Source organism: Macaca fascicularis, chromosome 10 (assembly GCF_037993035.2).
Source record: "Macaca fascicularis isolate 582-1 chromosome 10, T2T-MFA8v1.1".
NCBI lineage: Eukaryota > Metazoa > Chordata > Mammalia > Primates > Cercopithecidae > Macaca > Macaca fascicularis.
In genome coordinates this window covers 89,233,064-89,455,779 of record NC_088384.1, presented here as the reverse complement: position 1 = coordinate 89,455,779, position 222,716 = coordinate 89,233,064, and the positions used below count along the sequence as shown (strand labels likewise).

The following is a 222,716-nucleotide window of genomic DNA, read 5'->3' as shown; positions in this document are numbered from 1 at the left end:
CTTTTTCCTTGCTCTGTCACCAAGGCTGGAGTGCAATGGTGCAATTACAGCTCACTGCAGTCTGGACCTCCAGTGCTCAAGCGATCCTCCCACCTCAGTTGTGATTACAGGTGTGAGCCACTGTGCCCAGCTGGGGGTGCTCTTAGCTACTCCAGGAGGCTAATGTAAAGATGAGATAACACATGGAAAATACTCTGCTAGCCCTAGCTAAGAGTAAACAGTCACTAAACGAAAGTGATTATAGCATAGAGTCACAGTTTACCACGTGTTTTCACATTGATTTAATCCTCACACCAGCCCAGTGAAGTAGGTATTATTATGATCCACATTTTACAGATGAGGAAATTGAGGCCTAGAGCAGTAACGTGAGGGGACCAAGGTCGACTTGGAGCTAACACAGGCAGCAAGGATTAGAAACCAGGTCTCCAGAGGCCCAGACCCAGAGCCCCACCTTGCAGCCTTCCCCCACACTAGGAGTTCTGGGTTTTTCTGCCAGGCCTCAAAGTGTGGGACTTCAGGCTTTTCTATACTTGACTGCGAACACAGCCAGGGATTAATCTCTTAAACTTCCCTCCAGTTTTGAAGTGGGGATCCTGCCCACCCCCTCCCCAAGCCCTAAGTGGAGTCGGCAGCTCTCTCCTCCGGGGGCGGGGCCTGTCCCCTTTAGAAGCCACGCCAACGATAAGCCACGCCCACAGACCAAAGCCTCGACCACCTGATGGGAAACCAGCTTCTTCCTCAGCTCCCCAACTAGTAACTCTGCCTGCAAGGTCTCTCGCGGCTCAGCGTCCACCTTTCTGTTTTTTTGACACAGGGTTTCGCTCTGTCACCCAGGCTGGAGTGCAGTGGCGCGATCGCGGCTTACTGCAGCCTCGAGCCCCTGGGCTGTCATCTAGGCCTCCCAAGGTGTTGGGATTACAGGCGTGAGCAACCACGCCTGGCCGGTGTCTACCTCTTAAACTCAAGCCCTGGAGCCCAGACCACCATACGCAGCCCAGTCCTCCGCCATATGCAGCCCAGCCCGTTGCCCAGTGCTTCGCACCAGGATACGTGGTTCTGTTTTTTTTTCATGCGCTCCCACGTCCGGGAGCTACAGTCCCGGCCCTCGATGGACATGCCGAGCGCAGAGCCCACTGCGCGGGCTGATTGGGTTCCGCCCACGACGCGAAGCCCCGCCCCCCGACGCCCAGCCCAGCACCGCGCCTCCCGGGCTTTTCGCCTTGCCTAGTGGTCCCGCCACGCCGCCCTTCTGACTCGCCCCCTAGGTAGTCTCACACTGCGGCCCTCGGCTCCCGGGCCCCGCCCCGGCCTCCCGCATTTGCCCGAGGCCCAGTCCCCAGCACTGGTCACACCCCCGGGTAGCCCCGCCCCTAGATCGCCTCCCCCAGCGGCCCGGGTAGGGTGGCGGCTGGCCCAGCGGGGCCCCCGCTGCCCTCTGCCCTGGGAGCTTGGTCGGAGCGGGCTGGGCACGGCGGGACAGGGCAAGCGCGGCGTCCCGGGGTCTCGGAGGCGAAGATGGCGTCCGGCAGGCGCGCCCCGCGCACCGGGCTGCTGGAGCTGCGCGCCGGGGCGGGCTCGGGGACCGGCGGCGAGCGGTGGCAGCGGGTGCTGCTGAGTCTGGCGGAGGACGTGCTGACCGTGAGCCCCGCCGACGGCGACCCTGGTCCCGAGTCCGGCGCTCCGCGGGAGCCGGAGCCCGCGCAGCTCAACGGCGCCGCAGAGCCGGGCGCGAGGGCCCCGCAGCTGCCAGAGGCGCTACTGCTCCAGCGGCGCCGCGTGACGGTGCGCAAGGCCGACGCCGGTGGGCTGGGCATCAGCATCAAAGGTGGGCGCGGGACACCGAGGGCGCGGGGTCGTGGTGTCTGGGGGCCGCCGAGGGAGCAAGGGACTGGCAGCGCGCCCAGGACATGGAGCTGGAGGCCTCCTGTCCGGGGGTAAGGGAGGTCTGAGGAAACAGGTAACGGAGGGCACTGGGCGCACCAAGGTCGGAGTGGGTTTCGGTAGTTGGTGGCCTTAGGGGGCACGGAAGACACAGGTGTGGAGGAGATTGTGGGAGCACCAAGGACACGTGGGTGGGAGTTCTGTGTGGAGGCGTGGGGATCTGAGAGGCAACCAGCATGAACATCAAGGACAAGAGGGGTCCCCCGGAAAGCAGAGGGTGGAGAAAGGGGGTTGAGGCCGGGATACTAGTGGGACAGGGAAGAGGGAGTCCCTGAGAAGCAACCAAGGTGGGTACAGAGGGGAGGCCTGCAGTCTGCGAAGCACAGGGGTGGATAGGAGGCCTGGGTGCAGGCACAGACTGGGGTCACAGGCAGAAGGCCAGCAAGGACCTAGGAATCTAAGGACCCAGGAAGGCTGCGGGGAGCCCTGACAGCTGGATTTGGGTCTCCTGATCTGACCATCTCCACCTTGCACAGGATGGAGCTTTCAGTCCCCAGGACTGACTGCTAGTGGGGTGCAGTTAGGGTGCAACCAGACTGTGTTTGAATCGAGGATCAGCTGTGTGAGGTTGCAAAAGTCCCGTCCCGTCTCTGAATCTCAGTTGCCTCAATTGTATAAGAGGATGATAGAGTTGTGATGTTTCTGAGAGCAGGGCTCACCACACCAGCACATTGTAGGTGCCTTAGTTAATTACTGCTGTTAGCGGAGAGGAAAAATGGAGGCCAGGAGATACTCCCAAAGCAGCTAAACATAGTTCTCAAAATCCTTGCACACCCCCAGCTGCTGGGTTCACTATGCTTGCCCATCGGCTTCTCAGGATCCCAGCCCCTAGCAGGGTGCTTTGGGAAAGGGTGTCAGCCTTTGTTTCCACCTTGAATATGTACCGTACCCTCTGGGGTCTCCCTGGTACTGGTTCTGTTGATGAGTGCCTCCAGACTGTTTGGCTTGGCTGAGGTGGTGTAGATAGTGGTGAATGCCACCACTGTGTGCCAGGTGCTGTGCCCAGGACACTAGTCTCATGATCCACTTCATCCTGGCAACAAGTGGTGAAAGGTAGGGAGTATAATCCCCATATTGCAGATGAAGAAACTGAGACTCAGAAAGGTAAAATGATTTTCCCACCATTACACAGTGAGTGTCAGCGCTGGGATTTGAACCTTAGTTATCAGCTACTGTCCCCCAGAGAGTGCTCAGGGAAGTTGATTCTTTTCCTGTAGAAGGGCAGATCCCGAGGCACCCAACCAAGAGAGGCTAAAAAGGGGAAATGGGAAAATGAGGGTATGGGCACCAGTCTTACCCTCAATCTCCAGCATGGGATAGGGCAACAGACCAATCCAAAAATTATACACTCAGTGTGTCAGAGCAGGAAGGAACTTATTCATACAGAGTTCCATTCTGCAGATGGACGCACTGAGACTCAGGAGCAGGGACTTTCCAGGGTCACACAAAGTTACTCCCCAGCTCCATACTTCTAGGTGGAGGGGAAGGTACTTTTAGTAGACTTCAGGTATTTCCACTGGATCCAAATCTGGGCTCCTGTTGCCATGGTAACCCCTCCTATAGAGTCTAGCTTAGTCTGAGGCAGCCATGAGTGATCATAGCTTCAAACTGAACTGAAGCCCCTAGTTTCAGGTGGGGGAGGGCAGATATAAATAGAAACCCCTTCCTCTCCTAGACTTCAAGCTCTGTGCAGATAAGCAAACGGTGGGGCCTGCGTGGGTGTCAAGAGAGGTGTTCCAGTCCCAGCTCCGCCAGCAGCTTGTGTGACCTTGGAACAATGACCTCCCACTCTGGGACACTAATTCTTCATCTTCAGTATTCTGGGGATGAGCCAGGAGTGTGATATCTGAGGGCCTGACTTGCCGTCTGTGGTAGGGTTAATAGTGTTGGTTCTTGAGCCTGGAGGCCTAGGTGCAAATACTGGCTTGCTTTGCTACTTACTAGTTGAGTGACCTTGGACAAGGGGCTTCCCTCCACACTTCAGTGTCTGTAATAGGAAACTGAGCATGCCTACGTGATGGGATATTGTAAAGACGCAATGTTGGCATTTGGTACATGCAACTAAGGTGACCTATTATTACTATTTCTTATTTTAAAAGGGCATTTAAGAGTTTGGTAATAAAGCCGTTTAGTAAAATGTATTAGCTTCTTTTGTATCCAAGATGCCATTCAGGTAGGTTTTTAGAATCGCTAGACTCTAAGGCTTTGGTTTCCAACCTGGATTTTGGATTGTAAAACATTATGATTGCTAAAGCAGTCTTTTGAGGCCATAGGAATAGCCGACTTCTCTCTTGATTCCAGTTTGGAGGGTATCAGTGGGTTCCCTCATTGTTGCCTTCTTTTGTGTGTGTGTGTGTGTGTGTGTGTGTGTGTGTGTGTGTGTGTGTGTGAGAGACAGTCTTGCTCTGTTGTCCAGGGTGGAGTGCAGTGGCGCAATCTCGGCTCACTGCAACCTCCACCTCCTGGGTTCAAGCAGTTCTCGTGCCTCAGCCTCCTGAGTAGCTGGGATTACAGGCACACCCACCATGCCTGGCTAATTTTTGTATTTTGATTTTATTTTGAGACGGAGTCTTGTTCTGTCACCCATGCTGGAGTGCAGTGGTGTGATCTTGGCTCACTGCAACCTCTACCTCCCAGGTTCAAGCGATTCTGCTGCCGCAGCCTCCTGAGTAGCTGGGACTACAGGCGTGTGCCACCAGGCCCAGCTAATTTTTTGTGTTTTTATTTATTTATTTATTTATTTATTTATTTATTTGAGATGGAATTTCACTTTTATTGTCCAGGTTACAGTGCAATGGTGCAATCTTGGCTCACTGCAACCTCAGCCTCCCAGTTCAAGCGATTCTCCTGCCTCAGTCTCCCGAGTAGCTGGGATTATAGGCATCCACCACCACTCCCAGCTAATTTTTTGTATTTTTGGTAGGGACAGGATTTCACTATGTTGGCCAGGCTGGTGTCGAACTCCTGACCTCAGGTGATCCACCCGGCAGCCTTGGCCTCCCAAAGTGCTGGATTACAGGCATAAGCCACCACACCTGGCCCTTTTTTATGTTTTTAGTAGAGGCAGGGTTTCACTATGTTGGCCAGGCTGGTCTCAAACTACTGGCCTCAAGTGATCTGCCCGCCTTGGCCTCCCAAAGTGCTGGGATTACAAGCGTGAGCCACTTTATCTGGTTATTTTCATTTTTAGTTTTTGTGGGTACATAGTAGGTGTATATATTTATGGGGTACATGAGAAAATCCAAAATATTTAAGAAAAAGTGATTGAAGCACTTTGTAAGTTGCACAAACACTAGTGAACACCCAAAGCACTTAATCAAAAGATCCAGGGATCAAACTATAGCATTATGAATTTTGAAAATGATTCATTTAATTAATTAATTTGTTTATTGACACAGGGTCTCCTTCTGCCACCCAAGCTGGAGTGCAGTGGCACAATCTCAGCTCACTGTAGCCTCGACCTCCTGGGCTCAAGTAATCCTACTTTAGCCTCCCTAGTAGCTGAGACCACAGGTGCCTGCCACCACGCCTGGCTAATTTTTTTATTTTGAGTAGAGGCGGGGTTTTGCCATGTTGCCCAGGCTGATCTTGAACTCCTGAGCTCAGGTCATCTGCCCACCTCAGCCTTCTAAGGTGCTGGGATTACAGGCATGAGCCACCGAACCTGATCGAAAATGATGTACTATTAGTATTACTAGTGTCCCAAACTTCCAAGACGTTTCTCAGATTCCCTTTATTCTCCTATTCCGTTTTCCAGCACGGGGCTAGGCACCAAGGGAAGCCTTCAGAAATAATTGTGCCTCGATGCAACTCCCAATTGTCGGAGTATCTGCCTCAGTCTTGTCCTCCTTCTGTGCCTATGCAGGCGGCCGGGAGAACAAGATGCCTATTCTCATTTCCAAGATCTTCAAGGGATTGGCAGCTGACCAGACAGAGGCTCTTTATGTGGGGGATGCCATCCTGTCCGTGAATGGGGAAGACTTGTCCTCTGCTACCCATGATGAGGCGGTGCAGGCCCTCAAGAAGACAGGCAAGGAGGTGGTGCTGGAGGGTAAGCACGGACGTTCCAGGGTCCAGACGGGCCGGGTGGACATGTTCCACTGCTTCCCTACCTCCCCCAGGCCTCAAGAGGCCCCAGCCCAGCACTGGGGGCTGGGAGATGGGCAGGATTGAAAATAGAAACAGAACTTAGGGACCTGCCTGAAGACAGCGTGGGGTGGTGGAGGGAGAGCTGGCACAGAGCTAAGCAGAACTGGTTTGCATTTTCTGTCTTCCAGTCACTAGCTGTGTGGCCCTGGACAAGTCACTTCATTTCCCTGAGCCTTAGTTTCCTCATCTGTAAAACGGGGATGTAGCTCCTGCCTTTCTGGGTTGTTGCGACTAGGGCAAAAAGGTACATGGCAAAGTGTGCCAGCCCCTGAGTGACACAGGGAGAGAGGGGTGCAGACTGGGGAAGGGGCAGCTCAGATTATTTCCTTTGGGGCCTGGAGAGCTCTTGACTTCAGGTTCTTTTGGTTCCTGGACCTTAAAACCCTAAGACCCATCTTCCTTTGGGAGAAGCCTCAGCTTTTATTTTACTTTATTTTTTTTTGAGATGGAATCTTGCTCTGTTGTCCAGGCTGGAATACAGTGGCATGATCTTGGTTCATTGCAACCTCTGCCTTCTGGGTTCAAGTGATCCTCCTGCCTCAGCCTCCCAAGTAGCTGGGATTACAGGTGTGCATCACCATGCCCAGCTAATTTTTGTATTTTTGTAGAGACAGGGTTTTTCCATGTTGGCCAGGCTAGTCTTGAACTCCTGACCTAAGGTGATCCACCTGCCTCGGCCTCCCAAAGTGCTGGGATTACAGGCATGAGCTGCCACATCTGGAAGCCTTGGCTTTTATAGAGCAGGACATCAGATCCTTCCAGCGATGATCAGAGAGGAGTTTTGTGGTGGAACCTTGTTGGATGACTTTCTCCACTCTTCCCTCACAGTGTGGTCTTGGGTGGGACACTTGCCCTCTGTGGGCCTCAGCTTCCCCATCAGTTGTTATAGGCCTCCTGCTGAGGTTGTCCCACGACCATCTTGTGCCATGTCTCTCAAGAGGTTTCTGCTTTGCTCAGCCCTTTCCTCAAACTCTGTCAGCTCTGGAAGCCAGTGGAGGCCTGAGGAATGTGTCTCTGGCTTATGGCCCAGAACAGACACACGGAGGTGGCGGGGGCTGATGGAGAATAACACGGCCAGAGAAGCTGCTGAGTTGAGTCCCAGGCCCAAATCCTGGTGGGTTGCCTTGGTTTCCCTAAAGGAGTGTCCAAGAGGCCACAGAAGCAAATAGGTTCTGAGTCCTTGATTGATCTTTGGCCTTCTTGTGGCCCCAGACCTCAATTCCCATTCGTTTTTGTTTTATTTTATATTTTAGGTATATCTATTTAAATGTCATGGATACATTTTTCTTTTTCTTGTTTTTTTTTTTTTTTTTTGAGACAGGGTCTTGCTCTGTCACCAGGCTGGAGTACTGTAGTATGATCTTGACTCAATGTACCCTCCACCCGCCGGGGCTCAAGCAATCCTCCCACCTCAACCTCCTGAGTAGCTGGGACTACAGATGCATGCCACCATGCCTGGCTAATTTTTTTTTTTTTTTTTTTTTGAGGTGGCGTCTCACTCTGTCACCCAGGCTGGAGTACAGTGGCATGATCTCGGCTCACTGCAACCTCTGTTTCCCGGGTTCAAGCAATTTTTCTGCGTCAACTTTCCAAGTAGCTGGGATTACAGGCGCCCATTACCATGCCCGGCTAATTTTTGTATTTTTAGTAGAGATGAGGTTTCACCATATTGGCCAGGCTGGTCTCAAACTCCTGAGCTTGTGATCCACCTGCCTTGGCTTCCCAAAGTGCTAGGATTACAGGCGTGAGCCATCGTGCCTGACTTTTTTTTTTTTTCTTTTTGAGATGGAGTCTCACTCTGTTGCCCAGGTTGGAGTGCAGTGGCAAGATCTCAGCTCACTGCAACCTCCACCTCTCGGGTTCAAGCAATTCTTCTGCCTCAGCCTTCCGAGTAGCTGGGACTATACAGGTGCATGCCACCATGCCCAGCTAATTTTTGTGTGGGTGTTTTTAGTAGAGACAGGGTTTCACCATACTGGCCAGGCTGGTCTCGAACTCCTGACCTCGTGATTTGCCTGCCTTGGCCTCCCAAAGTTCTGGGATTACAGGCTTAAGCCACTGCACCCAGCCAATTTTTTGTAGAGACAGGGTTTCACCATGTTGCCCGGGCTGGTGTCTAACTCCTGGGCTTAAGGGATCCTCCCACCTAAGTCTCCCAAAGTGCTGGGATTGCCGGCCACAGTGCCCAGTCTAGATGCATTTTTTTGATACTTCAAAAAAGCTGACTGTAGAGTGTTGGTCTTAAAAGCTTAAGTGTATCAGTCATATTTTAATGGCAAAGTTAAATAATAGAATCTCACATAAATGATATGGATATAGGAGACTTTCCCACATGCCTCATTACTTTGATATTTATAGTCAGCAATGCGGTTTGAAACCACTGACATTCATTGAAATGTCATATTTTAGTTGACTTGTAAGCTCTTTTAGCTTCTATTGTTTGAAAGTTTAGTCTATGGTAAAATTTCTGCTATAGACACAATTCAAATCCACATCCACACGGAGGTCCCCTCACCTCCTCATCTTTATTTTTTATTTTTATTTATTTATTCATTTTTGAGACGGAGTCTCGCTCTGTCACCCAGGCGGGAGTGCAGTGGCAGGATCTCGGCTCACTGCAAGCTCCGCCTCCCAGGTTCACATCATTCTTCAGCCTCCTGAGTAGCTGGGACTACAGGCGCCTGCCATCATGCCTGGCTGATTTTTTGTATTTTTAGTAGAGACGGGGTTTCACTGTGTTAGCCAGGATGGTCTTGATCTTCTGACCTGATGATCCACCCGCCTTGGCCTCCCAAAGTGCGGGGTTTACAGGCGTGAGCCACCATGCCCGGCCCACCTCCTCATCTTTAGATTAAGAATGTATCTATCTGGGTTCCCATGTATGTTGTTTTGAGAGGGTAGTATCCGTAAATGTGTGACCTTGAAGCATCTTCTGACTTTAGGAGCGAATACTCAAGCCTTCCCTCTAACTCATGTCATCCATTCCTCCTCAGTAAGCCAAGAAACTTTCATGGACACCTACTGTGTGCCTGGTGTGTACATTAGTCAGAAGCTAAACACACCCAGGGCCTCTCCTGAAGGAGCTCACCATGTGGTAGGGGAGACAAAACATAAACACTGTCTCCTCTATACAAACTGTTTTTTTCTTGAGACAGCGTCTCACTCTGTTGCCCAGGCTAGAGTGTAGTAGTGCAGTCTCAGCTTACTGCAACCTCCTTCTCCCAAGTTCAAGCGATTCTCTGCCTCAGTCCTGTAGCTGGGATTATAGGCGTGTGCCACCATGGCTCAGTTAATTTTTGTATTTTTAGTAGAGACAGGGTTTCACCATGTTGGCCAGGCTGGTCTCGAACTCCCAGCCTCCGGTGATCCAGCCGCCTGGGCCTCCCAAGGTGCTGGGATTACAGACATGAGCCACCATGCCTGGCCTAAAGAAACTCTTTAAAAGCCAGTGGCTAGGTGCGGTGACTCATGCCTGTAATCCCAGCACTTTGGGAGGCCGAGGTGGGCAGATCACCTGAGGCCAGGAGTTTGAGACCAGCTTGGCTAACATGGCGAAACCTCGTCTCTACTAAAAACACAAAAATTAGCTGGACCACGGTGGCACACGCCTGTAATCCCGGCTACTCAGGAGGTTGAGGTAGGAAAATCGCTTGAACACGGGAGGTGGAGGTTGCAGTGAACTGTGATTGTGCCACTGCACTCCAGGCTGGGCCACAAGAGCAAGACTACATCTCAAAAAAAAAAAAAAAAAAAAAAAAAAAAAAGCTGGTGCCTGAAATCCTGTCTGCTCTTGCAATAAATCTCTGGCCTTGGGTAAGATCCTTGCCTTCTAGGGACCTCAGTTTTCCTATTGAAGTTAGGCTAGATCAGAGGTGATCAATAGCTTTTATTTAGAGTGTCAGCTTCAGGCAGGTGTGGTGGCTCACGCCTGTAATCCCAACACTTTGGGAGGCTCAGGTGGGCAGATCACTTGAGCCCAGGAGTTCCAGACCAGCTTGCGCAACACAGTGAGATTTCATCTCTGTAGGAAAAAAAAAACAGTGTAAGTGTCAGCTCCACTGGTAGTTCTGTAAGTTCCATATTTGGAAGGATTGGGAGGCTTTGTCTGGGCTCAGCAGAAAGGAGCTGGAATTGATTAGCAATGTCTACTATAGATGCAATAGAGAACTAACATGTGTACCACCCCAGGACTGAGGGGCCCCTGCTCTTATATTCTCTGAGATGTTTCATAGGACAAGATCATTCCTTGGTGAACCCTGCCTATGGCCTGGGTAAGAGGAAGAAGGGTGTGGCCTTCATGTTTTTCCCCACTTTTCCTTAGTTGAAGTCTTTTTCGACCTATTCTCCTGGCCCAAGGTCTCATGGAAGGAGGTCATTCCACTCAAGATAGCACAAAGAGGGGAAGAGGAGTGGTGGAAGGCACTTGAGTCAGGAATCTCTGAATGGCAAGAGTGATCAGAGAAGTTTGAAGGATAGGAGGATGCTGGGCTGTGGCTGCTCCTTGAGACTTTGGGGAGTGGAGAAGGTCCGGGCCTGGCAGTTGCACCAGTCTGGAGCAGCCAGGGTTCCTGGGACCCTCTCTGGGTCTAGGTTCCCCAGGAGCCCAATCACTGGCCACATTGTTCAGTGTTTCCCTACTCACATCCCATTATTGAGGCTGCCTCCAAGCGGCCATGGAAGGATGGGCTTTGGATGTGAACTTGGCCAAGCAGCTGGATATTCTTCCAGCTCAGTGGGTAGTGAATCCCCTGAGAATGTCCTGGGAGAACAAGCATTACCGGCAAACTCCTGGTGTCAGCTAGAGGGCCTTACTTCCCTGGCCTCAGCAACCCCAATCTGCCTCCTAGAACATTTCTTCTGCTAGGTCAGGGGTTTGTAGGAATGTCCTGATCCTGTTCTCAGCCAGAGGGTTGTGTTTGTGACCACAGGCTGGGCCCAAGCTGGCAGCCAACATGTGTCTGTCTGCTGCTTAGAGAGGCCCATTGTGTGTGCAGACCTCAAGCCAGGGCCAGCCTGGGCCCTTGGAGACCAGGCCTGGGGGAAGAGGGAGGGACAGCTTCAAGGAAAACATCCTTCCCTCCTCCCATTCCAGTGTGGCTGGCAAGACTGTGACAACAGTGAGCCTGTCATGCATTAAAAACAGTATTGGCTGGGCGCGGTGGCTCATGCCTGTATCCTAGCACTTTGGGAGGCCGACGCAGGTGGATCACCTGAGGTCAGGAGTTAAAGACTAGCCTAGGCAACATGGTGAAACCCCATCTCTACTAATAATATACAAAAATTAGCTGAGCATGGTGGCATGCACTTGTAATCCCAGCTACTCAGGAGACTGAGGTAGGAGAATTGCTTGAATCTGGGAGGCGGAGGTTGCAGTGAGCCAAGATCGAACTATTGCACTCCAGACTGGGCGACAAGAGCAAAACTCCGTCTCAAAAAAACAAAACCAAACCAACAAAACCCAAGAAAATAATACTGAGGCCAGGCACAGTGGCTCACGCCTATAATCCCAGCACTTTGGGAGGCTGAGGCGGGTGGATCACCTGAGGTCAGGAGTTCGAGACCAGCTTGACCAACATGGTGAAACCCTGTCTCTACTAAAAATATAAAAATTAGCTGAGTGTGGTGGCGGGCGCTTGTAATCCCAGCTACTCAGGAGGCTGAGACAGGAGAATCACTTGAACCCAGGAGGTGCAGGTCGCAGTGAGCCAAGATTGCACCACTGCATTCCAACCTGGGTGACAGGGCGAGTGTCTATCTAAAAAAAAAAAAAAAAAAAAAATTAATAAAGTGAATTTTAGTGCTTTATACAAAGTAAGGAAGGTATAGCCCTCATAGAAATCAGGCTTTTATTTATTTATTTAGGATCTCACTCTGTTGCCCAGCCTGTAGCACAGTGGTGTGATTGCAGCTCACTGCAGCCTCAACTCCTGGGCTCAAGCAATCCTCCTATCTCAGCCTCTCAAGTAGCTGGGACCACAGGCATATGCTACCACGCCTGCCTAATTAAAAAAAATTAATAGAAGCAGGGTCTCCCTGTGTTGCCCAGGCTGGTCTTTAACTCCTGGGCTCCAGCAGTCCTCCCAAAGTGCTGGGGTTACAGGCATGAGCCACTGTGCCTGATCCTGTTATTGTTTTCTTTAGTAAACTGGAAGCTGTTTGAGGGCAGGAACCATGTGTAGCTTGTCTCTGAGCCCCCAGGTCTGGCACTGAGTCCACCACACATTAGATCTTGGTGAGTGTTTGGAGACTGATCAGTGAGGTCTATCTTGGACCCTTTCTACTTTACTTTTCACCTTTTCAATTGCTGTTGACTTTCCTAAATGTTTAAGATGGGACTTGAGAATCATGCTGAGCTTGACTGACTCTTGAGCTTTTCTGTTCTGAGTCCTCAGAACTCTGAGGCCAGCTCCCTACTGACTCTTCCCAGGAAGATGGCCACTGCCAGATGTACTGCCTTTGATCTGGTTTGATGCATCACCATTGTCAAAAGCGGATGTCATTCATGGATGTAGCTAATTTGGGGCCACCCTGTTCAACTTAGCTGAGTCATGCTGTGCCCCAGAGATGCTGGAGGGACCCCTGTCCCAGGAAGAGGGCATGAATGGAGCTCCTGTTCAGTTCTCCCATGGCCGCAGAGACCTGTTGTTCTAACCATTGTTCTCAAGGAAAAGTTTACTTGGCTGTGCACACACATAGCTTTGGACCATGTGACTCCCCACAGACAAAACTTGGCTTAATCCAGCCCTGGCCTGTTCCCCGGACCTTGATTAAAATGCCTTGTGGGGCTCTGGAGGCAGGTTCTGGCCCTGATGAGCTGTGTGACCCTGGCTGCTCCTGGTGGTGGAGGAAATAATAGTGATAATAATCAGGATGGTAGCGTCTGCTGCTTATTGAGCACCCACACTGTGCTCAACAACATGAGCACCTACCATGCTAAGTGCCTTCCCTATGTTTGTTTTTTTCTTTGAGATGGAGTCTTGCTCCGTTGCCTAGGCTAGAGTACAGTGGCACGATCTCAGCTCACTGCAACCTCTGCCTCCTGGGTTCAAGTGATTCTCCTATTTCAGCCTCCCGAGTAGCTGGGACTACACGCGCGTGGCGCCACGCCCAGCTAATTTTTTGTATTTTTAAGAGAGAGAGGGTTTTACCATGTTGGCCAGGCTGGTCTCACCTGGCTAATTTTTGTATTCTTAGTAGAGACAAGGTCTCATCATGTTAACCAGGCTAGTCTCAAATTCCTGACCTCAGGTGATCTACCTTCCGCGGCTTTCCAAAGTGCTGGGATTATAGGTGTGAGCCGCTGCACCCAGTGAAAACTTATATTCTTAAATACTTACCTGCACTACAGGTTATGTCACCTCTCTGAGACTCAGTTTATTCACCCTTATTAAATAAAGATACTATGGCTGGGTGCAGTGGCTCACACCTGTAATCCCAGCACTTTGGGAGGCCGAGGCAGGTGGATCACCTGAGGTCAGGAGTTCAAGACCAGCCTGGTCAACATGGTGAAACCCCGTCTCTACTAAAAATACAAAATTTAGCATGTGCCTGTAGTCCCAGCTACTCAGGAGGCTGAGGCAGGGGAATCACCTGAGCCCAGGAGGTGAAGGTTGTGGTGAGCTGAGATCACTCCATAGCACTCCAGCCTGGGCGACAGAGTGAGACTCCGTCTCAAAAAAAAAAAAAAAAGTAATAAAAATAGACATAAATGAGGACATTAATTCATCTCATCAAATTGGTGAAATTAGGTGAAGGTGTGTTTGAGAGAGTTGAGCTTGGCCCCAATATATAGTGGGTGCTCAATAAGTACTGCTTTCTCCCATTACTAAGATTCTGGAACCCTGAATCTAGGCTTCTGAGTTGATATGAGCATTATCTCTGAACCCTGGCTTGTATGGCTTGGTATGTGTGGTATATTTTTGAAAAATAAACTAGATTTTTTAGAAAATTTAAAAAGTAGGCCGGGCGCGGTGGCTCACACCTGTAATCCCAGCACTTTGGGAGGCCAAGGCGGGTGGATCACAAGGTCAGGAGATTGAGACCGTCTTGGCGAACACGGTGAAACCCCGTCTCTACTAAAAATACAAAAAAATTAGCCGGGCGTGGTGGCGGGCGCCTGTAGTCCCAGCTTCTAGGGAGGCTGAGGCAGGAGAATGGCGTGAACCCGGGAGGCGGAGCTTGCAGTGAGCCAAGATCATGCCACTGCACTCCAGCCTGGGCGACAGAGCGAGACTCCGTCTCAATAAAAAAAAAAAAAAAAAAAAAGGAAAAGAAAATTTAAAAAGTAACACATACTCATTCAAAAATATCCAGCTTAGGCCGGGCGCGGTGGCTCAAGCCTGTAATCCCAGCACTTTGGGAGGCCGAGACGGGCGGATCACGAGGCCAGGAGATCGAGAGACGATCCCGGCTAACACGGTGAAACCCCGTCTCTACTAAAAAATACAAAAAAACTAGCCGGGCGAGGTGGCGGGCGCCTGTGGTCCCAGCTACTCGGGAGGCTGAGGCAGGAGAACGGCGTAAACCCGGGAGGCGGAGCTTGCAGTGAGCTGAGATCCGGCCACTGCACTCCAGCCTGGGTGACAGAGCAAGACTCCGTCTCAAAAAAAAAAAAAAAAAAAAAAAAAAAAAAAAAAAAAAAAAAAATCCAGCTTAGCCTGAGCAACATAGTAAAACCCTGTCTCTCCAAAAAAAAAAATTACAAAAATTTGCCAGGCATGGTGGCACATTCCTGTAGTTGCAGCTATTTGGGATGCTGAGGCTGAAGGATCATTTGAGCCCAGGATGTGGAGGATGGAGTGAGCTGTGATTGTGCCATTGCACTCCAAGCTGGGTGACAGAGTGAGACCCTGTCTTGAAAAAAAAAAAAAAGTGGCTCATGCTTGTAATTACAGCACTTTGAGAGGCTGAGGTGGGAGGATCCCTTGAGACCAGGAGTTCGAGACTAGCCTAGGCAACATGGCAAGACCTCATCGCTACAATTTTTTGTTTTGTTTTGTTTTTTTGAGATGGAGTTTTGCTCTTGTTGGCCAGGCTGGAGTGCAATGGTGTGATCTCGGCTCACTGCAATCTCCACCTCCTGGGTTCAAACGATTCTCCTGCCTCAGCCTCCTGAGTAGCTGGGATTACAGGTGCACACCAACATGTCTGGCTAATTTTTGTATAGTAGAGATGGGGTTTCGCCACTCCTGACCTCAGGTGATTTACCCGCCTCAGCCTCCCAAAGTGCTAGGATTACAGGCATGAGCCACTGTGCCTGGCCCAATTTTTTTTTTTTTTTTTTTTGAGATGGAGTCTTGCTCTGTCGCCCAGGCTGGAGTGCAGTGGCCGGATCTCAGCTCACTGCAAGCTCCGCCTCCCGGGTTCACGCCATTCTCCTGCCTCAGCCTCCCAAGTAGCTGGGACTACAGGCGCCCACCGCCTCGCCCGGCTAGTTTTTTGTATTTTTTAGTAGAGATGGGGTTTCACCGTGTTAGTCAGGATGGTCTCGATCTCCTGACCTCGTGATCCGCCCGTCTCGGCCTCCCAAAGTGCTGGGATTACAGGCTTGAGCCACCGCGCCCGGCCTTTTTTCTTTTCTTTTTTTTAAGTGGAGTCTCACTCTGTTACCCAGGCTGGAGTGCAATGGTTCTATCTCAGCTCACTGAAACTTCCACCTCCTGGGTTCAAGTGATTTTCCTGCCTCACCTTCCCAAGCAGCTGGGATCACAGGCATGTGCCACCATGCCTGGCTGATTTTTGTATATAGTAGAGATGGGGTTTCACCATGTTGGCCAGGCTGGTCTCAAACTCCTGACCTCAGGTGATCTGCCTAAGGACTCCCAAAGTGCTGGGATTACAGGCATAAGTCACTGTGCCCAGCCTACAAAATTTTTTTTTTTTTTTTGAGATCGAGTCTTGCTTTGTTGTCCAGGTTGGAGTGCAGTGGCATGATCTTGGCTCATTGCAACCTTTGCCTCCCAGGTTCAAGCAGTTTTCCTGCCTCAGCCTCCCAAGTAGCTGGGATTACAGGTGCCGGCCACCACACCTGGCTAATTTTTGTATTTTTAGTAGGGACAGGGTTTCACCGTCTTGGTCAGGCTGGTTTCAAACTCCTGACTTCAAGCAATCCAGCTGCCTCGGCCTCCCAGAGTGCTGGGATTAAAGGCATGAGCCACTGCGCCTGGCCAAAGATTTTTTAAAAAATTAGCTGGGCATAGTGTTGTGCACCTGTAGTCCCAGCTTTCAGGAGGCTGGGTAGGAGGATTGCTTGAGCCCAGGAGTTCAAGGCTGTACCCAAACTACGATTATGCCACTGTACTCTAATCTGGGCAACAGAGCAAGACACTGTCTTTAAAAAAAAAATTACCAACAACAGGAGAGTGTAAAGGGATCATCTTATAGAGATAACCAGTGTTGATACTTTCACACATTTTCTTCCAGAAAGTTTCCATGTTTGTTTTTATCACGTAATAAGTTGAGAACATGTAAGTCTTTTTCATTTTTAAAATATTTTAAATATTTTTTATTTTATAATTTTTTTGAGACAGTGTCTCGTTCTGTTGCCCAGGTTGGAGTGCAGTGGCACAATCATTGCTCACTGCAGCCTCGACCTCCTAGATTCAAGTGATCCTCCCATCTCAGCCTCCTGAGTAGCTGGGACTACAGGTGCATACCACCACATCCAGCTAAATTTTTGTGCTTTTTGTGGAGATGGGATTTCACCATGTTGCCCAGGCTGGTCTTAAACTACTGAGCTCAGTTGCTCTGCCACCATCGGTCTCCCAAAGTGCTGGGATTACACGTGTGAGCCATTGTGCCCGGCCCCTCATTCTTGTTAATGGTCATGTAATATCCTATTACTGGGCTGGAGGACTACACATCTGTAGTCCTATTTACTCCTGAGGCTGAGGTTGGAGGATTGTTTGAGGCCAGGGATTCGAGAGTGGAGTGCACTATGATGCACCTGTGAACAGCTGCTGCACTCCAGCTTGGACAATATAGCAAGATCTCATGTCTACAAATTAAAAAAAAAAAAAAATCCTGCCGGGCACGGTGGCTAACGTCTGTAATCCCAGCACTTTGGGAGGCCAAGGTGGGCAGATCACGAGGCCAGGAGATCAAGACCATCCTGGCTAACACGGTGAAACCCCATCTCTACTAAAAATACAAAAAATTAGCCAGGCTTGGTGGCGGGCGCCTGTGGTCCCAGCTACTCGGGAGGCTGAGGCAGGAGAATGGCGTGAACCCAGGAGGCGGAGCTTGCAGTGAGCCGAGATCACACCACTGCACTCCAGCCTGGGTGACAGCGAGACTCCATCTCAAAAAAAAAAAAAAAAAAAAAAAAAAATCCCATGGATTTGTTCATTAATGTAACACATATTTACTGAGCCCTTGCTCTGTGCCAGGACTGAATGCAGGCACCAGGGATATAGCCATGAACAAGACTGAGTAGTGTCTGCCAGTCGGGGAGTTCACATCTTGTTTTTAGCAGCCCCTACTCACGAATATTCAAGTTGTCCCTAGCCTCTTGCAGGATAGACAATAGTGCTATGAGCCTTCTGTGCACCTGTAAGCACTTATCTGAAGGGTGGTTCCTGGAAGGGTTGCTGTTAGGTCAAAAGGGTCACATGCTTTTGGGATCTTGTATAGGTCGTAACCCCTGTAGTACTCAAGGGTGTGGTAAATTGAGATTTTATCCCCCAAAGTGTGGCAACCCCTGGGCTCTGCTGGTCATCCCTGTTATAGGGCCTGCCAGAGTCTAGGAACTATTTATAGTTCAGCCTTGCTAGACCAGCAAGACCTTAAAGGTCATCCCTTCCAGGGCCTGCTGGAATCCCAAGTCCTCTTGACACCATCCCGGGTGGATGGGTGGGCAGCTGGAACTTGAATCCTCAAGTTCAAGTTGAGGGCTGACATGTCAGTGCCCATTATATAGGCAAAGAAACTAAGGCTCAGAGAGACCTTGCCTCATGCAAGTGATAGTACGGGGCCTGGATTCAGATCCTCATCTGTCTGTCACCACATTACATGCCTAGCCCCTTATACTGTCACACTAGCAACAGCGGCAGAAATCATAACCACACTGCTGTTTCCGGACAGTCCTGTTCTATGCCAGGCAGGAGAAGGTGCTTTACAGGTATTGAATCTTTCACTTATTTATTTTTAAATTGGCTTTTTTTTTTGAGACAGGGTTTCTCTCTGTCATCCAGGCTAGAGTGCAGTGGCACGATCACAGCTCACTTTAGCCTCAACCTCCTGGGCTCAAGTGATCGTCCCACCTCAGCCTCCTGAGTAGCCGGGATTACAGGTGTGCACCACCACACCTGGCTAATTTTGTGTATTTTTGGTAGAGACGGTGTTTTGCCATGTTGGCCAGGCTGCTCTTGAACTTCTGGGCTCAAGCGATCCTCCTGCCTTGGATTCCCAAAGTGCTCACAGGTGTGAGCCACTGAGCCCAGACGAATCTTTTTGTTTTTGTTTTTGTTTGTTTGTTTGAGATGTCTGTCACCCAGGCTGGAGTGCAGTGTCGCAATCCTGGCTCACTGCAAACTCTGCCTCCCGGGTTCGAGTGATTCTCCTGCCTCAGCCTCCCAAGTAGTTGGGATTACAGGCATCTGCCACCATGCCTAATTTTTGAATTTTTAGGAGAGACGAGGTTTCATCATGTTGGCCAGGCTGGTCTTGAACTCCTGGCCTCAAGAGATCCACCTGCCTCAGCCTCCCAAAGTGCTGGGATTACAGGCGTGAGCCACTGCGCCCAGCCTCCAGCTGGATCTTTTTTTTTTTTTTTTTTTTTTTTTGAGACGGAGTCTTGCTCTGTCACCCAGGCTGGAGTGCAGTGGTGCGATCTTGGCTCACTGCGACCTCTGCCTACTGAGTTCAAGCAATTCTCCTGCCTCAGCCTCCCAAGTAGCTGGGATTACAGGCATGTGCCACCACACCTGGCTAATTGTTTTTGTATTTTTTTTTTTTTTGAGACGGAGTCTCGCTCTGTCACCCAGGCTGGAGTGCAGTGGCTGGATCTCGGCTCACTGCAAGCTCCGCCTCCCGGGTTCACGCCATTCTCCTGCCTCAGCCTCCCGAGTAGCTGGGACTATAGGCGCCTGCCACCTCGCCCGGCTAGTTTTTTGTATTTTTTAGTAGAGACGGGGTTTCACCGTGTTAGCCAGGATGGTCTCGATCTCCTGACCTCGTGATCCGCACGTCTCGGCCTCCCAAAGTGCTGGGATTACAGGCGTGAGCCACCGCGCCCGGTCTGTTTTTGTATTTTTCGTAGAGATGGGGTTTTGCCATGTTGGCCAGGCTGGTCTCAAACTCCTGACCTCAGGTGATCTGCTTGCTTTGGCCTCCCGAAGTGTTGGGAATATAGGCATGAGCCACTGCACCTGGCCGTCAGGTACTATTCTTGATGGTGAGGATACCCTAGTGAACTGGAAAACAGGGCAGCCCCTGCTATCAGGGAACTGACATTCTGGTTAGGGGAGAAAGGCCACGGGCTGGTAAACAATGGCTCTGTCATCTAATTTCAAGCAGGGGTAAGTAAATGACCACACACTGAACAGACAAGGAACAGCTTGAGCTTGGAGGACAGGCTTCCCTTCAGCCAGGACATTGAGTCACAGACATTTATTAAGCACTGGGATAAGTACTGGAGATCCTGTTGCCCAAACACATGTGTTCCCTTCTCTCAGCAACGCATATGTGACCCCCAGTCCACTTACACTGGGCTGGGTGAGTGATCCTGCCCTGTTTCTCTTCCGTGTGTTTCCAGTGGAATCTATTCCTGGCTCTTTGGGGCCAGGGCCAGATCCTGGCTTCCCTCCTTGGCAGACCTGGAGGTCCCTGGAAATTGGGGCCTCTGTTTGTAGGTGCCTCAGCTTCCCTGAGGAGGAAGGGCCCATGTGTCACTGCTTATTGGGTTCCCAGGCCAGAGGCTTGGCTGGGGAGGACGGGGGCACTGGCTAGGCCTATCTTTGGAGTCTCAAGAATGCTGGCCACAGGGCTGTGGTTGTGCCCTCAGCTCTCTAGGCCACAGGCTTTGGCAGCCCCACCCTGCCTTGTCGGGTGACTCAGGCAGAAATCAGAGAGGGGAGGAGGCCTCAGAGTTGGGCTATTTATGGCCACACTCTGGGGCCCCCAGGACCCCACCCCCACTCTGGGACAGGCCACTTGTTTTGTGAAATGCAAGCCCTGATTCTGGCATCAGCTGGTATGCTGTCCATTTATAGCATGTTCCTGTGGGAAAGGAGGGGGACCCAGGTCTGGGATGGCTGGGTGAGCAGGGGATCTGGCAGTTTCTCTGGCTTCAAAGTTGACAAATGTTCATTTGCTGAGCATGTAGTGTATGAGATCTCTGCTGGATTCTGGGGACACAGAGAAGAGTCAGACCAGGTCCCTGCCCTCAAAGTGCTCTCAGTCTAGTTGGGGACACAGACCCCACATAGACAATCACAGGGGAGTGAAGCGTAGGGGACTGCAGAGGTGATGGGTATGATGAATCCAGACTGGGCATCTGGGAAGGCTTCCTAGAGGAGGTGACCTGTGAGCTGGGCCTGGATCTCCTGGGCTATGGCACCTCTTACCTCCTGCTAAATTAGCCTGTCCTGCCCTGGCATTCATTTTTTTCATTCACAGAACACTGACTCTGGGTTCGTTTGTTTGAAACAGGGTCTTGCTTTGTCATGCAGGCTGGAGTGCAGTGGTGTGATCAAGGCTGACTACAGCTTCAACCTGGGCTCAAGCAAGCCTCCCACCTCAGCCTCCTACCTCACCCTCCCAAGTACCGAGGACTGCAGATGCACACCACCATGCCCAGCGAGTTTTTTGTATTTTTGGTAGAGACGGGGTTTTGCCATGTTGCCCAGGCTGCTCTCAAACTCCTAGGCTCAAGTGATCTGCCTGCCTCGGCCTCCGCAAGTGCTGGGATTATAGGCGTAAGCTACTACCTGGCCAACTCTGAGTTTGAAGAGCAAGCCCAGTTTCTTTCTTTCTTTTTTTTTGAGACGGAGTCTTGCTCTGTCGCCTAGGCTGGAGTGCAATGGCACGATCTCGGCTCACTGCAACCTCCACCTCCTGGGCTCAAGCGATTCTCCTGCCTCAGCCACCTGAGTAGCTGGGACTATAGGCGCATGCCACCATGCCCGGCTAATTTTTGTATTTTTAGTAGAGACGAGGTTTCACCACTTTGTCCAAGATGGTCTCAATCTGCTGACCTCGTGATCCACCCGCCTCGGCCTCCCAAGTGCTGGGATTACAGGTGTGAGGCACCGCGCCCGGCCATTTCTTTTAGGAGTTCCCAGTTTTGTGGAGGAGACAACCCCAACACACAGAATCAGAGACCTAGGAAGTGTGGGCAAGGAAGGCTGATAAGTGAGAAACACCCATTTCTTGAGTCCTTAATACTCACCACATGCCTTACAACATTTTATTTAATCCTGACATCTCTCTGAGGTAGACTTTTTTTTTTTTTTGAAACAGGGTCTCACTCTATTGCCCAGGCTGGAGTGCAGTGGCGTAATCTTGGCTTACTGTAACCTCTGCCTCCTGGGCTCAAGCAATCCTCCCACCTCAGCTTCCTGAGTAGCTGAGACTACAGGCGCACACTACCATGCCTGGCTAATTTTTTGTATTTTTGGTAGAGACAAGGTTTTGCTATGTTGCCTAGGCTGGTCTTGAACTCCTGGGCTCGAGCAGTCTGCCTGCCTCGGGCTCCCAAAGTGCTGGGATTACAGGCGTGGGCCACCATGTCTGGCTGTAGTTATTCATCTTTTATTTTTATTACTTTTTATTTTTATTATTATTATTTTTTTGAGATGGAGTTTCACTCTTGTTGCCCAGGCTGGAGTGCAATGGCGCAATCTCGGTTCACTGCAGCCTCTGCCTCCTGGGTTTAAGCAATTCTCTTGCCTCAGCCTCCTGAGTAGCTGGGATTACAGGTGCGTGCCACCACGGCCCGGCTAATTTTTATGTTTTTAGTAGAGACGGGGTTTCGCCATGTTGGCCAGGCTGGTCTTGAACTCCCAGCCTCAGGTGATCTGCCCGCCTCGGCCTCCCAAAGTGCTGGGATTACAGGCGTAAGCCACTGTGCCCAGCCCTATTCATCTTTTATTGACTAGCACATTGAGGCCCAGAGAGGTGAATGACCTTGTCCATGGTTACACAGCTAGACAGTGCTGGAGCTGGAATTCAAATCCAAGAGCATCTGACTCCAGAGGGAACTGCATTTTCTTTCTTTTCTTTTCTTTTCTTTTTTCTTTTCTCTCTCTCTCTCTTTTTTTTTTTTTTTTTTTTTTTTTGAGACAGGATATCACTCTGTTACCCAGACTGGAGTGCAGTGGCATAATCATGGCTTGTTGCAACCTCTGCCTCCTGGGCTCAAGCGATCCTCCTGCCACAGCCTCTTGAGTAGCTGGGATCACAGGTGTGTGTCACCACACCTGGCTAATTTTTTTTAAAAATTGTACTTACTTCCTTTTTTTTTTTTTTTTTTTTTGAGATGGGGTCTCTCTCTGTCCCTCAGGCTGGAGTGCAGTGGTGCGATCTTGGCTCACTGGAACCTCCGCCTCCTGTGTTCAAGCAATTCTCCTGCCTCAGCTTCCCAAGTAGCTGGGATTACAGGTGCCCACCACCATGCCCAGCTAATTTTTTTCTGTATTTTTAATAAGGACGGGGTTTCCGCATGTTGGCCAGGTTCATCTCAAACTCCTGAACTCAAGCAATCCACCCACTGTGGCCTCCCAAAGTGCTGGGATTATAGACGTGAGACACCGCGCAAGGCCGGGAACTGCATTCAATAGTGTGGAAGTTTGGAAGCTCATACAGCCTCTGAGTAGTTAGTATGATTGGACTAGAGGGTGAGATGAGGGATATGGCAAGAAGTGAAGCCAGGGAGGAGGACAGGACCTATGGGCAGGGCCTACATCCTAGATGGTGTTGAAGTTAGGCGAAGGGTGCACGGGAGCCAGAGCAGGGCTTTGAGCAGGGGAGGGATGTGGCCGCTTGTAGCAAGGAGATGTAGCAGTTGCATCACTGGGGGCTGTATTTGTCAGGATGCTTTTGACTGCAAGTAACAGGAACCCAATTCAATGAGGTTTAAACATCGAAGAAAATGTGTTATCTTCCAGAACATCTTGAGGCAGCATGGCTCCAGGGAAGATTAATTTAGGGGCTCATGGTATCATCGAAAACTCAGGTCTCTCTATCTTTCTGCTTCACCATCTTCAATGTGTGGACCCCAACCTTTATGGTCAAAAAGTAGGCCGGGCACAGTGGCTCACGCCTGTAATCCCAGCACTTTTGGAGGCCGAGGCCGGCAGAGCACCTGAGGTCAGGAGTTCAAGACCAGTCTGGCCAATATGGCGAAACCCCATCTCTACTAAAAATACAAAAATTAGCTGGGTGTGGTGGTACGCACCTATAATCCCAGCTACTTGGGAGGTTGAGGCAGGAGAATTGCTTGAACCTGGGAGGCAGAGGTTGCAGTGAGCAAATATTGCACCACTGCACTCCAGCCTGGGCGACAGAGCGAGACTCTGTCTCAAAAAAAAAAAAAAAAGAAAAAAAAAGTAGCTGTCGTTGTGCTAGTACCAAGCTCCCTCCTAGCAACTTTGAAAGGTGAAAGGAGGAGAAAAGGAAGGCAGTGTTTTTTTCATCACATCTCATTGGCCAGAACTGTATTGTTTGCCCCTTTCTAAACCAATCCCAAGCAAGAAGGATGAAATGATCATGATTAGATTTGACCAATCAAGGTTCTCCCTCTAAGCTGGGGAGAAGCTGAGCCTCTAGGACTCAGGCTTCTCTTAGCAAAGGAAAAAGAGGGGAGATGGTTTTCGGCTGTCAAGTAGGCTGTGACATGTCCCACTTCCGCTGCCCTTTGAGACACAATCCAATAGTCAGTCGTGGGGTAAGTCGTTGCTGCAGTGATAAGTCATTTGAGTCCTAGTCCCCAAAAGTCAGACCTAGGTTTGCTTCTTCCAAAAAAACCTGGCCCTGCTTTCTTTCAACATTGCTTCTATTCCAACCCTAATAGGGTTTGTAACTCCCTCTCTCTTTTGCCCCCGTTTGCTTTGAATACTATCTGAGCCTCAGAGGCATCTCCTGCGACAGAAATAGCTTCTTATCTGGTTCTTCCAGGGAGGTGGGCCAAGAGTTCCTAACTCCTTCCTGGGCTGTCCACTCACAGGGCATGTTGGCTGGGCTTTGACTGCAGACGTCAGATAGCTAGCAAGTCAGATGGCCCTGGGAGCAGGTGTGGTTGAGAGCAGAGGAAGAGAGGCTGCAGAGGAAGAGAGGCTGCCCAAAGGCTAGCAGGCATCAGGCACCCATAGAGGCTATATCCTTGTTGGGAGAAGAGAGACAAGGTCTTGGGAAAGTCATCTTTTTTTTTTTTTGAGACAATCTCACTTCATTGTCCAGGCTGGAGTGCAGTGGTGCAATCTTGGCTCATTGCAACCTCTGCTTCCCATGTTCAAGTGATTTTCATGCCTCAGCCTCTCAAGCAGCTGGGATTACAGGCATGCAGCACCCCGCCCAGCTAACGTTTGTATTATTAGTAGAGACAGGGTTGCACCATGTTGGCCAGACTGGTCTCGAACTCCTGACCTCAAGTGATCCACACTGCCTCGGCCTCCCAAAGTGCCGGAATTATAGGTGTGAGCCACCATGCCCAGCCTGGGAAAGTCTTTTTTTTTTTTGAGACAGAGTCTTGCTCTGTTGCCCAGGCTGGAGTACAGTGGCGCGATCTTGGCTCACTGCAACCTCCTCCTCCCAGTTTCAAGTGATTCTCCTGCCTCAGCCTCCCCAGTAGCTGGGATTACAAGTGCGAGCCACCACGCCCGGCTAATTTTTGTATTTTTAGTAGAGACGGGGTTTCACCATGTTGGTCAGGCTGGTCTCGAACTTTTGACCTCAAGTGATCCGCCTGCCTTGGCCTCCAAAAGTGCTAGGATTATAGGTGTGAGCCACCACGCCCAGCCTGGGAAAGTCTTTTAACCACCTTCTTGTATACACTGTCTAGGAGTTCAAGACCAGCAACATGGTGAGACTCCATCTCTACAACAAATTAATAGCTTGGTGTGGTGGTGCATATCTGTAGACCCAGCTACTTAGGGAGCTGAGGTGGGAGGATTGACTGATCTGGGAGACTGAGGCTGTAGTGAGCTGTGATAGCACCACTGTACTCTAGTCTGGGTGACAGAGAGAAACTGTTTCAAAAAGAAAAAAAAAAAAAAGTCACATGGCCACACCTCACTGCAAAGGAGGCTGGGAAATAGATTCTTTCTTCCAGTGGCTGTGTGTCTATCAACCACAGGGAAAATGAGAGAAGGGATATAGGCAGGCCCTATCTCTATATAGGGATAGAGAAAAGGGATACGGTATTTTCTGCTCCACTGCCCCATCAGAGACTTTAACCTAGAAGAATTTGTTAATATCACTATTGGACTCTTGCTTACTAAAGGTCTAATAGTGACACTGGACACTCTTAATAAATTAGTGACAATTGTGATATGTGCTGGGAGCCCATGTCACAGTGGTGACTGCTGATGTCTCTCCCAATCAGTCAAGTATATGAAGGACGTCTCACCGTATTTCAAGAACTCTGCTGGTGGGACCTCGGTCGGCTGGGACTCACCTCCCGCCTCACCCCTTCAGCGGCAGCCTTCCTCCCCTGGCCCCACACCCCAGAACCTCAGCGAGGCCAAACACGTGTCCTTGAAGATGGCATATGTCTCGAAGAGGTGCACCCCCACTGACCCGGAGCCCAGGTAAGGCTGGGCTGGGGGGCAACTCAGACAGACAGATGCCCTGGTGTCAGGTGGTAGGACCAACGGAAAGACACCTCTGTGTTGTATGAATGACCAGCATGATGCCAGAACATAGTAGGTGCTTAAAAGATAGATTGACTGGAAGCATGAGTGAAGCTATGGAGATGATGGTGTGCTTTGCTTCTCACTTCTTCCTCTGGGCAGCTCACATATGGAGATGAACTTGGTCTGGGGAAGAACCCTGTGTTCCAGTCCTGGTTCTCTTTGAACTAGGCCCTTTTCCTCACTGACCTTTAGATTATCCATTGTGAGATAAGGTTATTAGACTCACCGATCCTCTCGTCTCTTCTTACTCTGCTTGAGCTCTGAGATGTCTGGTTTTATCAGGGCCATGGACGGTTACATCCTTCACATCTGAGCAGCCTTTAACAGTTCATTGATAATATTGATACCACCAAACATTTACTGAGTATATACTGTGTACCCAGCACTGTGCTGAGTGCTTTCCATGTGCAGTATTATTTAGCTCTCACAGAGGCCCAATGGGCAAAGTCCTATTATTTCACCTCCTTTTTATTTTATTTTATTACTATTTTTGAGCCAGAGTTTCGCTCTGTCACCCAGGCTGGAGTGCAGTGGTGCAATGATCTTGGCTCACTGCAATCCTGCCTCCTGGGTTCAAATGATTCTCCTGCCTTAGCCTCCCAAGTAGCTGGGACTACAGGTGCCCGCCACCACACCTGGCTAACTTTTTTTTTTTTTTTGACAGAGTCTCACTGTGTCGCCCAGGCTGGAGTGCAATGGTGTGATCTTGGCTCACTGCAACCTCCGCCTTCTGGGTTCAAGCAATTCTCCTCCTTCAGCCTCCCAAGTAGCTGGGATTACAGGCGCCCGCCACCATGCCTGGCTAATTTTTTGTATTTTTAGTAGAAACGGGGTTTCTCCATGTTGGTCAGGCTGGTCACGAACTCTTGACCTCAGGTGATCTGCCTGCCTCGGCCTCCCAAAGTGCTGGGATTATAGGCGTGAGCCACTGCTGCCCTGCCTAACTTTTGTATTTTTTGTAGAGATGGGGTTTCACCATGTTGGCCAGGCTGGTCTCGCACTCCTGACCTCAGGTGATCTGCCTGCCTCGGCCTCCCAAAGTGCTGGGATTACAGGCATGAGCCATCGTTCCCAGCTCACCTCCATTTTATAGATGAGGACAGAGAGGGGAAGTAACCTGCTTGAGATCACACAACCAGAAAGGGTGGTGCTTGCCTCATTCCTGGTAGTCCTTTCTGCTTTGGAAGTTGCAAGATGCCTGAGTGATGGTGGTGGCTGAATGGCGCATATTTGGTCAAGTGGGATATGCAGTGTTGGAGGTGATGCTTAAGTGGTATATACATTACAAGCTTGGGCTGTGGGTCCTAGTGACAGCCAGGGTTCAATGCCAAGCAAATGCCCAACATTGGCTGGGAGGGCTGGTTAATAATGTCCAGTATCCAAATCTCTTGGTCTCACTTGATGCCACACCTCTTGCCTGCCCCCATGAGGCAAGACCTGGTGATTCACAGGTCACTTGCAGATGCTCTACAGAAGAGCCTTTGTTTTTGTTTTTGTTTCTGAGATGGAGTCTCGCTCTGTTGCCCAGGCTGGAGTGCAGTGGTGAAATCTTGGCTCACTGCGGTCCCCTTCTCCTGGGTTCAAGCGATTCTCCTGCCTCAGACTTCCCAAGTAGCTGGGATTACAGGCACCTGTCAACATGCCCGGCTAATTTTTTTTTGTATTTTAGCAGAGACGGGTTCACCATGTTGCCCAGGCTGGTCTTGAATTCCTGAGCTCAGGCATTCTGCCTGCCTCGGCCCCCCAAAGTGCTAGGATGACAGGCATGTATCCGGCTGTATTTTTTACTAGAGATGGGGTTTCACCACATTGGCTAGGCTGGTCTCAAAGTCCTGACCTCAAGATCCATTCACCTTGGGCTCCCAAAGTGCTGGGATTACAGAGGTGAGCCACCATGCCTGGCCCGGAAGGGCCTTTTGTGAGGGTGAAGGTGAGGTAGTATTAGTCCTTTCAGAGACTCATAGAACCTTAGATTCCCAGCCTGATCCCAGACATTACCTGAAACATGTGTGTATATGTTTCTAAGTGTGTGCACATGTAGATGACATGTAAATGCAAGTGTTTGTATGTATATGTGAGAGCATTTGCATGTGAGTATAGATTTGTACGTGTGTGTTTATGTTATTTGTATGTGTGTATGCACATATGTGTCTGCATGTGTGTTTGAACATGTACATGCCTGAGTAGATATGTAATCTGAATATAACTGGGGTTCCATATGGCCCACTGTCAGTGCAGTATCCCAGTCATAGGGATACAGCCTGGCAACCAAAATATAATGAAAACTACTTCAAACTTTTACTCAATGTTAGGATTGCACTGGGCTGCAAGTGTAGAAACTCCAACAAGAAATTACTTAAATAAAAGGGGTTAATTTTCCCACGTTTAAAAAAAGTCCAGGGGTCAGCTATTCCGGCTGCTGTAGATGCTCCAGGATGCCATCAAGGAACCAGGCTTCTAGCTTCCTGCTCTGCCATTTTAATTATGGGCGGTTTTCTTCTTTGTGGAGGCAGGATGGTGGCTGCATCCCAAGAATTGTGTTCATATTCCAGGCAGAAAGAAGACAAAAGCCAAAGTCTTTTCTCCTGGTATTTTGGCTATCTGTTGCTATATCACAAACCATTCCTAAAATTTAGTGGTTTAGAAAACAATAATTTATTATTTCTTTTTTTTTTTTTTTTGAGACGGGGGATCTCACTCTGTCACCCAGGCTGGAGTGCAGTGGTGCAAGCTCAGCTCACTGCAACCTCCACCTCCCGGGATCAAGTGATTCTGGTGCCTCAGCCTCCCAAGTAGCTGGGACTACAGGTGCCCGCCATGACGTCTGGCTAATTTTTTTGTGTTTTTAGAAGAGATGGGGTTTTGCCCTGTTGGCTAGGCTGGTTTTGAATTCCTGGCCTCAAGTGATCTGCCCGGCTCAGTCTCCTAAAGTGCTGGGATTATAGGTGTGAACCACCATGCCTGGCCTCAAACCTCTTTAGTTTAGTTTTGTTGTGGTTGTTTTGTTTTTGTTTTTGTTTTTTCTTTTTTTTTTTTTTTTTGAGACAGAGTCTCGCTCTGTCACCCGGGCTGGAGTGCAGTGGCTGGATCTCAGCTCACTGCAAGCTCCGCCTCCCGGGTTTACGCCATTCTCCTGCCTCAGCCTCCCGAATAGCTGGGACTACAGGCGCCCGCCACCTCGCCCGGCTAGTTTTTTGTATTTTTTTTAGTAGAGACGGGGTTTCACCGTGTTAGCCAGGATGGTCTCGATCTCCTGACCTTGTGATCCGCCCGCCTCGGCCTCCCAGAGTGCTGGGATTACAGACTTGAGCCACCACGCCCGGCCTGTTTTTGTTTTTTAGATGGAGTTTCACGCTTGTTGCCCAGGCTGGAGTGCAATGGCACAATCTCAGCTCACTACAACCTCCACCTCCCGGGTTCAAGCGATTCTCCTGACTCAGCCTCCCTAGTACCTGGGATTACAGTCATGCACCACCATGCCCGGCTAATTTTGTGTTTTTAGTAGAGATGGGGTTTCTCCATGTTGGTCAGGCTGGTCCTGAACTCCTGACCTCAGGTTATCTGCCTGCCTTGGCCTCCCAAAGTGCTGGGATTACAGGCGTGAGCCACCGCGCCCGGTCTGTTTTTCTGTGTGTTTTTTTTTTTTTTTTTTTGAGACGGAGTTTCACACTTGTTGCCCAGGCTGGAGTGCAATGGTGCGATCTCGGCTCACCGCAACCTCCACCTCGCAGGTTCAAGCGATTCTCCTGCCTTAGCTTCCCTAGTAGCTGGGATTATAGGCATGTGCCACCACGCCCAGCTAATTTTGTATTTTTAGTAGAGACGGGGTTTCTCCATGTTGGTCAGGCTGGTCTTGAACTCCGACCTCAGGTGATCCACCTGCCTCGGCCTCCCAAAGTGCTGGGATTACAGGCATGAGCCACTGCGCCCGGCCTGTTTTTCTGTTTTTTAAGATGAGATCTTGTGCTGTCATCTAGGCTGGAGTGCAGTGGCACCCTTATAGCTCACTGCAGCCTCAAACTCCTGGGCTCAAGTGATTCTCCTGCCTCAGCCTCTAAGTAGCTGGGACTACAGGCACATGTCACCATGCTTGGCTAACTAAAAATAAAATTTTTTTTTGGGCCGGGCGCAGTGGTTCATGCCTGTAATCCCAGCACTTTGGGAAGCCGGGGCGGGCGGATCATGAGGTTAGGAGATCGAGACCATCCTGGCTAACACGGTGAAACCCCGTCTCTACTAAAAATGCCAAAAATTAGTCAGGCATGCTGGCAGGTGCCTGTAGTTCCAGCTACTCAGGAGGCTGAGGCAGGAGAATGGCATGAACCTGGGAGGCGGAGCTGGCAGTGAGCAGAGATTGTGCCACGGCACTCCAGCCTGGATGACAGGGCGTGACTCCATCTCATAGAAAAAAAAAATTTTTTTTTTTTTCTTTTTTAGAGATGAGTGTCTCACTTTGTTGCTCAGGGTGGTCTCGAACTCCTGGGCTCAAGCCATCCTCCTGGCTTAGTCTCCCGGAGTTCTGGGATTACAGGCATGAGCCACCATGCCCAGCCTAGTTTTTTTTTTTTTTTTTTCCTGCTCTTATTAGTGAATTAGTTCGGTTCTGTGCAACAAGGAGAACCTGGGAGCTGGCCCAGAAGAGGATGTTCCTTAGAAACCAGGAGAAAGGGGCAAGATTAGGAATGGTCACACAGCAATAATTTAGGCCCCATCACACCATTGTGCATGTTTGAGTGTGTGTGTGTATTTGTGTGTATATGCATATGTGTAGGCCAGGCACGGTGGCTCATGTCTGTAATCCCAGCATTTTGCAGGGCAAGGCAGGCTAATCATTTGAGGTCAGGAGTTCGAGACCAGCCTGGCTAAGATGGTGAAACCCCATCTCTACTAAAAATAAAAAAAATAAGGCCGGGCACGGTGGCTCATGCCTATAATCCCAGCACTTTGGGAGGCCGAGGCGGGTAGATCACGAGGTCAGGAGATCAAGACCATCCTGGCCAATATGGTGAAACCCCATCTCTATTAAAAATACAAAAATGATCTGGGTGTGGTGGCGTGCACCTGTAATCCCAGCTTCTTGGGAGGCTGAGGCAGGAGAATCGCTTGAACCTGGGAGGCGGAGATTGCAGTGAGCCGAGACTGGGGCATTGCAGTGCAGCCTGGGTGACAGAGCGAGGCTCTGTTTCAAAAACAAAATCCCCACAAAATACATGAATATGTATGTGTGTCTCACACTTTCTTGTCCCTATGCCCCATGAGGCCACAGCAACTGCGGCTGGAGCCCAGCAGTGAGGGTCGCTCCTGATTCTCAGGGACATCCCCCTGGTTTCTTCTGGTTTGGTGGTGGGTGCGGTTTCTTGGGCCAGGGTTGGGCAGCTGCAGCCTAGTGGTCAGGTCCTTGCCTCCACCCATTTGTGCCTGCAGGTATCTGGAGATCTGCTCGGCAGAAGGCCAAGACACCCTCTTCCTGAGGGCCAAGGATGAGGCCAGCGCGAGGTCGTGGGGGAGTGCCATCCAAGCCCAGGTCAACGCTCTGATGCTGCGGGTCAAGGATGAGCTGCAGGCACTGCTGGCAGCCACCAGCACAGCTGCCAGCCAGGACATCAAGCAGATTGGCTGGCTGACTGAGCAGGTGCCTGCTGGGCCTGGGACCTATCCCTCCCTCTCTTCTGCTCCTTTGGAGCTGGCCCTGTTCCCAGTGCCCCGGCTACCTTGCCCCACCCTGGCCCTCTGCCCTCTCTTCCCCCACCCATCCTTACTGCTGTTTTGTCCCCTGCAGCTGCCCAGTGGGGGCACGGCCCCCACCCTGGCCCTGCTGACTGAAAAGGAACTGCTCCTCTACTCTTCTCTCCCTGAGACCCGCGAGGCCCTGAGCCGGCCAGTCCGTACTGCCCCACTCATCGCCACCAGGTACCCATGGGCAGGGGCAGTATGTCTCCCCCAGAACTTGCCGGGAGATGCTCCAGCAGGGCCCCAGAAGCTGGAAACTCCAGCCCTGTCCACCCTCAGCTATTCCCCAGGTGACCTGAAGCAAGTCTCTGCCCTGTCTGGGCCTCAGTTTCCTTATCTGTAAAATGGGTGCTTGGAACAAAAGGACATAAGGTCCCCGCTAGCCACTCATTCATTGACACTTATGCCTTATGCTGCATGGGTCAGAGGGCACAGAGCTGACCCCAACAGTCGCTGCCTCCAGAGAGAACCTTGTCTGATTGGGGAGACAGACCCAGGAACAGCCATTACAGTGCAGAGTTTGTAGGAGCCACTTAACTCTGTAGGGGTAGTTGAGGAACGCTTCAGGGAGGAGGTGACATCTGAGCTGGACTTTGATGGATGAGTAGAAGTTTTCTGTTTAAGAAAGGGTGAAAGAGCATCCCATGCAGAGAGAACATCATGGTCAAAGGTACAGAGGCATGAAGGGCTATAGCGTGTTCATGGGGCTATGAGTTTGTGACAACCAGAATTCATGCAGGAAATGGAGAGAAGGGAGTTGGCAGGGCCTGATCTTGCAGAGCTTCTTTTGCCTGATTAAGGAATGTTAGCTTTATCTTAAGAGTTTGGCAGTGTTGAAGGGTTTAAGCTGGGGAGCGAGGTGCTCTGGTTGCTTTAAGAGAATCCCTGTGGCTGCCACGTGGAAAATGCAGCGGAGAGTGCAGGATGGAAGTGGGGAAGCGCTGCAGTCGTGCAGGAGAGATGATGGTGGCTGGGGGAGGTGGAAGTGGGCGGCAGGAGCAGATGGAGAAGAAAGGCAGCATTGGCATTGGAAACCACATGGGTGTAAAATTAACAGGGCTCCGTGCTTGCCAGATGGGGCGGGTGAAGGAGGGGTCTGGAATGAACAGGAGGTTTGGAGCTGGTGTCTGGGTGAGCGTGGGACTGGGGGTGGGGGTGGAAAGGGAGGAGGCTGGAGCAAGATGCTGAGTCAAGTCCAGAGTGTGTGTGGGATGGAGAGGGAGCTTGGATAGGAAGCTTGGGGACTCAGGGGTCTGCAGCTCAGGGCTGGAAAGTGGAAGGCTGGCGTCAGCAGAAGTCTGGGGGGGAAGTGAGCTATAGGAGAAAGAGTGGGTGAAGGGAGGAACAAAGAGGGATATGGGGCAGAACTCTTAGGTCTGCCCCAGAGAGGGGCAGTTGGCTTACCAAGGCCACACAGCAAGTGACAGTCAAGCTGCAGGGGTCTGAAGTCCTTGTCACCCATGTCTCCTTACCTCAGGCTGGCTCTGGCCCATGTGTCAGGAGCCTGCTGGCTACTAGGGATAATTAGGTCCTGGATTGTCTACCTAATCAAGTGATTCAAGTCAGGCAACAAATGTTTATTGAGCCTCTACTGTGGTCAGGCATAGTTTTACTTAATGGGAATACAGTGGTGAACGCAAGATCAACATTTCTAACCTAGCTGACATCCTAGTGAAAAAGACAGTGAAAAACCAACAAAAACAAATAATAAAAAGTATAATTTCTGGTACCATGATGAAAAAGTAAGGCTAGTGAGTGACAAGGGTGCTATTTTGGACTGGCAGGCCAGGGAAAGCTTCTCAGAGGAGGTGACATTTAAACTAACATCTGAAGGAAGTGAGGGAGTGAGCCATGGAGATAATCAGGTAAGCGTGTATAGGCAGAGGGAACAGCATACGCAGAGGTGCTGAGGCAGGCGTGTGCTAGGTGTGTGTGAGGACACCAGTGTAGCCGGAGCCAAGGGAGCGACAGGGAGGGTGGCAGGAGATGTCTCCTGCTGAGTCAATCAGTGCCCCCTGGCAAGTCCTGTCCTGTTAGGTGGTAAAGGATTTACAGGGTTTTTCCCAGGTCATTGGCCCCTTTGCCCAGAACTATTTGCCCCCTGCCCGAGGCCTCATGCTCAGCCCTCTGCCCCTCACCCCCAGACTGGTGCACTCAGGCCCCTCCAAGGGCTCAGTGCCCTACGATGCAGAGCTCTCTTTTGCCCTGCGCACGGGCACACGTCACGGTGTGGACACTCACCTGTTCAGCGTGGAGTCACCGCAGGAGCTGGCTGCCTGGACCCGCCAGCTGGTGGATGGCTGTCACCGGGCCGCCGAGGGTGTGCAGGAGGTGTCTACAGGTGTGCTGGGAGGATCTGGGAGTGTCCCTCTGGTAATGAGCCTCTTATCCCCAGGGGCATTCAAGCTTCCTTCTTTAGGGCACTTCAGGAGGGGACAGAAAATGGGGTTTGGAGGTTAAGGTGGGTGGATCACCTGAGGTCAGAAGTTTGAGACCAGCCTGGCCAACATGGCAAAACCCCATCTCTACTAATAATACAAAAATTGGCTGGGTGTGGTGCCTCATGCCTGTAATCCCAACATTTTGCGAGGATGAGGCAGGTGGATCACTTGAGGTCAGCAGTTGAAGACCAGCCTGGCCAAAATGGTGAAACCCTGTCTCTACTAAAAATACAAAAATTAGCCAGGTGTGGTGGCGGGTGCCCGTAGTCCCAGCTACTCAGGAGGCTGAGGCAGAAGAATTGCTTGAATCTGGGAGGCGGAGGTTGTAGTGGTCCCAGATTGCACCACTGCACTCCAGCCTGGGCAACAGAGCAAGACTCTGTCTCAAAAAAAAAAAAAAATAATAATAATACAAAAATTAGCTGGGCATGGTAGTAGGTGCCTGTAGTCCCAGCTATGCAGGAAGCTGAGGAACAAGAATCGCTTGAACCCGGGAGGTGGAGGTTGTGGTGAGCTGAGATTGTGCCCGCTGCACTCCAGCCTGGGTAACAGAGTGAGACTGTTTCTCCAAAAAAAAAAAAAAAAAGGAAGTTGGGTTTGGGCCCTCTGTTTTGGATGTGCAGGTGCCCTGGCAGGCAGAGACTCTTCTCCCTGGGGTTTTCTTGCTCCAGCTTTGTCAATCTGCTGGTGAGGATGTGAGAGATGGCACTTGGGGTAGGGTTGCCAGAGGAAATACAGGACACCCAGCCTCATTTGAATTTCAGGTTAACAATGAATACTTTTTTCATAGAAGTATGCCCAAATTAGTCATTGTTTATCTGAAATTTAAATTTAGCTGGGCAACTCTGCAGGTCTCCAAGGGCGGTGCTTGGTCGATCTGATGATGCCTTTATCAGGAGTGAGCCTCCAGTCCATGGCAGATTTTAAGCTCCCCCTTTCTACTTGTGGACTGGAAGTGGGTGTAGGTCCTCTGAGGGTGGGGGTGATGACTCTCTGCAGGGTGGGTGTACAGGTGCCACGACAAACAGTGAGCCTCCCGTCCCTGGAGGCATTCAGGCCCCACTTTGTAAGCTGCGGTGGGGGTTGGAGGTTGGGGTGTAGTGTCTGAGGTGCCAGCTGTGCCTGTACCTATGTGCCCTCCCTGCAGCCTGCACATGGAACGGGCGTCCCTGCAGCCTGTCTGTGCACATCGACAAGGGCTTCACACTGTGGGCGGCTGAGCCAGGTGCAGCCCGAGCTGTGCTCCTGCGACAGCCCTTCGAGAAGCTGCAGATGTCTTCAGATGATGGTGCCAGTCTCCTTTTCCTGGACTTTGGAGGTGCTGAAGGCGAGATCGTGAGTGAGGGGCTGCCTTTGCACCCTGGGGAGGAGGGGGTATGCACTCTTGGAGGCCAGGCTGGCCAGGGCCCTGACTCTTCTCTCCATCCACCCTGCAGCAGCTGGACCTGCACTCGTGTCCCAAAACCATAGTCTTCATCATCCACTCCTTCCTCTCGGCCAAAGTCACCCGCCTTGGGCTATTGGCCTAGAAGTCACCGGATGCGCTAGCCCTGAAGAGGGGTATCCATGACATGGCCTGAGCTGGGCCTCCACCGACTGCCTGCTCACCCCTGGGCTGAGGGAAGGGAGAGGAGAGGAACAAGGGCCTCTGAGACCCCACCCCTGAGGGAGACTGGATTGGTCTTGGGGCCCGGGGCCCAGGACCCAGACCCAGGACAGAGTGGACTCTGCCTGTGATGGGGTGGCCCTCCTGCTGCCCCCCACCACCAGTGCCTTTTGCGGAGAGATATTTTGTGTACACAGAAGCCATTCCGAGTCTGGGACCTGCCCCTGTGCGGATCCTGACCCCAGCCAACAGCTGAGCTGCCAGGCCTCCTCGAGGCCCCTAAGCCACCCCTAGAGGTCCCATCTGAAGCTGGAGTCCCCTGGGGTCAGCGGCAAGAGAAACAAGAGGAGACTTTGTTTGTTTTTCCCCTCAGCCCTGCCACCTTGGGGAGTCTGGTTTTTCTCTTCATCCTCTCTCTCCTCCTTACTCTTGGATAAATAAACAGCCTGTGAGACACAGGCAGCCCGGCCCAGTGTCTGTGGTCTGTGCCTTGGCCTTTGGGTCCTGGGGTGGCCCCTGCAGTCCCAAGATGGACCAGACCAAGGACTGGGGCACCTTTCCCTGGAGAAGAACAGACTTTTACCACATGGGCCAAAGAGAGTGTATTGGTTATCTATTGTTGTGTGACAAATTACCCCACATTTTTACAGCTTAAAATGACAAATATTCATTATCTCTTAGGTTCTGTGGGTCAGGGATTTGAGAGGGGCTAAGCTGGGCTGTTCTTGTCTCAGGGTCGTTCATGAGGTTGCAGTCAAATTGTCAGCTAGGGCTGCAGTCATCTGAAGGCTTGACTGGGGCTGGAGGATCCATTCCAATACTGCTCATGCACATGGCTGTGGGTAGGAGGTCTCCGTTCCTCACCATGTAGGGCTAACCCTAGAGCTGCTGCTTGAGTTTTCTCATGATATGGCAGTTGGCTTTCCCCACAATGAGACAGAAGAGAGAGCAAAGAGGAAGCCACAAACAGTGCCTCTTACGACCCAGTCTTGGAAGCCATACACTGTTGCTTCTGCTTTGTTCTATTTGTTAGAAGTGAGTCACTAAGTTCAGTCCACACTCAAGGGGAGGGGAATTAGGCTCCACTTCTTGAAGAAAGGAATGCCAAATAATTTGTGGATCCATTTTAAAGCCATCTTAGAGAGCTTCAGGACCCTTTCCTGCAGAAGGGAGGTGGAGTGGAATGTGTTTGGTGCTTCGGAAACTGCGATGTGCTGACTGGATGTGAGTGGGTGGTGGTTATGACTCCCTACTAAAATCACGACGACAACAGCAATGATGAATTTTTTTTTTTTTTTTTTTGAGATGGGGTCTTGCTCTGTCACCCAGGTGGGAGTGCAGTGGTGTGTTCTCAGCTCACTGCAACCTCCACCTCCCGGTTCAAGCGATTCTCCTGCCTCAGCTTCCCGAGTAGCTGGGATTACAGGTGCCCACCACTGCCCACCACCATGCCCCACTACTGTTTTGTAGTTTTAGTAAAGATGGGGTTTCACCATGTTGGCCAGGCTGGTTTTAAACTCCTGACCTCAAGTGATCCTCCTGCATCAGCTTCCCAAAGTGCTAGGACACCGCGCCCAGCCCAGAACTTTTTTTTTTTTAACTTTTTTTTTTTTTTTTTTTTTTTTTTGAGGCGGAGTCTTCACTCTGTGGCCCAGGCTGGAGTGCAGTGGCACCATCTCGGCTCACTGCAAGCTCCGCCTCCCGGGTTCGCGCCATTCTCCTGCCTCAGCCTCCCGAGTAGCTGGGACTACAGGCGCCCGCCACCGCGCCCGGCTAATTTTTTGTATTTTAGTAGAGACGGGGTTTACCGTGTTAGCCAGGATGGTCTCGATCTACTGACCTCGTGATCCGCCCGCCTCGGCCTCCCAAAGTGCAGGGATTACAGGCGTGAGCCACTGCGCCCGGCCTTTTTTTTTTTTTTGAGACGGAGTCTCGCTCTGTCGCCCAGGCTGGAGTGCAGTGGCGCGATCTCGGCTCACTGCAAGCTCCGCCTCCCGGGTTCACGCCATTCTCCTGCCTCAGCCTCCCGAGTAGCTGGGACTACAGGCGCCCACAACCGCGCCCGGCTAATTTTTTGTATTTTTAGTAGAGACGGGGTTTCACCGTGGTCTCGATTTCCTGACCTTGTGATCCGCCCGCCTCGGCCTCCCAAAGTTCTGGGATTACAGGCGTGAGCCACCGCGCCCGGCCTTTTTTTTAACTTTCTAAAGGTTCAGTTTCTTCATTGTAGCCACGAGATAAAACAAAGATGATGTGCCTGGTGCAGTGGCTCATGCCTGTAATCCCAGCACTCTGGGAGGCTGAGGCGGGTGGATCACCTGAGGTCAGGAGTTCAAGACCAGCCTGGCCAACATGGTGAAACCCTGTTGCTACTAAAAATACAAAAATTAGCCGGGCATGGTGGCACCTGCCTGTAATCCCAGCTACTCAGGAGGCTGAGGCAGGAGAATCGCTTGAACCTGGGAGGTGGAGGTTGCAGTGAGCTGAGATGGTGCCACTGCACTCCAGCCAGGGTAACAGAGTGAGATTTGGTCTCAAAAAAACAAACAAAACAAACGACAACAACAACAACAACAAATTAGCCGGGCATGGTGGTGTGCGCTTGTAATCTCAGCTACTTGGGAGGCTAAGACAGAATCATTTGAACCCTGGAGGTGGAGTTTGCAGTGAGCAGAGATTGCGCTACTGCACTCAGCCTGGGCCCCAGAGCGTGACTCCGTCTCAAAAACAAACAAACAAAAAAAATTGAGACCAGGTAACTTGACTTTGAGGCAATTACTTTTAGCTTACTTATAATGGCAGCATTGTTTCTTTGTGAAAATGAAACTTTCTCAGCTTATCCACTAAATTTTAAGCAACATCCCAAACCACCAAAGACTCACTCATTTTCCTTCTGGCCATCAGCAGTCTGGTGCCTTCATTTGGAACACCACCCCCCGCCCTATTTTTTGTTTTTGAGGTGGTGTCTCGCTTTGTTGCCCAGGCTGGAGTGCAGTTGCGGGATCCTGGCTCACTGCAGCTTCGGCCTCCCAGACTCAAGTGATCCTCCTACCTCAGCCTCCCAAGTTGCTAGGACCACAGGCCTGTGCCACCATGGCTGGCTAATTTTTTATTTTTTAACTTGTTGTAGAGATGGGGTCTTGCCATGTTGCCCAGGCTGGTCTCACACTCCTGAACTCAAGCAATCCTCTGGTCTTGGCCTCCCAAAGTGCTAGGATTATAGGCAGGAGCCACTATTCCCAGCCTTGGCCCCCTTTTAAGAATGGCGTGGCGAGCTGGGTGTGGCAGCTCACACTTGTAATCCCAGCACTTTGGGAGGCTAAGGAGGGTGGATCACTGAAGGTCAGGAGTTCAAGACCAGCCTGGCCAACATGGTGAAACCCCGTCTCTACTAAGAATACAAAAATTAGCCAGGTGTGGTGGCATGTGCCTGTAGTCCCAGCTACTTGGGAGGCTGAGGTTGTGGTGAGCCGTGATCATGCCATTGCACGCCAGCCTGAGCTACAGAGTGAAACTCAGTCTCAAAAAAAAAAAAAAAAAAGGCACAGTGGCCACTTCCCCTCTTGCCCCAGCCATGGCTAACATATAGACAGTGTGATCTTCCAGACACTGTGCATACATTATCTTACTGGGTCCTCACCATATACCTATATAGTGGGCACAGTTATCTCAGTTTCATAGATAAGAAAACCTGGGCTCAGAAGGGGAGAGTAAATTGCCAAATGTCACATAGCTATGAAATATCTGAGCTGGGATTCAAATCAGGTCTGTCTGACTTCAAAGCCCTTGTTCACTTTGGAGACTTTCTGGCCCTGCACTGTCCAACAGAAATATAACACAAGCCACTTATCAAATTTAACAATTTCTAGTAGCCACATTTTAAAAAGTTTTAAAAATAGATGAAAATAATTTTTAATAATATATTTTATTTAACCCAATGTACCCAAAATATTATCACTTCAACTCATAAGCGTTTACTAGTGAGATGTTTTATAATCCTTTTTTGCGCTATGTCTTGGAAACCCAGTGTATGTTTTATACCTCTAGCACATCTCTATTCAGATGTCAAATTTTCTTTTTTTTTTTTTTTTTTGAGACGGAGTCTCGCTCTGTCACCCAGGCTGGAGTGCGGTGGCCGGATCTCAGCTCACTGCAAGCTCCGCCTCCTGGGTTCACGCCATTCTCCTGCCTCAGCCTCCCGAGTAGCTGGGACTATAGGCGCCCGCCACCTCGCCCGGCTAGTTTTTTTTTGTATTTTTTAGTAGAGACGGGGTTTCACCGTGTTAGCCAGGATGGTCTCGATCTCCTGACCTCGTGATCCGCCCGTCTCGGCCTCCCAAAGTGCTGGGATTACAGGCGTGAGCCACCGCGCCCGGCCTCAGATGTCAAATTTTCATTGGAAATACTTGATTTGTATTCAGATTTTATAGCATTTACGGTAGAGTCACATACCCTTGTTCTAATCATTCTAAAGTCTTCCAATTACTGAGCTGTGCATCACAGTTTAAATTAAATGAAGTTTGGCGGGGCGCGGTGGCACACGCTTGTAATCCCAGTACTTTGGGAGGCTGAGGTGAGAGAATCAGGAGGTGAACTCTCACTACAACCTCCATCTCCTGGGTTCAAGCGATTCTCCTGCCTCAGCCTTCCGAGTAGCTGGGATTACAGGCATGTGCCACCATGCCTTGCTAATTTTTTTTGTTTTGAGACGGAGTCCCACGTTGTCACCCAGGCTGGAGTGCAGTGGCCCAATCTCGGCTCATTGCAACCTCTGACTCCTAGGTTCAAGCAATTATCTTGCCTCAGCCTCCTGAGCAGCTGGGATTACAGGCGCTTGCCACCACGCCTGGCTAATTTTTTTGTATTTTTAGTAGAGACAGGGTTTCACCATGCTGGCCAGGCTGGTCTCCTGACCTCCAGTGATCTTCCCACCTTGGCCCCCCAAAGTGCTGGGATTACAGACATGAGCCACTGTGCCTGGTCACTATATGTATATTTTTATATCTAGAATGAGATTTATTATAAGGAATTGGCTCAAGTGATTATAGAGGCCGAGAAGTCCTACAATTTGTCATCTGCAAGCTGCACACCGAGGAAAGGTGGTGGTGTAAATTCCAGTTTGAATCTAAAAGACTGAGAATCAGGAGTGCCAATGGTGTTTAAGTCCTAGTCCAAGGGCAGGAGAAGACCAATGTCTCAGCTTAAGCAGACAGGCAGAGAGATAGTTCAACCTTGCTCTGCCTTCCTGTCCTATTTGGGTCCCCGAGGGGTTAGATGATGTCCATCCAGATTGTGGAGTGCAGTCTACCAAAGCTAATCTCTTCCTCAAGAAACACACCCAGAAATAACATTTAACCAGATACCTGGGCAACCTGTGGCCCAGTCAAGTTGACACAAATAATTAACCAGCACAGTGTTCTGTATTATTTCCCAGTGTTCTCCAGCAGGATTAAGGCCTAGATGCCTGCAAGAAAGTTGCTTGATAAGAATGTTTATTGGCTGCCTCCCCTTCCCTGTTTCACTCCCCTACTACCCTACCAGTGTTTCCTGAGATTACTTTGCAAATCAACTACCTGCACTCAAGTACTTGTCTTAGGAGCCAGGCACAGTAGCTCACGCCTGTAATCCCAGCACTTAGGGAGGCCAAGGTGGGTGGATCACCTGAGGTGAAGAGTTCGAGACTGGCCTGGCCAACATGGTGAAACCCCATCTCTACTAAAAATACAAAAATTACCTGGGCGTGATGGCGTGTGCCTGTAATCCCAGCTACTTGGGAGGCTGAGGCAGGAGAATCGCTTGAACCCGGGAGGTGGAGGTTGCAGTGAGTCGAGATTGGGCCACTGCACTCCAGCCTGGGTAACAGTGAGAGTCAGTCTAAAAAAAAAAAAAAACTTGTCTTAGGGTCTGCTTCTGGGGAACCCAAACTAAGACAGAAAGCAGTCATTTATTCATTCAACAAATATTCATTAAGCCCTTCTATGAGTCAGACCCTACGTAGATCACAGGGATAAAGCCTTGAACAAGACACGATGTGTCCCTCCTCTCAGGGAGCTGATAGTCCAAGGAATAGGCAGTGATAAGAAAACAAGTAATGTCAACATTTTGAATAGTGACAAATACGGTGAAGAAAATAATATGAGAAGTGATGAAGTAGTTTATATGAAGTGGTCAGAGAGGGTCTCTCTGAAGAGCTGACATTTATGCTGAGACCTAAAGGATGAGAAGGGGCCAGCCATGAAACAATTTTGGAGAAGAGCATTCCAGAAAGATCATAGTAAGAAGAGAGGCTCTGTGGGCATGGTGTCACGTGCCTGTAATCTCAGCTACTTGGGAGGCTGAGGCAGGATAATTGCTTGAACCCGGGAGGCGGAGGTTGTAGTGAGCCAAGATCATGCCATTGCACTCCAGCCTGGGTGACAGAGCAAGATTCTGTCTCAAAAAAAAAAAAAAAAAAAAGAGAGAGAGAGGGTCTGAAATAAACATTTGCTTGGGATATTTAAGGAGCAAAATAAAATTATGTAGTTGAACTATGTCAACTAGAGAGAACACAGTAGGAGAAGTAAGTGGTAAGAAGTACATGGGTTGGAGAAGTAAAAGTAAGCAGGGGGCCAGACATGGTGGCTCATGCCTGTAATCCCAGCACTTTGAGAGGCTGAGGTGGGAGGATCACTTGAGGCCAGGAGTTTGAGACCAGCCTGGCCAACATGGCAAAATCCCATCTCTAGTAAAAACACAAAAATCAGCTGGGCATGGTGGTGCTTGCCTGTAATGCTAGCACTTTAGGAGGTCGAGGTCGGCGGATGACTTGAGGCTAGGAGTTTGAGACCAAGCTGGCCAACATAGTGAAACCCTGCTCTAGTAAAAATACAAATATTAGTTTGGTGTGGTGGTGCACGCCTGTAATCCCAGCTACTCATGAGGCTGAGGCAGGAGAGTCGCTTGAGCCTGGGAGGCAGAGGTTGCACTGAGCCGAGATTGCGCCACTGCACTCCAGCCTGGGTGACAGAGTGAGTGAGACACCATCTCAAAAACAAACAAACAAAACAAAACAAGTAAGCGGGGCCACATCATGCAGGCCCCTGGGACACAGTAGGAAATCTGGATTTTATTGCAAGGGCAATGGAAAGCTCTTAAGCTTTTTGTTTTGTTTTGTTTTGTTTTGTTTTGAGACGCAGTCTTGCTCTGTCGCCCAGGCTGGAGTGCAGAGGCTCGATCTCGGCTCACTGCAATCTCTACTTCCCGGGTTCAAACAATTGTCCTGCCTCAGCCTCCCGAGCAGCTGGGACTACAGGCATGTGGCACCATGCCCAGCTAATTTTTTTTTTTTGTATTTTTAGTAGAGATGAGGTTTTACCATATTGGTCAGGCTGGTCTTGAACTCCTGACCTCGTGATCCAACCACCTCAGTTGCCCAAAGTGCTGGGATTACAGGCGTGAGCCATTGTGCCTGGCCGTTTTTGTGTTTTCCTTTTTCCAGACATGGTCTCATTCTGGTACCCAGGCTGGAGTGCAGTGTTGAGATCATGGTTCACTGAAGCCTCAACTTCCCCGGCTCAAGTAATCTTCCTGCCTCAGCCTTCTGAGTAGCTGGGACCACAGGCACCCGCCACCACGCCAGGCTAATTTTTGTGTTTTCTGTAGATATGGTGTTTCATCATGTTGTTCAGGCTAGTCTAGAACTCCTGGGCTCAAGCAATCTGCCCATCTTGGCCTCCCAAAGTGCTGGGATTACAGGCATGAGCCACCATGCCCAGCCTGTCACGGAGAGTTTTCAGGAGAGGAGTGATATAATTTGATTTAATAAAACAGACAAATTCCCTTAGGCAGTGTGTGGGAAACTGTTCTCAGGAGACAAGGTGACCGTTGGCAGGCTACTGTGATTGTTTCTGATGAGACAGTGGTGGCCTGGGTAGTTGTAGCTACCGAGTAGACAGATTTGACATTTTGTAGTTAAAGTTGACAGGGCTTGCTGACAGGTAGAACGTGGGGATCCAGGGAGGTGAAGAAAATGACCATTCAGTTCCTCCTAGTGCACCTGGAAGGATGGTTGGGCCATTTACTGAGATGGGCCAGAATGGCAGGTACAGGTTTTTGGTGAAGGTGCGTGTGTGGAAATGAAGAGTTCATGATAGAGATGGTCATCAGACACCCAAGAAGTGTCAAGTAGGCAGCTGAGCTATGGCTCTGGAACTGCAGGGAGGGTCCAGCTGGAGATGTGAATCAGGAAGTCATTAATCTACAGGGCAGCACCCTCCAATAGAAATAGAGCATGAACCTCTTAGGTGACTTAAAATTTCCCAGTAAGGACCTGGTACAGTGGCTCACACCTACAATCCCAGCACTTTGGGAGGCCAAGGTGGGAGGATGGCTTGCGCCTAGGTAGGAGTTTGAGACCTGCCTGGGCAACACGGGTAGACCCGTCTCTCCAAAAAAAAAAAAATTAGCTGGGCGTGGTGGCGCCTGCCTGTAGTCCCAGCCACTTGGGAGGCTGAGGTGGGAGGACTGCTTTAGCATGGGAGGCGGCAGCTGCAGTGAGCCATGACCACACCAATTTTTTACTCCCTGCTAGCCACATTGAAAAAGTAAAAAGAAACAACAGGTGAACTTAATTCAAATATTTCTGTCACCATAGCTACAAATAAAAAAAAAATTCAACGAATGTACCCAATATGTCCCAACAATTATTGCAGCACATAATCAATATAAACATATATGAACTATTTGACACCATTTGACATTTCTTCTTCCACATCCGATGTATCTGACATTTAGCGCACATTTCATTTGCACTCACCCACGCTGAGGCGCTCAATTGCCTCTTAAGCCCGTGGCTAGAGGCTGCCTTAAAGTTCAGCGCCGCCACGGAGCTTTGGGTCCACCCGGACTGTAAAAACGAAGCACTTCCGTTAGAATGACCCGGCCTGAAGTACCGGCGGAACGGAAGTCGCTTGTGTATCAGCCCAGCGGCGGACCGGTGAGTGGACCCGATTTGCCGGCAGAACTAACGCTGCGGGACCCCGGGCACTGTTGCTGCTGCGGGAGGTGAGCAGCGCGCCCGCCAGGGTGGGCTGCGCACCTGCTTTTGAGTGGCGCCTGGGGCAGGAGGGGCCGCGGATCCCGGGAAGCGCGCGGTGTTCAAGAGGGAGGATGGCACGGTGGTTACGGCGTGGGGCCTGGCGTCAGGCTGTCGGAGTTCGTACCCTAACCCCGCCGCCTAACCCCGTGTGACTTTGGACAGGTCACCTCCACTTCTTCCAAGGCTTCGCTTCGCCACCCATGAAGTGGGGTTGACAGTACAGCCTGCCTCACAGGGTTGCTGTGAGGGTTATAGGTAATAATTCGCGGAAAATGTTTTGCACCATGCCTAACGCATTGTAACCAGCCAATAAAGTGTTTGGGATGTTGTTGTACACTATTGTTCTAGCCTCATTGCCGACTGTCAGAATTAATTTCGAGCCTGCAGAGAGGCTTCTACACTGTGTTATGCAAAGCATTTTGCTTGTATTACTGCGTTTGATCCCACAGTAGGCTTATGGAGATAGGTGCTATTATCCCCATCTAGAGGCTCCCAGAGTTTAAGACAGGTGCCTAAGGTTTAGCTGGCTTAGCAGCAGTGGGGTCAGATTCAGACTCTAGGGTCCATACTGTTTTTTTTAATTTTTTTTTGTTTTTGTTTTTTGAGACGGAGTCTTGCTCTGTCGCCCAGGCTGGAGTGCAGTGACGCGATCTCGGCTCACTGTAGCCCCTGCCCCCCGAGTTTCAGCGATTTTCCTGTTCTCCTGCCTCAGCTTCCTGGGTAGCTAGGATTACAGGCGCATGCCACCACACCCGGCTAATTTTTGTATTTTTAGTAGAGTCCATACTCTTAACCAGGATGCTCTAATACTCTCCATGAAAGGGGGTGTGGGCTGTGAATTGCAGTTAGTGAACACTTACTGTATCTCAAGTTGTGTTTTTAATATCTTATTCTTATAACACTTCTTGGGTGGGGGGGTAAGTGCTGCTTTTATCCTTATTTTACACAAGTGGAATTGGTGACTCAGAGACAGAAATTTGTCTTGCCAAAGGTCACACAGCAATTATGGAGTAGAAATGGGCTATTTTAAAGCTCACACTTTAAGGCTGTTCTTCTGTGACACTTGAAACTGGGTTGGCATTGCTCCTGAGTGCTAGTAGCAGATGTGGCAGGTGATCTCATTGGAAATGTAATGGGCCACATCTGCTCATTACACATGTATAGCGGGGTTCCCCTGACCCTAGGTGGCAGAATGGTGCCTGTCCGTGGCCTGTGAGGAACCAGGCCGCACAGAAGGAGGTGAGCAGCAAGCTGGTGTTACTGCCTGAGCTCTGCCTCCTGTCATATCGGCCGTGGCATTAGATTCTCATAGGAACACAAACCCTATTGTGAACTGCGTGTATGCAAGGGATCTAGGTTGTGCATTCCATTTACTTTTTTTTTTTTTTTTTTTTGGAGACAGGGTTTCTCTCTGTTGCCCAGGCTGGAGTGTGGTGGCACAATCTCGGCTCACTGCAACCTCTGCATCTCCGGCTCAAGTGATCCTCCTACCTCAGCTTCTCCAGTTGCAGGGACTACAGGCACACACCACAATGGCTGGCTAAGTTTTTATTTTTTAATTTGTTGTAGAGACGGGGTCTTGCCATGTTGCCCAGGCTGGTCTTGAACTCCTGAGCTCAAGCAATCCTGCTGCCTCAGCCTCCCAAAGTACTGGGATTATAAAGATGTGAGCCACCGCACTGGCTCAAGATTACACACTCCTTATGAGAATCTAAATGCCTGAGGTGGAACAGTTTCAACATACCCCTGCTTCCCTGTCTGTGGAAAAATTATCTCCCATGAAACCGATGCCTGGTACCAAAAAGGTTGGGAACCACTGATGTTTAGCACCTGCCATGAGGCAGCTACCACAATGGGAGATGGTGAAGGTGTAGAAATGAATGATGCTTGTTCCCTGCTTACAGGAACCTGCCAGTTTACTAGGGCTGGCAGAAGTGTCAGTAATAACAGCAAAGTGTGATGAGTCTTGTGATGGAGAGCTAGAAGAGAGCTTTGGGAACCCAGAGGAGGATCCCACCTAGACTTCGAGGGTGATGGCCAGAGCAGTCTTCCCAGAGGAAGAAAGCTGAAAGTATCACAGGTGTTATACAGCCACTAGAGGGAAGATATGCCAGCCAGAGAACAGCGTGTGTAAAATCCTACAAGCTAGTGAAGATTAATACAAAGAAGTGTGGCATGGCTGGAGTGTGGTAGGCCATAGTCAGGGGGTCCATTAAAAATATATGGTGATCCTAGAATTCTTCCTTAGTCAGAAAAAAAAAAAAAAAAAGTAAATAGTATGGCTTCATCTCCTGTACCTTAGTTACCTAAGTCTTCCTGGGAGGCAACTATTGTTTCTTATGCACTCTAGAGATATTGGATGTACCTGCAAATAGGTACCTCAATATTCCTACCCACTTTCCCCACAGATTCATCAGTAGTATAATGTAGGTAGCGTGGAGCATTTTACTTCCTTGCCTTTGTCACGTATAGGTTCAGCCTCACTTTTTTTTTTTTTTTTTTTGAGCTAGGGTCTCACTCCGTCACCCAGGCAGTGGTGCGATTATGGCTCACTGCAGCATTGACCTCCCGGGCTCAAACAGTCCTTCTACTTCAGCCTCCTTAGTAGCTGGGACTACAGGTGTGCATCACTGTGCCTGGCTATTTTTTGTTATTTTTATAGAGATGAAGTCTCACTATGTTGCCCAGGCTGGTTTCAAATTCCTGGCTCAAGTGATGTTTCTGTCTCAGCTTCCCAAAATGCTGGGATTACAAGCATGAGCCACTGCACCTGGCCACCAGCCTTGGTTTCTAACAGTTGTATCTTATTCCATTGTATGGATGTACCAGAACTTACTTAACTAGTCCTTTATTGATGACATTTAGACCTTTCCCTTTCTTTTGCTATTAGAAACACTGTTGCATTGAATATCTTTTTATTTTTTGAGACAATCTCACTCTGTTGTCCAGGCTAGAGTGCAGTGGCGTGATCTTGGCTTACTGCAACCTTCTCTTCCTGGGCTCAAGAGATTCTCATGCCTCAGCCTCCCGGGTAACTCAGAATACAGGTGTGTGCCACTACATCCAGATAATTTTTGTATTTTTAGTAGAGATGAGGCTTCATTGTGTTGGCCAGGCTGGTCTCGAACTCCTGGCCTCAAGTGATCCACCAGCCTCAGTGTCCCAAAGTGCTGGGATTACAGGCGTGAGCTACCATGCCTAGACTGAATGTCTTTATACATAGGTCATTTTGTATGTGTATAGATTTATCTGCAGGATAAATATGAGTGGAAATGCTCTGTCAGATGGTTTGCACACTTGTAATTTTGATGGAAAGTGGCAAATTGTTCTCTATAAAGGTTGTGTTATTTGCTAAACCAAGTGTGAGAGGGTCTGGGTGGAAAGTTTGAAGGTAGTAGTTTGAAACTCTTGTTTTTTTTTTTTGAGATGGCGTTTCGCTCTGTTGTCCAGACTGTAGTGCGACCTCAGTACATAGCAACTTCTGCTTCCTGGGTTCAAGCGATTCTCCTACCTCAGCCTCTTGAGTAGTTGGGACTATAGGCACGTGCCACCACATCTGGCTAACTTTTGTATTTTTAGTAGAAATGGAGTTTTGCTATGTTGGCCAGGCTGGTCTTGAACTCCTGACCTCAAGTGATCCTCCTGCCTCGGCCTCTCAAAGTCCTGGGATTAGAGGCATGAGCGACTGCGCCCAGCCAAGACTCTTAAAGGGTAGAAGGAGTCACTGATCAGGCATACAGTGCCCTCACATTAGATGCTTTCCTTCTGAAGGAACTCAAAGGAAGATGCCCTCAGACAGTGAGTGGTTTTCACAGTATTAAGAGGCAGTGTAGCAAGATGGGTATTGGCACGGGCTTTGCATCCATGTGGATTTTTACCTGAGTTCTTGTTTGACTGCTTACTGGCTGTAGGAGCTTAGGTGAGTTCCTCAACCTATGTCTTTCGGAATAGGAACAATAATAGTGTCTGTTTCCTAGGATTGCTGTAAAGATTTAATGAGTTAATACACTTAAAGCCTTGGGAACTGGTCTTGGCACAAGGTGCTATTTTGTCATTTTGTCAGGGCTTTCCATCTCATCTCTACCACCCCTTGTTTTGAAAACGCTGCCTGGATTTGCATCTCATCTCTGGCACTCCTCTGTGTGGTCTTGGGCAAGTTGCCTCCGTGTTTTCAACTGTAAAACAAAGGTCATATTATTAGGAGTACCTTCATCATGGGCTTTTGTGAGGGGTAAATGGATGTATACACTGAAGTGCTCAGAGCAGTGTTCTGTCCATAGTGTTCAATAAATGCTGGTGATGTCTGTCATTCTTTTGCAGACCGTGGGCTGTTTAGTGCCATGCACCCTTTACAGTGTGTCCTCCAAGTGCAGAGGTCTCTGGGGTGGGGGCCATTGGCCTCTGTGTCTTGGCTGTCGCTGAGGATGTGCAGGGCACACAGCAGTCTCTCTAGTACCACGTGTCCCAGTCCAGAGAGGCAGGAGGATGGAGCTCGGAAGGATTTCAGCTCCAGGCTGGCCGCTGGACCGACTTTTCAACATTTTTTAAAAAGTGCCTCAGCTCCTCAGGAGAAGCTGTCTTCAGAAGTAGAAGACCCACCTCCCTATCTCACGATGGATGAACTTCTTGGAAGGCAGAGAAAAGGTTGGTTTTACTTCTCTTATCCCTTTGGGCTTCCTGCCTTGCTCCTTTCTGTCATTCCTGGCGTAATTCTTTTATTACAGACCTGGCTTGGAAGGTTAACAGTGTGGGAAGGCTGTGGGAATCATCAGACTCCACCCAATAATATTAATATCAAGAAACTTGGCCGGGCACGGTGGCTCATGCCTGTAATCCCAGCACCTTGGGAGGCCGAGATGGGTGGATTGCTGGAGCCCAGGAGTTCAAGAACAGCCTGGGTAACATGGTGAAACACTGTCTCTACAAAAAATAAAAAATTAGCCAGGTATGATAGCCTGCACCTGTAGTCCTAGCTACTCAGGAGGCTGAGGTGGGAGAATCATTTGAGCAAAAGCTTATTATCATTCAGCTCTTAACTTTTAGTTGGAATTTATTGGAGTCTGGAAATAAGACCTGCTGGTGGCGACAGCTGCCAGAATGTGAAATTCATATTCCTACCACTGTGTACAAAATTTGTTTTACTTCATAATATAGCCTTGCTTTCATTTAAGATGAAGTTACTCTAAGAAGAGGCCTCATTTTAATTTTGTGACTTTATGTACCCTCTGGCCACTGCTGCTACTTCCAGAGGCTGGAAAACCTCTTTATTTTGAGGAGGAGTGTAACATGTGGATTTAAACTTATTTTCCCTTCAGGCTGATAAACACTATCACCTAGTCCTTACTTTTCTGTTCTTTTCATTTTTTTTTTTTTTTTTTTTGGAGACTCACTCTGTCACCCAGGCTGGAGCTCAATGGTGCGATCTCAGCTCACTGCAGCCTCTGCCTCCTGCCTCCTGAGAAGTGATTCTCCTGCCTCAGCCTCCTGAGTAGCTGGGATTACAGGTGCACACCACCATACCTGGCTAATTTTTTGTGTTTTGGTGGAGACATTGGTTTCACCATGTTGGCCAGGCTGGTCTCGAACTCCTGACCTCAAGTGATCCACCCACCTTGGCCTCCCAAAGTGCTGGGATTACAGGCGTGAGCCACCACGCCTGGCCTAGTCTTTCCTTTTCTAATTGGTTTTAAAACTATATTTCCTTGATTCTCAGGTACATGTTTTCCCCATTTAAAAAAAGATAACATGCCTTGTAATTGGCGTGGATATATAATGTGGTATTTTTGTTTGTTTGTTTGAGACAGGGTCTCACTCTGTTGCCCAGGCTGAGTGCAGTGGTGTGATCATGGCTCACTGCAGCCTCAGACCCCTGGGCTCAAGCAGTTCTTCCTCAGCTTCCTGAGTAGCTGGGACCACAGGCATGTATCACTTGGCTAATTTTTAAATTTTTTGTAGAGACAGGGTCTCCCTATGTCGCCCCGGCTGGTCTCAAACTCCTGGGCTCAAGTAATTCTCCTGTCTCAGCCTCCCAAAGTACTGTGATTATAGGCATGAACCACTGAGCCCAGCCTAATATGGTATTTCTTTTGTTCTGAAGGTCTGTCATTAATTTGGGGGTACATCTGGCAATTTATGTTATCTTAGGATTGAGGCAATAGGGGACTCAGTGGATAACCAGATGCCTCAGATATTTCTAGATCATTTGGGAGGGAGACCTTCTGAGACATGAGGCCCCTTCTTGTCTGTCTACCATGGATTCCCCCCAACCTCTCACTGCAGTCTACCTTGAGACCTATGGCTGCCAGATGAATGTGAATGACACAGAGATAGCCTGGTCCATCTTACAGAAGAGTGGCTACCTGCGGACCAGTAACCTCCAAGAGGTACATGCATTTCCTATTTCCTTTGTTTCCTGGACCTGGGCAAGGTTCTGCATTTGTGCCCATTCTTAGGTGCAGTTTCAGGAGCAGGGTGCCCCCTGGTGAGAGAGAGTTCCCTTGGGTGAAGTGTTCACCGTGGGACTGAGTTGTACTAAGTTGTTCCAGCTGTTTTTGAAACTTTTATGGTGATGTGCGCCTTCAGGCAAGGAGCTAAGTTAAGAATTGGCTGTGGGGAGGGAAGTTGGAGAGTTACTGTTTAATGAGTACAGAGTTTTAGTTGCAGATGATGAAAAAGTTATGGAAAATGCATAGTTATGAAATTGCAGATGTTCTTAATGCCACAGGACTGTACACTTAAAAATGGTTAAAATGTCCAGGTGTGGGTTACCATGCCTGTGATCCCAGCACTTTGGGAGGCCAAGGCAGGATTGCTTGAAGACAGGAGTTTGAGGCTGCAGTGAGCTATGGTTATGCTATTGCTCTTCAGCCTGGGCAAATGAGTGAGACTCCCTTCTCTATTTAAAAAAAAAAAAAAAAAAGGAAAAAAATAGTTAAAGAAAAATAATAGCGTGGGGGCAGTGGCTCATGCCTGTAATCCTAGCACTTTGGGAGGCCAAGGCGGGTGGATCACTTGAGGTCAGGAGTTTGAGACCAGCCTGGCCAACATGGTAAAACCCCATCTGTACTAAAAATACAAAAATTAGCTGGGCGTGGTAGTGGGTGCCTGTAATCCGAGGCTGAGGCAGGAGAATTGCTTGAACTGCTTGGGAGGCAGGGGTTGCAGTGAGCCGAGATTGCCCCACTGCACTCCAGCCTGGGAAACAGAGTGAGACTCTGTCTCAAAAAAAAAAAGAAAAAAAAAAATAATAAAGAGCTGTAGGGCAGGAACTGTACAAGGCTAATATCCAAGATTCCAAGATTGTAATTTTCCTTGTTTTCCTTTCTCTCCATTCAGGCAGATGTGATTCTCCTTGTCACGTGCTCTATCAGGTGCGAATTTGTTCTTTTCCTAGGAGTGAATGTATCTTATGTAATAATGCCACAGCTAACAGTTCCTGGCCTGGCTGTCTATGGAGATGAGCCAGTGGCCCCACGGCAGTAGGACTTGCAGTTTTCCCACAGTGGAGATAGTCTTTATACGACTGGCTGACATCGGCTGAGCATGTACCGTGGTGTCAGGTTCTGAGTGAGTAACATAATGCATGAACAAATTTAATGATCACAACAACGCTGTGTGTTTGGTGCTGTTATAGATGAGGAAACCAAGAATGTGCTGAGCCACTCAGCTCTTCCTGAGCTTTGTTTTGTAACTAATGGCATGTATTTATAGTATAGCTGCCTGGGGTAGGATACAGTCACAGGCTCAGGGAGAGTTTTGAATAGAGGTGGGTGACATCCATCAGAGGTGAACATACCTTCTTTCTCACTTTGGTTCTATGTTCAAGACATGCTAGTGTTAATGTTTCCATATCTGGCTATACCCTCAATTAATTCATCTGACATTTTTCTTCTGTAGACCTCTGCTGCTTGACACTGAGCTATGTGCTTTGGGTGATTCAGAAATGAACCCTTTTTCCTTGGCCTGGCTTTGAGGAGCTTAGTCTGATATGGGAACTAAGATAGATGAACAAATAGCTCCAACATCTGGCAGAAAATGCTAGTTCAAAAAAATCAAACAATGAGGCTGGGTGCAGTGTGTCACACCTATAATCCCAGCACTCTTAGAGGCCGAGGTAGGAAGGATCACTTGAGTCCAGGAGTTCAAGGCTGCAGGGAGCTATTCAAGACCAGCCTGGGCAACAAAGTAAGACCCTGTATCTACAAAGAAAAATAAAAGATAAATTGCTGGCCAGGCACGGTGGATCACACCTGTAATCCCAGCACTTTGGGAGGCCAGGGTGGGCAAATCATGAGGTCAGGACTTTGAGACTAGTCTGGCCAACATAGTGAAATCCCGTCTTTACTAAAAATACAAAAATTAGCCAGGCCTGGTTATGCATGCCTGTCATCCCAGCTACTCAGGAGACTGAGGCAGGATGATTGCTTGAACCAGGGAGTTGGAGGTTGCCGTGAGCCGAGATTACACCATTGCACTCCAGCCTGGTGACAAAGTGAGACTCCATCTCAAAAAAAAAAAAAAAAAAAAAAAGAGAAATTGCTAAGTACAGGGAAAAATCTAGTTAAAGTAGAAGGGCATTAGGATCTGGAATCATAAAAAAAAAAAGTTGAAGGGCAGTTAAAGGAAGGACAAACTCTCCAACAGAGGAGAATTGGGGAAGGCCTTACGAAGTAGATTGTTTTTGAGTTTGGCTTAAAGGCTTGTTAGGATTTGAAGATGTGTAGGAAGGGTGTCATTCTAGGAAAGGTAAATCATAGCAAGTGTTGCTTCTTCAGGTGGTCCCCCATCTACCTTCCCCAAGTGTAAATGGTAGATACGCATTTAAGGCAGGGCTGTCCAATCTTTTGTCTTCCCTGGGCCACATTGGAAGAAGAAGAAGAATTGTCTTGGGCCACACATAAGATACACTAACACTAATAATAGCTGATGAGCTAAAAAAAAAAAATCGCAAAAAAAAAAAGAAATCTCATTATGTTTTACAAAAGTTTATGAATTTGTTTTTTTTTTTTTTTTTTTTTTTTTTTTGAGATGGAGTCTCACTCTGTCGCCCAGGCTGGAGTGCCGTGGCCGGATCTCAGCTCACTGCAAGCTCCGCCTCCCGAGTTTACGCCATTCTCCTGCCTCAGCCTCCCGAGTAGCTGGGACTACAGGCGCCCACCACCTCGCCCGGCTAGTTTTTTTTTTTTTTTTTTGAGACGGAGTCTTGCTCTGTCACCCAGGCTGGAGTGCAGTGGCCGGATCTCAGCTCACTGCAAGCTCCGCCTCCCGGGTTTACGCCATTCTCCTGCCTCAGCCTCCTGAGTAGCTGGGACTACAGGCGCCCGCCACCTCGCCCGGCTATTTTTTTGTATTTTTTTAGTAGAGACGGGGTTTCACCGTGTTAGCCGGGATCGTCTCTCGATCTCCTGACCTCGTGATCCGCCCATCTCGGCCTCCCAAAGTGCTGGGATTACAGGCTTGAGCCACCGCGCCCGGCCTTAGTTTTTTGTATTTTTTAGTAGAGACGGGGTTTCACCGTGTTAGCCAGGATGGTCTCGATCTCCTGACCTCGTGATCCACCCTTCTCGGCCTCCCAAAGTGCTGGGATTACAGGCTTGAGCCACCGCGCCTGGCCAAGTTTATGAATTTGTGTTGGGCTGCATTCAAAGCCATCCTGGCTGCATGTGGCCCGTGGGCTGTAGGTTGGAAAAGCTTAATTTAAAGGGTTGAAGGTGGTTTTTATTTTCTTCCCACTGTCCTACTCTCTTAGATTCCTCTGTGGTTTATTTTTGGTTCAGTTTTGCCTCCTTTGATCTCTGTAGGGAGAAGGCTGAGCAGACCATCTGGAACCGTTTACATCAGCTTAAAGCCTTGAAGACAAGGCGGCCCCGCTCCCGGGTTCCTCTGAGGATTGGGATTCTAGGTATCTGGTAATTTACGCATTTTGTCAGTTTTGAAACTTGGACTCTATGTGGCTTTATTTGCTAGTGTTTCCTTTAGAGGCTGGGTTCCCAGTGTCTGAAGAAATCTTACATACCCCATGCAATTCTTGTACTTACTGCCAGAGGCTACAGGATTAAATGAGATAAAGTTCATGAAAGGGCTTTCCATAGTTCCTTAAAGTAATAGGTGCTCAGAAAGTGGTATATCCTGCCTGGAGTCTAATGTGGCTCATGGTAGCACAGAGTTATGGATAGAATTGGAGTCTGAAGGGACAGCATGAATTTCCTTTTTTTTCCTTTGAGGTGGAGTTTTGCTCTTGTTGCCCAGGCTGGAGTGCAATGGCGAGATCTTGGCTCACCGCCACTTCTGCTTCCTGGGTTCAAGCGATTCTCCTGCCTCAGCTTCCTGAGTAGCTAGGATTACAGGCATGTGCCACCACACCCGGGTAATTTTGTGTTTTTAGTAGAGACGGAGTTTCTCTATGTTGTTCAGGCTGGTCTTGAACTCTCCACTTCAGGTGATTCACCTGCCTCGGCCTCCCAAATTGCGGGAATTACAGGCGTGAGCCACCACACCGGGCTGGTAGTTTAGTTTTTTTTCTGGGCATTATAATTGGATTGCTCTGGAACCCTTTTCTGTGATTTTCTTATATAGGAAGATGCAGGCTCCAGTGGTATGGGAGTGTTGGTTAAATTTGAAGGATGGTACTCAATTTTTAGAGAAGTTTTCTGTGCCCTGGTCTCTAATCCCAGCTTGAGATAAAGTGGAATAAGAAGCCATTAAACACCTGGTGAATTTGGGGAAAGGTGCTTGTTTCTTTTTCCCTTCCAGGCTGCATGGCTGAGAGGTTGAAGGAGGAGATCCTCAACAGGGAGAAAATGGTGGATGTTTTGGCTGGTCCTGATGCCTACCGGGACCTTCCCCGGCTGCTGGCTGTTGCTGAGTCAGGCCAGCAAGCTGCCAACGTGTTGCTCTCTCTGGACGAGACCTATGCTGATGTCATGCCAGTCCAGACAAACCCCAGTGCCACGTCTGCCTTTGTGTGAGTCACTGCCTAAGAGATGGGGAATAAGCCTCTTCTTTCTTTCACACTTTTTTTTTTTTTTTTTTTTTGAGACACAGTCTCACTCTTGTCACCGAGGCTGGAGTGCAGTGGCATGATCAGGGCTCACTGCAGCCTTGACCTCCTGGGCTCTTGCTTTAGTTCCCTGAGTAGCTGGGACTACAGGTGTGTACCACCACACCCGGCTAATTTTTTTTGAATTTTTGCAGAGATAGGGTCTCACTATATTGCCCAGGCTGGTCTCAAACTCCTGAGCGCTGGTGATCCTCCCACCTCAGCCTTCCAAAATCCTGGGATTATAAGGGTGAACCACCATGCCTGGCCATGGCATTAAATTTTCTTTTCCTTTCTTTTTTTTTTTTTTGAGACCGAGTCTCACTCTGTTGCCCAAGCTGGAGTGCAGTGGTGCAATCTTGGCTCACTGCAACCTCTGCCTCCCGGGTTCAAGCGATTCTCCTGTCTCGCCCTCCTGAGTTGCTGGGACTACAGGCGTGTGCCACCACACCTGGCTGATTTTTTTTGTATTTTTAGTAGAGACGGGGTTTCACCGTGTTAGCCAGGATGGTCTCGATCTCCTGACTTCATGATCTGCCTGCCTCACCCTCCCAAAGTGCTGGGATTACAGGCGTGAGCCACCATGCCTGGCAAGGCATTAAATTTTCTATAACAGAGGTTGCCAAATAGCTTACCACCTCTTTTTGTAAATAAGGTTTTATTGGAATACAAGCATGCCCATTTATTTACATATTGTCTCTGGCTGCTTTTGCCACTAAAGCAAGGTTAAATAGCTGGGACAGAGACTATAGCCTGCTAAGTCTCAAATATTTACTATCTTTTTTTTTTTTTTTTTTCAGAAAAGTTTGTCAACCTCTGTTTATTTTAATGGCTGTATAATATTCTCTTGTTGGAATGCTTAGTAAAAATAATAGCTAACATTTATTACGTAATTCTTCAGTGAACGTCTTTGATACATATCCGTAATTATTTCCTTCAGATAGATTAAGGCTTTCACGTGCAGGATGTGAATTAAAGAGAGTGATTTAGCTTAGATATCTAGCAGTTGGATCAGGAATGCGTGAGAAATGCAGAATTCTGTGTTTTAAATCCAGAGTCTCCTTGCCCTATACGCACACACATACAAACATTTTATAACATTTATTTTTTTCTGGTCTGGATGTAAAAAATCCAGATAATATACTCATAAAAACAATAGGTACAAATGTATTTAGGCTGTCTGGAAAAAAGAATTTAAAAACAGTAGAGGGGCCGGGCGCAGTGGCTCACACCTGTAAATCCCGGCACTTTGGGAGGCCGAGGCGGGTGGATCACCAGGTCAAGAGATTGAGACCATCCTGGCCAACATGGAGAAACCCCATCTCTACTAAAAATACAAAAGTTAGCCGGGCATGGTGGCGGGCACCTGTAGTCCCAGCTACTTGGGAGGCTGAGGCAGGAGAATCACTTGAACCCAGGAGGTGGAAGTTGCAGTGAGCTGAGATTGAGCCACTGCACTCCAGCCTGGTGACAGAGTGAGACTCTGTCTCAAACAAAACAAAACAAAACAAACAGTAGAAAGTCCAGGTGTGGTAAGTGTGTACTCGAGCCCCTCACCGCTGTGCTTCCTCAAGGCTGGCCACTGTCCCACTGGTTATAGTTTGGTTTGTATTCTGTGATTAGATACCAATTTTTAAAGATAAAAAAGGTCTACTTTAGTGCTTAGATATCAGACTGATCCAGTGTGAGCACTGTGGCAAGAGGATTCAGAGCCAAAGAATAATGCCATTAGAGCTGAGACCTGCTCCTTGGGTCACACCAGTACACCTTGCTACTGTTACTAAGTTCTGGTACTTTCTTCTCCAGGTCGATCATGCGAGGCTGTGACAACATGTGTAGCTACTGCATTGTTCCTTTCACCCGGGGAAGGGAGAGGAGTCGGCCTGTTGCCTCTATTCTAGAGGAAGTGAAGAAGCTTTCTGAGCAGGTGAAGAGTTCTCCAGGCTTTCTTGCTGTGAGCATGTTTGAGGGAGGATGAGGATAACCTTTGTAGTTTTGGAGCCTGTGCGTCTCTGAGTTATTAAAGTTTAGGACCATGCTTGGCCAGAAAGAACTACTTGGGTGTACATCATTGGTTTATTGCCCATAAATTATAGAGCTCCACTGTGGAGGCAGCACAGTGGATGGAGAAGGCATGGGTTTACAGTCAGGTGATGGAGTGTGAATTCTGGCTTGGTTTCTAGGCATGTCAATTTAACTGTTGTTGTAATGCATTTACCTCATCTATGAAAAGAGAATAAAAGAATACCTTGCTTGCGGGGTTATTAGAAGAATTGGAGGAAAAGTTTTTAATTACCTGGCACATAGCTAAGTTTTCGAGGAATTAGGTATTTGTCTCTTCCAGGAAAAACTCCCAGATTTATTGTTCATTTTATCACTGATCCAGCTCACTAGTTGAGGAACAGAATAAATGAGGGGACTAAGGCGGATCAGAAGCCACAGAGGAGATCTGTTCCTTTTCCTCCCACTGGGAGCTGGTCCTCAGCTTCTGAGGAGGTCTTTTCCTTAGCCCCAGGCCTGAATCTGCTACCCCTGCAGAAGAGGACAATAGGTGGGAATATGGTGGCTTTTCCTTCCAGTGGTGTCTCCCTGCTTCCTAACTTGTTTGGCACAGGAATCATGGGAGGGGGCCAGGGTAGCCTCTGCTCCAGTTCTTTTTTTATTTTTTATTTTTGAGACGGGCTGTCACTCTGTCACCCAAGCTGGAGTACAGTGGTATGGTCAGAGCTCACTGCAGCATCAACTGCCTGGACTCAAGCGATTCTCCCACCTCAGCTTCCCAAGTAGCTGTGACCACAGGTAGGTGCCACCATGCCCAGCCAATTTTTATTTTTTATTTATTTTTATTTTTATTTTTTTTTTGAGACAGAGTCTCGCTTTGTCTCCCAGGCTGGAGTGCAGTGGCACGATCTCGGCTCACTGCAAGCTTCGCCTCCCGGGTTCCCGCCATTCTCCTTCCTCAGCCTCCCGAGTAGCTGGGACTACAGGCACCTGCCACCTCACCTGGCTAGTTTTTTGTATTTTTTTAGTAGAGACGGGGTTTCACCGTGTTAGCCAGGATGGTCTCGATCTCCTGACCTAGTGATCCACCTGTCTCGGCCTCCCAAAGTGCTGGGATTACAGGCTTGAGCCACCGCGCCCGGCTGCCAATTTTTAAATTATTTGTAGAGATTAAGTCTCACTATGTTGCTCAGGCTGATCTAGAACTCCTGGGATCAAGCAATCATCCTGTCTTGGCCTCCCAAAGTGCTGGGATTACAGTCATGAGCCACTACGCCTGGCCTCCCTGCTTCACTTCTAAGTCACCAGTTGGCTTTCATCCTCACATTCTGGCAGTGCTGTCTTCTCTTGCCCCACTCCCAGATAATCAGTTCCCTGATTTGGCCCCTAGCTGTTCCCCTGCTCTGTGAGGCATTCTCCATACCTCACCTCTCAAAGTGCTTCCTGGTCTAAAGTTGTCTCCTTCCTCTCGCCTTCCAGCTCTCCCTCGGTACCAAAACTCACTCCTTCAAGATAGAGACATTCTGTTGAAATAGATTGAGATGGTGACAAAACTAACCAGCCTTCCTAGGCCGTTTGCCTGTAAAAGAAGGAACTTAATAACATTGAAGTGAGTGTTAGTGAATTCAAGGCCACAGACTTGTGGAAAATTAAGATTTTACTTGTATTTTAAAGTATCTGTTAGTCACTTAATAATTTCGCTTGTATAGTAACTTTTAAGATTTTTTTCTTTCATTTAGATTTTTAGACTACAGTTGCAAAGAGTATAGAATATTGTGCCTTTACCAGAATGTCCATTTATTCATTCAAACAATGATTATCCATTGGAAGTCTTCTAAGTAAGCAGCTTTTATAAGAAGTCTTTTAAATCTTTTTATATGAAAAATACTTAAATATACAGAAAAGAGAGAATAGTACAATGACCCCTCTGCCCCAGCTAACAATCACCTAATTTTAACAATTGTTGCATTTTGCCATATTTGTTTCATTTACTTTTATTTTTCATTTTTTTTTGAGATGGAGTCTCACTCTGTTGCCCAGGCTGGAGTGCAGTGGTGTGATCTCAGCTCACTGCAACTTCCATCTCCCGGGTTCAAGTGATTCTCCTGCCTTATCCTCCTGAGTAACTGGGATTATAGGTGCCTGGCACCACACCTGGCTAATTTTTGTGTTTGTTTTTTTTTTTTGAGACAGAGTTTCACTCTTATTACTAACCAGGCTTGAGTGCAATGGTGTGATCTCGGCTTACCACAACCTCCACCTCCCAGGTTCAAATGATTCTCCTGCCTCAGCTTCCCAAGTAGCTGGGATTATAGGCATGCATCACCACGCCTGGCTCATTTTGTATTTTTTTAGTAGAGACGGGATTTCTCCATGTTGGTCAGGCTGGTCTCCAACTCCTGACCTCAGGTGATCCGCCCGCCTTGGCCTTCCAAAGTGTTGGGATTACAGGCGTGAACCACTGCACCTGGCCTAATTTTTGTATTTTTAATAGAGACGGGGTTTCATCATATTGGTCAGGCTGGTCTCAAACTCCTGAGCTCAAGTGATCCACCCACCTCGGACTCCCAAAGTGCTGGGATTACAAGTGTGAGCCCACCACGCCTGGCCTCATTTATTTTTTTCTTATTGAAAACGTATTTCAAAGTAGAGCATGTCATTTCACCCTTAAATATGCATCTCTAAAAAATAAGGATATTTTCTCTTTTTAAAAAATATTTTTATTATTTATTTATTTATTTACTTATTTTTGAGATGGAGTTTCACTTTTTTTGCGCAGGCTGGAGTGCAATGGTGCAATCTTGGCTCACTGCAACTTCCGTCTCCTGGGTTCAAGTGATTCTCCTGCCTCAACCTGCCAAGTAGCTGGGATTACAGGTGTGTACTGCTACACCTGGCTAATTTTGTATTTTTAGTAGAGATGGGGTTTCACCAGGTTGGCCAGGCTGGTCTCAAACTCCTGACCTCAGGTGATTCGCTCGCCTCAGCCTCCCAAAGGGCTGGGATTACAGGCGTGAGCCACCGCGCCTGTCCTATTTATTTATTTATTTTGAGAGACAGCGTCTTGTTCTGTTGCCCAGGCTGGAGTGCAGTGTTACAATCTTGGCTCACTGCAACCTTTGCCTCTGGGACTCAAGTGATCCTCCTGCCTCAACCTCCTGAGTAGCTGGGATTATAGGCATGCACTACCATGCACTGCTAAAGAATATTTTTATTTTATTTATTTATTTATATATTTATTTAGAGACGGAATTTCACTCTTTTTGCCCATGCTGGAGTGAAATGGTGCGATCTCAGCTCACTGCAACCTCCGCCTCCTGGGTTCAAGTGATTCTCCTGCCTCAGCCTCCCGAGTAACTGGGATTACAGGCATGCGCCACCACGCTCAGCTCATTATTTTTATTTTTTTTTTGAGACGGAGTTTCACTCTTGTTGCCCAGGCTAGAGTGCAGTGGCACGATCTCGGCTCACCGCAATCTCTGCCTCCCAGGTTCAAGTGATTCTCCTGCCTCAGCCTCCCTAGTAGCTGGGATTATAGGCATGTGCCATCACGCCCGGCTAATTTTGTAATTTTAGTAGAGACGGGGTTTCTCTATGTTGATCAGGCTGGTCTCGAACTCCCGCCCTCAGGTGATCTGCCCGCCTCAGCCTCCCAAAGTGCTGGGATTACAGGCGTGAGCCACCGCACCTGGCCCATTTTTGTATTTTTAGTAGAGACGGGGTTTCACCATGTTGGGCAGGCTGGTCTCGAACTCCTGACCTTAGGTGATCTACCCTCCTCGGCCTCCTAAAGTGCTGGGATTACAGGTATGAGCCACCACGCCCAGCCAAGAATATTTTTAATACCATTAGTTCTTCCAGTGACATTAACAAAAATTGCTAAATACCGTCTCATTCCAGTTCATCCTTATTCAGACTTCCCTAATTGTTCCTTAAGTCATTCTGCATTTGGTTTGTATGTCTTTTTATATATGTGTGTGTATTTTACTTAGTTTTATGTCCTACTTTTTAATAAATAAACTCTTTGTTTTGGAATGAGTTTACGTTTACAGGAAGGTTGCAAAGAGAGTCTCCTCGAGCGTTACCATCTTTCTTTGGTACGTTTTTTGGTGCTGTAATCCCAGCACTTTGGGAGGCCAAGGCAGGAGGGTGCCTTGAGTGTAGGAGTTCAAGACCAGCCTGGGCAACACAGGGAGATGCTGTCTCTATTACAAAACAAACAAAACAAAAACTAAGAGATTAATATTGGTGTGTTACTATCAACTCTCTTGAGACTTGATTTGGATTTTGCCTGTTTCTCTACTAATGTCTTAGTTCGTTTCCAGGATCCAATCCAGGATTCACGTTGCATTTAGTATATCCTACTTTTTAGATAAGAGAATGACTTACACAAATAAATAGCCTTTATGGAGACTGGAGTTATGACAGCTAAATGCATTGCATGGTCCTTGATTGGGATTCTGATCAGGGAAAAAAATGTTATAAAGAACATTATTTGGACCGGGTGTGGTGGCTCACACTTGTAATCCTAGCATTTTGGGATGCTGAGGTGTGCGGATTACCTGAGCTCTGGAGTTTGAGACTAGCCAGGGCAACATGGTGAAACCTGTCTCTACTAAAAAATACAAAAAATTAGCTGGGCGTGGTGACACACGCCTGTAGTCCCAGCTACTCAGGAGGCTGAAGCAGGAGAATCACTTGAACTTGGGAGATGGAGGTTGCCGTGAGCCAAGATCGCGCTAGTGCACTCCAGCCTGGGTGACAGAGTAAGACTCTGTCTCAAAAAAAAAAAAAAAAAAAAAAAAAAAAAGGAACATTATTTGGACTATTGGTAACATTTGATTTATGGAAAGTAGATTAGATAATAGTATTGTGTCAATATTTCTGATTTTGATGATTGTCCTGAAATTATATAGGAGAATGCCTTGTTTTTAGGAAATATGTACTAAAGTATTTGGGAGTAAAAGAATATGATATCTGCGACTTTTTCTCAGAAGGCTTAAAAAAAAATGTAGTCATATGTGTGTTGAAAGAGTGTATATGAGTGTCTGAATGTGAGTGATAAACAAATGGGGAGCATTGTTAACATTTGATGAATTCAGGTAAAGAGTATATGGGAATTCTTTTAATACTGCAGTTTGTAAATTGAAATTATGTCAAAACAAAGTTACAAAACAAGTCTTTTCTAGCAACCATTATTTATGAAACTTTATAATATAACATTTCTATTTTTTTTTTTTTTTTTTGAGACGGAGTCTCGCTGTGTCACCCAGGCTGGAGTGCAGTGGCCGGATCTCAGCTCACTGCAAGCTCCGTCTCCCGGGTTTACGCCATTCTCCTGCCTCAGCCTCCGGAGTAGCTGGGACTACAGGCGCCCGCCACCTCGCCCAGCTATTTTTTTGTATTTTTTAGTAGAGACGGGGTTTCACCATGTTAGCCAGGATGGTTTCGATCTCCTGACCTCGTGATCCGCCCATCTCGGCCTCCCAAAGTGCTGGGACTACAGGCTTGAGCCACCGCGCCCGGCCAACATTTCTATTTTTTGAGACGAAGTCTCACTCTGTTGCCCAGGCTGGAGTGCAGTGGCATGGTCTCGGCTCACTACAACCTCCACTTCCTGGGTTCAAGTGATTCTCCTGCCTCAGCCTTCTGAATAGCTAGGATTACAGGCACCTGCCACCACGCCCAGCTAATTTTTTGCATTTTTAGTAGAGATGGGGTTTCACCATGTTGGCCAGGCTGGTCTCGACCTCCTGACCTTGTAATCTGCCCACCTCAGCCTCCCAAAATGCTGGGATTTCAGGAGTGAGCCACTGCACCCGGCCTATAATATAAAATTTCAAACAGACAAATTGAAAGACTAGTATAATAGAAAAACGTGATTGTTAACATTGAAAGACTAGTATAATAGAAAAACGTAATATCTCCATGCACCCATAAATGTATTTTTTCTGAACCATTTGAAGTAATTTGTAGACCTCAGGACACTTGCCCCTAGATACTTCAGTATGCATCTCCTATGAGTAACAATTTTTCTCTTTATAACCATGGTATCGTTATCATATATATGAAGATCAATAGTTATCTAAGCCAGACACTTTGGGAGGCTGAGGTGGGAGGATTGCTTGAGTTTAGGAGTTTAAAACCAGTCTGTGCAACATGGTGAAATCCCTTCTCTACAAAAGAAAAAAAAAAAAGTAGTCCCAGCTACTTGGGAGGTAGAGGCAGGAGGATTGCTTAAGCCTGGGAGGTTGAGGCTGCAGTGAGCTATGATCATGCCACTGCACTCCAGCCTGGGCAACAGAAGGAGACCCTGTCTCAAGAAGAAGAAGAAAAAAAAAAAATCTAAAACAGTTCTTTTATTTACTTTTTTGTTGTTTGCTTTGAATGATGCATTAACTTTTTGAAGAAATCAGACATGAGTCTCCTTTGTCTGATTTTTTTTCCTCATGTTGTCATTTAATATATCTCCCTGAATTCTGGTAACTGGAAGTTAGGTGTAAAAGCTTGATTACTTTAGGTTAAATATTTTTGGTGAGAATACTTTATATAGTCATGGTGTATAACATTCAAATGACAGATCTATCATAAAGTAACCATTATTGTTGATTATTGAGTTTGTTTCCAGTTTTTCTTCTATTCTAAATAATGTTTTGAAGATTAATTTTTACATAAGGCTTCATTATGAGTTTTAGCTCTTTAGGTAAGATGTCTAAGCTTGAAATTATCAGGTTATAGACACAACACATTTATCGGTGTCTCTTGGTAGGTTTGATTTTTCTTTTGTTTAAAACAAAAGATGTGTTAATTGCAGCTAATTTTTAATTAGTGTTTTTTTATGAAGCTACCCAAAAGTTTTAAAATTCCAATATATTTTCCCATGTTTAGGGGCTGAAAGAAGTGACACTTCTTGGTCAGAATGTTAATAGTTTTCGGGACAATTCAGAGGTCCAGTTCAACAATGCAGTGTCTACCAATCTCAGCCGTGGCTTTACCACCAACTATAAAGCCAAGCAAGGAGGACTTCGTTTTGCTCATCTTCTGGATCAGGTCTCCAGAGTAGATCCTGAAATGAGGATCCGTTTTACCTCTCCCCACCCCAAGGATTTTCCCGATGAGGTGAGCATCAGGTTAGCTGTGACAAACTGATATTAGTATTCTTGAGCATGCCAAAGGCTGGACCTAGTAGGGAGGCAACAGAGACCTGGAGTCCTGCTCAGGGATCCTGTGGGGTATTGCTGCATCACCCTCTGGATCTGCTGGTCCTTTGAAGATTTAAAGTCCACCAGTGTCTGGGCATGGGGATCATACCAATAACCTCAACACTTGGAGAGGTTGAGGCAGGTGGATTGCTTAGGCTCAGGAGTTAGAAACCAGCCTGGGCAACATGGGGAAACCTTGTCTCTACTGAAATTACAAAAAATTAGCTGGGTGAGGTGGCATACGACTGTTGTGCCAGCTACTTGGGAGACAGAGGTGGGAGAATCATTTGAGCCCAGGAAGTCAAGGCTGCAGTGAGCCAAGATCGCACCACTGCACTCCAGCCTGGGTGACACAGCAAGACCGTGTCTCAAAAAAAAAAAGTCTGCCAAGGTGGGAGTGGAGGTAGGACTGATATTCAGCGGAGGTTAAGACCGCCTGCAGGACCGTGAGGGCTATACAGAGAGGGTTCGTTACAAAGTGGGCAGCTGAGTGGTAATAATGGTGATGGGGTGGTAATGGTGGTATGGGGCGGACAGGAAGGAGGTGGTGTGGTGCTCTGGGAAACAGCCCAGACTTTTGCCTCAGACAGACCCAGGTTCAAATCTCAGCTCTTCCACTGCTTTACCAGCAAGCATGTGATGTTTTCAGCTTTTTACCTTTATCTGTAAAATGGGGTTAATAAGGCGTTAACAGTTACCTCCTGCTATGGGTTGTTGTGAAATAGATACAAAGGCATACCTTGTTTTATTGCACTGTGCAGATACTATGGAGTTATTTTTAACAAATGGAAGGTTTGTGGCAACTCTGAGTAAGTCTGTCAGCACCATTTTTCCAACAGCATGTGCTTACTTCACGACTCTGTGTCATATTTTGGTGATTTTCACAGTATTTCAAACTTCATTATTATTATGTCTGTTATGGTGATCTGTGATCATTGCTGTTTAATGTTACTCTTAAAATTGTTTTGTGACACTGTGAGCCACACCCACATAAGACGGCGACCTAAACTGATAAATGATGTGTGTGTTCTGACTGCTCCACTGACAGCCATTCCCCCATCTCTCTCCCTCTCCTCAGCCCTCCCTATTCCCCGAGACACAACAATATTGAAATTGGGCCATTTAATTACCCTACAGTGGCCTCTAAAGTGCTCAAGTGAAGGGAAGGGTCGCACAGCTCTCACTTGAAATCAAAAGCCAGAAATGTTTAAACTTACTGAGGAAATCATGTTGAAAGCCAAGCTAGGCTGAAAGGCCTCTTATGCCAACCAGCCAAGTTGTAAATGCAAAGGAAAAGTTTACGAAGGAAATTAAAAGTACTACTCCACTGAACACATGCATGATAAGAAAACAAAACAGCCCTTTTGGCTGGGTGTGGTGGCTCACACCTTTAATCCCAGCACTTTGGGAGGCCAAGGTGGGCAGATCATCTGAGGTCAGGAGTTCTAGACCAGCCTGGCCAACATGGCAAAATGCTGTCTTTACTAAAAATAGAAAAATTGGCTGGGTTTGATGGTACACACCTGTAATCCTAGCTGCTTGGGAGTCTGAGGCTGGAGAATTGCTTGAACCCAGGAGGCAGAGGTTGCAGTGAGCCGAGATTGTGCCACTGCATTCCAGCCTGGGCAATAGAGTGAGTCTTCATCTCAAAAAAAAAACCAAAAAAACCCACCAACCCAAACCAGCCTTTTTGCTGATATGGAGAAAGCTTCAGTGATCTGAAGAGAAGATCAAAGAAGCCACAGCACTGCCTTATGCCAAAACCTAATCCAGAGTAAAGCCTTAGCTCTCTTCAGTTCTCTGAAGGCCAAGAGATGTGAGGAAGCTGAAGAAGAAAAGTTTGAAGCTAGCAGAGGTTGACTTACAAGGTTTGAGGAAAGAAGCCATCTCTCTTAACATCAAAGTGCAAGGGGAAGCCACAGTGCTGATGTAGAAGCTGCGCAAGTTATCCAGAAGATCTAGCTAAGCTCAATGATGAAGGTGGTTCTACTAAACAACAGTTATTCTGTGTAAATGAGCCGTCTTCTATTGGAAGAAGATGTCATCTGGGACTTTCATAGCTAGAGAAGAGTGTCAGTGCCATTCTTCAAAGCTTTAAAGGACAGGCTGACTTTCTTTTGTTTTCTTTAAAAAAAAATTAGAGATGGGGTCTTACTGTGTTGCCCAGGCTGGTCTTGAGCACCTGACCTCAAGCAGTTCTCCCACCTAGGCCTCTCAAGGTGCTGGGATCACAGGCGTGAGCCACTGCGCCCAGCCAGACTCTCTTTAGGGGCCAGGGCAGCTGGTGACTTTAAGTTGAAGCCAGTGCTCATGTGCCATTTTGAAAATCCTAGGGCCCTTAAGAATGATGTTAAATCTCTGCCTGTACTCTATAAATAGAGGAACAAAGCCTGGATGATAGCACACCTGTTTATAGCATGATTTACTGAATATTTAATTTTTAATTTTTTGTAGAGTTGGTGTCTCCCTGTGTTGCGCAGGCTGGTCTCAAACTCTTGGACTCAAGTGCTCCTTCTACCTCATTCTCCCAAAGTGCTGGGATTACAGGCATAAGCTACTGTGCTTGTCTAGTTAACTGAGTATTTTAAGCTCACTGTCGAGAGCTACTGCTTAGGAAAAAAGATTCCTTTCTAAATATGACTGTTCATTGACAATGCACCTAAGTCATCCCAGAGCTCTGATAGAGATGTACAGAGAGATTATTAGTGTTGTTTTTATGCCTGCTAACACAATATCCATTTTGCAGCCCATGGATCAAGGAGTAATTTCAACTTTCAAGCCCTATTATTTTAGTTTTTATATAAGATCGATTCTTATTTAAGAAATATATTTCATAAAGCTATAGCTGTCATAGATAATGGCTTCTCTGATGGATCTGGGCAGAGTAAATTGAAAACATTCTGGAAATAGTTCATCATTCTAGATGCCATTAAGAACATTAATGATTCATGGGAACAGGTCGAAATGTCAACATTTAATAGGAGTTTGGAAGACACTGATTTCAACACTCGTGGATGATTTTGAGGGGCTCACGACTTCAGTGGAGGAAATAACTGTAGATGTGGTGGAAATAGCAAGAGAACTAGAATTAGAAGTGGGGCCTGAAGATGTGACTGAATTGTTGCAATCTCATGGTCAAACTTCAATGAATGAGGAGTTGCTTCTTATGAATGAGCAGAGAAAATGGTTTCTTTTTTTTTTTTGAGATGGGTCTCACTCTGTCGCCCAGGTTGGAGTGCTGTGTTGCAATCTTGGCTCACTGCAACCTCTGCATCCAGGTTCAAGTAATTCTCCTGCTTCAGCCTCCCAGGTAGCTGGGATTATGGACACCTGCCACCACGCCCAGCTAAATTTTTGTATTTTTAGTAGAGATGGGGTTATGCCATGTTGGCCTGGCTGGTCTTGAACTCCTGACCTCAAGTGATCCACCCACCTGGGCCTCCCAGAGTTCTGGGATTACAGGTATGAGCCACCGTGCCTGGCCTGAAAATGGTTTCTTGATATAGAATCTACTCCTGGTGAAGATGCTATGGATATTATTGAAATGACAACAAAGTGTTTAGAATATTGCATAAACTTAGTTGATAAAACAGTGGCAGGGTTTGAGAGGACTGCAGTTTTGAAAGATGTTCTATTGGGGTAAAATATTATTATAGAATAAATATTCTATTGTGGGTAAAATACTATCAAATAGCATCGCATGTTGTAGAGCAGTCTTTCATGAAAGAGTCATTTGATATGGCCAACTTCATCGTTGTCTTGTTTTAACAAATTGTCACAGCCACCTCAACCTTCTGCAGCCACCACCCTGATCAATCAGCAGCCAGCACCATTGCTCACTTGAAGGCTCACATGATCGTTAGCATTTTTTTTAGCAATAAAGTATTCTAAGGGTGGGTGTGGTGACTCATCCCTATAATCCCAGCACTTTGGGAGGTTGAGGCAGGAGAATCACTTGAGCCTAGGAGTTGGACACCAGCCCAGGCAACATAACAACTTTATAATTTTTATTTTTATTTTTTTTCGAGACTGAGTCTTGCCCTGTCGCCCAGGCTGGAGTGCAGTGGCATGATCTTGGCTCACTTTAACCTCTGCCTCCCGGGTTCAAGCAATTCTCCTGCCTCACCTCCCAAGAAGTGGGGACTACAGGCGCGTGCCACCGCGCCTGGCTAATTTTTGTGTTCTTGGTAGAGACGGGGTTTCACCATGTTGGCCAGGCTGGTCTTGAACTCTTGACCTCGTGATCCTCCCGCCTCGGCCTCCCAAAGTGCTGGGATTACAGGTGTGAGCCACTGCGCCTGACCCTATAATTTTTAAATAAAAAAATTAGCTGGGCATCGTAGCACATGCCTGTAGTCATAGTTACTTGGGAGGCTGCAGCAGGAGGATCGCTTGGTCTAGGAGTTCAAGGTTGGGGTGAGCTATGGTTTCACTGCACTCTAGTGAGGGCGATAGACTGAGACCCTATCTCAATATATTTAAAAAAATTTAAGTATAATGAAATTAAGGTATGTACATTGTTTTCACTTAATGGACTGCAGTATAGAGTAAATATAACTTATTTGCACTGGGGAACCAAAACATTTGTGTCACTCACGTTATTGTAATATTCTTGTCATTGTGGTGATCTGGAACCAAACCTGTGATATCTCTGAGGTATGCCTGTGTTGTGTCAAAGGTACTTAGCACAGGGCCTGGCATGGAGTAGGTAAGCCTGCATCTGAAACCTTCTATTGGAGGTTTTTGGTTTCAGTGAAATGTCTTTCTTTTGGCCCCCACTTTCATCTTTTTTCCTCTGGATTGTCTTCTTATTCAGTTGTAAAAGTTCTTTATATATCCTTTAATTTTTTGACCACTGCAAAACGGCCTTTCTTGCAATGGAGGAGAGAGACTGGGCTCCATTCTCTTTATGTTTTCTTTTCTTTTCTTTTTCTTTTTTTCTTTCTTTCTTCTTTTTTTTTTTTTTGAGATGGAGTCTCGCTCTGTCACCCAGGCTAGAGTGCAGTGGCGTGATCTGGCCTCACTGCAACCTCTGCCTCCGGGGTTCAAGTGATTCTCCTGCCTCAGCCTCCTGAGTAGCTAGGATTACAGGTGCACACCACCATGCCCAGCTAATTTTTGTATTTTTAGTAGAGACGGGGTTTTACCATGTTGACCAGGCTGGTCTCAAACTGCTGACCTCAAATGATCTGCCCAGCTCAGCCTCCCAAAGTGCTGGGATTACAAGGGTGAGCCACCACGCCCAGCCTCTATGTATTCTTGATTCAAATCCTTTGTCAATGTGTTTTCAAATATTTTCCCCTAGTATCAGTTTTTTGATGGCATCTTTTTTTTTTCCCCCTTTTTTCTTCTTTTAAAAATTAAAAAAAAAATAGACCCAAGGCCTTGCTGTGTTGTCCAGGCTGGTCTTGAACTCTTGGCCTCAAGCAATCCTCCTGCCTTGGCCTCCCAAAGTGCTGGGATTACAGAGGTGAGCCATGACACCTGGCCTGATGGTATGTTTAAAAGTGACTAGTTTGGGCTGGGCATGGTGGCTCACGCCTGTAATCCCAGCACTTTGCGAGGCTGAGGCAGGCAGATAACTTGAGGTCAGTATTTCTAGATCAGCCTGGGCAGCATCGTCTCTGCTAAAAATACAAAAATTAGCCAGGCGTGGTGGTTCGCACCTGTAATCCCTGCTACTAGGGAGGCTGAGGCAGGAGAATCGCTTGAACCCAAGAGACAGAGGTTGCAGTGAGCTGAGATGGCACCACTGTACTCCAGCCTGGGTGAGGGAGTAAAACTCTGTCTCAAAAAAAAAAAAAAGAAAGTGACTAGTTTGTTGTAAGCTAGATGAGAGAAGTGCCATTTTTGCCTTCTTTGCCTGCTGACCCTAGTGTCAGCACTACCTGTATTCAGCTCCATGGCTTTAATCTGACCTCTGCTTGCTTGCTTCTCTCTACTCTTTAATTTTTTTTTTTTTTTTGAGATGGAGTCTTGCTCTGTCACCCAGACTGGAGTGCAGTGGCGTGATCTTGGCTTACTGCAAGCTCTGCCTCCCGGGTTCACGCCATTCTCCTGCCTCAGCTTCCCGAGTAGCTGGGACTACAGGCGCCCGCCACTACGCCCGGCTGATTTTTTTTTGTATTTTTAGTAGAGACGGGGTTTCACCGTGTTAGCCAGGATGGTCTCGATCTCCTGACCTCGTGATCCGCCCGTCTTGGCCTCCCAAAGGGCTGGGATTACAGGCGTGAGCCACCGCGCCCGGCTTCTTCTCTCTACTCTTTGAAAGCAGAGATGCCATTAGGTGAAATGTCTGGGACAACAGAAGGGGGCTTGAACAAAAGTTAGGGAATAGGTGATTTGTGTGTTTGGTTTAATTAGCCTCTTTATTATGTGAAAATTAACCTTGGAGGATACATAGTAAGAGCGATGTTGCTTTCTGTAAGGTTCTTTGGTGAGATTTTGATTACCTATAATGTGTTCTGTTTCATCAGGTTCTGCAGCTGATTCATGAGAGAGATAACATCTGTAAACAGATCCACCTACCAGCCCAGAGTGGAAGCAGCCGTGTGTTGGAGGCCATGAGGAGGGGGTCAGACTTGCTTGGAGAGGGGGCATCCCCCACTTTTCCATGTTTCCTTAATGACCAAACAGTGTCTTTGTTGCCAAGAACCTAGCGTAGTGTGTGGCACACAGTAGCTGCTCAGTAAATATTTATTGTATGACTAAGCCACTGGGCACTGGAGTTTGCTTCTGCTCACTCCATAAGCAAAGGCTAAGGACTGGTCACCCATTTTCACTGTGTAGTTTAAAAAACGTAAATATTTACTGAGCAGCTACTGTGTGCCAGTGAGTATTTATTGTATGACTAAGCTATGGAGCACTGGAGCTTGCTTCTGCTAATTCCATAAGCATAGGCTAAGGACTGGGTCACCCATTTTCACTGTTTAGTATGTTTTTTTAAATTAAGCATCTATGGTGTGGCACACTCTGAGATTTTAATTCTTTAATGTTAACATTAAGGTTTTGTTACATCTTAGAATTTAAATGTCACTCTATGTGTTCACTTTGAGAATAATAAGTATTACACAGATGAGACTGAAGGGAGAATGTGTCTCAAGGCAAGCTGTATGGAATTAGTGCTTTGTCTTTTTCCACAGGGCATAGTGTTCTAGAGGTCCTCTAAAATGTTTAATCTGGAGGCCGAGGTGGGCAGATTGCCTGAGCTCAGTAGTTTGAGAATAGACCAGCCTGGGCAACATGGGGGAACCCAGTCTTTACACACACACACACACACCCCTGCGCAACATGGCAAAATCCAGTCTCTACACACACACACAAAACCCCCTGGGCAACATGGCAAAACTCAGTCTCTACACACACACACACCTGGGCAACATGGCGAAACCCAGTCTCTACACACACACACAACACACACACACTAGCTGGTGTAGGTGGTGCACATCTGTGGTCACAGCTGCTTGAGAGGCTGAGGTGGAAGAATCACTTGAGCCCAGAAGTTTGAGGCTGCAGTGAGCTGAGATTGTGCCACTGCACTCCAGCCTGGAAGACAGAGTGAGACTCTGTCTCAAAAAAAAAAAAGTTTATGTCCTTGAAATAAAAATCCATAGGCTCTAGATTAGATTAGAAGATACAGCTTGGATCAAAAGGGCTCTTTTGGATACTTTAATCTACTTGTGTGCCCTGCCATGTGGATGAGAAGTGATTACACGTGGGAATTCATAGTGTTATCTTTTTGTAGCATTCATTTAAAAAGATTGGATTTATGTAGGCCTTTTCCTTTTGTTCTTTATTGCAGATATTCAAGAGAAGCTTATGTGGAGTTAGTTCACCATATCAGAGAATCTATTCCAGGTACATTTAAGAAACCCATTCTGCTGTGCATGTTACTCTACCAGTGACCAGCCTTGTTGTTAGATACAGGCAGCTGTCATCACCTTTGGCATTTCCTTGTGACACAATTTCTTTTTTCTTTTTTTTTCTTAAAAAACGGAGTCTCGCTCTGTCGCCCAGGCTGGAGTACAGTGGCCGGATCTCAGCTCACTGCAAGCTCCGCCACCCGGGTTTACGCCATTCTCCTTCCTCAGCCTCCCGAGTAGCTGGGACTACAGGCGCCCACCACCTCGCCCAGCTAGTGTTTTGTACTTTTTAGTAGAGACGGGGTTTCACCGTGTTAGCCAGGATAGTCTCGATCTCCTGACCTCGTGATCCGCCCGTCTCGGCCTCCCAAAGTGCTGGGATTACAGGCTTGAGCCACTGCGCCTGGCTGTGACACAATTTCATACTTCTTGTGCTCTTCTTCTTTCTCTTTCTCTCTCTTTGTATTCTTTCTTTTATGTGTTTCTGACTTTTTGTTGTCTTAGTCCTGCTGGAAATACTCAGGTATGGATGACCTTGTGGTCTTGAGGCTATAGAAACTCCTTTTCTATGGTCTTTGTATTTCTGGACATAGAGGAAAGACCTTATCTCATCTTGTACGGTGACAAAGTTATGTCTAAATTAGTTCTGATTTGAGAGCAATTGATATCTTTTAAAATGTGTACTTTTTCTAACTAGCTTTATGGCAACTTATTACTGTAAATTTTAAAGATAATTCCTTTCATATTATCTTATTCTATATTCTCCTCTGTCCTCTTCCTCCTAATAAAATAGTCTGTAGTCTTTTAGTTTAGATTTGGTTGTGGGTGTATACATTTTTCCCAAAATTTCTAATTATAACTGGTTTTTTTTGTTTTTTTTTGTTTGTTTTTTGTTTTTTTGAGAGAGAATCTTGCTCTATTGCCCAGGCTAGAGTGTGGTGGTGCAATCTCGGCTCACTGCAGCCTCTGCCTGCCTGGTTCAAGCGATTTTTGTACCTCAGCCTCCCAAGTAGCCAAGACTATAGGCTACCACGCCCAGCTAATTTTTGTATTTTTTTTGGTAGAGACGGGTTTTACCATGTTGCCCAGGCTGGTCCTGAACTCCTGACCTCAAGTGATCTGCCTGCCTCAGCCTGCCAAAGTATTGGGATTATAGGCATGAGCCGCTGCACCCGGCCTAATTATTGTAACTTTTATGCACAAAGACTTTCATTTTGTTGGGGCAGGGTAATGCGGAGTCCAGGTATGTGACTATGGGCGAAGCTCCACTGTTACAGGCTGTGTGGTAGCAGATAAGTGACTTCATTTCTTTGGGCTGCAGCTTTCTCATGTGTAAAATGGAGTTAATAGTACTCACCTCATTGGGTCATTGGAATAATTTTTTTGGGGGGGATAGGCTGTCATTCTGTCGCCCAGGCTGGAGTGCAGTGGCATGAACACAGTTCACTGCAGCCTTGACCTCCCTGGGCTCAGGTGATCCTCACACCTCAGCCTCCTGAGCAGCTGGGACTACAGTTGAACACCACCATGCCTGGCTAATTTTTGTATTTTTTTGTAGAGATGGGGTTTTGCCAGGCTGGTCTCGATCTCCTGACCTCAAGTGATCCGCCCACCTCAGTCTCTCAAAGTGCTGGGATTACAGGGGTGAGCCACTGCACCCAGCCGCTACTACTGTCTTAAATGACCGTTGTATGAAACCAAATTCAGAAATACATTTTTGTATGAAACACCACAAGCTTTTCACTGGTAAAAACTGAAGGACTGAAATGAAAATGTGGACTCCTACTGTGTCCTTAAATGCAGCACTGGAAGTGGAAATACCTTTTCTAGTGCTTAGGGGAAATGTAGGCCAAGAAGCTGGTCTCTGTCATGGAATGCTGTGGATGAAGAGGCCCATCTTGCCTTACTCTGTACTGACTATTTGTTTTACTTATGCATGGGCTGAATGTCCTAGGGAGGGCCTTACAGTTGCTATCCCTCCCTTGTAATTCACATATGCCAAAGGCCTCCCTTGAAGGTAAACAGCAGTGACCTGTCATCCTTTGCTGTGTGTCACAGGTGTGAGCCTCAGCAGCGACTTCATTGCTGGCTTTTGTGGTGAGACGGAGGAAGATCACGTCCAGACAGTCTCTTTGCTCCGGGAAGTTCAGTACAACATGGGCTTCCTCTTTGCCTACAGCATGAGACAGGTGAGTCCTGGGGTTGGGGAGCACTGACATCATTCCTGACCAGTTTGGAGGTGATTGTAGAGATCCGGGCAGAAGAGAGAGTGGTGGCAAGGCAGTCCTTGAGAAACCACAGGCTCTTACGATTTACTTCCTTTCATTTTTCTAGTCCACTCTGTCTACTCTTTGAAATAGTTCAGCAGTTTGGTGATACATGATTACTGTGCCAGTATTCCTCTTCATTAAAATATTTTAACATTATGTTTAGATTGTTTACAATTTGAATATGGAAGGAGAAAACCTTTTCTTTATAAGAAATCTAAGATTGTTTCTTAACATGCAGAACTCCTTTTTGGTTTGCAGGTGTGATTTATTTTACCGGGGCCCCTGGTCATCTTCGCAACCATCCTCAGTGGTTCCTCATTTCTGTTTTCCTAGGCAAGTGAACTCACTTGGAAGCTTCCCAAGAAACAAAACAGATTCCCGGGAAAACACAGCAGAAGGAGATTAGGAAAGGAGAGATTAGTGCACTTTTCCTGCAGAGAAGGATAGTCCTGGTTGACTGTCATTTTCTTGATTGTAGGCATGGATTTGCATGGTTCACTCCTCATTCCCTCAGTCACCTTTGTGGCAGTGTGCTTGTGTTTGGGCAGGAGATTGAAGGCCCCTGTGGCCAGGGGTCTCAGAAAAGCTGGCTGACGAATGACTGAACCCATGACTTCATTGTCATTGTTACTGAGCTGCCATCAACCAAACTATTTTTTTTGTTTTTTTAAGAAGCAGTGTCTTGCTCAGGCAGTCCTTCCCCCTCGGTCTCCCAAAGTGCTGAGATTAAAGGTGTGAGTCATGACACCTCGACTAATTCATTTGTTTTAAAGCCACTGCATAGTGTTCTGTGGACAGCGTAACTGTGCCGACGTATGTATCTATTCATGTCTCTTTTATTGTTTTGGAGAGATGAAGCTTCAGAGGAACTGTTAGTTTCTATTTTGCTTTCTTTCCATGGACATCACAAATATGCAAGAGAAATTCTTTTTTTTTTTTGAGACAGAGTCTCGCTCTGTCGCCAGGCTGGAGGGCAGAGGTGTGATCTTGACTCACTGCAACCTCCACCCCTGGGTTCAAGCGATCCTCCTGCCTCAGCCTCCTGAGTAGCTGGGATTACTGGTGCATGCCACCATACCCAGCTAATTTTTGTATTTTTTAGTAGAGACAGGGTTTCACCATGTTGGCCAAGATGGTCTTGCTCTCTTGACCTCGTGATCCACCCAGCCTCCCAAGATAAATTCTTTTTTTTAATTTTTTGAGACAGAGTCTCGCTCTTGTTGCCCAGGCTGAAGTGCAATGGCATGGCAGCTCACCGCAACCTCTGCCTCCTGGGTTCAAGCTATTCTCCTGCCTCAGTCTCCTGAGTAACTGGGATTACAGGCATGTGCCACCACGCGCGGCTAATTTTGTATCTTTAGTAGAGACAGGGTTTCTCCATGTTGGTCAGGCTGGTCTCCAACTCCTAACCTCACGTGATCTGCCAACCTTGGTTTCCCAAAGTGCTGAGATTACAGACGTGAGCCACTGCACCTGGCCTGAGAAAATCTTTTTAATACTAGGATCGGTAGAGGTGGGAGGATCACTTAAGCCCAGGAGTTTCAGACCAACCTGGGTAACAGGGAGACCCTGTCTCTACAAAAAAAAAAAAAAAAGCCAAGCTTGGTGGCACATGCCTGTGTTCCCAGCTATTTGGGAGGCTGAAGAGGGAGGATCACTTGAGCCTGGGAGGTTGAAGCTGTGGTGAGCCAAGATTGTGTCACTGTACTCCACTTTGGCAACAGAGTGAGACCCTATCTCAAAAAAAGAAAAAAAAAAAATAATCCTGGGGATGGGAAATGGGTTTTCAGCATGTGGGAGAAGCATCCTATGGTCAGTGAATATGAATGTTCACTTTGGGACTGAATTCCTAAGTTAGGGTTAAGGTTACAGGAACTTAATCAAGAACCTAGTGAATGAGAGCAAGCACTCAAATTGTGCCTCTGCCACTTAATAACTGTGTGACATTGGCTGGGCGCGGTGGCTCACGCCTGTAATCCCAGCACTTTGAGAAGCCAAGATGGGCAGATCACGAGGTCAGGAGATCGGGACCATCCTGGCCAACATGGTGAAATCCCGTCTCTACGAAAAATACAAAAAATTCGCTGGGCGTGGTGGTCCCAGCTACTCGGGAGGCTAAGGCAGGAGAATGGCGTGAACCCGGGAGGTGGAGCTTGCAGTGAACTGAGATCGTGCCACTGCACTCCAGCCTGGGCTACAGAGCGAGACTCTGTCTCAAAAACAAAAACAAAAAACAAACAAAAACTGTGTGACATTGGGCAAATGTCTTGGTTTCCTCATCTGTGAAATGGGGATAACATTAGTACCAACCTCATAGGGTTGTTCTGGGGATTAAGTAAGATAATATGTTTAAAGCAGTTACAGTTGTGTTTCATGCATAGTAAATGCACAACAGAGGTAAGTTATTGTTGTTAGTAGACAGAATGGAGTAAACTCTGCAATATGTTTAGGATTCTCCATTTTCCTCTGTGGATCTTCTCTTCAAGGCAGACTGGTTTGAATGTCCAGACTTTGGTATATAGATACTCCTTTTATTCCATACTTTTGTCTAGCTCAGTGGTTCTCCAGCTGTACTGAGCATGAGCTCATGCCATATAGATATATATACACACTGTGGTTTTGAATGATTTAAAGGCATTTTAAGGATAAATTCCCTTTTTTCTTTTGGACTAGGTAATACATGCTTGTAGTATAAAATTCAAAAGTTTAAGTGGTGTACATGAGTAGTTCTTCCTTCTTCCTAGGTTGCCTAATGTTTTAGTTCCTTCCCTTAAGGCAACTACTCTTCGCAATTTCTTTTATAACTTTCTGAGGATATTTCATGTTTTCATAAGCATGCCTGTATGTATTCTGTCTACACCAAAGTTATATGTGTTCATCTGTACTTTGCTTATTTCAAGTAACAGTAGATTTTGGAGAACAATCCACATTAGTACATATAGAACTATCATTCTGTTTAATAGCTGCACAATATTCCATTGTATAGATAAACCATAATTTCTGTGACTACTTGCCTAATGAAACATTTAGGCTGCATTGCATCTTATGTCTTTATAAATAGTGCTGCTGAGTAACCTAGTGTATATGAGCCATTTGGTATATGTATAAGTGTAATGTTAGGATAAATATGAAGAGTAATTTTGAGTCTGTGATTTTCATGTGCTAAATTTAGAATTTAACCCTTGCAAAAATGTGACTCCACTACATTTCTATCTTGGAATGCTCCCAGAGTCAGAGAAAGCTCTTGGCTCTGGCTTGGGTTTCTGTACATGTGTCTGTAACTTGTAGGTAGAATGAACATGGTGTCCCTCTGTGCATTAAGAATAGATTCTACAAGTCCTGGGTGACCTCTGTTTCCTCTTTTTTTTTTAATAGAAGACACGGGCATATCATAGGCTGAAGGATGATGTCCCGGAAGAAGTAAAATTAAGGCGTTTGGAGGAACTTATCACTGTCTTCCGTGAAGAAGCAACAAAAGCCAATCAGATCTCTGTGGGCTGTACCCAGCTGGTGCTAGTGGAAGGGGTGAGGCCATATGTGTTTGTGTTATTATGTTGTTTTTTATGTTTCAGAACATTAGATCTTTGATTTTTTTTTTTTCCTTACTATGTTGCCTAGGCTGGACTCAAACTGCTGGGCTCAAGTGATCCTCTTGCCTCAGCCTCCCAAGTAGCTGGGACTACAGGCTGATGTTTTATTTTTTTATTTTATTTTATTTTATTTTATTTTATTTTATTTTTTTTTTTGAGACGGAGTCTCGCTGTGTCTCCCAGGCTGGAGTGCAGTGGCGTGATCTCGGCTCACTGCAAGCTCCGCCTCCCGGGTTCACGCCATTCTCCCGCCTCAGCCTCCCAAGTAGCTGAGACTACAGGCGCCCGCCACCACGCCTGGCTAGTTTTTTGTATTTTTAGTAGAGACGGGGTTTCACCATGTTAGCCAGGATGGTCTCGATCTCCTGACCTCGTGATCTGCCCGCCTCGGCCTCCCAAAGTGCTGGGATTACAGGCTTGAGCCACCGCGCCCGGCCAGGCTGATGTTTTAAATCAAAGTTTTTGTAGTTTTCAATATACAGATTTTGTCCATGTTTTGTTAGATTTACACACAAAAAAGTATTTATTTATTTATTTATTTATTTATTTATTTATTTATTTTTGAGACAGCGTCTCACTCTGTCACCCAGGCTGGAGTGCAGCAGCAAGATCTCAGCTCACTGCAAGCTCTGCCTCCTGGGTTCACGCCATTCTTCTGCCTCAGCCTCCCGAGTAGCTGGGACTACAGGTGCCCACCACCATGCCTGGCTAATTTTTTGTATTTTTAGTAGAGACGGGTTTTCACTGTGTTAGCCAGGATGGTCTCGATCTCCTGACCTCGTGATCCACCCGCCTCGGCCTCCCAAAGTGCTGGGATTACAGGTGTGAGCCACCAGGCCCGGCCTTTTTTTTGAGGTGGAGTCTCGCTCTTTTGCCCAGGCTGGAGTACGGTGGCACAGTCTCAGCCCACTGCAACCTCTGCTTCCCAGGTTCAAGCGATTCTCTTGCCTCTGCCTCCTGAGTAGCTGGGATTACAGGTGTGTATCACCATGCCTGGCTAATTCTTGCATTTTTTTTAGTAGAGACAGGGTTTCATCATGTTGGCCAGGGTGGTCTCGAAGTTATCCGCCCACCTCAGCCTCGCAAAGTGCTGGGATTACAGGCACGAGCCACCATGCCCGGCCTTTTTTTGTTTTTGTTTTTGAGACGGAGTCTTACTCTTTCGCTTAGGCTGGAGTGCAGTGGCACGATCTTGGCTTACTGCAACCTCTGCCTCCCAGGCTCAAGCAATGCTCCTGCCTCAGCCTCCAGAGTAGCTGGGATCGCAGGTACCCACTACCATGCCCAGCTAATTTTTGTATTTTTAGTAGAGACAGGATTTCACCATATTGACCAGGCTGCTCTCAAACCCCTGACCTCAGGTACTCCACCCACCTCGGCCTCCCAGAGTTGCGATTACTAGTGTGAGCCACTGCTCTCGACCACAAAGCTCTTTCTTAAACATCCAACATAGCCATTACTTACTTGGGGCTAGAGAATAAATAGGTTTTTCAAGGCTAGCAGTTGGAGTCATTGCTTTCTCTTAGAGGAGACTTTCTTTCCTCCAGACATGGCCAATTTAAAACACCAAGTTGCTATGTCCAGAGTGGCAGAAAAGATGATAATGGCTCACATCACTCAGCATTTACTGTCTGCCAGGAACTGTGCACTTTATGGCCATCAGCACAGAATGCCACCACTGTCCTTGGAGAAAGGTGCTGTTATTAGCTCCCTTTTGTGCAGGAGGGTACTGACCTTAGAGACAGAGCATAACTTCCCTAAGGTTACACAGCTAGTGTGTGGCAGAGTCAGTATTTGATACAGCTCTATCTCCAGCGTCTATAATTGCTCTGCCTTTTTTTTTTTTTTTTTTTTTTACATTATGGAGAATTTTAAACATATGTAGACATGGAGGCTGGCCGTAGTGGCTTGCGCCTGTAATCCCAGCACTTTCGGGGGCTGAAGTGGGTGGATCACTTGAGGTCAGGAGTTCGATACCATCCTGTCCAACATGGTGAAACCCCGTCTCTACTGAAAAAACAAAAATTAGCCAGGTATGGTGGTGCACACCTGTAGTCCTAGCTACTCACGAGGCTGAGGTGGGAGAGTTGCTTGAACCTGGGAGGCGGAGGTTGCAGTGAGCCAAGATCACACCATTGCACTCCAGCCTGGGTGACATAGCAAGACTCCATCTCAAAAAAAAAAGATATTTCTTCAGTAAATACTTCAGTATATATGCCTTTAAGATAAAGACTTTAAAAAAATTATAAACAAAGTGCTATTATATCTGACAATAATTGACAACAGTTTCTTAATATTCTTTTTAGATTTCCAGAGCACTTCCAGCTTTCTTAATATTATCAAATATTTGTTCAGTGTTCTAATTTCCCTGTTTGTCTCATGAATGTTCTTTTACACTTGGTTTTTTTCAAATCATAGAACCTGAACTCTCAATTTAATTGATTTTATTATTTATTTTTTATATTTTTTGAGAGAAAGTCTCTCGCTCTGTCGCCCTGGCTGGAGTGTGGTGGTGTAACAATAGCTCACTATATCCTTGAACTCCCTGGGCTCACATTGACCCTCCTGCTTCAACCTCCTGAGTAGCTGGTACTATAATGTGTACAACCATGCCTGGCTAATTTTTCAAATGTTTTGTAGAGATCGGGTTTTGCTGTGTTGCCCAGATTGGTCTCAAACTCCTTGACTCATGCAATCCTCCTACCTCAGCCTCCCACAGTTTTGGGATTACAGGCATGAGCCACTGCACTGGCCTGAACTCTCTTTTTTTAAAAAAATTTATTGTAAAACAACTGCAAACCCATAGGGAAGTTGCAGTGTATTACAAAGACCCTTGAATCATTTCACAGTAAGTTGCTGCCCTGATGTCCCTAAACCCCCAAATACTGTAATGTGTATCTTGTACAAACAGGGACATTCTCCTAGATAACTGTAGTACAACTATGAAAATCAGGAAATTAACCTTGTTAGATTACTACTATCCAATCCTGAGACCCCATGTAAGTTTCTCCAGTTGTCTTCAAACTGTCCTTTATAGGAAAAGGATTTGGTTTAGTACCACATGTTGCATTTAACTGTCATGTCTCTCTAGTCTCCTTTAGTCTAGGATGGTTTCTCATTATTTCTTTGACTTCCATGACCTTGACACTTAAAGATTACAGGCCAGTTATTTTGTAGAAGGTCCCTAATTTGATGTATTTTCATGATAAGATTCAGGTTATGCATTCTTTGGCAGGAATACCAGAGAGAGGACGTTGTATTCTAATCGTATCCTGTGAGGTGGCGTACAGTTTTGATTTGTCTCATTACTGATGATGTTAACTTTGAAAACATGGAAGATACTGTCTCCCAGCCTTCTTGACTGTAAAGTTACTCTTTTTCCTTTTGTAACTAGTAAGTATTTTGTAGGAAATAGTAGAGACTCTAAACCTCAGCTGAAGGTTGTTTTCCTAAAGCGGTATTCATTTAAAGACTGAACTCCTTCCTGTGTCTTTGATTACTTAAGAATATAGCATGTAGTCAGAACTTGATTTTCTAATGGCAGATTATGTGCCCTTTGGATTCTTTTTGGCTCATTATTTAAACCCCGGACTGGGTATCACTCAGTGTATTTAATGTAAGATTCTTATAATGATATACTTCTGTCCCTTCCTCCTCCTTCTGTGCTATTGTTCCAGATTTTTACTTTTGTATCCCTAAATCATTGTTATTTTTGCTTTAAACAATTATCTTTTAAAGGAACTTTAATAAATGAGAGAAAAAAGTCTGTATTTACCCACTCATTTACTATTTCTGGCATTCTTCATCCCTTGTGTACGTTCACGTTTCCACTGGGCATCGTTTTGTTTGTGCTTGAAAGGCTTCTTTTAACATCGCTTGTAATGCAGGTCTTTTGGCAGTGATGCCGCTCAGGTTTTGTTTGTCTGAAAAGATCTTTATTTCACCTTCCTTTTAAAAATATACTTTCACCGAGTGTTGACTTTTAGGTTGACATTTTGAAGGTATCATTCTGTTGACTTCTGACATACATGATTCTGACAGGTTTGTGGTCATTCTTCTTTACTCTATGCCATTTTCTTTGGCTGCTTTTAAGATTTTGCTTTATCATTGTTTTTAGGAATTTGATGTGGCTGGGGGTGGTTTTCTTTGTGTTTACCCCTTTGTGTTTTCTTTGGGATTTTTTTGAGGCTTCTTAGTTTCTGGGGTTATAGTTTTCATCAAATCTGGAAAAATTTCACCTGTTACTCTTCAGATTTTTTTTGCTCTGCTTCCTCTTCCACCCCCCTCCACCACTTCAGTACTTCAATTACACATATGTCCAACCACTTGATACTGTCCCAGAGATCACAGAGATTGTTCCTTCCCTCCCTCCCTCCCTTCCTTTTTTATTTTTTATTTTTTTATTTTTTTATTTTTTGAGATGGAGGCTCACTTTGTTGCCCACACTGGAGTGCAGTGGCATGATCTCGGCTCACTGCAACCTCTGCCTCCCGAATAGCTGGGACTACAGATGTGCGCCACCATGCCTGGCTAATTTTTGTATTTTCAGTATCGATGGGGTTTCGCCATGTTGTCCAGGCTGATCTCAAACTCCTGACCTCAGGTGATTCACTCGCCTCAGCCTCCCAAAATGCTGGAATTACAGGCGTGAGCCACCGCGCCTAGCCAAGAAAACTTTTTTATTCTCTGGATAGTTTGGCCTCACTACTACGATGTGGCCTTCTGTCAGGAGTTGCTAGTAAATATATCCCAAGGAACCGATGAGCATAATTTCTACCCTCCAGGAACTTACGACTGTGACAAATCCATAAACTCTTCTATTTGGTGGTGGATTCCAAGCCACATGTGAGTTCTCGGAACTGTTCAGTGGACAGTTCCCAGGTTACTCTCTTTGCCTGACTTCATGGAGTTTTATGCTACCTGTGCCAGTGTTAGTGTTCAGTGAAGACTCATAAGGACCCCCTGCATATTTCTGAAATTCTTTTTCTGCTTCGCTCCCTCCTTTCTAGAATTTGCTTCACAGTTTCTAACTATTTCAGGCTCCCTGGAGCCTGATCCCTCTCTCTTCAGCGCAGGGAGGACCGCTGTGCTGTGCGTGGGCTCTCCCCTCCTGCTTCACAGGCTCCCGTCTGGCATTGCCTTCTGGCAGAAAGCAGGGGTGATTGGGGGGCTCACTTTGTTTTCCTTCTCTCGCAGTTCACAGTCTTGTGTGATCTTTTTTGTCCAGTATCCGAAAACGGTTGTTTCATGTATTTTGCCCAATTTGCTGGTTATTATTTATAAGGCTGAAGGGTAAACTTGTTTCTCTCTCTTTATCATGGCTGGAAGAGAAGGGTTTCTGTAGACTCTAGAAGTTCATCCCATCATAGTGATGTTAGTATTTTCCTGGCTCTGTCTTCTGGGTGTTGTGATGGAGATTCTGCCTTTCAGTCTGTCTATTCAGTAACGGCAAGTAATCCAGGCCAAACAATCCCAGAACATTCATGAGTGATTAGTATGAGACTGGGTAAAGTGACAGTTGGTTTTCCAAATGCATCACTCATATGTCTCTGGATTTAGGCCTGTTGGAGGTCCATTCTTGCAGAAGGCAGTTCTCTACAGACTCATTGATTAATTGATTCGTTACAATAGAGTTAGCAAAACTTTAGCGTTTCTATTGTGGGCCATACACTGCCCTTGCTGGTGAAGCAGCAGCAAACACTGAGTCTTCAGTGATTCCTTGGTTAAGGATTGCTCTGTGGGTCGGACTCTTGGGGATCCAAGACAGAGAAGGCACAAGTTCTACCCTCCAAGAACTTACGACTGTGACAAATCCATAAACTCTTCTCTCTTCTTTCTGCAGCTCAGTAAACGCTCTGCCACTGACCTGTGCGGCAGGAATGATGGAAACCTTAAGGTGATCTTCCCTGATGCAGAGATGGAGGATGTCAATAACCCTGGGCTCAGGGTCAGAGCCCAGCCTGGGGACTATGTGCTGGTGAAGGTGAGGAGTCGTTTTGGGCTGTCGGCTTGTACTGTGAAATGAGTGTTGGTTTGGATAATTTGTGGTAATAAAGTTTTGTCCTAGAGACACATTTTAGTAAAATAAAAATCTCCTCTCTGGCCGGGCGCGGTGGCTCAAGCCTGTAATCCCAGCACTTTGGGAGGCCGAGACGGGTGGATCACGAGGTCAGGAGATCAAGACCATCCTGGCTAACACGGTGAAACCCCGTCTCTACTAAAAAATACAAAAAACTAGCCGGGCGAGGTGGCGGGCGCCTGTAGTCCCAGCTATTCCGGAGGCTGAGGCAGGAGAATGGCGTGAACCCGGGAGGCGGAGCTTGCAGTGAGCTGAGATCCGGCCACTGTACTCCAGCCTGGGCGACAGAGCGAGACTCCGTCTCAAAAAAAAAAAAAAAAAAAAAAAAAAAATCTCCTCTCAACCAGTACAATGGAAGGGCACTTTGGATTGTATTTTAGACTGCTCCTTACTAATGCTTTCTTATTCTTCTTACCTTTTCTCGTGCCCTGCCCTAGAAGGGTTCTTTGTGGGAATTCGGTGAGTCTGGAGTAAGCAGTGGCAGGTAGTTTCTTGCTGCAGAGAGGCCAGGAGGTGTAAGTGATTTCCAGTGAGTAGAGAGTGTTCCCTGATGGAGATCAACGTGTTCTTTGTGATCTCTGACGGATCAGGCCTCTCTAACGTACATGTGCTCAAGTTTCTTGGGTCTCTTCCCTGGACTTGCAGATCAGCTATATGGCTATGGGATTTTCCCTCTCTTTCTTTCTCTCTTTCACTGGCGATATGCTTCTTTTATTCTCTCCTTCCATTTCTTCTTTTCTTCTGCCTTCTCTTCTCACACTGCCCAGTTCTGCTACTGCCACCTTCCCTGTCTTGTTCTCATGTCCACTTTGCCTCAGAACCAGAAGCTGGCAGGACACGGACTAATGGGTTAGGCAGGACACAGACTGATGCCCTAGAGCATCCACAGAAGTTCCTTTAAGGGCAGGGAAAATGCCTGTTTTGTTTCTGTTTATTTATCTTCATCTTCTGGCACCTAGGGCAATTCCGGGTACAAAATATGTACTTAGTGAGTATTTACTAATGGACTGACTTGTTCTTATGGTAAGAAATGTGACCACAGATAACTTTGGGTCACATTCTTTCAGCTCTCGGTTGGAGGAGAGAGAACATTTCTCACCAATTGTTGGCTGTAAATATCCTAAGGAAGGATTTGACTGGCTCAGCCTTGGAGTTAGGAGGACAGGGTCTGTGATGGGCAGTTTCACCTGAATTTTATGGTTAGAGTTGAGGAGGAGCCATCTTCCAAGAGAAAAGGGAGACATGTCTGGGTCTGACCTGCTTTGACTTCTTAAATTATATATATTGCCATTCCATGAGGCCTCTCTTCCTGCCAGGATCAGGGGCACACAGGAGCCATGTGGTCTGTGCCAGCCAGTCGCCTCCATCAGATTCCTTTTAGGGGCTTCTCCTCTAGAGGCTCCATGTGAAGTCCCAGTGGTACAGTCCTAGTTACCTTGCCTTCTTCTGCCTGGTTTTCTTTCAGATCACCTCGGCCAGCTCTCAGACACTTAGGGGACATGTTCTCTGCAGGACCACCCTGAAGGACTCCTCTGAAAATTGCTGACCTGAGAGGATGGCCTCAGAGCTGACTTGGGCAGTCCTCCCCAACAGGAAGGGGAGACATTGCCGGCCGCTGAGGAGAGAGGTCATGAAGCTGTGGAGATAAGCTGCAAGGGGTGAAGCAACTTTATGTCAGTGGAAAACGTGTCTCTTTAAAGCTGCTATGTGAACAGCTTTAATAGTCATTAAATTTACCTAAACTAAAGTTAACCCTTTGTCTCTCAATTTTACTTCATTTTTACCTTGGTTAGTGTTTCTGGAGTTTTCCCTGCAGTCTGTGTTAAGTGTTTTCCAACCCAGTTTCTCCTGTGGACACTGCTACCTCTCTGGTTTTCTCCCCTGGGCCTAGGAGGTAGAGACTGAAGGAGAGGAAGGTGGGGAGAACCATTTGCTTGGGAAAACTGCTCTCGACCCTCCTGACATTTGCATTGGATGCCACTAACTTAGCTGCCTATCGCTGCACTTTATTTTATGTGTTTTACCTGAGGATTTCCCTCATGGTCCTCTTTTTTTCTGACACCAAAGTTGACTTTTAAATTGTTCTAAAGCCACTGAAGCAAAAAACTTCATAAAACACTCTGCTTTCCTTTACAACCCCCACAACAAAAAAAATTATTTGTTGGAAAAAAATGGTTTTTTTACTTGAGATGAAACAATATCGTCTGGGCATGGTGGCTCACACCTATAGTCCCAGCACTTTGGGGGGCTGGGGTGGGCGGATCACTTGAGCTCAGGAGTTTAAGACCAGCCTGGCCAACGTGGTGAAACCCTGACTCTGCTAAAAAAAACTCCAAAAGTTAGCTGGGCGTGGTGACAGGCGCCTGTAGTCCTAGCTACTCAGGAGGGTAAGGCAGGAGAATACACTGAACCTGGGAGGTGAAGGCTGCAGTGAGCCGAGATCATGCCACTGCCCTCCAGCCTGGGGGAAGCGCGAGACTCCGTCGCAAAAAAAAAAAACAAAAAAAAAAAACGAAACTGTTAATTCAAAACATAAACTGGGCATGGTGGCTCACACCAGTAATCCTACCACTTTGGGAGGCTGAAGCGGGTGGATTGCTTGAGCCCAGGAGTTGGAGACCAACCTGAGCAATGTGGCAAGACCCTGACACTATAGGAAAAAAAAAAAAAAAAAAAAAAAATTAGCTGGGTGTGGTAGTGCAGTCCTGTAGTCCCAGCTACTTGGGAGGCTGAGATGGGAGGATCACTTGAGCCCAGGAGATAGAGGCTGCAGTGAGCTGTGATCACACCACCACACTCTAGGCTGGGTGACAGAGCAAGACCCTTTCTCAAAAAAATAAAAAACATGAAAAACCAACAAAACTTAGAGATGTGGTTTACCTCTGTCACTCACTTCTTTAAAAGTTTTCATGAGTGTTCAGTCAAAACCAACTATCCCCTTGAAATGTTATCTGTCTGAATTTTCAAGTGGACCACAGGACTGTAGACTGTCTTGGAATGTCCTCAGAAGGCTCTGTGATAGATCAGGCACAGAGTAAAAACCCAAGTCCTTTCAAATGGATGAGGAAAAGACAAGGATAGAAGAAGCTTTTCAAACTTCATATTCTCTCCTGTAGCTGTGGTCTCTTCTTCCTCCTCTGCCTCCTTGGAAGCCTCGTTGCCCTCCAAAGCCTCCCTGGCCTTTGCCACCAGCATTTTTTAGCCTGTGAGGTCTGACAGCACTTGGAGTTTTAGAAAATGTCATTACCAGGTGGGGCACAGTGGCTCACACCTGTAATCCCAGCACTTTAAGAGGCTGAGGCAGGTAGATCACCTGAGGTCAGGAGTTCGAGACCAGCCTTGCCAACATGGCGAAACCCTGTCTCTACTAAAAATAACAAAAAAATTAGCTGGGCCTGGTGGCAGGTGCCTGTAATCCCAGCAATTAGGGAGGCTGAGGCAGGAGAATCGCTTGTACCCAGGGGGTGGCAGTGAGCTGAGATCGCGCCATTGCACTCTAGCCTGAGCGACAAAAGCAAAACTCTCTCAAAAAAAAAAAAAAAAAAAAAAAAGAAAAGAAAAAATGTCATTACTTATTAGGCTTTAAAAAAATTATGTATCTTTTCCCTTGGACCTATTAGTAGATTTCAAGTAGTGGTTCTCAGCCCCTTCACCACCACCAAGGTTATTTCATTCTGTGGGTATCATGAGAAAAAATCCGAGAGATGGTAGCATGGAATTTTTGGAGTTAGAGGACTTTGGTTCACGTCCCCACTTTATTGCTTGAGAGTTGTCTGAAATTGAGTAGTTAATTTATTCTTCTCTGTCTTGGTTTTTTTTTTTGGTTTGTTTGTTTTTTTGAGGTGGAGCCTCACTCTGTCACCGAGGTTGGAGTACAGTGGCACGATCTTGGTTCACTGCAACCTCTGCCTCCCGGGTTCAAGCGATTCTCCTGCCTCAGCCTCCTGAGTAGCTGGGATTACAGGTGCCTGCCACCACGCCCGGCTAACTTTTTTTTTTTTTTTGAGACGGAGTCTCGCTGTGTCTCCCAGGCTGGAGTGCAGTGGCATGATCTCGGCTCACTGCAAGCTCCGCCTCCCGGGTTCACGCCATTCTCCCGCCTCAGCCTCCCAAGTAGCTGAGACTACAGGCGCCCGCCACCACGCCCGGCTAGTTTTTTGTATTTTTAGTAGAGACGGGGTTTCACCATGTTAGCCAGGATAGTCTCGATCTCCTGACCTCGTGATCCACCCGCCTCGGCCTCCCAAAGTGCTGGGATTACAGGCTTGAGCCACCGCGCCCGGCCTGCCCGGCTAATTTTTTATTTTATTTTTAGTAGAGAAAGAGTTTCACCATGTTGGCCAGGCTGGTCTCGAACTCCTTCCTGACTTCAAGTGATCCGCCTGCCTTGGCCTCCCAAAGTGCTGGGATTACAGGTGTGAGCCACTGTGCCTGGCCTGGCTTGGTTTTTTAATGTGAAACATGAAGATAGTAACATGCATATCTCACGTGGAATTCAGTGACACAATCATCCTTCTAGAGAGTTTAGCACAGTCCGTGGAACATTACGAGCTCTTATCAAATGGGAGAGATCATCAAAAGATTTTGCTTCTCAAGCAGATTGGGTGTATTAGGATATGCTGGGGCTTTTACTGTGTCTGGCCATGATGTCCTTTAGACCTTCTCCGTTTACCTGCACAATAGGAACCTCTTCCTCAGGTGCTGGTTTGGCGCTCAAGGATTGGTTTCTACTCTTAGGGTCCATCTTCTACTGAGAACATTTGTGATGGTTCTTTACCCTAGTCCTTTCTTCAAAAGGCCCTTAAAGCAGGTTTTGAAATTATTTCAGTTTTTATAAAAAGGTAAAACAGGCCGGTGTGGTGGTGGCTTATGCCTGTAATCCCAGCACTTTGGGAGGTCAGGGTGGGTGGATCACTTGAGATCAGGAGTTCGAGACCAGCCTGGCCAGCATGGTGAAACCCCATCTCTACTAAAAATACAAAAATTAGCTGGACGTGGTGGTGCATGCCTGTAATCCCAGCTATTCGGGAGGCTGAGGCAGGAGAATCACTTGAACCCAGAAGGTGGAGGCTGCAACGAGCCGAGATTGCATCACTGCACTCCAGTCTGGGTGACAGAGTGAGACCCTGTCTCAAAAACAACAAACAAACAAATGGTAAAACATACATATGGTAAATAATCCAAACAATACAGTAGGTATCTGTAATCAATCAGTTTCACTCCTACTAATCCCCTAGTTCTCTTTTACAAAATCCAGCACATTCATCATTTTCTAATGTATCTTTTCAGAGATAATCTCTGTGTATAAAATAATTTATATTTGTGATTATTTTACACAAATTGTTGTATACCATACACACTATTAATAGCTTTATTGAGGTATGTGTAATTTACATACAATTGATGTGTACATTTTTTCTTTTCTTTTTTTTTTTTTTTTGAGATGGAGTTTTGCTTTTGTTGCCCAGGCTGGAGTGCAAAGGTGCAATCGATCTTGGCTCACCGCAACCTCTGCCTCCCGGGTTTAAGCGATTCTCCTGCGTCAGCCTCTTAAGTAGCTTGTATTACAGGCATGTGCCACCACACGCAGCTAATTTTGTATTTTTAGTAGAGACGGGGTTTCTCCATGTTGGTCAGGCTGGTCTCGAACTCCTGACCTCAGGTGATCCGCCCACCTCAGCCTCCCAAAGTGCTGGGATTACAGGCATGAGCCACCGCACCCGGCTGATGTGTACATTTTTAAAGTGAACAATTTGATAAGTTTGTTGTTTTTTTTTGAGACAAAGTCTTGCTCTGTCTCCCAGGCTTGAGTGTGGTGGTGTGATCACCACCGCACTGCAAGCTGGAACTCCTGGGCTCAAGGGATCCTCCCGCCTTGGCCTCCCAAAGTGTTGTGATTACAGCGTGGGCCACAGTGTCTGGCCTGATGAGTTTTGACACAGGTGGTTTGACACAGATAAGTTTTCCATGTACACCTGTGGAACCATCACCAAATCAAAATTTTCTTTGATTTCTTCTTTGACCAGTGGATTATTTAGAACTAGATTTTAAAATTTCCAAATATTTGGGGATTTTCCTGAGATCCTTATGTTAATGATTTCTAATTTAATTCCATTGTAGTCATAGAACATACTTTATATAACTTTAATCATTTGAATATATTGAGACTTGTTTAATGGCTCAGGTTACGATCTGTCTAGGTAAGTAGTCTATGCATATTTGAGAAGAGTATTCTGTTGTTGGGGAGAGAGTTCTATAAATGAGTCAATTCGGGTTGTTTAAGTCTGTAATATCCTTGCTTATTATCTGTCAGGTTGTTCTATTGACTATTGAGAGGGGGATATTGACATTTCTGAAAGTAATCGTGTATTTGTCTCTTTCCTCCTTGCAGTTCTATCATGTTTTGTGACATTCTCTTCATATCATAATAAGGATACATATTATTATTATGACTTATCACTGTTCATGTTAACGTTGATTACCTGTCTTAAGGTAGTGTTTGTCAGATTTCTTCATTTGCAAAGTTGTGTGTTTTTTTGTTCTTCTCCCTTTTCACACTACGGTCTTTGGAGGAAAGTCACTAGTGCAGTGGAAACTTAAGAAGTAGAACGTTATGCTCTACTTTTTTTTTTTTTTTTGAGACTTTATGGAGTTTAAGCTCACTTCCAACAGGGAAGACAAATTTGAGTTTTTTCCTGCCTCTAGTATGGTAGAGAGCAGTTTTCAGCCTGAGACACCCCTAGGTAAGTAACTGAATTGGGGTTTGTCTTGGCTAAAGTTAAGATTAACAACCAGGTGGTCTTAATTCCTCTTTACCGTTAGAGCGCTCAGTAATTGTGTAAGTTGTGACATCGTTTGTTCTGCTTAACTGTTTTTGTTTGTTTGTTTCTGTTTTTGTTGTTGTTTTGGTCTTTTCCCCATTGGGTTTGATCAAGTATCTGATGATCAAATCTGAAGGAAAATTCCAAATTATGGAGGTGGCTAAATTCTGTCTCTCACACACACACACACACACACACACACACACACACACACACACACACACACAATGTTGTGTGGTAGGGGGAGAAAAAACGGCCAGCAAAAGGAAAAAAAAAAAAAGAAAGAAAAAGAGAACGGCCTGGCATCCAGCCCTGCCCAGTGGAAGCTCTGGAGCAGGCGTGTACTCACTGCTACAGAGCCTCAGTGCTCAGGTGTCCAGGTGGGCTGTGGTACTCCTCACTCCTTGAAAGCCACGTTGGTGTTATTCCCTGTCTGTTCCAGCCGTACTGCAATGTGAATGTTCTTGATGACTTTGAGCCGCAGGATGCTGTAGGGGCAGTCTATTTGGGCAGATGAAAGTGCAGAGCCCAAAGTTGAGGCCAGAGGTCACAAGCTGATAGCCTGCGTTGCCTGAAGGGCTCAAATTAAAAACTAGGAGGATTCATTAAAAATATGGAAAACCTGGAAGATCTGACAACACTGGATCCCCTGGTCTCACAGAGTGGCAGACATCTGGGGCTGAGGGTGACCTTGAGATGGGCCACATGTTCTCTAGCTTGCCGGGGTCCCCACCAGGCCAGTGGTCAGGTTCCATTTTTACTGCACTGTCCCTACAAGGGGAATAATATATGTATCATTTAGCAGAGAAATATTTCTCTGTGTCCATGTGTCTATCAAATAAATATTTCTTTGTACTCGCATCTCTATTAAAAGGGGGAAGCTTGGCCAGGCGTGGTGGCTCATGCCTGTAATCCCAGCACTTTGGAAGGCTGAGGCGGGTGGATCACTTGAGGCCAGGAGTTCAAAACCAGCCTGGCCAACATGATGAAACCCTGTCTCTACTAAAAATACAGAAATTAGCCGGGTGTGGTGGTGCATGCCTGTAATCCCAGCTACTTGGGAGCCTGAGACATGAGAATTGCTTGAATCTGGGAGGCAGAGGTTGCGGCGAGCCCAGATTGCACAACTGCACTCCAGCCTGGGCAACAGAGCAAGATTCTGTCTGAAAAAAATAAAAAATAAGAAAAATTATACCCATTTTATAGATGAGGAAGCTGAAGCCCAGAGAATGGACACCCCTTGCCCAAGTTACCCAGCCCAGGAGTGTCAGACTCCAAGGTGTGCTTGAACATACCCTCCTCGGGTCATCCTGTTAATACACTGTCCTGCCCATTTGCTCAGGTAGGCTCATGTCCCCTGGCATGAAAGTCGGAAGGTTTTATCCAACCTGCACCACTGACTTACTGTGTGTTCCTGGGCAGGTTCCTCTCCCACTCTGTGCTTCAGTTTCCTTACCAGTAAAAATGGCTTTGAAACATGCCTAAGTGGAAAAGATCGTGTGGTGACATGAAGCACATGACTTTTGCTAGCCCTGCATGGCCGCCTCTTGATTCATGGCAGTGAGGGGTTGGTCTGCCTGGCACCCAAATGGGTGATGCAGAAGTGCCCATGTGTACTTATTCCTTGAGCGAGAGGTACAGTTTGCAGCGCAACGTGACCTGCAACAGGCTATTGCTTAGGATTTGCAGGGTGATGTCAGGTCTTTTGGTGTCTTCTGTGACCAACCTGTGAGAGGCATGGAGGATGTTGGTGTGGCCTGGCCAGACCTCTGTGACTCTGTGGGGTGTGGGTATCTGGATCTGCTGGAATAGAGGCAGAGCCCAGGAGGGGTGGGAGCAGCTTTGGGACAACCCCTTCCCTTGCCCCCAGCCCAGCTGTAGAACACAGAGCTCTAGTTCCAGTCTCCAAGGCTTGACGACCCAGACAAGTCCCTTCCCTTCTCTGGGCCTCAGTGTCAGCCTCTCTAAAACGGGGGAGGGAACAATAGAGGAGCGTAAGCATCTGCAAAAGAGAAGCAGGCCAGCGAGAGCCAGGGAAGGCAAGGTGGCAGGTGAGCCCTCTGCCATCTGCTCAGGACCCATCTGCTGGGATCCCTTCTGCACCCTCAGCTACCAGCACCTCCCTGAGCTGAGAGGAGCCGAGTTTTAGGTATTTTTTGAACATTAGGTACAAGCTGGTGACTCATCTGGTGCCCACTGGAAGAGGCAGCAACAAATTCAAATGCCGGAGGAAAGCTTGGCTGGGTCAGGCTCCCTGCTGTATATCTGCGTTTAGCATGGATTTTTTGTTTTGTTTTGGAGATGGTGTCTCGCTATGTTGTCCAGGCTGGAATGCAGTGGCTATTCACAGGTGCAATCACATTACAGCCTCAAATTCCTGGGCTCAAGTGATCCTCCTCCTCGGCCTCCTGAGAAGCTGGGACTACAAGTTTGTGTCACTGTGCCAGCTCCAGTGGGCTTTGTTTGTTTGCTTTTGACATGGAGTCTTGCTCTGTTGCCCAGATTGGAGTACAGTGGTGAGATCTTGGCTCACTGCAACCTCTGCCTCCCAGGTTCAGGTGATTCTCCTGCCTCAGCCTCCCAATCAGCTGGAATTAGAGGTGTGTGCCACCACGCCTGGCTAATTTTTGAATTTTTATTAGACATGGGGTTTTACCATGTTGACCAGGCTGTTCTCGAACTCCTGATCTCAAGTCATCCACCCGCCTTGACCTCCCAAAGTGCTGAGATTACAGGTGTGAGCCCTCTCGCCTGACCTGGAGGTTTTTTTTTTGAGACAGAGTCTCACTCTGTTGCCCAGGCTGGAGTCGTAGTGTCACAATCATGGATTGCTGCAGCCTTGAACTCCCGGGCTCAGGTGATCCTCACACCTCAGATTCCAGGGTTGCTGGGACTACAAGCATGCGTCACCATGCCTGGCTAATTTTTGTAGTTTTTGTGGAGATGGGGTTTTGTCATGTTGCCCAGGCTGGTTTTGAACTCCTAGGCTCAAATGATCTGCCCATCTTGGCCTCCCAAAGTGCCGGGATTACAGGTGTCAGTCACTGTGCCTGGTGACAATATGTTTCTGTTGTCGAGGCCGCTCAGTTTGCATTAATAGTACTTTGTTATGGCAGTCCTCACAATCTAATACAATTGGGAAACCCAGATATTGATTAAAACCTTCTAGATTTTTATATGTTGGCAATTCATTAAAAATACTTTTCAAAAACCTATGCAGATTTGCAAAAAACCCAGTTGTAGGCTGAATGTAGAGGGCAGGAGGGCTGCTGGGCTGAGGTCCCAGATTGAGACCCTACTTTCTTCCTAGGAAGATTCCCAGTGGCTTGGAGAGACATAAGGTCAAGAAAAGTAGACTCGCTTAGCACTTTCCAGGCTATAGAGAACCTCCAAAGACACCGTGCTGAGAACACAGCCGCTCAGGGCACCAGGAAAGGCCAGAGGCAGTCCTGGCCCTCCACTTACCCACCTGCCCAGAGAAGCTCCCACAGCAGGGGGAGGCTCTTCCCTGAAAGCAGGTCCCCGATCGACCTGCGACAGGTCCAGCCCACTGCTCTTCTTGGAAAGACATTTGCTTACAAAGGGCAGGTGGTCCAGGACAGGGACACCTTTGCTCCTGGCCCCTGTCACAGGCAGGCTGAGCATGCAGCCCAGGATGCTGTGCTCTGAGAACAGGTCTGAACTGTCTGAGGACGCAAGCCCCGCCTCAGTGTGGGGCTGTACCGTTCATTCAACCCTTCACCAAATTCACTCAGTCATTCGGCAGCCAGCACTTACTGAGCTCTTACTCTCTCCTGGGCTCAGGGGACAGGAGCAGTGTGACTCCTGCCCTCACGGAGTTTCCTGCTAGGGAGAGAGACAAAAGCTGAGCACTCCGATCAGCAAGCGAGGCAATATTCCAGAGTGATCTGTGCTGCAAAAAGAAAAAATACAGTGGAGTCGGAGCATGACCAGGACGAAGATCTGTTTCCGATGGGGTGATAAGGGAGGGCCTCTCTGAGGAGGAGGCCTCTGAGCTGAGGCCTGAGTGAGGTGGAGGAATCCATCACTCAGGCTGATCCCAGGGAGAGCCATGGCGGCAGAGAGAACAGAACGTGCAAAGGCCCTGAGGTGCTGGTGAGCCTGGCGCACTAGGAAACAGAAAGTGAAGTGAGGCTGGAGTGTGGTGAGCGGGGATGGGGCTGGATGGATGACAAGCAGCTTAGTCAGGAGTTAGGGACAGAGGCAAGCAGCCCAACAGGCAGACAGGACAGCAGGCGCAGCACACTTGAACAAGCATAAGGCCACAGAGGAGGGTTTACCAAAGGGCTGTGGGAACTCAGAGGAAGGAGAGATTCTTTCTGCCTGGGGAAATCGAGAGGAATTCCCAGAGGAGGTGGTTAGGCCTTTGCCTTAAAGGATGGGCCCAGATGCACCAGGTTGAGCAGGAGGGAAAGACATTTCAGGCCAGAGGAACAGCCTAGCAAAGGAGTGAGCTGTGAAATCTGTGGGGGTGCTCAGGGAAGGAGGCAGTGGAAGAGGCAGTGGAAGGAGGCAGTGGAAGAGGCTGGAGATACAGGGCCTTGAATGCCAGCGTAAGGGGCAACCTCGGAGGTTCTCCCGAGGGCACTGAGAAGCCATGGCAAGTGTTAGAGCAAGGGAGACACAGGATCAGCTCTGGGTGAAGGAAGGTGAATTCTGTGGCAAGGGGAAGGCCCGTAGAGGAGAATCATTGAGCAGGGAGGTGGTACTGTCTCCCACCCCTGGCCTTTCCTGAGTTCCTGCCTCTGACGCTCACCCCTTAACATTTACCTTTTCCCGCTGATTCTTGTGGCTCTGCAGGTGGAGTAGGTGCTGGGCCTTCCCCTGGGCTTGGAGCAGCAATGTCCAGCAAGCAGTGACATCCAGAGCAGCAGCATCCTCTTGGCCAGGACCTGCAGACGCAGAGGTGGGAATCTTGACGTCCTCACTGGGGACCTGTCACCTTGTGTCTCCCAACTCTGCCTCTCCTAGGACCATCTCTCCAGCTTTCCCTTGCCTCTGCCCCCAGCTCCAGATCCGCTAGTCCTCGAACACAGCCTGCACTTCCTGCGCTTCCTGCCACTGTACATTTGTGCTTGCGGATCCCTCGGCCTGCAGTGCCCTTCTCCAGAGTGTGGGCACTGCCACTTCCTGAGGGTGGGACCTGAGCAAGTCACAGGACCGCTCCATGCTTCAGTTTTCTCATCTGTAAAATAGGGACAATTCTAGGTCGTTGTGAGGAATATGTTCCATAATATGTGCAAAGCACTTAGCAAGCAGTCAGTGTCCAACAGCTGTTCATATGACTGGATAACATTGTGAGAGGTTAAAGGATATATCACTTCCCCCCTTTTTTTTTTTTTTTTTTTTTTTTTTTGAGACGGAGTCTCGCTCTGTCGCCCAGGCTGGAGTGCAGTGGCCGGGTCTCAGCTCACTGCAAGCTCCGCCTCCCGGGTTCACGCCATTCTCCTGCCTCAGCCTCCGGAGTAGCTGGGACTACAGGCACCCGCCACCTCGCCCGGCTAGTTTTTTGTATTTTTAGTAGAGACGGCGTTTCATCATGTTAGCCAGGATGGTCTCGATCTCCTGACCTTGTGATCCACCCGTCTCGGCCTCCCAAAGTGCTCGGATTACAGGCTTGAACCACCGCGCCCGGCCTACACTTCCCCCTTTTTTTTGAGACAGGGTCTCGCCTTGTCAGCCAGGCTGGAGTGTAGTGGCACAATCTTGGCTCACTGCAGCCTTGACTTCCCAGACTCAAGGAATCCTCCTGCCTCAACCTCCCAAGTAGCTGAGACTACAGGAGCGTGCCACTATGCACAGCTAATTTTTTTTTATTTTTAGCAGAGGCGACATTTTACCATGTTGCCCAGTTTGGTCTCGAACTCTTAGACTCAAGAGATCCTCCTGCCTTGGCCTCCCAAAGCGCCGTGATTACAGGTTTGAGTCACTCCTCGTAGCCTAGCACTCCTTTTTAACACTGGAGGCTTCTGGATCTTGAGGATGCTATGGGATAGGGGTCCTGGGGGAGGTGTCAGAGGGGTGGTAGGGGTAGGCATCTGGGGGGTTTAAAGCTACAGATCTTTACCAGCTAGCAGGGAAATATTCCAGACACTGCATTTATACCAGTTCCTAGCAGCAGAACCTCAGCTCTGCCAAGTGTCCAAAAGGGCATAGCTGGAACCCCAGAATCGCAGGCAGGGGCTGTCTGGGTGGCTCTCTGGGTGGGCAGGAGCATTCCACTAGGAAACGAAGCCTCTGGAACTGCAAGGCAGGGACCAGCCGAGATGCAGACATCTCTAAGGCAGATGTCAGGGCCCGCAGAGGAACTACCATTGCCCCCCATGCCACGCCCATGAAGAAGCCTCCCAGAGGATAGATGCTGCCCTTGAGCAAGGCAAGGAGACCCCCAAAGTGGCTAAGCCTACTCTGGAGTGCCTTAGAATATCCTGGCATTGCCTTGAATATCCAGTTTTTTGCTACTTGGTGGCACAGGAGTTCAAAACAGTGACCAAATCGGATAACAGAAAGAGAATGGTTTTGCGTTTGTTTGCATATACAAACTGTGCTTTGTATTGGCCTGCGAAATTTGTGCTTGTGGCATTAGCTCTTCCAGGCTGATGTCAAATGCATCCACTATTCATCCAACCAGCACTTAGTCAGTCTCCATGGCAGACACTTTTCTCTATCAGTTCACTCAAGTCAGGTCTCTCTCCCCCGTTACTCTCAGCCCAGCACACTCATCTTTCCACCCTCTCCACCTCCTGGGTTGAGCCAGCCATACCAGCCCTGACTTCTTCTGGAGTCCATACTATGTGCCACGCACCATGCTGAGAGCTGTACAAGCCTCATCGCATCATTGAATCCTCGCCCCAATGGTCTGAGATCATTGATATGAGGCCTAAGGGCCGGGCGCGGTGGCTCAAGCCTGTAATCCCAGCACTTTGGGAGGCCGAGACGGGCGGATCACGAGGTCAGGAGATCGAGACCATCCTGGCTAACACCGTGAAACCCCGTCTCTACTAAAAATACAAAAAAAAAACTAGCCGGGCGAGGTGGCGGGCGCCTGTAGTCCCAGCTACTCCGGAGGCTGAGGCAGGAGAATGGCGTAAACCCGGGAGGCGGAGCTTGCAGTGAGCTGAGATCCGGCCACTGCACTCCAGCCCGGGCTACAGAGCAAGACTCCGTCTAAAAAAAAAAAAAAAAAAAAAAAAAAAAAAAAAAAAAAAAAAAAAAATGAGGCCTAAGATACAGATGATGAAACTGAGGCTCAGAATAGAGAAGTAACTTACCCAAGGTGACACAGGTAGTGAGCGGCAGAGCCGGCATTCCGGCCCAGGTTCGCCTGGTGCTAAACATCTATGTGCCACCTCACAAGATTATTATAGGTGCTCAAGAAATATTTGAGAAATGCCCTGTTGAGCCCCTTGGCCTTACTCTCCAAGAATGGGACTATCTGGAGTCTCTCCCTGGCCTCTGTCTCCAGCTTCCCAGAAAGACAACTCTTTTAACCTGAGCTCGGAAGCCTGGGCAGGAAGTCCAGCCCCCTGGCCCGGCTTGCGGCTCAGAGGAGCTCTTCAGTGGAGGGAGAGGTCCTCTCGGCACTGGGTGGCAAGGGGCTTCTGGCCAAAATTGAGGCTTGAGGGGCAGGCCCTGAGCCCTGGACCAACAGGCTTTAGGGAGGAGGTGGGTGGGGCCCTGTGGCTTTGAGGAGGGGTCATTTCCCTTTGGAACGTCATTGGACCTGTGGAGCCCTGGCAAGGTCCCCAGCTCTCAGGAGGGGCCCTGAGGGGGCTCCTAGTATAGGGTATGGCAGTCACAGAGCCCAAGGGAGTGATTGTGTGGGGGTAGGGCAGAGGGAGGAGAGCAGGCAGGTGGCAGGGGCCAGGCAGGGAGGCTCTGGGGTCTACTTTCTGGTGGCCATTCTCTATAGTCTTTTTAATTTTTTTTTTAAATTTTAAAATTACTTTCAAGCTCTGCCAAGTCTCAGGACCTATGCCTTTTCTATGTTGTCCATGCCGTCGGTTTTTGCTATAATGTGGTCACCGATGGCATGGCCTCTGCAGCCAGACAGGCCTGGGTTCAAACCGCCACCTTCAGTCAGGAGCTGTGTGACTGTGGGCAAGTGGCTTTCTCTTCTGAGCCTCACTTTTCATGTCTGTAACATGGGAATGATAGATCCGTTTATGTCTTTTGGGTATGGTGAAGGTTCGTTGAGGCAACTCATGTAGATGTCAGTACAGGGCCTAGTATATAGGAAGGGTTCAAAAAGTTACTTCTTTTAACTTGCGTTTTATAGATGAGAAAACTGAGACTCAGAGAAGTTAAATACTTTGCTCTGGGTCACACAGCATGTCCATGATAAAGACGGGATTTGAAATCAGGGCCCAGAGAGGGGTCCGACCACTCAGTGACAGAGAAATTTGGTGTCACTATGCCATGCAGCTCCCAGACTCGGAGACCTCGCTCCCAACCAAACTGCTGTGCCAGTGTCTTTTGATGTGGGAATCCTGGCGTCCCCGCTGTGAGTGTGCACAGCTGGCCGCGTCAGCATCGACAGCTTCATTCACTGCTGTCTAGTGTGGTCACCCCAATGGCAGGTGTGACTCGTCTCTAGGTGGCTTTTAGATTTTTCATAGGGTTTCCTCCTGGGGTTAATGTCTTTCCCTTTCACAACTCAGAGGCATGGACAGAGCAGGTGTTACACTGTGTTCTTTGGCTGGAGACCTGGGGCAGAGAGGCTGACTGTGGAAGAGTGAGTTCTTTTTTTCTTTTTTCTTTTTTTCTTTTTTTTGAGATGGAGTCTTGCTCTGTTGCCCAGGCTGGAGTGTAGTGGCACGATCTCGGCTCACTGCAACCTCTGCCTCCCGGGTTCAAGTGATTCTCCTGCCTCAGCCTCCCGAGTAGCTGGGACTACAGGCGCATGCTGCCACGTTCGGCTAAGTTTTGTATTTTTAATAGAGATGGGGTTTCACTATGTTGGCCAGGCTGGTCTCAATCTCTTGACTTCATGATCTGCCCGCCTCAGCCTCCCAAAGTGCTGGGATTACAGGCATGAGCTGCCGCTCCCAGCCTGAAGGGCTGGTTCTAGAAGACAGCACCTATGCAGAAAGCACAAAGTCAATGACAGCTCTGAAGTTCCCATTTTGGCTAACGTCAAAAGCAAATGACTAGTGTTAGTATTAGGTTGCTGCATCAACCTAATATGATTTGGCAACATAGATTAGATGGGATATTCTCATTTGAGAATCTCAGATTTTTTGTGTTACAAGATGCTGTAAGAGTTAACAGGTCCCCTTCATTTCTGCAAACTTGGTCTCAACATTATTGTGAAGGGCTGTATTCCTTCTGCCGAGGGCAGAGAAAGGCTCTGGGGTTAATTGCTCACCTGAGTCACCAGGAAGGAGCAGGATGTTAGTGGAGGCACTGAGGTCTTCTTTCCTTCCCAAATCCGGTCTCTAAATGTAAAAGACTGGAGCCCCATGGCCTCCATATGCTTACCTCATTGACTAATCTCTACAGAGATGCGAGGTTTCGTGGGGGTGTCTTCCACAAAAGGGAAGCCCTAGGCAGGACATGGAGATGGGCAAGACATTGTTACTGCCTCTCTCTGAGCCTCAGTTTATTGATCTGTAAAAGGGGAATGTTCATCCCACAGGAAGTGGATAACACTGTGCTGGGAGCAGAGCCTGCTACTTGTTACCGTTATTTTGAGGAATAAGAAAACTAGGAGCAGGTGTGGTGGCTCACGCCTGTAATCCCAGCACTTTGGGAGGCCGAGGAGGGCAGATCACTTGAGGTCAGGAGTTTGGGACCAGTCGGGCCCACATTGTAAAACTTCATCTCTACTAATAACACAAAAATCAGCTGGGCATGGTGGCGCATGCCTGTAATCCCAGCTACTTGGGAGGCTGAAGCAGGAGAATTGCTTGAGCCCGGGAAGGCGGAGGTTGCAGTGAGCAGGGATTGCACCACTGTACTCTAGCCTGGGCAACAGAGTGAGACCCTGTCTAAAAGGAAAAAAAAAAAAAAAGAAAGAAAGGAAAGAAGGAAGGAAGGAAGGAAGGGGTAAGAAAGAAAGAAAGAAAGAAAAGAAAAGAAAGAAAGAAAAGAAAGAAAGAAAGAGAAAAAGAAAAGAAAGAAAGAAAACTGGATCTAAACATGCTGTGGATTCAGGTGGGAGGCTCAGGGCAAAGTGCGTGAGGCCTGGGTTCCCGCCCCAGCCCCATCACGTCACCAGCTGTTTGCTACTTCATCTCCCATCTGTAAGACAAACACAGTACTAATTCCTGCAAGGCACGATGATTGAATGAGAGCTCTTGGTGTTTTCTCTTTGCTGCCGCTGGTAAGACAGCAGGAAATGGGAGTTTTCCTCCCACAGCCCAGCAAGGCACTGGAGTCATGGAGTTGCCGGACTGGGGGAGCCTCAGCAGTTCATGGAGGGTGGTGGCGTGAGCGGAGGTCTGGAAGATCCTTTGAATAGTGCCTGCATGGAGCAAATGGCTGTCTTGGTTCAGGTTCACCAGAAGCAGACCCTGAGAACAGGATTGGAGTGCAGGGAGTTGATTTGGGAGATGACCCCAGGGAACACTGGTAGGGGAGTGGGGAAGTGAGGCGGAGAGGCGAGGCAACCTACAAAGAGCACATCGGGCTGGGCATGGTGGTGCACGCCTATAATTCAAGCTACTTGGAAGGTTGAGGTGGGAGGATAACTTGAATCCAGGAGTTTGAGGCTGCAGTAAATTGAGATTGTGTCACTGCACTCCAGCCTGGGCAACAGAGCAAGATCTTGTCTCAAAAACAAAAACAAAAAACAAACAAAAAAAACTGTCAGCAAGCTGGTTACCAGCATGGGCAACTGGGGCCCAGTCTCGCTGGGGAGCTGGGAGCCCGTCTATAGCAGGTGCCCTAGAGTTATTCCCTGCCCCAAAGGGTGAGGAAGCCAGGGTTATTTATCCGCCGACCCCTAGGAAGCCCCAGAGGATGTGGGTGGTGGGACCTGGAGGATACACGTCTAGGGCTCTTTTGGAGAAGGATGCCTCTGCCCCGCTTGGCTAGGGTGGAGGAGTTGCTTGCCTCTGACAGGGTCATGTGGGCTGGGACAGGGATCCCTTCATCGGGACCAGGTGGAACCCAGCCGAGAGGGGCTGCCCCACCCTCCAGGCTCCCTGGAAGCCTCCAGTAGATCCTTCTATGACCCCAGGGAGCCAGAAGAGACCGACCCTGGGTAAGATGGAGATAGACTTTCTTACCTTCTTTGCGAGTTGGAGTTCAAATGCAGATTTAATATGATTTAGAAAAATAATGGAATGTGATGTGTGGGGAACAAAATCCTACCCAAAGTGTGGCTGGGAGCTGGGATGGGTGGGGAGCTTCCACACAGCCCTGGCACTCGGCAGCTGTTGGGTAAGTGGTCACTGACAATGGCGTAAGCACCTTGTGCAAGATTGTGGCCTGGCCCTTCTGTGTCCCTCTTGGCCTGTCCGATTTCCCTGGCTGCCCTTCCGGGCTGTGAACTGTTCTTATGCCTGTTTGTGCTCTCATGATGAGCAATCATTTTCCTGGCATGCCTACCCCATCCCTTCCTACGAGGCCCCTCGTGTAACTGAAGGGCTCTGGGTACTGGGCAGGCCTGAGGTCTGGAGAACACGGGCCCTATTGTCTGTCCCAAGCATCCTGACATCAGGGAGGCCAGAAAGACAAGGCGGTCACCCACTGTCTGAGCAGGATGGCGCTTTGGTGATAAGGCTGAACACTCCAGAGGCCAGGCAACAGCAGTGATGACATCACCCACAGACGACATTAACTGAGTACCTACCATGTACCTGGAACTGTTCTCTCAAAATTTACTCCTCACCAAAGCCCTCCAAGGTGGGGACAATGACTATTCCCATTTTACGGAGAAGGAAACTGAGGCCCACAGAGGGGAAACTACATCCCAGAGTCAAAGAAGCATTAAGAGGCCAGGCCAGAGCTCCAAGCCTAGTTCATCTGCCCCCAGATCCACATTGATCAGAGTCCTCTGTCCACCACACTGCCAAGATAAACAAAATATATGTTCCCTACCCTAAAAGACATCCCACTGAAGATGGTCTTGAGGCTGACATGAAGGCAGGTGGGAATAGCTGGCTTTCTGATTCCTGAAGCACGGGGAGGTGGTCAAGACCGTGGACATCATCCACATGTGGCCCGATGTGGTCCAGACAGCTCAGACATCACCCAGATTGGCTCAGATGTGCCTGAATATGACCCAGGTGTGGCTCAGCTATCCAGTCCCTAAGCCTGCCGGGGGCAAAATGACTCCTGTGCCAGGACAAAAAGACTCCAGACTGCAGGCATCACAGGCAAGTGTTTATTGATTGCAGAGTGGGATGGTCTGTAGAGCTCACACCCACACTCCCAGCTGGGACCCAGCCTTCCCTGATGGCCGCCATCCAAGTCTTCACTGGGAGACAGTAGAGCTGGGTTTCCACAAGGAGGCTGGGGTAAGCACAAGGCCATCCTGGAATTGGAGGGGAAAAGTCAGAAAACAGGCTTCTTTAACCTCTTGCCTTGTGGTTTATGCTGGTTTTGTCCTCCGTAAGGTGACAGCTGTCACTGGGGGACCATGACCCTGAACCCACAAATACAGAATTCTTGGAAAGGTCAAGGGTGGAGGGTCTGTGTGTGAACATTAATGCCACACTGGGTCCTCATGTCATCTCCATTTTGCAGATGGGGGCACTGAGACTTGAAGGTGGCAATCCCCTTTCCAAAGTCACGCACTCAGTAGGTGGCAGAAGTGGGATTTGCACTCATCACCTGCCTTGATCACCCCCTGCTTTGGGCCCCTCCTCTGCATGACCTAATGACAGTAAGGTGCCCATCTCAGTTAGCAGGCATTTACTACACACCTACTGTGTGCAGCCACTGACCACAACGGAGGACAAAGGAGACAGAAACTCCTGCCTTCCTGGAGTTTCAGCTCTACTCTAGCGGGGGAGAGATGCCCCAGAGCCTGGCACACAGTGACTGTGGGCTGTTCTTTTCCAGGATAGTATTTGGGAGCGAGGGTGACACTGCCATAGTTCCTTTCCCCACCAGCAGATGCCATGGAGAGTCATTTGCTCACCAAGCATTTATTGAACACCTACTGTGTGCCAGGCCATGCCAAGCACTGGGGACAGAGGCATGGACAAGATGGACATGATCCCCGTCTTGAGCTGAGACCATCTGGCCACATGGTGTGTGTGTGTGTGTGTGTATGCGTGTGTAGTGTGTGTGTGTGTGGTGTGTATGTGTATGTGTGTGTATATGTGTATGTGTGTAGTATATGTGTGGTGTGTGTATGTGTGTATATGTGTATGTGTGTATATGTGTATGCATATGTGTATGTGTGCAGTGTATATGTGTGTGTGTATGTACGTGTATAGGTGTATAAAGGTGTGTGTATGTGTGTATGTATGTGTATAGGTATATAAAGGTGTGTGTTTGTATGTGTATGTGTGTGTATGTGTGCAGTGTATATGTGTGTATGTGTGTATGTATGTGTATAGGTGTATAAAGGTGTGTGTTTGTATGTGTATGTGTGTGTATGTGTGCAGTGTATATGTGTGTATGTGTGTATGTATGTGTATAGGTGTATAAAGGTGTGTGTGTATGTGTAATGTGTACGTGTGTGTGTGTATGTGTATAGGTGTGTAAAGGGGGGTGTGTGTGTGTGTATGTGTATAGGTGTGTAAAGGTGTGCGTGTGTGTGTATGTGTATGTGTGTGCAAGTGCATCTCAGGCCTATGAGGTACCTGCCCTGGATGCTGCCTCAGATCCTGGGCCTCCTTCCTCATCTTTCCTAGAACACCAACAATCCCTACCTCAAGGCCTTTGCACTTGACGTCTGATATGGTTTGGATCTGTGTCCCTGCCCATATCTCATGTAGAACTGTGGCACCTGATGTTGGAGGTGGGGCCTAAGCTGACTGGATCATGGGGCTGGTTTCTCGTGAATGGTTTAGGGCCATCCCCTTGGTGCTGTTCTTGTGATGGTGAGTGTGTTCTCGTGAGATCTGGTTGTTTAAAAGTGTGTAGCGCCTCCCACCCTTTACTCCTGCTTGGGCCATGTGATGTGCGTGCTTGCCCTTCGCCTTCCGCCGTGATTGCAAGTTTCCTGAGGCCTCCCCAGAAGCTGAGCAGATGCCAGCATCATGCTTCCTGTACAGCCTGCAGAACTGTGAGCCAATTAAACCTCTTTTCTTTATGAATTACCCAGTCTCAGGTATTTCCTTTCTTTTCTTTTTTTTTTTGAGATGGAGTTTCCCTCTCGTTGCCCAGGCTGGTGTGCAATGGCATGATCTCAGCTCACTGCAACCTCTGCCTCCTGGGTTCAAGCAACTCTCCTGCCTCAGCCTCCCAAGTAGCTGGGATTACAGGTGCCTGCCATCATGCCCAGCTAATTTTTGTATTTTTAGTAGAGACTGGGTTTCCCCATGTTGGCCAGGCTGGTCTCTAACGCTTGACCTCAGGCGATCCACCCACCTTGGCCTCCCGAAGTGCTGGAATTACAGGCATGAGCCACTGAGCCTGGCCTCCGGTATTTCCTTATAGCAGTGCGAGAACGGCCTAATACCCTGTCTTTCTGACAGGACACTTCTCCCAGCTACCCACAGGGCTCACCCTTCACCTCCTCAGGCATTGGCTCAAATGTCACCTCCTCAGAGAGGCCCTCCCTGACCACCCCATCTGAAACAGCACCCCTCGCCTGACATCACTCTCTCCTCCTGAACCTGCTTTATTTTTCTTCTCAGCCTTCCTCCACTCAGCCTGATGTCATATCTTTAGACTTACGTATCTGCCTCTTCTGCTAGAAGGTAGGCTTGAAAAAGATGGGAGTGTTTTCCAATTGTTCATTTCAGTGGCCTCAAGCACTCAGAGGCATGCCTTGTGTATGGAAGACCCTCGAAAAATATTTACTGAATGAATGAATGACAAGGAGGTGGAAAAAGTATACTGACCGCAGGCTAGGAGGGTCCCATCCTCAGCACAGCCAACCTTCTCACTTGCAGATGAGGAGGTGAGGCCCTGAGAGGGGAAATGACTTGCCCAGGGTCACCTGCAGGTTGGGATTGGAGTACAGGCCCCACCTGCCAGACAGGGCTCTCAGTGGCTGTGCCCTCCCTGGGGCATGATGTTTAGGCCCACACCCACTCACCTTGGTCAGTGAGGACTCAGCTGCCTTGAATCCCAAGGCCTTCACCACTGACACTGGGACCCCAGATCTTAATTTGCCTGAAATAACAAACATGGTCAGAAACTGATGGGCCTGGGGTGAGACTGGGCAGCCAGGGGCAGGCTCAGGGTTCCTGAAGGGAAGCCCCAGCCTGGCAGGCCTGATCAGACAGCCCTCTATGCCTCTGTTCGCGTGTTCTCTGGCCCCAGCATCGACCCAGCCTCATCTACCCTCCCTTTGCCTCTGGCACTGGCTTCTGGCTCCTCACAAAATGCAATCCTCTCATTCTCTTACACTCTTGCTCAAGAACCATCAGGGGCTCCCATTATCGCCAGCAGAGGTTTCTATACTTTGAGATTTTCCAGTCTAATAAAATAAAGAAATTAAAAAGATGGAGCTGGTATAGGTTACAAACTCTTCCCCCCCCCTCATTCAACCTGGGGCTGAATTAGAGTGTTGGGCACTGACTGTGCCAGACACCTCCTGATTTGTGCCTCTGAAGAAGGTACTTCTGTGTCCCCATTTTACAGATGGAGAAACTGAGGCTCAGAAGGATCGTGCAGCTTGACCAAGGCCAGGCACTAGCAAGACGGGGAACAGGGTCTGCTGAGGCACCTCCAGTTGTCTCTTTCACCTCTCTCATTGCATTGTCTGCTTACACTTCTGTCTCCTTCCAGCCCTGCAAGGCTGGCCCACTGCATGGTTCATCTTTACAAGCCCAGCCTCTGGCACTAGCAAAGGAATTGGGCTGAGAAGATTCTTGGGAGGAGGTGGCTTTTGAAGCAGGCTCTGAGGGATGGCTGGGAGATGAATGAAAAGGGCCCCATTCATGGAGATGAGGGCAGGGGAAGTAAAGCCAGGCCCTGGGGAGAGAGGGGGCACAGATGGCAGAGGTACGCACCATTCTGGTTTGGCAGCAGAACGGAGAGGATGATCTCAGTGATGATGTTTTTCAGAACGTCAGGCTGTGAGAGAGAGAAGGGGGACTGTCACCCTGGCTGAGAATCCGAAGTCCCCCCCCTCATTCTGCGTGGGTATGGCTCCTCCCCACGGGTGAAGGCGGCTGGTGGAGATGTAGGAATTCCAGGTCCCCTGCTGATCAGAGCTGTGGGAGCTCCTAGGGACCAGATGGGCTGGGGTGGGCACGAACTCAGCTGCCCCTGGGGCCTGGTAGATGAGGGGATTGGGGTGCATTGGAGGATGCGCCATCCTCAGGGCCCTACCACTCTGTTGCAGCCAAATTTGCCCTGAGGGAATTTTGCCCTGCATTGCCTGAGCTTCTGACTTCTGGAGGGAAGCCTGAAGTCCTGATTTGCATGTGGAACTCTCCCTATTTTAAAATACTAGTTGCCAGGCACGGTGGCTCACGCCTGTAATCCCAACACTTTGGGAGGCCAAGGTGGGCGGATCATGAGGTTAGGAGATCGAGACCATCCTGACTAACACAGTGAAATCCCGTCTCTACTAAAAATACAAAAAAATAGCCGGGCGTGGTGGTGGACACCTGTAGTCGCAGCTGCTTGGGAGGCTGAGGCAGGAGAATTGCTTGAACCCAGGAGGTGGAGGTTGCAGTGAGCCACTGCACTCCAGCCTGGGCGATAGAGTGAGACTCCATCTCAAAAAAAAAAAAAAAAAAAGTCAAAAACAGTGAAAAACAAGTCATAAAAACCAGAGAACACACGCTGGACTGAGGTCTCCGGTTTGGTCTAACTCCCAGCAGGCAGGGGCTGTCTAGGGCACTGAGGCGTGTCTGTGTACGCAGAATGAGACTGTGAGTCAAGGGCACTTGTGTTCTAATTCAGGATCAAAACTTCACTGAAAGAAAGTGTGTATCTGTGAGTGTATTTGTGTGTGCATGTGTGTGTTCTCAGCTGTGTCTGACACACAATGGGTTCTCTGTAAACAGAGAACTGTAAAACAGAAAACTCGAGCCAGGAAGTTGGACTTTGGTGGAGACTGACCAGCACCCCCTGGTGCTTCTGTGGGGACCTTATTTGAAGCAAGTCCTGGGCAATATCTCTTTTGAGAGTGGACCGTTCCAGGCCATCCCCTGTGCCCTCAGGCACCACCTGTTAACACTTACTTGGAACCAGCCAATCCCAGAGTTCATCAGCTGGATCCGATCAGAACTGCAATGGAAAATGCCTGTGAGAGCGGCCCCTGGAGTCCCACTCATTCACCATCCACTCATTCAACGGCGATTTACTGAGCACCTGTTGTGTGCCAGGCACAGTGCGGGCTCTAGTGAACCACATAAAGTCCTTGCCTTGTGGAGCTTGCATTCTAACGGCAGAGGTGGGGTGGGGGGCATGGGGGAGGCACAGAAAACAAATAGCAGTCCAATAAGCAGAAAAATCAACCTGAGGGTCCGGGCGCGGTGGCTCACGCCTGTAATCCCAGCACTCTGGGAGGCCGAGGCGGGTGGATCACGAGGTCAGGAGATGGAGACCATCCTGGCTAACACGGTGAAACCCCGTCTCTACTAAAAATGCAAAAAATTAGCCAGGCGTGGCGGCGGGCGCCTGTAGTCCCAGCTACTTGGGAGGCTGAGGCAGGAGAATGGCGTGAACCTGGGAGGCGGAGGTTGCAGTGAGCCGAGATCACGCCACTGCACTCCAGCCTGGGCGACAGAGCGAGACTCCGTCTCAAAAAAAAAAAAAAAAAAATCAACCTCAGGAGTCAAGGCTGTGGTGGACAAGGAAGCCCAAACCCCTTCAAAGGGCGCCCCAATTCCTGGCTCCACAGTTTGTTGCTATGTAGGATTGTGGGCACAGGGCAGCCAGATAGTCTGATTTGATATGTTCACAACTCATTTATATTAAACAGTCCAGCCCTGTGTGGGCTGATCAAAACAGCCCTGGGCCTGACTTGTCCCCAGAGGCTCCAGCTGGCAGTCCCTGCACTCACTCTGGGGTCACAGGGAAGTGGTGAGGTGGGAGAACAGGCGGGGTGCAGGAGGCAGCTGGAGCCCTGCACTTCCGTTCCGGGTGACTGTCACTGCCACAGCCTGGGAGGTGTTCAGAGTGGGCTGCCCGCGGCCAGGGTTTGCCTGTGCTGTGGCTGCTGCAAAGCCTGCCTCATTTTCCTCCCCATTCCCTCACACGCAGTCCTTGTCAGCAGGAGCATCCAGGAGGGACCTCCCTGCCCGCCCTGGAGCTGCCTTCACCTGACAGCCACACAGTCAGTGTTTAAAGAAACCCATGGTTACTGGGCAGGACTCATTTCCATCAGCAGAATCTTCACGATGATTTGTGTGTTTACCTGATGTTATTCAAGTTGAGTATAAGCTCGTCACCTTTGGTGTAAAACTGAGCTTCCGAGCTGGCTTCCTGCAACAAGAGAAGATCAGGCCCCATGGCTCTTAATAGGATCCGAGTGTGGAGTTAGGGGTTATGCCGGGAGGCTCTGGGATCTGAATCTCAGTTCCTGGCTCTGTGACCTCGGCAAAGGGTTTGACCTTTCTGGGCCTCACTTTCCTCATCTGTTAAATGAGATAGTACTTGTACCCACGCCCCATTTCACAGATGACAATCTAGGCTTGCTGTAGGGAATGATAATGATGATGATGATGATGATGATGATGATGATGATGACGACAGCAGCCACTATGCATGGAGCCTGCACTCCCTTACCCTAGTGTGTAGGTGGCCCAGCTCAGGAAGTTTTCGTATTCCATTTTTTCTGGACACACTGATTGGCTCAAGAATGGGCAACTGACTCAGGCTCATTCGATGGGAGTCAGCCCTGAGATGCTGGAACTATTGGAAAGATAGATTCTTCCTGCTAGGACTGCCAAGCTGAAAGGATAGGAGCCTAATGCAGCCTGGGCACTTCCGTGAGGGAATAGCTTGCCTGAGGGAAGGCAGCACAGAGGAAAACAGGGCTGCTAGGTGGAAGAGAGGGGAATGAAGAGGATATTGTTTGAGCACCTGGGTCCAGCTATTCCTGAAGCCAAGAGCATCGAGACTTTTTAGTTACAGGAGCTAATACAATTCCTTTTATGCATATGAGTTGAGTTTCTGCCCAGAGATCCCTGACTAGTAAAGTCACAGGGTTAGAATTGGGCCCACAAAGCTCCTGGCTCTTGGTTCAGAGCTCCCTTTCCCCTGTCCCTGCTGAGTGATGAGAGTGGTGGCAATGTTTAACAAAGCAGGAGGGTGAACAGGAAAAGTGGACAGAAGGGTCCCCCTGGCTGCTGCCAACATGGCAGACAGCTGAACTCACGATGCCCAGGGTGAACAAAGGGCGGAGGGCTTCACTGGAGGCAAACACTTCCAGCACGATCAGCTGGGCCACCCTGGCGTGGCCTTGGTCCATGAAAAACTCGGGAGTGTCCTGAGTTAGGATCTTCACGATCTGGGTAGATCCCAGCTTATCTGCAGCCTGGAAGGAGATCAGAGCCACAGGTGGCCTCCCAAGTGCCCACCACGGCCCACAGGCCCTGTGTGGCCTGGCCCTGCCTGCCTTCGTGGGCTCCCTGCTCCCTCTCGTGCTCCAGCCACTCTGTCCTTCTTGCAGATCCTTGAATGTTGTGTTGTTCTCCCTACCTGGCAGCCTTTGGTCTCCTGTTCCCTCTGTCTGGAATACCCTTCCCTTCAGGGAGCCCTCCCTGGTGTCCCAGACTATGTCAGGGGCCCAGAGTGTTCTCATGGCCCCTAGAACCTGTCCTGTGTTACTGCACCTGTCATGGAAACACTATCTGTGTGATGATTTGCTTCAGGTCAAACTGGCCTGCTAGACTGAAATCTCTGTGCGGACAGGGATGCGGTTTGAGCGTCCCAGTGTTGGAATGAAATGCTAGTCCCACCAGATTCTCCTCCCCAGAGGCCTGTGTCCAGACCACAGCAAACACCCATCAAGCTGTGGATGGCAAACGCACCAACCTTTTCATTGATCAGTCTGATGCTTGACTTCAGCCGACGGGCTATCTCAGGAAGCTGAGGGTGAGAGGAGCCAGAGAAGGTCAGCTGGAGGGCACAGGGAGGCACATCTCCTGCACCCCACTGCTGGGAGGAAGGTTTCCCAGGACCCCAGAAAAGCTGGGTGGGCCCAGTGACCCAAGCCATGTGTCTGTCATTGGTGGAAAAACAGCCCCTAGGTCAGCTTCTGTGGGGCACGGGGTCCTGCTGGGCTTGACTTCTACTGTGGGCTGGTGATGGCTGTGGGGCTGCAGGCAGCTTGCTGATCTCAGAGGACATAGAGAGGTGATTTCATTATCACTACAACCATGAATGGGCTAGTTGGTGACACTCCCTATTTCCCGCCATCCCAGTCCCCCAAGAGCTGGGTTATCAGTTGTCTGTCAGCTGCTCTGAAGTCCTGCTATCCTCCCATAACATTGGACCAACCCTTTCCCCCTCTGGACCTCAATTTCCCCATCAGTCACCCAGGAGGAGGTGGCACAACCTAGTTGACTGGTGGTGGTTATCTGCTGTGCCCTGTTAATAAGGATTCCAAGGTTGTGTCAGCATCCAGACTCAGTAGGAAGAATAGCCCTGATCGATTAGTGATGTCTGTCATGAGTGCCATAGTGGTGAGCAGTGGCACAGTCGCCATCCCTGGACTACTCACTATCTGAGATGTATTTATCAGCCCTGGACTACTGCGTATCTCAGATGCCTTTTGATTCCACATGACTGTTGTTTGGTAGAGGAAACAGGTGCATCAGATTCCAGAGGGCAGAACCATGACGGGCTGGATGTTACAGGGAGGATTTTCGGTTTAGAGCTATGTCAGAGGCAGGGTCTGTTAGGGAAGGGAGTGAGCTCTCCATTACTGGAAGGATTTAAACTGAGCCTGATGGGGGATTCCTGCTTAGGGGCACCCTGTGCAGGAAATTCCTATGATGCAGCCTGGGCGGCCCTATTCTCTGTCTTGTGCTGAGGCTTACCACAGAGTCCAACAGGACTATGAATTCTTCTGGAGGGAGCATAGCAGCCACTGCAGCTTTCACCACATCCTGACTCACAATGAAGCTGAATGGGGCGTTGTCCAGGGAGGGCACTGCCAGCGAAGCTGCAGAGTTATTGAACCACTTGGTCACCTTTCCCTGTGAGTCCAACAACTTGGCCTGAGGAGACAGAGCAGGGAGTGGCCTGAGAATTTTAATTCTGCAGCTTACCGAGTAACAACCTAGAAGGAAATGACACCGTTTAGCCTGTTTCCTTTTTTTGCATGTGTTGCCAGGAAGCTTAGCCTGGAACTCAGGTGCCTGGCAACATCTACTCCATCTTTGCCCCTCAGATAATCTCTGACTTTTATTTTTTATACTAGACATCTTAGTTTTTTTCCCATGCTTCAACTTCTCAGATACCTCCAACCCTTTGGATGGAGGGAAAATTAAAAACTGCAACAAAATGGATGAAACTATTTGATGCTGCGGTTTTCCAAAGGATCCACAGAAACTAGTCCAGGGGCCAGGCGTGGTGGCTCATGCTTGTAATCTTAGCACTTTGGGAGGCCGAAGTGGGAGGATCATTTGAGCCCAGGAGTAGGAGACCAGCCTGGGCAACATGGTGGAACTCCATCTCTACAAAAAACACAAAAAATTAGCTGGGTGTGGTGGCAAGTGCCTACAGTCCCAGCTACTCAGGAGGCTGAGGTGAGAGTATTGCTTGAGCCCAGGAGGTCAAGGCTGCAGTGAGCTGTGATGGCACCACTGCACTCCAGCCTGGGTGACAGAGTGAGACTCAGTCTCAAAAAAACAAAACAAAACAAACCTGGTCTGGGATTTATGCTACCAGGATGGTCTGGCCCTTCGGGGCATCCAGCCACAGCATGGCTGTGCAGCCCCACACGGGACAGGGAGCTGACTGTTACTGGGCGCTTCCCGTCTGCCAGGCATGGTGTGGTCTCATTTCATCCTCTCCTCAGTGGCCATTATTGCTGACATTTTGCAGACAAGGAAACTGAGGCTCAGGGAGGTGAAGGAACTTGCCCAAAGTCACACAGCCAGGGAGTCACGGAGCTGGGAGAGAAACTTAGGTCTGTGTTTCTTGGTCCTTGGCTTTTGTTTCAAGGTTGTCAGAGGTTTGGGGATTGGCAGGGACTTGCCTGAGAGAAAGGCTGAGGACCCAGTGTCCCCACTCGGGCCCCTGAGTGGGGAAACTGGGGGTGAGGGCAGATCTCCCGGGTGGAGGTTCTTTGGCTTTGGGGCTCTGCTGGGTGGCTTTTCTCCCTTAGCATGGCTTGCATGGGACGTATTCAGCCGGCAGTGATTTTTCTAGATCAGCCCGCGTGTCCTAACGGTGACCAGGATTTTCTCTCCTAATACAGGCCCATGCTATCTGACTCCTGGTGGTCAGAGAAGGGCAGTGATGTCCCCGCTTCACCCTCAAGGTCGTGGGACACTCACCCCCAGGTAGAGCTGAATGGTGTCGCCCTTGATGGCAGGAGACAGAAGGTCAAACTCCAGACGGTCAGTGCTGAGGGAAATGGGCACTGCTCAGGGACAAGAAGAAAGTTCTGTGAGGATGGAGGGCAGTACTGGAGGGGGAAATTGGGGGGCTGCTTCCAGGTGGGGCTGTACTGTTGCATGGGGGGCAGGTAGGGAGGAGCAGGTAATAATGATGTTGATAATATGATGCAAACAGTGATGACATTGACTGACATTTATCGAGCATCCACCAAGTGCCAGGCCTCTGCATGTCAGCTGGTTCATCTGCATGATAAGCTTAGGAAGTAGGTCTTATTATTACCCCCTTTTACAGATGCGGAAACCAAGGCTGAGGAAAGTGAAATGACCTGTTTAAAGCCATACTGCGGGAGCATGTGAACCCAGTCGGTTTTATGCCAAAGTCCCGGACTGGAACGAAACTGAACTATTGTTTGTAACTCCACCGCCCCTACCAGACTAAAAGCCGCGTCCCCGCACGCAGGAGGTTCTGGGTCTGGACACCCTATGAGCACCTGGATCTCAAGGAAGCTTAGGCTGGAAGTCAGAGGCCTGGTAACATCCACTCCAAAATCCAACTGGCTCCTCTGCTCCCCCGAAGATCTCGTGTTCGCGTCAGAATTCCCCACTTGGCCGCCAGGTGGCGGTGGCGAGTCACCTGACCCGGTGTATGGCCGAGGACAGCGAGTGCTGGAGGAGCCAGGGACCCGCCGCCTCCTGCTCCAGGGAGAGCTCCGGGCCCGTCCTCGGGACAGCGGAGGAGCCAGCTGGACTTCGGTTTGAGCCCCAGCGACCTTGGTTGGTCTCTTCTTGCCTCTGAAACTGTTTCCTCGTCTTAAAATGAGGGTATAGTGCCCGCCAGGGCAGCACATGTACTAAAATCGGAAGGACACAGAGAAGATGAGCATGACTCCTGTAAAAATTATTTTTAAAAAAGAAAAAAGGAAAGAAACGGCGGTAGAATAGTAATTCCTGCCTCATGTATAGAAGCGGCACCTAGTAACGGCTCAATCTGAATGACACCCGCTCGGAACTCGAGTCTTCCCCTATCACCAACTGCCTTGTGAGCTTGGACAGTGACTTAATTGCTGGGAGACTGTTTCATCACAGTGAAGCGGGGTCATGACTGCTACCTCGTGGAGTTGTCTGAGGAGTCAGTGAGACGTGCCTACAAAACACCCAGCGGGAGGGCGTGGCCCATGGCAGATGCCCTGTGGTGCTCAGTGCACGTTCCTCTCCCTTCTCCTCTCTGGTCGCCCTTGGAATGAGCCTCTTCTGATCCCAAACAGCAGTCGGTAGACTTTTATTCTTTCCTGCCAGTTTCCACTCTGGGGGCCTGAGCAAGACAGAGTTCTGATGTGGGGACAGGAGCCTGTATCCTCCCATATCTGCTACGCTGGGGGAGGGAGAAATGACTTCTTTCCATCTTCGCCCTTTGAATCATCTCTGATTTTTATTTTTTAAACCAGATATCTCAGTTTTTAACCCATGCTTTAACTTCTTAGATGCCTCAAACCCTTTGGATGGAGGGAAAATTTAAAACTGCAACGAGATGGATAGAAGTATTATTTGATGCTGCAGTTTTCCAAAGGATCTGTAAAAACTAGTCCAGGGTTGCGTGTGATGGCTCATGCTTGTAGTCTTAGCATCTTCTGTCTGTCCATCCATCCATCCATCCATCCATCCATCCATCCATCCATCCGTCCATCCATCCATTTAGCATGCATTTGTAAGCGCTTCTCTGTGCCAGGAGGAACACCTGCTATGTGCCCGGAACTTTCTTTTGGACTTTCATTCCTCACTAACAATCCTATGATGTAGGGATGGTTAAGCCCCATTTTATGGATGAGAAAACCGAGGATGAGGAGGTAAAGTAGCTTTCCTAAAGTCATGGAGCAAGTCAGGGGCAGAGCTGGGAATTGAACTTGGGGCATCCGCTAGCCTGACAATCGCACACATAGTAGGAGCTCATGAAGTCCTAGTCATGGCGAATTTCTGTCTGCGCATCTTGGGCAGGGATCAACTGGTGCTTGTCTCACCTGCTGCTGGGCCTGAGTGGCAGCTCAGGCCTGGCTTGAGGAGGCCTTCCCTTGGTGGAGTCAGGGTCTGGAGGCCAGCTCCATAGTAAAGGAAAAAGTGGGAGAGAGAGCAGAGCACCTACCTTTCACCAGCTGCAGGAGGTCTGCATACATGCCATTGAAGGAAGCCTTGATCACAGGACACAGCTGCAACAGCATAAGCGAGGGGTTCCATCAGGGAGGGGCCAGAATGCGGCCCCACAGGAACCTGTGCCGGCCCACCTGGCCTGAGTCCTCCCGCTGTGCCCACGGCCAGCCAGTTTCCATCCATGGGTTGAGGACTCATTCGTACGTTCACCCCAGCCTGCAGGGCCAGCTGGGACCTTTTACAGTGGTTCGTCCCTTGCCCTGCGCCCAGGGTGAGCTTGGCCTGCCAGAAGCCCTCCCTTTCTGACTCCTTGTCTTGCTCACAAGAGTCTGTGTTTTCCATGAGAGTGAAATGGAGGCCGGGTGCAATGGCTCATGCCTGTAATCCCAGCACTTTGGGAGGCCAAGGTGGGTGGATCGCTTGAGGCCAGGAGTTTGAGACCAGCCTGGCCAACATGGTGAAACCTCATCTCTACTAATGATACAAAAAGCCAGGCATGGTGATGCACTCCTGTAATCCCAGCTACTTGGTTGGCTGAAGCACGAGAATTGCTTGAACCTGGGAGGTGGAGGTTGCAGTGAGCTGGGATCGCGTCACTGCACTCCAGCCTGGGTGACAGAGCAAAACTCTGCTTTAAAAGAAAAAAAAAAAGAGTCAAATGGAGAATTTGTTTATTCGTACAGCAAGTTGCTACTGAGTTCTTTCCACATGTCAAACTCTAGAACAGAGGCCAGCAAGGCAGACCTGACCAGACTCCTGGGCAATCTCTTTGTGCCCTTTGTGGCTTTCTAGCCCAACACATCCCTTTGCTCACCGGGCACTTCTCTTCCTAAAATTGCCAGCAGTCCTCAACAGGGGGCGATTTTGTCCCCAAGGAGACATTTCAAAATTTCTAGAGACATTTTTAGTTGTCACAACTTGGAAGGGATGAGGGTGTTACTGGCATCTAGTGGGTGGAGGCCAGGGATGCAGCTAAACATCCTACTGTGCACAGGACAGCCCCGACAAAGAATTCTCCAGCCCAAAATGTCAGTAGTGCCAAGGTTGAGAAACTCTGACCTCACCTAACGCTGACCTGAGCTGTTCTGCTTAGGGAGAAGGTCAAACATTTGACTCACTTTTCAGGGCAGTGCTCTAAGATTATTGAGGACATTTTTTGTCTTGTTGACCACCCCTTAATACTCTCGAGGAATGACAATGCATTTGAGAAATGTTAACTCTTATGAATAACCGTTCCCTGCTCCTGGCTGCATTGCCAATCTGGAGCCCAGAGACAATGGAAGACTCTTGGCTCAGAGACTCCCAGCAGGCACTGCCAGCGGAGCCTGTTTCTCACTGGAAAGGTTTCCCGGGGAACCTCTGCATTTTATCCCACAATTCCCCATCCTTCATTTTTATCAGCAGGTCTCAACCCTGGCTACACAGTAGAATCCTCTGGGATACTAGGACCCACCCAGACCAGTTACTTCCGAATCTGGGGTAGGGCCTAGCCATTAGTATTTTTTAAAGGCTTCTGAGGTTGTGATGGCTCTGATGTACAACCAGGGTTGAGATCCATGGATTTACACTGAAAAAGATTTCAACATTTTCCCTCCCTCCCTCCCTCCCTCCCTCCCTCCCTCCCTTCCTTCCTTCCTTCCTTCCTTCCTTCCTTCCTTCCTTCCTTCCTGCCTTCCTTCCTTCCTTCCTTTCCTTCCTTCCTTCCCTTCTTTCTTTCCTTCCTTCCCTTCTTTCTTTCCTTCCTTCCCTCTTTCTCCTTCCTTCCTTCCCTTCTTTCTTTCCTTCCTTCCTTCCTTCCTTCTTTCCTTCCTTCCTTCCTTCCTTCTTTCCTTTCCTCCCTCCCTTCTTCCCTTCCTCCCTTCCTCCTTTCCTTCCTTCTTTCTTCCTTTCTTTGAGTCTCACTCCGTCACCCAGGCTGGAGTGCAGTGGCGCAATCTCGGCTCACTGCAACCTCCACCTCCTGGGTTCAAGCTATTCTCCTGCCTCATCCTCCCCAATTCTCCTGCCCCATCCTCCTGAGTAACTGGGATTACAGGCGCCCACCACCACGTACAGCTAATTTTTGTATTTTTAGTAGAGATGGGGTTTCACCATGTTGGCCAGGCTGGTCTTGAGCTCCTGATCTCAGGTGATCCTCCTGCCTTGGCCTCCCAAAGTGCTGGGATTACAGGAGTGAGCCACCAAGACCAGCCTAGCCAGATTTTTTTCATGCATCTTATGGAATACTAACAATTATATAAAGCAAGTCATTACATCATCCCCATTTTATTTTTTTATTTTTAACTACTATTATTATTTTTTGAGATAGAGTTTCTCTCTGTCGCCCAGGCTGGAGTGCAGTGGCGTTATCTCAGCTCACTGCAACCTCTGCCTCCTGGGTTCAAGTGATTCTTCTGCCTCAGCCTCCCAAGTAGTTGGAATTACAGGCACACACCACTGTGCCCAGCTAATTTTTGTATTTTTAGTAGAAATGGGGTTTCGCCATGTTGGCCAGGCTGGTCTCAAATTCCTGACCTCAGTTGATCTACTGGCCTTGGCCTCCCAAAGTGCTGGGATTACAGATGTGAGCCACTGCGTCTGGTCTCAACATTTTCTAAATGAGCTCCTACCAGACGCTCACCTCTCAAACGTACTGTGCCTTTTCTCTTCATGCCAAATAAAACATTCCTAAGACCATCATATCAAATCCAGTGAGTGCAGTGGATTTGCTGATGATGAATGGGATGCCGGCTTTCTCACTCTGTTCTTCCTGCTGAGCTTTTCACCATTAAAGACAGATACTGTGCAAGGAGCATTGTATAATTCTAAGTTTTTGTCATCTTTTCTAGTGGAAAATATATTTTTAACTATTAAAGTGTGATGCCAAATAAAATATGGTTTTGCTGGAGGCTGGGAAGAAAATTTACAGCTGGGTCCTACTTTATGAAATTCCTACCTTAAAACAGATAAATAACATTATTCGAAGAAAAAAACAAAATTTTCTTTCTTACATAAGAAAATTCCAATTTTATGAAATTTTTCACTTTTGGATTCCCTTTAAAAAACTCCACGGATATGTACCTTTGCTAACAGGTCAGAGTCTCAACATTCTAACTCTAACAAGCCATTGTCTTGCACTCTGATATCACACAATTCATTATATTCATTGTTCATCATATTCATTATATCACACAATTCATTAATTCATTATATTCACTTCCTCCCCTCTTATCTCTTCTCTCTCTGTCTCTCCCCATTCTCTTCCAAAAAAGTACTGGAGAAAGGTAGCTTGAATTGGGCTGAATCAACATTGCTTCTGAAATTCACATTTTAAGATCTTATTTGAGTTTTATTTAGTTTTTGATTATTCACCTATTTTTCCCTGGCCTCTTTAATATGTAGATATTTCGACTATTAAAATAATGGATCTTCCTTTGACTATACATGCTACTCTTAAGCTTTGCTAGTGCAGAAGCAGAAGTTGAAAATCATAACTCCAGCTTAATAGAGAAACAAACGTAATCGTATATTGTACAGTTGATGTATATTTCACAAAATGGAGATTAAATGATTTACTGTATTTTTCTTGAAGGTAAGGACATGGAAACCAATTTGGAGAAAAATAAAAATCTCCATTTTTTTTAAAGCACTCTTAATAAAATCACATTGTTTGTATAAAGCATTGTGTTATTTATTTGTTTAGTTTTTGAGACAGGGTCTTGCTGTGTTGCCCAGGCTGGAGTGCAGTGGCACAATTGTGACTCACTGCAGCCTCAACCTCCTAGGCTCAAGTGATCCTCCTGCCTCAGCCCCCCGAGTAGCTGGGACCACAGGGACACACCATCATGCCCAGCTATTCTAATGTTTTATTTTTTGTAGAGATGGGGTTTCTCTATGTTTTCCAGGCAAGTCTCAAACTCCTGGGCTCAAGTGATCCTTCTGCCTCGACCTCCCCAAGTGCTGAGATTACAGGCGTAAGCCTCTGGCCCTGGCCTAAAATACTGTTTTAAATATTGCTACTGTCATTTTAAAGAACTCTTAATAAAATCACATTATTTTAAAAAGGATTTCCTGGAATGTTTTTGTAAATTATTAAATACAATGTACCTATTTGATAATTACAAGTATTGTATAATGACTTCAAAACATAGATCTGATTTAAAGGCTGACACCAAGAACAGCCTCTTAAAAATACTAGTGCATGTGGATGGAGGTGGGAAGGCAATCTGCAAAAGATCAAAGTGCTCCTGGATGAAAGTAAAAGGATTATGGATATTTTTTCACCAATTTTTTTTTTAATTATTGCATCATCTTTTCAAAGAAAAAAGTCGCCAGGCACTGTGGCTCATGCCTATAATCCCAGCACTTTGGGAAGCTGAGGCAGGCTGATCACCTGAGGTCAGGAGTTTGAGACCAGCCTGGCCAACATGGCGAAAACGCTGTCTTTACTAAAAATATAAAAATTAGCCATGCCTGGTGGTGCTCGTTTGTAATCCCAGCCACTTGGGAGGCTGAGGCATGAGAATTGCTTGAACCCAGGAGGCGGAGTTTGCAGTGAGCTGAGATGGCGCCACTGGACTCCCACCTGGGCAACAGAGCAAGAGCCTGTTTCAGAACAAACAAACAAAAACAAAAATCAAACAAAAAAGTCTTATTACAAGAAATATTAGCTATTTGACAAGGTGTTTTGACCCTAGATGGGGTGGCCCATTGTTAGGATCACATCTTGGAATTTACAGTGGAAATCACTGGTCAATGTGGATGAATTCAATTTACAAAGTTTTAGTATACCTGTGACAAATAGGGGCAACTATCACCTGTGTTTACTGACTCAGAAAAAAAATCCAAAAGGACCTGGTGGGTGGTGCAGCCCTGAAGACCATAGCCAGATTGATGTGTGACTGTGCCATGCTAGAGCCAGCTCGTACTAGCTTTTGAGAACCAACTGTTAAATTTTCACAAATTTCTGAGCTGGGTGCTAAGCCCAGACATTGTTACAAATTAAATATATAAACACAATTAAATAAATTATGTTAAAACAAATTTAATAAAGCTTAAAATGCATTGCTTCCTAATTATTTTGCTGTATTTTACTACTATCTATTACTCCTGAGGTCATGTTTATGTATCTGTTTAGTGGAAATATACGGTCGTGTGCTATTGTACATCTTTTGCCAACTCTGTTCAGTGACATCACACTGGTCGCCTAAAATTGGCCCCGAAGGGAGTATTTCCACCAGGGAAATCCGCAAAAGCTACAAATCAGGGTTGCCTTCCCTCAACAACCCCTCCAGAGACAACTATTAAAAATTTATCAGCACGTCACTGTTCAAGGGCTCCTGGCTGACTTTTAGCAGTCCCATGACCTTGACCTCAACTGTCTGCCTGGGTCAATGGCCCACCCCACTCCATGACTCTTTGCTATCCTGCCCCCGATAATTCTTTCAGCAAAGCCCACCCAAGGAGACTCCCGTTAATTAGCACCAGCTTGCAGTTCCACCCAAGCCCTACAGGGGCGCAATGTCCACAGGCCAGAGAGGCCCTGATTCCACTCACCTGGTTTTTCACTAGATTCGGCAGGGCTGGCACCAGAAGGTTCATGACCTCCTTAGCTAAGGTGTTCACCAGGAAGGAGAACCTTTCAGGGAAGAGAGCATGAGAGACATTAGGCAGGTGAGAGATGATCACCCCCTCCCCTATTTTACAGAGGGAGAAGCTGAGTCTAGGTGAGGAAGGAACCTGCCCAAGGTCACAGGACGTGTCAGAGATGGGGCTGGGCTGGGAGTAGCCCCTGAGCCAGGTGTAGGCAGCAGCAAAGAGTTATCAGAAAGCAGCGGCTGGGTGTTGTCATTGGAACTGTATGCTGGGTACTGGGATAATGGGAGCTGGCATTGCTCCCTGTCCTCCTGCTAAGAAGGGAAGGGGGGGCGCCATGTTTTTGGGCACCACCATGCCCGTGCACTGTTCTGAGTGCTTGATGGCTGTTGCCTGATCAGTTTTCTCACCACTGCCTGGAAGGTGTCATTACCTGCACTTTACAGGTGAGCAAAGTGAGACACAGGGCGGCCACTTGGCCACCATCACCCGGAGAGCAAATGAAGAGAATGCATTGGCCTGACCCAACGACTTTGTTTTTGCCCCTGGCTCCACCTACACCTGCCCTGGGTGTTTGGAGTGGCTTCTAGGCCTCCACCTTCAAAGATTTGCCCCACCTTCTGGTGTCATGCCTGAAACCCACCATTGTTGCTTCCGACCTTGAGGTCCTGAACTTCCCTTGGCATCACAGATTCCTTGGAAGGAGCCCCAGATCAGGAATCAGGAGAGGATAAGCCCCTTTCTTTCTCTAGGCCTCAGTGTTCTCCATTTGTAAAATGGGGGAAGTCCACCGCCTGGCGTTCCTTCCGGGCAGAATGGGAGCCCGGGTGGCGGCCAGTGACACTCACTTATGCAGCAGTTGGACGCGCAGGCTCTCATCACTGGTGGCACAGTCACTGAGGACCAGGCGGGTGGGGCCACTTGCACTGGTGTCCATGCGGACGATGGCTTGGGCCTCAGTCTCCATGTGGAATTCCACGATGGTCTTGACCAGGGGCCTGGCGGGTGGAGGCACCTGACCATGTGAGCACCAGGCAAGCTCGGGCTGGAGCACCCCTGCCATCCATCTCTGTCTTCCAGTCCTCACCTCCTTTCTCAGTCTCCTTTGCTGGTTTCTCCTCATCTCCACCCAGCTTCACCCCAGCATGTCCCAGGCTCAGTTTTCAGATTCCTCATTGGTTGAAACCTCTTTCATCTGCTGACAACTTCCAAACATACCCCCAGCCCCCTACTCCGATGTCTCATGGGCTTCTCAAGTTTAGCGCATGCAACACTGGACTGGCTCTTCCCCAGACCTGCTCCTCTCATGGCCTTGCCTGTCTTGGTTACTGACCAGTCCATCCTGCCAGTGGTGTAGGCAGAACTCTTGGGGTCATCCTTGACTTCCCTCTCTTTCCCCCCGCATACGCACACATACTCAGTTTCCCGGGATATCCTGGTGTCTCCACCTACCTCCAAAACATATCCAGAATCCAATCAACTTCTCAGCACCTCCCTGCCCCAAACCCTGGTCTAAGCCATCATTGTCTCTCCTGAATTGTTGCAGTAGCTTTGGGATAGTCTTCCTGTCTCCACTCTTGCCCCCAGAAAGTCTTTTTTCCCCACAGCAGCCAGGAGTCTTTAAAAATGTTAAAGCACAGCATATCCCTCCTCTGCTCAGAATCCTCCCTGGCTCCCGTCTTACTGAGCAAAAGCCAAGTCCTTATCTTCTCCCAAGAGGCCTTGCATGATCTGGCCTCGGCTGCCTGCTGGCCTCATCTCCCACCATGCCCCCTCTCTCTTTCCCGTCTTTGCCTTTATTTGAGCAAGGCAAGTACACTGCTGCCACAGGGCCTCTGCACTTGCTCTTCTCTCTGCTCGGAGCTCGCTTTTCCAGACGTCTGCATGGTGGGGGAGGGGGAACGAGCAGATGAGCCTATCAATCCTACTGTACTTGATGGAGGGGTCACTCACGTGTTGAATCCGGCCACCATGTCCAGGGGGATCTTGACTAGCAGCTCCTTGTCATTGGCCGAGGGCTTCACCTGCAGCTGGAGGATGTTAGCTGTGGTGACCTTGAGCCTGGATGGGGTTTAGGAGAGATCAGAATCATGCCTCCCACTCATTGTTCCCAAACTCACTCCCTCTCTATCTTTCCTGTCTTCCTGGGGTGCCTAGAGAGCAGCGAGACCCTAGTCCTGCCCACTGACTCTTCTCCAGATGGTCTTGCCTCCATCCCTCCCCTCCAGTCCTGCTCACAATGCTATCGTGGTGCCTTCTCTTCTAGGTGGTGACTCCCAGCTCCTTGAGCTGACTCATAAGACCCTCTGTGACCTGACCCTGCTGATCCCTTACTCCTAGCCTTGAGGTTTGAGCTCTAGCCATTCTGACCGACTGTCACTTCTCCATGCCTTTGCCCAGGCTGATTTCTCTACCTGGATGCCATTTGCTGCTTGCCTCCTGGTGAGTGTTGAGTCATCGGCTCAACTGTCACCTCCAGTGAGAAACATCACCTCATCCCTTCCCTGTGCCACCCCAGACAACCTTGCTCTGTTTTTTTTTTTTTTTTTTTTTTGAGACAGAGTCTCGCTCTTGTCGCCCAGGCTGGAGTGCAATGGTGCCATCTTGACTCACTGCAACTTCCACTTCCCAGGTTCAAGCGATTGTTCTGCCTCAACCTCCTGAGTAGCCAGGATTACAGGCTTCTGCCACCATGTCTGGCTAATTTTTGTATTTTTAGTAGAGATGGGGTTTTGCCACATTGGCCAGGCTGGTCTCGAACTCCTAACCTCAGGTGATCTGCCCACCTTGGCCTCCCAAAGTGCTGGCATTATAGGCTTGAGCCACCGTCCCTGGCTTTGCTCTGGGGTTGTTGTATTAGGGGTTCCTGCATCACTGTCTTATGGTTCTTGTTAACTATTCTGGGAGCTGCTTGAAGGAGGGGCTTTGTTTAATCTATTCTTTGTGATCTGACACAGGTCGATGCTTGCAGACTGGTTGACTGAGCATGCAGAGTGTGTCCCAGGCAGAAAGGGGCTAGCTCCTGGTGTGGTCCCGCTCCACTTACCAGATGACGTACTTCAGGATGGTGTTCACCACGCTGCCCAGCACAGGGATGTCTCCGGCTGGCTGTTCCCGTATGGTACCGAGCAGCGGCAGCTGCTGCAGGATGCTGGTGGCGTTGTGGTCCTTCAGCTCCTGTGTCAGCTCTGGAGGCAGACCCCAGAGATTAGGGCTCAGGAGGAGGGGCAAGAAGGAAGGCTTGGTGGGGGCTCCAGGCTGGGGAGGGGTATCACTCGACGCTGCCTGAGGTAAGGCGAGGGTGTGGCCATCTCTACTATGGTAGAGGTCAGGACCAGCCTGCCAGTCCCCACCATGTAGATGTAGCCTTGAGGACAGTAGCCCAGATGGGTCATTTTCACATCAGGAGTGAGGCTGGGACCATTTACACCCCTGAGCATTGCCAGCATCTGTGGGGATTGTTGGCCACTACACCCAGCACCTGGACCTGCACTCATCCCCTTAGCCAGTTGCAAGCACTTCTAGAGCCAAGAGGCAGGGAACCCTCAAAACTCTGTTTGGGGCTGTTTTGCTGCCAAAGCACACTTGTTAACAATTGTCTGGCATTCATATCCTATAGATATGTGGTCCAAAAAGCCTCAGGTGCTGAGCAGAGGAAGGAGGAGCCAGGACAGAGGCATAGGGGTTCAGGAGCCCTGGGTTCTTGTCCCAGCCAACTTTTTGTGAGCAGCTGGAGCCCATCTGGCTCCTCTGCAGAGCAGGTCAGAAGTGCTGGAGAGCTGATGCCCCAGGAGGAGACTTCAGCCAGTGATTGGTGAGAGTTGGTGTATCAATACCTCAGCTCCCTCACCCCTTAGGCAGGATGGCTCAGATGTGTGCCCCTCATTGTGTATCAGAGCTCCTGTGTTATAGCCTCTCAGCTGCAAATCCACCCACTTTGCCTGCTCTGTGATAATGGAACTGGGCCCTGTGAATATTTCTTTTTTGCCATTTGGCACAGTGTTAACCCCTTTCAGTGGAGACTCTGGAGGGGCATGGGGGAGGAAGGGGATTCCCTTCATGGCCCTGGCATGCTCCTCTTGCCAGGTTCCTATGGTGTCACTGCTCAGTGGCTGTTGCTGAGTGACTTCTGCAGGCACCCTGGCTAGCTTCTAGGCGGTTCCCCAGAGATAGCTTCCCTGTGAGTTAACAGCAGCCCCCTTCCTCCAGGGGCAGCTTCCCAGAGAATTTTATCAGCTCCCTGGCAGATAGTTTTCCACCCACTAGCCTCAGTTTGCCAACTGTGGACAAGCTCTGGGACAAGGCAGCAAACTTCTCCACCACACAGTGGACTTTAACCACACCCTCTACAATGAGGGCTGGGGAGGACTCTCTACCTCTGAGCTTGCTTTGTCCTTGGCTAGCCCCTCCATCCCTAGGTTATCCTTTAGAGCTCTCTTTTCCCTCTTAGCCAATTCCCCATTCCTCCAATCCCCTGGTAATACTTCTTTACATTAAACTTACCTGTTGGGATTACTGTGTGGTTTCTGTCTTGTGATTGGCCCTAACAGATGCAGTTGCTAGGCAGGACTGAGCTCCAGTCACCACAGTGGTAACTGGCTTGGACATGCACCCCTCATGGGATGCCTTCCCTTCCCTGCCTTGCCTCCCCACACTCCTGTAGGTGTTTCTGGGATCACCTTCAAAACCAACCACTTGTACACAATTCCTTTTAGGAGAGCCTAAAGCATGGTTGTTCCTCTCTAAGTTCCTTCTGGCTGAAATTCCACACGCTTGAGCTTCACGGTGTGGATCCGGGCCACCTCTGCTTCCCTCCAACCTCTCAGAGCTCTCTGCTTCCTGTCCTTACTTGGGAATCCATCCTCTGGCTACGGAGCCTGTTGGTCCCACAGGACCTGCCCCTGCCCCTCTGGCCATGACCCAGGCCCCTAGTCCCCCCAAATGCAGGGGTCTGGTCCTCTAAGTGCTCAGGTGGCCTCCAGAGCTGACAGGTGACAGATGAGACTTTAGAGCAGTGGTTCTCCACTGGGATGATTTTGTCCCCTAAGAGACATTTGTCAATGTCTGGAGACCTTTTTGGTTGTCACAGTTGGGTGGGGGATGCTGTTAAACATCCTAAAGTGACCAGGACACCCCCCATAATAAATAGTTGTTTGGCCCACAGCGTCAGAAGTGCTGAGGTTGAGAAGCATGGCCATAGCATTCATAAAGCTCTAGTCAATTCCAGTGACCCAGTGAGGAAGGCCCTCTTATTTGTGTCCCGAGGAGGAAGCTGAGACTCAGGGACTGGCCCGGTGCCCCAGAGCTGGAGAGTGATACACTGTGCCTGGGACCCAGGCTGCCACACTTGCAGTCAAGGGTCTCTGCTCTGGGGAGGAGGAGCACACTGGGTCTAACTAAGAGGGGGTGCTCTGACGATGAGATTTTAGGTGAGGAAAGTGGGAGAGGCAGCTGCATCACTGCACACAGTGGCCGCACGCCCCTTCTGCAGGCTGTGGAAACTCAGGGTTTTTGGAATTGTGGAATTTAAGAAGGGGTTCTTGGAATCGTGGACTCTTGAGATCACAGACTCTCCAGACCTTTACAACTCACCGCTCATGTTCACCCACGTCCTGGGATCTCGGCCATGCCTTGCATACCCCCCGTGATGAGGAACTCTCTCCCTCCTTTGGGAAGCGGCTCCACCTACCCCCTTGTGTTTTGGCAGCCAGGTCCAGAGGGACAAAACTTACTTTCTTTGATGACTTTTGGTCCGAGGACGAGAACTGCAGTGGGGCTGAGGGTGGCTTGGATCAAGGTGGTTGCCAGCAAACCACAGAGAAGGGTGAAGGTCCACGGGCCGGCCATCTTCCCGGGTGTCAGAGAGGAGCAAGTGCTGGATGCCAGACCTGGGGTGAGCACAGAGGACCGTGAGGCAGAGAGGCCAAGGGCAGGCCCATGATTCATGCCCAGTGACCGGGGGCACGGTGTCCAGGAGAGGCTGTTTAGTGCAGTGTTTAACTGCCTGGGCTAGTTGTGCGGACTTAGGCAATCAACATAACCTCTTTGTGCCTCAGTTTTCTTATCGCAAAAATGGGGATAATGACCCCAACTTCACAGAGTTGAGGGATTAAATGAGTTAATATCTGGAAATCATTTAGCACAGTGTCTTTCACATGGTAAGCACTTGGAATGTATTAGCCATTTTCTTACAGAAAATCCAGCAACAATATTGAGAACAAAGAAATTCTGCTTCCTGTGTCCACCACACCTCAGTCTGACACTTAAAACCCTCTATGGTTCACCCTCCGCTGACCTCACCTCCTGCTTTCTCTCCCGTTGTTCTAGCAAGTTCCAAGCAGTTGGAAGGTCTCAGAACATACTCCGCTCTCTCCTGCGTCTGTGCCTTTGCTCTTGCTGTTCCTTGCTTCCTGGAATGCTTTTCTCCTCCCATATCTCCCTGATGAACTCCTATTCATCCTTTGAAACCCTGCCAAGATTTTTCACTTTCCCTGTAAAGCTTCCCCTGTCCTGCAGACAGGGACCCTGGACCACACTTGGAGAAATGTTATCCTGGGGCCCAGGACATGAAGGTTGGAGGCAGGAAGGCAATGAGGAGCCAGGTAGGACTCAAAGTTGTGAAAAAGCTGTTTGCTTAATCTGCAATACTAAGGGGGTTGGAGAGGGACTGGATGGCTTCTTGGAGCCAGGGAAAGAAAGTCAGAGAGAGAGAGACAGAGAGAGAGAGAGAGAGAGAGAGAGAAAGGGCCCTGTGGCTCATGCCAGGGAGAGGAGCTTGGGGGTATTCTGGCCCCTTGGCTGCTCTGTCCCCTCCCTCCACAGGGGTGGGGCATCAACACCTGTAACCCAGTCCCAAGTTCTCCAGCTCGCACCCTGGCTCTGCCTGCCAGCCCCCCATGGAAGCGCCTGCCCCTGTGGACTGTCTGCTTGGAGGGAGGGGAGACACTGCAGAGATATGAAGCCCTCGCTTGGTTTAGCATGTGGGTTTCTCATTGCCAAAGACAAATGTGGCATCCGGATGACATGTGTCTCCTGTGCCCTGGAGCAGTGTGAGCTCTTCTGAGACCCTTGCAATAACGATTCAGCTTCTGCCTCCCTGACCAAGCTGTGAGCTCTGGGAGGGAGGCCTGGGTCTGCTTGCTCCCTGCTGTGCCTCTGGCATCCAGTATAGTGTTCGTCATAGAGCAGGTGCTTAATAAATGGCTGCTGAATAAATACATAGCCTCTGGAAGTCCCGAAAGAATTGGAAATCTGAGCCTGCTAAGCTGAAAAGGTTAGTGTTAGGAGGCCTGAGGGTGGAGAGGAAAATATTATTGGCTTGGCAGCCAGATGAACCCTAGTTGGAGGCCGGCCTCTACCACTTGCTCTGTGATCTTCGACAAGTGACTTACCCTTTCTGAGCTTCCGTTTTCCCATCTGTAAAATGGGGAATAATTACAGTACTTATGTCACATGCTTTTTGGGAAGATTAAATGAGACAATCTATTTGTGGCCTGGCATGGCCAAGTGTTCAGTAAATAGTAGCTTCCACGATGATGATGACAGGTATTATTACTAATGTTGGAGTCAGAAGGAGACATCTTACAGCCAAAGCCAGAAGACAGAGCTGAACCCCCACATCCAGGCGCCCCCGTGGCCTCACTCCATATTTTTCTTGCAAATACCTTGACTCTGTCTGTCCTGCATTATCTGTACACACTGCTCAGTCCTCTTGGGATCAGAGGAACCCAGGGACCCACGAGGATGGTAGCATCCCCGTTTCCCTCCTGTGGAAAAGCCTCTCCTCCCCCAGATCCAGGCACCACACACGCCCCTGTCATATGGCACCTGCTCTCCCGGCCTTTGCTTCTGTTGTTCCCCTTCGTGGACTATCTCACTCTCTTCCTTTGCCCAATCACCTTCTACTCGGCTTTGCAACCAACACATCACCTCTTCCAGGAACCCTTCTTTGACTGTCCTCCACTCCCATGTCGCTGGGTCTTCCTTGGGCACCACATTGTCCTACACTGAGAGTTCTTTGAGGGACAGAGTCTGCGTCTCATGCTTCTTTTGTCCCAGCACCACCACAGCACAGCTGGGCACAGAGCAACAGGTATGTGCAGAGTGGGTTTATGTCACTAGGACGAGATCAGGAAAAGACTCAGCCAGCCCCATCCCTTCGTCACTGCCCTTTGGTCCTCTGGGCGAGGGAGCTGGGCATCTCTCTACACCCGGCCCTGACCCTCAGCAGATCCTGAATCACCGAGGGCCCTTCACTGAGGGCGAGCCTCCCCTGTGCTCCTGACCTGACCCCAACAGGTATCTCTAGCTCAGAACCTTCCTGGCAACTTCGGCTTTCAACCCCTTCCCTACTGTTACCTGGGCACGCTGGAGTCCTCGGCCTGCTCCTCTCCTCTCCCAGGAGTTGGGTCTGGAAGTCCAACCTTATATCCTGCACACCCCAGCACAGGCTTTGTCTTTGGGCAGAGGCCTCAGACCGGGCCAAGGTCTCCAAGGTAAATATTTGTGGCTTCGGGTGAACCACAGCCCCGCCCGGAGGCAGCCTTGGGACTCCAGCTTCCTGAGGTTTGGAGAAAGGAAGGTCCAGGCTGAGAGAAGCACAGTGCATAGAGCAGAATAAGCACTCCGTAAATGTGAGTGGCCATTGCTGTTAATATTATGACTGCTTATAATAGGATGAGCCTTTGTAGAGGGATTACAACAATTGTTTAGTCCAGATAATCAAATTGGGAAAAGGAAGGAGTAACCTTACCCACCCCTTACTCCTAAATGCATCAAGGATACACATTTCCATCAATTAATTCACCCAGGAGAATAGATTTGAATCCTGTTTTTGCCACTGCTTTGCTGTGTGCCCTTGGGCAAGGTACTTCACTTCTCTGGGCCCCAGTGACCTCATCTGTAGCATGGGGATAATAGTAGCTCCTCCTTATAGGTTGCTAAGAGCATGAGCTGAAGTGAATGCCTACACAGCACTTAGCATGGGCTTTCTTTTCATTCATTCATTCATTCATTCATTCATTCATTCATTCATTTATTCCACAGCAATTGGAATTGTTCTACCTTGTCTGCATCTTTAGGAACCTCCGTGAGCACTTGTGGACCAAAAGAATAAGGAGGGATGACCATGAACCCAAAGGACAAATGTCGGAGCCCAGCAGGACCCTGTCATCCACCACCTGGGCCCAGACCTTGGCGCATGCAGCCTGCACAGTCACCCAGAGGTGGACGTCAGCAGCCTTAATGTTACAGAGGGCACCTGAGGCTCAGAGAGGCGACTGACTTGCTCCAGGTCACGTGACCGGGGATTCCGGCTTTGGGACCTGAGCCCGATCATCTAGTCCAGACCGGACTCTCTTCATGGCCACACTGTCCTTCCCCAGAGACTTCAACTTAGCACTGGAGGCGGTGGTGACACCAACACCGTTCTTGATGTCATCTGGGGAATTATCCTTGCTACCTGGTTTTGGTCTAGAAGCATGGAATTGTGGTTTAGAGCTGGGATGGCCATTGTTGAATCCTGTCTCCATCTGCAGTGGACAAGACAGGGAAAGCAAGTGTCCTGAGGTCACAGAGTATGTGGCCAGGCCCTGGCTGGTCTCCTCTTCCTGCTTTTTGACAAAAAGAACAAGGTGAAGAGCGTTTGCTGTCTGGCTGTGTTTGCAAACACACCAAAAGCTCTGAATACCTACAGGTGAAGTGTTTCGAGAGCGCTCCCGGGAGGACCCTGCCAATCCCTTGGGCACATCTCCAGAGAAGCAAATGCCCCTGCTTGGCTTCCCAGCTGCCCATGGACAATGCCCACTGCCCATGGACAATGCCCCTCTGTGGGGTGCTGGGGCCCGGTGCCAGGGCCTGGGACTGCATCAGCTCCTGCTTCCTGCCATGTGCTGGGACAGCAAGGCTGGCTGCATCTCTGCAGGCCCATGGGCCCCAGACCCCACACCTGCCCTCACTACCGCGTGGCCCCTCCTCAGGCTGCTGGGGTCTCTTGGCCTTGGCTCCACCTCTCTTCAGCTCCCAGGCCTTTGCTTGTGCCGTGTCCTCTTTCTGGAGTACCGTCTTCACCCCCCGAAGACCTAATCGTGCCCTGTCTGGGAAGAAGCGCAGGAGGCAGGAGGAAGCCTGTGGAGGCTGACAGACACGGCTCAGATTCCTGCTCCTGTACTGACAGCCATCAGCCTTGGGAAAATTGCTTCTTCTCTATGAGACTGTCTCCTCCATTGTAAAATGGGACTATTTTGAGGGTCTCATAAGGTGATGAGAAATGCTTGGAACATCAGAGAATTCAGCAAGTGGTAAATTCACGCCTGTAATCCCGGCACTTTGGGAGGCCGATACCGGTGGATCACCTGAGGTCAGGAGTTTGAGATAAGCCTGGTCAACATGGTGAAACCCTGTCTTTACTAAAAATATTTAAAAAAGAAAAATTAGACGGGCATGGTGGCATGCGCCTGTACACCCAGCTACTCGGAAGGCTGAGGCAGGAGAATCACTGAACCCAGGAGGGCGAGGTTGCAGTGAGCCGAGATCGCGCCGCTGCACTCCCGCCCGAGTGACAGAGCAAGACTCTGTCTCACATACACAAAAAAGAAGGCAACATCTGCATAAAGCTGCCTGACTGCTGCTCCACCTGGCCTGGATGTCCTCCTCCCAGCATGTTTGGCTGCTGGCCACCTTTCAGTCCTCATCTCTCTCCACTTCATCCCTCCCTCCTCTTACTCCCACCCCAGGGCCTGTGCATGCGCTGGCCTTCTCCCAGGAGTGCTCTCCTTCCAGCTCTCGTTCTGGCTTCTTCTTATTCACCAAGTCTCAGCTTCAGTGTTGCCTCCTTGGGGGGACAAGGGGGCCACCCTGTCTAAGGCAGGGCTCTTTTTGCTGCACACTGAGGGTGTCCTTACTAGCATTTACTGGAACTGGGTCTGAAAACTGGAGTGTTGTTCTAGGCACCATGATTTCCCAGATGCTGTATACCAAGGAGAGGGCCTGGGCCACAGCTCAAGCAGTGGCTGAAAACCAGTTGCAGAGCTCCTGGGTCTCCCGTGCAGGGGGCCCTGACCCACATTAAGGAAACAAAAGGGCCAAGAAGGGAGAGGAAGATCGCAGAGGTATTTCTTGGAAGACAGCTGTGGTCCCTCCTTCTCTCCCAGGGAGAAGGGCAGGAGGTGTTTGGGCCTCATTGCAGGCCTAGCAGGAGGGACCTTTTCGGGGACCACTTGGGGGCTTGAGGGTTGTGTCCCCTGGAGTTGGGGCAATGGACTGGGCTGTGTCTTCTGATGAGCTGAAGTCACGTTGGGCAAAGTGACTTCTGTAAGTGAAAAATTGCTGCTATCTGTTTCCTCTGGGCAGGGTCAAAGCGCACGTGTGTGTGTGTGTGTGTGTGTGTGTGTGTGTGTGTGTGTGCTTTCTCAGGGCCAGGTGTGGATCCTGCAAGACGGAGTTCAGTCTAGGGCTGCTTGAAGTCCTTCCTAGTATCACCATCTGGAGAGGATGCTAGGCAACCAGGGGCTGGGAGTGGCTGGGGTGGCCTGCTGGACAGTTACATTGAAGGGGCTCTGCCCTGGTGTGGGGGGTGCAGCTCAAGAAGCCCCACAGGGAGGTAAGAATACCTCCTTGAAGGTGCTGACAAGACTTGGCTGTCAACATTTTTTGGGCTCCCCAAAGAGTTGGGAGCTACTTGGCAACAATGTCTGTCAAAGGAAAATTCTCCTGCCCCTTTTCTTCCTTCTGGATGGTGGTGGAGAGGGGAGAGAGAGAGAGAGAGAGAGAGAGAGCGCAAGTGAGCGCAGGAAGGAGAGGGAAGTGCAAGGAGAGAACACACATCTCCTCTCCCATTTCCCACTAAGCCGATCCACAGAAGCCTCGGTTAGGGGTGGGGAGATAATTTGATGTTAAATCAAAGCTGGGTGCTCAGATGCAGCAAGATGGCAGAGTGGAAAAGATCATCTCCATTCTACAGATCACCAAACTGAGGCCAAGAGAGGAGAGAACAGGGGTTTTATCCTCCCATTTTCCAGATGAAGTAGGTCTTGGAGAAGGGAATTGACTTGCCTAAGGCCCCACAACCATAACGCAGAGGGCCAGGACTGGGACCCGTTTCTGTCTGAAGTGAGAGCCCACGCTCTGCTCACTGACCCAGCCTGCCCTACCATCTCGCCGGAATGAGGGCCAAGCTCTCCTGGGAAGACTGCAGTCATGCGGAAAACCAGAGAGGGTTTCTGATGACGCAGACAGATGGAAATCAGAGGCCTTGCCAACTGTCACTGGCTCGAAAGAAACAAGGAAAGAATTCAAGAAACAATTCAAGCCACTCCTGAAGAAGCTCAGGTCCTCAATTGTTGGCACCAAAGATGCTCCACCAGCATGGCAGAAGAATTTTCTCTTGTGCCAATTTCAGCTGCCTGGAGACGGCTCTTGAAGCTCTCAAGGGTCTGGGCTCAGCAGAAGACAGTTTGGTGATTGATTAACAATGTTGGCCATGAGCAGACACAGATGCTTCATCCTTGCTACATCCCCCCAGCATCCTTGTTAGAGATTATGGATTTTCTTGCAAAATATTAAAGATAATGGAGTGGGGAGAAAATCCCTAGATGACATGGAGTTTGTCATTACCTTTGGGATGATTTTGGATAAGTCAGTTCTCTCTGGGCCTCAGTCTCCCCAGCTGTAGAATAAAGATGTTGGGCTCCATGATGCTGTGGCCAGGCTGGTTGTGATGACCTTTGCTTATAGCGGAGGGGGCTCAGTTCTTATGCAGTGAGGACTGGGCTGTTTCTGAGGTCAAGTATGTTGTTAGGAGGGTCATCCCCATTGACCCAGGGTCAGTGGGGGTTCTGCCAAGGGAACTGGCTAGCGGTTTGAGCACAGAGAACTGTGAGGATGCTCACTGCAGCAGTACCTGGAATTGGGACCTGCCTTAACGTCCAGTGATGGGATTTATTAAATAAACAGTGGGCCACCAGGCAGCCGTCACAAAACAATGTAGACAAACCAACGGAAGTAAGGGAAAAGGGAAACCATTTCTTCTATTTTTTAACAAAAATTGTTTTTTTTTAAATCTAGAAAAAAAGTACTGGAAGGAAATGTATCAACAGCACATGTTTCTTGGTGGTGTGATCACAGGTGACTTTCACCATCTTCTTGGTATTTTTCAGAATTAAAAAAAATGTTTACAGTAAATACATGTATTGGATATGTAAACAACCCCACTAAATGGCTTGAAAATGAGTCAATAAAGGTTGGGCATAGGACAAGGGAGTGGAGGAAACCTCATTCCTTTCCCAATGCCCGACCCGCAGCCCCCACCAGCCTGGGACTCTGAGGAATTATTGCGATGCCATTACTGATAGCAGCAACAAAAGCCCAGTCATGCCAGTCCCGGAACCACCAGGAAAGAAAGAAAGAAATCATTACTGGAACCTCACAACATAATCCCTCTTTTGTGGGACAGGAATAGATTAAATCCAGTGCAAACGAACCCTGGCTAAGTGAGAAGCTGTCCTAGCTCCCGGGGTGGGAAGGGGGCGGGAGACAAAGACCAGATCTCTGCCCTTGTGGGGCTCACAGTCCAGTTGATGAAGGTGTGCCGGGTGACCCAGCAGAGGCGGATGCAGGCAGCATGCTGAGTGCTGGGATTTTCATCCATGTGGGCAGAAAGTGTGTAGGCTCAGAGCTCTAGGAACAGGAACCCAGGTAGGGTGATGTGCTGCTTTCACAGACATGAGCCTTGGCCAAGTGTGCAAAGCACCAGGATAGAGGTGACACAGGGATTGTTATTAGGGCCAGACAAGCAATACAAATGCCAGGATGCAGACCGGCTGGGCTTAATAAGGTCAGCACAGGTCAAGTATGTCAAACAGTAGAACAGTGGCAAACACACAGGTGGCGTGGTCAGCACCGAGAGAGAGGGAGGCTGGCACCCGCTTCGTGTGTGACAGTCGCTGGCAGCTCGGTGGGGCCCAGAAGGGGATACCCTGCCTTACTGGGGAGGGGAAAAATGATTTCTTTCTTTCTTTCCTGGTGGTTCTGGGACTGGCGTGACTGGGCTTTTGTTGCTGCTATCAGCAATGGCATCACAATGCTTCTCTGGGGGATAATTCAGAGAAGGCTTCCTGGAAGAGGTGACATTTGATCTGGGCTTAAGGGATAGGGATGTGTTAGGAGGGGAGGGTATTCCAGAGTGGGGGCCTTGCAGGGGCAAAGGAAGGAGGGTGGGTTTTGGAAAGGTGTCTGGGAGCTTGTCTGAGTCATGTGAAGGGGAAGGGAGTGGGGTGAGTGGCAGGGAAGGTGGGCAGGGGATGTTCTCATCAGGAACCAGAACTGGCGGCTAGAGGTGAGATGGGATTGGGAATGGGAATGGAGCACAAGCAGGGCTGGGGTCCTGAGGCCCTCAGTGCCTCCCAGAATGCTGCGGGCTGCATGGAGCCTCCCCGCCAGGCAGGGGCAGTGTGCTCAGATCCTCAGCCTCGGGTAACCTGCTGTCTTCACTGTCTGGCTTTCCCAGAGGTCTCTGTCTTGCTCTTGCCATCCCCTTCTCTTTCTGTCTCTCCTTCCCTTGTCCCCGGCCTGTCCCTGTCCTGTCTCTCTCTTATCCCCTCTCTCTCTCCTCTCTCTGCCCATCTCTTGGGTGCTTTCCAAAGCTCAGGAGGGAGCTGTGGGTCCTGTGGAGAGCGCACCGGGACACACTAGGAGGTGACCCGCCCCTACTGTGTGGCCTCAGGCAAATGTCCTCACCTCTCTGTGCCTGTAGTCTGGGCCTGGCAAAAGGGGCTCTGGGCCCCAGCTGTCAGCCCATGCTGTGCCTGGCCTTGACATGGAAACCACCCAATCAGATGAGCAGGTCCTCTTTCCAGGCCCTGCTCTGAGCATGGTGTTATCTCACTTCGCCTTCACAACAGCGGCGCTGCAGGGAACAGGAGCCGGGACTCACAGCGCGCTCACTTAAAGCGGAGCTGGGAACCCCAGAAGCAGCTCTTGACATTGGGATTTCTATGACTGGTATTACAGTTGCTCTGATTGATATTGTGTCGTATTGTCTAGCTGTAACTAGATAAAGGAAGACAGGAAGGTGTGGCTTACAAAGCTCAGCTGTTGTGAGAACTCTCCCATAGCAGTGGCTGCCTGTCTTTGAAAACAGTGTGGCTATGTGAGTGGGGGGCTTGGGAAATGGGCAGGTCCCTGGGATATAGGGGTCCCTGGGAGATGGGGAATCACTGGACTAGGCCTCTGGGGGCAGCTGAGTCCCTCAAGTTGGGAGCCTCAGTTTGGGGTGCTCGGAGGTTTAGCCTCATCTCCCCTCAGATGGCCATCCTTGGAGATGGATTCGGGGCAGCCCCCACCCCCACCCCATCTCCAGTCTCTCCAGGTCAGGAGGGCGGGAGAGGTTCCACTAGCAGCCCAGGGCAGGGCCAAGGAGGCTGGAGCTCAGGCTAGAGCCTGAGACCTTGCTATGTTGCGGGGCTTGTATGATTTCAGGGGTCAGTCCCCCAGTATTTCTCTCCCAACCCTCTCATTTTCTTTAGTAATTCAAGACTGGTGTATCAGAGAGATGCAGTCAGCTAGCAGGTCAGTCAGTCAGTCAGTCAACAAACGCACATTACATACCCTCTGCGTGGACACAGAGTTGGGTGCCTTGGATATAGGAGGGAGTACACAGACCAGCCCCTGCCCTCCTGGGGCTCACAGTCTTCTGGGGAGACAGAGACAGAGGGAGAGCAAGAAACAGACAAATAAATATACAGTCACAGTGTGCAATTATCTCAGTCATGAGGATGCTGAACAACAATAAGAACACGTGTAGGATCCTGAAACGACACCATCAGAGGCTCATGAGAGGTTCAGCCTCCTGGGAACACCCTGGATGCCCTCCCCCAACCAACACCCAACACCCCTGCCCCCCACCTCCCACACACACCATGTGACCCTCCCTCTGTTCATCTTCCACACGTTTGACTTTGAAACACAGTTTTTGGGGCCAACAATGTATGAAAGGAAGGGAGCTTTATGAAATATAGAACATAAATAGCCCTACTATTTCTTTTTTCTTTTCCTTTCCTTTTCTTTTTTTTTTTTTTGAGACAGAGTTTTGCTCTGTTGCCCAGGTTGGAGTGCAGTGGCGTGATCTCAGCTCACTGCAACCTCTGCTTCCCAGGTTCAAGTGATTCTCCTGCCTCAGCCTCCTGAGTAGCTGAGATTACAGGCGTGTGCCATGATGCCCAGCTAATTTTTATACTTTTACTAGAAACGAGGTTTCACCATGTTGGGAAGTCTGGTCTCAAATTCCTGGTCTCAAGTGATCCACCCGCCTCAGCATCCCAAAGTGCTGGGATTACAGGCATGAGCCACCGTGCCTGGCCAATGGTCCTCCCATTTCTGAGTTCTCACTACTGGCCTAGCTGAGCCTCAGGCCTGCAGGTTCACTGTTATCCCTCATGGCACAGAGAAGGAAATGGAGGTGCAGTAAGGCCTGGTAACTTGCTCAAGGTCACAGAGCTACTGTGACAAAAAGCCAGGATGTAAACTCGGGTGTATCTGACTGCAAAGCCTATGCTCTTCACCTTCGGCCAGCGTCTCCCAAGCACCTGTCATTTATATACTGTCCTCACCTACTCCTGACAACCACCTTTAGCTTCTCCATATCTGCCAATGCCTGCGTTGTTATGGACTCAGCACGCATCTTGGTAAACGAAATCACTTTTGCAAACTCAAATAAATTTGATCTATTTCTTTTTTCTTTCTTTTTCTTTCTCTCTCTCTCTTTTTTTTTTTTTGATATGGAGTTTCGCTCTTGTTGCCCAGGCTAGAGTGCAGTGGTGTGATCTTGGCTCACCATAAACTCTGCCTCTCAGGTTCAAGCGATTCTCCTGCCTCAGCCTCCCGAGTAGCTGGGATTACAGGCGTGTGCCAACACGCCTGGCTAATTTAGTATTTTTAGTAGAGATGGGGTTTCTCCTTGTTGATCAGGCTGGTCTCCAACTCCTGACCTCAGCTGATCTGCCTTCCTTGGCCTCCCAAAGTGCTGGGATTACAGGTGTGAGCCACTGTGCCCAGCCAATTTGATCTATTTCTAACAGAAAACTGTATGCTACCCAAAGTGAAAAAAACAACATCACTTGCCATAAATAGCCAGTGATGACAGGACTATAGTGACCATAATAAGGGTGGCGATTAAGCTTAATGATTACTTACCACGTGCCAGGTTCTCTTTTACTCCCAAGAGCATAAGTACTCACTAAACTTGTCGCCCTTATTATCGTCACTGTAGTCCCATCCTCACTGACTGTTTATGGCAAGTGATGTTGTTCACAGAGGTGAAATGCCCTTTCCAAAGTCACAACGAAAACAAATGGAAACATGTTGTTGAACTCTGGCTAGCAAATGTTGTCTGCTTTCTTTCTAAAGGGGAGGGTAGCGAGTGGTTGGAGAGGCGTTGAAGACGTGTCAGCACTGTGCCGAGCCTTCCTCTGTGATATCTTCAGAACAACTGAGAGAGAGTAGGAAGGTAAATCATTTTCTCACCACCACCAATGGTGTGGTAGGCAGCCCATACTTCTAGGCAACCCTCAACCAAGCTCTCTAGGATGCATCGAGAAATGCCTTTGCTCTCTTTTTGAGAGTGTGTGAGTCAGATTAAGATCTCTTACCGTGTCCACCAGCAGAGGCTCCCAAACCAAATGAAGTGAGTTCTCCAAACTCTTTGTACCTTTTCCGAATTGTGCGACCTCCCTGGACTGTGAATGTCATGTTCTTTGCTTGTCCTGATTCCTGCTGGCCAGGAGGGAAGCATGGGGCAACCACAGGGCACCTCCCTTAAAGTCACACACAGAGGTTGGGTTCCTGTGCTAACATTTACTCACTTAATCAGCAAGTCTCCCAGGAGGGGAGAAAGAGGCACTTAGGAGCCCAGCCCTGTGGAGTGGGTGAGCGAGGACGCCCACTGAAAGGTGGGAGCATCACAGATGCTCTTCCACTGTTTTCCTTAGCGTTGGAAAGTGGCATTTGGGACCGCTGCCTTCCCCAGCCCCCCTCACCTTTCTGTACTTTCGGTATCTGCTGCTCCTGAGAGAGGCTACTCCTGGGTTTCCTTGTTGGCTGGGCCTGACTTCCGATCCTAAGGGATAACTCCCATGGCAGCCAGCCTGCAAGTTGGCCTCCAATTCCCCACCTCCTGGTGTCCACACCCTTGTGCTGTCCCCTCTCACCCTGTACCAGGGTGGTCTGTGTGACCAATGGCATATGGCAGAAGTTGTGCTATGTCATTTCTGAGATTAGGTTATAAGTTGAGCTCTTGGATCACATACTCTAGGGAAAGCCAGCCACCATACTATTAGGATAATGCCACCTGTGGAGAGGCTCACGTGGTGAGGAAAGAGGCCTCTGGTCAATGGCCGGTGAGGAACTGAGGACGACCAACAACCACTAAAGTAAACTTGAAAGCAGGTTCAGTCAGTCGAGCCTTCAGATGAAACTGCAGCACCAGTCAACAACTCAACTGCAACCTCATAACAGACTCAGAGCCAGAATGCCCAGCCCAGCAGCTCCCAAATTCCTGACTCAAAAAAACTGTTAAATAACAAATGTTTATGATCTTAGAGTCCTGACTTTGGGATAATTTTCTACACAGCAGTAGACAGTACCATACTGCATCCTTGCAGTGTATCATCTACATGATGGCACCTCTTCAAGAGCCTTCTTGTCATTCTACCAGGCTGGCAGCTTCCAGATGGTTGATACATAGTCAAACCAGTGGATCTCACGACCACGTGCCCACTCCACAGTGCCTTTCCTGAAATGGGTCCATTGGTCCAAGGTGATGATGTGGGGGACCTGGTGTCAGTGAATCAGACATTCTGCCAGTGCTTGTTTAGTGATGGTTGTTTAGGCTTAGCAGGTAGGAAAGGCAAACCCATTCTGAAAACATACGCCAGTCCTAGTCAGGGTGAATCAATGCCCTTTCCAGGACTGAAGGAGTCTATTGTAATCAACTTGCCACACACTGGCTGCTAGTTGAGCTCTTGAATGGATGGTACCATAGCAGGAGGTCAGTGTTTGTCTGTGGTTGACAGGTCACACACTCACTGGCAGTTACTAGATCAGCCTTGGTGTCCCCAGTCTTCCAATCTTGTTTCTTCCAGGTCCCTGACTAAACAATTAAATCATTTTCCCCCAGCTCACGTGTCTATAAATTTTTTTTTTTTTTAAGACAGCATCTCTCTGTCACCCAGGCTGAAGTGCAGTGGCATAATCATGACTCACTACAGCTTCAGATTCCCAGGCTCAAGTTATTCTCCCACCTCAGCCTCCCCAGTAGTTGGGTGTACAAGCATACACCACCACGCCTGGCTCATTTTTTATATTTTGTAAACAGAGGGTTTTGTCATGTTGCCCAGGTTGGTCTCAAACCCCTGGGCTCAAGTGATCTCCCGCCTTGGCCTCCCAAAGTGCTGGGATTATAGGTGTGAGCCACCGCACCTGGCCTATAAATCTTACCTTCAGTTGTTTCTTTTGTCAAAGTGGATAAGCAAGTGCACAGCCTGAAGCTTTACTCCTGGGGGGATTTCCTCAGGTTGCTGTCTTTCAGGGTCACTCCTGAGGGTGTGAAACATCATCCATTTTTGGCTTCTTCCAATGTACTGAGCTGACATACTCATGAATCAAGCTTAGAATTTTTCCTTCTCTATCAGCTGATCCTGGGGAACATCTATGGCACCATGGGTGTGCACCCAGGGATCAGCCCCCACTAGATCAGACACCACTTCTGCCTGATGAAGGATTGCTGTTGGTCCTGCTGACCTGATGACTTGGTGGATGACAGTGACCAGTTCCTGATGGGCAGTTCTGGCCTCATGGTTACTGATGCCCTGTGATCAGGTGCCCCTTCCTGACCAGGGCCCCGTAGCATGTCAGAAGCTGTTTTTCTCATGGTGCACAGTTCTCTGCTGAAGACAGCATGGCTTTGCTCCAGAAACCTAGCAGTCTGTGACTCCCTTATTGGGGCTTGCCAGAAAGTCCACATGGCATCTTCATAGATCCCAGAGAGTTTCAGTACCATGGCGGGGGGTCTGCCTGACTACCACATAGCTGAAGCATCAGGGCTGTTTGAACTGCAGCCTGGAGCTGCTGCAGAGCCTTTTATTTCTCTGGGTCCCACTCAAAACTAGCAGATAGTAGATTCTCTATAAATATTCCCCTCTGTGGGGGAATAAGGGACAGAGCAGGAGTTTCAAATGTAAAGATGCTTTTAGAGTAAGCGTGAGTTCTCATGTTGCTATGAAGAAATACCCAAGACTGGGTAATTTATAAAGAAAGAAGTTTAATTGGCTCACGGTTCCACACAGCTGGGGAGGCCTCAGGAAACTTACAACCATGACAGACGGCACCTCTTCACAAGGCAGCAGGAGAGAGAATGAGTGCCCAGTGAAGGGGGAAGCCCCTTATAAAACCATCAGATCTCATGAGAACTGACTTGTTATCACAAGAACAGGATGGGGGAAACTGCCCCCATGATTCAGTTATCCCACCTGGTGCCTCCCATGACCTGTGGGGGATTATGGGAACTACAGAGATGAGATTTGGGTAGGGACACAGCCAAAACATATCAGTAAGGTTGCCAGGTAAAATATAGAAAGCCCAGTTATATTTAAATTTCAGATAAATGATGAAATTTTTTTTATCCCATGTATGTCCCATGGAATATTTGGGACATACTTACACTAGAAATTATTTGTCATTGATTTGAAACGTAAATTTCACTGGGTGTCCTGTATTTTTACTGGTAAATCTGAAAATCTGCTTTAGGAGGCAAACAGTTAATAATGTAAGACAACTTGGTGTGCTAGTTGGGGGATATGATGAGTGCATTTATATTTAGCATCCAACTGGAGGACAATCCAGTGTTCAAAGCAAAATCTAAAAAAATAGCAATGCATTGTATTTGGCTGGAGCTCATGAGTTTTAAACCTACGACAAAAAGCTTGGGCTCCAGAGTCTGGCTGCTGGGTTTTGGATGCTGGATCTGCTGCTCACAAGCTCTGTGACTTTGGGCCTTAGAGACCCCATCTCTGGGAAGATTAGATGCGATCCTTAACGGAGTTACTGCTACATAGATGTTAGTGTTCATCCCCGTGGTGGTAGCTGGGAAGTATGTATATGTGCAACAGCTCCCTCTAGTGGCCACAGGACATACAGTGTGAGCGCTGGCGCAAGTTAGGGGCCTGGAGAGCTTGGCTTCAGGAAATCCAGTAGCCAGGCTGGTCAGGCATTGGGGGGATGGTCTCTAAGCTCCCCGAATTCCAGTCATTCACATATCACCTCCATGACTTGTGCCATTTACAGGCCACCATTACCTTTATTTACTTAATGTTTTCCTTTTGGGTGTCTTCCTATTTTTAAAGACATCTATTATAACAGGGAACTTTACATATTTTAAGTTTCACTCTCAACTTCCTGAAATGCAGGGTAACTGCTAAGTAGATGCAAATGGAAGAGAAAAAGGTTATTAAGTTTTCCTGGATAATGTGGTGAGAAGAAGAACTGGAGTCCAGTTCTCTCAGTCTGTCTCTCTCTCTCTCTCTCTCCCCCACCTTTCTCTCTTTCATAAGAAAGCGATTACGGCTGCATCACACAAAGCATTCAAGACAGGCTACCTCCCAATGACACTCTTTCCTTGTTGCAATCAGAAGAAGGAAAGAAGAACTATAAAAGGAACAGGGACATTTCTCCTTAGTGACTTAAGGTTGTTTCATGCTCTATCTGGGAACCATCTAAAGTCATCACGCGCCTGCCAACACTGGAGGAGACACGACAGATGGCAGAGATGTTGAAACTGTGCCCCTCAACCCCACTTCCGCTAGAGTATTTCTGCTTTTATCTGGTCTGAAAAAAGTGGGAAGGAAAAATTACCATTAAACGAATAATCAAAACAAGAATACAAAACAAAAACACGGGACTATAGCCATTTGCACTTTCAAGGGAGATCGAAGAATTTACCTAAGGAGGAAAGACTCATTTATTTAAGAAAGCCTGCTCCTGGGACTTTGGCCACTAAAGGCAATGCCCAGGGTAACATCTAGAATGGAGGGGAGTATAGTTGTTTGTAATATATCCACAATTCTTTGATGCTCCCCCTTAAGAGGGAGAGCCTCGTTCTCCTCTCCTTGCATGTGGGGTGGATTTACTCACTTCTAGTGAATAGGTTATGGCACAAAGTGATGGTGTGTGACTTCTGAGGTGAGGTCAGAAAGAGGTACTGCAGCTTCCTTCTTTCTCTCTCTTGGAGCACGTGTTTTGAGGAAGCCAGCTGCCATGTTGTGAGGACATTCAAGCAGCCCAATGCAGAGATTCTGGTGTCCAGGAAGTGAGAAGTCTCCAGCCACAGCCACGTGTATGAACCCTCTTGTATTCCCTGGGGCTCTAGTCAAGCCTTTGGATGATCGTGGCAAACATCCTGACTCCAGCCTCGCAAGAGCCAGAGCCACCCAGCTAAGCAGTTTCTATGTTCCTGACTCACAGAAACTGGGAGATAATACATGTTATTTTAAGTCACGAAGTTCTGGGATATTTTGTTACGTATTAGTGATAGATAACTAATACAAGGGAGAAACTAAGGGAGCTAAGTTTAGCTTTAGCATACGTCAACTGGTTATCTTCTTGGGCACAGAGTTTCATCTGAAGCAAAGACTCAATAGCTAAAAGCTTCCCATTTCTTTCCTTGGAAGACTGAGCCCCAAAGAGGAGGATGTTGTGCAGTGAGTTCCGCTGTTGCGCTGCTGTTCATGCTCAAGAGGGCTGTGGGATTGTGACTGGTCTTGGCTACTTTGCATTCAGGGTCACACACAGTGGGGGCAGTGTCTGGACTAGCTCCCGGTCTCTGGCTCCTATTCCACGGCCTCACCAAACGCCCAGGCTCTCAAATGTGTTCACTAAAGGAGCAGGAAATCTTCCTTGCGCCCCTGCATCTGTGGACTTGGAGGTGCAGAGACCCTAAAGCAGGTTTCAGTTTTTCTTTGTTCTTCCTCACTTCACATCCATCTCCCCTTCCTGTCTACCTGCCCTGCTGGCTTCAGGCTCCAGCACCAGATGCAAAAACAACAGCCTAACAAGGACCATTTAACCCACTCCCACAGCTTTGTAAGGTCAAATCTCTACAATCAATCTCTTAGTCTGTGAAGTTCTCCAAAAAGTTTATGGGAAATGCATATTATGAAGAAACTATGCCTGCATTTACAAATATTTTGCACTGAAATAAACTTGAACTAATTTGTTAGAACATGTTGAACAGGATCTGGTTTGAGGCACTAAGAAGAATAAGACATCATTTTGGAAAAAAAAAAAACCCCTATCAAAGCAACATGAATCCTGCTAAAATTGAAGCAAGAATACACATCAAATTTATGGTGAAACTTGGATGTGTGACTGGTGAAATCATTGATGGCTTATGAAAAGTTTATGGAGATAATGCCCTAAAGAAATCAGCAATTTACAAATGGATGGCTTTTTGTTTGTTTGTTTGTTTTTGTTTTGTTTTGTTTTGTTTTTGAGACGGGTCTCACTCTGTCACCTAGGCTGGAATGCAGTGGTGCGATCTCAGCTCACCACACGCTCCACCTTCTGGGTTCAAACAATTCTTGTTACTCAGCTTTCTGAGTAGCTGGGACCACGCCCAGCTAATTTTTGTACTTTTAGTAGAAACGAGGTTTCATCATGTTGTCCAGGCTGGTCTCAAACTCCTGGGCTCAAAGCGATCAACCCATCTCAGCCTCCCAAAGTGCTGGGATTACAGGTGTAAGCCACTGTGTCCAGCCATGGATAACTTGTTTTAAGAACAAGAGAGAGCAAGGGCAAGACCGAGTGTGTACCGTTATTTATCCGAAGTGAGTACAATTCACTTCTGAGCTTGTTACCTTGAGTATTGAAAAGAACACATTTTCTAGATTATATAGCTCCACAGTAAGTAACTAAGGCTGCATTCGGCTGTTCCAGTAAAGATACTACAACACTCAGGGCACTGTGTTAAGTATCTGGAGGTCCACCCTCATCTGCCGTAATCCAGCTGGTTTTACAAATGGGAGAGTGGAAATGGATGGAGTAAGCCTTTCCACCCTTTATTAAGTTTTCCTGGATAATGTGGTGAGAAGAACTGGAGTCCAGCTCTCTCAGTCTCTCTCTCTCTCCCCCTCTCCCTCTTTTTCTCTCTCTTTCTTAAAAAAGAGATTGTGGCAGCATCACCCAAAGCATTCAAGGCAGGCTAGCTCCCAACCGACACTCTTTCCTTGTTGCAATTAGAATAACCCTGGACATAGTGAAAGAGGAAGCTCTCTGAGGCTTCTAAAAATAATAGTGGCAGGGAAATTGGGAAGGGAGTCATCATTTAAAGTATGAATGATGTGTAAGTGAGTGGGGTTTTTATTCCTCTTATATTTTTCAGAATTTATCTACATCACAAACTTGAGCTTTAAACAAATAAGAGTTCATATCTTTTTCCTGCTTTATAATGGCATGTCTTGACCTTTGATACCTATCAAATTATCCCTCAGGCAGGCAGTTAGCATTCGGATCCTTTTCCTAACTTTATTCAAGTTGTTGTGTAAACCAATATCTATTCCTCTTCATTGCCAAGTAGTATTCTGTGGTATAGATGCACTAAAGTTTGTTTATTCACCCGATGAAAGGCATTTGGGTTGTTTCCAGTTTTGGGATATTATGAACAAAGTTGCTATAAACAGCAAGGAATAGGGTCAGGTGTGGTGGCTCACGCTTGTAATCCCAGCACTTTAGGAGGCCGAGGTGGGTAGATCACTTGAGGTCAGGAGCTCAAGACCAGCCTGGTCAACATAGTGAAACTCTGTCTCTACTAAAAATACAAAAAAAAAAAAAAAAAAAAAAAGTCGTCTGTGGTTACCTGGGCCTGTAATCCCAGCTACTCGGGAGGCTGAGACATGAGAATCACTTGCACCTGGGAAGCGGAGGTTGCAGTGAGCCAAGATCATGCCACTGCACTCCAGCCTGGGCAACAGAGTGAGACTCTGACACACACACACACACACACACACACACACACACACACACACACGGACACACAAAACCAAAACCAAAACCAAAAAACCCATAACGTGGCCGGGCGTGGTGGCTCACGCCTGTAATCCCAGCACTTTGGGAGGCTGAGACGGGTGGATCACGAGGTCAGGAGATCGAGACCACCCTGGCTAACATGGTGAAACCCCGTCTCTACTAAAAATACAAAAATTAGCCGGGCGCAGTGGCGGGCGCCTGTAGTCCCAGCTACATGGGAGGCTGAGACAGGAGAATGGCGTGAACCTGGGAGGCGGAGCTTGCAGTGAGTGGAGATCGCACCACTGCACTCCAGCCTGGGCGATAGAGAGAGCCTCCGTCTCAAAAAAAAAAAACAAAAAACGAAACCCCAAAACGTGAAGGAACAGGTTTTGTGTGAGCGTGTTTCATTCCTCTAGGCTAAATATCTATTTTTTTTTTAATTTTTTTATTTTTATTTATTTATTTATTTTTTTTTGAGACGGAGTCTTGCTCTGTCGCCCAGGCTGGAGTGCAGTGGCCGGATCTCAGCTCACTGCAAGCTCCGCCTCCCGGGTTTACGCCATTCTCCTGCCTCAGCCTCCCGAGTAGCTGGGACTACAGGCGCCCACCACCGTGCCCGGCTAATTTTTTGTATTTTTTAGTAGAGACGGGGTTTCACCGTGTTAGCCAGGATGGTCTCGATCTCCTGACCTCGTGATCCGCCCGTCTCGGCCTCCCAAAGTGCTGGGATTACAGGCTTGAGCCACCGCGCCCCGCCTAAATATCTAGAAGTAGGGTTGCTGGGTCATATGTTAAGTGTATGTGTAACATTTTTTTTTTTTGAAGAATACATTGTGATTAATTTTTATGAAGTTGAAGAAATAGCTAAAATAATGTATGTTAATAGAAATCAAAACTGGGGCTGCATAGATAGAGTGAGTGGGTATTGGTTAAAAAGTTACAATGATATTTTGTTTGTTTGTTTTTTGGAGACAGAGTCTCACTGTGTCACCTAGGCTGGAGTACAATGACATAATCTCAGCTCACTGCAACCTCTGCCTCCCAGGTTCAAGTGATTCTCGTGCCTCAGCCTCCTGAATAGCTGGGACTATAGGTGTTTGCCACCATGCTTGGTTAATTTTTGTGTTTTTAGTAGAGATGGGGTTTGGCCATGTAGGCCAGGCTGGTCTTGAACTCCCGACCTCATGTGATCTACCCACCTCAGCCTCCCAAAGTTCTGGGATTACAAGCATGAGCCACAGCACCCAGCCACAAGGAAATATTTTATGTGTTAATAAACATGATCTATATATTGATAAGGCTGTGGTATACTATAAAGAACATAAAGTTTAAAACTCTATAAAGCAATGCATTTAACATGTGCACATTTTACTACATTTTAATTTTATATAGTTACAAAAACAATGAGAAAGGAAAAGAAGAATGATCATTAGCAGTAGTGGACAAAACATATTTTATTTCTAAATTTTCTCTTCTCTTTTCTCTCCTCTCCTTTCCTCTTCTCTTTTTGAGACAGAGTTTCACTCTTGTCACCCAGGCTGGAACGCAATGGCACAATCTCAGCTCATTGCAACCTCCGCCTCCGGGGTTAAGGCAATTCTCTTGCCTCAGCCTCCTGAGTAGCTGGGATTACAGGCGCCCGCCACCACGCTCGGCTAATTTTTGTATTTTTAGTAGAGATGGGGTTTCATCATTTTGGCCAGGCTGGTCTTGAACTCCATCCACCTCAGCCTCCCAAAGTGCTGGGATCGCAGGCATGAGTCACTGCACCTGGCCTAAATTTTCCTTTCTAACTGACCATAAAACAGACCAATCCAGGCTTCTAGTTGAGATCTGGGTTCCAGGTGGAATGTTGGGGTGTTCTTTGGTTTTTGCTGTGGCTGTGGGATCCATGGTTACTGGGCAGAGGCCTGTGGTGGCTGCAGTGCCATGCAGGGGCTGTGATCTGTGGAGCTGGGTCCTGGATTGACCCTTGGGAACCTGAGTGAGGTGATAGTGGAGCTGCTGCCCCATGACCTGAGTCCATGACTCACTTTCCACAGCCTCCAAGGGGAGACACTGGTATGTCCATCTCTCATCTGCTTAACATTTTAAGAAACTAGAATACTGTCTTTCAGGGGGGCCATACTGTTTTTCATTCCCACCAGCAATGTATGAGTTTCATTTGCCCTGAATTTTCACCATCATTCAGTACTGTCAGGTTTGTTTGTTTGCTTGTTTGTTTGTTTGGTCATCCTAATAGGCATGTAGTAGTGTTGTCCCAAATTTAGGGAGTTTTAAAATATTTCAGTTTTTAACTGGTTCCTGAAACCATCACTGGTTGTTTTTGTTCTATGTCTCTTCCAATCACAAGTTAAGTTAGATTCATTTCTCAATTGCTTGCTTTCTAAAAATGGACAGAGCTATAGGATCATTTTTGATCCCTTAAACCCTTAGCTTGATAGCTTATTCCTGTTTATTACTTTCGTAAGCAATATGAAAACACTATCGATCTGAATCCTTTACTCTCAGCCTTCTCCGCATCTCCATTGAGAACTCTGTTGTCTTCTAATATGCTGTAGGAAAAAAACATGGGGCCAACCTTGTTTTGCTTCTTTGGCGGGTAACCCCTGCCTTGGTCTCACAAAGTGCTGGGATTATAGGCATGAGCCACTGCACCTGACCAAGAATTTCATTTCATGCTTAGCAACCCAGCTAGGATGCTTTCTATTACAGAACTCTGAAACGGATAGTCACATATTGTATCCAGCCCATCTTTAAATCTGGCTCAGCCAACAGTGTTTTTAATCTCCACATATTTGTAAATTTACCAAATTTCCTTTTGTTATTAATTTTTAATTTCTTTCTTTTTCTTTTTCTTTTTTTTTTTTTTTTGAGATGGAGTCTCGCTCTGTTGCCCAGGCTGGAGTGCAGTGGCCGGATCTCAGCTCACTGCAATCTCTGCCTCCCGGGTTTACGCCATTCTCCTGCCTCAGCCTCCTGAGCAGCTGGGACTACAGGCGCCCGCCACCTTGCCCGGCTAGTTTTTTGTATTTTTTTTAGTAGAGACAGGGTTTCACCGTGTTAGCCAGGATGGTCTCGATCTCCTGACCTCGTGATCCGCCCGTCTCGGCCTCCCAAAGTGCTGGGATTACAGGCTTGAGCCACCACGCCCGGCCTAATTTTTAATTTCATTCCATTGTGATCAGATAACATACTTTGTATGATTCCCATCTTTTTAGAGGTATTGAAACTTGTTTTATGGTCTAACATATGTTCTATTCTGATAGGAGAATGTTCCATGTGTACTTGGCAAGAATGTACATTCTGCTATTGTTGGAAAAAGTGTTCTATAGATGTCTGTTAGCTCTAGGTGGTTTGTAGTGCTGTTCAAATCTTCCACTTCCTGCTGATTTTCTGTCTAGTCATTCTATCTATTATTGAAAATTGTGTGTTTAAGTTTCTTGCTATTTTTGTTGAATTTTTAATTTGTTCCTTCAATTTTGACAATTTTGATTTCATGTATTTTGGGGCTGTCTTGTTAGTTGCATACATGTTTATACTTGTTATGTCTTCTTGAGGGATTGACTCCTTTATCATTATAAATGTTATTTGTATCATGTAACAGTGTTCATCTTAAAGTCTATTTTATCTGATGTTAGTATAGCCACTCCAGCTTTCTTTTGGTTACTGTTTGCATGGCATACATTTTTTTCATTCTTTTACTTTCAATTTGTTTTTATCTTTGACACTAAAATGTGTCTCTTGTAGAAAGAAAATAACTGAATTATGTTTTTAAAATCCATTCTGCCAATCTCTGGTTTGAACTGGCATGTTTAATCCATTTACATTTAATTAAATTACTGATAGAAAAGAATAGGATTTACTCATGGCATTTTGCTATTTGTTTTTTATATGTTTTATGTCTTACATGTACCTCTATGCCTTAATTATTACTTCTTGTTATCTAAATAGATATTTTCTAGTGCACCATTTTAATTCTCTTGTCATTTCTTTCACCATATATTTTTAGTTATTTTCTCAGTAGTTGCCCTAGGAATTATAATTAACATAGAACAGTCTATTTCAATTAATGTGAATTTAATTTTAATAGTATATAGGAATTGTGTTCCTATATAGCTCTGTTACCCCTTTTCTTTATGCTGGTATTGCCGTACAAATTACATATTTATACATTTCTGTGCTCATCAACACATCTAAGTATTGCTTTATATAGTTGTCTTTTAGTCAGATGAACAAAAGAGTTACAAACAAAAATACATTTATACTGTCATTTATGTTTAAGTATCTAGTTACTGGTACTGATGTTCTTTACTTCTTCCTTAGGATTTAAATCGTTGGCTAGTACTCTTTTGTTTCAGCCTGAAGGGCTTCCTTTAAGCCATGTTTACTAGTGTCAGATTCTCTCAGTTTTTGTTGATGTAGGAATCCCTTAATTTTTCCTTCATTTTTGAATATTAGTTTTTCTGGATACATAATTCTTTGTTGACAGTCTTTTTTTCTTTTGGAACTTTGAATGTTATTTAACTGCCTTCTTACCACCATTGTTTCCAAAAAGAAATCAACTGTCAATCTTATTGAGGCTTTAATGTGCTTGACAAGTCACTTCTCTCTTGCTGCTTTTAAGATTCTTTCTGTCCTTGTCTCTTGACAGTTTGATTATTATGTGTCTAAATGTGGATCTCTTTGAGTTTATCCTACTTGGATTTTGTTGAACTTCTTGGATGTGTAGATTAATGTTTTTCATAAAATTTGGGGAAATTTCAGCCACTCTTTCTTTATTTCTTTCTTTTTGTTTGGAGACAGAGTCTTGCTGTGTCACTCAGGCTGGAATACAGTGGTGTGATCTTGGCTCACTGCAACTGCTCCCTCCTGGGTTCAAGTTATTCTTATGCCTCACCTTCCCTAGTAGCTGGGACTATGGGTGTGCACCACCATGCCTGGCTATTTTTTTAGTAGAGGCAAGGTTTCACCATGTTGGCCAGGCTGGTCTTGAACTCCTGACCTCATGTGATCCACCCACTTAGCCTCCCAAAGTGCTGGGATTACAGGTATGAGTCACCATATCTGGTCCAGTATTTTTTTTTTTTCAAATGTTCTCTCTTCATCCCCATCTCTATCTCCTCTTCTTCTGAAATTCCTATGATGTGTATGTTAGCATGCTTATGGTGGCCACAGTCTTTTGACACTCTGTTTTTATTGTCTTCGTTATAATTTTTAATTTCTATTCCTCAGACTGTATAACCCCAATTGACTAATCTTCAAGTTTTCTGATTCTCAGGATATTGGAGAGACATCTGCACTCTGAAATTTGTTACAGTACTGTTCATAATAACCAAAATTTAGAAGCAACCTAAGTGTCCATCAACAGATGAATGGATATTATTCACAATGGTACTTATTCACAATGGAGTACTATTCATCCATAAAAAAGATGAGATCCTGTCATTTGCAACAACATGGATGAAACTAAAGGTCATTATGCTAAGTGAAGTAAACCAGGCACAGAAAGACAAACATTGTGTATTCTCACTGATTTGTGGGATCTAAAAATCAAAACAATTAAACTCATGGACATAGAGAGCAGCAGGATCGTTACCAGAGACTGGGAAGGGTAGTGCAAGGATGGGGGCAGGTGGGGATGGTTAATGAGGACCAAAAAATTGTTAGAAAGAACGAATAGGCCGGGCACGGTGGCTCACGCCTGTAATCCCAGCACTTTGGGAGGCCGAGACGGGCGGATCACAAGGTCCGGAGATCGAGACCATCCTGGCTAACATGGTGAAACCCCGTCTCTACTAAAAATACAAAAAAAATTAGCCGGGCGTGGTAGCAGGCGCCTGTAGTCCCAGCTACTCTGGAGGCTGAGGTAGGAGAATGGCGTGAACCCGGGAGGCGGAGCTTGCAGTGAGCCAAGATCGCGCCACTGCACTCCAGCCTGGGTGACAGAGCAAAGACTCCGTCTCAAAAAAAAAAAAAAAAAAAAAAAAAAAAGAAAGAAAGAACGAATAAGACCCAGCATTTGATAGCACAACAGGTTGACTATAGTCAATAATAATTTAATTGTACATTTAAAAATAACTAAAAGAGTATAATTAGATTGTTTGTAACACAAAGGATAAATCCTTGAGGGGATGGATACTCCATTTTACATGATGTGGTTACTAAGCATTGCATGCCTGTATTAAAACATTCCATGGCTGGGCTTGGTAGCTCATGCCTGTAATCCCAGTACTTTGGGAGGCTGAGGTGCGTGGATCACCTGAGGTCAGCTGTTTGAGACCAGCCTGGCCAACATGGTGAAACTTTGTTTCTACTAAAAATGCAAAAAATTAGTCAGGTGTGGTGGCACATACCTGTAGTCCCAGCTACTAAGGAGGCTGAAGCAGGAGACTTGCTTGAACCTGGGACTTGGAGGTTGCAGTGAACTGAGATTGGACCACTGCACTCCAACCTGGGTGACAGAGAGAGACTCCATATAAAAAAAAAAAAAAAAGAAAAACCATTTCATGTACCATATATATACACATAAATATATATATGTGTGAGTATATAGTATACATATGTATATACTATATATACTATATGTAGATATATAGTACCTACTATGTACCCACAAAAATTAAAATAAAAAATTAAAACAAGTTTTCTGACTGTTTATTCAGCCTGCTAAAATCTGCTGGTTAGCCCCTCTATTGAATTTTTTATTTGTCATTATGCTTCTAAACTTCAGTTTTTTTATTTGGTTCTTTAAAACAATTTCTGTAATTTTACTGATATTCTCTATTTGTGAGACATCATTCTGATATTTTCCTTTAGTTCTGAGGCATGGTTTCTTAAACATATGTTCTTTGAACATATTTTAAATTGCTGATTTAAAGTCTTTTTCTAGTAAGTTCAACATCTGAGATTCTTCAGAGATATCTTTGGGTGTCATAATTCTTGGGAAGTCATACTTCCTTGTTTCTTTTCATATCTCATTTTTTTTTGTTGTTGAACACTGGTGTTTAAAATAATATAACATGGCAGTTTCAGAAATTGGATTCTCCCTCCTCTCCAGAGTTTTTGGCTGTTACTTGTTCTTGTAGTAGTTTGTTTCTTGATTTTTCTGAACTAATTCTGTAAAGTCTGTATTCTTTGTCATGGGTGGCTACTGCAGTGTCTGCTTAGTTAGCTTAGTGGTCAGCTAATGATTGTGTTGGGAAAGCCAGTCTCAGGCATGCAGCCTTTCGACCCCCACTCAGCCATATAAGAATGGGTCTTGGCACATGCACACGTATGTTTATTGCAGCACTATTCACAGTAGCAAAGACTTGGAACCAACCCAAATGTCCATCAATGACAGACTGGATTAAGAAAATGTGGCACATATACACCATGGAATACTACACAGCCATAAAAAAGGATGAGTTCATGTCCTTAGTAGGGACATGGATGCAGCTGGAAACCATCATTCTCAGCAAACTATTGCAAGAACAGAAAACCAAACACCGCATGTTCTCACTCATAGGTGGGAACTGAACAATGAGATCACTTGGACACAGGGTGGGGAACATCACACACCGGGGCCTGTTGTGGGGTGGGTGGGGGAGGGATAGCATTAGGAGATATACCTAATGTAAATGACGAGTTGATGGGTGCAGCACACCAACATGGCACATGTATACATATGTAACAAACCTGCACGTTGTGCACATGTACCCTAAAACATAAAGTATAATAAAAAAAAATCACAAAGAAAAAAAAAGAATGTGTCTTGGGCTTGGAACACTTCCTTACCAAGAGATAAAGGGCTCGTGCGGCCTGTTCCAGGCCCTGCATGGGAATCTATTTCCCTGTTTTAGGCTCAGTGTGTGCCCGTTTGTTCTGCTTAAGTGTATATGTCAATGGCCCTCAGATATGCCCCCAGCTTTTGGTATTTCCAGCTCCGCAGGAGAGGGGTCAGAGTCCATCCGTGGCACGGGAGGGGTGTCCATAGCCAAATGCCTTGCACTGGCTGTTGGGGGGATCTGCTGGCCTGGAGGACACATGCATATGATTGAAGCTGATTTTGCTTTGTTCCTTCTCTACATAAGTGAAGTGTTTTGTTTTCCTTGGTGACTCCCAGAACAAGATGAAATGGGCAGAAGTGCTTGGAGCCCTCTCCTGGGGTTGGTAACCCGTGCACGGCATTCCTCTCCCCTGGGACTGGTCACTGGTGCAGGATGTTCAGCTTCACAGTTTGACAGTGTGCAGGGTTGCCAAAGAAATAGACCATGATGGAAAGGCAGGGCTTGTCAGACCCATTGCCCAGGGGTGGTACCAGCTCCTCTGAGGGGTTATAAACTGACTGAGGTGCTGGCTGCACAGGGATAAATGGAACATAGTGTCAACTCTCATGGTGTCCCAGACAACAGATGATGTCTGGGGGGAATGGGGAGCCCTGTGCAGGGAATCCTGCCTGGTCCAGGTTGCTTGCAGGCCTGAAGTAAGGCCTGTTTCCAAAAAGTGCTGAACGACAGAAGGCATTGCTGAAAACTAGACTATTGAAAGGAGGTCATTCTCTGAAGGGGACATCAGACAATAAAAGAGAAAATGTGGACAAAAGCCAGAAAGTCTCATACAGCCTGGATGGTACGTTTGTTTGATAAAGGAATATTGCAGACTCAAATGTTTCAGGCTGAATGGCACAGTTAGGAATGGGGCCAAGGCCCCTGGCTTCCCACTGGAGACCAGTGATCTTATACCCCTGTCAAGATAAATGGGAAAAGAAAGAGATTCAGACTTTTCCGGGGCTCCTGGATACTGGTGCCCATGTGACAATATTTCTGGATTTCCTTAGGGGAAAAATTAAACTGATGTCATTGGATGGTTTGAGGGTTAACATGGTGATCCATGGTGCTTATCTGCTTGTGGTACTTATGTGCTTGTGAGTGAGGCTCTTTGAGCCATTTTGAGTGCTGGTGACCACAGTTCCTTGTGCTGAGTGCATTACAGGCATTGATATTTTGGCTGCTTGTAGCACAGAACATCACCGCTGTCTGAGAGGGTGTTCCCCCTCACAGCTGAGAATTTGAACCATAGCAGTGAGGTGTGTCCACTCCTACCTGCCACCTAAATTACCCAACCCTCAGTAGGTTATTCCACAAACACAGTACTGCATACCAAGTGGAGAACAGGATACTACTCTGAATTTGGGATGTGCTCATGTAGGAATGTTACAAACTGCCTTGTCAATGTAACAGCTCAGTCTGGCTGATCGAAAAGCCTCCAGGGTATGGTGGCTGATGGTAGGCAGAATGCAGGCTGAATGTTGGGGTTTGCCCTGGGCCCATGAGGTGTCAGATGTCATCACTGTCACTGAGAGAGTGGGAACCCTTACTGGAGATTAGCATGCTGTTATTAACTGGGTTAGTGCTTTTACTCAATCCCCTTGTGATCAATTTGCGTTCTGCATATACCTTCACTATTCTGCATAATACCTTCACTATTCTTCCGCAGAGATACCTCAGTTCCCCTGAGATATGCCACCAGTGGGTGGTGCTTGACGCTCAAGAAGCCCAAGACCTCATAGAAGATGTAGTCACCCATTGCATAAATGGCATCCTGATAGTAGGGCTTACTGAAAAACAGACCTTTGATACAATAGTTGGTGTTGGCTGGACTATAAATCCAGATACAGTCCAGGACTCAGCATAATAGATGTATTTCCCAGGGGTCGCTTGTATAGGAAGCCAAAAAAGCATCCCCAGTACAATTGTTGGCCCTGGTGACACCCACTAATAAGTAGGAGGCCCAATAGCTGATAGGCCTATTTGTGTACAGGAGACAGCATATGCCCTATCTGGCATATGCTTTTGGCCTTCTTAGTCAAGGTGACCCACAAAACCACCAATTTTGAATGGGGCCCCTTGTGGCAGCAGGACTTGGAAGCAGTGCAACAAGCCATGGCTCAGGTACTGCCTTTGGGACCTTTGGAGCGTGCTAGCTCAATGAGACTGCCTGCGTCCGTGACCGCCAAGCATGCTGATTGGAATCTGTGGCAACGGGAAACTGCCACTGGGGTGCTCCAGCCTCTCAGCTATTGGACACATGACTTGCCTGTGGTGGCCATCAGATACACCCCTTTTGAAGGGCAACTGCTTGCTTGCTATTGGGCACTCACTAGAGGAGAGTGAGCATTTTATGGCAGGAGTGCCACCTGTGATGCTGTGACCTGTACTTGGGTGCTTACAAATCCCACAAATAAAACCAGACAAGCTCAACAGAGTTCAGTCATTAACTGGGAATGGTACATCCAAGTCAACTAGGACCAGTAGACTCCATGAACAAATAGCCAGCTTCCCAGAAGCACCAAGCAACCCACAGGGGGATGCTCTGAAACTTCCTGTGGCTAACTGGGACCCAGGATTCAAAGATGTGCCTACTGACAGTATGACCTGGTTTACTGATGGCTCTGCAAAACTAAAGGCAAACGGGATCCACCGGACTGCAGCTGCCCCCCAGCCAGCAGATGGCCATTTTTTGGCTGGGATTGGAACTGGACATTCTGCCTAATGAGCTGAGTTATGTGCAGTGATGACAGCTGTGGAGGCCATGCCTGCCCCCATATCTTGTTACATTTTCACTGACTCAAGGGCTGTTGCCAACAGCCTAGCCATCTTGTCAGGAGAATGGTAACTGAGTGAATGAACCATCACAGGATCCCCTGTGTGGGAACAAAAACAGTGACAGCAGCTTGCTGCCTGGAAGGGACAAACGTTTGTCACTCCAGTGGATGCTCATAGCAAAGGACCTTTGGAAATGGAATATGGATGGAAGTCTTGTGCCAATTAAGCTTGTGCCCAACAGCCAGCAACAATTTACCACTGAAAGTCCATGCTATGGTTCGGATATCGTTTGTTTGATCACCAGAGTGATGGTGTTGGGAGGTAGGGCCCAGTGGGAGGTGTTTGGGTCATGGGGGTGGATCTCTCACTAATGACTTAGTGTCATTCTCCTGGTAGTGATGGAGTTCTTGCTCTCACAAGACTGGATTGGTTCTGGGAGGATGTATTAGCACCCACAGGAGAGGGTTGTTACAAAGTCAGGACACCCCTCGGGTTTGGCCCTTCTCAGTACGTGCCTGCTTCCCCTTTGCCTTCTCTGCCAAGTTGTGGCACCACACAAAAGACCTCTCCAGAAGCTGAGCAGATCCTGGCACCGTGCTTCTTGTACAGCCTGCAGAACTGTGAGCTGGATAAACCTCTTTCCTTTAGAAACTACCCAGCCTCAGGTATTTCCTTATAGCAACACAAAATGGACTCAGACATCCGCCTCAGATGCAAGAACGAGCATCCTGGAAGATGCCAAGACTAGGGACACAGTATAATCTTGTGATTCTTGCCAAGGGGCACAAATGGTTCTAAGAGAGGAATTGGGATACATTAACTGAGGGCTAGAAACTGCCCTGGTGTGGCAGATTGGCCACAACAGGCCTCTGGCCTCCTGTCATGGGCACTCATATCCTCATTGCCATTGACATCTACTCAGGCTGTGGTATTACCATTCTAGACCAACATGTGAACTCTGAAACTACCATGGATGCTCTTGAAAAGAACTATGTTATGTTTTTGGATGCCCTGTGGGACTTTGCTCTGACCAAAGAATATATTTTACTGCCCAAGCAACACAACAATGGGCTCGAACTCATGACATATGATGAACTTTATGTGCACCCTATCTCCTGCAGGCCAATGGAGCCAATGAATGATGGAGTGGCTGACTCAAGTAGCAACTGACGAAAGGACATTAAGGTGGTCTGCTAATGGGCTGGTACCCCTGCCTGATTAGGGCAGTGTGCACAGTAAATCCTGCAGCACATGCTGGGAAACACTGAGCTTCTTGGGGCTTGAGGTGGACATGGACTGGGCAATGCTTGATTAGGCTGTGCCTGTGAAATTCCAATCTCAGTGTTCTCAACCATTCCTTTTTTCCTTTTCCCTATGGAGTGCATGTCTCTGGGGTAGTTTGTGGTTCAGGGTGTCATAATACCCCAGATGGGGCCCCCTAACTCTAATCTGGTGGTGATGCACCTCTCTTTTATGGGACGCCACAGGGATAGTGGATGAGACCAAGGAGTACCAGGATGTTAGGGTCCCATTAGTGGCTCCAGGGACATCTGATCCTTCCACTCAGGTGGGCAACATTATCAGACCTGTTAAATTTCTGCAGTACATGATCTCCCTTCCTGGACTGGACAATTGAGGCTGAAAGTTCTGGGTCAAGCAGGAAGAGCAATGGGTGTCCACAGAGGTAGTCTCAGGATATGGACACACAGCCTGGGGTGCAATACCTGGACAGCCAGCACTGCAGGTAATAGAAACACCTCCAGCCACAAAGTATGAGAAGAAGGTAGAGGATGGGGAAGCAAATCTTTCCCCTTTTTGTTTCATTAGAGTGCCCAGTAGTGCCTAGATTGACAACACACTGGTGAAGATTAGCAGTGGCAGCAGTAGGTGCGGATTTGAAGCACTGTGGACCTGCCACCTGTGTATTTGGAGCTTTCCCTCCAGGCATGAATAGTCCACATGTGACATGTTGCCAATCTGATGGGGGCACCAGTAAGAGTGTGACCCTCCGTGTGGGTTCAGATCCACAGGTACTGAATACCCTGTTCACAAAGCTTACCTTAAACATAGGAATATGTTCTAATGGGCTTTTCTTATAGATTAGCAAACTGGGAAGCATCCCATCTAAAGATTTGGAAAGGCTCCTGTGAGCTCCTGTGAGCTGAGCAGAGATGGGCTTTATAGGTATAAAAGAAGCGGAAGCAGGGAACAAAAAGCAGATTGATCATATCAAAGTTACTTTCCTTGTAGCGTTAAGGAAGAGGGAACTTCCTTACCCTCTGGCTCAGGTAGACTGGGCCCCTTCTGCTTGGTTGGAAAACTGGCCTGTTTTTAAAGTTTAGTTTGATGACGTGATCTCATGCCTGAGTGGCTCCATTCTGGTTTGGTCTGGTCTGTTGGACCTAGTGCAGGAGCTCAGTGCAAAACAGTGGCCTTTTCTAATTTTTATTTAACACAATTCTGCCTTAATCTTTACTCCTTACATAAACACAGCTCCCTGTAAGCACATGGCCTCCTAGAGTCCTAGGAGTATGTTGGAGATTTTCAAAGCTCATATAGATACCTTATTCCCCAGCTTTTTGGTTAGTTTTTTGTTTGCTCCAAATATTACATCCCCCCAGGCAGCTGTGATGTTGTGGCCTCTGATTATTTTTTGACAAATGTATTTGGGGAAAAGGCTGTTCAGACCAGGGGAAAACTCTGTGTCAGGTCAAGTAATGACAACCATGAGAATGAGTCTTCCTGGGAAACCAAGGGGCCGGTCAAACAATGACAATTCTCTGTGAATAAGTTGCTCTAACTCCCTCCTCACCTCTCCAGTGGCTACTGGGCTGCTGGCTTTCACTGTGGGCTTTTCGTTTTCAAGTTGGCTATGGGGCTGGAGCATGGGGAGATGGGAGAAATTAAAATGCCACAAAGCTCTCTGTTCTTGCTGAGATTCCATAATTTGTATTGAATAAACTCTCCCCAGATTGCTACAAGCTTTGGTTAATTTCCAGAGCTCTGAAAATGTTAGTTAAGACCTTTTCTGTCAGTTTTCTCATTGCTTTTATGTAGAAAAAAATTTTCAGAGACCTTTCCTTTGCCACTTTCACTGACATAATCCCAGAGAGTTTTTTAAATGTGAAAGTGTTTTCACTCTTTAAAGGGCATAACTGTGTTTTGACCTGGCAGGAGGTCTTGTATCCTGGGGAGTTCTAGATTAGCTAGTTAGAGATTGAACTTGTCAGAGAGGGGAGGACTCTTCTGTGGACTATAGGAAGAAGTCCAGGGGGGCAGGGGGAAAATCATATCCAGAGATGGCCAGGGGAAGGGTGTGAGGCAGGAACATGGTTCAGCACAACGGCCAGAGGGCAGCAGGCCCAGCGCTGATGGTTCTAGATGTGTGTCCCCATGCTCCATCCACCCTGGTTCTTGGGACCTCAGACACAGGGGACTCTCAGTGCTGACCCAGTGCCTGCCCAGATAGGACCTGAAGGCAGCTGATTCCTGGAGCCTCTCTAGCACAATCAGGAAGCCGCAGTTGCTGGCTTCCTATCTGAAAGGTCCTTCTGCACTTCCGGTCAGTGCCTAGGTGGACATTCCCAGTGCTCATTCAGCTGCTTGCTGGGATTTAATTACTCACCTGAGCTCAGAGAACTTTTGTGGTGTGGAATATGCTTCCTGTCTTAAATTCTCCCTGAAGACACATGATGGTGTCACACAACAAATCTCGAAGTCTGAGCTATGACACTGTCCTTCTAGGATGCCATGTTGATTGGAGGCAACAGTAAGTGGAGATAGTGGCAGGTCTGGACTTGATGATTGATGTTTGACAGGGGTTGGGGAATGGGTAGGTCCCTCGTTTATTACTCTTAGAATCAGAAAGATTTGAAAAACATGAACTTGAATCTTCTCATTCTCACAAGGTCAACAAGGTCTCCAAAGAGCAAGTGACATGGTTTTCTGTAAAGTCTGGGATGTTTCCAGTCTTTGATTGGCCTTTCTGTCTCCCTGTGGCTTTGGGCAAGTCATTCACACAACCCCAAGGCCTCAGTATCTCATCTGTGTAATGAAAGAGTTGGACTAGTCCCTAAAGACCTCAACATTGAGAGCGTATGTACTTTTTATTTGAGGGGGTCAGTGTTCTTCAGTCTGGGTAGCCCCATTCTTTTTCCTTCTCACAGCCAGTATTTCATAAATCTTTTCTTTCTTTCTTTTTCTTTTTTTTGAGACAGGGTCTTGCTTTGTCACCCAGGCTGGAGTGCAGTGGCGTGAACATGGCTCACTGCACCCTTGACCTCCAGGTCTCAAGCGATCCTCCTGCCACAGTCCCTCAAGTAGCTGGGACTACAGTCACATGTCACCATGCCTGGCTAATTTTTCTTTTTTTCTTTCTCTCTCTCTCTGTCTTTTTTTTTTTTTTTTGTAGAGATGGAATCTCCCTATGTTGCCCAGGCTGATCTCAAACTCCTGAACACAAACGATTCACCCGCTTCGGCTTCCCAAAGTGCTGGGATTACAGGCATGAACCACTGTGCCTGGCCTCATAAATCTTATCTGCATGCACAGACTCAACTTTCTTACCTCCCCTCCTCTTCTCAGTTCCTTAAATTCAGGCTTCTTCCTCCAACAATATGACTCCCACCCAGGATATCAAGAAGCTGCTGCTTACTTACAATTCCAGTGACCCTTTCTCTATGTTTGTCCTTCTCAAACCCTCAGCAGTGAACACTTTGCACCAGTTTGTCCTTTTCATTTCGTCCTCCTCTCACTTACAGAATTGACAAGAGGTCAGTATGACTGCATGCAAGGAAGCAAAAAATGGGCGGTAGGTGACTTGTGTACTGTCGGCTTCCTGGCTGGATCCTCAGGGTGTCCCAGGCATTTCCACACAGAGTAGCCGCAGCCAAGGGCATACTTTGTCTGCTGGAATTAGTTCATCCTCCCAGATCCCCAGGTACCCACAGCTCCTCAGCCTGACACCTGGACACACACCTCACCCACGCCCTCGCCCACATCCTTCCAGATCCACCTTCTGAACATCTTTCAAATTTGCATTTTCTTTTCTTTCCAACTTTTATTTTACATTCAAGGGTTACATGTTTTACCCAGGTAAACTGTGTGTTGTGGGGGTTTGTTGTATAGATAATTGTGTCATCCAGGTAATCACCATAGTACCCATAGGTAGTTTTTCAATCCTCACTCTCCTTCCGCCTTCTACCCTCAGATAGGTCTGGTGTGTATTATTTCCTTCTTTGTGTCCATGTGTACTCAATGTTTAGCTCCCACTTGTAAGTGAGAACACGAGATGCTTGGTTTTCTGTTCCTGCATTGATTCTCTTAGGATAATGGCCTCCACCTGCATTCATTTTGTTGCAAAGGCTATGATCTCTCTTTTTTTTGGAGATGAAGTCTCGCTCTGTCGTCCAGGCTGGAGTGCAGTAGCGTGATCTTGGCTCACTGCAATCTCCACCTCCCTGGTTTAAGCTATTCTCCTGCCTCAGCCTCCTGAGTAGCTGGGATTACAGGTGCGCACCACCATGCCCAGCTTATTTTTGTAGTTTTAGTAGAGATCGGGTTTCACCATGTATGATCTCATTTTTTAATAGCTGTGTAGTATTCCATGGTATATATGTACCATATTTTCTTTATCCAGTCCACCATTGATGGGCATCTAGGTTAATTCTATATCTTTGCTATTGTGAATAGTGCTGTAATGAATGTGTGTGTATCTTTTTGGTAGAAGGATTTATATTCCTTTGGGTATATGCCCAGTAATGGGATTGCCAGGTCGAATGGTAGGTCCATTTTAAGTTCTTTAAAAAATCTCCTGACTGCTTTCCACAGTGGCTGAGTTAGTTTACATTCTTACCTGCAGTATAAGCATTCCTTTTCTTTGCAACCTCGTTGTCATCTGCTATTTTTTGACCTTTTAATAATAGCTGTTCTGACTGGTTGAGATGGCATCTTATTGTGTGTTTTTAAAAATTAAATTTAATTTTTTTTGACGGGGTCTCACTTTGTCACCCAGGCTAGAGTGCAGTGGCATGATCTTGGCTCACTGCAACCTCCACCTTCTGGGCTCAAGCAGTTCTCCCACCTCAGCCTCTCGAGTAGCTGGGACCACAGGCACACGCCATGACCCCTGGCTAATTTTTGTATTTTTAGTAGAGATAGGGTTTTGCCACATCAGTCAGGCTGGTCTTGAACGTCTGCCCTTAAGTGATCCGCCTGTCTTGGCCTCCCACAATGTTGGGATTACAGATGTGAGTCACCACACCTGGCCTTCATTGTCGTTTTAATTTGCATTTCCCTAATACAAATCTGCCATTTTCATTCCTGGTGTGGCAAGCTTGTGTGTCATTAACCGTACCTGGAGTATTATATCTACCCTGAACGCCTTATCCCCCCTCTCTAAGGATGCCTGGGAAAGCCTTCTGAAATCTACACACACTTGAACACCTCCCTGACCTGCTCAAGACTATTCAGATCTACAAAGTAGGTGCCAAACTCTGTGCCATGGCCCCAATCACCCAGGCCAGGGCTGTTTCCAACCCAGGAGCCCTCAAGTGATGGTGAAGGATGACAAGGTCCCTGATGCAGAAGAAGCCATTTTATTAGGTGAGGCACGTGGGATGTTACACACACCTGGTGGGAAAAGAGAGGGAGCAGGTTCCTCGGAGAGAAGGCGACTGTGTCATCTTCCAGCACATGGGTCAGTCATCTGTGAGCACTGGGAAGCTGGGCCAGAGGGAATGGATTGAGCAGCAAGAAGTAGTTCTGTTGGGGGAAGACCCGAATCAGGATGGAGACTCAAGGTCAGTGAGTGTTACTGGTATTGACTCATCATCAAACTCATGCCTCAAAGGGACAGGAGGAGGCCAAGACCCTGGGGAAGGCATCAGGCTTGGGGTCAGGGCTCCGTGCGCATGTGTTTGAGTGAGTGTGTGTCTGTGTATCGATGTGTGCTTGTGTTTGGTGAGTCCACCGATGTGGGCGTGTGTGAGTATGCTGGTGTGAGAGTGTGTGCGTCTGTATCAGTGGCCATGTGTCTGGGCATTTGTGTGTGTGTTTCTCCTGGTAGCTGTGCTGCCTGCATCCTTCCACCTCTGTCAGCTTTTCTGTGGATTTCTCTGTGCATCCCTGTGTGTACCTCTGTAGATGTTTGTCTCTTTCTTTGGATGTCATTGTCCCAAGCTGCCGGCTGCCTTCTACCAGGAGAAGAACAGCCAGCCCCCAAAATCCTGGGATGTGGGGAGGGGCACTTACTAGCTCAGCAGAGGACAGGCCCCTTCCTGGAAGGCTTAGACCTTGATGACAAACTGTAGTCCGTGGATCAACATGTCTAGAAAAACAAACAAATAAACAAACAAACAAACAATAAAAAAAAAAAGCAGACCACAGTCATGATCTCAACGTGAAGGAGTCCACATTCCTAAAGGTGGGGGGCCAGGGAATGGAGGCCTCTGGAGATCCGACTGTGTTCAGCATGCTTGGAGGAAGCCAGGCCTCCTTCTACCAACCAGCCCAGCTGTCCTCAGTGTCAGGGCTGAGGCAGGAGACACAGTGTCTATCTCAAAATCATCTGGATTATTCCGGGGAAAAAAAGCCCAAAATGGAGAGAGTTGAGGCCAGAGGGACCTAGTATCCTAGGGTGTGCAGGAAAAAAACTCCTTGGGGGAAGTTGCTGCTCCTGCAGAGGGGGACAGAGGGCTGGAAAGCAGGTACTTACTGGCAATGTCATGCACCAGGGTGACGTCCAAGCCACTGAGAACCTCATTGACCAGAGGGCACACCTGGCCAGGGGCAGAGGGGTGAGTTAGGCAGAGTGGCACCCTGGAGCAGCAGAATCCCCAGCGGGGGTTCTCTGGGGAAATTTCCTGTCATTTTTCAGTGTGAAAGTGATTCTAAGCAATCCCACAGATCAATGACCACACATGCACGAGGACAAACTGGAGGCATGAGGGATGTTGTGAAGGACCCCAAATCACACAAGCCCAATGTTCACTCTGTGACATCACATCTGATTCTAAGTAGAGTGGAGTGCTCTGGTTATAGGAGACACCCAGGCATAGGTTGGAAGACTGTCTGTGGCCATAGAAAGCTGGGCAGGGAACTTCTCCAACTTCTCAGAACAGGGGCCAATCCTTTTCAGCTTCAGTGTGGACAGGCAGGGCCTGGCCTAGAGCAGAGACTCATCAATGCATTTGGAAAGATGTAAAGAAGAAATATGGACAGATGGATCAATGGACAAATAGATTGATGAATGGAAGTTACTTATCAAATTGAAGGACTTGGACCCACTCAGCCCAGGGCTTTGTTTCAGTGCAAGAAGTTCTAAAACTTGGTTTAGATCAGGGGATCCCCATCTTGCCCACTTACCTTGCCCTGAACCAACTCAGGCAGGACTTTATTCAAGATCCCTGTGAGGTTGTCCAGAAGACCTTGAATGGGGAGGGGGCCAAGTCTGAAAGAGAAAAGCCATGGGTGATGCAGGGACCTGGAGTTGGTGTGGAGAAGGCTCCAGAGGGGGACACTGTGAACCCCACAGTGAACCCCACTGTGAACCCCACAGTCTCAACACTCAGTCACTAAAGCAGAGCTTTGTCTGTCTACACCCGTGTGCAGGCCAACAGCAAGGGTCCTATTGAAAGGGAGTTACATTTGTGTACAGCAGTGCACACACAGGTATGTGTAGGATAAACACATGGTTCTCAGAAAAAGCAGGTGTCAATAAGGCTTTGCAGAGTCCATAAATGAATTGATACTACTTAGTATGTAGTTGTCATGAGGATCCAATGAGATGACACATGTGAAGCCCAATGTATGTGCTCATTAAAAGTTAACCACATGGGCAACTTTTGCATAATAGGTATGACACAGTCTCCCCATGTGACAGGTAACTGAAATAAGTAACCTAGTTAGGATCCATGTCTATTTTACCCCTTACTGGGACAAAGCACTTTCACACCTATTATCTTGGTAGATTCTGTCAATAACTCCAATGCAGGTCCATACTGCAGATAAGTAAACTTAGAACTAAATTGGAGAAGCACTACCCAAGTTCACATAGGAAGTCCTCTGTCCCCATTCCTATGTAATATGCAGGGCTTAAACTCCAATTTCTTGTTGCTAGATCCAGCATAAAATTGGTTATCTTGGTTTAAGAAGGGATAAGCGACTACTTTATCTATCTATCTATCTATCTATCTATCTATCTATCTATCTATCTATCTATCTATCTATCTATCTATGTATTTATCTATCTATCTAACCATCCATCCATCTATCTGTTCATCCTTCTCTCCATCCACCCAACCAACTAACCATCTGTCAGTCCATCCATCCATCCATCCATCCATCCATCCCTCCATCCATCCATCCATCCATCCATCCATCCATCCATCCATCCATCCATCTTTCCACCCTCCCTCCTTCCCATCCATTTTCCCACCCTTTCAGCCTCTCACTCATCTATTCTGTCATTGTCCCAGCTTTCCAACCATCCATCCAGCATCACACCATGTCATCTCTGGGCAGGAGAAGCTGCTCCTCTGGCCTCACCCATCAAGCAGAGAGATATGCAGGCTTCCAGGAGAATGGGTGCAGTCACCAAGGACCAGGTGGATCCTCCCCTGCTTATCTCTCACAGCTAAGATTTCTGCAGTGATGTTCAGCTTCACAGCCAGCCTCAACAGACTTGCACCAACCAGGGGCCTGCAAAGGAGACAGCCCCACTGGTATCTGGCTCCACCATATTCCAAGGAAGAGGGTTATTTTCTCCTTGCCAAGAATGCTAGCCTCACCTCCTTCCATCTTGCCCACAGTTGTACTTATCTCATTTTCTAGCAGAAGAAACAAAGGCTTAAGAGGTCAAGTGAGTTTCCCAAGTGACCCAAGGCTGCTCAGCATAGCAGCAAATGAGCTGAATTGGAGGCTTAGGTCTGTTAGACTCCAATGCCCCTGTTATGGTTACCCATGGTTACCCATGGTCACCAGGGTCTCCCTTGGTGAGCCATCCTCTCACCCCCTCTTGGGACCCACTCACGTATTCACTTGGAGATTTATGCCGAGAGGGATGGTGACATAGAGACGGTGGCCATCAGGGCTCTGCACAAGGCCAAGTTCCAGCAGCTGGGGGTCAGTGACCTTTATACTGTCCAGGGAGTAATATTGGAGGGGGAAATATTAGATCTTCTAACTCCAAATCTAGAAACCATCTTTAACCTAACAGTACTCATCCCAGAGGTAGAACTTCCCACCCAGGATAGGGAGACGGGAGGGGAGTCTTGCAGTCTAAGCCACATGAGTCTGAGTCACACATCAGGTCTTTTCCAGCCTCTGCCCTGGAACAGATCTGACACACACACACAGTGCCCTTTCCTCATCTCCAGTCTATGATGTATTCAGGAGAGCAACTGTGTCTGGATTATATTTGCATCCTGTATGCCAGCTAACAGCCTTACAAAGAAAGTGGCTACTTCATATTAGTTGACTGTGGATTGACGAGAAGGTGGATAGCGGATACGTGGGTGGATGGATGGAAGAGTAAGTGATTAGGTAGAAGGATGAATAACTGGATGATGGATTGGTCAGTGGATGAATGAATGACGCAGGTGCAACTGGAAGTAAACCTGCACAAACACTTATGGGTAAGAATCACCCACCCTGTCAGGTGGCTGATCACCAAAGTTTATCATGGGGATTGAGGAGCAGGAAGTCAGGGAGAGTGCAGAGAGGGTGGAAGGAAGCCTTTCTCCCATTGTCCTATCTTTCCAACCATCCATCTATCATCATACCCTGTTGTCTCCAGGAGAAGCCAGCCGTCTGACCTCACCCACCAAGCAGGGAGGCCATTTGATGGGTGAAGCCATTCACTGAGCCAGCCTCTGTGCCAGGTGATTTACACCTTTTCCAGTCCTCCCAATAGACTTCCTCTGTGGGTTCTATAATCTACATTTTACAGATGGAGAAACCAAGCACGGAGAGACAGGGTGTCCTGTCCCAGGTCATCCAACAAGTACATTTGAAAATCGAAGTCAAGAAGTCTGTCTGTCTCCAAGTCAGGGAGCGAGACCCTGGGTGGGTAGGATTTTGGAAATGGCTTTGATCCAGTCCTATCCAGGACCCAGGCTTTCCCAGCTCACTGGCATTAATCTTCCATTCTTGCTTTTTGCTTTGCGAGCTCTTGGCTGTCTCATGGGAAACACCACATTAGACCTTTCCATGGACATCACACTGTTCTTCATCACATTGATATCATCAAGGTGATATCTTGGTGATATCACTCTCGCTTACATCAAAGGCCATCTGTGTTCTAAGGGATTTCACAGGTGGAGAGAACAAAATGACCACAGTGTAGTGGGAAGAGCCTTGGCTTTGGACTTAGGAAAGTAGAGTGAGAGCCTTACTCACTTGGCATCACTCTAGCAGCGGGAACACAAGCACCTCTGTGCCTTGGTTTTCCTATTTGCAAACTGAAGATTATTAAATCGACCTCAGAGGGTAGTTGTGAGGATTACAGATGATGCTGGGGCCTCAGGACATGCCTAGAACTGAGGGCATTGCTGGTTTGCCAGACTGGAGATGGGTCTCAGAACTGAGTCCTGGCTCCCCCTTCAGGCTGCCACCTCACTGCTTCAGTGCCACTGCCTGGGGCTGGCAGATCTTCACCTGGGGTTCCCTGGCGGAGATCAAAGCTCTATTTTAGGGCAACTCACTCAATGATGTTCAGGCCGGGGATCACTGATGTCACTTTCCCAAGCAGTCCCCCAAGGAGGCCACCAGAAGTACCTCCTCCAGGCTTCAGGATGTCCAGGAGCGGAAGGTTTTCCAGAATGCCCAACAGGCCCCCAGAGAGCAGGCCATTGCCGAGGGCTGGAAATGGGCATAAGGGTCTCTGGGGGTCAGATCTGACAATTCCAGATCCTCAGGCCCCCTCCCCCATCCAGCCCTGTCCCTCCCCGCTTCGCAGGGTTGGACACACTCTCTCTCTGTCACACACACACACACACACACACCCCTGAAAGAAGTTGTCACAGACTCACCATTTGTCAAGCTTCCTGCAAGACCTGTGGGACTCAAGGGCAGGGCTGGATTCACAGTCAAGGGCAGGGCTGGATTCACAGTCAAGGGCAGGGCCTGGTCCAGGGGCACAGGCAGGCCTCCAAACTGGGCCATGGTCTGGGCTAACAGCCCGTAGAAGACAATGAGGACCCCAGTTTGAAACATCTTTGTTCTTAGTATCTGTGGACAGAATGACAAGTCCAACAGGGCATGGATATCAGAGAGGAATTTATGCACCACCTGCCCCTGCCGCCTAGGGGGTGGGGTTGTCATTCGTTTGCTCCCCAGAACACCAGGGGGTCACTAGTAATAGCTAACACTGCTGAACAATTTCTCCTTGCCAGGCAGCAGGCTGACTGCTTTACACAATTTCATCTTCATCACAACCCTAAGACATGGGCACCTGTTACCTGCGTTGCACAGGTGAGGGCCACTGATCAGGGGCCTAAAAAGGAGACAGCCCCACTGGTATCTGGCTCCAGCACATTCCAAGGAAGAGGGTTTTTTTCCTCCTTGCCAAGAATCCCAGCCTCACCTCACTCCATCTTGCCCACAGTTGTATTGTCTGATTTTCCAGTAGGAGAAACCAAGGCTCACAGAGGTCAAGTGAGTTTCCAGTTGGGAGTTTCAAATGTACTGCCATCACCTCTTGAAACCCACTCATGTACCCAAGTACCACTCATGTACCCAAGTACTCATGGCCTGAGTGTGGGTAACTTTCCCCAAGGTCACAAGTACACAGTGGAGAGAGGATTGGAAGCTAGAGCCAGGTGAACACTCTGTTAAATTAAGTAACCATCAGATTTATCCTCCAATCGGGCTTGCCTCAATGGCTTGAATCATTGCTGCTCTTCAGACAAAGCAAGTGAGAAGGGTTAAACATGCAAGTGCTGAAGAACTGAGCTGTTTTGCATCATCCCCGTTCAGTCCTTTGGCCTGACGGTTGGTGGATGCCCTTGAAAGTCACACAATATAGGGATCGCATGGCCACAGCCACCATCTCATGCAGACCTGTGTTGGGAAATTCCTGGGGCCATCAGAGTCTTCATTGCATGCAAAGAACCAGGGGACTAAAGAGGGGTAGTGACTTTCCCAAGGTCATAGAATAAATTGATGGTAGAGCTGTGGTTGAAGGCAGGTCTCCCAACCCTCCCCTCACTCAAGACACAAACATGCGTTCTATCGTTTTGACACCTTTCTCTTCTTCTTCAAGCTGCCCTGGAGGAATTCTGGGCACCCCCTGAGGTTTGGCTCGCAGACCTCTCACAGGTCTATTTGGCAGCCAGCGAAGTTGTCCAGAGCCAGCACTAGTACCCACACTTTGGAGACAACTGGCGGCTTTGTGCAAAATTCCATCTATTGGCTGACTCAGCTAAAGCTCCATTCTTGTGGTGGAAGGCTGGAAATGAAAGGTCTTTTGGTCCAAAGAGCCAGTTGTGCCCTTCTTAGGGAGGTAACTTTGACCACAGCCTCCGAATCTCCTTTGGGCAACAGACCCTTTATGAATCCAGTGGAAGCTAAAGATCCTAGTCTCAGAAAAATGCATCAAAATGTTTAAAATTGGGAGAAGAATTTTAGGAGCTTTCTGGATCATCTGTATCCACATTGGTAACCTCAAGTTAAAACTTTTGCCTTAGGGGTTTTGATTTAGGGCATTAATAGTGCTCATTTTATATCAATATTACTGGTCTCTTAGGACAGCAGAGCAAATGGCCATTCCCACATCCCTGACATTGGCCAGGTCTGTTTCTCTTGCATGGCCCCCAGTGAGTGATCTTGAGTATGGTCTGCCTGCCCCACAGTGAGGAGCCTGAGATCCCTGCCATCAAGGGTAGCAGAGGGGCTGCAGAATGGACAGCTCTTACCTGGACTTCTTAGAGGTCTCAGCAGCTGTCCTGGTCTCCTCTGTCTCCCCCACTCACTTCTGCCGAGGAGGCAGCCTCTTTTATAGTATGGGGACCAGGAAGCGTGTGTTGGGTGATGGGTTTCTAGATAATTGAGAATTCTGCAATCTGGCGGCGTCTTTCAGGGCTCTCCAAAGCAAATAATTGCTAATCACATTAGCAGGTGGGACGGTTAAACTATTTGGTCGACAAGATAAACAGAAAAACCTGAGATGGGATGTTACTCAAGACTTTATGGTTTCCTGAGCGGGGCCAAGGTTGGGGACCCACGCTCCCTAGGTAGCTTCGAGCATTGAAAGGAGCAGCCAGCCAGTCAGAGCCCAGGAAGGGACCTCAGTCTCATCTGTTGGACTCTTTCCTTTCCTGCTCTAATTGTTTTGCTCCAATTGTTGGAGGATTCTTTCTCCTAAAGTGTCAAAAGAGACACTGCATCCGACATCTGGGGTGTGTCTCCATTCCAGGGATTCTCCTGCCTCAGCCTCCTGAGTAGCTGGGACTACAGGCAAGTGCCACCACACCCCACAAAGATTTTGTATTTTTTAGTAGAGACGGGGTTTCACCATGTTGGTGAAACACAGTGGGTCTCCTGTTTTCAGAGCCCCTGTTGCACATCAGGAGCTCTCTGTCCTCACAAGAACCCTGAGAGGGAGAGGTTACTGCTCCTTTTTTTATAGAGGAGGAAACTGAGATCCAGTGGGGACAAGTGCTCAAAGACCCAGAGAGGATGCAGCACAGTTAGAATGCAACTGACTGGAGAATGAAAACAACAAAAACAGTGCCAACAGCAGACACTGGCCGAGCTCCTGCTATATGCCCAGCCTGCCACCGTGTTCACATGCAGCATCTCACAAAATCCTCACAGCCCCGTACTCCTATTCTACAAGGGGGAAACTGAGGCTGAGTGTGAGGCGAGCTGTCCAGAGATGCACTGCTGGCCTGGGGTGAGATCCACACTCTGGTCCTTTCCCCGTATCACTGTGCTAAGAGACGAAGGTGCCTCCCCACACTTGCTGGCCGTTTTGATTTCCCCACCTGTGAACTTTATGCTTTCATGCTTCCCTTTTTATTTTTTAAATTTTCACTTAATTCTTATTCTGTTTTATTTTATTTTGAGACAGAGTCTTGCTCTGTCAACCAGGCTTGAGTGCAGTGGTGCGATCTCGGCTCACGACAAGCTCCACCTCCCGGGTTCAAGCGATTCTCCTGCCTCAGCCTCCTGAGTAGCTGGGACTACAGGCAAGTGCCACCACACCCCACAAAGTTTTTGTATTTTTAGTAGAGACGGGGTTTCACCATGTTGGTCACGCTGGCCTCGAACTCCTGACCTCAGGTGACCCACCTCGGCCTCCCAAAGTGCTGGGCCACGTCTCTTTTATATCCTGGAAAAGACTTTCTGGGTTCCCAGGCCTGGTGGTCTCTATCCTACCCTTTCTTCTACCTTTCCCTAAGTGGAGTAATCAGGCATTTATCCCCACCACTTGGGCCCTTGGAGTCTGTTTAGCAGATGAAAAGATGAAGACACAGGAAGGCCAAGGTCCTGGACCAGTGAGTGCAGCAAAACCTAACATCTTATAAGCAAAAGTGGAGAGAGAAGGAAGAAATATGCATTTATTAAGCGCTGACTGCATGCCAGGTGCTCTCCATATTTGAACTTCATCTTCTTCAGGAGTGGTTGGTATTGTTGTCTCTTATACATTGGATGAGGAGGCTGAGGGTCAGAAAGGGTGACTGCCTCCTGGGGACACACAGCGAGTGAGTGTTGGAGTCAGTTGACCCCGCCACCCTCCATGTCTTTCTGAGTCCCTGGTAATCAGTGGGCCACACTGCTCCCTCACACTGGGCTTTACCGGCCTGCTCCACTGCTCTCCAGATTCTGGGTGGGGCCTCCAAGGCTTTGGGGCCATGGCTTTGACCTTCATTATCCATTCAAGGTACTTGCTGGACTCTGCCCACATCTTGTACACGGCAGTCATCCTCACAGTGGTCCCATCGTATGACTCTTGTGGGTCGGGTCAGGTTGCTACTATCCTTGTGGGAAAACTGAGGCAGATAAGGCAAGGAATTAATAGAGTTTGTGCAGCCAGTTAATGAAAGCTTACACCCTCTGGTTTGAGATCGGGAGGCTGTGTCTGTACTGCATCCGAAAGTGGGTGAATTTGGGCTCAAACGGCTCTGGTTCAAATCCTACGACCCTGGGCAAGTCAGTCCAGTCCCCTGAACTTCATTCAGTTTCCTCGCCTGTAAAATTTGGGGAGAATAAAATCCGCCTCACAGGGCTATGGGGAGATGATGTCTGGGGAGCTGGTATGAATCACAGTTCATAAACTCGGGCGTCCACACATCTTTCTGATTTATCTATACTTTACCATTTCAAATACCATTTTGCTCAGGAACAGAAATGTCCCCATTCCCCCCTGGGGTTTCATGTCTGTGCTAGGGGCTTCATTTGTGCCAAGGGGGCTGCCTGTCCCTGTTTTTGGCTGGCAATACGGAGACAGCCATGTGCCGTCTGCTCCTAGACTGCGGAGACACTGTACTTCCCTCCTGGTGAAAGGTCCCTTCGGATTTAGCATTTACTTTCAACTGCTTCATAAGACACAGAATTGTTCTGCTGTTCGCCAGTTCCTTGGGCCTGATACAGGACTGTGAGGGTCTGCCCAAGCCCACCTGCCTGGATCCACCTAGACCTTCCCGTTACCCTTCTCTCCCCGGGGTCTCATCCTCTCCTGTGGCTCAGGCTCTGGGAGCGAGCGTGGACACAGACACCCTCTGTCCCTGGATCCCACACATGTGCCTGGGATTCTGTTCCCTTCCTCCCACACCCAGGTCTGCCTGGGAACAGCAAGGGACTGAGTCACCATCAGAACCCACCAGAACTATGCTCCTTCCAGTTCTCCTGGACCCTCACACTTCACCACCCCAACATAGGGCATTTTCTAGTCTTGTGGGCAGGAAGTTTTGCTTCAACTTCATTATGTGTGTGCTGTTCTCAGACTCCCCTATGCCCTGATTTTGACAAGTCAAAAGCCAAGACTATAAAAACAAAAAAACTTACAGTAAAATTGACTTCTTTTAGTGGTATGGTCCTTTGAGTCTTACTACGTGTATAGTCAGCCACCATCATAATCAGAGTACAGAACAGTTCCATCCTCCCAAAAGCACTCTCATGGGTCCCTTTACAGTCACCCCCTGCCCCCATCTGCTGGCAACCGCCTGTTTGTTCTCTGTCACTACCACTACCACTTTATCAAAAACCCAGGCTCCTGAAAGTCAAGAGCCTTGTTTCTGCTTCTGTTGAAACTGCCCTCCCTTGTGGCCACAGGGACTGCATGCTCCATGCCCTGAACAGGGGAAAGGTCTCAAGGCACCAGGAAACAAATGGAAGGACACACCATGAACGTTTTAAGAGGTTTACCCCACACTGGTGACATCAGTACCCTCCCCATGTGTTTCTCAGAAACTGTAGGTGATGCCTTTCCTTCCTGCTTCTCAGATTGCAGTTGTGTTTGGAAGCCTTTGCTGAGGGTGTTTTGTCAATCAAGAGATCCATGTCTGGCCAGGTGTGGTGGCTCACACCCGTAATCTCAGCACTTTGGGAGGCCGAGGCGGGTGCATCATTTGAGGTCAGGAGTTTAAGACCAGCCTGGCCAACATGGCGAAACCCCATCTCTACTAAAAATACAAAAATTAGCTAGGCATTAGTGGTGCGCACCTGTAAACCCAGCTACTCGGGAGGCTGAGGCAGGAGAACTGCTTGAGCCTGGGAGGTGGAGGTTGCAGTGAGCCGAGATTGTGTCACTGCATTCCAGTCTGGGTGACAGAGTAAGACTCCGTCACAAACAAACAAACAAACAAACAAACAAACAAAAGATCCATTTCTAAAGGGCAGAATTGGTTTGATTTTTCAAAGGGCTGTGACCTATGCTAGTATGCAAGGTCTCTTCTCCAGAATGTGAGAATGGGATGTGGGATCTGCTCCCCAGGAGAAAGCTCAGGGTGGGGACTGAGTTAGAGAGGGTCTTCAGATGGACCTGGAAGCTCCAGAGCATTCCCAGAGAGCCAGGAACCCCAACTTAGATGAAAAAAATATATATTATCAAGTAGGGTTTGCTTCAGGCAAGCTTCCCTTGCTTTTGAGATTAATCTTTGCGCTTGCTTTTAAAGTGCAAAAAAATAAAAAATAAAAATAAAAATACTACTACTAATGATCAACAACCTTTCTTGAGACACTAGTGCTTTATGCCACCTATAACAAGCCTGTGGGGACACTGAGGCTCGGGGAGGACAGTGACCTGCCCAGGGTCGTCTCAGCTGGGAAGAGGTGAAGTCGGACTGTCATCTTTGGCTTCAGTGCCCTCACTTTAAGTGCAAGTTTGCATCACAGTTTTCAGTCCAGAAAGCACCTGCCCATCTTCCCTGGAGCCCTCCCGTTGATGGAGCGCTTCCCCTGCCAAACCCCCCATTTTTCTTTTGAGACAGTTACACTCTGTCGCCCAGGCTGAACCGTAGTGGTGCCATTACAGTTCACTGCCGCCTCGACCTCCCGAGCTCAGGTGATCCTCTGGCTTCAGCCTTCTAGGTAACTGGGACTTTAGGTGTGCACCACCACGCCTGGCTAATTTTCATGTTTTTTGTAGAGACATGGTTTTGCCAAGTGATCTGGCTCAAGTGATCTGCCTGTCTTGGCCTCTCAAGTGCTGGGATTACAGGTGTAAGCCACCGTGCACAGCCTTAAGAAATTTTATTGTAGTAAGAGCACTTAACATGAGAGCCACTGAGTTTTTTTTTAAACAGTCTTTTTCTTTCTTTTCTTTCTTTCTCTCTTTCCTTCTTTCTTTCTCTCTTCTTCCTTTCCCTCTCTCTTTCTCTCCCCTTCCTTCCTTCCTTCCTTCCTTCCTTCCTTCCTTCCTTCCTTCCTTCCTTCCTTCCTTCTCTCTCTGTCTCTCTGTCTCTCTCTGTCTCTCTCTCTCTCTCTCTCTCTCTCTCTCTCTCGTCTTGCTCTGTCTCCTAGGCAGGAGTGCCGTGGCATAATCTCGGCTCACTGTAACTTCTGCCTCCCAGGTTCAAGTGATTCCTTGTGCCTCAGCCTCCCGAGTAGCTGGGATTATAGGTGTGTGCCACCACGCCCAGCTAATTTTTGTATTAATATTTTTAGTAGAGACGGGGTTTCACCATGTTGATCAGACTGGTCTCAAACTCCTGACCTCAGGTGATTCGCCCCCCTCAGCCTCCCAAAGTGTTGGGATTACAGGCGTGAGCCACTGTGCCTGGCCTTAACAAAGTTTTAAGTGTACAACACAGCCTTGTTAACTGTAGGCACAATGTTGTATGACAGATCTCTAGAACTGATTTGTTGCACCCCCTCCAATTTGGGGAAACACATGTAGCTCCCAGTCCAATACCTGGCACAGAGTCAGTGCCCAGTAGTGGGAGGGCATGGAAGTTATAAGGCACAGAAGGGCAGAGCCAGGACTGAGGTTCTGAACATTTGGGGCTGAATTGGAGCCTTAAACCATCCCCCAGTGTGAACCCCAGTATCCTAATAGAGGTCCATTGTCCAACAAGCCCTTCCAGGAGGAAATGTAATGAGTCTGTGCTCCATGAACCTTAAAATGAAAACAGAATGCCAGAAACCCAAGGAGGTCCCTACAGGGAGCCCTGCGCCAGCCCAGAAACGGTCAGGAGGAAGGCAGACAAAAGCTGCCTTCACCAGTGAACCAGGTAGCCTTGTTGGGGACCAGGCCTGGGCCTCCTGTGTTTGCTCTTTGAATCATGAGCAGGAAGAACCCCACAAGCTCACGGCTGGCAAGGGGAACATTAGCGTTTAGGGTTGCAAATCCCCGGTGAAGCATTTCGGATTAGGGAGCTTGAATTCAAAGACAGAGATGTGAGATTCTCCTGCCCTATTCTCATCTCTGAGCTGTTGACATTTCCTTATTTGAGCTTGTCAGTCCCACTGAACACATATTTCATCAGTCCCCACCGTGTGTGTGTGTGCGTGAGTGTGTGTGTGGTTGGGTGGGGGGTGTTGGAAGGAAGGGAAGACTGGGAGGGAGGACTGACGGTGGTTGAGAGCGTGGGCTCTAGAGCTGGCTGCCTGAGTGCAGTCAATGTGGCCATTTCCTTAAGTGTGACCTTAGACAAGTGACTTTATTCTCCAAGCCTCAGGCTTCTCATGTATAAAGTGAGCTGAAATTTTGTATCTGGTGGGGTTGCTGGGAGGCATTGATAAGATGCTGGATGTAAGCTCTGAGCACCAAAAAGCTCTGGATATAACAAGTGCTTAATGTGTGTGCTACTGTGATTAATATGTGTGTTTTATTTTCCCTTGATTTCTCAGGTTGCTTTTTCAACTCTTGGTTGGAGGAGAGTGGGAATCCATATTTAATAATTGAATAATCAACAGTCAAATCATTAACAATGGATTAAATGACTTTTTTTTTTTTTTTTTTTTTTTGGTGAGATGGAGCCTCACTCTGTTGCCCAGACTGGAGTGCAGTGGAATGAACTTGGCTCACTGAACCTCTGCCTCCTGGGTTCAAGCAATTCTCCTGCCTCAGCTTCCTGAGTAACTGGAATTACAGGCAACAAAATCGCCATGCCTGGCTAATTTTTGTATTTTTAGTAGAGACGGAGTTTCACCATGTTGGCCAGGCTGGTCTCAAACTCCTGAGCTCAAATGATCCACCCACCTTGGCCTCGCAAAGAGCTGGGATTACAGGTATGAGCCACTGTGCCTGGCTGGATTAAGTGACATTTAATAAGCATTTTCCATGAACCCATCACATATGAAATATACTGCAAATGGTTTTTCATGGCTTTACTCCTTACAAGCATCCTGCGTTATAAATACATATATGGACTTTTTAGAGTGACAAAGTCTTGCTCTATCACCAGGCTGGAGTGCAGTTTTGCAATCATAGCTCACTGTAACTTTGAACTCCTAGGCTCAAGCAATCCCCCTGCCTCAGCCTCCCAAGTAGTGGTGACTACAGATGCGTGCTGCTACCTCCAGCTAAGTTTTCAAGCTTTTTGTAGACATAGGGTCTTGCTGCATTGCCTAGGCTGATCTCGAACTCCTGGCCTCAAGCAATCCTCCAGCCTCAGCCTCCCAAAGTGTTGGGATTACAGGTGTGAGCCATCACAACCGGCCAATATTTTTATTGCAAAATTGTTAAAGTGCATTACACGTAAGAAAAATGCATATATGTAAATAGCTCAATGAGTTTTCAGAAACCAAACATCCCTTCCCATACCCAGCACCTAGATCAGGAAACAGAATGTTATAAGCTCTCCTGAAGCCCCCTTCAATGCCCTCTTAGCATCTAACCCTTGCCCCAAGGTAACCACTATCTTATCTCTGGTGCCACGGATTAGTTTTGCTGTTTTGGGACTCACATAAATGGGAGATGCAACACGTGCCCTTTTGCCTATGGCTTCTTTCATGTAACATTCTGTTTATGAGATTCGTCCATGTGGCTGTGGGCAATTTTTGGTCATTTCCATCACTATAGAGATTCCAGTGGGTGCCCATCCCACAAGATATTTGCCCATTCTATTTATTCATTCTTTTGATGGGCATGGGGGGATGCTGAGTTTGGGGTTATGATGAACGTTGCTGCTACCAGCTTCCTTGCCTTTTGCTCCACACGTGCATGTATTTTTGCTGAGAATACACTAAGTAGTGGAATTGCTGAGTTGTAAAGCAAGCCTATGTTTAACTTTAAGAGATGCCTTATAAAGTGGTGGTAGAACTGATCTCGCACCAGCAGCGTTGGATGGCTTCTGTTGTTCCACATCTTGCAAGATTTCTATTCCCATTTTGCAAATGATGAAGACAGAAAGGTAACAAGCTTTGTCCCAAATGCAGCTAGTGGAGCCTAAGACTAGAATCCAACCACTCATTGAGCCACAAATATTTACTGAGCACGCACTCTGTGCCAGCTGTATGCTGGGGCATGGGTCACCATGCTGCATGGCACCTACACCCTCATGGAACTGCCAGTTGGGCCGAATTGAAGGTGAGCTCAGGTGTGTTTGGCACCCATGGTTTCACTTTTCCACTCTCTCACCCTTTCTCTACACCCCCTTGGAGCCCAGCAGTATTCTTGACACATATTAGGTGCCCAGTAAATATGGAATGAAAGAATGAGAGAATGAGAACTCTCAACAAGCCCCTCCCTGCATTTTTTTTTGTCGGCATTTCTGGGCTGATGAGCAACCGTAGGGATATTTGTTCTCAGGAGGATACTTCATCAGGTCTGACTTCTAGACCTAAACCCCAGGGCCCAGGTGGGAGGGACCTGTGCATCCTTCAGAGCTAGAGTTTATTGTGGGAGAGGATGGGATGTCCACAGGGTCTGGGGCAAAGTTTTTAGGGTAGCAGAAGCCCCACTCTAAGGGAGACTTAAGGTCCCAAGATGTGGACTTTCCTTCTGATCAGCAGTAGTCAGCTGGGGGGCGCCCCAGCCTGGCATGCAGAGGGTTGGCTGGATTCATGGTGGGTTGGTTCATAAGCAGCCTCCTGTTCTGTAAAGAGAAAAGGTAGCATCTGTCACCAGCGTGCCCACCTCCCAACTCCCACACTGAAGGGAAACCATCATCTATCCATGGTGACCAAAGGCGGGTGTCGGGAGTGTTCACATGAAAACCCTCCCCAAATGATGCTGAATTATTTGCTTCTTGGTGTCTTCACTTTACTAGTCTATGAGCTCTATATGAGCAGGGACTGTAACTGTTTATCTGTAACTGGAGTAGAGATGGTCTCAGGTTTGGGGTGGGACCAGTGCTCCCTACTGGATTGGGTGGAGATCTTGGGAGAAGCTAGAATCCCTGGTAACCTGATGACTTCAGCGACTTGGCAGGGCACAGCCTGCTTGGTAGGGGTACGTTCTGCTGTCCCAGCTCTCTTGGGGGACAGTGTGGTCATCATAATATGGTCACCTCTAAAGTGTTCTCACAGCACATGCAGATGCCCCTTAGCAGGCCTCCCTGGGGGCTCCAGGGACAGGGGTACCTCTTTCAGCCCCTTGCCAGTCCTAAGGAGTCCTCACTGGATGGACCAGACACTCACCTATGAGGCTTTTCAACAGTTTCACATCCAGCTGCCCGAGGATTTCACCGATCAGAGGACATACCTGGACCATCAGCACAGAGAGAAGGATCAGGTCAGGGGCTGGAAGAGGAAAACTGAAGTGCCTGTGGCAGGAGACTTTAAATCCATGGGATTTTTCTAGTAGGAATCATGGCCAGAGTGGCTCCCTGGTAGTGAGCGCCAACTACCTGCTCAGTGTCATGCACAACACTTCCACGCTTTGTCTCCACAAATCCTCATCATATAAGACAGGGACTGTGGTGGTTCCCATACTACAGGTGGGAACACTGAGGCTCAGGGAGGCAAAGTCTCTTGCTCAAGGATAGCCTGACAAAACTCATGGCCAACCTGAAGTTTCAAATTGAGATATTTCAAGCTCCAAAACCCAATGTTTGAAATCCTTTGCTAAATTGCCAGTGGATATGCCTTGACCCTGGGACTCAAGATTGCTCAAGATGCAAAGTTTTTTCTAAACTTACTTGACTTTCTACCAGTTGTGGGAGAACTTCTTGCAGGTTATCTTTGAGGTTGTGGAGGAACTGTTTCATCTTTGGTGGGATAGCCCTAGAAAGAAAGGTAGAGGTACAGAACAGAACAGAGCAATCTAGGCAACATTAAAGCCAGGAGGTATGTGTTGAGTACGCCTTCCACAGTCTTTTAATACTCACTCAGCCCCATGCCAGAAGTATCATTGTCAGTGATCGTCAAAGGGGTAGCTTGGACCTTGCCCAAGGTCACACAGCTAATAAGTGCTGGTTATATAAGAAACATGGCAATAGAGCACCAGATTCCAGAGTCTTTCCCTTACACTGTCCTCCCATGAATGTCTGGTACAATGAATATCTGATGAACAAATGATCAGACATCCACTGAGGTCTTCATTGCTTTCAGCATTCCAGAATTACAGAGATAAATCAGGCACAAATCTTGCCTTCAAGGGACTTACAGTCAGTTGAAATTGAAAGACTTGGTCAGCCAATCTATGGAGCTTTATTAAAGCTGTATTTTGTGTCTTGTTCACCACTGTATCCCTAGCATCAGGTGTGGTGCTGGCATACAGTAGATTTTTGGGAAACATACGAATGAATGAGGGATAAGGAGGAGCTTCAGGGAAGATGGGAAGGGCATTCCAGGCAACAGGATCAGCATGTGCAAAGGCACAGTGGTGTAAAAATGCGTGGTGTGTGGTGGAGGACAAAGGGCTGAAAAGTTGGCAGGGGAGGACAAGCAGCGCCTTGAGTGAAATTTGGGAGTTGCTCTTTATCCAGAGGGCACTGGGAACCACTGGAGGCTTTGGAGAAGGGGCTTGGGCATGGCCAAATTTCTGTGTTAGAAAGTTATTTCTGCTGCAGGATGGGGAATGGAGAGTAGGAGGGGACATCCGGGAAAGCCAGGAGGAGGCTCTTGTAGTGCTCCGGGTAGTGGAGTAGGAGATGGAGATGAAAGAGAGAACCTGAGGGCTACTAGGAAGTCATTAATGGGAACTGGTGATGATGGGCCTGAGGAGTAGGGAGGGAGAAGAATCTGGCTTCTGGGAGGGTGGTAGGGTCATCACGGTTGGGAACACGGGAGGAAGAGCAGATCCTGGGGGAAGGATAAGATCTGCTTTGGACTAATTTAGGAGATGGTCAGGAAGTGACGCTGCAGCTGGGGCTTGTCAGGAAGGAGGCCCAGCTCTGGGGAGGGGCAGCTGGGGTCTTACTCGGTGAGGACGGCCACGTGGACACTGCTGGGCTCTGCATTGCATTTGCCTATCACCAGATCCCTCCGGCCAAACTCGTCTTTCTCCAGCCAGAACTCCACAACGATGCTCATGTGTGCACACATCTTTATGATGTTGTTATCGAAGGGCCTGCAGATGAGAAAGGAGGAGGAGGAAGGGCAAGGGGAGGAGGTAGAGAAAGAGTAGAAATCTCCGTGTTGGCAAAGATGGGCACTGTCCACTGTCAGGGCTTCCCCTGGCACTCTGAGTCCTTTCAACAAACTAGGCCCAGTTAAATCCCGAAGTCAGTGATTAAAGAGAAAACAGCTGTAGCCAGAGTAACTTTGAAAATCCCTTAAATAGGCCTTTGGAAATTCAAACGTTGAGAGCTAATCTCTGTTTCAAAAATCTTTCCCATTTAGCTGCATCCTCCCTTTCTTGGGGGCAGTGGATGTCAAAGGATAGTTTGAACAGGAGGATGGTGAGCAGGGGCGATGAGATGATTACAGCAGTTCTCCCTTTCTCTTTTTATCAAGCCCAGTTGTTGTGAACTCTCATAGGTTTGAATGAGCAAATGACTTCCTTCCACTGACTAATGATTGTAATCCACATTTCAGGTGAAGAAACCAAGGCTCAGAGAGGCGAAGTGACTTGCCCAAGGTCACACAGCAAGTGGCTTTGGAAGCCAGGATTTGAATTTAGGTTGGGATCAGAAAGATCTGGATTTCCCAGGTTCCCTGCAAGGAGGGCTAGCACCTCTCAGATGCTGCTTCTGTATGACTCACGGTCTCAATTCAAGGTCAAATTCAAGCGAGATGTTTGCCGAGAACCACTCCTTATGGAATGACATCTGGATCCCACCATAGTCCAGCTGCATGTTGGTGATGTTGATGCTGCACAAGGAAAGAGCAGAGGCCCCGCAAGGGTGAGGGACCTCAGAACAGGTAAGGCTTCCTGCTGAGAAACAAGACTGTCCCGTCTATAAAGAGGGCCTGGCAATGGGATTTGGAGTGTGATTCTTTTACAGATGCTCTGAGGGCAAGAGTCAGGTGCGGGAGCCCTGGACTGCAAGCTGCCCCAGAGTGGCCCTAACAGTGCCACACAGTTTTGATTTGTGCAGCTGGGCCCCCACTCTTCCTCGTGTGGGCCTTCCACCTTCTCTTCTTTCAATCTTCCTACCTTCCCTCTTTACAGGCCTTGAACCTCCCCAGCCCCCCATCAGCTCCACCCTTCGATCTAGAGCTCTATAAAGAGTTCCAGGGCCAGGGATGGAACTCAGGGTCTCACCTGCTCTCTTGCTGCTGCTGGTGTTTCCTGCCGCTGATTAGCCAGCCCACCATCCCTGGGGCCACTTGTGCCAAGGCATTCAGTCTGTCCCCAAAGTGGATGTTCTGGATTCGGCTTTCTGTGTTGTGCTTTATGAGGCCCTGAGCAATAACTGGAAATGCACAAGGACCACTGACTTTGCACAGTGTCATGGAAAAGGTGGGGGGCTTGGGATTCAGAGACCTGGGTTGCAGGCTGGTGCAAGCTCTGATTGCTTAGTGAGTGGTGCATGTCACCGCCTCCCCATGGAGATCTACCTTCTTCATCTATGAAATGAAATTATGCTTTGCAAGACTGATGTGAGAAATAAAGAAAAAAACCTGCAGAGGGTCTGGCAGAAACAGCTGCTCAAAGAGGGGTATCCTGGTTGAAAGTTCACCCAACACTGTATTTCAGTCTGGAGCACGGAGCTAACATACAGGATGTAGATCAGAGTCAATGTTGGTTGAAGAGAAAATTTAGATGGGTAAGTGTGGAGAGAATAGATGTAAATTGCTCCACACCATATCTAGAATAAATTGCAGGACCCAGTGAAGCTTCCACCAGAAAAGAATAAATCTCCCAAAGGAAGGAATTTTTAAAGCTATTGGAGATGCTTAAGTCCTGCCTATTTTGTCTCTAGACCCTCCTGCCTGGGATGAGGATCCAGCTCTGATGAACATCAGAGTGTACCACAGGGCACATTATTTCACTAGTTTTACCTGCCCTGAGATCAGGTCCCACTCTGAGAACTCTGGGTTACTGCAGAGTAGCAGAAACCTTTGTCACACCCCATCCCCCTCCTCCAAGACAGCATCTTGGAGCTGTTTGTTTCAGCAATGTTTGTTTCTGTCGCTTACAAACAAGAATGTGTCTGGAGTAGCAGATCTTGATTCAAATCCTGGCTCTATCATCTCCCTGGGTCTTGGCTTCTTCATCTGTATAACAGGGGCAGTACCTCACAGGGTCCTTGTGAGGAATATTAAGACCATTCATTCATTCATCCAACAAATATTTATTAAGCATCTACTGGGTGTCAGGCCCCAAACTGGGCACTGAGGATTCAAACCAGTTTTGTGTCTACTAGGGGAGATAAATATTAAACAAATAGTTTCAAGGATAGAGTGAACCTATAGGTATGGCCAGAGCTCTTAGTAGTTCTTGGTTCGTGATTATAGTGGTGCTTAGGAATTTGTGAGCAGCAGATACCAGTGGTTGCCAGTCTAATGTTCATCCATCCATCCATCCATCCATCCATCCATCCATCCATCCATCCATCTGTCCATTCATCCATCCACTTATCCATTTATTCATTCTATCTTCCTCATCTGAACCCTGATTTGATTCAAGTACTCCTTTAAATTCCTAGTCTAGATGAGGCTGTTGATTATCTGAACCATCAGGTGTGCCTCACCCTCACTGACTGTTTTGGGTTCAAAGTTGGCACATGACCCAGTTGGCTCTATCAGACCAAACAGGAGAGCTCATGTTTCACGTTTGAGGGGAAAATTCTTTTCTCTTTCTCCTATCAGAAAGAAGCAAGACAGCCTATAGTGCCAATGGCCATGGGTTGCCATTTTCTTACCACACTGGGAACCAGCATGAGGATAAAACCATGATGATAGCAGAGCTGAAAAATAGACAAAATCTAGTCTGGAGGTAAGCTTTGAACTCATGACTGAACCAAACCTGGAGCTTGTCCTACCTCTGACTTTCAGTTATGTAAAATGACAACTTTTTAAATTGTGTAAGCCAGGTTGAGTTGGGTTTTCTGTTGCCTGCTGCTAAGTACTCTAACTGATAATATAATTTCACTTCTTGACCCTACCTGAGATCAGGCCCTTCGCCGAGAACTCTGGGTTACTGCAGAGAAGCTGCTACTGGTCATAGCAATAAACATATGCACAGTCAAAGCACTTTTCACATACTTTTCATCATTTAAGTTTGAAAAGCAGCTTCATGAACTAACATTCTAACCGTACTCATTGTATAAATGAGGTTACCTGGGTTCAGAATTATACACCAATATATTCAATAACCTAAATGAAAAGGATACATTTATGATAAACCACAACATTCCAAGTTCTGATGAGGAAAAATAGAAAACATTCATAACCAAAGAAATTAAGAAATTTCTTAACAAATAAAAATAGTGATTGAAGATCTCATTCTCCAAGAGCTTCTGACCTAGAAGATTTTGCAGAGAGTTTTATCAAACTTTTATAAAGAGAAAACTGTGAAAGAAAATGGAAAAACAGAAAGATGTTAAATTCATTCTCTGAGGTTAGTATAACTTTCCTAGCCTCAAGGACAATACCAAGAAAAGAAAGTTACATATTAGTTTTATGTATGAAAAGTTTGCTAAGATCCTAAACAAATTATTAGTTAATGAAATATTGGCCAGGCACAGTGGCTCACGCCTGTAATCCCAGTGTTTTGGGAGGCCGAGGCAGGCGGATCACCTGAGGTCTGGAGTTTGAAACCAGCCTGGCCAACATGGTGAAACCCTGTCTCTACTAAAAATAAATAAATCCATAGGGTGTGGTGGTGGGGGCACCTGCAATCCCAGCTACTCAGGAGGCTGAGGCAGGAGAATCATTTGAACCTGGGCTGGGAGGTGGAGGTTGCAGTGAGCTGAGATCCCGCCACCATACTCCAGCCTGGGTGACAGAGCAAGACTCCATTGCAAAAACAACAACAACAACAAAACAACAACAACAAAAACACACACAAAAAAACTACTAGTACATCATAAAAACGTTCATTTTAGAAATGTTGGCAAGGTTCAACCGCAGAAAAATCTATTAATACAATTTATCATTTAGTAGGTTGGAGGAAAAAAGTGATTAACTTTTAGATGCAGAGAAACTTTTGTTAAAGGTCAATACTGACTTATGATTAAGAAAAATTCATAAAACTAGGGGCATAAGGAACAAGCTTAATGTGATAAACACTACATTCCAAAAACCTACAGAAAATATGCTTGGAGGGGAATTCTGGATTCATTTCCATTTCTGTAGAAGGCTCTGGCTACAATGCAAGATAAGAAAAAGGCACAGGGAGTGTAAGGCTTAGAAGAGGAAAGATAAAGCTATTACTACTTACAGACAATATAATACTCTAGATAGAAAAACTCACAGAATAAATAAAACAATAAAACTATAAGAGGTCAGCAAGGCTTTTGAATATCAGAAGAAGTCAACAGCTTTCCTTCCATCTGTACCTGCAATTCCAACTAGAAAATATAATAAAAGATTAGGTAGCATTTACATGGCAATGAAAACTATAAATTCTCTAGGAATCACATTAACAAATCATGCTTGAGACATTGATAGGACTTTAAAATTATATTATGGGATATATAGTAAAATCTGAATAAATGAAAAGATACACTAAGTTTATGATTGGGAAGTAAAAAATATCAACTCCCTTTAAATTAACAAATTCATTTTAACTCCAATCAAATTTCCAGATGATTTTTTTTTTTTTTTTTGAGACAGAGTCTTGCTCTCTCGCCCAGGCTGGAGTGCAGTAACGTGATCTCCATTCACTGCAAGCTCCACCTCTTGGGTTCAAGCCATTCTCCTGCCTCAGCCTCCTGAGTAGCTGGGACTACAGGCCCTCGCCACCATGCCTGGCTAAGTTTTTGTACTTTTAGTAGAGATGGGATTTCACTGTGTTAGCCAGGATGGTCTCGATCTCCTGACCTCGTGATTCGCCCTCCTTGGCCTCCCAAAGTGCTGGGATTACAGGCGTGAGTGACTGTGCCTGGCCTGATTTTTTTTTTTTAAGAGACAGGGTCTTTGTTGCTCAGGCTGGAGTGCAGTGGCACAATTATAACTCATTGCAGTCTCAAACTCCTGGGCACAAGTGATCCTCCCACCTCAACCTCCCAAGTAGCTGGGACTACAGGCATGTGCCACCATGCCTGGTTAATTTTCTAATTTTATTTTTGTAGAGGCAGGATCTTGATATGTTGCTCAGGCTGGTCTTGAATTCCTAGGCTCAAGTGATCTCCCACCTCAGCCTCTTAAAGTGCTAGGGAGCCACCATGCCCCACCAAATGAATTTTTTAAAGGAACTCAACACACTCTAAAACTCATTTGGAAGAATATAGGTCTGTCAGATAAAACAGCATTTTACAAAGATGTTGTATTTACAATACTATGTTATTGGCGTAAAACAAATGTACAGATACAGCACAGGGAGCTTAGCAGTGAATCCTCATTTTTGGGAATTTGATCATTTAGTAGATGAGTTAGGGAAACTGAGTCACATGGAGAGAAGAGAAGCTGCATCTCTGCCTTACATACACAGGCATACATAAAGATAGCCTCCAGAGATGGGTTAAAATCTTAAATGTGAAAGGTAAAACTATAAAGCTATGAGAAAAAAACAAAGTAGAATATGTCTGAGGTAGGAGCCAGGTCTTAAGACTCTCCAAACACAAACTATAAAACAAAATATTGATGAATTTGAAAATATTTCTGTTCAGGGAAGGACCTGCAAAGTTAACAGATGACAGTTTGGGAGAAATATTCACAATGCATAAATCTGACAAAGGGCTAATATCAAGAATTAAGTAATGTCTCTTCAAATCAAAGAGGATTAAAAAAACCCAGAAAAGCAAATTTAAAAACGGACAAAAGGTAAGAACAGGGAATTCAAAGAAGTCAAAATGGGGCTGGGCATGGTGGCTTACGCCTGTAATGCCAGCACTTTGGAAGGCCGAGGTGGGTAGATAACTTGAGGTGAGGGGTTCAAGACCACCTGGCCAACAAGATGAAACCCCCTCCCCACTAAATATACAAAAATTAGCCGGGCATGGTGGCACACACCTGTAATCTCAGCTACTCAGGAGGCTGAGGCAGGAGAATCGCTTGAACCTGGGAGGCAGACATTGCAGTGAGACAAGGTCATGCCACTGCACTCCAGCCTGGGCGACAGAGCGAGAATCTCTGTCTCCAAGAAAAAAAGTCAAAATGGTTAACAAAAGTAGAAGATGCTCAAACTTCCCACTCACCAGATAAAGTCAAGCTAAAACAAGTAGTTATCACTCAACTACATATCAAACTGGCAAAAAAAAAAAAAGTCTAAAAATAATGTCAGTTCAAATTGTGTCCTCTCCTCCCCCAGTGCGACTGTCTTTGGAGATAGGGCCTCTAAAGGGCTAACTGAGGTTAAACGAGGTCATTAGGATGTGGCCCTAAACTGACGGGATTGGTGTCCTTATAAGAAGAAACAGAAGCGATCTCTTTCTCTGCATGCACAGAGAAAAGGCTATATGGAGACATGGAGAACGTGTCTGTCTGCAAACCAGCAAGACAGGCATCACCAGAAACCAACCCTACTTGCATCTTGATCTTGGACTTCCAGCCTCCAGAACTGTGAGAAAAGGAATATGTGTTGTTTAATTCCCAGTCTGTGGTATCTTGTGAGGACAGCCCTAGCTGACTGATACAGCTCAGTGCTCGGCAGTGCTGGGGAACATGGGGAGACAGGTATAGTCATTTCTTACCGGAGCACGTGTAGACCACGTGGCCATTCTAGAGAGGATTCCTGCAGTTTTGGTTAAATTGAGTTTACCTCTACCTCAGGACCCAGCCACTCTCCTTCTGGGTATATCCCAGAGAAATTCTCCCACAGGCCGTAACAGGGACACGTGCAAGGAGGTTCATCTCAGTGTACTTTATAATCGTGGAGAGTTAGAGACAACCTGCATGTTCATCCAGAGGGGAACAGCCAAATAAACTGGGGTGGATGAATCTTATGGCTCTTTCTGCACCAGCTGAAGCAACATAGATGTCAACAGCATAGTGCTGAGTGAAACCAGTAAAAAAACCAGAATGGGATATATATGGCAATACAATTTATGTAAATTAAAGTACCGAACATACAAGGACACAGGCATATTTAAATATATCCATTAAACACACTGCAGGGCCTGCCAAGGCAGTAGGGATACGGGAGTGAGAATAAGGGATAAAGGGGGAAATAAGAAAATAAAACAAAAGGGGGACCTTGAAGTAGTTTGTGCCAATGAGGATGTGCTAGAAGTTGGCATATAATCAACACAACCTCAATTTTCTGTACTTGAGGTCTAAGAAAAAAAGAGGGTAAGTGACTAACCTGAAGTCACCCAGCAGGTTAACGGTGGAGCCCAGATGGCACCTTCCCACCTCCCCGACCCTGTGGGCAGCAGGCAGAGCCCGGGGCTTAGCTTACTTCTTGCCAGGGTGGATTTGTTGTCTCTGTGGGCTTGGGCCAGGCCAGACCAAGGCTGCTTGCGCAGTGCCAAGGGCAAGGCCAGCAACCCGAGGAGGATGAGGAGCCTCCAGAGTGGACACATTGTAGGGTCTGGGACCTGCGGATGTCAAGAGTGTCAGATGGGGCCTGGGCAGATGGCTTTGAGGGTGGCAGTCTGGAGGGATGGGCTCATGGTTTTCTGCAGAAAGATGACATCAGAATTAGCCCCCAGCATGCTGTGGGGAGGGGGTACACTGGACCCTGGCAGCTGCCACCAGGGCTTGCTCACATTGGGAGAGCAACAGGTGGAACCCTGGGGGGAGGCCAGGGCTCCAGAGGAAGGCCTTGTTGCTTGGAGACACTCACCAGAGCCTATTGTTGGATCATCCAACAGGAGTCCTCTCCCAGACCCTGGCACAGGCTGGATGTTGGTGACTCTTTAGTGAACCAATGAATGAACACATTTGAGTGAGGATGGCTAACCCCAGGCTCTCCAGTTGGGCTAGGACTTTCTTAAGGGCAAGACCAACCACTTCAATCTCTACCATGACACTTGCTTGTCAGAAACTGAGTGCTAATGAATGTTTGTTGAGTGACCAAACGACTGAATTGATAAATGGAGATGGCTGATCTCTGAATCTCCTCCAAATTATGAGTTTCTTGAGGGCAGGGTATGAGTCTAATTAATCCTCATGTCTACAGTGCCTCCTATGTTTGCCACATGGTAAGTACTGGTGAATGTTTGTTAATGCTACAAATGAATGAATGACTGGATGGATAGGTCTTATCTTTCTGGATAAGATTTACAGAGTCTTGAAGCCAAAGCAGCAGGTTGACCTTGGAGCCCTGGGATTGGGATTCAGAGAGAATTCAGTTTAAGTCCCCTGTCCTTACTCTCAGGAAGTGGTGCCAAGTCCATCTAGTTGCTCCAGTCCCAGCCCATGGAGTTGCCCTTTCCTCCCCTTTTCCCATCTCCCACAACCCATCTGTCAGGAGATTCTGCTGACACTTCCAGAACATGACCACGTCTCACAACTACTCCTCAGCCACCATCAGCTTGGTCTGAATTATTGCCAGTGGGTCCTGGCTGGTTTCCCAGCATTTAACTGTGCCCGCCTACAATCTCTTCCACACAGCAGCCTGGACAGTCATTTTAAGATGTAAGATAGGCCGGGTGCGGTGGCTCATGCCTATAATCCCAGCATTTTGGGAGGCCGAAGCGGGTATATCAGGAGGTCAGGAGTTCGAGACCAGCCTGGCCAACATGGTGAAACCCCGTCTCTACTAAAAATACAAAAATTAGCCGGGTGTGGTGGTACACGTCTGTAGTCCCAGCTACTTGGGAGGCTGAGACAGGAGAATTGCTTGAATCTGGGAGGCGGAGGTTGCAGTGAGCTGAGATCACACCACACTGCACTCTAGCCTGGCAACAGAGCAAGACTCCATCCAAAAAAAAAAAAAGATGTAAGGTAGACCATGCCACTCCTCTGCTCAAAACCCTCCAGCATTTCCTACTGCACACAGAGCAAAAGCCACTTTCCACACAACACCTCCCAGGCCCAGGAGGGTCCCTGCATCCTCTTGGACCGCACTGCCTGCAGCTCTCTCTTACCCACTATACTGCAGCAGCACAGGTCTTGGGGGTCTGGGCCCCATGGTGCCATTGCTGTGAGCTCTGAGACAAAGGCATTTGTCACTGTCCCTGTGCTGTTTCCCCATACTGCGGGGGATGTAGAGGGCCCCATGTGGAGGAGGGATGGGAACGTCCTTTGCAAATTTCACAGAAGCCTTGGGGCTGTTCTTGGGCAATTTACTGTGGTGTTGTAAGAGACCGCACTGAGAAAGCCGTGGCTCAGGGTGTTGGCTTTCCCTATTTGAGGTCCTTTCGTGGAGTTCATGCTCCCCTTGGGATGTTTGTAGAATATCACTTACTTCAAAATGTATTTTTCTAGCCTTCCTGGTCTTATGTAAGTGGTTGGAATTTGTTTGTTTGTTTGTTTGTTTTGTCAAGAAAACAGAAGAGTGGGCACTGTCGGGAGGAACAAATCTGTTGTGCTTGGCTCTTTGGACATCTTAAAACGGGGCGGGGGCTGTTGGTCCCTCCTCATCACAGGCTGTGGTTCTCAGGACCACAGAGCCTAATGAAAGGACAGCGTGGAGGGTATAGATTTTCAGAGCTTGATGCATGACGAGAGAGCAGATTTGGAGGGATGAGAGGGCCCTGCTCAGGGGCTGGGGACTGGATTTGAAGCCAACTCAGTGCAGGATCACATGCAGTCCAGAACATGTGCTTTGGGGTCACACAGACCAGGGTTCAACTCCTGACTCTGTCTCTTGGCAAACTCAGCTCCCAGGTCTGTAAAAGGATCACAGGGCAGACCTCAGAGCTATAGGGAGGATTAAAGCAAATCATGTTTGGGCCAGTGCTCCAAAACCATGTTATTATGATGATCCTCCTCCTTGTCCTTACTCCTCTGAGCCTTCCTCACCTGTAAACCAGGGAAGCTGATGGAGTCAGTGACATGGAGCATGAGAGTCCTGAGATGGTTCCTGGGACACGTGTGCAACGAATGCGGGAGTCACCTGTATCAAGTACTTTCACGAATGAAATGCAACTGCAGAAGGCAGGCAGGAATGACAGAGAGGCTGAGACGGTAGTGAGGATGTGATGGTCCTGGAGTGAGCTTGAGCGTGGTTGTTCAGATGGTGGGCTTTGCTGTCATTCATTCAATGAATAAAACCACTAAAATCATTGAGCACTGAGTGCCAGGAGCCGTGGGCTCTGGGGATCCCACAGAGACTGGTCAGGCAGGGTCCTTGTCCTCATGGAGCTCACATACCAGTGGGGAGACACAGTCTTCAATTATCCCTGCAACTGAGCATAGGATTATGAAGTATGGCCCAGCGGTGAAGGAGGTGGGAGGTACCGTGGGAGGGCACAGTGAGGGGATACTTGGTCAATGGGGGAAAAGGGATGTCAGAGAAAAGACCTCCCTGAGGAGGTGGAGCTTCAGCTGACATTCAAGGGAAAAAGCCCGAGTTGGCTGGGCACCCCACGCTGGTGCTTTCAGGGAGGACGGTGGTGGAGTGAGGACTGCTCCTTAATGAGCAACTACCTGGAGGTTGGCGGGGCTGGTGTTTCTCCGTTGGGACCTGTTCCCCGTGCTAAGCCTGCCCTGTGGTCTATCTTATGCTGTCCTCACGCTACAAAGGTGAGGAGACAGGGACCCAGAGAAACCCAGCAGCTGCCTAAGCTCCCAGCCAGGAAGGGGCTGAGCTGGCATCCCAGCGGGCTCTCTTGCCTTCCCCAGCACTGCCTCAGATACTGTTTTCCTTAGGCCCTGGAGCTGTGGAGCACCACTGAGCCTCACGCATTAGCAGCCTCTTTCAGTATTCCAAATAGCTTTCCTTAAAACAAGCTTCTTTACCTTCTTGGGGGACATTTTGAAAATGCACTGGAAGTTTTGGTTTGTCTTTTAGAAAAAAAAAATGCACCAAGCTAAAATATGTTGCACACAGTACCAGGATTGCCATGGACCTCTTAAGGCATTCCCATGGGTTCAATGGTAAAACACTTGCTCTCCTGGGAAACTGGCTTTCAAGGAGTTTGACTTTGAAAAAAATTCGTTTATCCATCCACCCAACCATTATTTACTGTGGGCCAACTATGTGCCTGGCACTGTGCTTGACTCTAGGGAATAACAGTCACCCTGTTCACCAGCAGCTTATCATCTGGCGAGGGAATCAGAACAAGGTGAAATAAACAAGAAACCAAATAACCATAAATTGTATTAAGGGGAAAAAGCTTAGTGTGAGATTGGAAATAGCAAGGAGGCCACATTAGACTGGGGCTAGGGAAGGTCTCAGGTGACATTCGAGCAGAGCCCAGGAGGAGAGGAGGTGATGGAGCCAGACTTGAGTATCAAAATGTGGAAGGGGAGCCAGGCAGAGGGAGCCACGATGGCAAAGGCCCTCAGGTGGGAAAGGGCTCAGCAGGTTGGAGGAAGAAAGGAAGACAGTAGTGGCTGTATCTACGGGGTGAGAAGTCTGCACCCATGTGCCCAGGGAGAGGGCCTGTCTCACATCCCTGGCTGCAGGAAGAAGCTGTCCAGTGGGACAAGGAGGCAGGAACCTCCCCTGGCAGAACTCTGGGCCAAGCAGGCTTATGCACACCTGTGATCTCCAATGGCCAATTGGGGTGTCCACTTCCTCTCCTTGGGGCCCTAAGGAAATTCCAGATCCCTAGCAAAAGGCAGAGGTCCCCAAACTCCAGGGAACAGCAGAGAAGGCAGAAGCATTAAATGCAGATTCCTGAATCTGATTTAGAAGGGGCTGGCGGAGGTGCTGGGAGCTGCCTTTGGAATGAACACCCTAGAGAGATGATTCAGGGGGTTCAGTCCATACTTTGAGAATTACTCTTCTAAGGAATGGAATTCATTGTTCATCTAGTCATTCGTTTGTTCCATTCTTTATATATATAATATATATGTGTGTGTATATATATGTACATATATGTGTGTGTGTATATACGTATATACACGTATAACTTTAATCCAAAGACGAATTTCCTTAAAGTGGCAGGGGAGGACAGAGTGGGGACCATTTCTGAATGGCCTATTGGGTTTGACAAAGGAAGAGTTGACCGATTCTGGGTTCTGAGGGTGGCCTGGAGAAGGCAAAGGGAAAACGGAAAAACTGGAATTTCCAGGGGAGCATCACCAAATTTTGGAGGGAGAGATGGGACTTGTAAGAATGCAGATTCTTAGGTCACTTCTGATGCATTGAGTCAGACTCTCTGGAGGGGGAGCCTGGGAATAAGCTTCTGGACAATTCTGAGGCACACAGTGTGTGAAGATCACTTAGCTGAAATAATAACAGTGATACCAGCTAACAGTTATTGAGTGCTGACTGAGCTCCAGGGGCAAGCTAAGTGCTTTACTTGTAATGACTTACTGAATTCTCAACACAACCCTTTGCAGTAGGTACTGTTATTATTGGCCTCCTTTTGCAGAGGCACAGAAATGTTAAGTAAAATCCCCAAATCTACCCAGCTGGGGAGGGGTGGGGCTCGGATGGGAACCAGGTAGCCAGGCCTGCAGGAGGGAGCTCCGAGGAGCTGCTGCTCATTCCCCACCAACTGCTCCATCCCACACCCCATTCTGCTGCTCAACATGATCCTCAGCCCTGCTTTCCCCAGCCACAGGCATTGCAAGGAGAGGCAGGAAGAATAACAAGGGCAGACCTATGTTGAACCCTGACTCTGGAGTCACTTGTGTAAGGACACACAGCTGGTAAATGTGGAGCTAGGATTTGATCTTGGGCCGTCTGGCTCTAATCAGCTCTACCTTGTTCTGGATAAATTCACTTACAGCCCTTGACCTCCCCCCTGCCCCCGGGGTCTGCAAGCCTGTTCTGTCCAGCTGCATTTCCTCTTATATACTACAGAGGCTACTAAGATTCGTGGGACACATATGGCCAATACCAACATTTTCAGTGCGTTGATCCACCAGATGGACCGAAGACTGCAGATCTCACCATAACCATGAACACTCTGGACCACAAGGGGGCAGGAACCAACCTGTCAAGCCCCGAGGCTTACCTAGCAGGAGTGTTCTCAGGAGGAAAGAAGGAAGGCAGGTCATTAAGGATAACCAGCCAGGCAGAGCCTCACCTGCCCTTAAATGTCAGCCAATAAGAAGAGGAAATGGGCATGGGTCCTTCTTTTAAAAATGCACATTCAACCTGTTTGATCATTAATTTTATTCTTCAAGCAACTTGGCTTCTCTTCTGCTTCCTGCTGCCTTTCTCAAAGGGACCAAACTTGCTTTCTGTCTTCTTCCATTTTCCACTTTTGGATCCCAATCCCCCTTTTATTAATTTTCTCCAACATGTGTCACCCAATATTTGCTCATTTTGCTTTAGCTGATCCTAAATTCTCATGGTTGCTGGAGATAGCTACAACACTAAATTTCTTCACCTGGATCCTCTGGGAATTGGGGACCTGTCTTTGGAAGAGGGATTGTGTGACTCTGGGGGTGACATTCTCCATGCTATTGTGCAGTGTGTGGCAGCTCCCAGGAGGGAGCGTTTATCAGGGAGTTGGCTGGTTTCACTGAGCCCCTCCATGTGCCAAGCAGTCAACAGGACAGATAAAAATCCAGTCCAGTGTTCAGCTCTGAGGTTGAAACAAGCTGAGGAGGCAGCACAAGAAAGCCAGTGTGACCAGAGCAAGTGAGACAAGGGGAAAGTGATGGGGACAGGGTCAGGAACATGCATATGGACACAAACAGTGTGCCCACAGGCCCAGTGAGTACCCAGACTTTCATTCTAAGGCAGATGTGGTTTGAGTTCTGACTCTCTCATTCTTAGAGGTGCAGCTTGCACACATCACTGCACCTCTTCGAGCCTCAGTTTTCTCACCTATTCAAGAGAAAATAACAGTTACTTCCTAGGTTTATCATGAGAATTAAATTAGAATAATGCTTTGGAGAAGGAAGCCAGATTGTAAAAAAAAAAAAAAAAAAAAAAAAAGGCCGGTTGCAGTGGCTCACGTCTGTAACACCAGCACTTTAACAGGCTGAGGCAGGTGGATCACTCGAGTCCAGGAGTTAAAGACCAACCTGGCCAACATGGTGAAACCCCATCTCTACTAAAAATATGAAGATTTGCTGGGTATGGTGGCACACACCTGTAGTCTGAGCTACTCAGGAGGCTGAGGCAGGAGAATTTCTTGAACCCAGGAGGCGGAGGTTGCAGTGAGCCAAGATCACACCACTGCACTCCAGCCTGGAAGACAGAACAAAACTCCATCTTAAAAAGAAATAAGCGGGGGATGAACGTTAGGAAGGAGAGGCAGTGAATAGCAGCATTTGTTTTGGAAAGTTTGGTGATACAGGGAAGAAAAATGGAGTTACCAGGGCCAGGATAAGGTTTCTCCCATAAATCACAACTTTGTAGGCTGTTCCTGCCTGAGGGTGCTGGGAAGATGAGACCAACATTCCCACTGCACAGTGAGGAGACTGTGGCCAAGAGGATGGAGCCACCCAAGCTCAAAAAATCAGTTCAGAAAACATACCAGACAAGACAGGAAACCTTTTAAAATTTTTAATTAGCTTTAGGGAAACATCATGCTAGAGTGTTCAGATGTTTATAAGATAATGGATAAATCAACCCACGTATCCTCCCCTGCTTTCCAAACTTTAGTTATCATGGCCAGACCCACCACCGTCTCTGGCTACGTTGCCCCCATCTACATAGCGCTGTGGAAGGTGGACAATTTGCAGTTCAGAGCTGCTAAAAATTTATTGTGGGAAGATTACAGGGAATCAGCACAGAGGTTCTGGTGAGGATTTACAGGGAAATAACCTCCGTACCCGGAGAAGCATGGGATCTTTGGGTCCAGGGTGGGTCATGCAGTTCCAGGCATCAGCTGAATAATCAACACGATCTACGCAGGTGGTGTCCTGAATGTGGAGAACATTCCAGGGAGAAGACTAGGATGCAGAAGCTGATTCTGTGTGAAATAATCCAGGTATTAGTAAATTTCACACCCTTTCTTCCGGTCAGAACTGACAGCCTTTCCCACTTCCTGCTCTCTCCCTCCGCGCTGGTAAGACTGCTGTCCGTGGTGCTGAAGTCTATTCCTGTAGGGACGCCCATCCACTGCCTCTCTCTGTATAACGTTTTCTCATTGTTTCCCTGGACTTCCTTTCATCAATTAAGGTGGCTCTTCCTCGTCACCTTGGCCTACTTCACAGCACAATAATACAAAATATCACCAGGTGCCCTAGTTAATCAAAAAACATATTTCTTACTTTTAATATTGGCAACTCAGTCACATGTATAAAACACTTTATAGGCTAAACCAAATATGTCTGTGAGCTGAATATAATATGGGGGGTCACAGATTTGGGACTTCTGTGCTAAGTGACAGCCTAGATATATTGCCAGGAACACTTGAGATGCCCTAGACCTTTCAACGTTTTGCAACTGCCAGCCAATTAACTTAGAGAGAGCTGCACTGTCCAATAGGGTAGCCACTAGTCACGCATGGATATCAGCATTTGAAATGCAGCTAATCCACCCTGAAATATGCTGTAGGTATAAAATACGCAACAGACCAAAGACTTACTGCAAAAATAACATGTAAAATATTTTATTACTTTTATATTGATTCCATGTTAAAATGATAATATTTTGGATACGGTGGGTAAATATAAACCAGTAAGGTTAATATAATCTGTTTCTTTTTCCTTTCAAAGATGGCTTTGCTAGAAAATTCAAAATTACATGTGTGTCTCCTGTTATATTTCCATTGGATAACAATGGTTTAGAGTATGACATAACTAAGCTAATTAACTCAAGGACATAGATTCCATTATGATGTTGGCCACTTAATTTTTTGTGTCCCCGTCATGGACTGTACCTTATTACAGCTCGATTCATCACATGTGACCTTGTTCTCACAAAGCATGTGTACAGCGCAGCTTATTACATACTTATCCTTACTCCTCAGAGGAGGATACGTCTATCCCCCATGACTCTTATGGGCAGTCACCCAAAGCTTCTCCCCATTGCCCAGAGCATCAGACCCTTTCCTGCTTCTGTGTACTTGCACATGCTGTATCTTCTGCTTATAATGTCTTTTCCCACCAAAAGAGTCTTTATCATTTTTCAACACCCAGTTTAAATCTTGCCTCTTCTGCAAAGACTCCTGGAAGTCTCCTGGTGAGGCTACTGGGTCTTGTCTACTTCCATAGAACCTCAACTGATCACCTCAGTGCACAAGAAATTGCCTATTTATTTGTTTTATCTCTTGCTAGGCTGGGGGATCTTGAGATCAGGGGCCATGTGTGATTCATTTTTGTAATCCTGGAACTTAGGATAAAACAGGGAATAAGATGAAGTCCCTGACTTCATGAGGTGTACATTCTTTTGGGAGGGGAAGAGAAAAGATACAGATAATATAGTAGGAAGTAAGATAATAATGACTGTTATGAGGAAAAATAAAACAGGGAAGAGAGTGGTGGATGTGCCATTTTTGAGAGACTTGAGATGGTGACACCTGAGCAGAGTGTATTCAGCACAGAATTGTTGCAAATACATACATGATAAATGAATGAATAATGACATCTCCTTTCATAGAAACTTCCTTCCTTTTATCTGCCAGATATCACTCTTGTAAAGATGTCTCCTAAAACTGAGCTCCCTGCACACTCCAGCCCACGTCAACCTCCTTTCTTTACTTCAAAAAGGCAAGTTCCTTCATTCCTGCTTCAGGGACTTTGCACGTGTTCATCTTCTTGCTTGTGATACTTTTCTCCTGGGTCTTGGCACAACTCCTACTGCCTGATCATTCAGGGCTCAGCCGAAATATCTGTTCCCCAAAGAGCCTCTGTCTGACTATATTAATTTGATGCCTCTCTCTGTCCCCACCTCAGTTACTTTTGTCCACATCCTCCTGCTTTGTTTTCTTCTGAATACCCATCATCCTCTGGAATTTAGTTGACTATATATTTATTTCTTTGTTCGCTGTTAGTATTCCCAACTAGAATACAAGCTCCAGGAAATCAGATTCCTTGTCCATCTCCTTCACTGCTGTATTCCTAACATGTAGAATAGTGTCTAGCATATAGTAGAGGCTTAACTACAATTTAATAAATGAATGAGTAACACACTTATAATGACCCTAAAGGCCAAAGGTCATCACTAAGGAATGGAAACATGCTCTGGTTTCTCACCGGATTGGTACACACATAGCTCCTTCACTTTGGGGACATTTAGATGGTGACTTGGTACTTTTCCTGCAGCAGGACCAGATCTAGAATGCAAAACAGATACCTCAGACAGTGGGGGTGGGGGAGGATCAGAGAGACCAGGGAGGTTTCCCCCTTGGAGCAGCACTGGGAGCAGAATGGGGAGGGGGAATGAGCCCAAGGTGTGGAGACGGGTCTGAGGCTGGAAGCTCTGATTTGCCGCTGGCTGTCTTGAATGATTTTGTGGACAGTTCTGGATACTGCATGGATACTGCATGGATAACCATGCAGTATAGTGACTACCAGTGTGGGCTCTATAGCTGGAGGATGTGGGTTCACTCTGGCTCCGACACTTTCTTCCATGGAAATATGGGCAAACATTTTGATCTTCCTTTGTTTCTGTTTCCTTATCTTTAAAATGCAGATAGTGATAATACCTAGTTCATGGAGTTGTGTGGACTGATCAAGTTAACATATGTAAAGTCCACAAAGAGTCTGGCACATAGTAAAGCACCTAATATGCATTTAGATTTAATTGTTATGATTTTTTGCTAAGCAATCTTGGATAAATTGCTTAAAGTTCTTGGATCTTGGTTTCCTTATCTATAGATTAGGAACAACCACTTCCTTCCAAGCTAATCACTTAAGAGCTCCTACATTGGAATGAGACAGTGCAGAAAGGTGCCATTACTGCAGCTGGAGTCTCATTTCATCTGGTCATCTCTCTGAAGCAATGGCCCAATAACAAAGTGAAGGTGTTGGTTGAGCTGTCCCATTCATTTGCATGGGCCTGGGGTCACAAGCTTTGGGAATTTTTAGGCTCATCCAGATTAGTTGCCTCAAGCTTCCTACCTCATAAGTAGTGAGTTCTGGCCGGGCGTGGTGGCTCACACCTGTAATCCCAGCACTTTGGGAGGCCAAGGTAGGTGGATCACTTGAGGTCAGGAGTTAAAGACCAGCCTAGCCAATACGGTGAAACTCCGTCTCTACTAAAGATACAAAAATTAGCCAGGTGTGGTGATGCATGCCTGTAATCCCAGCTACTTGGGAGGCCAAGGCAGGAGAATTACTTGAACTCTGGAGGCAGAGGTTGCAGTGAGCTGAGATTGCACCACTGCACTCCAGCCTGGGGAACAGAGCAAAACTCCATTTCAAAAAGCAAAAAAAAAAAAAAAAAAAAGGTAGTGAGTTCCCAGTCAATGAAGGTATATAAGCAGAGGTCAGAAAATTGCTTGCTGGGAGAGCCACTAGAGAGAACTTTAGAAACTCCGGCATCTAGCACTTGGCAGGACTAGTGAATATTCAGTGAATGAAGGCATATACCTTTCAATTCAGCTTTTTTTTTTTTTTGGTGGGGGAAGTTTGAAGTCCTGATGGGGGCCTGAGCTGCTCAGATTCAATCTTGCATTTTTTGCTTTGAATTCTAGCAGATATGAAAACTTTGGATGCTTGAGGTAGAGACATCTGAAAGGAGGCAGTCTTTGTCTCGGCTGAAACCAGACCAATTTCCTGCCCATCAATCAACATCATACAATTTTAGAGGAGAATAAAGGGAGAATTGGGCAGATTTTCTCCCCTGGAGAAGCCTGCATTCATATCTTAGCTGCTCTAGGCTGAGGGCAAGAATAGAATTGAAACAAGCATGTCCTTAGCTAAAGGTGCACATTCAATTGCTAGTGCAGGCACAGTGCTTCATGTTGGCACACTGGGTCCCCTCAGTAAATGTCAGCTGAGTTTATTAAGGTTGTGATTATTAGGGACCATTCTACTTCAGTAGGAAAGAGATTTTTGGTCTAGGAGAAGTGCCAGGGTGAGGTAAGGGGAAATGAGATACAAAGGGTGACAGAGGAGTCTGAACTTTCTTCTGGAGTGTTCCTGTCCCTTCCCACCTCCAGCACTTACTAATCAATTCTTTAACCACATGCTGCTCCAGGTTGTAGAGCCATTTATTAATCACAGGACACACCTGAAAGACAAGGAAATAGGCAAAGGTCAGGAGGAGGGCTCGTTAATAAAGCCTAAATAAGAGTGAGCAAGGCAAGTTCTCCTAAGCCAACCCATTCTGGGGACAACCAAGTAGATGGGTTTTGGGGACAGGCTACCCTAGGATCACAAGCCAGCTCAGGCTGCCCTAGGGTCACAAGCCAGCTCAGCCACTTGGCAGCTGTATGACTTGAGTAAGTCATTGGCCCTGCCTGGGACTGTTTCTTAAATCTGGAAAATGAAGATGATATTGTTACCTGGAGTATGAGATTGTTTGGAGGATGAGATAAGAAAATTCGGATACTTAGCATAGTGTTTGAGTGCTTAGTGAATGTTAATTTTGTGATTACTTATCCCCATTTTATGGATAAGGAAACTGAGTTTTGGAGAGAATTATCAACTCACTTCTGGTCACACGGATGCTGATTTTGACCTGAAGAATTAAAGAATGTCTGTAAAACACTTCACCAGTGTCCGATTGCAGAATGGGAGCTTAATAGACGCCACTCCATCTCTCCCTAGCTCTCCTTCCTGGAAGATTTCCTCCCACTTCGTTAAGAAGATCCAATCCCTTGTTATCTGAGTCTCAGCTCAAAAACGGAAGTAATCTGGGTTTGCATACTTACCTTTTGCCCCAGATCATGGGCTACTATGTTTTTCAGGTTTCTCTCTATGTTTGCCACAACAAATTTTGCTGCTGGGGCGAGTCTAAATCAAGAGGCAGAAAATACGCAGAACAGATTAACTTCTCTCGGATTCCTTTCTCCACATCACTTCTTTGATCAATGACCGTGAACTTCTTCAAGTCTACTCTTTGTTTCCACGGCATTGAATCACCCAGCCATGTCCTACTGCTCCAGTCCACACTCTAGGGCTCCTCAAAATTAATCTTCCAAGTTTAAGTCACCTTGCCCTTATCATTGTTACCCACCGTTATCTTCTCTGTGACTATTTTGCATCTCCCACTGGAGATGCCTTCTTCAAATTCTTGTTAGGCCCAGCCAACTGGTTTCCTTCAGAAAGCTCTTCCTGATCATCCTGGCTAATTCTGAGTTCCCTCTTTCCTTCTCACTTTCTCATTTCTCTGATTACCTGATGCTACAGCGGAACTTATCTCTTCTGCCGGAGGGCCAGTGCTTTCATGGAAGGAACAGTATAGCATCGTTCTTTAATTGGGAGGCAGGAGAAAGAAGCAGGAAATAGCATAAAGGTGTCCTTGTGTTCTGTGTTCCTGACTCAGTCCCTAATCATTAACATGTGAAGATAAATCTGTCCTATTCTCAGGCAAAGGGTTTATGTCTTTATTTTTTAAAGAGTGTGCATAGAAATCAGCTATGATCTACTGCTTCCAACCTTAGGTCTCAGATTCCTCACAAAGGAGGGCCATGTTTTCTTTAGCATATCACGGGAGAGAGAGGTATTTGCAGAGTTTTCAGAAGGGGAGATGGGCTGTGAATCTGGCCTGGTTCTCATTTGTGTCTGAGCATGTCAGGAGGACAGGACCAGGTGTGCAAGGGTGCAGAAAGCATTCCACACCCAGAGCTTTCCTGAAACAGCGAGCAACTGAGATGAATCAAAATAGAGAATTCGTGAAAGAAGAAAACAAGATAGAAAATGGACTGGTGATGACCACTGGATTCAGCTAAATGTGGATATCAGCCTTAATTTAAACACACACACACACAAACAAACAAACTTTAAAAAGGGCTAGATGTGGTGGCTCATGCCTGTAATCCCAGCACTTTGAGAGGCTGAGGCAGGTAGATCACTTGGGTGCCGGAGTTTGAGACCAGCCTGGGAGACATGGTGAAACTCTGTCTCTACAAAAAACACAAAAATTAGCCAGGCATGTTGGCCTGCGCCTGTAATCTCAGCTACTCAGGAGGCCTAGATGGGAGGATCGCCTGAGCTGGGGAGGCGGAGCTTGCAGTGAGCCAAGATTGTACCACCATTGCACTTAAGCCTGGGCAACTGAGTGAGACCCCATTTCAAAAAAATATTTAAAAAGAAGACTTTTGAAAAAGGATTATAAATTTAGAAGTAAACACTAAAACTCTACTTAATAAAAGAGCAAAATCTCTGAAGACAGTTTCTCTGAAGAGGAAATATCAGAGACTAAGAAATGATGAAATCTTTTTCTACTGGTAGTCAAAGTAATGAAAATAATAGCATTTGTGGGATTTTCCTCCTAGTGAAAAGAAGATCTTGTCTTAACGTAGCTCAGAATAATCATATTCAGCACTTTTCCCAGCACCAAGCAGGCTGAAATAAATGAGTAAGAATGAGAGCCATCTATAGCAGATGCTTGGGGAAGGTATGTATGTATAAAAGAATAAATGTTGTGAAAAAGAGAATAATTGGGATTTATTGTATTTGGGACAAAACTGCCCAGTATCAGCTAGAGACATGCCACTTGGTTCAGTTCCATTGGTAAGGTATTTGGTGAGTGGTTTGGCAGTGCTGAAAACTTAGAAGTTGTAGAACTGTGTATACTTTTGGAATAATCTTAAAAATCTACAATAAGAAAATAATTCTATTTTTGGAACATTTTCCTATATCAAAATGTTCTGGGTTATTTATGATAGCAAAATGTTTATCTTTTAAATTAATTTAATGTTTTCGAGACAGGGTCTTGCTTGTTGCCCCAGCTGGAGTGCAGTGGCATGCTTATGACTCGCTGCCACCTGAACCTCCTGGGCTCAAGTGATCCTCCCACCTCAGCCTCCCTAGTAGCAGGGACTATAGGCACCTGCCACCACATGTGGCTAATTTTTATATTTTTTGTATAGACAGGGTTTTGCTGTGTTGCCCAGGCTGGTCTTGAACTCCTGGGCTCAAGCTGTCTGCCTGCCTTGGCCTCCCAAAGTGCTGAGATTACAGGCATGAGCCACCTCACTAGGCCCAAAAAGTTTAGAAATAACCTATCAACAAATGGCCAAGCAATCCTTTTTTTTTTTTTTTTTTTGCTCAGTCCTATTTGGTAAGTCTCTTTTCATGTTGATAGAATTATTACTTTTGTAAAAAACAAAATTTTAAAGGCACAGAAAGTCCTATTTATTATACCCACATCACCATACACACAAAAGCCTAATTTTGTAGGGTATTGTTTTTCTAGTGACATCTTTCAGGTGAAACCTCACTGGGAACATCATCATAACCAGCTGGACACAGAGAAAGACAGATGGAGAACTCACTGGGCTCCAGTTTGGATCCAGATAGCCTCAGGCAAGAGTCTGCAGTTCCCAAAGGCAAGTTCATATCTGCCACCTACATTCTTCTCCAAACGAATCTGGACTTTTATATCTGACTGCATATTAGCTGTGAAGGGCTTCAAGGTCAGGAGCCTGTGGGAGGGAAGAGGTAAGGCAGGTGGGAGAGAAGTTCAGAGCTCACTACATCCCCATTTGTTTCTAGAACGACGTTCCCCATGTTGCCACAGAATCTTCAAAACCACCCTGTTAAGGTCATTTTCTCATTTTTCAAAAGAGGCCATTCAGTCCTGGAGAATGGGAATGGCTTTCTCCAAGGCATGCATCCAGCCAGTAGCTAAGTCAGAGGGTTCTGCACTCAGGGAATCTAATACTTGCTACCTCTGGCTCTGGGGACAGTTAGGAAGGAAAATATTGATTCTAAGTATGGCATCTTATCAAAACTAGAAAACTGCATCTGACCTTGGAAAGTCCTTTTCTAGAGGTCTCAGAATCCATCGCCTTGATGACCAGGCTTGAAATGGCAATGAATGAAGTAGACCGGCAGTTAGTTTCACAGGGAGAGGTAAAGGCTGTGGTGAACTGGAGAATGCCTGGCCTCTGCAGATGCACCATGCAAACCAGACAAAATTTATCAGTGGGCCAGATGCATCTCCTGGGGTGATCTCCAGGCAATAGTGTCACAGAATTGGGGTCCAGAGGTGATTCGATGTTCTTGTCTTCAGTTACATTCAATCAGAACTAAGCAGACTCATGAAGTTCAAATAAATGAAGGTGGGGGCTGTCTGGAAGAGGTAGGGGGAGGAAATCTGCTCAACCCTTCTGCTTTCTCAGAGGGGCCCCAAGCTTGGAGCACTCAAGTATTCTGCAGGCTTCTCATTCTACACATGGGGTGACTCAGGCCCAGAGAGGGTGGATGTTTTGCTCTAACCACACAGTGAGTCTGTTGCTGAGTCCTTTGGTTAGCGCTCCTGCCCACAACCCCCAACTCCTGTGCAAAAGCCGATGGAACCTGCGAGACTCATAGCTGTGACTTACTGCACGATCAACTCAGATATGAATGGTACTCGTACAGTGGCCTCCTTTCTTTGAGGGGTGCTCTCGATGGAGACTTGGAGGAGTTGAGGATTTTTCACCTGTATCCTGGGTGAAGAAACAGCACAACACAGGGAGGCTGTGGCTCCTGCTGCAGGTGGACCTCACTTTGTGCAATGGCAGGTCCCTTGCAGAGAAGAAGCTGAATATAGGCAAAGATGGTTACTCATTCATTAACCAGGTAGTTTATTGCAAAGCTACTATGTGTTATAAGCACTGGAAATATATCTCCGAGCAAAAAGAAGCTCTTATCTTAATGCATCTCAGAATAATCATGTTCAGCACTTTGCCCAGCACCAAGTAGGCTGGAATCAATGAGTGAATAAGACCGAAAGCCATATACAGCAGATGCTTGGAGCAGGTATGTATGTATAGGAGAATAAATCCAGTAAATAAATACATACAGAAAGTGATAGGCATGGTGAAAAAAAAAGGCCCTACAGGATCAGGACAATGGAAGGTAATATTGGGAAGAGTGGAATTTCAGACAGGGTAGTCAGGGAAGGTTTATCAAAGGAGTTGACGTTTGGGCAGAGTCACGAATGAAGTGAGAATGAGTCACACAGATAGTCAAGAGAAGAAAAGGACGGGCTTAAGACAGAGCAAGGCTGGGTGCATGGCTCATGCCTGTAATCCCAGCACTTTGAGAGGCCAAGGCAGGAGATCAATTAAGTCTGAGAAGTCAAGGTTGCAGTGAGCCATGATTGTGCCACTGCACTCCAGCCTGTGTGATGGAGCAATACCTTGTCTCGAAAACAAAACAAAGGAAAACAAAAAGTCAAACAACCAAACAAAAAATTAGCTGGGCATGGTGACATGTGTCTGTGGTCCCAGCTACTTGGGAGGCTGAGGCAGGAGGGTGGCTTGGGCCCAGGAGGTTGAGGCTGCAGTGAGCTGTGGTCACACCACTTACTGAACTCCAGCCTGGGAGACAGAGTGAGACCCTATCTCAAAACAATAATAATAGTAGAAATAATAAAGAAGGCAGAGCAAGTGCAAAAGCCCTGAGGCTGAAATGTGGCTTGTGTGTTTGAGGAACAGCAACGGGCTTTGTGTGGCTAGCAGGCAGAGAGTGAGGCGAGACTAGTAGAAGAGGTGAGCGAGGTAGCCAGGGCCAGATTGCGTGGAGCCTTGAGGGCCAGTGGTAAGAACTTTGGACTTGGTTCTGAGGGTGAAGATAAGACATTGGAGGGTTTGGACAAGGGAGTTACAGGGTTGGCTCCGCTTCTTAGGAAGATTTTTCTGGATACTGGCAGAACAGAATGGAGGAGATGAGGGCTGGTGGGTAGAAGCAGGAGAATCTGCGGCTGTAAGTTAAGCGGGGAGATAATGGTGGCTCAGACCACCAGAGGTGGGAAAAAAAAGTGGTGAGATGCCTGGGTGTGATTTGAAGGCAGAAGTGACAGGGAGGATTTGGCAACAGGCTGGAAGCAGGTACAAGGGAGACAGAGGAGCCAGGGAGGACATCACGATTTTTGGCCAGAGCAACTGGATGGATGGAGTTGTCATTAGGTAAGATGGATTGGGCAGGGAGAGGCACAGGTTGGGGCAGGGATGAAGGTGGGAGTCAGCAGTTGAGTTTTGGATATGTTGAGTTTAAGAAGACAAGGGACCCAGGTCTTCTATACTCTGGTGGCCAATCTAACCCTAAAGCCCAGCATCATCTAGTATTAGGATTATCACATTCTTGCTGTTTTTTATTACCTGTGATTGGATGCTTACTGAGGAGAGGAAGATGTGCAAACATTTTACACATATTATTTCACTTAATGTTCACAACAATCCCATGGGGGTAGATGCTATTATTCCCCATTGAACAGGGCAGATGTTGAGGCTCAGAGAAAGGGGCAGATTGGTGATGCTGTCACAGCTGGTGAGCAGCCATCCTTTTCCCAGACAAGGGGACTGAATCCCTGTGTCTTTAGCCCCTCCCCTAGCCTCCTGCAGTGGGAGTTTCTCCCAACCTGAGGATCTCAGGCCATCAGAGTTGGAAAGGCTCTTTGCAAGAGAAGGGCCTCTGTGAGGTCAGGAAATGTGGGGAGAGCTCTAACTATCCAACAAACCAGGACAGCCTGGACTGGGGGTGGTTGGTGATCAGGGACCACTCACCTAACAGTGTCGATCTCATTGGTGAGTGGAGGCCCCAAGATGTCCAGGAGGCCTGATACAACGTCGAAGGCACTACTCAATGATTTCTGGAGGCTGATTGTCTGCAGGCTGGGAAGAAAGTCTGCCCTGAGGAGTCCTTGCGTCAAATCTGTAAAGAATGTCCCACCCCCAAACCCATATAGACATTTAGATGCCAAAGATCCCCAGATACAACCTCGATCTCCGAGCATGTCTCCTATGTAACTCTGATTTGTCGATCAGCTATTTCTGGCTCGCTGGGCTCTGGGCCAAGTTCCAGACATAATCATCCAGCAAATATTCACAGGGGCCTACTATGCACCTGGGCCATGCATCCAGTCTGTTCACCACCCTGGGCACCACCCTGATGGAGCTGGCATTCTTACGGGGCTGAGGAGAAACAGATGAAAAAGTGGAGGATAAAGGGACAGGCAGGATTCAGGTGCAAACAAGTGCTGTGAAGGGGTTGGTTTCAAAGTATTTAGCGACGAGCTCAACAGGGGCACTGGCCATAGCTCTGGACCAAGGTCCTGGGGTCCCCAGGCTGTGCCAGGTGTTAACTGCATAGTTGTTTAGTTCATGGGGAAGCTAGAGTTCTGGGGGTGAAGCTGGGATGTTTGGGGCAATGGGGGGCACCTGGAGAGTCTGTAAGCAGGAAGTATTTCCCAAATGGTATACCCCAAAATTTCAATGTTTTAACCATGATGACCGTGCCACTGAATAGCAGTCCATCCTATGACGAAAAAATAAACGGCAGGGTGAGGGATTCATTTATGCAGGAGGTCAAGGAAGGGCTTTCTGCAAATGTGGCATTTGAACAGAGACCTGAAGGAAGGGAGGCAGCCATGTTGACAGGTAGGGGAAGAATGTTCCAGGCAGAGGGAACAGCAGGTACAAAGGCTGGGACAGGAACCAGTCCATGTAGAGCTGGTTCCTTTGATGGTGGGTCTTGATAGATAAAGCATAGCAAGGAGACAGGAAAGAGGGGGCTCTTGGAAAATGAGGATTAAACGATGTTGCAGTCAGGACAGCGAACAATTAATAGTGTTAATTGTGTCCCAGGCACTTTGCTAATGAGAACTTCACTGGCATTGGCTCAGGGTTCTGCATGACCCAGAGCAGGACAGTCTCACCATTAAGGAGCTGGGAAGAAACTCCAGCCAGGACCTCCTGTGCAGAGGATGAGGCAAGCAGCCCACAGAGGAGAATGAAGAGGCCGGAGACATTCAGCATCCTGGGTTAGGTCCCTGTGGAGGATCAGGGAAAAGAGGTCATTTGCAAGGACACTTTCTGAGAGGGTCTTCCCAGAGCTTAGGTCTGAAGTGGCCACAGAACTCATGTGGACCCATTCACCTATGTCCATTTTACAGATGGGTTGACTGAGGCTCAGAGAGGGACCTGCTTTTCCTCAGAGTTTAGAGCAAGAAACAGAGGGTCCAAGAGATGAAGTCACTTGCCCAAGGCCACACAACCTGTATTTATGCCCAAAAGCTGGACATATGGTTTTTCCCGCAGGGACACTGCCTTCCCCAGCAGGGCTGCTCACGGCTGCTGCAAGAGGCTGCTTAACGTTAGAGTTATGACAATGGTCTCTGAAATCCCCCACCTGTTAGCAGCTGTGGGATTGTGGGATTTAGTGCAAGTTGCTTCACCACACGATGTTATGCAGGACACACTATCCTCATTTTACAGTGAAATGGTGGTGGTGATATGCCCTGGCTTCAGACAGACATACCCGGGATGGAATCCCAGCTCTACCACTTACTTGCTGGATACCTGAGGCTTTCCTCACCTGGAAAATGCAGAGGATACAAACGCATACCTTCCTCTTGCCCTTGTTGTAAGCACTTAGCACAGCACCTTGCGCATTGTAAGTGCTTCACAAATGGTCACCACTGTGCCGATGCATCATTATGATCATGATTTTCACTTGACATTTTCAAGGGCTTACCTCCCTGAGCTGGTGGGAGAGAGTAGGCTCCGCAGCACGGACAAGAAGGGCCCAGGCTGAGGGACTAGGGCTGGAGTATGTGGACACTACAGGCCCATCTACTGTGCCCGTTTGAACGGCACACTGCCTGATCTGGGAGTGCCCCTTGGGACCTTGACACACGCTCCACCCCTCCCGGAAAGGAGGTGCATGCAGGTGTTCGTGTGGTTTCCTGGGACTTCAACCAAATGTCAGTGCAAATGGCCCCACTGGGACCTGAGACTAACAGGTAGAGGCTGGTAGGGGCCGGTTCTCTCCTTAGACACTTGACGGATTCCAAGGAGACTCTCAGTCCAGTCCCTGGTCACTTTTCTCATGTAAATTCATAGCCCATTTGGTTTAGCATTTTATTTTATTTTATTTTATTTATTTATTTTGAGACAGAGTCTCACTCTATTGCCCAGGCTGGAGTGCAGTGTGGTGTGATCTCTGCTCACTGCAACCTCCACCTCTTGGGATCAAGCAATTCTCTTCCTCAGCTTCCCAAGTAGCTGGGATCACAGGCACCCACCACCACGCCCAGCTAATTTTTTCGTATTTTTAGTAGAGATGGGGTTTCACCATGTTGGCCAGGCTGGTTTTGAACACCTGACCTCAGATGATCCATCCAACCTGGCCTCCCAAAGTGCTAGGATTACAGGTGTGAACCACCTCATGGTTTAACATTTTAATTTGGGAGATCTGTTTTTAGGCAAGTAGAGAAATTAGAAAATAAAGATATGTACAAAGACAGAAAAAGTAGATAAAAATAAGTTCACAGAGATAACTTCTGTTGTGTCTTTTTTTGGAAGTTTTTCTTTCCATAGGTGTGCATTCATGTAACACGATGAGAAACAAGGATTGGCCTGTCATGCTTCTACGGAAGCATTTATTCAAGTAGCAGCACATCAGGACTGTCTACCTCCTCGTCTGCAGAATTTTCTAAGGTATGTATTGACCTATGTTCGTGGAATGTCTCCTCTTTTGGGCAATTTTCATGTTTTTACCCCAGATGGCACCGGCAGGAACATCCTTAGGGGTTTTCTGCGTTTCTCTGCCACATTATAACCCGTGAAGCATTTTCCAGGAATAACCAACCCTGAAGTTCTTTGTGTGTGTGTGTGTGTGTGTGTGTGTGTGTGTGTGTGTGTGTGTGCGCGCATGTGTGGTGTTTTGCTTTGTTTTTGAGATGGAGTTTCGCTCTGTCACCAAGGCTGGAGTGCAGTGGCGCAATCTCAGCTCACTGCAACCTCTGTGCAAGCCACCACAGCCGGCTAATTTTTTTTTTTTTTTTTAATTTTAGTAGAGACAGGGTTTCACCATGTTGCCCAGACTGGTCGTGAACTCCTGAGCTCAGGTAATCTGCCCCCGTCAGCCTCCCAAAGTACTGGGATTACAGGCGTGAGCCACCACGCCTGGCCTGTTTTTATAAGTATGGAAGCATTCTCTGTGTTCATCCTTCTCACCCTCTCCGTGAACCGCAATGAGGGTTCACAGTCCTTGTGAAATCTATGCTCAAGTTCCATCTGCAGAGTTCTGGTTTTGATCACGACAGAGTATCTTGCATCAGACTAACCCTCCCAACTAACGTCAACTATAAGAGATGGAAATCTATAAAAACAAAGGAGGACATCCATGAGCAACTACATGGGCACAATTTGAAAAGCTGTGATTCTTGAGAAAGAGACATCATTCAAGGTGGGCTCCATATTCACCCCAGCTTTTGCTTGAGGTCATTTTCCAACGTATCAACTAGAGTCCAAGCAAAAAGAACTAGTCTTACAGGGATGAGGAGACAAAAATTGGAATTGGAATTTGGGGCCACCAAAGTGGCTGGGACTTGAGGGGCAAAATCCCAAAGAGGAAGGTCCCCAGGGAAGGAGCCTTGAAATCTCAGCTTTTAAGCTGCGCCCTTGCAGGGTGGGACTCTCAGGCTTGAGGCAGAAAACAGCAGCTGAAAGTTAAAAAGTGAACAGAGACATCAGCACCTCCGCTGTGTGATGCTGGGGAAGGGAGCACTGGTTGGAGGTGGGCCCCTTTGATGGGAGGGACCTTGGTACACATCTTAAGCTCTCAGTGAAGACACAAAAGACTATGCTCTAGGAGAAAGGGCCACACCCTAGAAATAGTCTCCCTCTAAAAGTAAGAACAAGACCAAAATAGTTCTACATAATAAAACACAAAGCTAAGCCTAAGCAGGGTCATGATCCATTTCTGCTCTATCTTTCTGCCATCTTCGTTTCTGGAAAAAAGATAATGTCATTCACCATCGTGTTCAGCATCCAATAAAAATTTACAAGGCATGCATGCTTAAAAAATGACCAAGGGACTAAAGGCCAAGAAATTAAAATATACAACATAATAAATCCACAGGCAAGTCAAATATTCCAATATTGAGCAGACAACAGGGCAAGAAACCAACAGAGGATGAGGAGGCCCGCGACCTTCAGCGTCTTGGGGCAGTACCCGTGGGATACCAGCTAAGTAGAGTCAGCTTCAGGGTCATTCTGAGAAGTTCTCTATGGAGCTAAAGGAGATTGGGGGGAGCAAAGGAGTCATTTGGACTCATTCCTACCCACCCAACACCCATTTTTTTTTTTTTTTTGAGATGGAGTCTTGCTCTGTCACCCAGGCTGGAGTCAGTGGCATGATCTCAGCTCACTGCAACGGCCGCCTCCCAGGTTCAAGCGATTCTCCTGCCTCAACCTCCCGAGTAGCTGAGACTGCAGGCATGCGCCATCATGCCTGGCTAATTTTTGTATTTTTAGAAGAGACAGGTTTCACCATATTGGCCAGCCTGATCTCGAACTCCTGACCTCGTGATCCTCCCACCTCAGCCTCCCAAAGTTCTGGGATTACAGGCATGAGCCACTGCACCCAGCCCAATACCTATTTTACAGATGGGACACAGAGGCTCGGGTCAGGGTTAAGTTTTCTTAAGGCCAGCTGTAGTTAGTGGCTAGCACCTGGCTCTCCCGCCTGTACGTTTTTTATACTTGATTCTGCATCTCACTCAAAAAGGCTACTAGGAGAATTCAGCAAGCGTTTTGAAAATTGTTTAGCCTAGTGCCACTAAATAGAAGTTAATTTTGAATTTGCAAATTAAAGTTCCTCTTATCCCTCCCTGGTTCTGACAGTAAGTACCCTTGGAAGACTCACAGACAGTCTGAAGGAGGGGAGGGTGGCTGGGAAGCACCTTTCCTGCTGGGTGCTGGAGGAGTGCCCCGATTCCTTACAACATCCCAAATCCTATGAGACAGTTATTGACATGCTTCCTTTACAGAGCAGGAAATGGAAGCTTGGAGAGCTGAGGGCACATGCCCATTCTTCCCTCTTTATTTATAGAGGAATCCTTTTATTTTTGAAGGAAGAAATGTGCTTAACAAAGAAATTATCTTTCCCAACCTTCTTTGCAACCAGGGATGGTCCATGAGATATAAATGGAAATTGTAGGTCAGGGCTTCTTAAAACGTTCTCTAGAGTGACTGATCCAGCTGCAAAGCGCATGCTTTTGTTTTCCTCTCCTGGCTTTTCCTGATTACATGTAAGACTTGATGACTGGAGCCTAGCAGTTATCTTACTAGAAGGAAGATGAAAGCTACATGCTAGGGGTAGCCAAGGAAGGAGATGGCAGGCTCCGCCAGCCCAACTCTGGGCTTCTCATCATGACGGAAGCCACAGTTTTTCATATTCTGTGCTAGAACCGAACACAATTTGTAACCAGTAACATGTATCAAAAGCTTTAGTCTGGTTCAGCATCTGATGAAAAGGCAGGTTGAAGAGTGCCATTGCCTTGTGCTTACCTGGATTTCTCTGGTGTGCTGTCGAGACACTCTGGCCTCTGTAGGTTGATTCTCGATGACTCTGTAGGGGAGCAGACTGTATAAATGGCAAGTGATCCCATTGCTGGGGGAGACGTGGCACTGGGTGATGGACAGCTAGGAAGCTGATGGAAAGCCCTTGATTTTACCACGTCTATCCAATACCTCCAAAGCAAACATGCCTGCCTGGAAGGCCCGGGAAAATGTCAACAACATATTTGAATCTGTAAATCACGAATGCCATCAAATGGAGAGGTGCAGAGAGTATGGAGAGCACCGAGAGGGGCTGCAAGCGGGAAGACAGTGTGCAGGAGTCACATTCACATCCCTGCCCCGCTCTGAGCTGCTTTTCTCATCTGTACAATAAGCAAGATGGGTCTGGTGACTCTGAGGAAGGAAGCCGCTCGGTCTTCTGTGAGTGGGGAGGCAGAGGATGTCCTAGCTTCAGTTTACTGGTCTGTGGTCCCAGACCCTTGAGCTCCAGCATGGCGCTGCCCATTTCTTGCTGTTTGATGCTGGACAGCTCCCAAGCCCTTTCCGGGTCTCCGTCTCTCCATCTATAAAAATAATAGCTCACATTGACAGTCAGTTTTCACAAATGTATCCTTATCATGCAAGAACTAATTAACCTGATTTTACAGATAAGGAAACTAAGACTCAAGAGAAGACAAATCTTGCCCAAGGTCCTAGAGCTAGTGTATAATAGAATCAGGATTTGAATCTAGTTCTACCTTCTATGAAAGCTTGTAACCTTCACACTACATCACAATTTCCTCCTTTTAGAGCAGAGCTGTGACTTCCTTGTGGGGTAGGGGTAACTGTTCTCTATCTTACTGAAGAGGTTTGTTCCTTGAAGACTTGAGAACAGATGTGCTCAACCATTTGAAAGGTTGGAACCCCACTAAAGCCTTAATTGCAAAGATGTCTTAAAGCACGTGCATGGTTTGAATGCATGTGTCCCTCCAAAATTCATATGTTGGAACTTAAACCCCAAAGCAGTGGTATTAAGAGGTGGGGCCTGTTGGGAATCAATTAAGTCATAAGGGTTCTGTACTCATGAATAGAACAGTGTCCTTATAAAGGTGGCCTCAGATAGCTGCCTAGCCCCTCCACTTCTCTTTTGCCATGTGAGGACATAGCATTTGTCCTTTTGCCCTTTCGTCCTTTCTCTCTTGTGATTGCAGTGAGAAGGTGTCATCTTGGAAGCAGATAGAAAGCCTTTACCAGACACCAAGTCTGCTGGCACTTTGATCTTGGACTTCCAGCCTCCAGAACTGTGAGACGTAAATTTCTATTATTTATAAATTATTCAGTCTAAGATATTTTGTTATTGCAGCAGGAACAGGTTGTACTTTTTTGATGGTGGGAACAGGTCTTGCCCTCTTCCCCTCTCAGTCCCTCCAGTCCCTGCAACAAGTGTAGCAGGAACACATTCCTTGCATGCTGAGGTTGGAGAGGCACTGCTTAGGTCATCTCTGAATTGCTCAGCACAGGCTTGGCTCAGCTAGATACTCAACAACCTTCCTATTTTTTTTGAAAATGCATTTTTTTCTTGCATGCACTAACACAGAAGTAAGTCACATCTAACGAATAAACTTCTGTCAAATTTTGGCATCCCTTTTCAGTTTTTTTCTCAGTTCCACTTTTTTGCATCATTGTGATTCCAGCTAAGCAAATTCTTAGATCTTTATTTCCACCCAGCTGGAAACTACAGTTATTTTTCCATTTTTAAAAAATGCCCAGAAAACAAGTCTGTTGAGTTGGTGTAACAATTGACTCCCCTAATTTGAGAACTTTGGCTTTTCCAGTGTGATGAAATTTATTCTACTCCCATTCGCAGAGCAAATATTTACAGTAAAGGTTTCCATCTGCTGGCAAAGATGTAGTGAAATAGGTACACGCTATCATCGTAGTGTAAACAGAAAGATCCAGTTTGGTAAATATTTCATGATGTGTTCCTGGGGTCACAAAATGTTCCAAGGCATAGAGTTAACTGATGCTGAAATGTTATCCTGTATGAATCAAGCAAACATTGGAAAGATCCATATGAATGGGCAGCATTGATTTAACTGAATAAAGGCTTCAAAAGAGCCTGCACTAGAGTTGAGTGCTTTACTCTCTGGATAACTTCATGTCCACTTAGGTTGTGCCTTCATTATTCCCACATATCCCCTTATGGTAGATGTCCCTCTCCCTCCCAATGCATCCTCCTCTTCCCCAAAGCCTCCTTCATGGGACATCACCACCTCCAGGAAGCCCTCACCACATCCCCACTTTTAAGTTCTGGGCTTGGTGAGAAAGAAGCCAGAGCTGGCCCCAGGGAGGCTCACAGAGGGGACACTCCCCCACTCCACATTGGCCACATCAGTCATCAGTGGGTCCTGGTGATCTTGGCCCTACTCCCTCCACAGCCTGGCACCATGCAGCTAGGAGCCATGCGTTTGGTCCATAGTCCATCAATTTTGTCCTCCATTATCTGTCTCTGGTTAACAGAAAATAATGCAGATCTCCCATACCCCCTAATCCTGGTTTGCTAGAGTTTTCCTGCTTACTCACCCACTCAGCTGCCCCAGAGGTGGTGTCTGTGTACAGTCAAGAAGAGGCTCATTCATTTATTCACTCATTCATTCATTCATTCATTCATTCATCATGGGTTATTTGCTTGCACCTTTGCTAGGCACTGGAGCTGTTGAGGAGTGAAGCACCTGCCCTCAGGCAGATGGGCAGAGGGGTGAACGAGAAGAGTGGAAGCCACGCTATTAAGAACTGATGATGTTTGAGTGTTCTCTCTGCATTGGACGCTGGTGACAAGGTAGCTTGGTTAGACCTGCATGTCGAGAAATACAGTGTCTCATTTTTGGAAACATTAAGGAGCAGTCCTGCTCAGCTGGGTGGTGACTCCTGAGCAGTGGAGGATTTAACCAGCAGGTGAGGGAGAAGGAAAGGTGTCCGAGGTGGTTGGGACAGCATGGACTAAGGCTTGGCACTGACCCGAGTTAGTTCCTGCCCAAAAGAAGCCCTGACTTTTGAGCACCTCCTTGTGTATTTTCTGTGGGATTGGATTGCCACAAATTATAGTCAGTAAGGAAAATTCGCATCCTTCATCTTTTGCTAGCGGGAAAAGCTATGGAGGAGATGAACTTCCGATTAAATGCCATTTTGCCTCTGACCAGCCATGTGGCCTCAGGCAAGTCACTTCACCTCTCTGACCCTGAGTTGCCACACCTAACCAAAGACTCATTCACTGGATCACTCAGTAAAAATCCGAATTCAATGAGATAAATGTGTATGAGGTCCACTACAGGATTTCTTCCCCACCTCGTCACTTCCGCAGGTTTTAAAATTTAATACATTGTAATCAAATAGTAGCAGCAGTAAATAAACACTTTGAAAAACAAGCAAGTATCCCCTTGTATCTGGAAGAATATTAAGTCAAAGTATTCTACATGATAGAAAGGAGACAACTGCCAATGTCCATGGTTAGACAATTCAAGGACATCTTGGAAATTTCTTTTTGTTCTTTTTATTTTTTATTTTTTTCTTCTTTCTTTCTTTCTTTCTTTCTTTCTTTCTTTCTTTCTTTCTTTCTTTCTTTCTTTCTTTCTTTCCTTCCTTCCTTCCTTCCTTCCTTCCTTCCTTCCTTCCTTCCTTCCTTCCTTCCTTCCTTCTTTCTTTCTTTCTTTCTTTCTTTCTTTCTTTCTTTCTTTCTTTCTTTTTCTTTTTTTCTTAGGCACAGTCTCACTCTGTCACCCAGGTTATAGGGCAGGGGCACGATCTCAGCTCACTGCAACCTCTGCCTCCCGGGTTCAAGCGATCCTCCTGCCTCAGCCTCCCAAGTAGCTGGGATTACAGACATGTGCCACCATGCCCGGCTAGTTTTTGTATTTTCAGTAGAGACAGAGTTTCACCATGTTGGCCAGGCTGGTCTCGAACTCCTGGCCTCAAGTGATCTGCCCCCCTCGGCCTCCCAAAGTGCTGGGATTACAGGTGTGAGCCACTGTGCCCAGCCCAACTTGGACATTTCTAAAGCCATTTCCAAAAAATCAATGGCGACAGGTTGGGACACAGCTACTTCAAAGGGTAAAATGTCTATATCTACATTGGTTTTTATTAACAGAGATCAAGTTGTACCTGTATAGCATGACATTCTTGTCTTTAGCTTTAAAAGGAAAAAAGCCTTTTCCATTGGCACCAGTTTGAAATATTTCCAAAATAAGGCTCCCTTAAAATGGATTAGTACGGTATTTATTCATATGACAGAGTTCATCCATGTAGTAAAAAGACAAATACAGGCTGGGTGCGGTGGCTCACGCCTGTAATTCCAGCACTTCGGGAGGTCAAGGCAGGTGGATCATGAGGTCAGGAGATCAAGACCATCCTGGCCAACACGGTGAAACGCCATCTCTACTAAAAATACAAATCTTAGCTAGGTGTGGTGGCATGTGCCTGTAATCCCAGCTACTCAGAAAGCTAAGGCAGCAGAATTGCTTGAACCTGGGAGGTGGAGGTTGCAGTGAGCCGAGATGGTGCCCCTGCACTCCAGTCTGGTGACAGAGCAAGGCTCCATCTCAAAAAAAAAAAAAAGAAAGAAAAAAAAAAAAAAGGCAAATACAGGGCTTCGTAGGCCTTGTTTGTTTGTTTGGTTAATTGTACAAAATGAGAGAGGAATACTCACAAGCATGATCTTTTTAACAACTGTTTAACTCTTAGGTACATCAGAATGCAAAATATAGAATGCCCTAAAAGAAACTGACCAACAGGCATATAAAATTGCAGTGAAGCCTGGAATCAGCTCAGTTCCTGCTATCCCTTCAGCATTCCTATGAAGAGGGCTTTCTCTCCTCCTGGAGCATAGACCTTCGACCTAATAGAAAGGAACCTCAGAAAGGCAAGGCATTCTGATAAAACACTCCTCCAGCCTTTACATGGGACATTTTATTTTTAATTTAAAAGGATCAACCGGCCTTGGTCAGCCTTAGGAAGGGAGGTATCACTTAGGTGAAGATATCTGGGGAAACTTTAAATACCTAGCTGCCTCTTCGCATTTAAATCAGATTGCCTTCAGCGGTTCTTACAAAGAATTCCTCATAGCTATTCAGAGCAGTCACTCAAGTTTTGGTTCTCTTTTACATAGCTGCATTTGGAGACACTCTATGTGAGGCATGTTTAGAAAAAGAGAACCTGGGCGAGGTGGCTCAGGCCTGTAATCCCAGCCCTATGGGAGGCCGAGGCGGTGGATCACTTGAGGTCAGGAGTTCGAGACCAGTCTGGCCAACATGGCGAAACCCTGTCTCTACTAAAAATACAAAAAATTAGCTGGGCATGGTGGTGGGCGCCTATAATCCCAGCTACTTGGGAGGCTGAGGCAGAAGAATTTCTTGAACCTGGGAGATGAAGGTTGAAATGAGCTGAGATCACGCCACTGCGCTCCAGTCTGGGCAACCGAGCAAGACTCTAGTCTCAAAAACAAAAACAAAACAAACAAAAAAATCCCCACTTATACCTGGAACAGATATTCTTCCAAATAACTTAGTCTTGTTGGTCAAGGCCGTTCCCAGAGATCACCGGCTGTTAGCAGGGGGTTCCCAGAGATCACCGGCTGTTAGCAAGGGGTTCCCAGAGATCACGGCCTGTTAGCAGGGGGTTCCCAGAGATCACTGCCTGTTAGCAGGGGGTTCCCAGAGATCACTGGCTGTTAGCAGGGAGTTTCCAGATATCACTGGCTGTTAGCAGGGGCTTCCCAGGGATCACTGCCTGTTAGCAGGGGTTCCCAGAGATCACTGCCTGTTAGCGGGGGGTTCCCAGAGATCACTGCCTGTTAGCGGGGGGTTCCCAGAGATCACTGCCTGTTAGTGGGGGGTTCCCAGATATCTCTGCCTGTTAGCGGGGGGTTCCCAGATATCACTGCCTGTTAGCGGGGGGTTCCCAGAGATCACTGCCTGTTAGCGGGGGGTTCCCAGAGATCACTGCCTGTTAGCGGGAGGTTCCCAGAGATTACTGCCTGTTAGCAGGGAGTTTCCAGAGATCACCGCCTGTTAGCAGGGGGTTCCCAGAGATCACTGCCTGTTAGCAGGGGTTCCCAGAGATCACTGCCTGTTAGCAGGGGGTTCCCAGAGATCACTGCCTGTTAGCAGGGGTTCCCAGAGATCACTGCCTGTTAGCAGGGGGTTCCCAGAGATCACTGCCTGTTAGCAGGGGGTTCCCAGAGATCACTGCCTGTTAGCAGGGGGTTCCCAGAGATCACTGCCTGTTAGCAGGGGGTTCCCAGAGATCACTGCCTGTTAGCAGGGGGTTCCCAGAGATCACTGCCTGTTAGCAGGGGGTTCCCAGAGATCACTGCCTGTTAGCAGGGGGTTCACAGAGATCACTGAGTGTCAGTGAGGGGTTCCCAGAGCTGCTGTAGAGACGGTGTTTCTGGTGGAGGGTGTCCAGGTTCTTGGCGTCTTGAACAAAGAATTGGAGAAAACGCACAAATAAAGCAAAAAAGGAATGAAGAAATTTATTGAAAAGAAAGTGCACTCCACAGTGTGGGTGCAGGGCGGAGCACAGGGGCTCAAAGGCCCTGTTACAGAGCTTTTGTGAGTTTAAAAACCCTGTACTTGGGGTACGCCCTGTGTAAATGAAGAGGATGAAGTAAAGTTACCAAGTCATTTACTCAGTGTAGGCCCTATGGAGAGGGTATTTCCTGTCCTAGCTGAAGTGTGAATTGGCCTTGCGTTCCCTGCCTCCAGGCCCTATTTTCCTGCCTCATCAGGGCTACTGGGTAGTGTGCTTTGGTCAGTAAAGGTGAGCAGTGCCGTTCTGGAACCTTCCCGCCCGTCTGCTCCTCCTTGCTCATCTGAACATAGCAGTCAATTAGATGAATCCACACTTGCCACAAAGGACAGAGTGCAATCTGAATTTCCCATCTTGGTATTTGATTGGAAGACTAGTTGGTCCAGCTGATGTTTTAACAGATATTGTTAATAGGTCGTCTGAATGGGAGCTATCTCTAATCAAGGAAGTTCCTTCTGGTGCCTCTTGTAATTTATCTTTGGCTCCATGGACGTATTTCCCCAGTACCATCCTGTGGGAGCTCCTGCAGGGTCTTTCCAGACATGCACCACCTTCGGGCACAGCTCCTCAGCGACCCCGTGGTCTCCCTGCTGGCTCCGCATCCCTTCCCTGCCATTCCTGGAGGGCTCGAGACACCGCAGGGTCATGGGAGCAGGGTCACTGTGGCAAAGACAGGTGGCCACTCGGGCTGGCTGGGGTCAGAGAAGGGTTTGTGTCCTTCCTGAATGTCAGTGGGAATCCCAAAATGAGTCCCTCTGGGGTATCTAAAATGGGGGAGGAGGCGTAGGGGACGGGGTTCTTTCTCCCCAGGTCCTAAAACACAGACGGCAAAGTCCTTCACAGATATGGTCACCCACAAATTGCCTAACCCGGGCTCCCCAGCTGCAAGGGTGGGGAATCCTGAGGCTGTGCCCCAGGGTCATGGCCCTCACTGTCCTCAGCCCACACCAGTTGCCTACTACAGGGTTTCTTAACACTAGTGACATTTTAGGTTGGATGCTTCCATTGTGAGGGGCTGTCCTGTGTACTATGGAATGGTTAGCACCACCCTGGCCTCTACTCACGTGCTCTCCTGGAGTAGCACACGCCTCATCCATTTGTAACAACTGAAAATATTGTCAGTGTGAAAGGAAGTTCTATTCAAAGTCATCCCTCTGCTCACTGAAATAGATGCATATTGTGACTGCCTCCTTTGGAAAGGCTAATCAGAAACTCCAAAGAATGGAACCATTTGTCTCACCTACCTGTGATCTGGAAGCTCCTTCCCTGCTTTGAGTTGTCTCTGTTTTTCCCGGTTTTCCGGACAGAACCAATGTACTTTTTACATATATTGATTGATGTCTCATATATCCCTAAAATGAATAAAACCAAGCTTGGGCGCATGTCGTCAGGGCCTTCTGAGGCTGTCATGGGCGCACATCCTCAACGCTGGTAAAATAAACTTTCTAAATTAACTGAGACCTGTCTCAAATTTTCGGGGTTCACACCAGACATTACCAAATGTTCCCTGGAGGGCAAAGTCATCATCAGTCTAATACAGTGTCTGGCATGTAGTAGAAACTTAACAAATGTCTATTCTTTCCTTTCCTCTTCAGTTATGGAAGAAACATTAGCTTCTGTCCTGTCAGAGTGGGAAGAACCTTTGGGGATAAGGAAACAGGGCTCCGAGAGGGGAAGCTGGCTGCCTAATGGTCACACAGCATGTGAGTGGAAGAATGAGTTAGGTACAACGTAGACAAAGCAGACTTAGCAAAAAGACCCCAACATAGTGGTTTAAATAAGCAAGTTCATTCCTTTCTCCCTTAAGAGCCCAGGGCTGAGTGGTCTGGGGCTGCTGGAGCAGCTGTGGTGTTCTCAACACAGGGCTTCCACCTCTGGGTCCAGGGCAGTTGCTCCAATTGCTCCCATTTCTAACTGCAGAGGAGGGAGAATGCCAGGAGGAAGTTGAGGGAATCCCCTTCCTTTTAAAGCACAAAGTGGAATTTGCATAATTAGTTCTGCTTATATGCCATTGGCCAGACCTTAGTCATATGGCCACAGTTAGCTGCAAGGGAGGCTGGGAGATGTGGTCTCTGGCTGGGGTCCATATGTCTAGCCAAATCTTGGGGAGAGAAGAATGCACGCTGGGAGTTAGTTAGCAGTCATCCCTCATAGAGACAAGGTAGAAACTCAAGATCTCCTTGGGCCATGATTCTTCTACCATATTTTTATCAGTCAGTCAACAAACTTGAGCATGGCAGTTATAACAGTAGTTTCAGGGTGTAGAGGCCAAC

At 47.7% G+C, this 222,716-nt stretch overlaps 6 protein-coding genes across 43 annotated transcripts; 2 read left to right on the top strand and 4 right to left on the bottom strand.

The window, feature by feature from the left end:
• The first annotated feature begins 1,398 nt into the window (after window positions 1-1,398).
• SNTA1 (syntrophin alpha 1) lies at window positions 1,399-36,186 on the top strand. 8 transcript variants are annotated; one of them, XM_005568733.4, is made up of 8 exons: window positions 1,399-1,825; window positions 5,807-5,992; window positions 25,631-25,835; window positions 31,365-31,572; window positions 31,720-31,850; window positions 33,815-34,011; window positions 35,259-35,446; window positions 35,548-36,186. In XM_005568733.4, exons 1-8 carry the CDS (start codon window positions 1,516-1,518, stop codon window positions 35,638-35,640), a joined length of 1,518 nt encoding a protein of 505 aa, XP_005568790.2. In that variant the 5' UTR covers window positions 1,399-1,515; the 3' UTR covers window positions 35,641-36,186. The 8 variants fall into 8 exon arrangements, 6 of the variants coding, with proteins under 6 accessions (XP_005568790.2, XP_015313426.3, XP_073861148.1 ...); XM_015457940.3 differs by having other exon boundaries at window positions 33,815-34,043; XM_074005047.1 differs by having other exon boundaries at window positions 1,399-1,957.
• Window positions 36,187-44,622: 8,436 nt separating this feature from the next.
• CDK5RAP1 (CDK5RAP1 mitochondrial tRNA methylthiotransferase) lies at window positions 44,623-86,587 on the top strand. Of its 28 annotated transcripts, none has more exons than XR_012419271.1 (15): window positions 44,664-44,691; window positions 49,114-49,437; window positions 51,073-51,176; window positions 52,129-52,163; window positions 54,594-54,694; window positions 55,546-55,756; window positions 57,638-58,630; window positions 59,312-59,441; window positions 64,721-64,951; window positions 71,511-71,608; window positions 72,836-72,891; window positions 74,955-75,085; window positions 78,542-78,691; window positions 84,599-84,739; window positions 86,301-86,587. XR_012419271.1 is itself a non-coding variant. In XM_015457934.3 (15 exons), the coding sequence occupies exons 3-15, from the start codon at window positions 49,134-49,136 to the stop codon at window positions 86,379-86,381; spliced, it is 1,764 nt and encodes a 587-aa protein (XP_015313420.1). In that variant the 5' UTR covers window positions 44,668-44,759; window positions 44,956-45,048; window positions 49,114-49,133; the 3' UTR covers window positions 86,382-86,587. The 28 variants fall into 28 exon arrangements, 15 of the variants coding, with proteins under 15 accessions (XP_065379068.1, XP_015313422.1, XP_073861143.1 ...); XR_012419263.1 differs by having other exon boundaries at window positions 44,668-44,759; XM_015457934.3 differs by lacking the exon at window positions 59,312-59,441 and adding an exon at window positions 44,956-45,048 and having other exon boundaries at window positions 44,668-44,759; window positions 57,638-57,758.
• A 17,399-nt stretch (window positions 86,588-103,986) lies between these two features.
• BPIFB1 (BPI fold containing family B member 1) lies at window positions 103,987-139,740 on the bottom strand. Of its 3 annotated transcripts, XM_045362758.3 has the most exons (17): window positions 139,634-139,740; window positions 137,595-137,679; window positions 127,724-127,879; window positions 125,038-125,179; window positions 123,945-124,052; window positions 122,840-122,989; window positions 121,953-122,034; window positions 116,413-116,476; window positions 114,213-114,298; window positions 112,749-112,928; window positions 111,742-111,795; window positions 111,083-111,241; window positions 110,120-110,187; window positions 108,942-108,987; window positions 107,760-107,823; window positions 106,841-106,917; window positions 103,987-104,158 (listed from the first exon to the last, which is right to left on the bottom strand). In XM_045362758.3, exons 3-17 carry the CDS (start codon window positions 127,836-127,838, stop codon window positions 104,099-104,101), a joined length of 1,455 nt encoding a protein of 484 aa, XP_045218693.2. In that variant the 5' UTR covers window positions 127,839-127,879; window positions 137,595-137,679; window positions 139,634-139,740; the 3' UTR covers window positions 103,987-104,098. The 3 variants fall into 3 exon arrangements, with proteins under 3 accessions (XP_045218693.2, XP_015313417.3, XP_073859336.1); XM_015457931.4 differs by lacking the exon at window positions 137,595-137,679; XM_074003235.1 differs by lacking the exons at window positions 137,595-137,679; window positions 139,634-139,740 and adding an exon at window positions 130,350-130,390.
• Window positions 139,741-164,210: 24,470 nt separating this feature from the next.
• BPIFA1 (BPI fold containing family A member 1) lies at window positions 164,211-171,598 on the bottom strand. Its single transcript, XM_015457930.3, has 9 exons — window positions 171,544-171,598; window positions 169,660-169,858; window positions 169,333-169,489; window positions 167,661-167,768; window positions 167,177-167,329; window positions 165,995-166,079; window positions 165,345-165,408; window positions 164,882-164,957; window positions 164,211-164,392 (listed from the first exon to the last, which is right to left on the bottom strand). Exons 2-8 carry the CDS (start codon window positions 169,841-169,843, stop codon window positions 164,917-164,919), a joined length of 792 nt encoding a protein of 263 aa, XP_015313416.2. The 5' UTR covers window positions 169,844-169,858; window positions 171,544-171,598; the 3' UTR covers window positions 164,211-164,392; window positions 164,882-164,916.
• Window positions 171,599-179,842: 8,244 nt separating this feature from the next.
• BPIFA3 (BPI fold containing family A member 3) lies at window positions 179,843-190,263 on the bottom strand. Of its 2 annotated transcripts, XM_005568721.4 has the most exons (7): window positions 189,909-190,221; window positions 183,666-183,816; window positions 183,164-183,271; window positions 182,379-182,528; window positions 181,156-181,240; window positions 180,656-180,719; window positions 179,843-180,111 (listed from the first exon to the last, which is right to left on the bottom strand). In XM_005568721.4, exons 1-7 carry the CDS (start codon window positions 190,030-190,032, stop codon window positions 180,032-180,034), a joined length of 762 nt encoding a protein of 253 aa, XP_005568778.3. In that variant the 5' UTR covers window positions 190,033-190,221; the 3' UTR covers window positions 179,843-180,031. The 2 variants fall into 2 exon arrangements, with proteins under 2 accessions (XP_005568778.3, XP_045220403.2); XM_045364468.2 differs by lacking the exon at window positions 183,164-183,271 and having other exon boundaries at window positions 189,909-190,263.
• A 6,756-nt stretch (window positions 190,264-197,019) lies between these two features.
• Window positions 197,020-213,927, bottom strand: LOC102136182 (putative BPIFA4P protein). The gene is made up of 9 exons (XM_005568719.4): window positions 213,871-213,927; window positions 209,232-209,345; window positions 208,081-208,228; window positions 205,915-206,019; window positions 204,862-205,011; window positions 202,294-202,375; window positions 201,587-201,650; window positions 199,670-199,749; window positions 197,020-197,442 (listed from the first exon to the last, which is right to left on the bottom strand). The coding sequence occupies exons 2-8, from the start codon at window positions 209,329-209,331 to the stop codon at window positions 199,709-199,711; spliced, it is 690 nt and encodes a 229-aa protein (XP_005568776.1). The 5' UTR covers window positions 209,332-209,345; window positions 213,871-213,927; the 3' UTR covers window positions 197,020-197,442; window positions 199,670-199,708.
• Between the last annotated feature and the right edge of the window lie 8,789 nt (window positions 213,928-222,716).

Bases quoted from the DNA above. Each gene is read 5' to 3' on its own strand.
- SNTA1 (XM_005568733.4), top strand. From the start codon at position 1,516: ATGGCGTCCGGCAGGCGCGCCCCGCGCACCGGGCTGCTGGAGCTGCGC. The intron at 31,851-33,814 runs GTACCCATGGGC...CCTCACCCCCAG, and splicing joins GCCCCACTCATCGCCACCAG to ACTGGTGCACTCAGGCCCCT. The intron at 35,447-35,547 runs GTGAGTGAGGGG...TCCACCCTGCAG, and splicing joins GAGGTGCTGAAGGCGAGATC to CAGCTGGACCTGCACTCGTG.
- CDK5RAP1 (XM_065522996.1), top strand. From the start codon at position 44,629: ATGACCCGGCCTGAAGTACCGGCGGAACGGAAGTCGCTTGTGTATCAG. The intron at 64,952-71,510 runs GTGAGCATCAGG...CTGTTTCATCAG, and splicing joins CCAAGGATTTTCCCGATGAG to GTTCTGCAGCTGATTCATGA. The intron at 72,892-74,954 runs GTACATTTAAGA...TGTGTGTCACAG, and splicing joins TATCAGAGAATCTATTCCAG to GTGTGAGCCTCAGCAGCGAC.
- BPIFB1 (XM_015457931.4), bottom strand. From the start codon at position 139,733: ATGACATTCACAGTCCAGGGAGGTCGCACAATTCGGAAAAGGTACAAA. The intron at 108,988-110,119 runs GTAAACACACAA...TTTCCATTGCAG, and splicing joins CTCAACTTGAATAACATCAG to TTCTGATCGGATCCAGCTGA. The intron at 107,824-108,941 runs GTAAGTGTTAAC...TCTCTCTCACAG, and splicing joins CTGGGATTGGCTGGTTCCAA to CCTGACGTTCTGAAAAACAT.
- BPIFA1 (XM_015457930.3), bottom strand. From the start codon at position 169,843: ATGTTTCAAACTGGGGTCCTCATTGTCTTCTACGGGCTGTTAGCCCAG. The intron at 167,769-169,332 runs GTGAGTTGCCCT...CTCCCTGGACAG, and splicing joins CCCGGCCTGAACATCATTGA to TATAAAGGTCACTGACCCCC. The intron at 167,330-167,660 runs GTGAGTGGGTCC...TCTCCTTTGCAG, and splicing joins ATAAATCTCCAAGTGAATAC to GCCCCTGGTTGGTGCAAGTC.
- BPIFA3 (XM_005568721.4), bottom strand. From the start codon at position 190,032: ATGTGTCCACTCTGGAGGCTCCTCATCCTCCTCGGGTTGCTGGCCTTG. The intron at 182,529-183,163 runs GTGAGTCATACA...TCTCATCTGCAG, and splicing joins TTTGACCTTGAATTGAGACC to GCCCTTCGATAACAACATCA. The intron at 181,241-182,378 runs GTAAGACCCCAG...CTTTCTTTCTAG, and splicing joins CACGTGGCCGTCCTCACCGA to GGCTATCCCACCAAAGATGA.
- LOC102136182 (XM_005568719.4), bottom strand. From the start codon at position 209,331: ATGCTGAATGTCTCCGGCCTCTTCATTCTCCTCTGTGGGCTGCTTGCC. The intron at 205,012-205,914 runs GTAAGTCACAGC...TCCCTCCCACAG, and splicing joins ATATCTGAGTTGATCGTGCA to GCTCCTGACCTTGAAGCCCT. The intron at 201,651-202,293 runs GTAAGTATGCAA...CTTGTCTTTCAG, and splicing joins CCCATGATCTGGGGCAAAAG to GTGTGTCCTGTGATTAATAA.